The sequence below is a fragment of the Schistocerca nitens genome, chromosome 4 (genome assembly GCF_023898315.1).
Source record: "Schistocerca nitens isolate TAMUIC-IGC-003100 chromosome 4, iqSchNite1.1, whole genome shotgun sequence".
NCBI classification, from domain to species: domain Eukaryota; kingdom Metazoa; phylum Arthropoda; class Insecta; order Orthoptera; family Acrididae; genus Schistocerca; species Schistocerca nitens.
The window spans coordinates 136,852,815-137,141,172 of NC_064617.1; the positions used below are offsets into that span (position 1 = coordinate 136,852,815).

General features: G+C 40.1%; 1 protein-coding gene across 4 annotated transcripts; it reads left to right on the plus strand.

The window, feature by feature from the left end:
• Positions 1-14,818: 14,818 nt before the first annotated feature.
• Positions 14,819-141,086, plus strand: LOC126251822 (uncharacterized protein KIAA0930 homolog). Of its 4 annotated transcripts, none has more exons than XM_049952480.1 (11): positions 14,820-15,119; positions 40,030-40,190; positions 73,297-73,476; positions 73,560-73,661; positions 88,250-88,390; positions 88,586-88,724; positions 90,377-90,483; positions 90,607-90,769; positions 99,796-100,416; positions 113,323-113,472; positions 140,831-141,086. In XM_049952480.1, exons 1-11 carry the CDS (start codon positions 15,008-15,010, stop codon positions 140,869-140,871), a joined length of 1,917 nt encoding a protein of 638 aa, XP_049808437.1. In that variant the 5' UTR covers positions 14,820-15,007; the 3' UTR covers positions 140,872-141,086. The 4 variants fall into 4 exon arrangements, with proteins under 4 accessions (XP_049808440.1, XP_049808437.1, XP_049808438.1 ...); XM_049952481.1 differs by having other exon boundaries at positions 100,153-100,416; XM_049952482.1 differs by having other exon boundaries at positions 100,204-100,416.
• Positions 141,087-288,358: the final 147,272 nt, after the last annotated feature.

Consider the following 288,358-nt stretch of genomic DNA (forward strand, 5'->3'; position numbering starts at 1 on the left):
AGTTTTGGGACGAGTGGGGTGCGATAAGGCGTAGCCGTTAGCACGAGTGGGAAAAGGCAGCACGAAAGTCCTATGCCTATTACGCGAGTGTGGCGTGCACTTGTTTGTAGAGGTCGACTGCGCGTGCAGCACTGAGTGGAGTGGGGACGCAGTGACTGTCTGTTGTTAACTTTGCCTTGGGCGAGAGAGGCACTGGGGTTGCGCGAGGGACAGCGATGGCTGCTGAGTTGCTTGGCTGGCACACGGGAGAGGGGGAATGTTTATCAACAAGTGGGGTGGCTGCCTGTGGTCGTGCTGTGTGAGCGACTGTTATTAGAGACACTGTTTGAAACACGAGACACTGCGCGTAGTGGGCGCTTGGATGGTATGGAGGTCACTGAACGCGAATTGTCACACACAATGAATGTTTTTGAACTAACCTGATGAGTGTTTGAACTGATGCTTGGCAATGAAGTTCGATCCAGTGAAGGAACTGCAGATTGCAGTTTCAACAGCGAGGTGCGGGCCGCAGCGAGCTCGTTGTAAGTGTGAGAAATGCATTGTTTCAGCTCGTCGTTCTCCTGGCGGAGGTGCACCACTGAGTCGTATTCTGAAAGTAGGTTAATGATGCAGGTCACAATCTTGCTCACAAGGCAGAACACTTGCGGACTAAATCCCATGTTGTGGCAGAAACAGAATGAGGAGAATGGGTGCCAGAGCACGGTATCAGAGTGTTAGACAGGTGGTGTAACACTGAACACTGGACTACATTCAAAGAGAGCTTGTAATGGGACAAAAAATCCATACCGAGAATTGGTTCATCGATGTCAGCAATGTAGAAGGTCCATGGGAAATGCAGAGAAGGGATAGGTGCGCCATCACTTTCACAGAACCAACAGTTTGTAATGTTGATGCATTGACAGCTTATAGGAGAGACTTCGTTGGTGAAAAGTCAGTAGGAGCCAATGAACGAGGTATGATAGACACTTCAGCACCAGTGTCAATTAGGTAGACAAACTGCAATGAAATGTCTGTCACGAATAAATGACCGCTCAGCCAAGGGGATGAGTGGACGGAGTGCAATGTTAGGAGATGCCTGTGAAGTTCCCTGCAGGACTTGGCGTCACTTAGTTCCTGTGGTCGGTGATTGGGTGTTGGCAAGGTAAACTGCACCTCTTGGCCTCAGCCTCAAAAATCTTCTGGTAGCAACAGTACGGATGAGCCGGATGTGGCGGCGGCGGTGACTGTGATAACGGGGGAGGCTTGTCCTCGTTGATCTGTTCTGGGTCCGGAACCGCGGGACTGCTACGGTCGCAGGTTCGAATCTTGCCTCGGGCATGGGTGTGTGTGATGTCCTTAGGTTAGTTAGGTTTAAGTAGTTCTAAGTTCTAGGGGACTTATGACCTAAGATGTTGAGTCCCATAGTGCTCAGAGCCATTTTGATCTGTTCTGGGGCGTAAACCGGGACGTATGGAGCATGGACGATTATTCAGTGCTCGGAAAGAGAAGAGAGCAAACGAGTACTGCCTGGTGGCGAAGAAGGCATGGAAGCGGAACGGGCCCTGCCCCTGCCTGCAGACAGCCGGTAAACAGGAGGTGTAGTGTCACACAGCGATGGTGGATGAGCTGGTTGTTTCTAGCGTAGGAGCGCTTATAGCAGATGCACTTGAAAGAGGGAGGTAGTAGGTGTATCTGTAGGTTGGTATGTAACTTGGCAGACCACACTGTCCACAAGGTGACGTCTGGCATCGTGTGTTCACTCACAAGTAACCTGAGGCGGCGCCAAATTGTGACGGAGTGTGGTCCCCCAGGTGCTCCTCGTACAGAATCTTGGTTATCAATTCCTGTGACAAGCAGGCAAGTCGGTATATCGATTTCTTGGTGAACTCATACTTCGGTGGAGGTGGAGGCGAAAGTAGGAGATCACAAATTAAATCTGAGTGGTCACGAAAGTGTGTGACCAAACATAGGAACTTGGATTTGTCATCAGTCACTTGATGCAGTTCGAAGAGGTGCTCCATCAATACAAACCATGAAACTGGATTGTCCTCGTATAGGGGAAGTAGCTTGGGTAGGTGGCCTGGAGGTGGAGATGAAGGTGGCTTTGGCATGTCTTGGAAGGCCTGCAGTCCCACTGCACAAGAGTTCATGCTGGGATCCGGCATCACCGAAGTGGAAATGCTACTAGGTCACTCATTCGGAACAACGGCTGGTTGTAATGTCTCTGAAGACACCTGAAAACACGACAAGGCAGGCATGGTTGGTACCATGGAAGCAAACGAGAGAGAGGTGCGTAATGAGGGCCTGTAAACTGGACCAGAAATTGTAGGAATAGCACTGACATTGTCCAACTCGGAAATGATGCAGAAGGCCAGTGTGGAAGATGCAGACGGTACTGCAGAAGGAGAGAGCGGTTGTATGGTCAGAATCGAGGCCCCCCGTGGGAAGGGGGGGGGGGTAGTGGGGTGGTGGCCTGGAGCTTAAAGTGGCAACAACGAGAGTTTTCCGCACACACTGGCCACGCACCCTTCATGGCAGGACCATAAAATGCTGGTGAAACCTGTTGGCGGTCGCACTGTCATAGTACAACGTTGCTGGGTGAAGAGCCTATGTTGAGTGCACTTGTACCCATGTTGTCACGAAACTGGGCCGCCAATTGGTTTGCTCTGGCGAACTGGATGCATAAAAATGTCTGTTACTGATTTGTGAGGAAGGCGAGGCTGGCGTAGCTTGGTAATAGTTGACTGTGTGTGTGTTTTGCACAAATGGCAGCACTGCACACGGCACTACTGTAACCGACGTCGTGGTGCGTAGAGGATCAAAGCACATGTGCGAATTTTGGTCCCTTTGAACTTCGTACAAGGAATCGATCATCACACTATTTAGTAAATCGTCCACTTCACTTTTCACTTGTTGTTGTGCGTAATCCGGCGAAAGAAAACTTGAGTCCATTGTTTGAGGTAACTGCATAACACTTGGTCGTTGTGGAGTTGCTAAAGTAGAGGTTATCCTCATCGAAGATCGTAGATCATTGTCCATTAGCTGTGAAATAACCAATGGTGGAGGGTTGTGTTTGTCAGGTTGTTAGAGCTGGACCTCCAAATCTTCACAAAGAATGTTTGGTGATGCAGCCAGGGATTCGTATGTGAAACCTGTTGATTCTATATGACCGGCACGGAATTCGCGGAAGATGTAGAACTTTTTGTCTGGGGTCACCAATATGGGATTCTGGATATGGATCATAATATACATAATAAACAGTTGCTAAGTTTCCTATATACACATATATTTTACCATAAAGACTGATACACATGAACACTGAATGCAGTACAGAGGCAGACTGAATTAAACATGGTGGCTTGTCAGAGCAGTTAATGTTCCAAAGATTGTAATTTGTGTGGTCATGCCCTATCGACGCCACAAGCATATCCTAAATCATTAAGAGAATTTAGCTGCAGGAGTTATTTGTTCTTCTCTTCTGGGTTAAAAGTGATGATAGAACAAAATCAGTGTGCTCAAAATTCTTTCATAATTTATGTGGAGTAAGCCAAACAAAGATTAATGACACATCGAAAGGTGTTAAAAATGGTGGTAGTGTCTGAGAGAGGAGAGGCAGCAATAGAAAGTATGCTTCATTTAGTGCAAAAAGAGAAAAGGAGACTGCTAACATCTGTACAATTATTGTAATTTTTCCTGTGAGAGGACATTCATTTTCACCCACAGACAGGGCTTTTTACATTAAAAGTCTCTTTGTTAGTGCTCAAACATCATTACACCCAAGGAACACCGAGAAGTTTATCAGGCTGTGAGAACTGTAAAATTTCTAGGCAAGGAATGGTTTGTAAGGAACTACCAGATGCTTGCCAAGAATTTTAAGAAATTGGATGGGAGGAAAGAAGTGTAGAGAGTGAGAAAGATGCCTCTAGATGGCCCATGCCGACAAATAGTTTAGCATTGGATGGTTCCTTGCAGGTGCTCATTACTCTACCAGAGATCTGTTCATTGGAGATGTCTTCAAAAGAGAAGTAATTATAGGTGAGCATGTAGTTGGTCATGGTGATCAGGCAGGAGGTGGTAGATTTGAAGTCAGTCAAGCATTGGGAAAGATAGTGTTTAGTAGTGGCAAGGCAGTGGATATTGGGGATGTAAGTATAGAGGGAGGAGAAATCAACAGGGTGAGCAGTCATGGGTTGTAAAGGAACAAAAACTTTGGAGAATCAATCAGAGAAACTGTTTGTGTCTTTTATATAGTACGGTAGGTTAAGGGTAAAAGGCTGAAAGTGTTGGTCCGCGGTATTTGGTTACTGTGCCTGAACAGAGAGAATCTCTGCCCTTATCCCCAATGCCAATAGCCAATGCCAGACTAACTGCAGACCTACAACATCCTTCTTGGTCACCATGACCAATTATGATACTAACCCACAATTATTTAACTATAGGAATATTTCCTAACTATTCAGAATCCCAATCCCCTTGCCTGGTTCAGATTCATTGATGACATCTTCATGGCATGGACCTAGAGTGAGGGCATCCTAACCGCATTCCTACAGAACCTCAGCACCTTCTTTCCTGTTTGCTTCATCTAGTCTTCTCAGCTCAAGTCATTTTTCTCAGTGTTGAACTCCACATTTAGGATGGTTACATCGTTCCTCAGACTACATCAAACCTATAAAACCACTAACCATACCTCCACTTAAAGAGCTGCCACCCATTTCACACCAAGAAGTCCCTCAGACACAGCTTACCCACCTTTGGTTGTCACATGTGTAGTGAGAAGCACTCCTTCTACAAATATACCGATGGTCTCACTGATGCCTTCACAGATGAAATTAGCCCCCCAACCCTGTCCCATCCCTTGTCCCACCAGTCATCTACCATCCCCTACATACCTACAGCCCAACCACAAAGTGACGCTTCTCTTGTGATTTGGTACCAGGCAGGACTGGAGCAAATGAATTATATTCTCCTCCAGGGTCTCGACTAATTCTTATCCCGACCTCAAATGGGAAATCCTCCCCCCCCCCCCTTGCCCCCCATTTCCCTCACACTCCTCCCTATAATGTATTCTTCATTTCTGTAATCCCACTGGCTTCAGCCTTTGCTAGTCCATGTCCCATGTCCTTCAACTGCCTATCTATTTCCCCGTTCCCATTTCAATACTACACACATTTCATCTCACTAATACACCTACAAAGTCCTTTCATAATGTCTAATTCTTTCTTTTCTACTCTTTCTTCCCCCCCCCCTCCCCCCTCCACTGCACAGCCATCCTATGTTGCACCTAACGCCCCTACCCTGTCTCCAAAATGTGCCTACATGCTTCCACAGGCAGCACTAGCATCTTCCTCCTCTCTGCCCCATGGCTGTCCTTTACCCCCACTACCCGCCCTAACTATGTAGATTGCTGCCCATGTCAGACATAGTCACAGTTGGGCCTTAGAGCCCAGAGACAGTGGTCACATGTGCATGAATATTTTAATTCTGTAGAAGGACTTTATCTGAAAGCTGAACTATTTCTCTAGTTCCTTTTATTGTACCTGTCTGTGACTCTGTGATCCCTCTATGTGGTGATTAGCAGTCTATCCTTTGCATGTAGAAGATGGATGGCTAGGTCTGAGAGATCAAAGAGTGAAGGCGTCAGAGAATCAAACAGGATAGTAGAAGTCCTTGGATAACACAGGTGACAGTAAATTTAATGTACAAAAGTAAAATATAAAAATGCAGCTAACAAAAGAGGTGAACGGAAAAACAGATGGTTACAAATGAAATTGAGATAAATTGTAAAATGAAATGACTAAGTGTGAGCTGTAGTTGTGTCCGGCTCTTCAAAAAGCATGCCAGGTGGAGTGCTTTTGCTTCGGGTCTAGTGTTTGCAGTGGCGCGTTCTTTTTGGCGCACTGTTTGGATTGCTACCATCCTCTGGTGGGAGGTGGAACAAGTGTACAGTTGTGTGACGATCGAGGAGTACGTACTGGGCGGTGATTGAGAGAGGTGGTGGTGTGAGCGGGGCCCTGCTGTTGGGGGTCGTCAACTGCTCACACGTGCTTTGGCAAACCTCTTGGATGTAAGTGGTTTATGAAGCTTTGAAGACGTGGTGCAGGAGATCAGCGCGTGGGACCATATGTCTTCTTATCGGCTGTTGAAACCACTTGGGGAGGTGACAGCTTGTAATGGAAGTTTTGGGGCTGATCTGCTATGGCCCTGTAGACCACCAGTAACTATTCCGCCTATTGTGATTTGGACCCCTTTACACGTGTCACTCTCTCACCGAGCGAAGGAAATTTTTATTTGAGAACTGCCTTTAATGTGAAGGTTTGTGTGCTGGCTTATTCACATTTATCTTGTAAAAAATATAAGTTATGTAACTGGTGAGAGACAACTATTTTTGCTTAGTACAAGCTACCTACTTAAAGTTTTTTTTTTTGGAATTGTTCCCTTATTGATATAACAAGTTTAAAATCTACTTATTGTTAATGTCAAACCTTATATATATATCAAGCTAAAATCTCATTATTGGCTAGTTGTTAATGTCATACCTGGTAATCTCCTTTTCATAATGAAAATTGTCAAGTTTGAATTTTTTTTTTTTTTAGAGAAATGTCAGACTTAAAAAATTTATTATGGAGAAAATCTTTTAAAATAAAAGATAACCTTATTAATGTGTGTTTTTTCACCAGCACCTACTGGACCCTACTTCCACGATAACGTATTTGGAATACATGTGTACTTAAGTTGTTGTTTGTGAATTGCCCTAATGGATGGTTCATTACCGGTAGCAGAGTGTGGTTCTTTGATTATATATATTCAAATTTCTTTTGAATGAAATTTAAAGTTTTATTTTCAAAAAATAATGTATGTTCCTTTTTCTCAGAAAGTATTCAAGGGATTTCTACAAAAATTTCTCTTTTCATCTCTTTATATGTTGTAAAATTCTCTCATGAGGTTTTTGGAATAGGTGAAATAGGAGAATTTTCATATTTTTTTAATTATAATTCCACAAGTATAATTTTAAAGTCATGCAGAATTCCAAGCACTTTGTCCATATCTCAGCTTCCGATCAGAATTTCAAAATTTGCTCTTGAGACAACGTTTATTAGGGTTACAGAAATATGTGTACAAAATTTCATAATTCTAGCATTCATAGAATCTGATTAAAAGGTAGATAAACTTTAAAAAACAAACTTTTCAGAAAACGCAATTTAAAGTTCAACCTAACTTTTTTCCTTAACTCACTTCTTCAGAAGGCACCACATTTGTACTCTGGGTCATCTTTCCCTTCAAGGCTTCTCTTCTGGTTTCTTGTTGTCTGTCTTCTTTCCTTTGCCAGGTGTTCAACTGACTTTTCAGCTGCAGAGATGTGCTGTAAATCTATTTTTCTCAGGGTATCTTGAGCAAAAATTCCTATCTTGAAGCCTATTCTTTATAATAACTTCATCCTCCTGATGTTCCCATCATTAAATCCAATAACTGCACCATAAGTTGCAATTCTGAAAACAGTAGCAGATGCAAATGTGTTTTTAGGGCATCGTTTCCATATGAGTGAATTTAGAGACGCATTTGGATTTTGGGTTTTGCCATGAACACACTTTTTGAGAAGTGCAGGATCGGCCAAAGACGATCTATAAAACCAAAGAGTTTGTATCATGGCCTTCTAGATGTATCCCGCACACACATTTGGTTGAAATTATTACACAGTATTGTTGTTCACTGAGCTAGTATTGAAGTGCTGCTTCAAAATGTGGGCAGGGCAGGGAGGCTGCGTCACAATTTTAATTAATTTTCAGGCACTTCAAAAGGGATTTCAAGATTTAAATTTTGGGACTTATTGTCCATGAGTTGTACTAACAAATACAAAATAAATTGAAATTGACGTTTTTGGTCAATTTCATCAACGGCTCCATTTAAGATTAGAAGGGTAGATTGAATAACAGATGTGCAGTTACTGAACTGAATTGGTGAAAAAAGAACTTTATGCACAATTTAACTAAAGGAGGGATGGATTAACAAGATACATCTTCAGGGATTAAGGAAACTTTAGATTGGTAATGGACAGATGTGTGGAGGATAAAAACGGCAGAGGAAGATCTAGGTGTGAATGCAGTAAGCAGGCCTAAGTGGAGGTAGGTTACAGTAGCTGTTCAAAGATGAAGAGGCTTACACAGGATAGACTAGCATGGAGTGCTGCATCAGGCTAGAGTGTAGACTGAAGACCTCAACAACCTGCATCAAACTGAACTGTGGACTAAAGACCTCAATAAGAAACAACACCATCAAAAAGGCAAAAACCTCTGCGCATAAAAATTCATAATTTCAAGAACCAAGCAAGGACAGTATGGAGCCAGTATGGAGCATAATTAGGCATAAAACAAATCAGCTCAGCATAGCAAATGATACTGAACTCACAGATGACAATTGCAGTGAGACATATGATATGTGAGTTCTTCCTAGTAGTAACTGAAACCAAGGAACAAATAATCATCCACTGAAAGCAGATCCTATAAACTTACCTTGACAGGCAATGTGAACTCCACCACCAGGTATCAATTTTGCTATCTTATCTGTCGGAGAGAGAATAAAAATCGTTACATCACTAAAAGTTGGTTACTCCTCTGACTATGATGGTATCTCAGCCAAAGTACTAAAATCTTGTGTTATATTGATGGTGTCACCCTTGAGTTACTTTGTGATCAATCAATAAGTCAAGGTATATTTCATGAAAGACTGTAGTAATAACACAAATATACAAAAGAGGAGATAAGTGCATGACCACTAATTTTAGATCAGTCTCCCTTCTTCCCAAATCCTCAAAAGTTTTTGAGAAAGTAACTTACAACAGAATACTGAACCATCTCTCTGAGAATAATCTTTTAAGAACAGCTGAGTTTGGCTTTCACAAAGACTTCTCTACTGTAAATGCAATATCTGATCTCACAAACTCAGTTCTAGTGAAACTAAACAATGAAAATTGCTCTGCTGGCATTTTCAGTGATCTTGTCAAGATATTTGACTGAGTAGATCACATAATTCTGCTAGGAAAACTAAAATGCCATGACATTAAAGGTCTTCCAGTTTAATGGGAGGGATAATACCATAACAACAGCAAACAAAATGGTCACATTAGCAAATGATGCAACAGTATAATGTGGTGCACTGCATAGTTTGATACTTGCCGACTCCTGTTTGTGATCTACTTGAATGATTTACTGGGATACTGAAGGGCTCTTCAGAAGCTGTAATGTTTGCTGATGACACAAGCTTATTGGTGAAGGGTCCAGACATGGCTACACCAGATACAGCCACAAGAATAATGGAACAGACTTACAACTGGTTCATAGCCAACAGATTAACCCTTAATCTTGCAAAAGATCATGTTACGAAATTCCAAAAAAATAAAAAACTTATAGGTAATGCAAGTATAGATTAATTGACTTACATTGGACAAGGTTCCAAGTGTGGAGTTCTTGTATATCCAGATGGGTTATAAACTGAGGTGGCACCAGTATGTGGACGTGTTAGCCAAAAAGCTCAGTCCTGCCTGCTTTGCACTCAGAAATCTCTCTCACTGTGTTGATGTGCAGACAAGATTGCTAGTGTACTTTTACTCAATTCTGTCCTAAAGCATAACATTTTGGGACATTTCAGCTAAGGTGACAGGAAAAAGTTTTTTCTACAGAGTAAGACTACTGAGTAAAGATAATAACCAAATATCTTGCTGAAGGCTCTTCAGGGACTTAGGGATTCTTACAGTTACATGCCAATATATTTATTCCCTAGCATTATTTGTGGTTAGTAATAAGAATGAATTTAGGGTGAATTCAGTAATTCACGTTATTCAAAATCACAATACTAGAAATAGAAGTAATTTTCATACTGATTTTACCAGTGAATTTGAGGTAGGAAATCGAGCATCCCCAAATAGCTAAACAAAAGCAAAAGAGCACCTGATTAACCACTCCTTCTACAATACATCTCAATACATTGATGCAGGAATGTAAACTCTGCCCAACCCCAATATTTGTATCAGATACATTTCAATTGTGTCAGTATATAGACAGATAATATGAGTCTGAAAAGGTAAAATGCTTTGTTTGAAGTATTAGATAATAACAGCAGCTGAGTGGTGTGTAAGGAGCAGTAGCAACATTTTTTCCATAGTACCATAGCTGTTTTTCTCCTGATATACACATATAAAGTAATCTAGAAGTAATTACCACAGTTATTAGTTTGAGAAAATTAGTGTTAGTCACAATTTATTGTCAGAATACTTTACAGAAGCATCCAGCAGTGGTTGGTTCTGGCTGTTATGTATAACTTAATTGAATTCCACAACCTCGATGGCTCTCCTCCATAATGAGATTTGCTGAATGGATGGTTTTGCCACATTCCCATTAACATAGCCTTGTTTATGCTTTATGCATCACCCTATTTTGTAATTATTCCCTAGACCTTTTCAGTTCGTAATTGGCTCTTGTTCTATGTGACCATTTACTACAGTGCCAATTTTTTTGTGCCATAGAATGCATTATACCCAATTTCTTGTCACACAGAAATATTTCCTGTGGTTATGCACCACCACAAGTTGAGATTAATGTCCATGCAATAAACACTGTGTGTACAATTCTTGGAGTTCAACTGGATAACAAATTAGAATGGAGTCTACACACAGCTAAACAAATCAAGAAGCATAGTTCAGCTGTTTGTACTTAGAACTATCTCACATAGGGTTGATCTAAAGAAATGAGAGGTAACTTGTTTTGCAAATTTTAATTCCTTTGTCTCATGGAATTACCTATTGAGCCATGGTATCTAAAGTAAACAAAATACTTATTCAGTAGAAGTGAGAAGTAAAAATCTTGTGTAAACTAGATAACCACGCATCCTGCAGGAGTCTCTTTAATGCTCTTGGAATGTTTACACTCCCTTCTCAGTACATTTACTCATTTTTTGCTGATAACAGAAATCAGTCTCAGCTTAACTGCTATTTAGCACAATCACAATACAAGGCACTGCAGCGACCACAAGTTAAATCTTGCAGGTCACCACCAGATGATCGCATAACCACCACAGACTGCAGCAATCAGTTGTTTCAACATTACACCACTCTGACTGGCCTCAATACACAGGTACAACCACTTGTTTGGCAACCAATGGTGTTTTTAAAATCTGGGCCACCACTTCAGAATTACTGTGTTGACACCAGGACATCTAAAAAACAACATACGGGGTCTGAGCACATACAAATAGCACTGACTCATGTGGCAAAAGGCATCTAGTTGCTCAGTCACCATCTACGAATGCATCCATCAGTATCAGTCTGCATCATTAAATTGCTGCCATGAAGTTCTGCACTAAACACTAATTGGTCCACACTTCTTGGCCACTGACACAGGACATCACCAGACACTGGTGTTTGTAGTTCATTCCCCGGATGACATCGCCTTTTCCATAAGTTGATGCTGGGCAGGCTGTCTGTTGTGTCTAGGAATCCTGCCTACTCGGTTCACTAGACAAACAAACAACTCATTAATATGAGTTTTATTACAATAAAATGATACAATACTTAACTTTGATGGATGTGTCACAAGCAAGGGGTGACATACAAAATTATCAGTCTTCTGTAGAATAGACATATACAAGTCTGTGCTACATAGATATTCCTAACAAAGTGGCTAAGGTTGATGCTCCTATTGAGGTTGCTAACATTGATACTGCTATCCAACTGGGCTGCCAACAGTTGGGCATGGCACTTATGTTCTCTTCACGTAGGGGCCACTGCTGTTGCATTGTCATTCTGGAAGGGAGGTTGACCAGCATACGATTGGCTGACTTCTTCTCACACCCTTCTCTTCCCTGTCATTCCCGACTGGCATGCCAGTGCTGACTTTACGTAGTAACACTGTCAGAATAACCCACTCACCACTTGGCTATGAAACATGGTTGTGTAACCAGTATTGATTCAGCACCGTCTGCCACTGAGCTGCCTGCCTGGTGAAAACACTCTGTCCTTGAACTACACTGTGCTTTCTAAAGCCTTGGCTGGGATTATTACAGTGTACTGCTGCCAAGGACCAGAGGTTCATTACCCACTCTGCCTGCTGGACATGGACATGGAACATCACTATACACTGTGCAAGATCAATACATCACTCTGGTTGTAACAAGAGCATTGTTAAATTTGCTCTCCCTCTTCACCAGTGAACCTGCACACTCACGGTGAGGAGATAAGAACAGGAATCCTGAAAAATCTATAGCTGCTCTGTCCCCTCCCTTCCCCCGCTCCCGTCCAGTGGTGTGGACACTGAATAGTGCCGCAGACACTGTTACAGCACAAAAATAATTTTCATGTAGACTTCACCTCCTAGTCTACAGTTTAGAGTGGAGTTGTGTTCTCTGGAGTACATGTATTCAACAAACTTCCCATCTAGCAAGTAACTGGATATCACAACCAGTTAAAAAGAAATGAAAAATATACACCATTAGGAACTCTTTGTACAAATTAGGTGAATACATAGATTTGAAATGTTTTGTTAACTACATGCAACTAACAGTGTTTGTTGTAAAACTGCATAAAAGGTAGTAATCTACTGGAAACAGGACCCAGTGTTTACAGATGTAGGTAACTTTTCCTTCATAAAATCTCATTGTGAACAAGTAAATGTTAATTTAGTATACATTTCTTTCATTTCTGAGAATAATCATAGGATGTTTGGTCCTTAGTTTACTGGTTTCAGTTAGCAAATACCCATCTTCAGAAATGTTTTGTAACATGTCCTAATACTAGAACGCCATAGTGGCATCATTACAAAATATATACAAAGTCAGCTTAGCATCCTCACACATATTTACAATATGGTGCAAATGAGGCCAGAGTACCAGCAGGGTCTTACTGTCAATAGCACTACTATTCATAATAAAATGTTATGAACTGTATCACTATCAACATTATGACTCAGCTGGCACTGTGGCCTAGTTTAAACCATATTTTAAATGTGTGTGATGATGCTAAGCTGATTTTGTGTATATTTTGTGACGATGCCACTACAGCTTTGTTATATTAGACACGTTATAAAACAAATCTGAAGATGGTCATTGGTAACTGAAACTGGTAGTCTAAGAACCAAAAGTATTGTGATCATTGCTGGAAATAAAAGAAATTTATTCTACATTTCCAGGCACACTGTTTTAATCTACAACTATGGCACATCTTGTAAATGTTAATGTGGCAATAGAAGATTAACAACAGCTATTTCAATATGAACAGCAGCTCCCCCCCCCCCCCCCCCCCCAAGGTATCAGTTTTCCTTCTAATTAACTAAGTTTCATTTAGCTGGTCTCAGAACAAATCAATAAATAAATGAATGAAAAAATGAAATATTTTAAATTTGGTGAAAACACTGCAGATCTGTCTCTTTCTCTCTGACTGACTGTACTGAATTGAGAATGAAAAAATATGTACATACATGGAGATTAGAACAAAGAGAATTAAAGTAGTATGTACATGGGATAAAATGGAGGATGTGCAAAAGCCAAAAAAGAAGATTCGTAAATGTTCCAATGATAAAAATAAAATGATTACCCATGACATCTTGAAAGAATGGAAAGATCATGCAGCAAGAATTTTAAGAATAGTGATTGAAAGGACAGGGAATGTTGAAGACAGAAATGCTGACTGAAGGACTGGACCTGTCCCCTCCCCCTCACCCATCACAATATATTTAATGAACAGTGATTAGCTCTAAACTGCTGTCAGAAGCTCTTACACAGAGTAAAAGGAATGTGCTGCAATGAAACCGACTTGGATTTGAAAATCTCAAGTATGTCATTCACATTATTCAGTTCTCTGGAAAGCCTACTCAAAAACTGAGACTGTAGAACAATGTACCAGTACTTTTCATCTTTCTCTTCAATGATTAGGCAGGATGAGCCAAATTGTTTTTATCTCTAGCACTGATTTATTGAATCATACAGCTCATTTGAATGGGTTTATTAAGGAGCACATGTTCTCGGATTGTGGTATGAGAAACCCTAATTGCCTCAATAGGGTTAATTGTCAACATGAAGACAAAGGCAACGCATTTTACAAAATCCTAAATGTAATATTTCTTAAGGAAGATGGCTGCATACTTTCAATTTTTTTAAAATTTATAGTGTTCAGGTATTCTGGAAATCACCACCAAAACTGAACCTCAAAATGAATATATGCGTTTTTTGCATTTCATGACAAAAGCGATGTAGGCTACAAATCGTTGTTGTTGCATTTGCTACTCAACCTTCGCTAAGATTTGTTAAAGTGTATTCTGCATCTCCAGTAACGCAACTATAAAATTTGTCATAACTAATTTATTACTGGTCTGAACCGCTACTTCGGCTTCATGCTACATAAGCAAATTCTATCATGAAGACATGAAGGCAATTTCTAGCCAAAAAATTGCAAGGGTGGGCGTGTACCAACAGTACAATACGTCATATTATCCCTCAACAGATATGTTTAACATGTATGTGTCGTTAACATGAAGTATAATCTTTCATTAAAAAATAAAACGCTTTCATTCGCGCTCTTTCAAATATGCGTCTGTGAGACTTCCGGTAAAAAAATCCTGGTATTGACGTTTCTCGTGCGCATAGTCAGAAGAATTGCAGTGTAGACAACAGCTAAAATCGGTCTGCGCCACGATTTCACCTTTTTATGCGGTGAAACTCTAGCAATATCGTTGAATTTATGCATTTTTATTCCACGAATAAAGATAGATAAGTCATCCTTTATCGTGCAGTTGGTATAACAAAAGTGCTTCATATATTATTTTTGTGTACACGTTGGACGACTGTCGCTGTGACACTTGCAACGAATAAAAGAATGACGATGAGTAATCAGCAGTCCCGATAATATGACATCAACAGGGCTGAGGAATTCCCTAAATGTAAAATGTATTGTGGAAGCTGTAGGATATCGACAGTTATGTGGGCCTTCGTAGTTTAAGATGAGAATGTAATGAACTGGCTGCCTTCTTGACAGTATTTGTCGCAAATTATGGCGTTTGCGGGTGCAGCTTCCTTGTTGAAGGCGCCTACTATGTTGGAACAATTGCTGGAAGAAATAAACTTCCAGCGAACGAAAGAGATGCGACAATTACTAAAAGACGGTAAGAGTTCAATAAAACTTGTGCCAATGTGAGAATATACATGCATTTCGACATTGTTTAGGTGAGCACGTGTCAAACTTGAAGTGTTTGGCGGTAGCGTCATGTACACAAACAACATACAGAAGCTAAAACATATGATCTATTTTTAATAAACAAAAAAATGAAAGTATCTCTGTTTGATTACTGCTCACGAGTGCACGTGTGAGAATTGTAGCGCTTGATTCCATTCCACACTTTAACCACTTTGAAATAGCACTTGCACGTTTCCTTAAAACATTACGTTAGTCGTAAAATTGCGTAGCTGTGTGCTGCCGCATTTATCATGTTTTTCTAATTCGTAGAGGACTGTCGCCCTATTATTTATGTACTGTTAGTTATTTATGCTCTTGCCGTTGTTAAATACTCTATAGAGTTATATTACTCGACCGCATTAGTTTGCAATGCTTTCATTAATAACTTGTACGCTTTGAATACTGTGAAAGACCCTGTAAACATTTCGTCGTGGGTGTGGAATCGTCGTAAAAGCAGCAAAAATCATTCTAGTGTATTTTAAGTTAGTGACTATTTCTAATTGTCCGTTCAGTCATTATTACACATTTTAAGGTGTTATTTCGTACATTCAGTAGCTACTGGTAGCAGGTTTACCAAGATACAGTTCTTCTTTAATATTGTAGAAATGGGAAATCATGTTTGTATACACAATGTAACTAACTGTCTTGTATATGGAAATATTACATTCTGCGAACATACCATTTGTAGCCTACAGCCCATTATTTTATAGATCAGATGGTTAGGTCCTTTTTTATCAGCCTTCTGTCAGGATCTACAATGCAAATTTGAAGATAATAAATTGAGGTGTCTGGTTGACATATATGATAATGAGCGAGAAGAAGTTAAGTAGCAGAAAGGTTTCAGTATTCTATTAGTCATATTCCACGGATCTTGTGAAATAACTGTCAAAGACATACATTTTATTTAAGTGATTTAGAATGAAAGGACTTCAAATAAAAAATCAAACAAGGGAAAATCCAGGATGGAATGATGACAGTATTATGAAGACGATAGATTGAATTCACCATATAGCGGAGAAGTTGAGTTGCAGATAGGCACAACAAAAATACTGTCAAACAAGTAAGCTTTCAGCCAGAAGGACTCCTTCTATTTTAGATAAAACATGCTTGCGCACGCCCACAGCCACCTACCCAAATGTACGCACATACACATTCAGTCACACTCACATTCACACACACTCACAGTCAGTCTCTCTCTCTCTCTCTCTCTCTCTCTCTCTCTCTCTCTCTCTCTCTCTCGTACCTGCGACTCAACATCTCCACTATACGGTGAGTTGCAGTCTATCCTTTTCATAATATTAGCCTGACTATTCTACTACAGTGATAATTCTAAGTTAAACATAATTAGGAGTTTCTGTGAAGATACTCTACAATGGAGTGAGAATTTAACAGAAAGTTCTTTAGTTCAGTCTAAAACTCAACCAGACTCAGTTTCAGACACTACCACATTATCCGTATGACATTTAATATATAAAAAAAAAAAAAACATTGTCATTTTTAGACCATGGCTGTGAACAAAATATAGGTTGATTCTTTCAAAGAAGAAGGCAGCCCCAGCCACTATTGGTAATGCTATTTACTTATGTAAATGGTGTAGTAATGAGTTTTAAACCAACAGGTTCATCTTCACATGGTTGTTAACATAAAGAAGCATGTTTGCAGAAATTTACAGAAGATTTGGCCCTATATTCAGTCTTGGGGTGAAAGATTCTTGGGATGGTGGTGCCCTACGATAAAAAACATGTTAGAAACTGTACATTTAAATGATACTATCCTCTGTAATTATTGAACACACTGAAAACAAATAAGTAAGACTGAGTAGTTGCAGTTATAATCTACATACATTGAAAATCCCATGCAATTTTGTTGGAATGTTGTTGGCTTGTATTCACAAAACACTGTAGAGTATACGCACTACTCACATGATTTGTATATAACCCCGTTGTATAAAGCACCACACACACCAAAAAGTTCATGCAAGTGATCCAGTGTTTCATAAATACGAGCCAACAACATTCCAACAAAATTACGTGGGATTTTCGATGTAAATAAAACATAACTACAGCTACACAATCTTAAATATTTGTTTACATCGTGTTGTCATGATGAAGGGGTAGTTGCATTTAAGCAGATCAATTCTAAAATTGTTTTTTACTGTAGGGAACTTCCATGCTGAGAATCTTTCATCACAAGGTGGAATAAAGAGCCAAAAGCATATGTAATCTTCAGCAAATCAGCATACTGATGTGAACAGCAACCTTAAGATGAACCTGTTGGTTTGAAATCAGTAACAGAATTATTTATGTATCTGACTCCTATCATTAGTTTTAAGTCTCCATAGCAGTTGTTTTGATCCTAGTGATATTCATGCTTCTCACTATTTTTGGGAAAAAGAGAAATGTTGATGACAACAAAGGAAATCAGTGACTTTATTTATTTGAAATAGCCATTAAAATACCTAGGCTTTTGAAAAGGCCTCTGCATGAAGTTCTAGAATTAAACAACAGATGTAGTTTTCCTAACACATTTCTATATTCTGTATACACTATATTCTGTTTCCACTCCCAAAAAAGAGGGGGGGGGGGGGAGAGAGAGAGAGATCCCATAATGTGTTACTGAGTGTAAATGTGGTGTCACCGCCAGACACCACACTTGCTAGGTGGTAGCCTTTAAATCGGCCGCGGTCCGTTAGTATACGTCGGACCCGCGTGTCGCCACTGTCAGTGATTGCAGACCGAGCGGCGCCACACGGCAGGTCTAGAGAGACTTCCTAGCACTCGCCCCAGTTGTACAACTGACTTTGCTAGCGATGGTTCACTGACAAATTACACTCTCATTTGCCGAGACGATAGTTAGCATAGCCTTCAGCTACGTCATTTGCTACGACCTAGCAAGGCGTCATTATCATTTGTTATTTATCTTGGGATGCATGTACAGTCAGACCGATGTTCACCAATTATGGATTAAAGTTAAGTATTCCAGCAGCTACGTACTTTTCTTGATAGTATAATTACTTTACCTGTTCCAGACCTCACGCCAGCCTGCGTGAGCTTAAACGCGTGCCTTTCGGATTCCTCCAAACCCCGTGAATTGGCTCCTGCCAATTCACAACAGTAAATATGCAACATAAAGTAGTTTGTTTGTTACTGAATCACCCACAGCAATAATCATGCATACTTCAAATGTAATTGAGCAAAAGTGCTTCACTAATTCTAGGCAGTGTGTTTTCCAATTATGTTTGTTATCTATCTTGCGATCCCAAGGGGTTAACACTTTTCTCTTGTAAAGAAGACTATTTTTATACCTTGTGGAGTTATGAGAAGTGGTAAGCTGTATGTAAGATGTCTTGTCAAATTCAATGATCCCTTTTTACTTGAACCATCTGTTGGTGTTTTTGAATATTTTGTTAGCTGCTATGGTACTATTTTTTGTTCCTGTATTTGAAACTGGACCAAAAATTAGTCACCTGCAGAATGTATCACACTAAAACCATGTAAAACTACCTTCAGCCGTTATTTATTATTTAGGAAATTGAAGATAATTTGGGAAATTGAAGACAAGGGTGTCAATAATACTTTAATAAACTAAATGTTTTATATGTCAATGGTGATTAAAATGGCCTCCTTCACTGTCACAGACATGTAACAAACATGGTGACATCCCTATTACAGCTACACCCCAAACTGTGCTTAGGAGGGACCACAGGGACATTGTACTTCAAATGGACAAGGAGTTATGAGCAAAATTTGGAAATACATGGTGTTCATTTTATCAGTTTGATCCAACAAGGGCTGAAAGATAACAAAGTAGACACTTGAAATTTATCTTGGGATTTGAGATTGACTTAATTCTAAATAAAATTAAGATTGTGGTTTACAGATTTGATACAAAATCCTTTGTACCACTCACCATGAGGTACTTAAATCATTTGAAATTTTGTCATGTGATCTAATTTTACAAATGACTCTCCATGCAAAGACTGCAGATGACCACTACATGCTGATGTACTCTGTGCAGAACCTCCTCATTGCAGTCATTCCTCCTGATCATCAAATTGCCACACAGCAAGAAGGGAATGTAAAATCCAGGAGTTCTAGATCTTTAATTGGTCAATGTACCAAGAATCCAGGAACAAGTATGATCATCTATACAATGTCCAAATGACACCAAGCTGCTCCCAAAAAGTAACCCACAACAAGAATGAATATTCCCTCTTCCTCCTCATCACCGGGCTCTAGCAGTCACCTTAACATTCTGTTCCCATAAAGGAGAGGACTTTTCCCTACCTGCCTCCGCCCCACTACCTCTAAATCTGCACTATGAGGGCCTCTGCCTTCTCCACTCATACAATAAACGCCTATACCTGATCGACACCCTCTGGCGGAAGGTTGCTGCATCCTGATCCTACTACTGTAACAACCAAAAGACAAATTTGGTAAGGGAATAATAATTCATGGAGAAGAAATAAAAACTTCGAGGTTTACTTTCGATTTTGTAATTCTGTCTGTGACAACAAAGAACTTGGAAGAGCATGCAAGTGGAATGGACGGATGAAACCCATTTCCGTATGACATTTGCTCTCATTTTACATAATTAGCAAGATTATTATAAGAATTAATTTGTCTCCGAAAGAGCCACTGGTGGGTTGTGTATACTGATCGTAGAGATCACCACCAGTGACCAGACACCATTTAATGCTATGCTGGAATTGGTGATGGTGTGCTAAAATATAGAATTCAACATCTACAGCCCCCCCTCCCCCCCCCCCCCCCCCTTTCCTGCTCCACCTCCCACCCCACACTTTTGAAAACATATAATAAATATTTAAATCTGTTGACTCATTCCAGATCATAGTGACGGATTGTAATCATTGTCTGTGGAACATGCAAAAGACTTAATTATGCTGCAGCAAAAGAATTACCTCATTGGACAGAGGGCCAAAATGAGAATGATCATATTTGTCAGTGATTGATTTCACTGCACACATCTCTGCTATACACTCACCTGACAAGTAGTTGCTAGAGTAGTGCACAAGTAGAATAGGGTACTTGACACCTAATAAAGTTTTAGGTTTTTCTAAATCGCACGCGCGCGCACACACCCACCCACCCACCCACCCACTCACCCACCCACCCACACCCGTCCGCACATATACAGACACAGGCGGACATATCTGTATATTTGCGGATGTGTGTGTGTGTGTGTGTGTGTGTGTGTGTGTGTGTGTGTGTGTGTGTGTGTGTGTGCGCGCCCCCTCGAGTGTATACCTGTCCTGTTTTCTCCCTAAGGTAAGTCTTTCCGCTCCCGGGATTGGAATGACTCCTTACCCTCTCCCTTAAAACCCACATACTTTCGTCTTTCCCTCTCCTTCCCTCTCCCCTGATGAAACAACCTTGGGTTGTGAAAGCTTGAAATACGTGTGGTGTTTGTGTGTTTTTTATTGTGTCTATCTACCAGTGCTTTCTCGTTTGGTAAGTCACTCACAGCATCTTTGGTTTTTTTTTAATATATTTTTCCCACGTGGAATGTTTCTTTCTATTATATTCATATTTAATAATTAACTTAGAGAATAGCTACTTTCAGTGATTGTTGATCATAGTTGTTTCACATTTTTGCAGAAAAAATGCTGCCTTTCAATTACTTTGTGTACATAATGTGTAACATGTTGCTTTTTAAATAAATTTCAACAGCCAAATTCAATAATCCTTCTGCTTATTCATAAACTTCAGTTCTGTCATGCCAGCTAACAGCAACTGGCTTTCATCTCTTAAGCAACTTTTTCACCTTGGATGGGGGCTAGGGAGGGGAAGGGAGGAAGAGGAGGTGTGCATTGAGAGGAGGTGCTGGTGGTGGTGGTGGTGGTGGTGGTGGTGGTGGTGGTGGGAAGAGAGAGGGGAAGGAGAAGATAGGCAGAGAAAGAGTGAGGAGTTGGAGCTGGATAGTGAGTGGCATGGTGGAGGAGACGGACATTGAGATGGGAGGATGAAGGAGACAGTAGTGAGATTGGGGGAGTAGGAGATGGACAGAGACATGTAAAGAGGTGGGTGTAGGGGGAGATGGACAGGGAGATATGGGTGTAGGGGGAGAGGGACAGAGAGATACAGGCATAGTGAGAGATGGACAGAAGATATGGGTATAGGAAAAGATGGACAGAGAAATGTGTGTAAGGGGAGATGGAAAGAGAAAGGGAGGAGGAGAAATTGGATAGAGAGAGGAGGAGGAGGAGGAGGAGAAGGAGGTGTGTGCAATATATGTGTCGTTTGCATAAATTCTAATAAACTGTAAGAGAGGTGGCTAATGAGATATTCTTTTCTTTGTTTTTGAATACTGGGGATTGTTGATTTTCTGACTGGTATCCACCAGCAACCTGTTATAGACTTTTTTGCTATAGTGTATTCTCCTTTTTGAACCTTAGAGAGGAAAGAATAGACTGTGCATTTTCACCTCTTCAAGGGATAGTTAAGCAGTCCATTAAATTTTGAGCATTCAGCCTTTGAAGTTCCATCCCTTCTACTAATATTTCAGCTTGAGTATATTCCAGCTATACTGGAGAGAATGTTTATTGTCTCACTCACAGGTTGACTGAAAGATACATCAGCAAAAAATGGTAGTAGCAGAGATGGAATTTGTTTGACTACCTGCCTGAAATTTCGGTGGAATAAAGCTTAGTCGATGGAAATTATTTTTATGGGCCCTCTATAAAGGAAAACTAGATTCATGATTTAAGAATATTTGTAGTAAAGAATTAAATTTCTGACCTACTGTGTGTCCTTGATAAAGTTTTTCATCCTTTAAATTCTCCGTGAATAGTGTAACTGTGCCAATATTTAAAATTCTGCATATTTTACATTTTCGTTCTTAGCTAAATTTGGTTGATGAGGATGCTTCACTGATGCTATTTGACCATCTTGGTAAATAAACTGTGTATTAGAAGATTCACACTTGTTTAAAAAGAAATTGGATTTATAAATAATTAGCAGGCACTATTGTCTGCCGCCGTAATGTTGTTGAAAATGTTCAGAGGGGATAAAACAAAAGCTAAACATCAAACAATGCAAAATCCAGGATGGAATGTAGTGATATTATGAGAAGGAAAGTTGATACCATATTGCAGAGACGCTGAGTCGCAGATAGACACAACAAAGAGACTCACAGTTAGGCCTATAGCTTTTGGCCATTAAGGCCTTCGTCAACAACACACACACACACACACACACACACACACACACACACACACACACACTCACGCACTCACGCAAATGCAACTCATGCACACGACTGCAGTCTCAGGCATCTGAAACCACACTGCGAGCAGCAGCACCAGTGCATGATAGGAGTGGTTACTGGGTGGAGGTAAGGAGGAGGCTGGTGTGAGAAGGTGTAGGGATAGCATGATGGGGGTGGCAGACAGTGGAGTGCTGCAGGTTAGACGGGGGGGGGGGGGCAAGGGAGAGGTGGGGATGGGGGGGGGAGGGGTTTAGTAGCGGGAAAGGAGAGAAATAAAAAGACAGGGTGTGGTGATGGAATGATGGCTGTTTAGTGCTGGAATGGGAACAGGGAAGGGGCTGGATGGGTGAGGAATGTTACGGAGGTTGATGCCAGGAGGATTACGGGAATGTAGGATGTACTGCAGGGAAAGTTCCCACCTATGCAATTCAGAAAAGCTGGTGTTGGTGGGAGGGATCCATATGGCACAGGTTGTGAAACAGTCATTGAAATGAAGGATAACATGTTTGGCAGCGTGTTCAGCAACAGGGTGGTCCACTTGTTTCTTGGCCACAGTTTGTTGGTAGCCATTCATGCGGACAGACAGCTTGTTGGTTGTCTGCCAACATAGAAGGCAGCACAATGGTTGCAGCTTAACTTGTAAATCACATGACTGGTTTCACAGGTAGCCCTGCCTTCGATGGGATAGCTGATGTTGGTGACTGGACTGGAGTAGGTGGTGGTGGTGGGAGGATGTATGGGGCAGGTCTTGTATCTAGGTCTATTACAGGGGAATGAGCCATGAGGTACGGGATTGGGAGCAGGGGTTGTGGAAGGATGGACGAGTATATTGTGTAGGGTTGGTAGACAGCAGAAAACCACTGTGGGAGGGGCGAGAAGGATAGTGGACAGGACATTTCTCATTTCAGAGCACGATGAGAGGTAATCGAAACCCTGGCGGAGAATGTAATTCAGTTGCTCCAGTCCTGGATGGTACTGAGTTATGAGGGGAATGCTGCTCTGTGGCCAGGCAGTGGGAATTTGGGAGGTGATGGGAGACTGGAAAGATAAGGCACGGGAGATTTGATTTTGTACAAGGATTGGAGGATAATTACAGTCAGTGAAGGCTTCAGTGAGCCCCTCGGTATATTTCAAGAGGGAATGCTCGTCACTGCAGATGTGATGACCACAGGTGACCAGGCTGTATGGAAGGGACTTCTTAGTGTGGAACGGGTGGCAGCTGTCGAAGTGGAGGTATTGCTGGTGGTTAGGATGTTTGGTATGGACGAAGTTACTGATGTAGCCATCTTTGAGGTGGAGGTCAACATCTAGGAAGGTAGCTTGTTGGGTTGAATAGGACTAGGTGAAGAAAATGGGGGAGAAGTTGTTGAGGTTCTGGATGAATGTGGATGGGTGTCCTCACCTTCAATCCAGATAGCAAAGATGTCATCAGTGAAGCTAAACCAGGTGAGGGATTTAGGATTCTGCATTTTTAGGAAGCATTCCTCTAGATGGCCCATGAATAGGTTGGCATAGCATGGCGCCATGCGGGTGCCCATAGCCGTATCTTGGATTTGTTTGTAGGGAACGCCTTCAAAGGAGAAGTAATTGTGGGTGAGGATATAGTTGGTCATGGCGACTGGGAGGGAGGTTGTTGATCTGGAATCCATAGGGGATTGGGAAAGGTAGTGTTCAATAGCAGTAAGGCCATGGGCATTAGGAATGTTAGTGTACAGGGGGGTGGCATCAATAGTGTCGAATAGGGCACCGTATGGTAAAGGGACAGGAACTGTGGAGAGTCGGCTTTTGTTCAATCCTAACCCTGTGCTCTTTTCCTTTGTTAGTATTTTCTTTTGTATTACTATACTCAATGTCCATCCTCCTTTCTCTTCTTTCCAATATTTCTCTCATCGCCTTACAAACTGCACTGCACCTCTACTTATGAGCCGCACTGTATCAACCATCATGGCCCTGCACAACAGATGGCTACAAGACCACGCTGATTGTTGGTGCAGCATCCCAACCTCTGCTCTGCCGTCTGTCTAACCTGCAGTAATTCACTGTCTGCCACCCCCACCATACTAACCCTCCCCATCCCTGCACCAGCCTCCTCCTTACCCCTACTGACTCACCACTCCTGTCATGCACCGGTGCTTCTGCTTGCAGTGTGGTTTCAGTTACATGAGACTGTAGTCGTGTGTGTGAGCTGTGTTTGCATGAGTGTGTGTGTGTGTGTGTGTGTGTGTGTGTATTGTTGACAAAGGTCTTAATGGCCAAAAGCTATAATTGTGAGAGCTTTTTTGTTGTGCCTATCTGCTACTCAACATCTCCGCTATATGGTGAGTAGCAACTTTCCCTCTCATAGAAAGCTAAACATAAGTATTCTAGGTGTCATCTCCCAGAGAGAAAATCTATATTGAAATCGCCACATACAATCACTTTCCAGTTATTTCTGTTTAGTCTCGCCAGTGGCCCCTGTAATTTCATAACGAAATTTAAAACATTGCTTATTGGGGGCCTGTCTTGTCTGCATCCAAGTATTTTACTGGAGTACTGCACTCAAATAACTGCATTTGAATACAGTATTCACTGAAGTCTGTGACCAGAGACTTTCTTCCCCTTTGTGTAAATAGTGGCTCCCCTGTTCTCATATTATGCCTACAGTAATGAGATTCTAACTAGGTGTGTGTGTTCAATTTCTGTGACTTCCAAATTATGATGTGATGTGTTATGTATAGCACTGCATTTATGTGTTAAAGAGAACACCTCATCAAGGACTTGTCATATTTCTGAAGGCTTGGAATCATAAAATTCAAATAGACTGCTGTGCCTGTGCTTACAGGCAGACACAGTTACAAATGACATCTTACACATCTCTGTATAAATATATGTTTAAAATGTCATAAACATAATCTGAGAAGCTGGAGAATTTCCCAGCTTATTGAGGTACACCATAATAATTCAGTAGGATTTTCAACCCACTGTCCAAGGGAACAACTGAACACAACCTTGATAGCATTTATTTTTCACTCAAGAAAATGCTAAATTATTTCTTGCTGCTGACCAGAAACTTGTTTGGTCATTGCATATCAGACAGACACAATGGAGATGTGTGAGAACTAATACCATGCTGTATGCCACTTTTGGCACATCAAGGCGCATGAAAAAAGTCCAACTTGCAATTACTCTGCACTGATATCTGACTTGTACATATATTCCCTAGACATTTTTGTGGTTCAGCTTGGTTTCCAATACCATTCTTAGAAGACTAGGTATATCACCACTTCAAAACTTTACAAATGAAGACTGTGGCCCTAAGATCCACCATAACAAATTCTCTTCCTATCGAATGCAGTGAGATGTCACTTAACCTGTGGTGTAAATATATCACACCTGCATATGTAATGAAAGGCTTCCAATATACAAATGGTAGTATTCTACAAAAGAATTGAGACATAGCAAGATATTTTGCTTAATGAAACTGGTTCCTTAGTTAGAAATTCATCCACCCATCCATCCATCCATCCCTCGTATCTTGAAAGAGAATCTTCAGATATCTGGAACGAGTCTAGGTATACATTAACAGAAGACAAGGAAATAGAGAAACTTAATTTGTATACTGTGTTAACAACAAACTGTCAGTATAGTGCTTAATGATATTCACACTTATGCCATCTAAATTTAATTGATTAAGTTAGAAAGGAAATAGCTACTTCAAAAAGTTGTCGTCTTCTAAATTATTCTATAGAGTTCTTGGTTATCAGGTATTAGTAGCTTAATATTTACTTGATTACAGAGTTGTTTTACAAAGAAAATCGTTAGCTATATCTATAAATACTGGGTCCTATTCCAGTCCATTACTGCTTGTCATGCAACTTTACAACAAACGCTACTAGTCACAATATAGCTGTAGCTGGAGTCACAATAGCAGTTGAATTTAGGCTCGTTCTACGCATCTGATGCCATTCATTCTCTGACAGCCAGTTAGCATTTGCTAGTTTTCTCAGCACTCTGCTGTGTAATCATAGCCATTGTGAGCATTAGATGTGATTGTACAAAGTTATTAGGTGAATTTTTATTCCAGTTGTTGCGTGTTGTCATGGTTGATGATGATGGTAAGTCTACAGAAGTTAGCGAGAGACATAATTTGTAGGCTGCATGCTTTCTTCGAACATAAAGCTTCTTTATGCCTGTACCACAACTCTCACTTGGAACCAGCAATGCTGCAATACCCCTGTGTGCCTCAACCTGTGTAGAGTGCCGTCATTCAAGAATCAGACTATAACAGATTTTATCAATCCCTGAGTGCGGATGTTCAGATAGTTTGTAGGAAGAGTGGCAGATAAGCTATATTTTTAATTTTCTTTTGAGTTGTTAGATATTCTGAGTTTCTTGCTTTATTTTGAAATGGGACGTATGAGCTCATTTCTGTCTTAGGAGGGATATGTGGAAAATGTTTTCAGAGAAACAATGTTGACTGTCTTAGATCCATACTCTGAATTATTACATATAAATAAATTTATTATTATTATTATTATTATTATTATTATTATTAATAATAATAATAAAAATGCCAAATAAGAATAATAATGCTAAATAATACAAATAATAATGCTAAATAATACAAATTATGGATACAATATTACTGGAACATACCCACACAAAATCACACATTTGCTATACATGGATGATCTAAAACTACTGGCAGCAACAAATCAACAACTCAACCAATTACTAAAGATAACAGAAGTATTCAGCAATGATATAAATATGGCTTTTGGAACAGACAAATGTAAGAAAAATAGCATAGTCAAGGGAAAACACACTAAACAAGAAGATTACATATTGGATAACCACAGCGACTGCATAGAAGCAATGGAAAAAACAGATGCGTATAAATATCTAGGATACAGACAAAAAATAGGGATAGATAATACAAATATTAAAGAAGAACTAAAAGAAAATTATAGACAAAGACTAACAAAAATACTGAAAACAGAATTGACAGCAAGAAACAAGACAAAAGCTATAAATACTTACGCTATACCAATATTGACCTACTCATTTGGAGTAGTGAAATGTAGTAACACAGACCTCGAAGCACTCAATACACTTACACGATCACAATGCCACAAGTATAGAATACATCACATACATTCAGCAACAGAAAGATTCACATTAAGCAGAAAGGAAGGAGGAAGGGGATTGATCGACATAAAAAACCTAAATTATGGACAGGTAGACAATTTAAGAAAATTCTTTATAGAATGAGCAGAAACTAGCAAAATACACAAAGCAATCACTCATATAAATACACCGGCTACACCACTACAATTTCATAACCAACTCGACAACCCTTTAGATCACATAACATCAACATATACGAAGAAAGTAAATTGGAAAAAGAAAACACTACATGGCAAGCACCCGTATCATCTAACACAGCCACACATCGATCAAGACGCATCCAACACATGGCTAAGAAAAGACAATATATACAGTGAGACGGAAGGATTCATGATTGCAATACAGGATCAAACAATAAACACCAGATATTACAGCAAGCATATTATTAAAGATCCCAATACCACAACAGATAAATGCAGACTTTGCAAACAACAAATAGAAACAGTATATCACATCACAAGCGGATGTACAATACTAGCAAATACAGAATACCTCAGAAGACATGACAATGTAGCAAAAATAATACATCAACAGCTTGCCTTACAACATAAACTTGTAAAACAACACGTTCCCACATACAAGTATGCACCACAAAATGTACTGGAGAATGATGAATACAAATTATACTGGAACAGAACCATTATAACAGATAAAACACCATCACATAACAAACCTGACATCATACTCACCAATAAAAAGAAGAAATTAACACAACTAATCGAAATATCCATACCCAGTACAACAAATATACAAAAGAAAACAGGAGAAAAAAATTGAAAAATACATCCAACTGGCTGAGGAAGTCGAGGACATGTGGCATCAGGATAAAGTTGACATTATACCAATTATACTATCAACTACAGGAGTCATACCACACAATATCCACCAGTACATCAATGCAATACAGCTACATCCAAACTTATATATACAACTACAGAAATCCGTAATTATTGATACATGTTCAGTTACCTGAAAATTCCTAAATGCAATATAACATATACCGTACAGTTAAAAGGAAGTCACGCTTGATCAACGTCCGTGTCACTTTCCATTTTTGACCAGACATAACATCTGAGAAAAGAAAGAAATAATAATAATAATCTTTCTTATGGTATCATGGAGCTGATACACCAGCTTGAAAATCAAAATGGAAAAGTTATTGTACTATAGATCAGGTCCCAAGGTGGTATCATCGACAGTGAAAACGTGGATCCCCTAGTTATTTTGTCTGGATTGGTGACAAAATCCCAATATTTCACTTCCTTTACAGTAGTAAATACAGTCCAGGGTAACCCCCCAAGGGGTCCACAACTCTCTTGTGGATACGTGCGTAGCGAGCACGGGACCCTGAGCTAATGTGGCCCTCCTTCCTTTCCAGGCTGCATACCTTCCTTTTCCGCATCCTTCCCTATCCCCCATCTTCGCCCCCCCTCCCCTCCCCCCTGGCTCTTTCCTTCCCTTTCTCCCCCTCTGGGAGTATGGTTTGTTCCTACGTCCAGAGACGGACGCTCGTAAATGTAACGCATTCTTCGCCTTCTCTGCTTGTATGTCTTCATCCTTCCTTTGTCCTTCTCTTTTCCTTACCTCTTCTCTTTACCCTTTTCTCCGCTGCGGCGTTTGAGGCCTCTCTTCTTTCCTTTCCCTTTCTTTGTTTTTCCCTTTCTCTTTCTTCCTCCCTGTGCGTGTCTGAAGGCCGACCCACGCATTTTAGTGCGTAGCCGGTGACGGAGTAACGCGTAATTCCCCGCCCCGGGTAGACAGGTAGGACACGTACGTACCCCCTGGTAACGGCCAGGCCCAGGGAGGGGTGATTACCCGAGCTGATACCTTCCGAAAGTGTCGATTGGTCCCTCCATCCGTTTGTCAGGAGGTGTGACCTGAGGTGTGAACAATCACCTAAGGCGGGAGTGCCCTCAGAGAGGGCCCCCACAAGGGAGGAGCGCGCCATCGGAGACGCCGGTAATCATGGGGGATTCTTCCGCATGGTTTCCTCATCTTCCACTATGTCTGCTCACAAGCGTAAGTTCACTGAGTCTCAGCCACAGACAGTTCTTCCATCGTTGCCACAGTTCCTTGTTGTTTCTCGGTCTGACGAAGGTCACGACTTCTCCACGGTCAACCCTTTCATTATTCAGAAAGGTGTCGACGCAATTGCAGGTCCTGTAAAGTCTTGTTCCAGATTACGGAATGGCACCTTGTTGTTAGAAACAGTCAGTGCCCTCCAGGCACAAAAATTGCTGCGTACTTCACTGCTCCACACCTTCCCTGTCCGGGTTGAAGCGCACCGCACTTTAAATTCCTCACGTGGAGTTGTTTATACACGCTCCCTCGAAGGATTGTCTGACGAAGAAATTCAGCACTACCTGTCTGACCAGGGCGTAACGGCTGTTCATAGAGTTATGAAAAGGGTTGACACGAACATCATTCCAACCCGCACTGTCTTCTTGACATTTGACAAAGTGCAACTCCCATCGAAAATCAAAGCAGGCTATGAGATAATTTCCATTCGCCCTTACGTCCCAAACCCTACGCGTTGCTATCGGTGTCAGCGGTTCAATCACACCAGCCAGTCCTGTTCCAATCCGGCCAAATGTGTTACGTGTGACAAGGATGCCCATGAGGGTGCTTGTCCACCTCCATCCCCTCGTTGCATCAACTGTATGGGTGACCACGTTGCTTCCTCTCGAGATTGCCCCATTTTTAAAGACGAAAAGCTCATTCAGGAAATCAGAGTGAAGGAAAAGGTGTCAACCTTTGCTGCTCGAAAATTATTCGCCAGTCGACAGCCCACCGTGCCTCAGACAGGAAAATACAGCACTGTCCTTGCTTCTCCTCGGCCAACAAAGGAGGCGGCCACGCAGACTTGCGACCTCACCTTTAGTGCCACGGTCGTCAGATCGGCCAGTGCAAAGATCGCCCGTTCAACCTCACCACTTTCGCCTGCCCACTCTATGGCTCACCCTTCATCGGGTTCTGCTAAATCTCGAGCCCAAAAGTCAGACCCCAAGACTTCGAAAAAAGAGCATACTCGTGAAGATTTTTTACGTATCCCAACTTCACAACCATCCATTCCTCCTTCATCTAAACATCATGTTTCCAAGAAGGCTAATAAGAAACCCAGTTCATCTCCTTCTCTGCCAAGGCGTGTCTCATCTACAGCACCACCTGGCGGAAATCGCCCTCGACCGTCTTCTGTGTCGCCGAGGTGCACTGCTGGCGGCCGATCGCTGGTGGCAGGAGCTGCTCCTGAACAACCTATGGATCAGGATCTTCTGCCTTCGGCTGAATGCCACTCCATGCTGTTGGTCGCAATCTCTGAGCAGTCGTTGAGTTGATGGCAACCTTGGTCACATTCCTCTATTTTCTGTCCACCCTATGTCCGTTATCCACTGGAATATCCGCAGCATTCGAGCCAATCGGGATGAATTGTCGATCCTCTTACGATCCTACTCGCCGGCCATCTTCTGACTTCAGGAAACAAAGCTGCGTCCCCATGACCGCTTTGTTCTCCCCCATTTTCAGTCCGTCTGATTTGATCTCCCCTCTGTTGAAGGCACTCCATCCCATGGAGGACTCATGATTCTTCTCCATGATACCCTCCATTATCACCCAATCCCCTTAAACACTTCCTTCCAAGCTGTCGCTGTCCGTCTTTCCCTTTCTGGATATACCTTTTCTCTTTGTACTGTATACATTCCATCATCCACACCAATGGCACGAGCTGATCCCCTTCATCTTCTTGGTCAGCTTCCACCTCCCTATTTGCTGGTTGGGGACTTCAATGCCCACCACCCGCTTTGGGGTTCTCCACATCCTTGTCCACGTGGCTCACTATTGCTAGACGTCTTCCACCAAGCGGATCTAGTTTGCCTCAACACTGGGGTCCCTACATTTTTGTCTGCCTCCACGACAAATTTCTCTCATTTGGACCTTTCGGTCAGTACTGTTCCACTAGCTCAGCGCTTCGAATGGTTCGCCCTTGATGATACACACTCGAGTGACCACTTTCCATGTGTCCTTAGACTGCAGCCTCAACTGCCATATATGCGCCCGCGACGCTGGAAGTTTGCCCAAGCCGATTGGACACTTTTTTCGTTTCTAGCGACATTCGATGACCGTCACTTTCCTAGCGTCGACGATGAGGTCACACATATTACAGACGTTATTCTTACAGCTGCGGAACGTTCAATACCACGCACCTCCGAATTGCCCCGGCGCTCCCCAGTTCCTTGGTGGAACGAGGCATGCCGTGACGCAATACGTGAGCGGCGATGTGCTCTTCGCGTTTTCCGCCACCATCCTACTTTGGACAACTGTATACGCTATAAGCAGTTCTGTGTGTGATGCCGTCGCGTCATCCGTGATAGCAAGAAGGCAAGCTGGAAATTCTTTATTAGCTCATTTAACACCTTCACTCCCTCCTCGGAAGTTTGGAGTCGGATTCGACGGTTATCAGGTGCACCTAGTTTCTCCCCGGTCTCTGGGCTCACTGTCGCGCGTGATACGTTAGTGGACCCCGTCGCAATTTCTAACTCATTGGGTCGACACTTTGCTGGGATTTCGAGCTCTTCAAATTACCCGCCAGCGTTTCTCCCGAAGGAACGTGCAGCAGAAGTGCAACCTCTTGCTTTCTTCTCTCAAAATCGCGAAAGCTATAATACTGTTTTCTCCATGTGGGAACTCCAACATGCACTCTCTTCTTCTCGCTCCTCCGCCCCAGGACCGGATGGTATCCACATCCAAATGTTGCTGCATTTATCAACCCATAGTCTGCGTTACCTCCTTCACCTTTATAATCGAATTTGGACCGACAGTACTTTTCCCAGACGATGGCGGGAAGCTATCGTCGTTCCTGTTCCGAAACCTGGAAAGGGCAAACATCTCCCCTCTAGCTATCGCCACATTTCTCTCACGAGTAGTGTATGTAAGGTTTTGGAGCGTATGGTGAATTGCTGTTTAGCCTGGTGGCTGGAGTTCCACAGTCTTTTAACACCTGCCCAATGCGGTTTCCGAAAGCATCGTTCTGCAGTTGACCATCTTGTTGCTCTCTCCACTTATATCATGAACAATTTTCTCCGGAAACGCCAAACAGTAGCAATATTTTTTGATCTGGAGAGAGCATATGATACCTGTTGGAGGACAGGCATCCTCCGCACACTGTTCTCTTGGGGCTTTCGAGGTCAGCTGCCCCTTTTTCTTCGCGAATTTATGGCAGAGCGCAGATTTAGAGTGCGGGTGAACACTACTCTCTCCCGTACTTTCTCCCAAGAAAATGGGGTACCCCAGGGCTCCGTGCTAAGTGTTGTATTGTTTGCCATTGCCATAAATCCAATTATGGATTGTCTCCTTCCTGATGTCTCGGGCTCCCTCTTTGTGGACGATTTTGCGATCTACTACAGCTCTCAACGGACCAGCCTTCTTGAACGACATCTTCAAGGATGTCTCGATCGCCTCCACTCTTGGAGCATCGAAACCAGCTTCCGTTTTTCTCCCAGTAAGACCGTTTGTGTTAATTTTTGGCGAAGTAAGGAGTTTCTTCCACCCTCCTTACATCTAGGACCTGTCAACCTTCCTTTTTCGGACGTCGCTAAATTCTTGGGTCTTATGTTTGACAGAAAACTGTGCTGGTCCTCCCACGTTTCCTATCTTTCGGCTTGCTGTCTGCGATCCCTCAACACCCTCCGTGTCCTGAATGGTACCTCCTGGGGAGCGGACAGAGTGGTCCTTCTCCGCCTCTATCGCGCCTTAGTGCGCTCGAAATTGGACTATGGAAGCATAGTCTACTCTTCTGCTCGGCCGTCTATTCTTCGGCGTCTCGGCTCTATCCACCACCGTGGATTACGTTTAGTGTCTGGAGCTTTTTACACCAGCTCTGTGGAAAGCCTTTATGCTGAGACTGCTGAACCTCCGCTGTCCAATCGGCGAGCAGTCCTTCTGAGTTGTTATGCCAGCCATCTGTCTTCCATGCCTGCTGATCCAGCCCATGACATTTTTTTCGACACCTCCTTGGATGTAGGGTATGCAGGCCGCCCTTCCTCCCTACTACCACCGGGAGTCCGCTTCCGTCAACTGCTCCATTCTCTTTCCTTCCGCTTTCCTAAAACCTTCTTGACAACTTGGGGTACAGCACCGCCTTGGCTCCGTCCCCGGATCTGCCTGCTCCGTGACCTTTGCCAATTTCCCGAGGATGGTACCCCTTCACTTGTTTATCGTCGGGCATTTGCTGCTCTATGTGCACAAATGAAGGAAGCCACATTTATTTACACTGATGGCTCGAAAACATCGTTAGGTGTAGGGAGTGCCTATATTGTTGGCGACACCCCAAATCGATTTCAGCTTCCCGACCAGTGTTCGGTTTATACTGCGGAGCTTTACGCTGTTCTCCAGGCTGTCCACTACATCCGCCGCCATCAGCGGATATAGTATGTTATCTGTTATGACTCTCTCAGCTCTCTCCTCAGTCTCCAAGCTCTCTACCCTGTCCACCCTCTGGTCCACCAGATTCAGGACTGTCTGCGGTTGCTCCACCTGGTGGGCATCTCGGTGGCGTTCCTCTGGCTCCCAGGACATGTTGGTATCTGTGGAAATGAGGCGGCCAATATAGCAGCCAAGGCTGCAGTCTCTCTTCTTCGGCCAGCTATTCAATCGATTCCCTTCGCCGATCTACGGAGCGTTTTGTCGTCGTGTTGTTCTTTTATGGCACGCACATTGGTCGACACTTCCCCATAATAAATTGCTGGATGTGTAAGCTCTTCCGTGTGCTTGGACCTCTTCCTCCTGAACGCGTCGTCGGGAGGAGGTAATTTTAACTAGACTCCAGATAGGGCACTGTCGTTTTAACCATCGACATCTTTTAAGCGGCGATCCTCCCCCACTCTGTCCCCACTGCTCTCAGCTGTGGACGGTAAGACACCTTTTAATTGAGTGCTCCTATTTTATTCTGTTACGCGCCCTTCTACAGCTGTCGCCTGATATCGTCCATTTTAGCAGATGACACGTGCTCGGCCGATCGCGTTCTGGAGTTTATTAGTGCCAGTGAGATGACGTCAGTCATTTGAAGCTTTTTTTGGGGACAACCAATCCCTTTCTGTAGTGGATTTTTAAGCCTTCCTTCTGCGTTTAGTTTCTCCAATTTTCTGAGTTTCGTTCCCATTGCTGCTGGTTTCCGTTTTCGTTTTTTACTGTTTCGTAAGTCACGGACCGAGCGCTAATGACCATAGCAGTTTTGTGCCCTTAAAAAAAAAAAAGAGTCCAGGGTAAAGTGGAACCAACTATTAAAACAGTGATTACCTATGACAAAAGGAGGGGGAATAGACTGAGAAGGAATATGACTGAAGAAAGGGAAGCAATGCTGACAAAGACAGGAAAGAGTGTGTGTGTGTGTGTGTGTGTGTGTGTGTGTGTGTGTGTGTGTGTGTGTGTGTGTGTGTGTGGAGGGGGGGATCGTTTGTACATGTATGAGAACACTGTAAACATTTAAAGGAAAGACACATCTCTCAATGTGGAACAAAGAAACAATTGCATTTGTTCTTCTGTAATTGTAAGTACATCAGACTAAAGGCTGACATTATGCTCATGTTTACCAGCTTTCCCCCGTCACCTGTGGAATGATAAGTAGTATAGTTCAGTTTTCATAATGACAAGTTTCCCAGCTATAACAAAGGGAACTTCTGCCAGCATATTTACCATCTTCATTGGAGCTCTAACTTCAACTGGTACGATGGCATGATAAAGAACTTCATCCCTCCCCCCCCCCCCCCCTCCTGCCCCCTTCATTAGGTAGTCGCAGCATCACTACAACTCCACTTAACAATGCTGGAAGTTGTGAAATTAAGTACTGCATTTGGAGGCTATGTTTGTGTGTGTGTGTGTGTGTGTGTGTGTGTGTGTGTGTGTGTGTGGCGGTGGGGGGGGGGGGAGAAGAGGAAAAATAGTATGTGTGTGCATGGGAAGGATGGTAGGCGGCTGGGAGAGTTCCCAACTACATGAGTCAGAAAAACTGATGTTGGTGAGAAGAATTCATATCATACAAATTGTGATGCGTTCATTGAAAGTCCCTACACACTGCATTGGACTGCGTGCTTGGCAATTGGATGGTCCAGCTCTATGCTATCCACAGTTTGCCAGTGGCAATTCATGTGGACAGACAACTTATTGCTGCCAGAATGAATTTTCACTTTGCAGTGGAGTGTACGGTGATTTGAAAGTTCTTGGCGGATTAACTGTGTGCTGGACTCGTACTTGAACCTAGGACCTACGTCATGCCCATGTGGAATGCCGCGTGGTGTTTTATCTGAGTTGACAGAGGACATGGTTGTTTTCTCAGGTAATCTTGCATTTGACGGGATAGGAAATGCTGGTGACTGGGCTGGGTTAGGTAGCGGTGGGAGGATGTATAGGACAGCTCTTGGCTGTAGGTCTGTTACAGGGATATGAGATTTGGGACAAGGGGCTGGAAAAAGAGGGTGTTATGGACAGACAAGGATATTGCATAGGCTGAGTGAGCAGAATACTGTGGGTGGGGAAGATATTTCTCATTTCAGGATACAATGAGAGGTAGTCAAAATCCTGGCAGGAAACGTGATACTTTACTCCGGTCCTTAGTGGTACTGAGTTCTGAGGGGGGTTGGGTACTATTTTTTGCCTGGTCAGTGAGTATGTAGAGGATTGTGCTGCAGGTGACTGGGGAGACAAAGTGCAAGAGATCTGTTTCTGGACTCGGTGCTGAGGGTAATTTTGGTGTGTGAAGTTCTCAATGAGACCTTCGGCATATTCGGAGGAGAGCTGCTTGACACTGTTGATGCGACAATCACAGATGGCTAGAATGTATGGAAGGGACTTCTCGGTGTGGAGTGGGTGACAGCTTTTGAAATGGAGGTTTTGTTGGTGATTGATAGTTTTGAAAGGGACAGAGGTGCTGATGGAGCCATCTTTGAGGTGAAAGTCGACATTGAGGAAGGTCTCTTGTTGGGGTGGAGGAAGACCAGGTGAAATGAATTGGGGGAGACTGTATGGAAGCTGTAGAGAAATCTAGGTAGAGTGTTCTCACAATCAGTGTAGATCACAAAGATGTTATCAATAAATCTAAACCATGGTGATGGGATTCAGCTTCTGGGGGGCTAGGAAGGACCCCTTCCTTAGATGACACATGTGTGGATTGATACTAGATGCTACCATGAGGGTGCCCGTGGCAGTACAATGGATTTGTTTGCAAATGATACTTTCAAAGGAGAAGAAATTGTGGGTGAGCATATTAGTAAGGTGATCAGTCATTGGATTAGGTGGTGTTCAGTGGCATGCGTGTGCGTGCGTGCGTGCGTGTGTGTGCGCGTGCATTCCACCATGCTGTGCTACAGTACCAGAGGCAGAGTATTCCAAATTACATAGTTAAATTAGGGTGGGTGTAAATAGGGAAACAAGTACGCAGTGAATGCTCCAATCTTATATGCAAGATCTATTTACAAAAGGAGCTTAAAAATATGCTGTCGATGGTGCTGGGGAAATGAGACACATTCGGGTCATGAAATTTGTCATGTACTCAGATTCTGCAATGGAAGTAATTAGAATATTTTTTTAAACAGAGAATCAATTTAGTCATCTAGGACCCCTCCTCCACCTATAATATCAACGGAAGGTGGTAATATACTGCTACATACTAGAACATGTGGCAGTTTGGAGCAGCAAACTGGCAACTGTGTAGGCTGAGGCATCCTGTACAATACTGTCAGTATAAAATTGTAATGTCTCTTTACACGCAGTGATCTACATTACTTCATAGTTTTCCCTTTTGGCAAGAGGACAAGCCTGTAATGCATGTCCCAACTCCTACAAAAGGGCTGCAAAGGAAGACTTAGTTCCTCAGTCTGGCTTATAACTGCCAAGATTACTTAGTTTCACAGCTCTTTATATAACAACATTCAATGTCACATGATATTTGCTTTTTTAAAAATTTTATTATGTGATTCATTTGCAAGATAACGTGAGTGAATGCTAATTACCACATTACCAATTGCTTTTTGCTCAAATAAAATCTCTATCAGATACAACGGGTATTCAGAAAGTATGTTACACTGAAAAGTAAACACATATTGTAAAGGAAAAGAACATTTACTGTGAGCTTAAGTGAAAGCAGTGGATGTTTCTCCATAATTTCCAGGCTTGCTGAGAGAATAGCATATCAAGGAGATACTGTCTTTTGTATCTACATATCACAGAACTTTGCCACCTGTAATAATAACGAAGTGGTAACAAATTGATGATATGTCTTTGTGTTGCTATTGTTAGTCATCTATTTTAATTAAATATAGAAATTATGCCAAATTTTTAGCCATAAATTGCAGTGTTTAGACCACCCCCCCCCCCCCCCCCCCCCCATAACCAGATGGTTAGTGTGACTGTCTTTGGTGCAGAAGGACCCAAATTCAATTCTCAGTACCACCTCAGATTTTTTTTCTGAGTTAGAGAAGTCAGGAACTGGGTTCACTCACCCTTGTAAGGCTAAATGGGGAGCTACTTGAATAAAGAAGCAGTGGCATCATCAGTGTTAATCTACTGGCGGTAATGGCTGGAGGGATTGGTGACATGCTGATCATATGTCCCACCATTACAGACTGCTCTTTGTACTGCTTTGGAAACAGCAGTTGGCCAGTCAGAATAGGCCTAAGATCTAATCCATGAGTGGTGTTTTGTTTATTGTGGTGTCCTCAAATAATGAAATGAGATTATTGCAGCATCTCAAATTACTGCAACTGCAACATCAAAAATTATTGCACCATCTTAAAAGTTTAAAAGTAGGAAACTATAATTATTTTTGCATACTCAGCTTGAAAAAATTGATGCTGACAGTGGTTGATGATTGTGATTATTCATAATTCTTTTTCACAGAGAAATTCCTGGATTTTCTTTTTTTCAGTTTTATGTACGGTATATGACGTGGAAAAGAATTTATACATTTCAGATAAGTTTTGACATCCAAGTTTTGTAATTTCCTCATTTTTTAAAAATAATTTTCACTTACAACACGACAACAGTCTGCTACCCATTTTTAACAATTGCCTTATCGCAACCACGTAACAACTGAAGTGATTTGGCCACACTGTCCCTTGTATGAAATTTTCACAATAGCTTGTGCTTTAATATTATTACAACTGTTATGTTTTATTTGAATTACCATGAAAAGAGATTCATATAGATAATTTCACATTTGAAATCAAGGCCATGAAAAATGTAAATATCCAGAATGAGATTTTCACTCTGCAGCGGAGTGTGCGCTGATATGAAACTCCCTGGCAGATTAAAACTGTGTGCTGGACCAAGACTCGAAATCAGGACCTTTGCCTTTCACAGGAAAGTGCTCCGGTACACAGTTTTAATCTGCCAGGAAGTTTCATATCAGCGCACACTCCACTGCAGAGTGAAAATCTCATTCTGGAAGCAGCCCCTAGACTGTGGCTAAGCCATGTCTCCGCAATATCCTTTTTTTCAGGAGTGCTAGTTGGGTCATGAATCATGCTTGGGTTGCTCAGATGGTTGAGCACTTGCCCGTGAAAAGCAAAAGTCCTGAGTTCGAGTCTTGGTCCAGCACACAGTTTTAATCTGCCAGGAAGTTTCAAATGTAAATTTGTTTTCAAATAATAGTTTTGTCAGTTTCAAAGTTTTTCTGTGCTAGATTTGATCAAATAAATCTCTTTAACAGTTACTGTTGAAGTATTTAGCTTGTCACTAGAAGTAATTTGGTATTCCAATTTACTTCAATATTTCTGACATAAAACTAAATAAAGTTTTATCGTCTTATACAAAGAAAAGCATTTCAAGTGGTACTGAGTACTTGGAGTGTGGTAACTGTTTATGTTTTGAATGATTATTATAATATGTCATTTTGTAAGAGTTGAACAAAATTTCTATCAAAGATTTTCTATTGTAAATTATGTATTATGTCAAATATCATTATATAATGTAATTGTAAGGTGAAGATCAAGCCATGACCATAAATATATAAATGCATAATAAAAAACCATTGTGTATCATGTATAGTGGGCAAGGTGTATTGTATACTGCAATAAATGAACTTTGGTCTCTATCAGAAAGAGAAGTTCTATTTTGTACGTAATATTTCAACAAATGACTTATTCATATTCTTCACATTCTGTTAGCAGTGAACTTGTATGTGCTAACCTACACACTTCTCAGAGATCATACCAGTGGTTAACTTTACGAGATGTTCATTGTTATGCCACAGGTATGAAAACTCAGATGTGGACCAGGTGCCAATAAGCCTTGGAACATCCACAATACTTACTGTATGTAAGACTATACACACAAGAATGTCTCCGATACATTGGGTTCCCAACTTTGTCTCTCATAGATCTGAAATTTTTATATACTAAATTATGTTTTTATTTGTTCTACAAAACTTATTTAAGATGATTGATTTCTTTTGTTTTCAGATTCTGGTTTTGTAATGCTACAGGGTACAACTTATTGGACAGATCTGTTTGTGAGACACTTCTTGTTTCAAACAGAACATTGTATTGATTGTGATGATCTGCTGTTCTTTGTCAGAAAACGTCATGTAAAAGGTTCATCGCGATATCTTCCAAAATTTGAGGTGAGTGCATCTGGTAACAATTGATCATTCTACAGTAAATTGTGTATATCTTTCCATACACTGAATTATACTACTGTTTTATGTTTGAAGTGGTTTAAAGTTGGCTATATTTATTTCTTGAAGCAAACTGTTAATAAATTAATGGTTTGACTCCCTCTTTTTGTCAAGAATCAGGGCTTACAGCAAGCTTTTTTTATAAAATGAATATGTGTGTGTGTGTGTGTGTGTGTGTGTGTGTGTGTGTGTGTGTGTGTGTGTGTGTGTGTGTGTGTGCGCACGCACACGTGCGCGCACTTTCAGCCATTAAACAAATGTCTTGCTATCTGAGAAAAAAAATGTTATGGGGATGAGTGAGTGGAAGCATGTCATTGATATAGGAAATATGAAGTATTAGCTGCTCACTTTGTAATTGCCTCTGTGGTTGCTTACTTGGCTCACTTGCTGGTGGCAACAGCAACTGTATGCTGACACTTATGGGGTATGAGACCTATAAATCATTTAGGAACACATAGAAGTTCAGTACATACCTGAAATGTGAAAGGATATTAATAAGATGATTGTGTCTTTGTCTGTAAACAAGTAAATTAATGTTGAAATCTTTAGTCACTAGCAGATGTAACATAAAACAATATTTATGAACTCACAAATACGTAATTTCTACACCCTTGTTGACAAATATTTCGTAGGTAATTACTTTGTTGGTACTTATAGCCTTATAGATGATGGCAGACTGTCGCAGGCAGCACACTGAATCAAGATCCACCAAACAAAAAATTACAGATTTTTGTTATCCTGCTGCCAGCAGGAAATTCTTGTGAGTTGCAATCTGTATGCAACACCTTGCAGATGACCCAAAATACACAGCCTGTGATGTGGCAGATAGCGAGGAGCACAGATTCAATTGCAAAAACAAAAAGTAAACATGGGTTACTATTCAGCATATATTAGCAGCTCTGAAAAGAAACAGATCCAATACCATTTTACCAGTGAACTTCTTAGCTGCAGACACTGAAACCTACCCCAACACTATAAAAATGCTGTGAATTAGAAAAAGACCACACAAATTACTGTATTTTGAAAAATGGGAAACGGGGAGAAGCAAAGATGATTTTTGGTTCTGCATCAAATTGCTGTACCACAACTTAACACAAACAGAATACTAGAAGGACAGATGTACAATTTTCCCAAGGAAAAAAGTCTGTAAACACATATCTAGGTGCTCTTGGGTAAATCAGAATCTAGAGCTGATGAATGCACTCACAGAGCTCCGAATTGAATGGTAATAAAGAATGCTTATTTTTATTTGATTTGTTTATATTTTTTATTCCAATGCTGTTTTATTCTGCTTATTTTGTCATCTTCTGCTTTAAAATTCATTGGTAAAGACCAAGACAATCAAAAAATAATTTTTATTTACATGTGGCACATGATGCAAATACTAATGAAGGTGCAGATTGAAATACAGTAGAGCGTCGATTATCCGAAGTAATTGGGGGACTTGGGTGTTCGGAAAACTGGTTTGTTCAGATAATCGAACTGTACATGTTTATTTGCCAAAAAGAAGTACTGTACAGTAAATTTATTAATAAAAACAGGCATCTCTTTTAGTATTACAAAGTAACATACAAAGGCAACTTCAGTAGGAATATATAGTATGTGGCACAGTTTATTAAACAAAAATATATACATATTATATGCGCATTTTGCATGAACAATACACACAGTATACAAAATTAACATTTAAAAACATTTGCTATGCTCGTCTTTTGTTTTTTTATATCCGTAATTGCCAACTTCCCCACCTTGTACTCATTGGATAAAGTGATTGCAGATTCACCTTTTAAAAATCTCGTACTTGTCCCTCGTAGAAAGGACAACACGTTTACATTTAAGCATTTTCTATCGTCAAGTTCACTTCTTCAAGCAGCAGCACACAAGTGGTCGTAACAGAGAACAGAAGGTGACTGTTTGCACCGTGGGAAGCTCTTCTTGGGGGCGCGCAATCCTTCAGACTGCGCGGAGTGGCACGCCTCAACTCTAAGCTGGCACAGCTGTTGCTGTGAACAGCTTTGATACTGCTGCTACTTCTACTGCCAGTGCCAAGCCAACAGAAGTGTGCTGATTGTTGAAACACAGCGACTGGTGGCTTGGCCGGTCAGTAGCGCCTTGTGAAGGCCCCATTAGAAGCAATGTTCCACCAGCGGTGGCACAGTGCGGCGACTACTGTGGGAATCTTGGTTTGGGAGTGAGGGGGATGATGGACGGTAGGGTGGGAGAGTAACAGGTGCGAGCGGGTACACAGTTTGGTTAAGCGTTCGTTCGGTTGACCGACATTCAGATAATCGCCGCTCTACTGAACTATACTTTTAACACCAAGAAGTAGTAGTTTAAGTGAGCAGACGGAAGTGAGTGTGTGTGTGTGGGGGGGGGGGGAGAATTCTGAGTGACCTGCCTATATATATATATATATATATATATATATATATATATATATATAATACAAAGATGATGTGACTTACCGAACGAAAGCGCTGGCAGGTCGATAGATACACAAACACACACACAAAATTCAAGCTTTCGCAACAAACTGTTGCCTCATCAGGAAAGAGGGGAAGGAGAGGGGAAAGATGAAAGGATGTGGGTTTTAAGGGAGAGGGTAAGGAGTCATCCCAATCCCGGGAGCGGAAAGACTTACCTTAGGGGGAAAAATGGACAGGTATACACTCGCGCGCACACACACACATATCCATCCACACATATACAGACACAAGCAGACATATTTAAAGACCAAATATGTCTGCTTGTGTCTGTAAGTCACATCATCTTTGTTTTTTTATATATATATATATTTCCCCAACTTGCCCCTATCTATCCCTATCTCCTCCTCAAGGAAGGAATTAATAGTTGTGAAAGCTTGGGTAATGTTCATACTTTTACATGTGTCTATCAACAGTACTGAATGTTTTGCTACCTGGAGATAAGCATTGGCCTGTAATTCACTCTCGTAAATCTCTGTTGGAAGTGGCAGTTAAGGCAGTGTTTGCTTCACACAGTGACTATTACCATTGAGCTAGCTATGCACTCGTGTATTCACCACTGTCGTGCCATAGTAATGTGTGATGTTTGCAATACAAAATAGAGATTAGTTGTAGCTACTATGTGGGATAACCTTCTTGAAGTTAAAACTTAACCTGCAGTAAGGATCATTTAGAATGTTTGACTAAACAATGGAAAATCCAGGATTGAATAATGATGGTATTATGAATAGGATAGTTGCTACTCAACATGTAGCAGTGATCCCTAGTTGTAGATACGCACAATAAAAAGACTGTTGAACAAAACTTTTGGCGAAACAGGCCTTCATCAGAATTGGACAACGTGCATACATACACTCACGCAAGTGCAACCCGCATAGTTGCGTGCGTGCGTGCGTGCGTGCGTGTGTGTGTGTGTGTGTGTGTGTGTGTGTTTTGTCTAATTCTGATGAAGGCCTGTTTGGCCAAAAGTTTTGTCTACCAGTCTTTTTTGTTGTGTCTATCTGCAATTCAGCACCTCTACTCTATGGTGAGTAGTAGTTATCCATTTCAGAATATTTGACTGGAATGACAAGAAAATATCAAGTGAATTAGTAGGGTAATTCAGTACCTCTCTGGGCAGTAAGTTTACCATCATAATATTACTGAATATTTTCTGTGATGTTGCCAAGTCATAATGGTACTAGCAGCAAGAATAGTATTATGATCCACAGACTGAGTTTCTTGAGGGGAGTGGTTATTACATTGGACTCAACATTCAAGAGGATGATTATTCAAACCTGCATTCGGCCATCCAGATTTAGATTTTCAATGATTCCCCCAAACTGCTCCAGGCAAATGCGGGATTGTCCCATTCAAAGGGCACAGGCTATTTCCTTCCCCATCCTTGCAACTTTCTGAGCTTTTGATCCATCTCTAATGACCTCGATGTTGACAATATGTTAAACCCTGATCTTCCTCCCTTCCTTTCTTTTTCTTGAGTGGGTCAAAACTGTTCCACACTTGAGCACAACCTGCATTGTTTTTGAGACTTTGAGCTGCTGGGATGACAGAGAACCAAAGTACCAACAGGAATAGACTGGACTGCGCCACTGCGCATGCGGCCACAGATACACAAGGCGCCGGATACATTAATCGGTGGCACAGACGTATGGCATATGAATGGAAATAGATCTATGGCTTCACAGTCGATCCACACAGTGATATTGATGTATCACTGCAAGCTGCACAGTCACAATGTCTTTGTGATTTTATTACAGAAACTGCCAGATTCCAAGATTTGTCCAAGCTGAAGTTGCTATCTCTATTAATTAAATTCATCGCCAAGCGAATTTCAACTGCTTCCTTCACTACTGAGTACCAGAAAGATGAAGTCGAGGCTAAAGTTTCGACATTATCGTACACCATAGAGTGCCCAGCGTCAATACAGTGCTCGGACACCACAGATTTATTAGGTTCTAAGAGCCGGGTGTACCTGTGGTGCTCTGTGCATCTCTCCTGGATAGTACGTGTCGTCTGTCCGATGTATGAACGGCCGCACTCACAGGGGATCTTGTAAATCCCAGGCTTCCGAAGCATCAAATCATCCTTAACGAAACCCAGGAGTGCTGCTGTCTTTGGTGGAGGGCGAAAAATCACTTTCCCTTCATGCTTACTGAAGATCCGTCCTATTTTTGATGATAGGCTTCCCAAGTATGGCAGAAAAGCCATCAATTTAAAACTTGCCTTGCCTTCTTCTGATTTTCTTATACCCACAGTTGGTTTCATTTGTAGCGCTTTATGTATCTGCTGTTGTGAGTACCTGTTGGCTTCAAAAACTCTCCTCAGGTGTAAAAGCTCGTCCTCCAGACTGCTCTCATCAACAATGACATGTGCTCTGTGTACTAGAGTTCCGAGTACACTAATCGTCTGTGAAGGATGGTGGCAGCTATTTGCACGTAAATATAAATCTGTATGCGTCAGTTTTTGATCAACCGTGTGTCCCAAGGTGCCATCATCTTTACGCCATACCAGCACATCGAAAAATGGAAGGCAACAGACTGACAGTGTCACCATGAGTAGTCCTTTGTTGCCTTTGGTGGCCAACTTTTTTATGGAGGACTTCGAGGACAAGGCAAGCTTGAAGCCCCCAGTGTTTTGGAGGTATGTTGACGACATGTTTGTAGTGTGTCCCCATGGTGAAGACTAGTTAAAAGGATTTTTAGATCATCTGAACTTCATCCACACACAAATTCAGTTGACGATGAAAATTGAAAATGATGGATACCATTAGAGATGCTAGCAATCGTGGGAGATTTCTCACAATGTCTACATCTACTGAGCACAAACACACTGAGGCTAAAGATGCCAGGACTCGCCCAGCTGCACCTTGGTTCCTTGTGGTATCGCATACTGGAGGAGGTCAGTCCTTTGCTGTGGTTAATCCATTTATTATTTACAAAAGTGTTGATGCAGTTGCCAGCTTTGTGACATCCTGTTCTTGTTTACGCAGTGGCACTTTGCTTTCGGAGACTAATTGTGATTCTCAGGCATAACAGCTGCTTGCAGCACTCCTCCATGGCTATCCTGTTTGTATAGATGCCTATTGAATGTTGAATTCTTCGCATGGTGTTACTTACACAGGTGCTCGATGGTCCAAACTTAGCTGTCTGATAGGGGCATCACTGCAATCCATTGGGTGATGAAAAAGGTTGATGCATCCTTTGTGTTTACAGGCACTCTTTTTCTCACATTTGATTGTGTAATGCTTCCATCAAAGATCAAAGGAGGCTATGGAAGTCATCATGGTCCCACTGTACATTCCAAACCTGATTCACTGCTACCACTCTCAACATTACAACCGCGCTCTAATGTCCCGTTGAAACACAGCCAAATGTGTTACTTATGGTAGGGATGCTAATAAGGGCAATTGCACATGTCTTTCTCCCCAGTGTACCAATTGCAGTGGTGACCATGCAGCCTCATCCCAAGAACGCCCCATGTATCTTGATGAGTGCACCATCCAGATCTGGGTGAAGGAAGAAGTGCCTTGCCTTGTCACTCATCAGTTGTTGGCTATTCAGAAACCCTGCATTTTACCATATGGCACTTACAGTACTGTTCTCACTACACCTCACTCCATGAAGAACATGGCCATGCAGACTTGCTATGTCAAATTCAGCACTACGGTTGTACAATTGCCCAGTGTCACAGTAGCATTCCCGTCTCCTCCTCCTCCAGCTGTGCAACAAGCCACCAAATTTTCACTTTGGATGGCAAAATCATCTGCTACACAACCGACAGGCTGGAAAGAACAGAAGGAATACTCCTGCAAAGACTAAAATTTCTCCAGCCAATAAATACCTGAGCCTTCACTTGCCAACCTTAGAAGCTACAAGAAGGGAAACAAAGGCAAATGGTCTTCTCCTTCACTGACTGGGAAATCCTTGTCAACGGTGTCGCCGAATGGTATCCTCACTCGACTGACCTCCATTTCGACGGTGTGCACTACCTACCATTTTTATGCCCTGGAATCCACAGGCCTAGCCAGAGGCAGTGCCGATGTCTCTGTAGATCTCATGGACCAGGATCCTCCAGCCTTTGCACTGTGTGGCAGTGAGTCTTCAAAGAATAGCACTAGGCAGCCGCCGAGGTGACAGCTCTTCATTTTTTCTCTCTGCCCTTTTCCCCGTCGTGACTCGCCTCCAATGGAACAAAAAGGAGAAATTATAGCTGCTCTTGGAATTGCAGTTTCCACTTGTTTTCTGCCTCCAGGGAACAAAATTGCGCCCTTGAGACTGCTTTGACCTCCTGCATTACTTTCTGGTCTGTTTTGACCCCTCCCCTTCCCCCCCCTCCCACAAGGACGGCCTTCCATCTCATTGGGGGGGGGGGGGGGTCATGCTGTTCATCTGGATCATAGTCAAACCATCTCACAGAACACCCGACTGCAAGCTGTTGCAGCCTGCATTTTCGTTCCTAATTCACCTTTCCCTTTTATGCCATCTACAACCTATGTCATTCGGACATCCTACAACTTAATGGGCAACTCCCTCGCCCCTTTTTTCTGCTTAATGACTTTAATGCACACTATCCTGTTTTGGGCTCTTCATGAAGCTGTCCCAGAGGTACCCTCTTGGCCGACCTTCTCAATCAACTTAACCTCATCTGCCATAACACCGGAGCACCCACGTTCTTTTCAGACTCCTATTCACATTTGGACCTCTCATTCTGCACTGTCCAGCTTGCCTGTCATCTCAAGTGGTCCGTTCTCTCTGACACGTACTCAAGCGAGCATGTTCTGTGTACAAACTATTTGCTGACTCCTACCCCACCTACGTGTAAATCAAATTGGCAGCTTTTAAAGGCTGACTGGAGGCATTACTCCTCCCTGGTGACCTTTGGTGAACATTATTTCCCCAGTTGTGACGACCAGGTTGAATACCTTACAAACACTATCTTTATTGCCGCAAAATGTTCCATTCCTCGCACTTCCCCTTCACAATCCGCACATGGAGATGTGCTCTCCGCGTTTTTCATTATCCTATGATGGAGAACTGCATTCATTATGAACAGTTGCATGCACAGCATTGTTGCTTTCTTCGGGATAGCAAGAGAGCTAGTTGGTTTTTATTTACTAGTTCTTTTAACAGTTCCACTCCCTCTTCCATCGTGTGGATCAATCTTCGACGACTCTGGGGCCAAGGTCCAGTCCCCAATTTCCAGCCTGACCATAGCAAATGATGTCACTGTGAACGCCATTGCTATCTCCATCGCCTTGGGCAGTCTATTTTGCGGAGATTTAGAGCTCCTCCCACTATCACCCAGCCTTCCTCCATCGGAAACGAGTGGAGGATGCTCGGTAATACCCTTCTCCTCTTAGAATCGTGAATGCTAGAATGCTGCCTTTGCTATGCGGGAACTAGATCATGCTCTCACTTCAACCTGATCTTTTGCTCCAGGGTCAGATGATGTTCATATTCATATGTTGCAGCACCTTTCTCTTGCGGGCAAGCACTTTCTCCTTTGTACATACAATCACATCTGGGCAAATGGCACATTTCCCAGATTCTGGCATGAAAGCACTGGCACTTCCATACCTAAACCCAGTAAGGACAAACACCTTCTTTCTAGCTACCGTCCCATTTCTTTCACCAGCTGTGTTTGCAAATGTGATAGAACATATGATTCATGCTTGGCTAGTATGGTGGCTCAAGTCTCACAATTCACTAACCACTCCACAGTGCACTGTTGTGCAGTTGACCACCTTGTCACTTTGTCAACCCATGTCATTAACAGTTTTATGCGGAAATACCAGACTAAGGTCATTTTTTTTTACTTGAAAAAACCCTACTAGAGGAGTGGTATCCTCTGTACTCTTTACATATGGTGCCTCTGAGACAGCCTTTCTGTTTCCTTCAGGAATTTTTAAAAGACAGGGTTTTCAAGATACGTTTGGGTTCTGCCTTGTCGGACAACTTTATGCAGGAAAACGGGGTGCCTCAGGGCTCTGTCCTGAGCATCGTTCTTTTTGCTATCGCCATTAACTCTATTATTGCCTGCTTCCCGCGAGACATCTCCAGCTCCCAGTTTGTTGATGATTTTGCAATCTATTGCAGTTCTCAACGGACTTTTTTCCTTGTGCAGTGTCTTTGGTGATCTGTGGAACATCTTTAATCATGGAGCATCGACAGTGGCTTCCACTTTTTCACTGACAAAACAGTTTATGTGAATTTCTGGCGGCGCAATGGGTTTCTTCCACCATCTTTGTCTTGGGCCTTGCTCTTCTGTTTGATGAAACTATGAAATTCCTGGGGCTCATGTTTGATAGGAAACTTTCTTGGTCCTCCCACGTCTTACCTGGCCACCTAATATACCTTGTCCTTCAGTGCCCTCTGTGTAATCAGCAGTACTTACCGGGCAGCGGATTGGACCACCCTACTCAGTTTGTACCGATCCCCTGCCCTTTTGAAACTAGAGTATGGGTGTTTCGTTTATGCATCTGTATGTTCATCCATCTTATGCCATCTAAATAGAATTCACCATTGTGGCATCCTTTTGTCCACTGATGTCTTTTACACTATCCCAGTTGAGAGTCTGTAGGCAGTAGCTGCTGAACTACTGTTGGCATACCAAAGTGATGTTCACATGAGTGGCTTCATACGGCAGTCCACATTGGACTTCATTCACTTCCTAAGGACACTACTTCAGATTCTATCACTGTAAGTTTCTAGACCTTCACATGGAACTTAGCGATAGTTCCTTTGTGTGCACTGATGGCTCTCGAAATGACCGTGGTGTCGGGTGTGCCTTCATCATTGGCACCAACCAGTTTCAGTATCAGCTTCTGGAACACTGCTCAATATTTACAGCAGAGCTTTTTGCCCTGTATCAGGCCATGTAACACATCCAGCGACACATGCTTTCCATTGTGTCATCTGCTCTGATTCCGTCATTGCCCTTCAGAGCCTGTGTGTGTTGCATAAAGTCCATCCCTTAGTGCAACGGGCCCAAGAAAGCTTCCATTTGCTCACTGCCACTGTGATGTTTATGTGGGTCCCAGGTCACATCCATCTGACGGGAAACAAGGCTGCTGACGCTGTTGCCAAGGCTGCAATCCTCCTACCTCGGCTTGCTAGTTCTTCAATTCCCTCCAATGATCTCTATGTTGCTGTCTGTCAATAGGTTGTGTCACTTTGGTTTCACCACTGTCTTCCCTTCATGGGAACAAGCTCCGTGGAATTGAACCTCTCCCACCTGCTTGGCCGACCTCCTCTTGGCTCTCTTGCCGTGAGGAGAGCATTTTAGCTGGGTTGTGTATTGGGTGCTGTCGTTTTAGCCATCACCATTTGTTAAGTGGACACCCCCCTCCTCCCCCCACGTTTTATGCTCATTGATGGTTTGCCGTTTCCTGATGTTCTTTTTTTAATGACTTATGTTCTAATGTATATTTGCCATCTGAATTAGTGAACGACGTGCTAACTGTTGACAGCATTTTACTTTTTATCCATTGTAGCAATATGGTGAAGGACATCTAATCTATACTTCAGGACTTCTGTTCTCTCTATGGCATATTTTGTGGATCTTCCTCCAAGAGGAAGTCCTTGCTTTTAGCTGTATTTCTTTCCGACAGTTGGGCTTAATGTGTAGTCACTTTTAACTTGTTTTTGTCTTTGTGTTCTAAGGTTATTACATGGGTGCATATGACCTTAGTTATTTTAGCACCCTAAAACAAAATAAAACAAAACAATCAGAGAGGTTTTGTCAGATTTGTCCTAATGACCATTTTCTAGTGCATGCTCAGTGAAAGTGGGTGATAAAACCCACATCTCTTCTTTTCTGTATTGTTCTACAGTGCACGTTGTTTGTTACGAGGTAAAACTGGTTGTGCTCACAAGCATCAGTTGTTCTGAGACTTGCTGCATCCTTAACTTGTCTCAGTATTGCCAGATTTGTAACAGAGGCCTGAAGAGGGATTTAAGCAGAAAGATATCTTCCCCAACATCGAACCACAGAACTGTAAAACAGCAAAATTTTTTTCCTGCTCCTCATCATTGGTGTAATTGCAATTCTTACTTGGAATCACTTCATTTAGTTGGTGATTGTTCTAGCTATTGCCAAAAAATAAAAATATACTACATATATTCTCAGTAGCGACTTACACAACACATGCATTTATGTAACCTCGTGCACCATTTAATGTTGTGGGCTCAAAATTTCCTTGCTAGATACAAAAAACAAGCACAAAATCAAGAAGCAGAAACACACAAAAATGCAATCACATTAATTTAACATATAAAAACACTGCAAGTCCGTTGAAATGAATTTTACAGAAGCTGTGAAGTGGAAGTGGGTGAGAGTTGTGAGGGGGAAGCAAATATTTTTCTAGGTAATACAACTTTATTACAAAACAAAATTGAACTATAACTGGAGTTTAGTTATGTATAAAACAACAATAATAATAATAAAATAAAACTCTGCTCAAAGGGTAAAATTCAGGCTAGAAAACAAACAAGAGTAATGTATTCTGTAACTAACTGCATCAGGAAATATGACCCAAAGGCACTACTAAATGCAGTAAGTGAACCAAAGTACATAATCATTACACATTCAGCACTGCTGGGTTGCAAATTCAGCCAGTGCAGTGTAAACTTTGATAGAGGAGAGGACTGTCAACTAAATAAGAGTGTTCCACGTGGGAAATCTTAAGCAGAGGGCATGCAGCACAAGGCACAGACACTGCCCGTGCACATCAACCAAAAGAATTTTGCTGGCACCAGGAACAAAACTAACCAGAATACTCCCCTTGGAACTCCTCTTTGCAGTTGGCATTAGTATCTCTGTGTTCTCCTCCCAAATCAACAGCTGCTGCACTGTCTTGTTGCACAGTTGTCCTCCCACCAACTTGTTGCTTACCAAGTGTCTTCCTTGTGCCACTGGCTGGGTGTCTATCTCACTCCTTCCACTGCCTCCAGTAAGACTTCACCATATAACTCTGGTTGCTTTCTCCTGTACACTGGTGGCACTAACTGTGGCCTCCTTTGATATTTCCAGCACTCTCCCATCTGTAGTGAGAAGACTCCCTATTGGTTGGGCACCAACTGCTGAATGGGATGGGACTTATGCTGTGCTACAATTATCACGACACAGTCGCACTTGCTGAAACTAATTGGAACCCTCCCATCCCACCCCATCCCAACCCCCGCACCCGCCCCATCACGTGCATTGCGGTTTGGATTATGTGTGGAACCTTAGACCATTTTCCACATCATCCAAAGTATAGGCAGGTTTGAACTAGGAAATATAAGCTCAACATTCCCTTGCTGTTGCAATTTCCTTCAAAACAACTATCAGTGGCTTTATAAACCTAAGGATTCGATAAGGCTTGTGAAACCATGGTAAGAGCTTCACCAACAACTTCATCCCAACTGTACTCAACCTGATAAAATTTCTCAGAGAAACTCGATCCCCTAACCTGAATCTATTAGGTTGTCTTCTCTTATTATGTGCTTAGATTCCTGTCCACAGTCTGCTTGAATGTTTTCCATGGCCTGATGCGACTTTCCCTAATCTTTCCAGAAGATACATAATTGAGTAGCATATCGGCGATAGACCATAAATCAGATAGGACTGAATTTGACTGAAAATCAAACATAAGCACTGCTGCAGTGACCTGATGTGCCTCATGTTTCACTGTGTTGAAGGTACGCATCAACCACTCCAATGTCCGATCCCTACAAGTATGATATTGGCAGAGGAACACAATTATCACAGTATGAAGGTTTTGATTGACCTCTCTGTGAAGGAGTGATTCGGATAATACAGGATTCTGTTAGTGCCTCACTCCTGACCCAACACAAAAATGTTTAAACAGTCTAGAAGTGAACATGCTAGTGAAGTCAAACATCAAAATCTGGCATGGACCAAAGGTAATAAACAACAAATGGCTGCCTGCACTACAGCTGCATGGATGGGAAACAGCCAGGAAAACCTTTAAAAGGCATCCAATGAAACAAATATATACTTCTTTCCAAAACATGAGTGAGGAAACAGACCCACAAAATCAACATACCAGGTGATCCAAAAGTCAGTATAAATTTGAAAACTTAATAAACCATGGAATAATGTAGATAGAGAGGTAAAAGTTGACACACATGCTTGGAATAACATGGGGTTTTATTAGAACCACCCCATATTGCTAGACACATGAAAGGTCTCTTGTGCGCGCCGTTTGGTGATGATCGTGTGCTCAGCCGCCACTTTCGTCATGCTTGGCCTCCCAGGTCCCCAGAACTTAGTCCGTGCGATTATTGGCTTTGGGGTTACCTGAAGTCGCGAGTGTATCGTGATTGACTGACATCTCTAGGGATGCTGAAAGACAACATCCGACGCCAATGACTCACCATAACTCCGGACATGCTTTACATTGCTGTTCACAACATTATTCCTCGACTACAGCTATTGTTGAGGAATGATGGTGAACATATTGAGCATTTCCTGTAAAGAACATCATCTTTGCTTTGTCTTACTTTGTTATGCTAAATATTGCTATTCTGATCAGATGAAGTGCCATCTGTCGGACATTTTTTGAGCTTTGTATTTTTTTTTTTTTTTTTTGGTTCTAATAAAAACCCCTGTTATTCCAAGCATGTGTGTCAATCTGTACCTCTCTATCTACATTATTTTGTGATTTATTAAGTTTTCAAATTTGTACTGACTTTTTGATCACCCGGTATATCTTTTTCAATTGCTGCTCTACTGGTGTTTGCTAGCAGTAAAAGATCTACAATTCTATCTCATCGTTCTTGTGTCAGAACCCAGACATTTCCAGGTAAACTCCTCATGAATATTAGCATGGGTTTTATGTACCACCCCCCCCCCCCCCCCACCCAATTCCCAAGTATTCGCCCATAAAATAGTGATGAAATTAGGCAAAAAGCGTTGGAACAACCTTGGCGGAAACTACAATCATAGGGTGGTGATCATTCCAGGCCTTACAATACAAAACCCCACCCTTCAACAAATACAGCATAACTTTTTCACCTCTGGCCAACTTCTCTCTTATTTGTCTGCGTATCAACCTGCGTCCAATATCTATTGACAGCCTTAAGCAGAGCTAGAAGCTCCCTTGAAATCAGATTTAATTAAATAAGAATTCAGGAGCAGGTCTGTCATTCTCTCAGTTCAGTCTCTTGCAGCATCATTGTGAAAAATTCTACTTAGGCTATCTGCTGTGACATTGTCTGTGTCCCTTACAAACTTGACTCGAGATTGGAATGCAGAAATCCAAGTAGCCCATCTTGCTAGTACATCTAGGACTGACCAAAACCCAACTCAACATCTGATTATCGATTTCAAGCTGGAATGGCCTGTGCTCTTGGTAAAAATGGGACATACCAAAACCAAATAACATGGCTAGTACTTCCAACTTTCTTTCAGGCTGTGACAACACTCAGGACACGTAGGATACAGGTCATGTACCATCTTGGCTTTTTGCAGTAGGACAACTGCAGTGCCAGTCAAGAAGACATTGTCTGGACAGTTAATTGCTTAAAATCTGGGATCACCAGTCCTAGGGCAAATGCCAAAGTTTGCTCAAGCCCTTCGAAAGTGCTCGCTGAGCCTCCAGTTCCCCACTAAAACGTGCATCCCTTTTTTCACAGTTTGTTTAGATGCCTGGTTTGCTAAGCAAAATTGAGAATAAATTTTCTAAAAAAATTAACCACGTCAATGAAACTTTCCACTTCCTTAGGATTAATGGCAGTAGAAATTTCATTATTGCCTGAGTTCCACTTGTGGTCATCCCCAGTTCACATGGCAACGCTACATCCTCCAACAATGCCTTCTCCAGAAATTCAAGCTTAATTAACTTTGTCATGTTTAACTATTAAACCTCCTCCCCTTAATTAAGTAAACACTTCCCTCAGATGATGTAAATGCTGCTTCCAATTGAGGCCTAAAATAACTAAACCATCTAGGTAGTGGTACACATACTTTAATTTGATATCCAAAAATAGAGTCACACATTTGGGATAAAATGGCAGCTCAAGTCATGAGGCTGAAGAGTACTTTTACTGTATGATTTGTATTTGTGCACAACTAGTTTCAACCTTCTAGGCCATTCTCAAGTGATTTTGTGGTGCTGCAATGGAAAACTATGCTTTACGTTTTGAAATGTCAGTGTCTTTAAATTTGTGTTTCCTATTCATTTTGGTTCACAAATGCTGTCATGTTGGATTGACAACTTGACATTTACAAAGGTATTAATTAAACTAAAAAAAAAAAAAAAAATTCCAGTCAGTAGTAAATGCAGTGGTTTGTTGGAACCCTCGTAGAGTGGAATCTGACAGTAAGCTTGGTTGAGATGCAAGGCAGTAATAACCTGCACACCTACAAACTATACAAAACAGGTGTCAGATAAGGCAATGGAATCAGCCTAATGACCACCTTCGTACTTACTCCTGATAATCCCCACCACCAGCCTTGATCTGTCAGAAGTGTTTGCACTGAGAAAATGGAAACAGAATAGGGTGATTTGGAGGGGTGAATCGCATCCTGTTCCAATACTTCTCCTATCAGACTCTTCAATTCTTTTGTATATGTAGGGGATAAAGGGTAAGGTGGTTTTCCTGCTGAAATGGTACCCAAAAGCTCAATCTTATACAGGGTGGGGAAAATAAAAGTGGCCCAGATCAGATGAGTGGATATGATTGGATGTGAATGTATTCATTCGTGGCAGTATTAACAGAGGAGGAAAAACCTACAGTTACTTCTAACACTTCCAACAATATCCCCCAGGGGATCCACAACTCTTTTGTGGATACGTGCGTAGCGAGCACGGGACCCCGAGCTGATGTGGCCTTCCTTCCTTTCCAGGCTGCATACCTTCCCTTTCCGCATCCTTCCCCATCCCCCATCTTCGCCCCCCCCCCTCACCTCTGGCTCTTTCCTTCCTTTTCTCCCCATTTGGGGGAATGGTTTGTGCCTACGTCCGGAGACGGACGCTTGTAAATGTACCACATTCTTCGCCTTCCTTACTTGTAAGTCTTCGTCCTTCCTTTGTCCTTCTCTTTTCCTTACCTCTTCTCTCTACCCTTTTCTCCGCTGCGGCGTTTGAGACCTCTTCTTTCCTTTCCCTTTCTCTTTCTTCCTCCCTGTGCGTGTCTGAAGGCCGACCCACGCACTTCCATGCGTAGCCGGTGACGGGGTAACGCGTAATTCCCCGCCCCGGGTAGACAGGTAGGACACGTACGTACCCCCTGGTAACGGCCAGGCCCAGGGAGGGGTGATTACCTGAGCTGATACCTTCCGAAAGTGCCGATTGGTCCCTCCGTCCGTTTGTCGGGAGGTGTGACCTGAGGTGTGAACAATCACCTAAGGCGGGAGTGCCCTCAGAGAGGGCCCCCACAAGGGAGGAGCGCGCCATCGGAGACGCCGGTAATCATGGGGGATTCTTCCGCAATGGTTTCCTCACCTTCCACTATGTCTGCTCACAAACGTAAGTTCACTGAGTCTCAACCACAGTCAGTTCTTCCATCGTTGCCACAGTTCCTTGTTGTTTCTCGGTCTGACGAAGGTCACGACTTCTCCACAGTCAACCCTTTCATTATTCAGAAAGGTGTCGACGCAATTGCAGGTCCTGTAAAGTCTTGTTCCAGATTACGGAATGGCACCCTGTTGTTAGAAACACACAGTGCCCTCCAGGCACAAAAATTGCTGCGTACCTCACTACTACACACATTCCCTGTCCGGGTGGAACCGCACCGTACCTTAAATTCCTCGCGTGGAGTTGTTTATACACGCTCCCTCAATGGACTGTCTGACGAAGAAATTCAGCACTACCTGTCAGACCAGGGCGTAACGGCTATTCATAGGGTTATGAAAAGGGTTGACACGAAGATCATTCCAACCCGCACTGTCTTTTTGACATTTGACAAAGTGCAACTCCCATCGAAAATCAAAGCAGGCTATGAGATAATTTCCGTTCGTCCTTACGTCCCAAACCCTACGCGTTGCTATCGGTGCCAGCGCTTCAATCACACCAGCCAGTCCTGTTCTAATCCGGCCAAATGTGTTACGTGTGGCAGGGATGCCCATGAGGGTGCTTGTCCACCTCCATCCCCTCGCTGCATCAACTGTATGGGTGACCACGCTGCTTCCTCCAGAGATTGCCCAGTTTTTAAGAACGAAAAGCTCATCCAGGAAATAAGAGTGAAGGAAAAGGTGTCGACCTTTGCTGCTCGGAAATTATTCGCCAGTCGACAGCCCACCGTGCCTCAGACAGGCAAATACAGCACTGTCCTTGCTTCTCCTCGGCCAACAAAGGAGGCGGCCACGCAGACTTGCGACCTCACCTTTAGTGCCACGGTCGTCCGATCGGCCAGCGCAAAGATCGCCCGTTCAACTTCACCACTTTCGCCTGCCCACTCTTTGGCTCACCCTTCGTCGGGTTCTGCTAAATCTCGAGCCCAAAAGTCAGACACCAAGACTTCTAAAAAAGAGCATACTCGTGAAGAGTTTTTACGTACGGCAACTTCACCACCATCGGTTCCTCCTTCCTCTAAACCTCATACTTCCAAGAAGGCTACAAAGAAACCCAGTTCCTCTCCTTCTCCGCCAAGGCGTGTCCCATCCACAGCGCCACCTGGCGGAAATCGCCCTCGGCCGTCTTCTGTGTTGCCGAGGCGCACTGCTGGTGGCCGGTCAACCGGCCGATCGCTGGTGGCATGAGCTGCTCCTGACCAACCTATGGATCAGGATCTTCTGCCTTCGGCTGAATGCCATTCCCTGCTGTCGGTCGCAAACTCTGAGCAGTCGTTGAGTTGACAGCACCCTTGGTCACAATCCTCTATTTTCTGTTCACCCTATGTCCATTATCCACTGGAATATCCGCGGCATTCGAGCCAATCGGGATGAATTGTCGATCCTCTTACGATCCTACTTGCCGGTCATCTTCTGTCTTCAGGAAACAAAGCTGCGTCCTAATGACCGCTTTGTTCTCCCTCATTTTCAGTCCGTCCGATATGACCTCCCCTCTGTGGAAGGCACTCCGGCCCATGGAGGACTCATGATTCTTCTCCATGATACTCTCCATTATCATCCAATCCCCTTAGACAGTTCCTTCCAAGCTGTCGCCGTCCGTCTTTCCCTTCCTGGATACACGTTCTCTCTTTGTACTGTATACATTCCATCGTCCACACCAATGGCACGAGCTGATCTCTTTCATCTTCTTGGTCAGCTTCCACCCCCCTATTTGCTGGTTGGGGACTTCAATGCCCACCACCCGCTTTGGGGATCTCCACATCCTTGTCCACGTGGCTCACTATTGCTGGACGTCTTCCACCAAGCGGATCTAGTTTGCCTCAACACTGGGGTCCCCACGTTTTTGTCTGCCTCCACGACAAATTTCTCTCATTTGGACCTTGCGATCGGTACTGTTCCGCTTGCTCGGCGCTTCGAATGGTTCGCCCTTGATGATACACACTCGAGTGACCACTTTCCATGTGTCCTTAGGCTGCAGCCTCAACTGCCATATATGCGCCCGCGACGCTGGAAGTTTGCCCAAGCCGATTGGACACTTTTTTCGTCTCTAGCGACATTCGATGACCGTCGCTTTCCCAGCGTCGACGATGAGGTCACACATATTACCGACGTTATTCTTACAGCTGTGGAACGTTCAATACCACGCACCTCCGAATTGCCCCGGCGCCCCCCAGTTCCTTGGTGGAACGAGGCATGCCGTGACGCAATCCGTGAGCGGCGACGTGCTCTTCGCATTTTCCGTCACCATCCTACTCTGGCAAACTGTATCCGCTATAAGCAACTCCGTGCGCGATGCCGTCGCGTCATCCGCGATAGCAAGAAGGCAAGCTGGCAATTCTTTATTAGCTCCTTTAACACCTTCACTCCCTCCTCGGAAGTTTGGAGTCGGCTTCGACGGTTCTCAGGCGCGCCTAGTTTCTCCCCGGTCTCTGGGCTCACTGTCGCGCATGATACCTTAGTGGACCCCGTCGCAATTTCTAACTCATTGGGTCAGCACTTTGCTGAGATTTCGAGCTCTTCAAATTACCCGCCAGCGTTTCTCCCGAAGAAACGTGCAGCGGAAGTGCGACCTCTTGCGTTTTCTCCATGCGGGAACTCCAACATGCCCTCTCTTCTTCTCGCTCCTCCGCCCCTGGATCGGATGGTATCCATGTCCAAATGTTGCTGCATTTATCAACCCATAGTCTGCGTTACCTCCTTCGCCTTTATAATCGAATTTGGACCGACAGTACCTTTCCCAGACGATGGCGGGAAGCTATCGTCGTTCCCATTCCGAAACCTGGAAAGGACAAACATCTCCCCTCTAGCTATCGCCCCATTTCTCTCACGAGTAGTGTCTGTAAGATTTTGGAGCGTATGGTGAATTACCGTTTAGCTTGGTGGCTGGAATCACGCAGTCTTTTAACACCTGCCCAATGCGGATTCCGAAAGCATCACTCTGCAGTTGACCATCTTGTTGCCCTCTCCACTTATATCATGAACAATTTTCTCCGGAAACGCCAAACGGTAGCAATATTTTTTGATCTGGAGAGAGCGTACGATACCTGTTGGAGGACAGGCATCCTCCGCACACTGTTCTCTTGGGGCTTTCGAGGCCGGCTGCCGCTTTTTCTTCGCGAATTTATGGCAGAGCGAACATTTAGGGTGCGGGTGAACACTACTCTCTCCCGTACTTTCTCTCAAGAAAACGGGGTACCCCAGGGCTCCGTGCTGAGTGTTGTACTGTTTGCCATCGCTATAAATCCAATTATGGATTGTCTCCTTCCTGACGTCTCGGGCTCCCTCTTTGTGGACGATTTTGCGATCTACTACAGCTCTCAACGGACCAGCCTTCTTGAACGACGTCTTCAAGGATGTCTCGATCGCCTCCACTCTTGGAGCCTCGAAACCGGCTTCCGTTTTTCTCCCAGTAAGACCGTTTGTATTAATTTTTGGCGACGTAAGGAGTTTCTTCCGCCCTCCTTACATCTAGGTCCTGTCAACCTTCCGTTTTCAGACGTCACTAAATTCTTGGGTCTTATGTTTGACAGAAAACTGTGCTGGTCCTCCCACGTTTCCTATCTTTCGGCTCGCTGTCTGCGAACGCTCAACACCCTTCGTGTCCTGAATGGTACCTCCTGGGGAGCGGACCGAGTGGTCCTTCTCCGCCTCTATCGCGCCTTAGTGCGCTCGAAATTGGACTATGGAAGCATAGTCTACTCCTCTGCTCGGCCGTCTATTCTTCGGCGTCTCGACTCTATCCACCACCGTGTATTACGTTTAGCGTCTGGAGCTTTTTACACTAGCCCTGTGGAAAGCCTTTATGCTGAGACTGCTGAACCTCCGCTGTCCAATCGGCGAGCGGTCCTTCTGAGCCGTTATGCTAGCCATCTGTCTTCCATGCCTGCTAATCCAGCCCATGACCCTTTTTTCGATGCCTCCTTTGATGTAGGGTATGCAGGCCGCTCCTCCTCCCTACTACCCCCGGGAGTCCGCTTCCGTCAACTGCTCCATTCTCTTTCCTTCCGCTTTCCTAAAACCTTCTTGACAACTTGGGGTACAGCACCACCTTGGCTCCGTCCCCGGATCTGTCTGCTCCGTGATCTTTGTCAATTTCCCAAGGATGGTACACCTTCACTTGTTTATCGTCGGGCATTTGCTGCTCTATGTGCACAAATGACGGACACCACCTTTATTTACACCGACGGCTCGAAAACATCGTTGGGTGTAGGGAGTGCCTATATTGTTGGCGACGCCCCAAATCACTTTCGGCTTCCCGACCAGTGTTCGGTTTATACTGCGGAGCTTTTCGCTGTTCTCCAGGCTGTCCACTACATCCGCCGCCATCAGCGGATGCAGTACGTAATCTGCTCAGATTCTCTCAGCTCTCTCCTCAGTCTCCAAGCTCTTTACCCTGTGCACCCTCTGGTCCACCGGATTCAGGACTGTCTGCGCTTGCTCCACCTGGAGGGCGTCTCGGTGGCGTTCCTCTGGCTCCCGGGACACGCTGGTATCTGTGGGAATGAGGCGGCTGATATAGCAGCCAAGGCTGCAGTTTCTCTTCCTCGGCCAGCTATTCAGTCGCTTCCCTTCACCGATCTACGGAGCGGTTTATGTCGCAAAGTTGCTCATTTATGGCATGCGCATTGGTCAACACTTCCCCGCAATAAATTGCGGGAAGCGAAAGCCCTTCCTTGCGCTTGGACCTCTTCCTCCCGAACGCGTCGTCGGGAGGAGGTAATTTTAGCTAGACTCCGGATAGGGCACCGTCTTTTTAGCCATCGACATCTTTTAAGCGGCGATCCTCCCCCACTCTGTCCCCACTGCTCTCAGCTGTGGACGGTAAGACACCTTTTAATTGAATGCCCCTATTTTAATCCGTTACGCTCCCGTCTACAGCTATCGCCTGATCTATCGTCGATTTTAGCAGATGACACGCGCTCAGCCGACCGCGTTCTCCAGTTTATTAGTGACAGTGAAATGACGTCAGTCATTTGAAGTTTTATCGGGGACCATCAACCCCTCTCTGTAGTGGACTTTTAAGCCTTGTTTCTGCTTTTAGTGTCCAATTTTTTGAATTTCGTTCCCATTTTTGCTGTTTTCCATTTTCAGTTTTTATTCTTTCCTCAGTCACGGACCGGGCGCTAATGACCATAGCAGTTTTGCGCCCTAAAACCAAAATCAAATCAACTTCCAACAATATGAAGCAACTGGCCATACAGCCAGCTGAATCTTGGAGCACATTTACACAATCTTCATGCCTAACAAAGTTATTAGCAGAGGTCAGTCTGGTCACAGCCCTAGCTAGCCACTCAGGTCACCTGATCTGTGTGGGGAGGCCTCAAGTCTAAGATGTATCACAACCACCCTCATGGAATCCAAGAACTGCAGCAGAACATTTTGAATGAGACCAACAGTCCAGCTTCAACCTGCCTTCAGCAGCTTGCTGACCAGCACACAAAAGCGCAAAGAGATGAATGGTGGTCACTTTCAACATCTGCTATAGTCGGATTATTATTGTATTTCCTTTCCTCTGCTGAGTTTCTTTGTACCCTGGAACTCTCCCCCTGCAGGTCCGGGGGTTAGAATAGACCCGCGGTATTCATGCCTGTCATAAGAAACGACTAAAAGGAGTCTCCAATGTTTCAGCTTTTCTATGGTGGTCCACCTTTTCCAAAATTCTGTTGATAGTGCGTGCCAATTGGGGGAGGATGCCTTACGTGGTGTTTTTTGTCAATCGTGCACCATGATCTTGCATGTTACTTAGTGTCATGTAGTGAGCTTTGCATCCAATGTCTTATGGTTGCCTACTCCTTGTCTCTTGCGCCATCTCATCCTTCATGCCCACGTCAGTTCTGGACCATTTTGGCACCCAAACTCGAGCTCGGTAGCCAGTCCATTGTGGTGGGGTTGTCATAAACCCACTTGATGGTAGCCCCCTGACAACACAGGGATCACACTGCTGATGCCAGAGCTGAGACCTCCCCACATATGTCAAGGAGTAGGTGCCCATCCTTTCTGGGGCACCAGGACTCCCACCAATGGCCATCCCGCCAGGTGACCCTTGCTGAGGCTGGGTGGCACCTGTGGGGAGAGCCCATGGTCGGAGTGGGTGGCATCAGGGCAGATGACCTGCAGTGAAACAGCCTAAACTGAATCATGCTGGCGGTCGCTCAGCCCCAGCAGTCTCAAAGCAAGTAAGGAAGTATTTTGATGCTGCAACCTATGATTCCCGATCATTCGCCTCCCTGGCCACACCTTTGGAGGACCGTTGGGTGACCAGGTCTCGCTAGCCATATTCGCCTCAGTACCTATTTTGCAGCAGGACTGATGAAGCAACCTTTCAGGCAACGAAGCCCCATTTTTTTGTCAACCGTCTTGAAAAGATAGGTTTGGGGAAGTGGCGGCATTGGCTGAAGTGCACAGCAGGTTGATTTTGATCTAAACGGCCTCCCCAGCCCAATCGCAGGTGTTGCTCGCCTGTGACAAGCTGGGTGACATCCCTGTCTCTATTACGCCCCATAAAAGCCTTAACATGGTCCAGGGTATTATTTTCCCTTGAGACCTCCTTTTGCAGTTGGATGAGGAGCTACACGCCAACTTAGAGCGACACGGTGTCTACTTCGTCAGTCACGTGCATAGGGGGCCCAAAGACAACGGGTTGCTACCGGTGCCTTCATCTTGGCTTTTGAGGGTGACACGTTACCTGAAAAAGTCAGGGTGATGGTTTGCCATTGTGACATGAAACCATACATTGCTCCTCCTATGCGCTGCTTCAAGTGCTGGTAGTTTGGCCACATGTCATCTCGCCGTGCCTCCAGTGCTAAATCGGGGATTGTGACCGTCCTCTGCACCCGGGCGCTCCATGTGTGCCTCCTCCCATTTGTGTCAACTGTGGGAAGCACCATTCCTCATGCTCACCTGACTTCCCTGTTCTCTATAAGGAGCGATGAATAATGGAGATAAAAACCCTGGACAGACTCACCTATCAAGGTGCAAAGAGGAAATACAAGCGAATTCATCCTGTTCAAATGACTACATCATTTGCTGCGACTGTGACTTCGTTGCCCCCGTTGGCAACGGCTGTCCCTGTGTTCTTCCCCCGTGTCCGTGATGGGAGACACTGCTTCCTCTGGTGCTCTCAAGGTACCTCCTTTGGGAGATCAACCCCCCCCCCCCCTCCACAAATTAACGGGGATATCAGCACCCTCCCCCCTCCCCGCCAGCCTCCTGCGGTTTCTCTCACGCGGAAAGGGTCTCTTGGAAGTCTACCTTCTAAGGCATCCTCCAGTGCGACAGCTACCATCAGTCAGTGCCTCAAGGAGCCACGAGTGGCCGATTGAAGATCTTCCCACTCTTCGCCTGTCCGTGGCCCTCCTTCTGAGGCGCCCTCCCAGGTTGCTCCTAAGGAGCACCGGGAGGAGGAGGAGGAGGAGGAGGAGGAGGAGAAGAAAAAAAAAGGCTGGGTAAGAAGGAGAGGTTCAGGTTGCCTCTGTGCCATCTGTTACTACCAGCTCTGCATCTGAAGACGATTTGCAGATTTTGGCGTCCCTCGATGACCTCTATCTCGCCTCTGCCTTGGACACAATGGTTCTCAATTCAGGCTCTCCTTCAGTGGTGGTAGATGACTCAGCAGCGTAATCTGCCTCCTCAGTCCCTTCATGCCTTTTGCGGCTATAGACAATGTCACCCTCCAATGGAATTGCAGCAGTTTTTTCCACCACCTTGCCGAGCTCTGACAACTTACACCAGCCTTCACCCTTTCTTCTGCATTGTTCTCCAGGAAACTTGGTTTCCAGCAATGTGAATCCCCACCCTCCATGGCTATTGGGGTTACTATAAGAATGAGGCAGCTTATGTGAGGAAATCTGGTGGAGTCTGCGTCTATGTCCTTAACTCTCTTTACAGCAAGTGTGTACCTATTCAAACACCTTTAGAGGCTGTCACTGTTAGGGTGAGGTCACCACAGGCTGTTACTGTCTGCAGTATCTACCTTCCACCAGATGGTGATGTCCCACAGCATGTATTGGCTGTACGGATAGCCCAGCTGCCACCACCTTTTCTGTTACTGAGCCACTTTAATGCCCATAACCCTTTGTGGGGTGGATTGGTGACAACAGGCCGGGGCACTGTCATTGAGCAAGTGTTGGCACAGGTCACCTTTCTCTCTCAAATAATGGTGCCTCCACACATTTCAGTGTGGCGCATGGCATGTACTCAGCCATTGACCTTTTGGTCTGCAGCCCTGGGCTTCTACCATCTGTCCAATGGAGTGTGCATGACGACTTTTGCGGTAGTGACCACTTTCTGATCTTTCTGACACTGCCACAGCATCATTCTTTTGGGCACCTCCCCAGATGAGCCTTGAATAAGGCTGACTGGGACTCCTTTGCCTCCATTGCCACTACTAAGCCTCTTTCTCATTACGCCATTGATGTGGTGGTTCACACGATAACCACTGGCATCGTTTCTGCAGCAGAATCTGCAATTCGCTGTTCTTCTGGGTCCCCTCGGCGAAGGACTGTGCCTTGGTGGTCACCAGAGATCGCTGAGGCGATTAGAGATCACAAGCAGGCCCTCCAACATCATAAGTGGTACCCATCACTGGAACACCTCATTGCCTTTAAGTGGCTCCATGCCTGAGCCCGACGCCTTATTCGCCAATGGAAGCTGGAGCGCAGGGAAAGGTATGTCTCCACCATTGGCATCCGTACCTATCCATCGCAGGTTTGGACCAAGATTAGGTGACTCTGTGGATGTCAGACCCCCGTCAGCGTACCTGGGATTGCCCTGAATGGAGCAATCTGTACTGAATCAGACACGATTGCAGAACTCTTAGCAGAGCATTATGCTCAAAGTCCTGCTTCTACGAATTACCCAGTGGCCTTCGACTCCCTGAAAGAGTGGTTGGAACATCGGAGCATATCATTCCATACGCACCACCCCGAATCATACAATGTTCCATTCAGTGAGTGGGAATTCCAAGGTGCCCTAGCCACTTGACTTGATACAGCTCTCAGGCTGGATCACATCCACTATCAGATGCTCAAACACCTCTTGATGGACTGCCAGTGACACCTCCTAGACCTTTTCAACTGTATCTGGGTTGAGGGTAAGTCCCCAGCACAATGGTGGGAAAGCAGCATTATACTGGTGTTGAAATCTGGCTACTTGAGTCTTGGGGCATTCTGGCTCTGTCTCAGGGCAGATTCTGTAAGGGCCGCTCTGCCACCGATAATCGGGACTGCCTGGAGTCTGCCATCCGTACAGCATTTGCCCACCATCAGCATCTGGTTGCAGTCTTTTTTGAAATGCAGAAGGTGTACGATACAACATGGCGACATCACATCCTCACCATGCTTCATGGGTGGTGTCTTAGGGGCCTGCTCCCAATTTTTATTCAAAATTTTTGTCACTTCGTTCCTTCCGCGTGAAAGTTGGTTCCTCCCAAGTCCAGGAGATCGGGGTCCTGCAAAGCCCTGTCTTGAGTGTCTGCCTATTTTTAGTTGCTATCAATGGGCTATCTGCAGCTGTGGAGAAGTCTGTATCAGCTTCTTTGTATGCCTGTACCACAACTCCACTGGAATTGCAGTTGCTGAACAGCAGCTGCAGGGCACTATCTGCAAGGCGCAGTCTTGGGCTGTAATGTGCGGCTTCCAGTTTTCGGCAGCCAAGACTTGTTCCATGCATTTCTGCTGGCGTCGCACTGTTCAGCCTGAGCCACAGCTTTATCTTGATGGCGAACCTCTTGCTGTGGTGGAGATGCATTGGTTTTTGGGATTGCTTTTTGATACCCGGTTGACTTGGCTCACTTATATTCAGCATCTTAAACAAACATGCTGGCGGCATCTTAACGCTCTTCGTTGCTTGAGTCACACCAGCTGGGGCGCCAATCAGTCTACCCTTCTACAACTGCATCAGGTGTTGATTCAGTCCCATCTCGATTATGGGAGCCTGGCTTATGGTTCGGCATCGCCTTCCGTGTTGTGGCTGCTTGACCCCATACTTCACTGCGGGATCCGACTCGCAACTGGAGCTTTCCGCACAAGCCGTGTAAGCAGCCTACTTGTGGATCTAGTGCCCTCCATTGTGGATCCAACGCCAATGACTACTGACCACTTATGCTGCACATGTTTGTAGCTTGCCTGGGCATCCAAATTACCATCTCCTGTTCCCCAACCCGGTCGTCCAGCTTCCAGAAAGAGAGCCCCAGTCAGGGTGTACAATTGCAGTTCGCATCTGGTCTCTTCTCTCTGGGCTTGCATTTTTCCCTCTCCCACCTCTTTTCCAGGCCCATATACGTATACCCCCATGGTGTGTGCCCCGCCCATGCCTTCAGCTGGATTTGGCACAAGGCCCAAAAGACTCAGTCCCTCCTGAGGCCCTCTGCTGACGATTTCTTTCCATCCTTGCCATGTTTCACAGCTCTGACATAGTTTATATTGACAGTTCGATGGTTGCTGGTAGAGTTGGTTATGCTTTTACTCTTGGGGATCAATCTGAACAACGCTCCTTGCTGGATGGCTGCAGTGTTTTCACTGCAGAGCTGGTAGCCATCTCTAGTGTCCTAGAGCATATCCACTCCCGCTCAAGTGAGTCCTTCATCATCTTTAGTGACTCCCTGAGTGGTTTACGAGCTATCGATTGGTGTTTTCCTCGCTCTCATTGGGTGATGGTTATCCAGGAGTCCATCCATACTCTTGCCTGTTGTGGCTGCTCTGTGGTTTTTGTGTGGATCCCGGGTCATGTCAGCATCCCAGGTAATGAACGTGTTGACAGGCTGGCCAAACAGGCTATCAGTGAACCGGCCATGGAGATTGGCGTTTTGGAATGTGATCTTCAGTCAATATTGTGGCAGAAAGTCCTTGGTACCTGGGTTGATGAATGGTGCACCCTGCCTTCACCCAACAAACTTTGGGTTCTCAAGGAGACCACAGGTGTGTGGCGCTCCTCCATGTGAGCCTCTCGCAAGGACTCAGTCATTCTCTGCTGACTACACATTGGCCACACCTGGCTGACGCATGGTCATTTATTGTGCCACGAGAACCCACCTCTGTGTCACTGTGGATCAGCATTGACAGTGATCCACATCTTGTTGGACTGTCCGCTTTTAACTGTGCTCAGACAGATGTTTGTGGTGCCTGATATGCTCCCTGGACTCTTAACGAGTGACGCTGCAATAGCAGGCTAAGTTTCGAGTTTTATTCGAGTAGGGGGCTTTTATTGCTCAATCTAAGGGTTTGTCTCTTTTTGTGTGTTGGGACTGGCCTTTTTCCTCCAGTTTTAGATTGGGTTTCTTGGTAGTTGACCTTCACCCCCCCCCCATTCCCCCCCCCCCTCCCCCCTGTGGTTGGCCAACCACTGTAACACTCTGTGTGCTTTTATTTCCTTTTTTCTGGTATTTGTTTCTTGTTCTGTGTTATCCCTTGTCCTCTCCATTGCTTGTCTTTATTCCTTGTGCATGTTTCATGGTCGTGGAAAAAGGGACAGATGTCCTTTGCAGTCTGGTCCCTTCAACCCCACAAACCAACCAACCAACCAACCCTGGAACTCTGTTCTCTGGGCCACTTTTATTTGCCTCGCCCTGGACTGAATTCAATTTGTTGACACAAATTTATCAGCCAAAATTTAGATTCACTATATAATAGGCCAAGCCATGTCTTATGGAAAATGATCTACTTGTACACTACTATCAGCTCCTACCTTTTAGAAGCTTACAGATACTCCACATGTTGACAAAATGAAAATTGCAAAGTTTAAAAAATTTAAATGTGAAATAGCCCTCCATCCAGTTTGGGATTAACCTGATGCTACTGGTAATATTAGAAGCTAAAATAAATTCAGTAGGCGATCACTGAGCTATTTGTAACTTAATAACCCAGTTTATTAATTTTGATGTGAACTTAATTTGATTCGACAGTTGAGCTTGCATTTCTTTACCCCCACATAGTGCTGTGATCGATCCCTTCATCCAAGTGGTGCTTTTGTGTTACCACTGCAGACAATCATGTTGAAAGTGTCTGGGTCTCCACAAGCAAAACAACTGACCTGTTTCATGCCATGCAGGTGATACCTTTCGGGTGCCCTATCCACAGTGGATGCTTCACTCTTGGCCCCCTGACTATGATTGACATATCTAATCCCTCCAGTCTTATGAACCAAGACTTTTAAGTCCACAAAGCTTTTGGATTGTTGGACAAACATGATACATGACCTGTCCAGTGGATTAATACCCTCTACAGTGTTTGACTGGTCTCCTGTTTGACATTTGAAAACCACAATGCTTTTGCTACAGTTTTCACTCTACTCAAATATTTGCCAATTATTTCCCAATTACCTTATTCGTGACCATAATGAGTATCAATCAGTTGTCACATTGCTCTGTGAGGATTACCTGTAGGGCAGATTGTCCATGAAAACTTTTATCTTTTTCCTGTGATACTACCAAGGAAGCCACTCACTGAACCAGACTTCTCTTCACACACTGGAAACACATCTACATGATCTAAATGTCCCAGAGCCCACACACTTTCATTTACTCAGTGACACCAAATAACATAAAAATTACACAGTAGCCATAGCCGTATCAACTGAAAACTCTTGTCCTTGTTCAATTATTTCCAAAAAAAGTGTGAACTGACTTTGAAAACTTTTTATCCCATTAACTACCATGTGCATGAAGACCAACTAATTCAAGATTCCAGCAGCCTTCACCAACTTGTTTCAGGTTTACTATAGACCTATATCACTATACTGAAGCTAGTGACAACTTATCATTTAGTGAGGCCTTTGCCTGTAGGCACACCACCGTGTCACTGTTCCCCTCTTGTACATATTAACTTCAAATCATGCAAACATTCCTATAGTGCACTATGCGCTTCCCATTCCAGAAATTTAATAAACATATCAATCTTGGCCAATGCTAACTGAAGTGCTGCACTGGCAGTATTTCCATCATCTCCCCTTGAAATTAACTGCACAGGTTCTCCCAATACAAGGCAAAGCTGTTGGATCAGCTCAGGTTTGGGACCTCCAGGAGTCTGTCCACAGATGGTGGATTCATAGGCCAGTTCACCCTTTTGAAGCAACTTCATTCTGGGAGGATGGCTAACAGGCATATCCGCAACCGTACAGGATTGGAAAGATAAAAATTCTCACAACATTTATTCTTAATCTATGACTACACCACTTCTCATGTACACAACCACTTTCTCCTACCATTGGAAAGGTAAATTTTGCAGTAGTATTGGACTGTGGATTAAAAGCTGCTGGGAATTGTTGAGGATGCAAATATTTTTACAGAGTGATAAAGCATTATTACAAAATACTGTAAACAAAATTTGCTTATACACAACAAATGTTCCTAGTGTTAAGAAACAATAATAAAACTATTCTCAAAGCAGGCAGTGAGATAATAGAAACAGTGTGTTCTGTATGCAACTTTAACAGGAAATCATACCCAAAGGCACCATAAAATGCAATAAGTGAACAAAAGCATAATGCTCCCTGGTTCCTCACTCACATCTCTTGGCGTGTGTATCATGCTATACTATTCCGTATTTACCGGGCCATGGTTTCATCCCAACTTGATTATAGTGCCAGACTTACATCTCAGGGGCACATTTGTCTGTGAATTATTGGACCCAGTACATTATTGCGAAGTAAGTTTGGTCATGGTGCCCTCTGGCCATTTAAGTGGGGACATTACCAGATTCTTTTTGCATCTAAGGTAAATTGATCCCCTGACACTTGCCCTCAGTTGAGTTTACCAGTTGGATTGTACCTAGACCCTCTGCTAAACATTCCCCTTAGAATATGCTCCCCATGCACTCCTCTTTCGTTAGCACCCAGACCATGAATTAGGACCAGTCTGTTTCAAGGACTTCATGAATATTAAGGTGATACTATCATTTACACTGCCTGAAAACCATGAATAGAATGAGAAATGCTTTTATATCTCCCACTAGTGAGTAACAACATTCATTGTCGGGATCTTAATTGTTTTTTGGCAGAGCTGATAGGCATTAAGAAAGATCCATATATTATTACACACACCTCCTTTGGCCATGTTTTAATTCACAGTGTCTCGATGGTTAGTTTCCAGGTTATTGATCAATTTTACTCTTGTCACACTGTGAGATCTGGTATGCACCATATTTTCTCTGAACTTAGTTGTGCTACTTGCTCAGTTGTCTTTGGCTACCACATTAAGTGGGTGTTTTGGGAAATGGACTTACTGACTTTTTATCTAGAGGAGCAACAACTCACACAACATTCAGTGTGAGATGGAACAATATGTGGTGGTGCAATTGTAATATGAGCAAATTCTGCACTGCCAAGGATACTATGGCTGCACAATGCTTCTCCTTATGCTCCTCCCAGAAACAATCCACTATCCTATGTTGCCTCTGCATCATTCATTTCAGATTTACCCTTAGTTTTATCTTATTTAATGAATCACCCCCACATAGTGGGTGGGAGCCTTACAAACAGTAACCTACATCCTAGTGGACTGCTTCCTTCTAACTAACCATACCAAGCATGGTGTTCTGAATTCTCTGCCTCTAATTCCGAGGAATGATGTACACACAGTTGCCTGGTTCTAAATTTTCTCTGAGAAAGTGTTTTTTTTAAACACAGGTACAACATTTTAAAACTGATTTTGGGATAGGGGTAGGATGGTTGGGTTTGTGGTGTGTGTCATCGCATACTGGCCACGATAGCCTCTTGAGTCTATCTCCTCTGCCACCTGCCATGATAATTCCTCTTTTAATCTGTTTTAATTACTTTTAGAGACAATTAATCCCTTTTCCTGCTACATCTTGTTTTACTTTTTTAGGAGTGTCTCTTCACGTAGCACTTTGACAAGGGCAAAACCTTAAGCATTCCTTATCCTTGATTCTAGTTGATGACAGAACAATAGTTTTATGCTTCCTCCAAGAGACTAGGTTCTATTTGCATCTTTAAAACTTTGAATAGAATGGTTTGTGGGTTGGGGTGTGATGGTTGTGGGAGGGATGAAGTATGAACAGTATGATGCGCCCCAGGGGACTCTTCACTACAGTTACCACCTACTGACCTGATTTCCACTCGTGTCTTATTTTACTATTGTAGATCCTCCTGATGTTCATTACATTTTCAGCCTTTTCACTTTTGCTATTACCACTCTTTTAGCTAGAAGGAATTATTTTTTTCCGTTATTGTCTTACCGCTGCATTGGATTAGTAGGGAGGGTTAGATGTGTGGGTGGTGTCTCTCACTGCAGAAGAGCCCTGCAGTTGTATGCTTTTTAACCTGCAGACCAGTTGGACCTAATCTTTTGCCTCTCTTTAAATTATTTTCCATCTTTGGTATCAATATTACTTTCAGTACTTCAGTTTTGCCACGCCTACGAACTATTATGATTTGATCAAACTCGTGGCTATCATCACCAACTCCAGATAGCCTACCCCCTTGGACAAGGGACTGATGACCACACTGTTTAGTACTTTTAACCCCCCCTCCCCCACCCCATTCCCCACCACCCCCCAAACAATTCCACCAATTATATACATTGAAAGCCAGGCCTTATCTGATGACTGCTAACCTGATGTACTAGATTGGAAAGATGCATAGTCCAAATAACGAAAACTGGATCTATACAAAAATATACCACCAAAAAGATAAAGAAAAACTGAGTGATATGGTGCAGTGGTTAACACGTGGGACCAAAATTTGGGCAGATGGTAGTTCAAATCCCCATCTGGTCATAAAATAGTTTTATGTCATGTCCCTAAATCGCTGAAGGTAACTTGTGATGGATTTTTCAAAAGCACGGGACCAATTTCCTCCTTCAGCCTTATTATACTCTTTCAGATGCCCTCATCATTTAATTGGATGTTTCTTGATAAATTTTCTTTTCTAAGACCTAGAGATCATAGATACTGTGTGCAAATTGATTCAGAATAGGTGTCTTCACTTTTGGGAGTTCAGAGATGAGAAACAGTTATTTGGTGCAATATGAACAGATGGTTGCCATCTAGAGACAGTGACTTAGTGGTTGATGATGATGATGATGATGATGATGATGATGATGATGATGATGATGATTCACTTCCTCATCAAGAGGTAACATCACAAATAAGATCAATTACATTGTCATTTAACTCCTCTCAGTGACATTAAAAATTCTTTCATAAACACTGTACACAACTGGAGATATGTAACTGGATCTAAAATAGTTAAAATACTTGGGTGGATATAGGAAAGAATACCCTTGATGAGCAAGTTGTCAGTTTAACTTAGGGAGCGTATGTTGACATTTGACTACTTTGATTTCCCAGATAATCTACCAATCATTTTATTGTTCTGACATCAGTGATAAATAGATCAATCAACTTCAGATGACTCAGTAAATACGAAGTTTAAGAAGGTATAGTTCATATTAGACATCACATTAGTGCCCACATAACTTGTGCTAAACCATGAGAGAATAAAACAGAGAAGTTTAAATATTTAGCCTTGTGTATAAAGTCTGACATCTCTAAGAAAGATGATCAACTGGATGGAACTGACGTACTGACTTACCAAACGTGTTCATAACAAACTGTTAGCATCTATCAATCCCACGTTCAGTCAGTTCTTCATGAGCAAGCTGTGTACAAACCATAATGCCCTGCAAGTAATAAAAGATCTGGCTGAATAACCTGTGTCAAAGGAAGAAAGCTTCTGGAAAGATCATGTTCTTGATCAAATTAAATGAAGAGTAGATAGTGAATGCACTTATGAGCATTATTCAAATATTATTATGAAAATAACAAACCTTTTAAATAGGTGTGTGTGTTTTTTATCTATTCTGGTGAAGGCCTCTTTGGCCAAAAGCTTTGTTTAACACTCTGTTTGTTGTGCCTATCTGTTAATCAGCATCTCTACTTACCAACAAATAGTTTAAAGTTGTTTTCATATTGCTTTAATATTAAACTTTTCCTATTTGACTTTCGCTTTAAATTCCAGAGAAATATACTTTGAAGTTCATCCTCATAATGTGGTTGTTATGACGTAGCAATTGCTTGAAATTTGCAATTCACTTTCAGACAGAAGTAGACGTGTTCCGCAAAGACAGTCGGAAACTACCTATTGGTGACCCTGACATTGACTGGGAAGAAACAGTTTATTTAAATCTCATTATACATCAGTTTGACTACACTCTCACACTAGCTATATGCACAAGAACAAGTCCTAATGAACTACAGGTCCTGAAAAGACATTCACAGGTTAGTTTCCATCAGCAGTTTTAAATTTGTTGTCGGTTTAAACTTTGTGATAATGTTGTTTAATATGTACATATGCCTTTCAGAAAGTTTATGCTTCTCCAAGCCGCAGACGGATGGATATGAAGGGAGAGGTGGAAGAAATGACGTATCCTCATATTTGTTTCATGGTTGACAATTTTGATGAGGTATGATCCACGTCTTTTCGTCAATGTGGCATTTTGAGACTGTTAAATAAAGTTTGTTGTGTATTCTGATGTTTTGTTGTTACCTTGCATAGAAATTTAACAAAGAAATGAAATTTGTTAACCATGGGATAGAAACTAATCTTGATACTCAGATTCTGAGCATTGGAGTTTACTTATAGATACTCAAAGTATTAATGAAATTATTCAGTTGAACTAATATTTGCTAACTAAAAGGCAGTTTCATTTGTATAATAGAGAGAGAAAAAAATAGTCTTATATATGTGTGCATGAATGCACCTGTGAACTGCCTTTATGGCCCACCACAGTCAATGTCCCTGAAAGATATATATATATATATATTTTTTTTTCCATGAACACATGAATGTGTTTAAGGGGTGATCAAATATTTTCTGTTTGAGGGCATTGCTGAGGCATATATATGATGTTGCACAATTCCAATGCAGGTGTATGAGCACTGACATGTAGGCAAGGGATTAGAGTGACATTCTTGTCTTTCTGATGTGTGTGGGATAAATGCTGAAATATGAACTACCTCAACATTATTACCAAATGTGTCCAAATAGGACCAATATGCTGTTACCCTTCTCTTGGCTGCTGAAGGACAGTCACCTATAAACATCCACCAGAGAATGAAAAATGTGTGTGGGGCACCACAGCTGTCAAAATTCTGTGGTTGCAATTAAACACAAGATCCTGATTGGTCTGGGAGGCCAACAGAAGTTAAGCCAACTCAAGTAGGAGACACTCGAGCACCTGCCCTATAGTCCTGATATCTCTGCATGCAATTATCACACCTTCAGTCCTTTAAAAAAGGCCTTGGAGGGTCGACAATTCCTGTTGGGTGAGGAAGTGAAGGAGGCAGTTACTGATGTCCTTATGCAGCAGGACATGATTGCTTCATGGCTCATGGAAGTTTTGCCTGATTGGCATACCAGTTCTGGACTGTAAGGCCTGTGAACAGAAACTTTTTAATCGCCTGTTATACGTGCATTGCAACGCAACTTCTCAGTAACTCCGAATGCAGAGCAAGCAAGTTTCAATAATCGTGCATATATAGTTGAGTGCAACTGCTACGGCAATGGCTGTTGGAATGCATTTAATATTTGTCAGTAATTATTAGCATGTATTGTATGCATTTGGATTTTTTTACAACCTTGATCACAATTAGTAAATTTGAATGATTACTGGGTTTGGCATTTTGAAATCACCAGACCTATATGAAGAAAGACAAAAAATATATCAGTGAGCTTATGCTGAAAGTAGCCAACTTCGCTATATGTTTCACTATCCCATTCATTTGGTTTCTTAATTTATAATAACCACTGCACAGGGAACAATCATAAAACTGCAGTAATTATCAAAATAACAAAAAGGAAGTCATTAGGGAAGCTGAAATTACAAATATTAACAGCCTGTAAAAAATTGAGAAAGGGGCAAGAAGTTATATTTATCATGCTACTGTTGATTATTGAGAGTAATGTTGTAGTGAAGAAACAACAAGTAGTATTACATTTAAATTTGCGGAGAAAGAAAACACTCTTTAGTGCAAAATTGTTGAAACAATAGATTGTTCAATAATAAGAAATAATTTGCCATTTAAGTTGCCAATACAGAAATGAAAGTGTAATAATTTGAGTGTGATTGGCAAACTGTGAAGGGACAAAAATGAAGGTCAAGAATCCATTGTAAAACGCCGAAATGGAGAGTACTGTTATGACGCCAAACAATTATTAGGAGTAATAGCAGAATTTCAGTAAACTAAAAGAAATGTCACGAGGGTTTTTATTCCCATAACTACCGTTTTAAATTGCTCTTGAGGTAGGTTTGGGGTTGTAGTGTCTCTTGCCAGAGGCAAGACCTAGGGACCCTCAAACCTTACAACCATACATTTAGCTCATTCATAACATGGTACAATTTCAAATGTGTCATCCCTTGTCTCTTACTTTAATATACAGGGTGATTTTAATTAAAAAGTTAAACTTTCAAACCATAGAAATAACACCACTGGTCAGAATGACATCAAATTGCAACGGAATATTATCGGAGAACGGGGAAAACGTATGGCAGAAGAAAAATAAGTAGTTACAAAATGTAGCAATAGATGGTGCTGTAAGCATCATACTACTGGTCAACTTCAAATGACAAATCATACAACAATGCCTAAGGTTTATGTATGACATTAAACAAACTGTACTACTCAATTTGCATGGGTGTACAGGTGTGATACTGTTAGTTATGTAAGCCCATCCCCTACAACAAGGTCCTATCACATCATATGGGAAAAATTGGTTTTTAATTGTCCTGAGGCCAAAAGCAGCATAAAAAGCGTCAATCAAAATCAAATCATATTATTAATTTCTGTGTGGCTGGTACAAAACATGTTCAGTGTGCTGTCCACAGTTTTCTGCAACAAGTTGAAATCGAGAAACAGCATGATCCACAACTAATCGAAGTGTTTCCAGGATCACGTTCAGAATGTGTTGCACATTGCGTGCCTTGAATGCAGCTAAGTTTGCAATTGGAACACTGAACACAACACCTTTCAGATAGCCCCACAGCCAGAAGTCACATGGATTAAGATCAGGTGATTAGGGCGGCCAGGCTGTAGGGAAATAGCGGCTGATAATTCTAGCATATCTCACTAGGGGTAACATAGATACTGCCTACAGGAAGATTAAAGAGACCTTTGGAGATAAGAGAACCACTTGCATGAACATCAAGAGCTCAGATGGAAACCCAGTTCTAAGCAAAGAAGGGAAAGCAGAAAGGTGGAAGGAGTATATAGAGGGTCTATACAAGGGTGATTTACATGAGGACAATATTATGGAAATGGAAGAGGATGTAGATGAAGATGAAATGGGAGATACGATACTGCATGACGAGTTTGACAGAGCACTGAAAGACCTGAGTCGAAACAAGGCCCCCGGAGTAGACAACATTCCATTAGAACTACTGATGGCCTTGGGAGAGCCAATCCTGACAAAACTCTACCATCTGGTGAGCAAGATGTATGAAACAGGCGAAATACCCTCAGACTTCAAGAAGAATAGCAGGTGTTGACAGATGTGAAACTTACAGAACTATCAGTTTAATAAGTCACAGCTGCAAAATACTAACGCGAATTCTTTACAGAAGAATGGAAAAACTAGTAGAAGCCGACCTTGGGGAAGATCAGTTTGGATTCCGTATAAATATCGGAACACGTGAGGCAATACTGACCCTACGACTTATCTTAGAAGCTAGATTAAGGAAAGGCAAACCTACGTTTCTAGCATTTGTAGACTTAGAGAAAGCTTTTGACAATGTTGACTGGAATACTCTCTTTCAAATTCTGAAGGTGGCAGGGGTAAAATACAGGGAGCGAAAGGATATTTACAATTTGTGCAGAAACCAGATGGCAGTTAAAAGAATCGAGGGGCATGAAAGGGAAGCAGTGGTTGGGAAGGGAGTGAGACAGGGCTGTAGCCTATCCCCGATGTTATTCAATCTGTATATTGAGCAAGCAGTGAAGGAAACAAAAGAAAAATTCAGAGTAGGTATTAAAATCCATGGAGAAGAAATAAAAACTTTGAGGTTCGCCGATGACATTGTAATTCTGTCAGAGACGACAAAGGACTTGGAAGAGTAGTTGAACGGAATGGATAGTGTCTTGAAAGGAGGATATAAGATGAACATCAACAAAAGCAAAATGAGGATAATGGAATGTAGCCTAATTAAATCGGGTGATGCTGAGGGAATTAGATTAGGAACTGAGACACTTAAAGTAGTAAAGGAGTTTTGCTATTTGGGGAGCAAAATAACTGATGATGGTCAAAGTAGAGAGGATATAAAATGTAGACTGGCAATGGCAAGGAAAGCGTTTCTGAAGAAGAGAAATTTGTTAACATCGAGTATAGATTTAAGTGTCAGGAAGTCATTTCTGAAAGTATTTGTATGGAGTGTAGCCATGTATGGAAGTGAAACATGGACGATAAATTGTTTGGACAAGAAGAGAATAGAAGCCTTTGAAATGTGGTGCTACAGAAGAATGCTGAAGATTAGATGGGTAGATCACATAACTAATGAGGAAGTATTGAATAGGATTGGGGAGAAGAGAAGTTTGTGGCACAACTTGACTAGAAGAAGGGATCGGTTGGTAGGACATGTTCTGAGGCATCAAGGGATCACCAATTTAGTATTGGAGGGCAGCGTGGAGGGTAAGAATCGTAGAGGGAGACCAAGAGATGAATACACTAAGCAGATTCAGAAGGATGTAGGTTGCGGTAGGTACTGGGAGATGATGAGGCTTGCACAGGATAGAGTAGCATGGAGAGCTGCATCAAACCAGTCTCAAGACCGAAGACCACAACAACAACAACAACAACAACAACAACAACAATTCTAGCATTTCTGAAATGGCACTTCAGCAGCTGCTTCTGGATTTGCAATGTGTGGAGGTGTGCCATCTTGCATAAAAATGATCCCATCCACGCTGTTGGAGAGCTGAAATGACATGGTTGTGCAAAAGACACTCACAGTGCTCACCAGTGATGGTACAGGTAACAGGACCGGAAGCACCTGTCTCTTCAAAAAAATATGGCCCTATGATAAATGATGCTGTAAACCTGCACCACACAGTGAACTTTTCAGGATGAAGTGGTACTGGTTGGTTTGCGTGTGGATTTTCTGTCACCCGTATATGACAATTCTGTGTATTGACATATCCTGTCAGATGGAAGTGGATTTCGTCTGTCCACAAAATCTTCCATGGCCAATCATTGTGCGCTTCAATGTGAGCAAGAAATTCTAAGGCAAAGATCTCTCTTGCTGGCAGGTCAACAGGAGGCAACTCATGCACATGGGTAATTTTGAATGGATAGCAAAGAAGGATGTTTTGTAGGATGTTATGCACCGTGCTCATGGGTATGTCCAATGTTTGGGAAATTCTCCATGCACTACACATTTGCACACCACCACTCATCTCCTCCTGTATTTCTGTGGCCAGTGCTTTCACTGACGTTGAATCAATCATTTTCCTCCCTCTATAAGGTAGCACACCAAAAGAACCCATCTTTTCAAATTTCTAAATCATTTTCTCCAGACCCACAGCAGTCATCGGACCAACACCTTTTTTCAAATCCTTCAGTGTCCAGAACTTCTACAGAGCAAAGTGTGCACAGTCCTCATTGTTGTAATACAGCTTTACAAGCCGAGGGTGATACTGCATTGAGACAGTCATGGTGTACATCACTGACGCGAAAGGAGGAAAAGCCGTGCACCTGATGTGTTTATACTAACTTCAATGGGTTGTGTGCATGACAGGTGTTTTCATTTATGTATTCTGACATACAGCACCATCTATTGATCAATTTTCACCCTATTTTTTTTCTTCTGCCATACATTTTCACCCTTCTCCGATAATATTCCGTTGCAATTTGTCATCATTCTTACTAGTGGTGTTATTTCTACAGTGTTTTGAAAAAAAAAGGTTCAAATGACTCTGAGCACTATGGGACTCAACATCTTAGGTCATAAGTCCCATAGAACTTAGAACTACTTAAACCTAACTAACCTAAGGACATCACACACACACTTGCCCAAGGCAGGATTCGAACCTGCAATCGTAGCAGTCCCGCGGTTCCGGACTGCAGCGCCAGAACTGCTAGACCACCGCGGGGCCGGCAGTGTTTTGAAAGTTTAACTTTAATTTATAATCACCCTGTATATCAGATAGTAATGTGGAAATATGAAAATGTAGCAAATAAAACAGGCAGAAGGGAATACACATGTCTGAAAAATTTGATTGACAGAAAGAAGAAACCAGTCTATGTTTTGGTGAAATTTAGAAACGCACAAGGCAATATTGGCCTTAAGACTTATCTCACAAGATAGACAAACCTTCATTGACAGCATTTGTAGATTTAGAGAAAGCTTTTGACATGTTTACTAGAAAAAAAGCTTTAAAATTCTGAAGGTAGCATGGATAAAATACAGAAAGCAAAAGGTCATTTCTAACCAAACTGAAGTTATAAGGGTTGTAGGACTTGAAAGGAAGCAGTAATTGAAACAGGGTTGTAGCCTATCACCATTATTATTCAGTAGGTACATTGAGCAAGCAGTCAAGTAAACCAAGAAATAGTTCGGAAAGGAAATTGGAGGTGGTCAGGGAGATGTAACTTTGTGTTTTGTGGATGATAGTGTAATTGTCAGAAATTGCAAAATACTTAAAAGAGCTGTTGAACAGAATGTATAGTGCATTGAAAACAGGTTATAAGATGAACATCAACAAAGGTAAGACACAGTTAATGGAATGCAGTTAAATAAAAACAGGCAATGCTGATGGGTTTAGATTCGGAAATGAGACACTATAAGTAGTGAGTTTTGCTGTTTGTGGAGCAAAATAATTGATGGTGACTGAAGTTCAGAGGATACAAAATGCAGGCTGTCAATACCAAAAGAGCGTTTCTGAAAAAGAGGAATTTTTTAACGTCAAATATAAATTAAAATGTTACAAAATCTTTTCTGGAGATACTTGTATGGAGTGTAGCTTTGTATGATTGTGAAATGTGGATGATAAACAGATTATTGTAGGAATAAGTATAAATTTTGAAATGTCATTCTGCAGAAAAATGCTGAATATTTGGTGGTTAGATCAAATAACTAATGAGGAGGCACTGAATTGAAAGGGGGAGAAAAGAGTTATTGCATAGTGTGACTAAAAGAAGGGATTGGTTGATAGAACACACCATGAGACGTCCAGGAATGATCTTTTTGGTAATGCTGGAAAGTGGAAGGGGTAAAAATTGTAAATAGAGACCAATACTCAAATGCAGTAAGCAGGTTCAAATGGATTTAGATACAGTAGTTTTGCAGAGATGAAGATGCTTTCACAAAATAGCCTAGCATAGGGAGCTGCACCAAACCAGTCTTTGGACTGAAAACAACCACCACCACCACCACCACCACCACGACGACGACAACGACAACAACAACAATAATGTGAATGGATGACAACACTTAATATTGATACTGAAGGAGCACTGTCAGCACACTGAGAAAATGGATCACTGGGTACATACCAGAGAATGAGCTTCATGGCCAGTTCAGCTGAGGGGACCTTATCATGTCCATTGACAGCACTCCATCAATACCAGCACCTCCCTCTCCTTTCCATCAAGTTATGCATGTGTATAACTGTTAACAGTGTACCTTTACACAATGTAATTAAAGTCCATGAGCATTATATTACACAGATTCCCTCCTCAACCAAGGAAGCAGTAAATTGGGAGCACTAGTCTTGTGTGTGGTTTCCTGTACAATTACACTACACTTTCATAGAACCCTTCCGACAAATCTGAATCCTGCATTTACCTTCCTTATTGCTCATTTTAAATGTATGTCCTACTTCATACAAATTTGTAGCAGTACTTCTAGATATTTAAACAATGTAACAGGTACCCCAAGTCCACTACTGGACTTGTACTCATGAGTTATTAGGCTCTTTCTTTTTAGAATGGGCTTTATGTAGCATTTATCCACATTTAAAGAACTGTGCCATTCATTGCCCTGAGTGTAAATGCTATTAAAGTGTGTTTTCATTTCCTCATAAACATTACCCTCATGCAGGCAACAGCATCACTAGCAAATAATCCAAAAGTTTTGCTGTTTGATAAATTGTTTGTGTATGTGGAGAACGTTGATAGTCTTGCAATGCATCCTATGGTCTCACCTGATGTTGCTTTCATTTGTGTTGAACAGTTGTGGTTGAATACAATATACAGGCTTCTATTCGTAACAGGTTCTTCAAGCCAGTCACATATTTCTGTAAATACTTTGATTAATCAATCTCAGTTGCCTTGTTGTGGTAGTCAGATGTGTTTTAGAAATCAAGAAAGATGAATTACCTGTTCACCTGCATTTATGACAACTAGCAAAAGATTTTCTCTAATCCATTGCTGATTCTTTGAAAAGTCTTCATTTCCTCCAGGAAAATCATAATGTTAAGAGTTCATAACAAGCTGTAGGATGTGACAACAGATGAAAATTTTGTACATCTGTTCTTTTCACTTCTTGTATGATTATTCACTACATGAGAGAGTCTAGGTAACTGCAAACTAGGAAAGGGGCTGATCCTGCAGCATATTCGATGTAGTCTCAATTATTTGTTGGATGTGTTCCAATCTTAATCATCCCCTGCAGTTTTTTTCCCTGTAGAGCTCCCTCTAGTACCATGGAAGGTATTCCCACACATCCTATGAGCCTGTCCCATCTAGTTGTTAGTTGGTAACTGAAGAAAACTTCACAAGCCAAGATCATCAAAATAGCATTTTTTTGGATGACTGTTTTCGACAGAGCTTTGTTGTTGACAAAGGATCTGATAACAGCATTGCTGTGTTGAAACCAGCCATCCAATAAAATGCTTTTTTAGTGATCTTGGATTGTGGAGTTCACCTCTGTTACCGTACCTTGCAGATTGCCCCGTAATTCTTGCCAGTGTTTTCCATATGTTCCTTTCTTTACTGATTCTGCAGAGAATCTCATCATTCTTTATCATCATACGTAATTTCCTTCTCTAGCACCTCATCTCAGATGCTTTGATTCTCTTCTTTTCCAGTTTCCCCACAGTATGCTGATTCACTATTATACAGTACTGTGCTCCAAATGTACATTCTCAGAAATTCCTTCTTCAAATTAAGCCCAATTTTTGTTACTGAAAGATTTCTTTTAGGCAGGGATTCCCTCAGTGCTTGTGCTGATCAACTTTTTATTCCATCCTTGCTTCATCTACTGTGTTACTTTGCTTCCATGCTACCAGAATTTCTTAACTTCATCCATTTCATTGTCACCAATTTTGATGTTAAGTTTTGTACTCGCATTCGGGAGGACAACGGTTCAAACCCGTCTCCAGCCATCCTGATTTAGGTTTTCTGTGATTTCCGTAAATCATTTAAGGCAAATGCCGAGATGATTCCTTTGAAAGGGCACAGCCGATTTCCTTCTCAGTCCTTCCCTAATCTGAGCTTGTGCTCAGTCTCTAATGACCTCGTTGTCAATGGAACGTTAAACACTAATCTCCTCCTGATGTTAAGTTTATCACTAGTCTCATTTCCACTACTCCTAATTACTTTTGCCTTTCTTCATTTTACTCTCAGTCCATATTGCCTGTTCATTAGACTGTTCAGTCTATGAACGAGTCCTGCAATTCTTCCTCACTTTCAGTGAAGGCAGCAGTATCATCAGTGAATCTTATTCTTGACATACTCTCACAATAAATTTTAATCCCACTCTAGAACTTTTCTTTTGGTTTTTATCATGGCTTCTTCAATGTATAGACTGAACAGTAGGGACAAAAGACTGCTTCGCTCTCTTGCACACTATTTCATTTGAGCACTTAGTTCTTGGTCTTCCATTTTTATTCCCCCCCCCCCTTTTTTTTTTTTTTACAAATTGTATGTTACCTATCTTCCCTAATAGCTTACTCCTATTTTTCCCAACATTTTGAACATCTTACACCATTTTACATTTAATATATCTAGATTTTTCTTGAGCCTTGCTGCCATTACGAACTGCAACATCAGAACTACAGTGGAACTTCGATTTTTAAAGTTCTACAAATTTTTTTTTTTTTTTTTTTTGTGATTTTGCACCATAAATTTGTAGTCCCTGTGAAAAACTCATAAGATCAACTCTAAAAATTCCCCGATTTCACATTTCTTCCTAGTCAGGTTTCCCTCGATTCCAAGTTCTTACTTGAAGTCTTGCTTTACTTTATCCTGGTTTCCAGCTATTGACATTTGATGTGACTGAATGAGTTATAAGTGGCACAAAGGGCAGACGGTTCATACCACAGTTGGCGGTAGAGTTTAGGGAATATTTCAGGCTGTTGTGGAGACGGGAGACATGAGAGAGGAAATGCTGATGTAATCCACGATTGGTGTTGCCAACACAAATTGCAACATTCAGCTTCACCATGCAATTGTGATACAACTACTGCTAGGTTGCAGAGGTAATGGAAAAACAAAACAGTCAATGCAAAGTGTTCCGGACCGAGCCACATATAACTCATCTTTTTGCATGTAATTTCGATGTACTGCATGCAGCAGTAATATCAATCATCAGCCTTTTAAATTCAAACATTGAGTCTCGAAGAATGTGGTCGGTCATAATCAAAGAAGTGTTGCCCATTTCTGGCTAGTGAACTCTTATTGGCTGGCGACTTTTTAAGTCACCCAATAGCCAGTACAGCCACCACACCACACTAACACTAAAAGAGCTTATCTACTGTGTGTGTGTGTGTGTGTGTGTGTGTGTGTGTGTGGGGCGGGGGGGGGGGGGGGGGTGGGAGTGGCTTTTCAACAATGAGAGTGCAAGCAGGTAGGAGTGAAAGCATTTTGTGAAGTGCTGAAAATATACTTTTCATGCTGATGATATGCTATGACAGAAATGTCACACACAAATAGAATAAGGGTTTTGTGATAGTGTATTTCAAAGACTTTCATGTTCAAGTATGACATGATACAGCTGCAACAACTACATACACTACTCACTTTTATACTTTGCGCACTGTAGATCATAAAGATTGGCAGCAATGACAGAGGGCATGAAGCGAAAATGTATCTTCTGAACTTCCTTTCAAATGTACATTTTACACAGTATACAGAAATTCACTGAGCCAATTTCTAATAAGCTCATTTTATCGCATCTCTGTTTCTCTCATCAAACCTAAAATAACACTTTCACAGTGCTGAGCATATGAAATGCAGCTCATAAGGAAAGCATTAAACAGTAACAGCAATGGTTACAAAGTTTATCATTAAGCAGATGTCCACATTTACGATTATGGCTTAAACACTTAGCTGCTGTAATGTTTTTGGTTTAATTCAATATGTTCATCAATTATTGCTTTTTTTCTGTGTGACCACAAAGGATGATCTCTTGAAAATGCAGGTTATGAGTGTATAATTTGTGGTCATAGCATGTCAGAAAATAGCTCCATTACCTTGTATCCAGATGCCAATTTCAATTTTTTTATAAGTTTATACTTGCTGCTACACAACTGTGTTTTTTTTAAGAACTGATGAAATTCATTAGCACAAATTACCGTCTAAACATTGTATTGTACATTTAATTTCCTCCACTTAGACTGATTTTATCCAAACTATTGGAAAGGATTGGAATTTTTAGTCATATATGCCAATTACATGGGTTTTTGCTTGTATTTTGGAGGGTTTTAACATTTTCCTTGATTCTGCATTTTTCTCAGTTTTGCATTTTTTAAGTCTGGACTACACAAAAATGTGAAATAGGTGTTTCACTGTACTGATAATCATATAACAGCTACTCAGTTTTCTTTTCAGTTCTTATATTCCATTCTTAAGGGATGCCCGAGGTGTTATACTGAATCTTGCACTTATCTGCCCTTTTGTCTTCAGTATTGTGGGCAGTAATATTTTTCTGAAAGTCTGATGATATTACTCCAGTATCACTGATTCTATACACCAACTTGGAATAGTCATGTGGTTGCCTCTTCCCCCAGAGATTTCAGAAATTCCAAAGTAATGTTATCTATACCTTTCATCATCTTTTTTTTTTATCATAAGCCTTCCAAAGCTCTCTTAAACTCTTGACTGTAACACTGAATCTCATTTTTGTTCCATCTTGAATTTCATTTCTTCTTTTATTCTATTATCAGTCAAGTCTTGCATTTATAGAGGCCTCCACTGTAATCTTCCCATCTATCTGCTTTCTCTTCTGCATCTAACAGTGGAATTCCTACTAGACTCTTAATGTTGACACCCTTGCTTTTAATTTCATTCAACATTGATTTGACTTTTTTTGTATGCAGAACCAGTCCTTCTGACAACAATTTCTGTTTTGATTTCTACAAATTTTTCCTGCAGCCATTTCACATTTGCTCCCTTGCACTTTCTGTTTATTTCATTCCTAAGTAATTTATATTGCTGTACTCCTATCATACCCCATATCTTTCTGCACGTTCTTCTTTTGGTAGTCAGTTGAAGTATTTCTTCTGTTACCTAATGTTTCATCAGTTATCTTCCTTGTTTGTCCACCTTCTGTAACTGCCCTTTTTAACACATTTTTACTAAATCCCTTTCTTGACTGTAATTGATTTGAAACTAACTCCCCAATGAGCTAGAGACTTGAAATTTTAAGTATAGCACAGAAATGGTTGACAGTGCAATATTAACACTCTTTCCTTTCAGTCTGTTCAGTAGGGTTAGAGGTGAAAATGATTGGCAACACCTAAAATCATGGCTGTTGTCCAGGACCAGAATGTGCTCCAGGTGGTATGTGACTGAATGAGTACAGCTGAGCAGAGAGAGGAGGGAAGAGAAGATGGCCAGAGAAAGGGGGTGAATGAAATGTGTGAATATATGTGATATACATGGATGCTGTAACTACCAAATTTGTGTGCGCTCCGCTTCATAGTTTGCGCGTGAAGTTTGTGCTTGATCCAGCCACTAGAGGCTGTGCCCCCCTGTTAGAATTATGGCTATATAGGCTGGAGCACACACACTATCTGTTTGTTGTTTATGAAATGTACTTTGTGTCTCGTGTGTTTATCCTTTTTTATGTAATAAAGTTATTGTTCTTGGGTTACAACAGCATACTCGGCCAAAGCTGGGTTCAAAAGCTAGTACATATATAAATAATTATTCACATAAAACATATATTGTCAGAATGATTAAAATCCATTGGGAAATTAACACTTACAACGCTAAAAAGCAGAAAATAATTATTTAGATAAAAATAAATTTTTAATATAACACATTTTTATATTGGACTAAAAGGTATAAAATAATTTCTCCTATCCCCAACATATTCCTAACCCTCACCGAGCGAGGTGGCGCAGTGGTTAAACACTGGACTCGCATTCGAGGGGACGACGGTTCAATCCCGCGTCCGGCCATCCTGATTTAGGTTTTCCGTGATTTCCCTAAATCGCTCCAGGCAAATACTGGGATGGTTCCTTTCAAAGGGCACGGCCAACTTCCTTCCCCGTCCTTCCCTAATCCGATGAGAACTATGACCTCGCTGTCTGGTCTCCTTCCCCAAAACAACCCAACTCCTAACCCTCTACAGACAGCCCTGAAAATAAAAGCTTGTGAATGTTTAATAGCTATGACAATACTTTTAAGATCTGCAATTAGAAACAGGGGCACATGCAATAGATAGTAGGAGATGAACTATTCACACAGTCCAATATCTGATTTTGGAATCTGTGCCCAAGCAAGTTGTAATCTAACTGGAATCATCACATGTTGCAGAGCCTTTTCCAAGTACCTACTCCTATCGTGATTTTTGAACAGTGTATTCACTATTGCAGAACTTGGTTAGTTTTTCTCCCTCATTCCTGCTACCAAGCCCTTATTTTTCCATAACTATGTCTTCTATTCCTTCCCCTACTACTGCATTCCAGTCATTTTTGAATATCAGATTATTATCTCCCTTTACTTTCTGACTTACTCAATCAGTATCCTCATGCACTTTCTCTATCACTTCATCTTTTACCTGTGATGTTGGCAGTTCCATCTGGAAAGTTATTGTAGGCATTGGTTTACTGTTGGTTCTGATGAGAACAACTTTATCACTGAATTGCTCACAGTAATTTATTCTCTGTACCACCTTCCTATTCATAACCAATCCAATTCCTGTTACGCCATTTTCTGCTGCTGTTGATATTACTGTATATTCATCTGACCAGAAATCCTTGTCTCCTTTTCTTTACACTTCACCCACCCAAATTGCGTCTTTTCATTCCTTTTTCAGATTTCGTTGCTTCCCTACCACAGTGGCAGTCAGTGTTATCCATCTGTTGGTTTTTCTTTTTCTCGGGGTTATCTCCTCCTCGGACTAACAGGGAACTAACTTGAAATCTTTTGGCAATAGGCAGATACTCATCAGAATTTTTCGATTACAGGTCAAATGTTCTGTGGACACACATTGTCTCTCTTTAATGCAGTGGAAACCACTGCCTTCTGCATCACCATGTCATTGATTAGTGCCAATTCATGTTCCTTTCAGGGGCAGTATCCCACCCGAAAGGCAAGAGGTTCCCTGAAACTCCGTCTGCTCCTTTGCCCTCTTTGACAAGGCTGTTGGCAGGTTGTCTCCTAATGATGGAAGTCTTCAGCTGCCATTTCTAATGAAATTTATTCAAAATTTTGACAGTGGCTCAGTTAGAATTCAGGGCGTAGGATGCCAGTCAAAGATGCTACCCATAGACAATGGTTTGTTCATTTGTTAGTCTCCATTGTTTTTTAGTTACAGTTGTTTATTTTTCATTATTGTGTGTGTGTGTGTGTGTGTGTGTGTGTGTGTGTGTGTGTGTGTGTGCAGCAGTCAAACATTAATGTGGTAGTTTTTTCAAGCATGAATATATTCTCAAATATGGAATTTAAGATCCTGTCTGAATTCCTATTAATTGTACATTTTGTGTGATTTTATATAGTATTAAGTTTCAGTGGTATCAAGGTACACAAATAAATTTTACTCATTGTTTTGAGAATTTATTTGCTTCCTCATTTCACACTTTACTAATTCAGAATGCTAAAATGTTGTTACAGGTATTTTGTGACATACTGGTTAGAGATGGCGAGATGGTGTGCGTAGAGCTTGTGGCATCTGACAGAGATGGTGCCATTCAGGGTGTCATTTTTTTGGGTTCTATTAGATATGATGCCCTGAAGAAAGTCTATGATGCCAGGGTAAGATTTATCATAAAGTTCTGGTCATTTAATTTTTTAACTATAATTGTCCTTGGCACATAGTGTTTTGGAAATACAATTAAGTAATGAAATTATTCATATACATTTTCATTAGTAACACATAATTAAAATAGTTCAGTCTTAGTACTTACAAAAATTATTTTCATTGTGTGTGTTGTTGGCATCTGTCTGCAGTCAAGCTTAAGTAGCAAAATGGCACAGAGAATGACTTTTGGATTGTTCTCTGGTGCAACAACACAACGTGTAGAATTTGTACGGATGAAAGGTCCACAAGGAAAAGGCCATGCTGAAATGGCAGTAACTAAACCTAAAGGTGGGTATAATTGTGCTGTTAATTGTTAGCTGTGTACTTATTAGTTGGTTTTGTGTCATGGCCAGTAAATGCGATATGTGTGTGACACATCTAGAGTTTTAGTGGTCAAGTCTATGTCTTGCACTTCAACTGCTAACAAAATCAGGTTCATGCAGAGAAAGGAACTGCCCACACAAAGAGAACAGGAAAAATTTGGTAATAGAGATTCAGCAATAGTGAGACTATGAGGACAAAGCTTATGCAAAGCAACTTCATAATACTAAGATTAGTAGAATTCCCCATGCATCATTCTAGGTACCAAAATGATCTAGAAGTTACAGGATAGGAGAAGTGTGGTGCAATGTTCCCTCTCCTTGGATCCTTAGCTTGAAACTATCTTTTATGGAACTGCTGATTATATTGAATTTTATGATTTTCTTTCTTTTACCTATTTTTCAGTTTGCAAAAACTTGAACTGTTCAATACTTGCGAAAAAGGATCAAAGTTAACTGCCATTAACAGGTAAATTGATTCTCTTATGGACTGAGTACACAATCCAATTACAGGTTGAAAGTGTCAGAGTAAAGTTTGTTATATAATTAATTAATTACTATTCTGACACAGTTAATGATGTCACTGATTTGTGTTCTGAATCCGTACCATTTGAAGCTTGTACTTTCCTAAGGTGGTGGTGGTGGTGGTGGTGGTGGTGGTGGTGGTGGTGGTGATCATCAATCATGAGGGATTGTGAGGTAGCGCTAGTACTCTATAGTTCGCTTGTTCCATCACATGACCTGCTTCATTGCTGATAATTGTCAGTAATGAAAACTACAGCTATTTCCATTTAGTCATTTTCTTAACAGCTATGGAACATTACAGAAAAAGTAGAGAACTTCAGTATATTTTCATAATCTCACAGCATCCGAGACTGTTCTTTGTGTCTGAACTGTGTGACAGCTGATGCCAGATGATGTTGCAACTATCACATGACAAATCACTTGCTGTACTTTCCTATCTTTCCCTAACCAAGTTGTTTCCTCTACCGTTCATTAGTCTCAAATGATACTTTCAGTGTTATGTCATATGGTTTGTCTATCTGTCCAGTCCCCAATCAGGAACCAGTGGCAGCACGATACATGTGCATTTCATTCTTGGAATAACAACCATTTACAAATTTTATATGTTGCCTTTACAATAAGTATTAATATAAATAACAAATCATATTAAAGAAACCATAAAACTGGTGTGACTTAATATTGTATGTGTTTCAAAACTACTCACAGATAAGTTGAGGTGAAAAAGCACTATTTTCTGCTATATTTACACCAATATGGCCTCACCCTCACTCTGCACAAAGAAAAACTAGCAGTGCTTTTGCCCTCTTCCAGTAATGCTTATGTTATTGCGTACCCACTGTCTTTGTCACTTAATAGCCAGTTTAAAGTTTTAGAGAATCTTGACGTATACACACATTCTGCGTTAATTCAGCACAAATCTCTGCATGGTTGTAGTGATACCTTTTGTGTCAGTGTCTGGACTTCAAAACTCAAAATTCTGGCAAACATGATCATTTCAGTTGTTCTACAGTGCTTTTTAACTTTTAGTTTTTACAGATATTTTCATACTTTGGATTTATATTAATATCTTCTTAAATTACATGTAAAAATGTATAGGCTCTGGAGCGGAAACCCCAACATCGGAACCTGGACTTTGTGCAACTGACATGTGGGACTCTGATTGGGATGAAGACCCGGAAGATTTTTTTGTTTACACACACCGGGTAATAATACATTTAGTGCATATTCTCAAATAAAATGATGATACTGTAAAGTTTTTAAAAGATACATAAAAATGTAAACTTTTGGTTTCATTTGTTAAAATAATTTGTTTGCACATTTGGTAGAGACGTTTGAGCGATCCCAGTGCAAATCTTAATAATTTTGTGCGTGGCGGATGGAAGACAAAGCCATATGAGAGTTCAGGACCTAAATCTCGATCCGAGAATGAGGGATTGGACTCAATGGCTAATGGTGTGACAGAAATAGAAGCTGGAGATGTACGAGATGGTGAGAGAAAATGATGTAGAATAATTTTTCTCTATTTTGATAGAAAATAATTAATCATGTCTGTCTTATTGTCTGACTCATTCAGTCACGGAACAGTCATTCCTTCTTTCTAATAGCTGTTTTCTTTTTATATTAAAAGAAAGAGAAGCTAAATCAATTTCTTAGCCACTCATTTTAGATTTGTGCTCCCCATAGACATCATGTGGAATCTTTTATTTATTGCTGTTTTTGAGTTCTCGGAATTTGTTGCCTTACGTCTAATGCAAAGTCACAACACTTTCATTGGCAGACTGTCTTAAAACCTACCTGTACTTCCCCTTCCTAAAACTGAAAGACTATAATTTTCGATTTGCCATATTGATTTACTAAACTTAAGATTAGTACAGCAACATTATGCTGTTTTTGCACTTTATAGAGTTTTTATTTTTAGAATCAAGAAATTAACTTTTGTTGAACATTTTTGCTGATTTATGCAATTGTTCCCAGCCACAACCCATCAAAATTAGAAAATTCCATATTATTGTTGTTATTATTATTGTTGTTGTTTTTTGTTATTATTTTGTATGTTTTGTTTGCATATTTGTTAGTATGTGTAAGTGTGTTAGTGCATTTAAGTTCTGTAGTGTTGTAGCATGTTTCAGTGTTCATATGAGTAGACACTTTTATTGCACAGCATATATTATAAATACACACAGTTTTTTGCATTAGTTTACAAAGTTCAAATTTTTTATTATTGCTGCTTTTTATGTTTATCCAGATATGCCCTCTGCTTCTCCATATGTAAAGAATTGTTCCATTGATCTTATTAGAACACGTGTTTCTTAAGGTGGTTTGGTGCTGCTTGTGCATTACTACTGGAGGGAATATAAGAGCACCCAAATAGTTTTGATACTTCATTGCATTTCACAGCCATATTTGATGGAGTTGTGTACCAAATTGCACCTAAGATGTTTTCACTGATATTTAACTGTGCATTTCCCAAATGTTCACATTGTGATTGATTGAAAATTAGTTTAGCTACCATGTTTCCAGCAGCCCAATCTTTGCTTCTTATGTAAACTTAAGAGGTGTTCAGTTGGCAGTTAACATATGATCTTTCCTCCTTTTTAATGTAAAATGTCAAAATATTAAAACCTCTCAACAACAGCTGAAATTGTATCATGTTGACAATACATAATACAGATGCCAGATTTAATATTTCCTAAACAAAAATTACCTTTCTTTGCACTGACGAGAAATAGTTATGGAAGATAATAAGTGTGTGAAAAGTAGAGAGTTGCAGTAAATTGTAGAACTTTTTACACACAGATGGTATAGCAGTTGATCTGAAGGTAATGGGAAGTAATTACCAGGTTTTGAAGTCTGTAGTAATTAATAATGAATAAAAAGCAGTTGCATATGTAAAGAATAGTAGATACAAACGAAGACAGGTCTGATAAAAACTACACAGAAAAAAGAACTTTCAATAAAGATATGGTGGTGCTATTATTTTGCATATGTCGGGGAAGGATCAGGGTGAAAAGGAGGGAAGAATGAGCGCAGAGGGGGCTAAAGAAGGGCTTACGAAAATACCATGTAGTAATAATAACCAGTGTGTAATTAGAGAACAAATTTCCACCAGCAATTGAAGAGCTAGTGTTTGTAGAAAGGCTCGAGTTAATTAATCTTAAATCTGTGCACAGGTGTCTGCTTGTAAGTCACAGATCATTGCATGTTGCATGTTTCTGGTGGGCTTTCTCTGTGTTACAATTTAATGGTGGTCATGCCAGCTTCACACTGAACAGTATTTACATGTGGGCTGATGAGTGATATGATTCCTGCCCCAAGTATCTCTCTTGGGAATGTGTTTGTCTTTAACTGTAATCCTGCTATTGATGGTGTGGGCATATAAAACAGGTTCTCCTCACAACTAGGTGGCCTATACACAGTAGTGAAGCATTGTTTTATCATAACTATCTTATTCTTGATGCCTTCAGGGGGCTCACCACTCTCTGGTGAGTACATGCTTGGCTACCAGTGGGTGCCAGCCTTTGGAGCGCCACCTCCCTATCCATGCTGCATGTCTATTCTCTTCCTATTCTTTTCCTCTACCTTGGGGACAGAGTTGTACGCTTTCGTCAGGTAACTGAAGTTCTTGATAAAACTGTGTATGGATTCATCCTGTCAACTTATTTTTCTTTCCCTACCTTCCGCCGCTTTGGTGTTTGAGGTCGTTCTTCTTCTTCTTCCTCCCTGTGGGTTTGCTGGCCCACGTGTGTTGCACATAAAAGGTGACTGGGTAACCTGTAATTCCCAGCCCCGGGTTGACAAGTAGGGCTTGTACATAAGCCCTGGTAAAAGCCAGGCACAGGGAATGGTGATTGCTTGACCTGGTACCTTCCTGTATGCCAATTGATCCCTCTGTCTGGAGTCTGGGAGATGTGACCTGAATTGTGGACAATCACCAAAGAAGATGGGTGAGCCTCCACCCACCTTCCCCCCTTCCCTCTCCTCCCCCCCCCCCCCCTCCTCCTACTCTCACCCCCTCCCCCAGCAGGAAGGAGTGCGCCATTAGAGATCCTGTCCATCGTGGGGGTTTCTCCACGATGAGCTACTCATCTCGTAATTGTAAATGGGTTGAGATGAAAGAATCACACACCTGTCCTGGCTGCACACCAATGCCTTGTGGTGTCACACACAGAAGACGGTCACAATTTCATGACAATTAATCCATTTCTTATTCAGAAAGGTTTAGATGTCACTGTAGATCCTGTGCAGTCTTGCTCTCGGTTGGATAATGGAACCTTGTTTTTGGAGACAGTGCTTTTCAGGCACAGAAACTGCTCAATGCAACACTTCTCCACAGCTATCCTGTAAAAAGTAGAGGCCCACTACACTCTGAATTCCTCTCGTGATGTCATATACACTTGGCTGCTTGATGGCCTGACCTAGGTTAAAATAACAGCCTATCTCACTGACCAGGGAGTGACGGCAGTTCATCGCATGATGGAAAGAGTTGATTAAGAATGAATGCCAACCCACACTCTGTTCCTCACATTTGACCATGTGGTACTTCCATCTAAAATTGAGGCTGGCTACGAAGTTATTACTGTCAAACCACATATCCCAAGTTCCACGCTTTGCCATAAATGTCAGTGCTACAATCACACCCACGAATCTTGTGAAAGTGCAGCCGTATGTGTGACCTGTGGCAGGGACACTCACGAGGGTGAGTACCCACCCTCTTTCGCCTCATTGTATGAACTGCAAGGGTGATCAAGCTGCTTCCTCCCATGACTGTCCCACATACCTCAGTGAAAGAGCCAATCAGGAGATTTGCTCAGAAAATGTTGGCTAGCTGCAAACTTTTTACACCACCCTTTGGCAATTATAGTACAGTTCTTGCTACACCCCAACCTACGTAGGACATGGCTTTTCAGATTTGTGACTTCCAGTTCATTGCCATGGTTGTGAAATCGTTCAGCTCCAAGGTCACACCCTCATCTTCAGTAGCTACATGTGTAGCTACAAGAGCACATCTTACCAACAAACCTTCACCTGCACCAGTGAAATTGCATGCCTTGCAAACAGAAGCACAGAAATGCAAAAAGGAGTACTTCCTAGATGACTTTCTCTATACAGTTAGCCAGCCAACGTCTGGGTCTGCATCTGACAAACGCCGAGGTTCCAAGCAGCCAAATGAAGGCAAACAATCTTCACCTTCTCGACGTCAGCATTCTTCTTCAACGGTGTCACCACGCGATGCCCTCACCCAGCCGACCTCCATTTCACCGAGGCACACAGCCAACAACCAGTCTGCTGGCCAACTGTAGGCAATCAACCAGGATCCTCTATCTTCTGAATCTAGTCGTTGTGCATGTTTGAATTCTGGCACTTGGTAGCCACTGTGGTGGCTGCCCCTTATTTGACTCATCTCGTGTCTACCATCTGATATGGTTATTCTCCAATGGAACATTCATGGCATCAGATCCAATAGGGTTGAATTACGGCTCCTCTTGTGGTCATACTGTCCAGTTGTTTTCTGCCTCCAGGAAGCAAATTTACACCCTCACAATCATCTTTACCTCCCACACTTCACTTCAGTCCGATTTGACTTTCCCCCTGAGGCAGGGACTCTGGCTCATGGAGGAGTCGTGTTGCTCATTCGAGATGATGTTTAAAGTCACACCATTTCCTTGCACACCCAGCTTGAAGCTGTTGCCGGCTGCTGGTGGCCAAGCGGTTCTGGCGCTACAGTCTGGAACCGCGCGACCGACACGGTCGCAGGTTCGAATCCTGCCTCGGGCATGGATGTGTGTGTTGTCCTTAGGTTAGTTAGGTTTAAGTAGTTCTAAGTTCTAGGGGACTTATGACCTCAGCAGTTGAGTCCCATAGTGCTCAGAGCCATTTGAACCATTTTTTTTTTAAGCTGTTGATGTCCGTCTTTCTTTTCCTGATTTCATCTCCTCTCTTTGTAACATCTAGTCACCATCAGCTTGTGCTGTCATCAGGGCAGACATTTTGCAACTTAATGCTCAACTTCCTCCTCACTTTTTGCTGCTCGGTGATTTCAGTGTCCACCATCGCCTTTGGGGCTCTCCATGCCCCTGTCCGAGAGGCTCTCTCCTAGTAGGTATCTTCAATTGGCTCAATTTAATCTGTTTGAACACAGGTATACCCACATTAATTTCCAACTCAACCACTCCTTTTCCCACTTGGACCTTCTGATATTTACTGCTCAACTTGCTCGCCGTCTTGAGTGGTCCGTTCTCTCCGACACACACTCGAGTGACTATTTCCTCTTTGTCACTCATTTGCAAACGCCTGTTCCGTCTGTACATCCAACCAACTGGCAGCTTCCCAAAACAAAGTGTTCCATACATCACTCCTCTTCCTCACCCAATCTGCCCCTGTCCCCTGATGAACTGAGGTATGCCGCAATGCAATCCGTGTGTGGAGACGAGCTCTCCATATTTTTAAATACCATCCCACAATAGCGAACTACATACGTTATAAACAGCTATGTGCACAGTATTGCTGCATTTTCAGGAATAGCAAAAAAGCTAGTTGGCTTTCTTTTCAAAGTTGTTTTAACAGTTTTACTCCCTCTTCTGTTGTTTCGAGTAATCTCAGTCGCTTTCAGGAACCATGGTTCATTTCCCGGCTCCTGATCTGACCATAGCAAACAATGTTATTGTAGACTCTCTTGATATCTCCAACATCTTAGGCCAATATTTTGCAGACATTTCAAGTTCCACCCACTACTATCCTGCCTTTTGACCTCTGAAACGAGCGGCAGAGGCACGGATGATATCTTTCTCCTCCCACAATCGTGAATGTTACAGTATTGCTTTTAATATGAGGGAGCTTAAATATGCACAAACTTCATCCCAGTCATGTGCTCCTGGACTGGATGGCGTTCACATAATATTGCAACACCTATCTCCTGAGGGCCTAAGCTTTCTCCTCCATGCATATAACTGTATTTGGACAGATGGCACATTTCCCAGTTGCTGGTGTGATGCCATGGTATTCCCATATCTAAGTTTGGTAGAGACAAACACCTTCCTTCCAGCTACCACACAATTTCCATCGCCAGTAGGTCTGCAAGGTGATGGAACATGTGATTAGTGGTCGGCTGGTGTAGTGGCTCAAGTCTCTGAATCTTCTCGCTAATACCCAGTGTGAATTATGTTGGCACTGCTCTGCGGTTGATCATCTTGTCACCTTGTCAAGTCATATTATGAACAACTTTTTTGCAGAAGTGCCAAACTATGGTCGTGTTTTTTGATTTGGAGAAGACATATGACAGCTGCTGGAAAATGGGTATCCTCTGTATTGTGTACGAATGGGACTTCCGAGGCCATCTGTCCTTTTTATCCGGGAATTTTTAAAAGATTGTGTTTTTAAGGCACATATGGGCTTGGGTTTGTTGGACACTTGTATTAAAGAGAATGTGGTGCCTCAGGGTTCTGTGTGCAGCATTGTCTTATTTTCCATAACCATTAACCCTATTATGGATTGTCTACCACCAGGTACTTCAGGCTTTCTTTTCATTGATGACTTTGTGATCTATTGCAGCTCTCAGTGAACCTTGCTACTTGAGTGGCTTCTTCAGTGATGCCTTGGTCATCTTTACTTGTGGATCAACAACAGTGGCTTACACTTTTCTGCTGACAAGGCTGCCTGTATAAGCTTCTGGTGGGGCCAGGAGTTTCTTCCCCAGTCCCTACGACTCGGCCCATTCCTTCTTCCATTCATTGGCACAATGAAATTCATGAGACTCAAATTTGTTAGGAGACTCTATTGGTCTTCCCACGTCTCTTACTTGGCAGCTTGTTGTAGTCCCTCCCTCAGTATTTTCTGCGGTACGTCTTGGGGAACAGATCAGACCATCCTCCTCCATTTAGACTGGTCCCTTGTCCATTCGAAACTGTATGTATTGTATATTGTATATTCATGCGCACGTCCGTCTATCTTATGTTGTCTTAACATGATCCACCATTGCGGCATACGTTTACCCATTGGTGCTTTCAGTACTAGTCTTTATGCTGGGACTGCTGACTTAACGTTGTCGTACCAGTGACATGTTCTCCTCATTTGTTACGTGAGCTGTCTGTCTTCTTTCCCAGGTCACCTATCCTACGTTCCCTTATTTGATGATTCCCTTGACCACCAGTATGGGCTGCACCCGTCTCCTATGTTGCCTCCCAGAGTTCACTTTCGTTTGCTGCTGCAAAGGCTGCAGCTCTCCTCCATTGGCCTGCTAGTCATTCTGTTCCCTTGGATGATTTTCGTGTCACTGTCTACCAGCATGTAGTATCACTTTGGAGTGCACAATGGTCTTCTCTCCTGGGGGAAGAAACTCTGGGACATTAAACGTCTTCCAACAGCATGGTTGACTTCCTCTCAGCCCTCGCATTGCGAGGAGGTCATTTTAGCCCAGCTACATGTAGGACACTTGTTGTTTTAGTGCCCGCTATTTACTAAGTGGCGACCCTCCCCCACTCTGTGCCTACTGCTCTCAACCCTTGATGGTGCGCCACTTTCTGATGCGGTGCCCATTTTTTTAACTGTTTATGTTTACATCTATGTTTGCCATCTACTTTATCAGGTGTTTTAGCAGATGACATGCATTCAGTTGATCTTACTTTTTGTTCGCTGCAGCGGCATGGTGAAGCAAATTTGATCTCCTCCATGGGGACGACCACCATCTCAACAATGTTCTGAGAAATTTTTCCTAAGGACGTCCATGTTCTTAGCTGCTCCTCTTTTAAAGTTGCCTGATTGGGTTTTTGCCTTCTTTGCCTCAAGTTTTTATTAAGTAGATGTTTTTTTTTTACATTATGATATGGACGCTTATTACGTTAGCAGTTTTGCGCTCCAAAGCACCAACCAACAAAAATTATTCTTGATGTCTGGAGGACACATGCACAGGCGCACGCATGTATGTGCACACGTGGGGAGGGAGGAGGGGATGCACACACACACACACACACACACACACACACACACACACAGAGAGAGAGAGAGAGAGAGAGAGAGAGAGAGAGAGAGAGAGAGAGAGAGAGATGGTTAAGACATTGGAGTCATATTCAGGAGAACTGGGGTCTCAAATCCCCATTTGACACCTTAAATAAAGTTTTCTGTCATCTCCCTAAGTCAGTTAAGGCAAGTGCTGGGATAGTTGCAATGAGTGTGACATGGCCAGTTCTGGCCCTCCCTTGTCCAATTCGAGCTTGTGCTCCACATCTAATAACCTCATTTGCTATGGGACATTAAGCCCTAATATTTTCTTCTTCTCCTACTGTTATGATGACTTACATCAGATCCATTTTATTCACCTCTGAGACATCTGGATTTCTTAGAACATTCCTCAAAGAACATGGTTCATATAAATCTGAATATCTGTTTTGCATTATCTCCACCCCCAATCATCTAGTATTCAATTCGCTGACCTCATATATATCAAAATGTCCCTTAGCTTGAAATATGTTATGATGAGGACTTCCCATTATCTGTCAGACTGCATGCAATTACTGTTCAGCTTGTCTGTTTGGCACGATCACCACTACGGGATTAACTATTTCCAGCAAGCATTTTCCAGAATCAGTTCTCAATACTGTATTGCTACAAGCCTTATGCAGATTCTGTTGATTTGGTTTCTTTGCTTGCAACAGCTGTACTTCAGGAATGGGAACTGTCTCCAGAATTCATATGTAAGTCTTTTTCTGTGATTCTAATTTTCCATCTCCTGCTTCCTTTTGTACACATCATCCACCTTCTGTCCCCCTTTTCTCCCTTTTGGCAATTTTTTTGCAGAGCATACTTTCATATGACAATGTTTTTCCTTTACTCCCAGTTTCTAAAAAGTTTTACATACAGAACAAAATAAATCTTGTGTCTTCATTCATTGCTTATTTTACTTACACATTGGTGCCATTTTCATTTCTGTATTATTTTTTCATATCTGCTTATCTTTAAGCAGTCAGTTATTAAGTGTTGTGGAACTTTTGTTAAAGCACTTTTAATTAAATGAACTGTATGCTCAGAATTTCCTTTGTATCAATTGATGTCTGCCTTTGAGTAATTATCTTTTGTTCTTCTGCTCCCTTTTATGTCCTATACGTTCATTCAGTTTTGCCACATTCAGAGCCCAGCAAAAGAAACCATCTTGTCTGAGACCCCTCTTATTTTTAAATCTGTTATATTGCTGTCAACCCTACTCCAATTCATTCTAGTTGGTGAGTATAAGCTTTTAGTAGTTTAGGAGATGGCTAGAGCTGATATAGTAAAATTCAGGTGTCCTGTAATGGTAGTTGTCAGGGACTCTCAGACATAGTGGTTGTTAAATGTCTGCACTTTGTCAATTATGATAGGTTTTATTGTCACGTGAAACAACAGATTAATGTTTCTTTCAAAAATTTATTCTTGAACTTTAATGTGCTCTATTCGGAGTAACATACTTAGGGTTGTGGCAATGTATATATTAACTAGAATCATTTTGTTATTTTTTTTTGTCACTTTGTCGCTTTTCTTGTCCTTAGAGCTCGGGTTTTGTCTGCACTCTTCTACTTCTACTGCTACTACTTCCTGTCCTCCTCGTTGTCGATGTTCACCTCACAGATCAACATGTGCCAGTGTAGGGAGCATGGGCATGTCACAGAGCTTCTGTGAAGCCACAGCACCGCCGACTAACAGTACAACTCAAACATCCAGGAGGTGTCCTTCCTGCATAAACAATAATGAGCAGTGTGAAGGATGCCTACAAACAGGGCATTCTTTAGACTGTTCATTCCTAACTGGACATGTGTGTGACAGCCATTTTCAAAATGACTTGCAGCCTGATGTCAGTGGAGCTGAAGCAATTGACAGAAACTTTCATGATCTCAATCTTGGTATAGAACCACAAATAACAAGAAATGGGAACAAACAAGATACTGCTGTGTCCCCAGAAGGAATCTCCAGAGGGCAGAACAGTAAATCCAGCAGCCATAGAGTAAAGGAGTACCATTCCAAGTCTTTACCAAAAAAGCTGAAGGACTCTGTAAACAACCGTGCCAAGTCATATGGCAGGTCAATGACTCCACCTTGCCGGTTTACGCCTGATGGTACTCTAGTGAATTATTGGTGTGACTTGCCACGTCGAGGACCACCAGGAGCTCACGGTATGTTTATTTGCTTGTTGCATGGCTTAATAAGTTTTTGTAAATAATAGTTGTTAAGCAGTAACTATTGTTAATTACTTAATACAATACTTTTTTCTTTACATTTTTCTTTAGCCACTTAACTTGCACATAATAAGTATTATTTTTAGGGTAATACATCTGTTGCTCATTTTGTTTTTAACTGACTAATGTAAAAGTAGTACCAATGTTACACAAATGTGCAGTCTGCTTCAGAAATGTATAAATCTACTTGAAATATGGAACTAAATGCCACTTGATGTCTAATTGTGGGTGTACAGAGCCATTAAGATATAGTAAATACTAAAAAAAAAAATTGTTGTACTTTCTCACAAATCTTTTATCTGAAATTTAATTTAACCTTAAATACTATCTCTAGTCTGCGACTGAATGTGTGCACTTCTTAACGTTTTATATTTTTAAAATCATGAAACAGATTTGGGCTGACAAAATTACGTATGTATATTGACTCCAGTTTGCCCCTCCCCCCTCCTGCCACACTGCCTTTTTCCTCCCTACTCTCACCCACACAAACATCACATTGTGTGAACATGATAATTGTTATTTAATGCCTTATCCAAGAACTCACCTGTCAGCTGAAAAATGCTCATTATTTTGTCTACACATTTAGTTTTAAGGCAGCAAGTTTATGTGATTTTTGGCAGTCATTTTGGACCTACACATATAAAACAAATAGTGATGATTTAATTGTGCATCATTTTTGTAACTAGGTTATTCTCTTTATCTCTTTGAACTTTGCTAAGAAATATTATAGTGGCATTCCTGGAATGCACTTATATCATTGGAAATTATTCTCTCAAGATATTTGGGGTTGGTAGTATCACACATTCTTTGCCACTATTTCTGAAGGTTTTTTATTTGGCTTTGATGTATTATGTTGTCCATTGTGAGTAGGTTTTCATTTAAATATATAACAGGAAGAGTATATGACTTTAGTATAGCAAGAAAATGTTGAAATGACAAAAGGAGCCCTTCACTCAAACTGTGTACAGCATATTTTTCTGTCCACAACCTCTGTTGGTTATGTATTCACAAATACTTAGCCCATAACGGATGGTTTGTTGAGGGCTGCACCTGATTAGATAAGTGACAAGAAAGCAGAGATTTACTGTTTAAATCATTTTTATTTCAAGCGGCATTGTGTGTTTCAATGGTCATGCCATCATCATCACATGGATTTGTATGTTTTTATATTGTGGCATGTACTTATGACGTGCACAAACGTTGTTTATTTGGTAGACAGTGATGTAACAAAACCTCCTTGCACTAACGAGGATGCATTGCATTTTTACAAACTGATAGCTGTTTTAATATATTTTTACAAGTATGCAAAAACTGCACGTACTTCATATCTGGATGAATACAGTTTCTGTGTGCTGTCGTAGTGCACCATACGTCTGTCACTACACATTTCAAAATTACAGTATTTTTTTTTAAAGTTGTATAATGCAAAGATGTTATCGGCCACAAAGATTTTGAACATAGGTGAGACTACTGCCAAGATACTGAGAGGAATTTTATGGAGTTGTTAGTTCTATGTAATATTACAGTAGTATGAAATTATTTTAATTTTTAAACAAAATGAAAATTGGTAACATAAATTAGCAGATTATCTTAATTAATTAGTAGATTATCTTAATTTCATTACAAGTATTGTTTATGGTAAAATTATAAGTACGAAGGTGCTACAGAAATATTGTCTACAATTTACTGATATGTTGTTACTATAGTTGAGAAACTTCAAAGAAGTTTATGGAGCCAGATTTAGTCCTTTCATGTAATATATTTTGTCCAAACTACGTGTTTATGAACATTTCCATTACAAAGAAGTGACACACATGCATGTCACAAATACATTTCATGATGAAATAACATGTTGATATGGATGATGATGATGATGATGATGATGATGATGATGATAGCATGGTAGCAGAAATGTATGGTGGTGTTTAAAATAAAAGTAGCTGAAGCAGTAAATCTACAGGTTTTTGCCTGTCCTCCTCCAGCATCCGATCATGACAAGTGAATGTGAAATTGTCAGCAAAAACCTCTTCATAATAAAATAGCGTGATCAGAATTGACTGACGTATTTGATCAAAAAATAATTAACTCTTGTCAAACTACGAAGGTGAGTCAAATGAAAACCTTAAATTTGTAATAACAAATCGAAATTTCGTAACATTATCCTGTAAGTTGGTAAGCATGCTACAAACAGCATGCAGAATGGCCTTTAGGTGGCAGCATAGTGCAGATGCACACATACCGTCGCAGTGTCAGTAGAAAGATGGCCGCCCCACTTAAGACTTGCACCAGGGAAGAACAGCGTTCTGTTATTCGGTTTCTGCGTAGTGAAGATGTGAAACCTACTGAAATTTATCGATGAATGAAGGTTCAGTACGGTGATGCATGTTTGTCACAGCAGCAAGTCTACGAACGGAGTAGGAAGTTCGCAAATGGTGTGACTTCAGTGGAACGTGCTCCTCGTCCAGGTCAGGCACAATGAGGTGTGACTCCACAGAACATTGCAGCAGTTGAAGCCATAGTGAAGGAAAACCTCCGAGTGACACTGAATGCCATTGCAGCATGTTTAAACATTAGTCATGGGTCAGAGCACCACATTGTGCATGATGTGCTCCAGTTTCACAAAGTGTCTGCAAGATGGGTGCCACGGCAGCTGGCTCCTGAAATGAGAGAATGACGTGTTGATGCTTGTGAAGAACTTCTTCGGCACTTTGAACAAGAATGTGATGGCTTCCTTGCAAGAATCGTTACTGGGGACGAAACCTGGGTTCACTTCCACCAACCTGAAACAAAGAGAGCGAGCAAGGAATGGTGCCATTCCTCATCACCAAAGAAGTTTTGAACAGAACCATCAGCAGGGAAGGCTATGCTGACTCTCTTATGGGACAAGGCGTCATTTTGGAACATTATATGCCTAGAGGGGCCACTGTCACCAGTGCATCATACACAGATCTCCTCTAAAATCATCTGCGGTCTGCAATCAAATCAAAGCGACCTGGATTGCTGTCAGCAGGTGTCCTTTTGCAACATTACAAAGCAAGGCCTCACACTGTCCATACAACAGTTGCAACAATCACAGACCTGTATTTTGGGTGTCTTCCTCATCCACCATACTCACCAGACCTTGCCCCAAATGATTTCTGTATGTTTGGAGCACCCAAAGACTCAATGGAAGGAAAGAAGTTCCATTCTGATGAAGAGGTACGCCATGCGGTGCATGAGTGGTTGCACGGACTACCAAAAGAATTTTTTTCTAAAGGAATTTATGCACTTCGTAAGCGCTGGAAGACATGGATTGAGCGTGGGAGAGATTATGTTGAAAAGTGATACAGCTCTGTACCACTTCTGCACAATAAATAATATTTAAAAAAATATTTAAGGTTTTCATTTGATTCACCCTCATAAATCGGAAGTTTCCTATCCTCATCAATGGTAGTGAGCTTCATACAAGCTATATAATGATGGACCCCATATTTCAGCAGACATCAGTTGCCAATAGAAAGATGCAACTAACAATTTAAGCACAAACAAGTCTTCTGAACTGCTTCATGAAGTGCTTGGCAACTTTCTTTGCCATTTGAAATGGTGAATTCATCTTGAACATGAAGATACTAAGTAAAGATGGGTGTTATAAGTATTGGTATCTGAAGTTGAGGTTGTTGGAAGACTTGGATTGCGGCCTGAATATTGCATATTTTGTTATGACTTGCAAACCTACAAAAGAAGAATGGAAGGTTATGTACATTAAGCCTGTAAAAAGGAGCAGCAAATCTAAAAATAATGAACACATTTTCTTGTTTTTGTTCACTGTGTCATCCACATTGTTTACTCTTCAGATCAAGAGACAGTGGGCAGCTCTCTTTCTTGTAGTTGGGCGTGGATTGGTTCTGAGGTAATGTGTATCATAGGCAGGACTTAATACTTATCTGTGGAGGCACAATTTCTTAATGGTTACATACCAGTATCATCATATCTGAATCTGTAGGATTTTGTTTGAGCTGCTTTGGTCATGCTAAAAGTGAATTGTACCAGTTATTTGAATGCTGGTTCAGTTTTTGCCCAAGTTTCATCAGTTGCAGTAATACACCATGGGAATATGAGGAGCTCATTATCAAAGGTGGACAACTCCATTTTTCACAAAATGTAGATGTTAACTGACCCCAGCAGTACTTTTCAAGTTGTACCTTTTCAGGCTTCAAAAATTGACTGAAACATGTTGAAAATTAATGTGGATTGCAATGTGTGAACAAAATGCAAATGACTCCACTACATTTCTGCTTCATATTTGGCCAATTCTGGCAGCAGCCAATAAGATGATAGGAATGCCTCTCAGGCATTCCCATAGTTCAGTGTGCATCCGGTATGGCAGAACCTCTTTTTTGTAAGACAATTTTCAGTCTTAGCTTACGTTATTAATTTAACACAGTAAAATGCAGTCATGGAAGAGAAAGTGCAGGTAATTCATGCTAAACAAGCAAGAAAGCTGCTAAGGGGTAAAGCAATTGGAAGGTGGTCAAACAATCCTTGGGTGTGCAACAAAACTGGAGAACTCCTAAACTTATTTACAAATCTCAACTTGGTTATTTACTCTATATAAAAAAATGAACTTAAATTTACTTTTAAGGTATCATAAGAATCACTTGAAAAATATTCAGCACTCGATGTGATATAGATCTGTATATGATACTTTTGGGTCTCTCCTGCAAAAAAAAAAAAAAAAAAAAAAAAAAAAAAGTTATAGATAATGCATGTGTGTTCCCATCTCTCTCACATCTGCATCTGATTAAGGTGATGTGACACTCATTTTACCAGTATCTTCTACATACCTGTACCCTTTTATAATAATGCGTCATCAGATATTAAGTACTCAATGTAATTCTTATGTGCTGACTGTGGTTTGTTTTCCAGCAGTATATGAAGTCATGTAAATGATGATAATATGTAGCAGTGTGTGATGATGATTTCTACTAGGAGATGAGGCATCCCGTTCAGTCTTTTTGAAATGCAGTACTCCATCTTGCAGTTGTATGGGATGGTAGATCTGCACTACTAGAAGCCTTCTGCTTAACGTGATAGTCCCTTTTCCTTTTCTTTTCTTATACAGCTCAAAACATGATTTATCATAGTGTTACCCCTTCATTAACACAGCTTTCTTAACTGCTGAACACTGTTTTCTTCTTTTATGCCTTAAAAATGTAATTTGGTACAAAAATAAAAACGGGCATTATTATAATTTTTGTTTCTTCTCTCTCTCTCTCTCTCTCTCTCTCTTCTCTCTCTCTCTCTCTCTCTCTCTCTCTCTCTCTCTCTCTCTCTCTTCTCTCTCTCTCTCTTTCTCTTTCTCTCAACCCTCCCCTTCTCACTTCCCTCTTCTTTGCTCTTCATTATTTATTGGTGTGGTAGGCTGCTCTTTACTGATTTGATTGTACGGTACTGTATTGAACTTGCAAAGATCTGTGTGAGGGGTTGTATGTGCATCGTGTGTTGAAGTATGATGCATTTTAACAAATTCAAACTAACATAAGACCTGTGCCACCTTATTGTCCTGTATGTATGAATGAGCTAGATGGTAACTATAGTAAATGGAAGATCTAATCTGTGATAAAAACACCTGAAATGCTATATAATCATCATCAAACCTGAGTGTCTTTATGGACAATGAAGCACTTAGCTATGGACACTGAAGCACTCACATTGTACACTGAAGTACTCAAAGAGAAAACCTGAGGAAACCCAAAATAGGGAACAGAAAGTAATCAGTGAAATTATAGGTACAAAATACATTAACAATTCCTTTTCTTCCATTTGTGTTATGAGAGCATAGAATTCTGCAGCTTAGAACCTAACTGTCTTTTGGAAATTTATTTACAAAGCGTTAGTTCCATACATGGAATTATTAAGTTCACCTTGAAACAACAGAAAGCTTTGTGTATTCCTTGATTAAATTCAGTTGGCAGTGAAAATAGGTAGGTCTCCAGGCAATTCTGTTTACCATAGGCATATGGAGAATGAATTGAAAAATGTGCACCACAATGTGGTGGTCTAGTTATTCCTTGGCCACAGTGGGGAGGGGGTTAAAGGCAGTACTTGGTATGCCTGCTTTTTTGTGTTTTGATTTTCTTAGCAGTCTCCTGCTTTTCTGTGTAGCTGCTAGTTACTTCCTCTTTGTGAGGATATATATTTCCAGCTTTATGATCTTTCCTAGTCCTCTGCCTTGCCCTTCCTCCTACCTGGTTATGCTGCTAATTGATTGTTGCCACCCCCCCCCCCCCTGCTCCCTCCCCACTCATAAATATACTCTCACTCTCTCCTGTGTTTCCCCCCTCTCAACAACACCTGCATTTGCTACATTTGTGCTCATACACAGAAGGAGATTCAGACAATCTGCATCTCCTGACTATCCTACCTCTCTATAATTATTGCCGGAAACTGTCCATTCCATGAATGTCATATTGTGCACCCCATCACTTTAAAATCTCTAATTGGGACCTAACCTAACACTGACTAATTATGTTGACAGCATTTTGTTAACTGCCTTTTTTATTTTGTCTTCCACAAAAGTTTGTGTCCTGAGAAAAACTATGTATGGTTTCAAAATTTGTCATGCTAAAGAAAAACACCATAAATTATCCTTTTGATATTTTATGCAAAGATTTCAATTACACCCTCTATAGAATTCTACCTGCGAAACTTTTATAGCAGTAATGAAACTAACTATCTCTCTCTCTCTCTCTCTCTCTCTCTCTCTCTCTCTCTCTCCCCCCCCACCCCCCCCCACCCCCCCACCCCATGCATCAGTGAAGCCAGATTTCAGAAGGTTGCATTAACAGCTTCTATAAAGCAATAAATTGAGATTAAACATATGATTGCAGGGGTAGGGAGGAGGGAGGACATAAAGGAGGGTGCCCATAAAAGATTGGTGAAGAGTCCAATTCTATTCTTTGCTTTCATAAATACCCCACAAGAGATTTTAAATGGTTGTTCAAAACAATAAAGTTTACATGTGACATGAAAATAATAATTAAGATGCAAACTCAGCCATTCATCACACTACAAAGGCAATGTCTGAACATGCATATAACTTGTTTACAGCAAATAGTTTGTCCTAATGCATTAAAATCTTGTATTGTACAATATAAAACAAAAATTGGTGACATACATACACATCAAAACTACACATTAATTATTGCACACAATAAAACTAAGTATGAAAACTTGTGTTCATATGCTTCACTAACTCCACAGGTTTTTTAATATACCTTGACTCAATGCTCTGCATTAGAAATCTGTGTGATTGTGTTAATCTGCAGACAAAAGGGATTGCATTGCATACTTCCACTAGATGTGGTGTTGCCAAAATTATTCAGTAGACACACAAAATATTCATTCTGTAAAATTGAGTGATATATGAATTATGTTTAAAGCAGATAATTGGAAACGTTTTGTAGAGGTGTCTTCAAAGATCTTGTTGAAATTCTTACTCACTTCCCAGCACAATTTCTGTGTAATAGCATTAGCAACTATTAGTAATTCCATCAGGTAAACAACACAAGGTACACATAATAATCTCCATATACATATTAGTCCCTTTATTCAGATTCAGAACTGAATTCTATATTATGTTGCAAACACTTAACTGTCCACACCATTGCGTAGAACTTTCACAGTGCAACAAAAAATTTTATGTTCTGTGTAATTCCATAGGTTAAATTTTACAACCTTTCCTACTTTTTCGCGGAATAAACGACTATAGGATATGCATCAGTGGACATGCTTTGAAAGCTGATCATACTGCATCTGTAGTGTGACTGTGTGTCATTACTATAGGACCAGGATGGGAGGCTGCCCTACTTCCATCTCTTTGCTTATTATTCCTTTAACAAAACAAAAGGAAACTGATGGATCCCCCTCCACACTCACTCAAGCTGTGCAGTGATAAGTTCAGAACAACATTGCCACTGAACAGACTGCTTCTCAGTATATTTATTCCTTAGCGAAATTTGTTGTGAGTAATATATCTCTATTTCCAACCAATATCTCAATACATACTATCAATAATAGGAATAAGAATAATCTACATAAAGACATAAAATCATTTACCTTGGTCCAAAAAGGATTCCAGTATTCAGGAACACACACGTTCAATAAATTGCCAGAGACCAATAAACACTTGGTTTCAGATAAAGCATGGTTTAAACAGAGTTTGAAAGACTTTCTTTATAGGCAGCTCCTTCTACTCTGCAGATGAATATCTTAACAGGGACTAGTAGACAAGTTTAAGTAAAAACGTCTATTAGGTTTCAGTTTCAACAGCTCTCGTTCACAACAGTCAAGATTAAGTATTTTGTGTATGAGTAAGTTTACTAAAAGTGTGTAACAATGTTTCATTCTGACAGTACATTAATTCTGTAAATATTAGCACCCAATTTACTATTTTGACCATCTGCTGACAAATGATCAGGGTAGTAAGTATTATATTCAGTTGTTTTATGTTATACTTTCTGACATGACATGTGCCACACCCATGAGAATCATATCATTTTTGGGTCTATGGAATGAAAACTGAATCTAATCCAATCTAATCAGAACATTGTCTGCAAAATTGACAAGAGGAAATACAGTACTGGACTCTATGGTATTATATCAAAACGCCCAGCTGTGAACGCAAGTGGATCTTCATCTATCATGTCTAATAGCCTGGGATATTTTGAATCATTCTGTAGAAATTAACATGGGATCTGTGGAATATAATTTAGGTTGTATGGAAAAAAAAGGAGAAAAGGAGTTTTGCTATTTAGGGAGTAAAATAACTGATGATGGTCGAAGTAGAGAGGATATAAAATGTAGACTGGCAATGGCAAGGAAATCGTTTCTGAAGAAGAGAAGTTTGTTAACATCGAGTATAGATTTAAGTGTCAGGAAGACGTTTCTGAAAGTATTTGTATGGAGTGTAGCCATGTATGGAAGTGAAACATGGACGATAAACAGTTTGGACAAGAAGAGAATAGAAGCTTTCGAAATGTGGTGCTACAGAACAATGCTGAAGATAAGGTGGGTAGATCACGTAACTATTGAGGAGGTATTGAATAGGATTGGGGAGAAGAGAAGTTTGTGGCACAACTTGACTAGAAGAAGAGATCGGTTGGTAGGACATGTTTTGAGGCATCAAGGGATCACAAATTTAGCATTGGAGGGCAGTGTGGAGGGTAAAAATCGTAGAGGGAGACCAAGAGATGAATACACTAAGCAGATTCAGAAAGATGTAGGTTGCAGTAGGTACTGGGAGATGAAGAAGCTTGCACAGGATAGAGTAGCATGGAGAGCTGCATCAAACCAGTCTCAGGACTGAAGACCACAACAACAACAATGGAAAAAAATGAAAAATGTATAAAGAATATTTTTTGTGCGAATGCATCACCAACAATGATAGTATGTGGTCCTTTGTGCAGAAAGTCTTTATCCATTTCATCTTACATAAGATTGTCATCGTCATCTGTACCTCCTAAAGTTTCATACTGATTACAGTAAGATTAACTGTATTATGATGGTCATCTGAATGTGAACTAGTTTCTTCATCTTTTACATTTTTGGATAAAACAGCAATGGCAATATACTGTACTCTCTACCTTCCAAAGCAGAAGTACTTTTCTAAATAGCTTTTGAATCTTTACCATCAAAAATGTAAAATTACACTTTAGTAGCCAAATTCTTTGTTATTGAATTTTCATTCATAATTACCACATAATTAAAGTAAAATTTAAAAAATCTACATACTATGCCCATGTCATTTGCAAAGTTTATAGTTATGAACAACCAAATCTTTAGTAGATCATTTGTGAAAGTGAAGAATAGAACTGGACTATTACTAAAGCTTTTAAGGATGCTATATTTTTTTTGCCCCATCATGTGTTTTGTTTCAGTTCTGTAGCAGATGCTGTTAGTGCAACCTTCTGAAATCTTAAATTCACCACTACATGGAAGAGGCAGTTTCACCAGTACCAGAAAAGTTTTGCTAGTTATGGATTATATGATTAAAATCTTTGTAGAAAATAAAAACATGATGATTTTTGTTGTTTACCTTTACCATATTGTATTCAAACTGTGCTTAGCATCTGATTTACATATTTTAGTTGATTTCTGATAGGTATTTGATTTAGTGACCAATAAATGTGTGCTCTATGATATACTTAGATAGTTCTTGCTTGCTCATGATATTGCTGATAAAAAAGCAGTTCCTGTATGATCAATAGGCTTTTTCTTTTTCCCTTCTTACTTGCTCTAAAGCTGCAGCTGACACTCTGCTCTTCCCCAGTTTACAGCTCAGAATTCTGGTCTATATTTTAATTCTTGAGTTGTAGCATAGCTAATGATGCACAGTTTGTTTTAACCACCAGCAGAGGTTCCAATATATCACAAAAAAGAGTGAAAAAAAAAAGCCTTCCATTTTGTGTTACACAAGTTTTACAAACAGGTCTTCTTTATAAGCAGATCATGTTATTACAGAGATTTAAATGGAATATTCATGGCATATGATGAAAACAGTGACATAAATATCTCCAAAAGTTCATTTAGAAGTTATTCAGACCACTCCACATCCAATGCCCAACAATGACTATTAAGGCACTTTTACAGTGGATCAAGAGGGATAGTGTTAACTAAGAGTGAACAAATGAGAGTATAATAACTTCAGTGATGTCTCTGTGTAACTTCCACTGTAGTTTACAACTCACTTGTTCAATATACACTCCTGGAAATGGAAAAAAAGAACACATTGACACCGGTGTGTCAGACCCACCATACTTGCTCCGGACACTGCGAGAGGGCTGTACAAGCAATGATCACACGCATGGCACAGTGGACACACCAGGAACCGTGGTGTTGGCCGTCGAATGGCGCTAGCTGCGCAGCATTTGTGCACCGCCGCCGTCAGTGTCAGCCAGTTTGCCGTGGCATACGGAGCTCCATCGCAGTCTTTAACACTGGTAGCATGCTGCGACAGCGTGGACGTGAACCGTATGTGCAGTTGACGGACTTTGAGCGAGGGCGTATAGTGGGCATGCGGGAGGCCGGGTGGACGTACCGCCAAATTGCTCAACACGTGGGGCGTGAGGTCTCCACAGTACATCGATGTTGTCGCCAGTGGTCGGCGGAAGGTGCACGTGCCCGTCGACCTGGGAGCGGACCGCAGCGACGCGCGGATGCACGCCAAGACTGTAGGATCCTACGCAGTGCCGTAGGGGACCGCACCACCACTTCCCAGCAAATTAGGGACACTGTTGCTCCTGGGGTATCGGCGAGGACCATTCGCAACCGTCTCCATGAAGCTGGGCTATGGTCCTGCACACCGTTAGGCCGTCTTCCGCTCACGCCCCAACATCGTGCAGCCCGCCTCCAGTGGTGTCGCGACAGGCGTGAATGGAGGTACGAATGGAGACGTGTCGTCTTCAGCGATGAGAGTCGCTTCTGCCTTGGTGCCAATGATGGTCGTATGCGTGTTTGGCGCCGTGCAGGTGAGCGCCACAATCAGGACTGCATACGACCAAGGCACACAGGGCCAACACCCGGCATCATGGTGTGGGGAGCGATCTCCTACACTGGCCGTACACCACTGGTGATCGTCGAGGGGACACTGAATAGTGCACGGTACATCCAAACCGTCATCGAACCCATCGTTCTACCATTCCTAGACCAGCAAGGGAACTTGCTGTTCCAACAGGACAATGCACGTCCGCATGTATCCCGTGCCACCCAACGTGCTCTAGAAGGTGTAAGTCAACTACCCTGGCCAGCAAGATCTCTGGATCTGTCCCCCATTGAGCATGTTTGGGACTGGATGAAGCGTCGTCTCACGCGGTCTGCACGTCCAGCACGAACGCTGGTCCAACTGAGGTGCCAGGTGGAAATGGCATGGCAAGCCGTTCCACAGGACTACATCCAGCATCTCTACGATCGTCTCCATGGGAGGATAGCAGCCTGCATTGCTGCGAAAGGTGGATATACACTGTACTAGTGCCGACATTGTGCATGCTCTGTTGCCTGTCTCTATGTGCCTGTGGTTCTGTCAGTGTGATCATGTGATGTATCTGACCCCAGGAATGTGTCAATAAAGTTTCCCCTTCCTGGGACAATGAATTCACGGTGTTCTTATTTCAATTTCCAGGAGTGTATAATGCAAGCAAAATTAATATCTAATACTTCTGAAGTATAAAACTATGGACTGGTTTACTCTTATAACCATTCTCCACAGTACTGAGGAAAAAACAGCTGTGTTGAAATTGATTGTCACAGAAAATGGAAGTTTCTCATGTCATAAATCTTAGGTGATGATGGATGCAAAATATGAATTTACCAATAATCCATAGGATTTCATGAGCAAAAATATGAGTGGTGATGCATCAGGAAGATAAAAATAGTACTTATTATTCGCACCTAATCTTTGTAACTCCTCCCCTTCCAAATAACAGAAACTGTTTTTTGCGAGTTTTTGAAGTCGTGTTAAACATTAAAAGTAGAGGAACCCTGCATGCACTGTAATTAGGTTTCTTTCATATTTTACGAAGAAATTGCATCAGGTAATCCATGTTTCTCAAATATTGCAAAAGTATAGAGTTGTAATGTAAAATTTGTCAACTTTATTACAGATTTGTGTAGATTTTTGTATGATTTGTACTTAATCAGGGAATACTAAAGGAAAGGGAAAAAAGAAGAAATAAAATGAAAGTGTCATAAATATTTTCAAACATGATATTATTTCTGTAATTTTGTCAGAGTAACATAAATGCAAAAAATGTAGTTCATTTATATTTTTGTTTTTAGAAATTATCTGGGATTCTCCTCTGTTTACAGAGTTAGATGATGGTGTGTACAATCCCTTGTGGACCATGCGTGGCTTTACTCAGACGTTCCATTTCTGGAAAGAAAGTCGGAGAGCACAATCTGTACCCCTAAATGCTTTCCTTACCTATATTACCCTGCCGTGGTGGAGCATAACTAAAGGTTTGTACTGTGTGCATCCACTTGAAGGTACAAGGTCTGACAAAAGAGAAACAAGACTGTCCTCCAGACTAGCGGAGCACAAGAACATTATAGTAATAAACTGCTCGACCACTGCTGCTGTGTTTATCTGGAAAGGTGGAATTTGTCACAGTGTATGCACCCAGTCTAAGGTTGAGAACCGATTTGGCTCTAATAAGTTATGACAAACAGTTCCATAGCAACGCAGGCAGTGTCATTTTCTTCATGTCAGACCTTATACTTGTAACGTCATTATTAGTTATACACAAAAATCATTTTAAAACTTGTTAGATGCAGTAAGATAAAAGTTTGCATTTTTAATTGAATTGCTACTTTACATAGAAAGCTGTCGCCAAAGCTCTTGACAGTGTCACTTTTATTCTTATCTTTGTATCACAGTAATTAACTATTTCTTAAAGTTTCATTTACCTAGTGGTTTCTCATGAAGAAAAAGCGGAGTCAAAGACACCATTATAACACACAAACATGCAATAGAATTTTTAATATCAGCATAAGATTGATTCTTGCATAATAAGGAGACGAGGTACTGGCAGAAGTGAAGCTGTGAGGACGGGGCGTGAGTCATGATTGGGTAGCTCAGATGGTAGAGCACTTGCCCATGAAAGGCAAAGGTCCTGAGTTCGAGTCTTGGTCTGGCAAACAGTTTTAATCTTCCAGGAAGTTTAATAAATACAATGTTTGACTGGACATTTCCCTCACACAGTTTAATTCCAAGACTAGTTCCAGCACAAATTGAGTGGTGCATGGACTGAAAGTGAAAGTGAAAGTAAAAGAGAGAATCTACAATGACACCACTGCTCGTGACTAATTAACAAAGCAGCTTTTGAACAGTCTTATGAGAGCTAAGCTTAATTTCTCATATGATATTAAAGAAGACTAGAAGGTACATGGAAGCAACTGTTCCATAGAAATTATAATTATTAACACACAGTCTCACTTAACAAACAGACACATAAGATAAAGCCAGCACAGCAGTAAAGTTTGTTTCTACAATATCCAGTATGCAGATAAAAATCACATGAAACAACATTATTTGTTCGAACTATATTCCACATCAATGACTTAAAGCTGCTTTAAGCATAACATATCCCATCTGCATCATTAGTGGAATGCTTTAAGCATAACATATCCCAGCTGCATCATTAGTGGAACAATTCTGTGAGGCTTTTTATATTTTAAAATATTTATTGTAAAAGTCTCAGTTGGAATTAGTCGCTCTTGATAACTAGTTTTGAGCATATTTAATGTTAAACTTCAGAGCTAAAAATAGAATAAAATAAAACATAATTAAATAACTATTACTTTGTACAGCACACAAATGCATGAACAAAATGGGGAACATGTTATACATTATTGTCAATACTTTAACTTAGAAATAATGTTGATACAATTTCAAAACACAAGACAAAACTCAACATGGAAAATGCCCATAAACATATCAGGAGAATTCTGAAGAGATCGTGTGTACATAAGAAACAAAAATGCAAGACAGATTTTGAATGTGAGTACATGAAAGGGATATACATCTACAGCTACAAAAGTACTCCGTGAGCCACCATTTGGTGCATGTAGAGGGTACCGTGTACCACTGCCAGTCATTTCCTGTCCTTCTCTACTCACAAATAGAGTGAGGGAAAAATGCCTGTCTGTATGCCTCCATACGAGCCATAATTTCCCTTAGCTTATTTTCATGGTCCTTAAGCAAAATGTATGATGATGGCAGTACAATCATTCTGCAGTAAACTTCAAATGCTGGTTCTCTAAATTTTCTCAATTGTGTTTTTTGAAAAGAAAGTCATCTTCCTTCCAGGGCTTTCCATTTCAATTCACAAAGCACCTCCATAACACTTGCATGTCGATGGAACCTACAGGTAATAAATCTGGCTGGCTGCCTCTGAACTGTTTTGATGTCTTCCTTTACTCCAACATGCTAAGGATCCTAAACACTCAGGCACTGCTGATACTGAAGATTGGCTCTCACTAACATTCTGTACGTGATCTCTTTTATAAGTAAGCTACACTTCTGCAAAATTCTCACAATAAACCTAAGTTGATCATTTGCCTTCCTGATTACCCTCCATATGTGCTCATTTCATTTCGTATTGCTTTGCAGCATTGTGCCTACATATTTAATCAAAGTGATTGTGTCAAACAGCACACTACTAATGCCTTATTTGAACATTACAGGATTTTTTTTTCACTAATCTGCATTAATTTACATTTTTCTACATTTAGAGCAAGCTGCCATTCATCACACCAACTAGAAATTTTGTCTTCCAGTCACTCATTATTAACACCTTCCTATACACCACAGCAGCATCATCATCATCAGCATCAGTAGCAGCAGACTGCTGCTCCCCTTTCAGATCATTTACGTATACAGGGAATAAGGGCAGCCCTATTACGCTTCCCTGGGGTGTGGGGTGCTCCTGATGATACCCTTGTCTCTGATGAACACTTAATATTTAGGACAACATATTGGGTTCTTAGGGTTTGACCATCACTCGCTACAAGTAAAAATTAGGCCAAACCCAAGAAACAGAAAAGAACAATGCAGAACATACTTTTAAGACCAGACCCATAGTACTTCAAAATAAACAAAGACAAAATTATTGAGGAAATTAATCAAAATACAACAGAAAACGGGATAGACACTAACTTAGATGATGGAACGCAGCTTACGACCTGTTCAGGTCATTGAATGAAGAATCCAGACATGGGAGATGCTTAGCTGTAATAGAACAACACTAACAGGGCTGGATTTCCATGAAGTCCAGAAAAAATCTTTTAAAGATACTGGAAGAATGAAAGTTGCCTACAGCAAAAGTGGTCTAAATAAAATCAAGGGCCGGCCGAAGTGGCCGTGCGGTTAAAGGCGCTGCAGTCTGGAACCGCAAGACCGCTACGGTCGCAGGTTCGAATCCTGCCTCGGGCATGGATGTTTGTGATGTCCTTAGGTTAGTTAGGTTTAACTAGTTCTAAGTTCTAGGGGACTAATGACCTCAGCAGTTGAGTCCCATAGTGCTCAGAGCCATTTGAACCATTTAAAATCAAGGAAGTCTTCAAATGGAATAAGATGAGAAATTTCTAAAAATATTCAGAGAAAATATAAAGGCTTATCAGCCTCCAAATATCTCTTACAAGAACAAATGGCTCTCTAGAAACATATACTAAAGAAAACATCAAAATACTTTAAAAAATTCTTTGATAAACTCTTCAGTTATGAGAAACCTAAACACAAAATTAAAGTTCCTTAATACAATACCAAATCCAAACTTCCTACACTCACAGAGTTATAGGAGATTGTAAAATAACAGATGCTCAGGGGAATATGTCTTTATCACTGAGTCTGCAAACTCAAAGAAAAAAATCACAAAAAAATTCATAACATTCTCACAGAATATGGATTACAGAGAAAATCCACACATGTGGAAATGTGCATTGATCCACCAACTGTATGAAAATGGTAACAAGATAGGCTTCTGATAATTAAACAGGTAGCTCATTATTACCTATCACTTACCAAATTCTATCCAAGGCATTACTCAACATATTAGAATCACAATCTGATATAAAGATAGGTGAATACCAGGCAGGTTTCAGAAAAGGAAGATCATATAGTGAACAGATTTGGGATCTGTGGACAATATTGAAGCTGAGACATGCAGACAACAGTGTAGTCACATTTGTGGACCTTAAGAATGCCTACAACTCTGTAGACAGGCAGACACTCTTTGACACACTAGAAGAATACAGAATTGACAGAAAAACTAGAACACTCATTCAACACAACAATGGACAAGGAGCACTGGAACTCATATATAAAGTCTCTGCCAGAACAGCACTACAGATATGATATGAGAAATTGCTGTATATGGAAAGAAAACACAACATACACATCATGCACACAAAATACAGAAAGATTAGAAGAATGGAAAAAAATTCAAGTATCTAGGGGAATACACACAAATAGGAGGCTCAAACAAGACATCCAACATAGGGAGAACAGAAAAACTTCAGAAAGCGTACAAACTCACGTGGCTGCACCACAATAAAAGAAATACCCCAAGAAAGGCCAAACTGAGGCACTACAATAAAGCTGTACTGCAAAAGGCACTTTAAGCATCAACAACTACTACACTCAGAGCATCAGGTATCACTGAGACAGAAAAAAAATAGAATGTAACATCCCCAGAATTTTTTTGGATGAATACACAGAAAAGGTATATGGGTAAAAGACCAATCAAAGAATTAACTAACACACACAGGCAGACTCACAGATGTGATCAGAAAACTTCAACAAACACTCTGTGGACACATGCATAAAGTCAACAACAACAACAACAACAACAGAATTACAAAGACAATTTTTGGTGTAGTAAACAGCTCAATCAAAAAATAAATTGGCTTCAAAAAATAGATGACCAAAAACAAGCAGGAATCAATAGGAGAATGATAAATGAAACAAGCAAATTCAGCAACGAAATTATGAATGTGAAATTTGAAGTAAAAGACAGGAAGGAAACGGTGAAAATGTGAACAGAACAAAGGGAACAGCAACACAATCAAAGAATGAAGAGATTTTGGAAAGAGAAAAAGTAGGAAAAGAAGAAATTAAATAAGCGTGTAAAATTAATGTTCAGACATAATAATATAGTGTTTCAATTGATAACATAAATTAAAAATATTTAAAATTCTTAAAATTGTACCTGATTAATTATGAATTGTGAAAAGTAAATAATTCTTTAAAAAGAATATAGTCATAAGCAGTAAAATAAAAGTAACAGCACCATAGTACACTTGTAACAACATTCCATGACATCCAGTTTTTTACCAAACCAATATTCCATCACATAGTCACATGTATGAGGGGTAATGGCTAGAGGAAGGTAGGAGGGTAAGAGAAAAAGCACTGATACTATATGGTATTGGAATGTAACAAAGATATTGTCTGAAAGATGTGATATAATTAATTTAAAACTAAGAAGCAATCTAGATAATGTACCTAACACTGATACATGATACATCTTGTTAAACTAAGTATTTAAATTAAAATATTGATCCAAAACATCGAGTGTACATGTTTTTCACTAGAGGACATCTGAGTTGTGTTTTCCGCTAGCATGCACTGAGCTGTCTGCTTACAGCCTCACTGCCAACAAGTGCAGTGGGGCTGCTGAAGTCATCCCATGCTGAGTGACTCTGTAGTAAACCTGGAGAGTTGCCGCTGACTAGACTGTCTGAGTATTTGTCAAAATTATTGAATTCCCTCTGGAGATGGAGTGTTTTGTCTGGTTCTTTTAGGTGATGTCCCAATATTTCGAATTGCTCTAAATGTTCAAAAAAATGCCCTGTACGTGCTGTGTGAAAATTTCGAGATCTGTGTCCCATGGACCTACCTAGTGTTTACTTTCAATTAGATGATCTCCAAGTGCTCTCTTATTATTTTGTAGTGAAGTGTCCTTGTTAAATCAGATCCCAATAATTCTACCAATTTGGCCTATATACTGTTTATGGTGGTTGTTGCATTTGATGCACTAATTTTAAAACTTGATTTATTTGTATCTTGTTTTAGTTTAAAATGAAGAGTTTAAATTGTGTGAAAGGCTAGTCTTAAGTGTGTTTTCTGAAACTGTTGGCATATTGCATCTGACACCCTTTGTATTCTGTAGACATGTAAATAGATTTTTGCACTTGATGTTCCTCTCTTAACACTTAGTGTGTGTCTTGCACAATATTATGGCACTTGCGGCAAGTGAGAATGTACAACAGACATAATATTACATCGCGCAAGCTATGATGATTTTCTGCAGTCTCAAATGCATTTCTACAGCCCCCGAATCATCTATGAGGTCTGAAGGCTTCGTAGATGACAGTAGCAGTATCATCTGAACAATTCATCCTTTTTGAAACCTTTATTACCCTTTCTTGTTTTAGACATTACGTGATGATAGCGTTCTCTCTGCGTCATCAATTTTTTGCACTTTTCTGTTGATGTTTTTGTTAAAATGTGCAGTGAAGGAGAGAAATGTTTGGAGAAAATGATTTTGAAAGACCCCAATGAGTCTATAGATGATGAAAATGAAGTATTTGATGGTAATTCAGGTTGCACGTCATCTGAAAATTTTAGTAATTCTACTTTTTTGAAGATGAGTTGCTGCATAGTTATCATGAATTATCCTTCAGGTACATTAGGAAATGAAAGCGGGTGTAAGAGTCCAGTGAATATAATGTTGGACTGTGTATCTCTCCGTCTTTCAATGTACATTACACTGTCCTCTACTAATAATGAAAAAATTTGCTTTGATCTTGTGTCTTTTCTCTTTCTTTAGATGTAAATTGACTGTAAAAGAAATATAAACACGAAGATCATGTGTTTCTTTACGTACTTGACTGAAAGATTGCGTGTTTCTGTACATATTTGACAGAAAGATCACATGTTTCCTTACATATTTGAATACTAGAATTACTTTTCTATTTTTTCAGCAATGATTACTGTTTAGTTAAAGTTTCATCTGTGTACTCAAGATTTAACACTAGCAATAACAAAATATGTGTATTTAAAGTAGAAAGTCTAATAAACTTGAAAATGTTTTGAAATTCCAACTACATATTTACACACACAAATTATAACTTAAAAAAGAAATTGTAGATATTTTAGCTGGCCCACGGGTAATGGCAGCTACTTATAAGACTAACATTGTAAGTATTAATGTAATAGTATTGCCCTTTCCATGTACTCTGTTTTAATTTCTGGAAACATTTTAGTGACTATTTCAGTCATGTAACCATTACTTACAGAAAATTGCTTAAGAATGGCTTTTTAATTTTCTTATCCTGCTCACTGAATGGTAGCTTAAGTAATCCATTAATTAAGGAACTGAAATATGCCATCTTGTGTATAGTTAGATACCATGACATTGAAGTCATAATGAGATATGTGTAAGTGGGTTTCCTGTTAATGCTTGAAATATATGGACACCACATGAAAGAACCAGAAGAAATTGTCAGTCTGCTGTGAGACTTCATGATTTTTTGCAACATACTCGGATGCCCCAGCCAACAGCAACTCTCTAGCTTTGCACAGCACTATTCAACAGATGATCATCTTAGCAGCCCCCCTGCACTTGCTGGCAGCATGGCCAAAGGCAGATTGAGCCCAGTGTGCACAGGTGGAAGACAAACCTCAGATGCTCTCTGGTGAAAACTGTGTGCACTCTGTTTTAGATCAATGTTTTACTGTAAATACATATTTTAACAAGATTTATCATGTGTGTGTTAGGTGCATTATCTAAATTATTTATTAGTTTTAAATTAATTGTATTACATCTTTTAGACAATGTCTTTGTTATTTTTTAAATACTGCACATTTCCTCCCCGTCCCCACCCCCACCCCCTCCACCATCCTTCCTCTCATCTTCCTCTGTCCCCTACCAATTATCCATGACAAATGGACCTGTATGATGGAAATTGGGTTTAGTAAAATGCAAGATGCCACAGAATGCGGTCACAAGTGTTCTATGGTGGTGTTTCTTTTATTTTGTGTTCCTTAGAAAGAATTTTTACTTTCCACAACTCATGATTAAACAGGCACAACTTTAATAATAATTTTAAATATTTTCAGTCATTATTGTTTATTGAAGTAGTTATTTCTTAATGTTTATTACATTTATTTTCAAATCTGAAGATGATCATTAAATGTGATTGGAAGTAGTTATGAAGTGCCACTAATTACAGCTGAGTCCTTTAGAATAAATGTTAAAAAAGAATTATACAGTTGCGGCATCAGTCATTACGATATGCGATCCATTATTAAACTCTGTGACTGTACACATGAGCTGTCTAGTACAATATGGCTGTCATCATCAACCCAGAACGTAGGGGGTGGAATGGGCTCATGTTGCTGAGGTTCGACTGCAGCAAGTAGTGACCTTGGCTGGGATGGGTAGTGGAGATACAAAACAGGCATGGGGTAGGGAGGGGGAAGGAAAGCAGTATAGGAGCGAGGGAAGATGCAGTAATGCTGCCTGTGGGGATGTGGAGGGACATACCAGAGCCAGGGACAGGGGTGCTGAGTGCAGCATTGAGAGGCTGTGCTGCCGCAAGAGAGCAGGTAGGAAGAGGAGAGAGGTGCTAGGAAGGGTGTGGGTTGAGAAGAGTAAGCAGAGTAAGGGAAAAGACTATGGAGGCAAACATAGGAGGTAAGGGGCAGGACCTGTGTGAGACTCGAGAAGGACTGTGGACTTGTGAGAAGTGAGGAGGGAAACAGAGAAGGGAGAAAAACTGCTGGAATGGGAAGGGGGGGGATAGAAGATATCCGACTCTAGAGTGGGCTTGCCCAGAAACTGTGTGGTCCAGTTATTATCTTCATCTACATCAGTATTCTGCAAACCACCATCAGGTGCATTGCAGAGGGTATGTCCCATTGTACCAATTATTAGGGTTCCTTTCTGATCCATTTGATTATGGAGCATGGGAAGAATGCCTCTGTGAGTGCCGTAATTATTCTAATCTTATCCTCACAATCCCTGTGTATGCAATACGAGGGGCTATAGTATATGCCTAGAGTCATTATTTAGACCACTTCGTGAAAGTTTGTAACAGACATTCTCGGTATTGTGTACATCTATCTTCAAGAGTCTTCCATTTCATTTCCTTCAGTACCTCAGCGACACACTACCATGGATGAAATGAATCTGGAACCATTTGTGCTACGTTTCTCTGTATATGTTCAATCCCCAATTAATCCTATTTGTTACAGGTAACACACGCTTGAGCAATATTCTAGAACCAGTGACATGAGTGATTTGTAAGGAATTTCTTTTGTTGACTGATTGCACTTCCCCTGTATACCACCAATAAACTAAAGTTTACAAGGGTGGTTTGAAAAGTCCTCGGAATTACCATGAGAGGTCAGCACTAGTGCAATGAGCTGTTCATGTGATATTCATTGGACTGTTGCCTGTAAACACTTGCCACGTCAGTGCTCTTGGATGAGAGCTGTGGCGGTGATGTCGCTCTATTGTTGTTCCCGCTTAGTGATTTGCTAAGATGCAAAAAATCAAGATTTGAGCAGTGATAAAGTACTATGTAAAGAAAGGTATGAAAGCAAAGGACATTCATGCCAATTTCCAGAATACAGTGGGGGACTCTGCTCCTTCATATTCAACTGTTTCCAAGCGGTCAAATGAATTTAAATTTGGTTGGGAGAACTGAGAAGTTTGACAAAGATGTGTCGCTACTCCAAAAATCATTTCAAAAGTGTACGAAATGGTCATGGAGGATCACCGATTAAAAGTGCTTGAAATTGCTCACGCTTACCAGATATCATCTGAAAGGGCATATCACATTATAACTGAAGAATTAAAAATGAAAAAATTATCCGCAAGATGGGTGTCATGACTTTTGACACTGGATCAAAAACGCATGAGAATGTACATACGGGAACAAGTCTGGCCCGGTTTAGGAGAAACAAACAAGATTTTTTGTGCCGGTTTGTGACCAAAGATGAAAGTTGGGTGTACTACTAACCCCAGAGACAAAATAACAGTCAAAGCAGTGGAAACACGCTGATTTACTGCCACCAAAGAAAGGAAAGACAATTCCTTCAGCAAGAAAGGTCATAGCATCTGTGTTCTGGGATGCGAAGGGAGTTCTGTTTATAGATTACCTCCCCACTGGGAAAACAATTACTGGAGAATACTATGCTAACCTCCTGGACAAATTGCAACAAAAGATACATGAAAGAAGGCCAGATTTAGCAAGGAAGAAAGTCATCTTCCATCAAGACAATGCATGCCCGCACACTTGCCGTCACCATAGCAGAATTATATGAACTAAGGTATGAATTGTTGCCACACCCACCTTATGCACCTAATAAGGCTCCATCAGACTTCCATCTCTTTCCAGAACTGAAAATTTTTCGTGGTGGACGAAGCTTCACATGAAACGAAGAATTGTTAGCAGGACTTGACAAATATTTTGCAGGCCTGGAGGAAACTCATTTTCGAGATAGGATCAAGACACTGGAATATCATTGGACCAAGTGCATTAATCTACAAGGAGACTACACTGAAAAATAAAAAAAAGTGTCAGTGATGTAAGTGCTTTTTTTCTATTCCATTCTGAGAACTTTTCAAACCACCCACGTACTACCTGCTTTATCCATGGGATCATTCCATTTCATATCCCGACAAAGTGTTACACACAGGTATTCATTTGCATGAGCTGGCCAATTGCAGCAGTGACCTGTTGATATTATAGCCATAGGATACAACATTTTTTGTTTTGTGAAGTGCACAATTTTATATTTCTGAACATTTAAAGCAAGTTGACAGTCATTGCACCACTTCAAAATCTGATCAATAAATGACTGAATATTTATGTAGATTCTTTCAGATAGTACTTCATTATAGATAACTGCATATATGCAAAAAGCCTGACGTTACTATTAATGTTGTCTGCAAGATAATTAATATACAACATGAAGAGCAAAGGTCCCAATACAATTTCCTGGGGAACATCCAAAAGTACTTCATCTGATGATGACTCTCTGTGCAAGGTAACGTGCTGCATTCTTCCTACGAGAAAGTCCTGAATCCAGTCACAAATTTTACTAGATACCCATATGTCGTACTTTTGACAATAAATGTGGGTGTGGTAGTGAGTCAGTGCTTTTCAGAAATAAAAAAATACTGTGTCTACCTGATTGTCTTGATGCAAAGCTTAAAGCTTTCAGTATGTCATGTGAGAAAAGAGCAAATTGGGTGTCACGTGACTGACGTTTTTGGAATCCATGCTGGTTGGCATCGAGGAGGTCATTCTGTTCAAGATACCTCAATGTGTTTGAGCTCAGAATATCTTCTAAAATTCTACAACAAATTGATTGGATGATAGTTTTGTGAATCACTTCTACAACCCTTCGTGTACATGAGTGTGTCCTGTGCTTTTTTCCAAGAACTCGGACAGTCTTTTATTTGAGGGATCTGCATAGATTATAGTTACAAGAGGGGGTGAACACAGCTGCAAATTTAGTATATAATCTTATAGAAATTCCATTAGGCCCTGCAGCTTTGTTCAGTTTAATGATTTCAGCTGTTTTTCAACACCACTTACGCTAATACTGATTTCACTTATATTTTCAGTGATACAAAGATTTAATTGGGGCAATTCTCATGGGTTTTCCTTTGTAAAGGAGTGTTTGAAAATGTGTTAAGCATTTCAGCTTACTACCGTCAATTTCATTTCCTGTCTCATTCATTAGGAACTGGAAACAAACTTTGGTACCACTAACTGCCTTTACATACAATCAGAATTTCTTTGGTTTCTGTGAAAGATCATTTGGCCATATTCTGCTGCAGTAGTCATTCAAGGCATCACATATTACTCTCTCGACAGGCAAATATGTTTCATTCAGCATCTCTCTACCTATTGCCCTATGCTTTGTTTTACACCTACTATGCAGTAATCTCTTTCTCTTTCTTTGGAAGTGTCTTTACAGTGACTTGTGTACTGTAGAGGTTCCCTCCCATTATGAAGACTGATGACCATAGATGTTAAGTCCCATAATGCTCAGAGCCAGAGCCCATTATGAACTGTTTTACTGAGTACATATCTTCCAGTACATGGTCAACTGTTCTTTTAAACTTGTCTCATTGTTCCTCTACGTGCTCGTGCTCCATGTTGAAAGTTTCGGGTTCCTTATTTAGATATGACACTACTGATATATTTTTTTTATCTAGTTTACTCAATATATATATCTTTCTGCTTGATTTTGAACTTTGGTAATCATTGTTGCCACAACCACGTCATGGTCACTGATATCAGTTTCAGTGTGAACATCCTCACATGGACAAGTTCTATTTGTTCCTGTTAGATCTAATATATTTCCATCACGAGTGGTGTCCTTAATGATCTGTTGTATGTAGTTTTCAAAGTAGGCATTTAGTAATGTCTCACAGACTGTCTTATCATGCCCACCACTAACAAAATTGTAATTTTCCCAGTTAATTGTTGGATGATTTAAGTCCCCACCAATGATTACAGTATGATTGGGAAACTTATGTACAAGTGAACTGAGGTTTTCTCTAAAGTTTTCTGTTTCATCAGGAGATGAGTCTGGTGGGCGATAGAAGGTAGGGTAGGTGGCAAGCGAGGTGAATTTATCACTTCGTCACAGTTCAGTGGTGGCTGTTCCAAATGTCTGTCCTTACATGCTAGCAGCTAAGCCGAGGGTGTTCGCTGTAACCAGTGCTTCAGAGGGAAGCATTGGAACAGCCTGGTTTTGAGGACCAGGCAACTCCTGCATAAGTTTAGAAAGCTACAGCTTAGACTATTACAGAATTGCTATAGCTCTAGTGCAGGTCATACACTCAGCTTAAAACCACTCAGTGCAGAACTGTGTTACAGATTGTTGTTGTTGTTGTTTTTATTATTATTATTATTATTATTATTATTATTATTATTTCTTTTTTCCCACCGAGCAAGGTGGCGCAGTGGCTAGCACACTGGACTCGCATTCGGGAGGACGACGGTTCAATCCCGTGTCCAGCCATCCTGATTTAGGTTTTCTGTGATTTCCCTAAATCGCTCCAGGCAAATGCCGGGATGGTTCCTGTGAAAGGGCACGGCCGACTTCCGACTTCCTTCCCCGTCCTTCCTTAATCCGATGAGAAAGGTGACCTCGCTGTCTGGTCTTCTTCCCCAAAACAACCAACCAAAAACCAATCTTTTTCCCAGATGGTTTATTCCGTTAGTTCTTTTGCATGTAATTATGGATGAAAAAACTGAACAGATCATATACTGTGTCAAGCAAGGTGCCACTTACAGTCACTAAGCTCTGATGGAAATTGTTGGGCCTGTGGAAGCCACTGTCACTACCTGCATCTCTTGGTAATTAATTTTCATAGCAACGACATGCCTGTTTGAATAGTCTCATCAGTGAAGAAGCCTGTTAATATATGGTTTAGCTATTGGACTGAGTGCAGCAGAGATTGTGTTCCACACAAAAATAAAAGTTACTCCCTTTCAAAGTTGCTCTTGACTAAATGCTGCAGAATCCACTGTTAACACAGATGAAACAATGTAGGACCAGACAAAATTGTAGAACATTGCAATTATGATGCTGTAACACAACTCTGTCATTTTTTAACTCACTGATTACATTTTGTACAAGTTGGAGTCTGCACATATGAGGGTAATCCCCAAAGTAAGATCTCCTATTTTTTATAAGTATATAAATCTGTTTATTTCTACAATGGTTTACATCAGTTTACAACTTGAACATTTAGCTATTTTTCAACATGATCACCATTTCTGTCGATGCATTTTTGTAGACGCTGTGGAAGTTTTTGTATGCCCATGTCATACCAACTCGCTGCCATGCTGTTCAGAAAGTTATGAACCTCTTCTTTCACCTTGTCATTGGAGCTAAATCGCTGGGACCACAATTAACGCTGACAGGTACTGTGAGATTCTGAAAAACCTCAAATGGGCAATTCAGAACCTGAGAAGAGGAATGTTGAGCAAGGACATACACATTCTGCATGACAACGCTCGCCCACACATTGCTTGGCAAACCGTTTCTCTCCTGCAACAGTTTCAGTGGAACATAATCACCCTCCCACCCTATAGTCCTGACTTGGCACCCAGTAACGTATCACCTGTTCCCTAGGTTAAAAGAACATTTGGCCGGAAAGTGATTCAGCTCCGACGATGGGGTGAAAGAAGAGGTTAATAACTTTCTGAACAGCATGGCGGCGAGCTGGTATGACATGGGCATACAAAAACTTCCACAGCATCTACAAAAATGCATCGGCAGAAACGGTGATAATGTTGAAAAATAGCTAAATGTTCAAGCTGTAAACTGATGTAAACCATTGTAAACCATTGTAAACCATTGTAGAAATAAACAGGTCTATGTACTTATAAAAATAAATAGGAGATCTTACTTTTGGGATTACCCTCATATATTCTCAGCTTGCATACACCTACCCATTCATATACGTTAATCACTAATATGCAGGAACAATGAATCACTGACCACAGTGGTGCAGTGTGACTTTCAGCAAATATTCAAGAAGTTGCTCTGTGTAGTGCAGACCAGTGCAGAACAGTTTGTGAATTTTATACTAATGCTGTGAAACTCAATATAACAGGATATAGCAGGGTAACTGAGTGTGGGCGGTGGTTCTCTATCAAAGATGGATGCAAGTGCAACAGGAGAAGGAAGATTGTAGATACGGGATGTTCTTTATTATTGCGTTTTTACAATGATTGGACCTTCTGACTACTAGTGTAGATGGTGAACAAGGTGAACGTATTGTTCAGCATCTCCCAGTGCACCAACCTTCGGCCCAGTGTGCATATAATAGCACTTCAGACTCCTCTGCTGTGGCAGCTGGTTCAAGAGAAGGCTCATGTTTTCTGGTCCGCGTCATACAGGAGCAACATAGCTGCTGTGAGGTGGCAAACTGTGCCATATCCAGTGGTGCAGAACATGGAAGTCTCATGTTGATATTTTGGCAGAGGCAGCAATGGCTGGATACCCCATGTCGTAGTCCAAAGAAGGCTACAGAGCACTTGAGCAGCAGGCAGAGTTTTGTAGCCTGGCAACAATAGTGGCAGCAGCATCGCCAATATGGCTTTGGATGATGATGATGATGATGATGATGATGATGATGATGATGATAGCTGGTTCAGGAGGGTGTTAAATGCAACTGATCAGCATTGAGTTCACATAAGGCTGGCATTTCTGTGTCACTAGGAAACTGTTCTGGAACAGAAGAAATGACTGGAGTGACAGTTGTCACACCGAAGCCAATCAAACTGGAGTGGCTCCTCGAAGGCTAGCCCCAGGGCACTGACACCCAGTACAGTGTCATGGATGTGGGTGCTTCTGCTTGATGGGTGCTGATCACACAAGTTGATGGCCAGCACCTGATGATGCCCGGTGCTCCGACTCTCCAGCTCCTGCTCCAAGTACTGCTATAGTTTATCCCAATACAATTCCATCCTCCTAAGAAAAATCCAGTCTCTGGATTTCCATTGAAAACTGACTGTAACATAAGTACTGGTTTATTTACATTTTTTGTCCCCACTTTGCCCTTAACAGTATATACACTTCTTTTCGACTTCACTAGTCCTTAGCTTACACACGGATTTTTCATTCACAGTTGATTCTGTCCTTTCTCAGACTGTCTCTTGTTGGTGCCATTATTACTGATTTGGACCCATAGGTTGAAGGTTGAAGGTTGGAAGGGATGGAATTAGAGCAATTTTCTGCTTGAAGTAGTAGTAAGTAATAACTATTATGGCTAAAATCATGTAGGCAGGTGAGGTCGAGATTCCTATAGTTAGGAAGTGTTGATGATGCTATGTATGATACTTTAATTACAAAATGTAATCAATGTGTTAAGATATGACAGAGTTGTGGTACAGTGTTATAATTGCAATGTCCTATTATTTTGTCTGTTTGTATGTTGGTTCTTCTGTGTTACAGTGAACTTTGAATGAAAGAGGCAAACAATTGAATGTAATGGAAACATTTTGTTTATATTAGGCTGAAGGAACTGTTAAGCAAAATATTTATTCACCATGTTTGTGCACATGATAATGAGGAAACATCAATGTCACATTGTATGATATGTAATTACTCTGAAGAGTGCATGTTTAGTCAACGTTGAAGGAGTTATATATGTGTGCAAGTTAGTCATGGGCCTTTAGTTTTCCGGATAAAGATTTTTTGCTCTATCAGTTTATTCTTGAAAGATGATGATAGCATTAGACACAAAAGACCCTTGCACTGCTTCTCATGCGGGAAATACTCCACTGCTGAGCTGGGCTGATAACCATTTGTCATTCACTATGGGTACACGCCGTCCGCAGGTCATGTGAGTTCACCTTGTTCTGCTCCCATAAATTGTATTGTATTGTATTGTATTTATTGGTCCAGTAAATCTTACATGTACAGTACAGCACATCAGATATTGGACAGGTCAAAGTTTATCTTACAATTAAAACACTTTAGAAGCTAGAAAATTATGTTCACAAAATTTTACAGCACTTCATATACTGGGCAAGTCGGTATACAACTTATACTTTTGAACCCCATTAGAAACTTGAGAATTACATCTGAATGTATTTATAGGCCAGTATTAATGGTTACAGTATTTGCATAATCATCACTTAGACTCTCGAGGATTTTGGAGGAACTCTTCCACGCTATAAAAGCAACGTGTTAACAGATATTCTTTTAATGCTACTTTAAAATTTTTTTTACATCAGTCTTTACTTTAATTTCTCTTGGCAATTTATTGTAGATAACTTTTCCATGGTGTAATGTTCCTTTTTGGCACAAACTGGTTTTTGTATGGAGTACATGAAAGTCAGTTTTCTGTCTTGTATTATGATGATGAACATTTTCATTTTTGGGGAGGATGCTAGGATTTGTTATTGTATATTTCTTTATAAACATTGCAGTTTCAAATAGGAAAATACATGGAAGGGGAAGAATCCCCATTCTTTTAAATAATGGTGTACATGGTTTGTTACTTTTTATTCCAGCCATGATTCTCACTATTCTTTTTTGCATCCTGAAGAGTTTTAGGCAGGATGGCGAGTTACCCCAGAAAGTGATCCCATATTTTAGGACAGAATGTATATTAGAATAGTAAACTGTCATTAGACAGTCCTTAGGACAGCAGTTTTCTAGCACTCTCATTAAATAACACATGGTACTTAGCTTCTTTAATATGCTGTCAATGTGAGTTTCCCATCTAAGATTATCCTGTAGCCAGACCCCCAGAAATTTTGTATTAGGCACACTTGCAATATCTGTGTCTGACATCTGAATTCTTATATCCTCTTCAGTGTTTCTCTTGACATTATGAAAATTTAATGCTACTGTTTTACTTTTATTTATTATTAGTTTGTTTTGGTTGAACCAGTTTACAACATTTGTTAATGCCTCAGACAGCCTTGTCTGTAGTATCTCTGCAGTCTTCCCACTGACTAATATGCTTGTGTCATCTGCAAACTGGATAGTGCTACGGTACTGGTTGGTTGATGTTAGGTCATTTATGTATATCAAAAATAGGATGGGGCCCAGTACCGAGCCCTGCGGTACTTCATATTTTACTGCTTTATAATCAGAATAGTGTCTTGTTGATTTATTTTCTTTGTGAAAATGTATTTCTACTACTTGCTTGCGGTCAGTAAGATATGATTTAAGCCAGTTGTTAGGCATACCTCTGATACCAATTCTTTCAAGCTTCTGCAGCAATAGGGTGTGCTCTGTGATGTCGAAAGCCTTAGACAGATCAAGGCATATGCCAGTTACTTTTTGTCCACTATCAATTTTTTCGAGTACTTCACCCAGAAATTAATATATTGCTGTTTCTGTTGATCGGCCTTTCCGGAAGCCATGTTGGGTTGTGGATAATATTTTGCACTTTTCTAGAAAATCTACCAACATCTTATGAAATTTTTTTTCTAGTATTTTCGAAAATGTAGATAGCAAGGCAATAGGTCTATAATTGGCTATGTCTTCTTTCTTACCCTTTTTTGAACAGTGTTTTCAGTTTCACTGTATTTAAGCAGGAAGGAAAGACTCCATTTGTTAAGGAACTGTTGAAAATGTGGGCTAATGGTATTGCAATGAGATCACCCACATTTTTAATGACATAATCTGGAATCTCATCCACACCTGTTCAAAATTTTGTTTTTAACTCTCTAATTGATAGTATAATTTCCTTAGGGTTGGTTGGAGTAAGAAATAGGGAGTTGCAGTTTCTATTTTGATTTGATGGTGTTGTAGCAGGATTTTTATTTGAAGATTTTATGTCAGAGAGTAATTTTTCACTAATATTTGCAAAGTATGTATTAAAAGCATTGGCTACTTCTTCTGGATTTGTAATTTGTTTGCCATCTTGGATTACCTGGAGATTTACATTTTGGGAGGTCTCATTTTTTACTTGTTCTCTGACTATCTTCCACATGGCTTTCATTTTGTTCCTGGCCATTTTTATATGGTGATCATTTGTTGTTTTTTTAGCTTCTTTTATGACTTTGTGAAGCACTCTCTTATAATTCTTGAAATACACCAGAAATTCTTCTGTAACATTTTGTGTTTTTGAGATTTCATAAAGTCTCTTTTTTTCAGCACATGATATTTTAATGCCTTTCGTCAGCCATGTAACATTTCTTTTTTTAGTTTTTAATGTTTGGTTTTTAACTGGAAAAGAAATATTGAAATAATGGGAGAATATTTCCATGAACATGTCAAACCTTTTACATGTGTCCTCATAGTTGTCTATATCATTCCATGTTTCTTTTTTTAGTAAGTGCCTGAAGTGTTCTAGGTTGTGCTTGCTAAAATTTCTACCTTTTCTTGTCATTTGTTGTTCAGTATTTCCTGCAGTCTCTACTGGGAATTCAATAAACTGTGCATAATGATCACTGAAACCTGTATTCATATTTCCAGATTTGTATAAATATTTATCCGTATTTATTAGTATCTGATCTATAGCACTGCTTGACGATTTGGTGACTCTGGTGGGGGATTTGATAGTTGTATGTATATTGTAGGTTTTTAATGAGGCATCAAGGTTTAATCTGTCTTTTTAGTTCTTGTTGAAATCTATATTAAAGTTGCCACATATGATGGTTGTTTTACTAACTATTTTTATACTGTTAAGTGCCTTCTCAAGATTTTCAATGAAAGTAGTTAAGTTTCCATCTGGGCTTCTATATATGCAAATAACAATTATATTTAAATTTGTCAGTTGTGTAGCAGAAATTTCGAAGTTTTGCTCTTCCCCTAGCTGGTTGGTGAACTTTAAATTATCGTGTTTGACGTCCTCTCTAACATATATGCATGTTCCTCCATGCATGGAGGTTTTCCTATAAAAAAAAAAAGATGAAAGGGTAAAGCCCTCTATCCTTGTGTGATGTAACATATTTTCTGATAACCAGTGCTCACTAACACACATAACTGACACTTCTTTTAGTTCATCTGATATCAAATAAAGTTAGTGAGATAGAAATATTGTTAAGGATTGTACATTTTGGTGCAGGAGCATAAATTTCGACGATGACTTTACTAGGTTGTTTTGGCCTACCTTATGTTCGACAGCTGCACATGACATATCGTTTTTAACACTTTTACAATTGAAATTTTCTTTCTAGAGCGATGTTTTAGAAGATGAAATCAACATTTCTCTGGAATCACTTGCCATAAAAAACGTTGTGGATCTTTCCTGTTGGGCGAGTTGACTTGTAGTGTGATGGTGTTTCTGCTGTAATTTTTGGAGTTGTAATTTCAGGAACTGCAACTAGGCTAGATGGGGATCCTCTTCTTGCCGCTTCAACACTTCCTGAAGTCATTGGAGTAATATGCTCTTCATTTGAAATTGGTGATTCCATTGCTGCTGCTGCTACAATTGGAGGCTGCACTAAGCCTGGCTGATTTCGGTTTAATTGTTCCATGATTGCATCGCACAGTGCTACTTTCCCTTTCATGTTTCTATGCAATCCATGGGTAGTGAAATCTTCTCTTTTTTGACTGTCTGCATTAATATATGTCACATTGCTGAAGAGCTTGCATATTTTCTCGAACTTTCGGTTAGTTGCTTCGATTTCTGCATTCACACACGATGTTTTGATGAGGTCATGTCGCATAGGGATGCTTATTACGAACACTTTCATGTCCATAACTTTTGCCAATGTTTCCCTTAAAGATCGCAAAGCGAATTTTGCCTCGTTCTTGTAGACATCGTTTGCGCCAGCTAAAATAATGCAAGAGTTACAACTTCCATGGTTACTGTGTGTGTCAATATGCTGAGTAACTTCTCGCAGTGGAGCACCTGGCTTCACAAATCTAATAACACTTTCATTTATTAGTTTTTAGTTCATGATCTTTGCCAGTCCTTTTCCATGACTATCAGAAAATAAATAAATAATGCCAGCATCTTGTTTTTTACGTTGACTGTTTTTGTTTGTTGTTTTCAGTTCCAAAACTTTCGTTTGTATATTTGTCTGTTCGTTTTTTTCTGATAGCACACTGAATCTGTTTTTGCACACGATATTAGAATCAGTCAATAACTTTCTTTGAGAATTTTTACAGTTTACTTTTCACTACCGGTATGTCTGGAGGTTTGCGATTTCGAGGAAAGTTTGATCTGTTTACATGCTTTTCCGCTGCCATGCTAGAGTTGTTTGTTTGCACACATTTTTGTTTACTTTCAGTTCCTTGCAACAGTTTTTCTTCAAATGGCTGTATTCCATGATTTACTACATTTGATTTTTGCGCACTGTTTTTTTGTATTAAAGTTACACTGCTTCTTTGAGATTTATCTTCCTGGATAGAGTTTTCTTCAGTCACTGATTCCCATTTTCCTGTGGAGGCCGTGTCTTCTTGCTTCCCGTATTTTCCCGATTGAAGTTCTTTTATATCCTGTTTTAGAGTACTGATTATGAATTGTAGACTTGTTTACGTTCATTTAGCTTTGATATCTCGTCCTTACAACTCATACACGATTTCTTTTTTCCATCGAATTTTACTTTTTTTCGCGGAGATACACGATTTACTTTAACACTAGCCGCCATCTTGAGTACTTCCTCTGTGACGGAATGTCCAAAAATGGTAATCACACACAAAAGAGAATTCTTCCGAAGAGTAGGTCTGCATTGGTTATACTCTATGGCATCCCAAAGGGTTATTATTGTTATATGTTATGTGCAAGGACATTACAGTAGCACACAGAAGGTATCTTAATCAGTGGCATGTAATGAAAAATTTTTTTTTGGCATTGGGGAGGGGGATTGTCCTGGAATTGCGGCAAATATACAACAAAAATAATCATTGAAAGATTATTTGATTAAACAGAGAATTTGAAAAGTTTGTTCTTATACTTGTGTTCCAATGACATCGACATCAGGAATGTGTGATCATGGGGGTGTCTTTGTTACACTCTCGCCTCCACCACTCAAAGATAACTTTGAGACAAATACATATGTTTACTCATAGAACAGTTTCCAAACCTTACACTTTAGTTATTAGTTCTGCAGTGACATATAAAGTTTAGTTCATTGCTTATAGATACCTTAGTTTGGTGTAACTCGGAGTAATCTGCTTCCTGCTGCTACTGCTGAAGTTGTCATCCCGGTCCATTTCATCGGAAACCTGGATCTTGTTAAGTGAATTTCATGAAATAATCCAGGCACCATGTCATTTTACAGTGGTTTGTTAATGATAAGCTGCAAAAATTCTTGGTGGGAGACCACTCCACATAACAGGCTACATAGTCACAAAACTGTAGTAAAACAAGTATATTATTACATTGATATGTGACACAGTGGTCATGTGTGTGAACTGTCTCCTACTGAGCTTTTCTGAGCCTTCTGCTCCCCTGATTTATATGTTCTTAACAATAAAGTTAACAAAACTAGAGTGCAAATTTATAAAATTAACAATTAAAAGTTCAAGTTTATTATGAATAACTGTATACAAATCCTTTCGTATCTTATGCCTAAACTGGCATATACAATATAAAAGATTTTTGCATAAGATACAAATCACATTATATAAAATAGTGAAAAACAACAATGTCAACCTATTTTTTCTTAATTATGGCTTAATTAGTGAATTTAAAATAATGCTAGCCATATAGTGGACGAACATGATATACAAGTAAATAAATGAAATAATAAATTTTATGAAATTTAATGTATTATACAAAATCACTTTCTTTGGAGAGTATTTCATTAGGGTATCAAAAAAGGAAAGCAAAACAAGGAGTTGTTTTATTTCAGGCACCCAATGTAATAATTCTGTACTATCTTTTTGATTACCCAAAACCATCACTGGAACCACCAACCTATGTATCTCCCACACATTCATTTACTTACCCAGCCTGCCATTAGAGATCCAACCTGCTGAAAATTTGACTTATGTGAATAACACTATAGACTCCTTAGACTAAATGTTAGCTGTTAAAAATGACTGTATGTCAATGGGATACCTTGTAGACAACACAAAATTTAAACACACTTAGTTTATTTTTAAACACACTCACTCCACATTCTCGTTAGCACAAATTTCTCTGATTGCATATCCACACCCATTGATGCACATTAATTTCTTGTACACAGAAACAGTGAATCACTGGCCACAATGATACAGTGTGTCTTTCAGCAAATACTCAAGATATTACTCAGTGCAGTGCAGTGCAGTGCAGTGCAGTGCAGCACAGTGGAAAACAGTTGTTCAATTTGAAACTAGCACTTTAAAACTCATTATAATGATGTATACCAGGATGCTTGTGCAAGTGGCCAAGCTTACACAACTTTGTACAAGCTTCTAGTGCAGTTATAGTCTGTGTCCCTCATTTTGTTTAAAGAGCAAAATCACACTCGTGTAATTTTTATTGCGCTTTGTTCTTATTCCAACATTACTTGTCAGCTTCTCAGTGGAAGTTAGTTTTCCATCAACAGTTGCTATCCAGCAAGCTGTAGAATGTCTTCATAGTTTCAGCAATGGATGGGGACTGTACTTCACTCACTTCAGCTGCCCAAACCAACAGTCCGCTTTCACAATGAAAATCATTTCCTGATCTCTTGATTGAAACCAGCATGTTTGTTGAAGTTACTACACATTGTTGTTGTTGTTGTGATCTTCAGTTCTGGGACTGGTTTGATGCAGCTCTCCATGCTACTCTATCCTGTGCAGGCTTCTTCATCTCCCAGTATCTACTGCAACCTACATCCTTCTGAATCTGCTTAGTGTATTCATCTCTAGGTCTCCCTCTACGATTTTTACCGTCCATGCTGACCTCCAATACTAAATTGGTGATCCCTTGATGCCTCGGAACATGTCCTACCAAACGATCCCTTCTTCTAGTCAAGTTGTGCCACAAACTCCTCTTCTCCTCCATCCTATTAAAAACCTCCTCATTAGTTATGTGATCTACCCATCTATTCTTCAGCATTGTTCTGTAGCACCACATTTCTCTCTTCTTGTCCAAACTATTTATCATCCATGTTTCACTTCCACACATGGCTACACTCCCTACAAATACTTTCAGAAACGACTTCCTGTCACATAAATCTATCCTCAATGTTAACAACTTTCTCTTCTTCAGAAAAGCTTTCCTTGCCATTGCCAGTCTACATTTGATATCTTCTCTACTTTGACCATCATCAGTTATTTTGCTCCCCAAATAGCAAAATTCCTTTACTACTTTAAGTGTCTCATTTCCTAATCCAATTCCCTCAGCATCACCCGACTTGATTTGACTACATTCCATTATCCTCGTTTTGCTTTTGTTGAAGTTAATCTTTCCCCCCCCCCCCCCCCCCTCCCCCATGAACCATGGACCTTGCCATTGGTGGGGAGGCTTGCGTGCCCCAGCGATACAGATGGCCGTACGGTAGGTGCAGCCACAACGGAGGGGTATCTGTTGAGAGGCCAGACAAATATGTGGTTCCTGATGAGGGGCAGCAGCCTTTTCAGTAGTTGCAGGGGCAACAGTCTGGATGATTGACTGATTTGGCCTTGTAACACTAACCAAAACGGCCTTGCTGTGCTGGTACTGCGAAGGGCTGAAAGCAAGGGGAAACTACATCCGTATTTTTTTACCGAGCGCATGCAGCTTTAGTATGGTTAAATGATGATGGTGTCCTCTTCGGTAAAATATTCCGGAGGTAACATAGTCCCCCATTCGGATCTCCGGGTGGGGACTACTGAAGAGAGCGTCGTTATCAGGAGAAAGAAAACTGGCACTCTACAGATCAGTGTGAAATGTCAGATCCCTTAATTGGGTAGGTAGATTAGAAAATTTAAAAAGGAAAATGGATAGGTTAAAGTTAGATATAGTGGGAATTAGTGAAGTTCGGTGACAGGAGGAACAACACTTTTGGTCAGGCGAATACAGGGTTATAAATACAAAACCAAATAGGGGTAATGCAGGAGTGGGTTTAATAATGAATAAAAAAAATAGGAGAGAGGGTAATTATTGTGGCCAAGATAGACATGAAGCCCATGCCTACTACAGTAGTACAAGTTTATATGCCAACTAGCTCTGCAGATGATGAAGAAGTTGAAGTAATGTATGATGAAACAAAAGAAATTATTCAGATAGTGAACGGAGATGAAAATTTAATAGTCATAGGTGACTGGAACTCGATAGTAGGAAAAGGAAGAGAAGGAAACGTAGTAGGTGAATATGGATTGGGGCTAATAAATGAAAGAGGAAGCCGCCTGGTAGAGTTTTGCACAGAGCATAACTTAATCATAGCTAAAACTTGGTTCAAGAATCATAAAAGAAGGTTGTATACATGGAAGAATCCTGGAGATACTAAAAGGTATCAGATAGATTATATAAAGGTAAGACAGATTTAGGAACCAGGTTTTAAATTGTAAGACATTTCCAGGGGCAGATGTGTACTCTGACCACAATCTATTGGTTATGAACTGTAGATTAAAACTCAAGGAAACTGCAAAAAGGTGGGAAATTAAGGAGATGGGATCTGGATAAACTGACTAAACCAGAGGTTGTACAGAGTTTCAGGGAGAGCATAAGGGAAAATTGACAGGAATGGAGGAAAGAAATACAGTAGAAGAAGAATGGGTAGCTTTGAGGAATGAAGTAGTGAAGGCAGCAGGTGATCAAGTAGGTAAAAAGACGAGGGCTAGTAGAAATCCTTGGGTAACAGAAGAAATATTGAATTTAATTGATGAAAGGAGAAAATATAAAAATGCAGTAAATGAAGCAGGCAAAAAGGAATCCAAACGTCTCAAAAATGAGATCGACAGAAAGTGCAAATTGGCTAAGCAGGCATGGCTAGAGGATAAATGTAAGGACAGAGAGGCTTATCTCACTAGGGGTAAGATAGAACCACTTGTATGAATATCAAGAGCTCAGATGGAAACCCAGTTCTAAGCAAAGAAAGGAAAGCAGAAAGGTGGAAGGAGTATATAGAGGGTCTATACAGGGGCGATGTACTTGAGGACAATATTATGGAAATGGAAGAGGATGTAGATGAAGATGAAATGGGAGATATGGTACTGCGTGAAGAGTTTGACAGAGCACTGAAAGACCTGAGTCGAAACAAGACCCCGGGAATAGACAACATTCCATTAAAACTACTGACAGCCTTGGGAGGGCCAGTCCTAACAAAACTCTACCATCTGGTGAGCAAGATGTATGAGACAGGCGAAATACCCTCAGACTTCAAGAAGAATATAATAATTCCAATCCCAAAGAAAGCAGGTGTTGACAGATGTGAAAATTACTGAACTATCAGTTTAATATGTTACGGCTACAAAATACTAACGCGAATTCTTTGCAGACGAATGGAAAAACTAGAAGAAGCCGACCTCGGGGAAGATCAGTTTGGAGTCCGTAGAAATATTGGAACACGCGAGGCAATCCTGACCCTACGACTTATCTTAGAAGCTAGATTAAGGAAAGACAAACCTATGCTTCTAGCATTTGTAGACTTAGAGAAAGCTTTTGACAATGTTGACTGGAATACTGTCTTTCAAATTCTGAAGGTGGCAGGGGTAAAACACAGGGAGCAAAAGGCTATTTACAATTTGTACAGAAACCAGATGGCAGTTATAAGAGTCGAGGGGCATGAAAGGGAAGCAGTGGTTGGGAAGGGAGTGAGACAGGGTTGCAGCCTCTTCCTGATGTTATTCAATCTGTATATTGAGCAAGCAGTGAACGAAACAAAAGAAAAGTTCGCAGTAGGTATTAAAATCCGTGGAGAAGAAATAAAAACTTTGAGGTACGCCGATGACATTGTAATTCTGTCAGAGACAGCAAAGGACTTAGAAGAGCAGTTGAATGGAATGGATAGTGTCTTGAAAGGAGGATGTAAGATGAACGTCAACAAAAACGAAATGAGGATAATGAAATGTAGTCTAATTAAATCGGGTGATGCTGAGGGAATTAGATTAGGAAATGAGACACTTAAAGTAGTAAAGGAGTTTTGCTATTTGGGGAGCAAAATAACTGATGTTGGTTGAAGTAGAGAGGATATAAAATGTAGACTGGCAATGGCAAGGAAAGTGTTTCTGAAGAAGAGAAATTTGTTAACATTGAGTATAGATTTAAGTGTCAGGAAGTTGTTTCTGAAAGTATCTGTATTCAGTGTAGCCATGTATGGAAGTGAAACATGGACAATACATAGTTTAGACAAGAAAAGAATAGAAGCTTTTGAAATGTGGTGCTATAGAAGAATGCTGAAGATTAGATGTGTAGATCACATAACAAATGAGGAGGTATTGAGTAGGACTGGGAAGAAGAGAAGTTAGTGGCACAACTTGACTAGAAGAAGGGATTGGTTGGTAGGACATGTTCTGAGGCATCAAGGGATCACCAATTTAGTATTAGTGGGCAGCGTGGAGGGTAAAAATCGTAGAGGGAGACCAAGAGATGAATACACCAAACAGGTTCAGTAGGATGTAGGTTGCAATAGATACTGGGAGATGAAGAAGCTTGCACAGGATAGAGTAGCATGGAGAGCTGCATCAGGACTGAAGACCACAACAACAACAACAACAACAACAACAACAACAACAACGATGTTCATCTTATATCCTCCTTTCAATACACTGTCCATTCTGTGAAACTGCTCTTCCAAGTGCTTTGCTGTCTCTGGCAGAATTACCATGTCATCAGTGAACCTAAAGTTTTTATTTCTTCTCCATGGATTTTAATACCTACTCTGAATTTTTTCTTTTGTTTACTTTATTGCTTGCTCAATATACTACACACATCAAGCATAAATTTGTGTCTATTTCAATAATAAAAGTTTGGATAAATATCCAACTTTAGACATTACTGATATTAGTCACCACATTTTAAAGTTCAATATTACACACTGAAAGAAATTCAAGGAGCACCTAACTGATGGTTCTACTATTAGTGCAAGGATTATATTTACATTACCCTTTCTGTAACGTCTGTGACTTGACACAGGTTGTGGATGATTTTCCACCTGTAAAAGTGTCTCACGCTGTCTCATGTACATCACCAGTTCAGGCTGTACGTCATACTTGCAGATAAGGGGATAGAAGCTACATCCTATCTCTTCTCTTACACTACTTTTATCCTGAAAGGATACCGAATTCTGCCACTCACACATGTTTCACACTTCACAGCCAAGGGGCAGGGCATGTTGCAGATCAATCTTTTCCGTAAAGGAAAGTGCATCTGTAGTAATAAATAATACTTGAGATACTTTTCTAGCGCTGCTGCTTCCAATAATGTTGTTGTGATTTTTTTAATCAGCATGCATTTTGTTTCTTTTCCAGACATTTTGGATCATCGAGAGGGTCCCATTTTAACTTTCTAGCAACACTCTCTGTATGTGATCATACAGTACAAAGCAGGAGAAGATGTGGACAGTGCTGGACAAAATGTGTTCCTTTGTTACTGCTCATCCTGTTGCCAAAGAATTTTATAGATGTATCTTTGAATGGTGTGTCGTGTGTTGATGTAAGGAATTGAGAATTAAGTCATTTAGAAGTGCAATGTAGTATAGAACAATATACTTATTGACTTTTATAAGTATGTGCTGATCTTCCATATCCTTCGCATTTCACTTTTTGTTAAATAAGGTCTAAAATATGCCTTTATTGTGAGAAAATGCTGACATGATAATTGCATTTAATAAATAAATTTGTAAATCATAGAATTCACAGTTGTGAAGATCTTTGTGAAGCAGCACATTTATTTATTGATTTACTTTCTTCTTCAGTGCCTCTATAGTACTCTGACAAAGTACTGTGTCACTCTTAATGTAGCAGCTTATGACTGCTTATTATTACAAATATTTACTTCAGAGTTCAAACCCATGAAACCTTCTTATACGACAAATACAGTAATGGGATATAACAATACCAGAGAAGAAAAGGTGCTACTCACCATATAGCAGAGATGCTGAGTCGCAACAGGCACAATAAAAAGATTCACACAATTAAAGCGAACGCAACTTGTACACACGTCTGCAGTCTCAGAGAGCTGAGACCACACTGCGAACAGCAGCACCAGTGCATGATGGGAGTGGCGACTGGGTGGGGGTAAGGAGGAGGCTGGGGCGGGGAGGGGGTGGGACAGTATTGTGGAGTGGCAGACAGTGAAGTGCAGCAGGTTAGACGGAGGACAGGAGAGAAGGTGCAGATGGGGAAGGGGGTACGTAGCAGAAAGGAGAGAAATAAAAGAAATTAAAAGACTGGGTGTGGCGGTGAGATGACGGCTGTGTAGTGCTGGAATGGGAACAGGGAGGGGGCTGCGTGGGTGAGGACAGTGACTAACAAAGGTTGAGGCCAGGATGGTTATGGGAACATAGGATGTATTGCAGGGAAAGTTACCACCTGCACAATTCAGAATAGCTGGTGTTGGTGGGAAGGATCCATATGGCACTGGCTGTGTAGCAGTGATTAAGATGAGGAATACCATGTTTGGCAGCGTGTTCAGCATCAGGGTGGTCCACTTGTTTCTTAGCCACAGTTTGTTGGCAGCCGTTCATGCCGACAGACAGCTTGTTGGTTGTCATGCCTACATAGAATGCAGCACAGAGGTTGCAGCTTAGCTTGTAAATCACATGATTGGTTTTACAGGTAGCCCTGCCTTTGATGGGATAGGTAATGTTAATGACTGGACTGGAGTAGGTGGTGGTAGGAGTATGTATGGGATAGGTCTTGCATCTAGGTCTATTACAGGGGTATGAGCCATGAGGTACGTGATTTGGAGCAGGGCTTTGTAAGGATGGACGAGTATATTGTGTAGGTTCGGTGGACGGCGGAGTACCACGGTAGGAGGGGTGGGAAGGATAGTGGGCAGGTCACTTCTCATTTCAGGACATGACGAGAAGTAATGGAAACACTGGCGGAGAATGTATTTCAGTTGCTCCAGTCCTGGATGGTACTGAGTTACGAGGGGAATGCTCCTCTGTTGCCGGACTGTGGGACTTTGGTAGGTGGTGGGAGACTGGAAAGATAAGATACAGAAGATTTGTTTTTGTACAAGGATGGGAGGATAATTACGGTCAGTGAGGCTTCAGTGAGCCTCTCGGTATATTTCAAGAGGGAATGCTCGTCACTGCAGATGCGACAACCACAGGTGGCTAGGCTGTACAGAAGGGACTTCTTGGTATGGAATGGGTGGCAGCTGTCAAAGTGGACGTATTGCTGGTGGTTAGTAGATTTGATATGGATGGAGGTACTGATCTAACCATCTCTGAGGTGAAGGTCAACATCTAGGAAGGTGGCTTCTTGGGTTGAGTAGGACCAGGTCAAGCAAATGGGGGAGAAGTTGTTGAGGTTCTGGAGGAATGTGAATAAGGTGTCCTGACCTTCAATCCAGATAGCAAAGATGTCATCAATGAATCTGAACCAGATGAGGGGTTTAGGATTCTGGGTTTTTTGGAAGGATTCCTCTAGATGGCCGATGAATAGGTTAGCATAGGAAGGAGCCATGTGAGTGCCCATAGCCATACCTTGGATTTGTTTGTAGGTAATGCCTTCAAAGGAGAAGTAATTGTGGGTGAGGATATAGTTGGTCATGGAGACTAGGAAGGAGGTTGTTGGTTTTGAATCCTTAGGGCATCTGGAAAGGTAGTGTTCGACAGCAGTAAGGCCATGGGCATTAGGAATGTTAGTGTACAGGGAGGTGGCATCAATAGTGGTGAGCAGGTCGCCGTGTGGTAAAGGGACAGGAACGGTGGAGAGTCGGTCGAGGAAATGGTTGGTATCTTTTATATAGGGGGATAGGTTCCGGGTAATAGGTTGAAGGTGTTGGTCTATGAGAGCAGAGATTCTCTCTGTCGGGGCACAGTAATTGGCCACAATGGGCTGTCCTGGGTGGTTGGGTTCATGGACTTTAGGAAGCATGTAGAAAGTGGGAGTGTGGGGAGTGGTAGGGATAAGCAGAGAGATGGACTCTGGGGAGAGGTTCTGGGATGGGCCTAAGGATTTGAGTAGTGACTGGAGATCCTGCTGGATTACTGGAATGGGATCACTGTGGCATGGTTTGTTGGCGGAAGTATCTGACAGCTGACGGAGTCCTTCTGCCACATAATCCTTGCGTTTCAAAACAACAGTGGTGGAGCCTTTGTCAGCAGGTAGGATTATAAGGTCGGGATCAGTTTTTAGATGGTGGACTGAGGTTCTTCCTTGCAGATGTAAGATTAGTTTGCATGTTGAGGGATTTGGGGAATGATGTTGAGGCAAGGTTCGAGGTTAATAAATTCTGGGAAGTTAACAGGGGGTGGTTTGGAGGCAGTGGGGGTGGATCAGTTAGATGGAGGAGTGAACTGAATTAGGCAAGGTTCAGTATTGCTCTTTGGTTGAGTCTGATTGGTCAGGTTGGTAGAGAAAAAGTGTTTCCACTGTAGGGACTGGGAGAAGGAGAGAAGGTCTTTAACTAGTCCTGCATGGTTGAATTTGGGAGTGGGGCAAAAGGTGAGGCCTTTGGAAAGGACTGATATTTCTGTGGGACTAAGGCTTCTGGAGGAAAGGTTCATAACTGTGTTGCGCATCTGTTTAGGTTCTGGGTTCTGTGTGGTGGTGGGAGGGAGTTTTGGAGGGCGGGGTAAATGCAGTAGGTCTGCAAGACAGGGTTTTTCAGCTATGAGGGGGCCTGGGGGAGGTTTGGAGGTGGTTGTAGAAGTGGTGGACCGTGGTGCTCCAAGGCGGGAGTGGGAAGTGAGTAGGATGGAGAGCTTTTTGAGGTGGCGTTGTGCATGTTGCTCATGTTCGTGCAGGGCAAGAGTTTGTGTGTGTTATGGGTTACAGGAGTTTGGTATTACATAGCAGAAGAATTTTGTGGATGGAGAGAAGGTATTGCAAGAAGGATTGGGCTTGGTTGATATGGTTTTGCAGGACTATGTTGGTGAGGGCTAAGGATTGGTGAAATCTGAACGGGTGGAGGTCATTATGGAAGGACGGGTGGCAACCAGAGATGGATAATTTGATGGTAAGGCCATTAGGGGGGATTTCATGAGCCAAGCAACAACACAGGAACAGTACGTGGGATTGGGATCTGGTTAGCGATAAGGAAACTTTTCTGTATTGACGCAGATGGAAGGAGCAAGGATCCATGGTGGTGCAACAAATGCGAAAAATTACGTAAGAAAGTAGAATTATGTCTGAAAAATTAAACAAAAATACACCCAAATACATGTGAAAAGTACAAAAAGGACGTAATGGATGCACAAGGGTGGGAAGAAAATGAGATGTAATATGAGGAAAAGGACAATAGTGGAAAGCGAAAACTCACAAAAATTTGCTAGAAGTCACAGGGGTCAAAGTAGAAAATAACTAATCAATAATAAATATACGTATATTACTGTGAGTAGTAGGTTTAAGGGCAGATAAACGTAAGGGGGATGGCAGATGTGACTGGAAGAGGTGGATTTAGTGGATGCAAACAGGCATAGAACATCACCTATCCCATCAAAGGCAGAGCTACCTGAGAAACCAGTCATGTAATTTACAAGCTAAGCTGCAACCTTTGTGCTGCATTCTATGTAGGCATGACAACCAACAAACTGTCTGTCTGCTTGAACGGCCACCGACAAACTGTGGCCAAGAAACAAGTGGACCACCCTGTTGCTGTACACGCTGCCAAACATGACATCCCTCATCTTAATCACTGCTTCACAGCCTGTGCCACATGGATCCTTCCCACCAACACCAGCTTTTCTGAAATGCGCAGGTGGGAACTTTCCCTGCAATACATCCTACATTCCCGTAACCCTCCTGACCTCAACCCTCATTAGTCACTGTCCTCACCCATCCAGCCCCCTCCCTCTTCCCATTCCAGCACTACACAGCCGTCATTTCACCGCCACACCCAGTCTTTTAATTTCTTTTATTTCTCTCCTTTTCGCTACTTACCCCCTTCACCCTCCGCACCTTCTCTCCTGCCCTCCGTCGAAACTGGAACACTTCACTGTCTGCTACTCCCACCGTACTATCCCTCCCCCTTCCTGCCCCAGCCTCCTCCTTACCCCCACCCAGTCGCCCCGTATATATATATATATATATATATATATATATATATATATATATATATATATATATATATATATATATATATACTGCTGACAGAGGCCTTAATGGCCGAAAGCTTTAATTGTGTGAATCTTTTTATTGTGCCTATCGCGACTCAGCATCTCTGCTATATGGTGAGCAGCAACTTTGCTTTTCTGGTATTGTTACATTCCATCCTTGATTTTCCATTGTTTGACAATAATGGGATAGATAGTCAAATTGACTCCACACTCGCTCTCATAGACAGAGGTGATGTGAATTCAGACTGAAGTTAAATGATGCAGAATGGACAGGTATACACAGGAACTTAATTGTATCTGAAAAATTAATACTGTATGCAAATGTCACGTCTTAGGCACAACTTTGGCACATACAATTTGGAAAGTATTAGGTTCGTGCATAAGTTTGTAGCATTTTTGTTTTCCATGTTGGTATTCTGGTTGTTATGAGTTTGTTTATGGGTGGTCAATTTTTATTTGTAGCTCACTGTTGCTATTTGAGTTTATATTGTGTCATGAGCAAGGCAAGAAAAGAAAATGGCAGGAAAATGGTTTTCTTATTTTAAGGAGGATTGTTTTGACATAAGTGACTCTCCACGTCAGGAAGACTTTCGGGGTTTGATGAAGATCGCTTAAACGCAGTGATCCACATTGCTGTACTCGAGAATTGGAACATGTGATGAACTGTGATCATTCCACCATTGTGTGACATTTGCATGCAGTGGGAAAGGTTCAAAAATGGGTAACAGATGCTCAAACCAAAATCACAAAAATCATTGATCATATGGGTGTCGCAGCTTGCTTGTCATCAGTTGGCTTGTGAACAACACCGACCATTCCTGTCCTCTATGTCTTTGTGTTAACATAAAGGGGAAAAAAAATAGAATAGTTCAGTCCAAACAAAGCAGCAACTCCCCATACAAAGACTTGCATGCATCCACAAAAGATAGTCATGCATCTGATGGAACAGCAATGGTATGGTGTATTAAGAATTGCTTCCCCGAGGTGCAACTATCACTGCTGACATTTATTGTCAAAATCTGAGATGTCTTGCAAAAACAATCCAAAAATAACAACCAGGAAGACTGCATTAAGTGATGCTACTCCGTGATAATGCCCAACTGCATTGTGCTAGACTGACAAAAAACACTATACAGGAGTTGCGTTGGGAATTCATTCCACACCCACCTTATTTACCTGATCTTGTGTCCTAAGATTCTCACCTTTTCTGCTATCTGTTGAATAACCTTGAAGGAACTTCCTTTCCAGATTAAAATGCACTTCACCTCGAAACCATGTGGCTAATCCAGTCCCAGAATCAAAACGTTACCCAGGTGTTGCGAAAGAAAATATATTATTGATGACTAAAGTATCTGTTATGTGTATCTGTTGTGTTTATTAAACTGATGGAAAAATGCTACGAACTTATGCACCATCTCAGTATAAAGAGTTTCTACTGTTCAAATGAAGACAACTCTAAAGTTTTGCTTGATTGTTGTAGGTAGATATAGTGGTTGAATTGTGCTCAGATTTCCTTCACAGTAGGTACATTGCTATATTATGAAGTTCAAATGACTGCAATACTCATCATCTCATGCAGAGCAATAGATGTAAATCTGCAGAAAATGACATAAATTTGTCAAAATTGCCTTTTAGCTTAAGTTTCCATGAATTCCATACAATGGAGGATTATTAAATGAGCCATCCTACAAAGTTAGGTACTTCATCCTTTCCTACTTCGATCTTCAAAAATTTTGTAATTGAAGGCACTAAAGGGCCTGAATCCCCCCACACAGTACTAGTTTTCCTGAACTTCAGAGATGGAAACCCATTCTCCCACATTTCCTCTCATCGCAAGTCCTCATGGACTTATTCATTATTTAATCATTGCACTATTCACTGCGGTTTTCTTTTTCTATTCTTTAATCCATACTTCACTTCTCACTTTATCCCATCTTAATGGAAGTTCGCACCACACTTGCTCACATACAACTTTCCACCCTCCCAACTCTATTGGCATCTCCTACTACTTTGTCTTGCTTGTTCTTATAAGGGAAGATAATCTACAATCTGAGCCTACAAAGCAGCTCCCCTCCCCCTTCACCTGCTCCCCTCTGCCCCTTTCCCAAAAAATATCTCGGAAATAACATATAAGTTGTGAAAGTTAGGATTAAGTGTTTCTGTTGCTGAAACTAGAAATTTCATCTCCTGATGGTAAGTATCAATTAGAAATTTTATATCCTTGTAGTCCTAAGAATTTTCTCCATTTGATACTGTAAAGGGGTGATATAAGCGTACAGTGCAAAAATTGATGAGAAAAAAGCTAACATTAGCTAAACATGCCTATTATTGTTTCACCATAGTTAGTCTACATTTTGTCCATCATAAATCTCTTGCTATTACAAACAAATAAGGGATTTCCAGGAACTAGAAGAATATATTTAATGTGTCACCCTAGGTTAAATTAAATATGAGAAAAAAATCTTTTTTGTGTAAGCTAAACTGGAATCAATAAAGACAGTTAATGGAAAAGGTTAGTTCATCAGGTCTTGCATTTATTAGTACATTTTGTTGCGTTGACTTTCAGATGTAAGTTACAGCTTATTTTGCATACTTTAACTGTGTTCACCACACTGACAGCAGTTTTCATCCATTGCTGAAGAGAAATCAGTTACACTAGCACACATTACGGTTTTTAAGTGTAAGTATCATAGTAAGCCACACCTATTCCCCTAGGTTGTCCATCTGTCTTTCATAAGTCATTGGCTTGTTAGTTTGTTGAGAATTTATTTTTGAATACGGCAATCATCTTCCCACATGAATTTCAGTGTGGGTTTTATTTCTCTTTTTAGTCTGCATAATGTTTCTTCTGTCCATTGACGCCAGTTGCTGTAAATACACATTATTCAACTGGTTCAACAACGTTATAGCAAATTTCTACTGGCTTCAGTGCAGTATACTGATTATATTTCATTAAGGCATTACTGCACATTGTTTTCAACTCTGCTCTAATACCTGCACTATTGAGTTCATTCTCTTATTGTTGAAGTTCTCAGAAAAAAAATCCATTGATATGCACGGGTTTGTAATTCCAGTTAAATGTTTAAAATATCTTACAAGCCTGCAGAAAAAAAATTATGAAAATAGTCACACATTTCCCAATTTCTTTCTCAATCATGAGATCGTTCATAGCTCCCACATCGGCATCTGACTTTTCTTATCTGTCATCTGATTTTGACCTCAGTTGTCTTACGGCAAATTTACAGACACTGGTTAACTGAAAATTAATATTGTAGAGTATTAGTCTGCAGCATGAGGGTTCATAGACAGATCTACAGCACAGTCATGTAAGATGCTGCCTGGGTTCACAATTTTGTGACTTCATAATTCACTACATCCTGACTGGTGATGCACTTTTCTGCCACAGATAATTACACCAAACAAAAAATTTGTCACAATTAATGGCCATAACACTAATACTGTGTAATATTGACTCTAGATTTATAATGACCTCACTTCAGTGAGGAAGAGATTCCACAGGTTTCTTCAGCTACGACATATTCAACTGAAGCCACTCATTGATTATTAGATGCCACAGAGCTAATAAATTGTGGAAATCTCAATTGTTATGTTTCACTTGCTGTTCGAATTATCCCAGACATTTTGCAATTGAGTAAGATCAGATAATTTAGTGGGCTAGTTGAGTTACACCCCCCCCCCTCCCCCCTCCCAAAAACCATGGACCTTGGCGTTGGTGGGGAGGCTTTCGTGCCTCAGCAATACAGATGGCCATACCGTAGGTGCAGCCACAACGGAGGGGTATCTGTTGAGAGGCCAGACAAACGTGTGGTTCCTGAAGAGGGGCAGCAGCCTTTTCGGTAGTTGCAGGGGCAACAGTCTGGATGATTGACTGATCTGGCCTTGTAACACTAACCAAAACAGCCTTGCTGTGCTGGTACTGCGAATGGCTGAAAGCAAGGGGAAACTACAGCCTTAACTTTTCCCGAGGGCATGCAGCTCTACTATATGGTTAAATGATGATGGCATCCTCTTGGGTAAAATATTCCGAAGGTAACATAGTCCCCCATTTGGATTTCTGTGCAGGGACTACTCAAGAGGATGTCGTTATCAGGAGAAAGAAAACTGGCGTTCTACGGATCGGAGCGTGGAATGACAGGTCCCTTAATCGGGCAGGTAGGTTAGAAAATTTAGAAAGGGAAATGGATAGGTTAAAGTTAGATATAGTGGGAATTAGTGAAGTTCGGTGGCAGGAGGAACAAGACTTTTGGTCAGGTGAATACAGGGTTATAAATACAAAATAATGTAGGGGTAATGCAGGAGTAGGTTTAATAATGAATAAAAAAAATAGGAGTGTAAATGTAAGGACAGAGAGGCTTATCTCACTAGGGGTAAGATAGAACCACTTGTATGAATATCAAGAGCTCAGATGGAAACCCAGTTCTAAGCAAAGAAAGGAAAGCAGAAAGGTGGAAGGAGTATATAGAGGGTCTATACAGGGGCGATGTACTTGAGGACAATATTATGGAAATGGAAGAGGATGTAGATGAAGATGAAATGGGAGATATGGTACTGCGTGAAGAGTTTGACAAACAGCATAGTGAACGCATCATTGTGGCCAAGACAGACACGAAGCCCACGATGTGGGGCGGCGGGTGGGAATTTTATTGTTGGTTATATAAATATATTTGGTTTGAATGTAGAAACACTTCCCGGCCGATTATCCATATGTGGGGCGGCAGGTGGAATAATGTTCTTTAAAATGTTCCTATTATTTAGGATGTTATTTATGCTGTCTTTCGCCATTCTCAACACTGGCTCTCTAACTACAATATTGGCTACCAGAAAGCGATTAGCAAAACGTGAAGCCTGTAATTAGAATTCCTAGTGCCCACTTCATATGAGAATACACTTATAGTTACAGCTTATAGCTCTGAGGAATTAGGAGATTGTCCGGGATTTATAATCAAAAACGGTCGTGAAAAAAAAAAGTTCTGTATTCTGAAAGTCACAGATGAAAACAAAAGAATCCACACAATCTAACTAACAGAGCAGTTCAGAGTCTAATGCGCTGATGCAACTATAAATGTCCAAATTAAATGTTTAAATGAATGCTCGCCATAATTTGATGATAAGGTTCATCAAACGCCACGCTAAATAATTGGTAGAATGTCTGTCCCACGGCAGCACGTGAAAATACGACATACGCAAACTGAAGATCGATAATTAAAGTCAACCCAGAATTAACACTTCACTCGAAAATGATTTCATGGTTACGCGTATTCCAAGTAACTTAATACGGCATCCGAGGCCGTTTATAGCAATGATACCGACGCGACGCGACTCCCGACACAGATGGCGTGCTATTCAGCGTCTGGAGAGAACTGGGGCCTTGCTTCCTCGCGCAGCGTTCTTATGTATAAAGCCACGGTGCGGACGGCTAAGGGAACGCCTGATCAAATCGGCTCTCCCGACTAGCTGCTGGGCTAGTAATGCACCACTTTAAGTTACCTAATAAATCATAGCTTCTTTTGCTGATGGCCGATGAAGCTCTCAATTTAAATGCGTATTCAGCACACAGGTAAGTAATCATAATAAAATTTTGATGTGGCTAAGTTGAATATTTTGGGGAGAGAATTAATTTAATTACACTGCACGCAGTAGACGAGCTCTGAACTGGCCCTTTGGAGATACGCTATCGCTATAGTCTTATAGTTATTCATATGAAACTTCTCACATCTTTATGGTTATAGCGGATCTCCATTCTACTTAAATATAAACATCCTAGCCTTATTTATTAGCCTACTTAATCTATCTTGCTTCCTTAATTTTTAAGACAAAAACCAAAAAATCATGAATTTCAACTAAAATCTTAATTTGTGAGATCCAAAGTACTGTTTCTATTAAATAATTATGAAAAAGGGATCTAAATATAAATTTTTAACTCTCTAGCTCTTTTCTGTTGCGCCAATGATTTTTACAGAAAAACGTCCAAATTTCGAAAATGGTTAAAGTTGTCGAACTGATATTCAACACACATTAATTTAGTATTACTCCTGACATGCTAGAAATGTTTTAGGTTATTTGCTTGATTTTTAAAGTATTGCGCAACATTTATGACGTCAGAGCTAGTTACAACGGACTGGCTGGCACACAATGGAAAGACTGATGTGAATTTACTACAGCATGAGTAGGCTGCTTCCCTACAATGCCTACTACAGTATTACAAGTTTATATGCCAACTAGCTCTGTAGATGATGAAGAAGTTGAAGTAATGTATGATGAAACAAAAGAAATTATTCAGATAGTGAAGGAAGACGAAAATTTAATAGTCATGGGTGACTGGAATTCGACAGTAGGAAAAGGAAGAGAAGGAAACGTAGTAGGTGAATATGAATTGGGGCTAATAAATGAAAGAGGAAGCCACCTGGTAGAGTTTTGCACAGAGCATAACTTAATCATAGCTAACACTTGGTTCAAGAATCATAAAAGAAGGTTGTATACATGGAAGAATCCTGGAGATACTAAAAGATATCAGATAGATTATATAAAGGTAAGACAGAGATTTAGGAACCAGGTTTTAAATTGTAAGACATTTCCAGGGGCAGATGTGTACTCTGACCACAATCTATTGGTTATGAACTGTAGATTAAAACTGAAGAAACTGCAAAAAGGTGGGAAATTAAGCAGCTGGGATCTGGATAAACTGACTGAACCAGAGGTTGTACAGAGTTTCAGGGAGAGCATAAGGGAAAATTGACAGGAATGGAGGAAAGAAATACAGTAGAAGAAGAATGGGTAGCTTTGAGGAATGAAGTAGTGAAGGCAGCAGGTGATCAAGTAGGTAAAAAGACGAGGGCTAGTAGAAATCCTTGGGTAACAGAAGAAATATTGAATTTAATTGATGAAAGGAGAAAATATAAAAATGCAGTAAATGAAGCAGGCAAAAAGGAATCCAAACGTCTCAAAAATGAGATCGACAGAAAGTGCAAATTGGCTAAGCAGGCATGGCTAGAGGATAAATGTAAGGACAGAGAGGCTTATCTCACTAGGGGTAAGATAGAACCACTTGTATGAATATCAAGAGCTCAGATGGAAACCCAGTTCTAAGCAAAGAAAGGAAAGCAGAAAGGTGGAAGGAGTATATAGAGGGTCTATACAGGGGCGATGTACTTGAGGACAATATTATGGAAATGGAAGAGGATGTAGATGAAGATGAAATGGGAGATATGGTACTGCGTGAAGAGTTTGACAGAGCACTGAAAGACCTGAGTCGAAACAAGACCCCGGGAATAGACAACATTCCATTAAAACTACTGACAGCCTTGGGAGGGCCAGTCCTAACAAAACTCTACCATCTGGTGAGCAAGATGTATGAGACAGGCGAAATACCCTCAGACTTCAAGAAGAATATAATAATTCCAATCCCAAAGAAAGCAGGTGTTGACAGATGTGAAAATTACTGAACTATCAGTTTAATATGTTACGGCTACAAAATACTAACGCGAATTCTTTGCAGACGAATGGAAAAACTAGAAGAAGCCGACCTCGGGGAAGATCAGTTTGGAGTCCGTAGAAATATTGGAACACGCGAGGCAATACTGACCCTACGACTTATCTTAGAAGCTAGATTAAGGAAAGGCAAACCTATGCTTCTAGCATTTGTAGACTTAGAGAAAGCTTTTGACAATGTTGACTGGAATACTGTCTTTCGAATTCTGAAGGTGGCAGGGGTAAAACACAGGGAGCAAAAGGCTATTTACAATTTGTACAGAAACCAGATGGCAGTTATAAGAGTCGAGGGGCATGAAAGGGAAGCAGTGGTTGGGAAGGGAGTGAGACAGGGTTGTAGCCTCTCCCTAATGTTATTCAATCTGTATATTGAGCAAGCAGTGAACGAAACAAAAGAAAAATTCGGAAAAGGTATTAAAATCCATGGAAAAGAAATAAAAATTTTGAGGTTCGCCGATGACATTGTAATTCTGTCAGAGACAGCAAAGGACTTAGAAGAGCAGTTGAATGGAATGGATAGTGTCTTGAAAGGAGGATGTAAGATGAACGTCAACAAAAACGAAATGAGGATAATGAAATGTAGTCTAATTAAATCGGGTGATGCTGAGGGAATTAGATTAGGAAATGAGGCACTTAAAGTAGTAAAGGAGTTTTGCTATTTGAGGAGCAAAATAACTGATGTTGGTTGAAGTAGAGAGAATATGAAATGTAGACTGGCAATGGCAAGGAAAGTGTTTCTGAAGAAGAGAATTTTGTTAACATTGAGTATAGATTTAAGTGTCAGGAAGTTGTTTCTGAAAGTATTTGTATTCAGTGTAGCCATGTATGGAAGTGAACCATGGACAATAAATAGTTTAGACAAGAAAAGAACAGAAGCTTTCGAAATGTGGTGCTATAGCAGAATGCTGAAGATTAGATGTGTAGATCACATAACTAATGAGGAGGTATTGAGTAGGACTGGGAAGAAGAGAAGTTAGTGGTACAACTTGACTAGAAGAAGGGATTGGTTGGTAGGACATGTTCGGAGGCATCAAGGGATCACCAATTTAGTATTAGCGGGCAGCGTGAAGGGTAAAAATCGTAGAGGGAGACCAAGAGATGAATACACCAAGCGGGTTCAGTATGATGTAGGTTGCAATAGGTACTCAGAGATGAAGAAGCTTGCACAGGATAGAGTAGCATGGAGAGCCTGCATCAAACCAGTATCAGGACTGAAGACCACAACAACAACAGTTGAGTTACGTGAGTGTATGTTAAGCCAGAAAAGTGTGTGTGCACCCCTATGAATATAGTGTTGTCATCTTGGAAGACAAGAGTGTCCACAGGTTAATCATTAAGATGTAGGAGAAAGGGTGGTGTTTGGTCATTGAGAATGTTGAAGTAAACATCCTGATTTATGTTCACAGTAACGTGAATGAAGGAGCCAAAGTCATGGTAACAAAAATAATACCTGAAGTATCACAGAACCACATTTTGCTCGAATTACACCAACAACAGACTGTGGGTTAAAAGTCTCATTGACCCCCAATGCACTTTTTGCATGACTTGAAACAAGGCAAAACTGTGACTTGGCAGACCAGAATATAGACTTACAGTCAGCTATTGTCCAGTTCCTGTCATATGGCCCATTCGAGACATGCAGCCTTGTGCTGCTGTGAGAAGTTGCTATTTGTGAGATGCCATGGTCCAAATATTAACTGCATGCAATTCCTTTTATAATTTTCAGTCCCAAACTGACTGAGACAGACCCACATTCACTAACAGCATCAGTGCCGTTCGAGTTGGAAACCAATTGTCATTGATTAGGTGCAAAACTTGTCTCAAATCCACACGCATTATGATCTTTTTATGACCACTCATGTTGTAATGCTGTATGTGTTTGAGAGTGGTACACCATTCTTTGTAGATATGTTAGACAGTCTGAGTTTATACATAAACAAATCAGGCAACTTTATTCACAGTGTGGTCACAGGCTTGTCCAAACTTCTGCTGTTCTGTGACATTCCCCATGTCGACCAATGTTAGTGTGCTGATTCTGTACAACCAACTGGCACGTAGGTGGAGAATCCCATGAGCACCTGGTGGCAGTTTTACATCATCTGCAGCAACTCACAGTGTCCAGTATACCCATTTATGGGGGACAACTAATATTTTGAACAGTGAGCTTACTACCTAGGCTGTAAGTCATGTACAGTACTGGTTTTCGTGCATCATTGCTAGACTGTATAGAAAGTTTAACTGAAGCTTGCCTTATCAGATTTGCAGGAAGTTTGCGTGAATGCCTAATCTGCTAAGTTCGAGATTAATTTTGACAGAGCATTAGTTGTGGGAGAAGTTATGCTGTTCCTGGACGTGGATATAATGTCTCTTGGAACAACCATAGTGGTCTCACACCTGTAATGTGCTAAGGTCATTGTCAGAGAGGCCAGTTTGATAATTAAATCACCTGCTGAGTGTAAACCATCACATAGGTTTTATTTGTGATTTATGTGTTGTCAGTTTCAGTATCCAACAGCCTAATGACAGAGTGTATAACTGGGCCTGGCAGAGCCAGGCAGTATTGCTGAAAGTCAAGGCTTGCCATCATCATGTTGTCTGCACTCTTGTATCGTATTTAAGCTTGCCACAGGTAGTCGATTTTCTGTGTGAAAGAGTTTTTGATTTTATGCTTCCACCCATGGCTGTGATTGTAATTTCCTAGTTTTGGACTGAAGGGGTTATTTGATTGTCTCGAGTTGTTGTGCGCTCATGTGATAAATTTCTTAAATACCTCCATGAAGGTCTCAAATCCAAATTCAATGTGCATATCCACAGTGCATGTATAAATATCCAGTTGCTGAGTGGTATTTCTATGAAGTACTCATTGAATGTGTAAGTGATCCACTTGTTCCTTTCTTACATCCACCCCAAGTTTACTTTAATACCACTTATTGACAAAATTGTGACTTTCTGCAGCACAAATATATGTAAATGCACATTTTAAACAACATTATTGCTATAAACCTAACGTTATTAACGTAGTGCAAAACTGTATATACATCCTAACCAGGCTGCGGGTCACACAGTAGTGCTGCACATAGCCTCTTTGTTTTCCTTGCTTTTCAAAAGTTATTGTTGGTCTCAGTGATGAACTTTGACTTATTCTTTCAATCAAGTGAAATTATTCCACCATAGAATATTTTGCACCAGTTTACTTTGCAATGTTTTTACTTTAACTCACTGATAAAATATACAAAAGTATACTGTGACAGCTGCTTATATCAGTACTGGGGATCCTTACAAGTGGTAAGAGTACTATGGCACCATTCTTGTCAGCATTTCTGTATCACCTCTGAGAGTGTGAAGAGCGGCCTTATCGGACTTAGAGATGATAAAACTACGAGATGGTATTCCGGCAAGTACATAGCACATTCCATGGTAGATTCGCTTGGATGTCTTGTGCTGTAAAGCAAAAGCAGCTGTTCTATATCACCAGTGACACTCTCCACAGACAGACGTATTGTAAGGTTTCCATTATCATATTTGGAAATCTACCACACAGCAGTAATTTCCAATCAAGAAGGGGCCATAATGTGCATTGTTGTGAAGTCAATACTTGAGGCAGTGTTGTATCACTTACTGCTTGGTGCCTGCTTCATTACTCCCCAATCTGCTTTATACAAACAAATATGACAATAGACTCCCTTGATTGGAATGCTGGTAAACTAACAGACAAATGACATACATTATGTTTATTCAACATTACAACCTTTGTGTATGTCAGTGCAAGATTCAAAGTACACACAGCTACACTCCACAAAATCAAATAATGTTCAGATATCATCAGATAACATTGATAATGCTTTGCTGCAATGTTCATGTTAGTGCCCTAACTACTTTGCAATACTCATACTTTTGCAATCAGCTGATGCTGAAGTGTGAAAGATGTGGTGTATGAGCAATGATTCCTATGCGTCTACAAAACCATTGTAGTCCTGGAAATTTCAAATTCAAATTGACGTTTCTTCAACCTTGTATGACGTTTGTTCAACCTTGTATATGTCTGCAAGCGATTAGTTGTTAGTGTGATCATTTCTTGTTTCTTTTCACTGTCTGTTTCAAACCATGTTTCCATGACTAATACTAAGTGCTGTAGAACATTTCATTACATCTTACTGGAAAGCACAAATTTTTGTCTTTTATACCTAGTCACATCCATCATAGAATCAGGCAGACATCAGTTACTAAAATTACAAACAGTTCTTTATAATAATGTTCATAGGATAACATCATTTGAGTAGAAAGCATATTTTAATTATTTTATACAACCATTCCTACATGTAATGCCGATGAATCACACAAAATTGTAGACACTTTTTAATAGAAGTACTAGCATTTTTTGTGTTTTAATTCTTCTTATTCCAGTTTTTAATTAGTGGAATATCAGGATTTATTACCTGAGACCCTTACATTTTCATAATAAGACGATACAAATTATTTGGATGCTTGCTTACATTGCATACACCAGCCTGACTTCAGTTCGTGGCCCATTGTTGTCTGAGTGCTATTCTGGTCACTTTCACAAGGTCAGCCATGTTGTTATATCACTGTGATTTGATAAGTAAAAGAAACAAGAACACAGAGATTCTTTGAAATGACACTGCATGCTGCTTCCGTGCAGGCCACAATAGCTTTAGCAGCAACAGCTGGCTTTCGAAATTAATTCAGCCTGATGTATCTCTGGCTGTGCACTGTGTGTGCAAGTGGAATGCTTGTGTAGTTTTGATTTCCACACCAGTGATGGAGTCTCCAATCATACATTGAAATATTAATGTGTGAAACATCATTGACAAGTATTCGATACTATAATAGTAATCTCCTCCTGTAAGAAACACACATTGTTTAACTATAGATTTTTTTTAAATGTTAACTAATTTACTTAGTTCACTGCATATTACTCTATATTATAATAAAATTCTTTAATACAAGTTTCATTCATCAGTGTAATCAGTTACATTACCTTGCACTGCTGGTTTCACTGCTTAACGGAACAGCTGGTGTTAAATGGCTGGCATAATGATAATTACCTTCCAGCCACACAGTTTGACATAGTACCATTACACCCACTGGTACTTCACACTTTGTTTAGAGCACAGGTTTACTCTCAGCACTAGGAATCCATTCATTACTGTGTGCTCAGATGCTGTACTGTTTAGACCAATGCTATACACAATATACATGAGACTTTTAGATTTAGTACTTTTTTGGACTTTATGTAGCCTTTTTCGCCTATGCTACATTGAAATTTCATATATATTAACAAAAACTACTGTTGGTCTTATAACAATAACTTACTTAGTTCTCCTATAATTAGATAAATCACTTTTTCTGCCTCGAATATCCAAACTTTTTTTCTATTAGGGCTCTGTAGTGGAACTTAACAACATAATTTATTTTTAACGCATTAACTCTCATTCCCCACGACTGAAATTATTACACAGCATAGGTTGTCAAATGTGAACTATTTGTTTCTACTGCAAATGGTCAGAACCTTCTGTTACCATAATGGCAGAGATTTTACATTAATACTGTAGGTGCTTATATTTATCCCTCATATTTTAATATGTTAAAGTTTTCTATGCCTATCACGCTTTTTGTAACAGCTCATCTATTGAGTAGTGTCCCTGCACTTAACACTACTCACAATAAACAGTTAATAAATTTCTTGGCCCATCTAGCAATATTCTTCTGTTTCCGATAATCTCAATAAGTTCAAATTACTCATCTGTACATATTTAAAATAAAGTAACTGAAGCACCATGTGCACTACGCATAGATCTATCTAGTAATTACATGAATGCTCCTTCTTAGCAATAGTATGCAGCTCATTCTGCTAAGATGTTAAGCTAGCATACTTTCTCATCACATTAACTGTTCAAAAGATAGTCTACTATTTAGTAATACTTTCAGCCTATTCAACAACTCCTACTTTATCATTTCTTTCCATGTCAAATATTCACTGAAAACTTTGTTTTTTGTTGATTTTATTCATTTATAACGATATTAACCTTTCTATCAGCATCATCTGTTTGCTTATCTTTTCACCTGGAATGTTTTATTCTAGTCACAACAGTACAAAGTGCTCTCTAATAGCATGTTAGCATACGCACATTTCAAAATTATCTTTTACATTTTTCATACCACAGCTGCACAGATTGGTTAACTAGCACCAACCCCATTTATGTACTTGAAATTCTTTAGTACTTAACAAATGATGTCATCCTTCAAGCATGTTTGAAATCATTGTCCTTTAACTTTCTGTCTTACCTAACACTCTATAAACATACAGTACATAAATAAAGTTCATCTTTGTGGTGCCCTTTGCTGATTATATATCCGTATGATGTGGAACAATCTGGGCAGGTGAAGTTGCTACAGATAGCTCACAACATGTGTTTTAGACATCATTAAGTAACTACAGCAATAGACAGTGTCAAACACATGATAAAATAAATTGATAATACAAAAGTGCAATGGTTAGCAATTTAAATTACAGTTGTATAATATACTCATCAGAGAAATGCGGTGTTGCCAAGGTGTTTTAAAGCAGTGCGTCCATGCCCATATCACGCAGCATATGGCCTTGTGCTTAATGTTTATGCCATCATATCTCCTGAACTATGTATCGTACAATGATATAATTTTGTAGGTACATTCAGCAGTATATGTGGATACTGTCTCCAGAATATGTTTTGAATGGAGTAGCAATGAAGTAATAAATTTAAGCAATATGCACAATACAGCTGCCTTCAGTGTGTATCACCATTTATGCTGTCATATCTCCTGAATTGTGTATCATACACTGATATAATTTTGCAGTTACATGAAGTGCTATGTGTGTATACTTTCTGCAAAATGTGTCTTCAATCCAGTTATCATTAAAGAAGTAATAAATCATAACATCATGCCTTATCCAGTACTTCTCCTCCTTGAACAGTGGAAAAGTGATAAGCAATAAACTATTTTCCCTTCATTATTTTGTAAGGACTGTCAGTGAGAAAAAAATTCTTAAATTTTTGAAGTTATGTGTAAAGTTTGTTGCAAGTCATTAAATGCTCTCATTCTCATTTTTTAAATATGTATGGATAATAAATTCGCTCATATTATAGAATGTATGGCCATCTAACCAGCCATAAATCCTCTGATGACACGTTCCCGTACACCAAAGCGTCATCAGCAGACAACCCCACATTGCTGCTCACCATGTCTGGCAGATCATTTATGTACACAGAGATTAATACAGTATGTATATACTGCTGTTGTTATAAATGTATTTTTATAGTAGATCTGATGTCACGTGAACTGTGAGAAACAGCTCTTCAGAATGGAAGGAAGCTGGAGGATACCTCTTTAGCCTTCCTAATATGAAATGTGCAGCTGCTGAAAAATTTGGTAAAATTAGAGGCATGACTTTTAACATGAATCCACATATGCAGTTGAAGATTTCAATACACCTTGGAAAAAAAAAGGATCTCAAAGCTATAATAGTAAAGGCATTGTAGGAAAATTACTATTTCTCTGGCACACAAGGGTGTGTTGGTATATTAAATCTTTCAACAACAATCTCTCTTTATTCGAGAATGTCCATAGAGGTATGAGTTACTCATAACAAAACAATAGTGCTGAGAACAAATTTAGATATGTAACAGTGAAACCAATTTTGTTTTTCATACAGTAATTGGCAATATTTAAGTTGTGCAGTAGGACATTGAGCCTTCCATACCACACAGGAAGTCTCCCATGAGACACAAAAAGAATGAAAACTGATAAAAAAAAACAATCTAACAGCCATTCTCCATTAAGGAGGACACAATTTCACAAGATCAAAATGATTTGTAACTTTTAAAAATTAGTTCAAATGACTTTCAGTAAATTTTATTTCAAAGTCTCTCAGAAAATATATGCAAAGGGAATAAGTGAGAACGAGAAATTCTGTACCATCTCTACCATGTTGTAAAGCTTCAAAATTTCTGCTATGTGTGATGGTGAAGCTGAGACAAAGTTAATAAATATTTATTGATCATCCTTGGTGGCTGGATTCTTTTTGCCTCAGTTTATCCTACAGGGAAGATTAGTAGTGTTGGTGAGACTCAGTATGGAGATGGTGGGGATGAAGATTATTGACCTTTGCCATCTGTACCGTCTAACATTTAATTGCAATGGATTGCTGGTCGGATGAACAACATCCTTACGCATTGAAATCATATTATCAGAATTGTGAGAGTTTGGTGAAAAGGCAACATACCTTTCAACATCGTCAGAAGTGAAAGAGGCAGAAATGATACAGTTTCCACATTACCTGGGAGATACACAGTTCAATGCATTACTCTTTTTAAGGACACTGAACACTTTGCACAGCTGAAAATGTTATTTAAGTAATTGAAACTGCAAAGATTTTCACAGGATATGGCTTGTACCAGTCGCCTACATTTTTGGTGTTTTATGATTTGTCTTCCAATTCATCTTTAAACCACAGTTTTTGTGAACAAAACATGATTGTAGTAATAAACAAATACGAGGGCTATTCAGAAAGTAACAGACATTTTAAAATTAAAAATTTGGCATATACATTTTGAAGGAATTCTCTTAATCTATTTTTCTACGTGATCACCATTCAGACTGACGCACTTATCATACCATGGCACAAGTTTTTCAATACCGCCTCTTCAGAAATTTACCACCTGGATTGGATTTGGGAACACATGCAGCCCAAAATTTGTGGTAAATGAATTTCTCCACCACAATTTCGTGCACCAAACTCCGCGAAATTTGGGGAAAACTTGCAAAAATTTCATAATCATGAAAAGACAATTTTTGTGAATTTTGTCATTGCTTTTCATCACTAGTTTGTCACTAGGCTAGGCCTACCACTGTGGTGCTCATCAAGAACACTGGGACAGCCCTTTCTAAAATCAATATACCATTGGCTCACTCGGCTTTTGCTCATTATTCCTTTTCCATAAACATCACAAAGGTTACAATAAATTTCATTTGGTTTGCAGTTTTTTTGCCAATGAAAACCTAATTACGGAATGCACCTCACAAGTGGTGGGATTTTCTATTGTAGCATACATTTTAATATGTCACAGGAAGCAAAGTAGCAGAGACAGAGGCCATATGTTACCATCAGAGCAAAATATCTTTTACTTTCCGGGTAGCCCTTGTATAATGTTTTAATTTATACAAGAAGTCGCAAAACAGAAAATAAACAATGTTACAAAACTTCCTGGCAGATTAAAACTGTGTGCCCGACCGAGACTCGAACTCGGGACCTTTGCCTTTCGCGGGCAAGTGCTCTACCATCTGAGCCACCGAAGCACGACTCACGCCCGGTCCTCACAGCTTTACTTCTGCCAGTATCTCGTCTCCTACCTTCCAAACTTTACAGAAGCTCTCCTGCGAAGTTTCATATCAGTGCACACTCCGCTGCAGAGTGAAAATCTCATTCTGGAAACATCCCCCAGGCTGTGGCTAAGCCATGTCTCCGCAGTATCCTTTCTTTCAGGAGTGCTAGTTCTGCAAGGTTCGCAGGAGAGCTTCTGTAAAGTTTGGAAGGTAGGAGACGAGATACTGGCAGAAGTAAAGCTGTGAGAACCGGGCGTGAGTCGTGCTTCGGTAGCTCAGATGGTAGAGCACTTGCCCGCGAAAGGCAATGGTCCCGAGTTCAAGTCTCGGTCGGGCACACAGTTTTAATCTGCCAGGAAGTTTCATATCAGCGCACACTCCGCTGCAGAGTGAAAATCTCATTCTGGAAACATTGTTACAACACAAAAGCAGATGATACATTTACGCACTGTATCACTCAAACTGTCAAAATCATTTTACAGCTTCAAACTTGTTGGACACAAGTTATTTAATAAGCTGTAAAGATCTGATCTTCCAATATCCTGTGAGAGGTTATGACAAATTTCAGATCAGGCTTACAAAATGTTCAGAAAATAATTTCCTTTGCATTGCAACCCTAATAGCTATTCCTGCACTACAAATGTTCATGTAATGGCGTATTAAAAATCAATTACACTCTAAAATTATCCATTTTTTGGTGGCCAATATTGTGTGAATTCCATGAAGAAATCCAAGACTATCTCCTTTAAAATGGATTGTGCCACAGTTTGTATCATCACACTACTGAGACACATCACCCCCGCCCCTCCCCCCGTCCCACCTGCTAGTGTTCCCATTGTTACAGTTTCCATCCTGACATTGAGTCATGCAGAGGGACACTGTCACATGCAACAGATGCACTGGGTAGTATGCCACTGCCATTTTTATTACTAACCAATTGCAATGTGCTAACTATCCAGAGAAACACAACTCTACCTCTACAGTCCACACAGAGAGACTTGCAAAGACAACTCAGCAGAAACTACAAGTTGAATGTGTTGAGCACCCAGCTAAGGAATCTATATCAACACTAAAATTAAGGTGCACGATTCTGCAAACAGCCCTCGTGACTGCTCTACACAGTATTCTTTCGTACAACAGAACCTCATCTCTAAGGAAATAACTGCAGTTATCCAACAAAGTTTTTGGACTAAAGCTGCCAATAACTTCCCATAGTGAATAATTACAACTATCCTCCATGACCAACAACCCCAAATATCATAGACTCCCCACACTCCACCAACAGCTCCGAATGGCAAATAACCTCCCAAGAAAAAGAATTGACTTTGTATTTGTATACAGGGTGTTACAAAAAGGTACAGCCAAACTTTCAGGAAACATTCCTCACACACAAATAAAGAAACGATGTAACGTGGACATGTGTCCGGAAACGCTTAATTTCCATGTTAGAGCTCATTTTAGTTTCGTCAGTATGTTCTGTACTTCCTCGATTCACCGCCAGTTGGCCCAATTGAAGGAAGGTAATGTTGACTTCAGTGCTTGTGTTGACATGTGACTCATTGCTCTACAGTACTAGCATCAAACACATCAGTACGTAGCATCAACAGGTTAGTGTTCATCAAGAACGTGGTTTTGCAGTCAGTGCAGTGTTTACAAATGTGGATTTGTCAGATGCCCATTTGATGTATGGATTAGCATGGGGTAATAGCCGTGGCGCAGTACGTTTGTATCGAGACAAATGTCCAGAACAAAGGTGTCCCGACAGGAAGACGTTTGAAGCAATTGATCGGCGTCTTAGGGAGCACGGAACATTCCAGCTTATGACTCGCGACTGGGGAAGACCTAGAACGACGAGGACACCTGCAATGGACGAGGCAATTCTTCGTGCAGTTGACGATAACCCTAATGTCAGCGTCAGAGAAGTTGCTGCTGTACAAGGTAACGTTGACCACGTCACTGTATGGTGAGTGCTACGGGAGAACCAGTTGTTTCCGTACCATGTACAGCGTGTGCAGGCACTATCAGCAGCTGATTGGCCTCCATGGGTACACTTCTGCTAATGGTTCATCCAACAATGTGTCAATCCTCATTTCAGTGCAAATGTTCTCTTTACAGATGAGGCTTCATTCCAACGTGATCAAATTGTAAATTTTCACAATCAACATGTGTGGGCTGACGAGAATCCGCATGCAATTGTGCAATCACATCATTAGCACAGATTTTCTGTGAACGTTTGGGCAGGCATTGTTGATGATGTCTTGATTTGTCCCCATGTTCTTCCACCTACGCTCAATGGAGCACGTTATCATGATTTCATACAGGATACTCTGCCTGTGCTGATACAACATGTGCCTTTACAAGTATGACACAACATGTGGTTCATGCACAATGGAGCTCCTTCACATTTCAGTCGAAGTGTTCGTACGCTTCTCAACAACAGATTCGGTGACCGATGGATTGGTAGAGGCGGACCAATTCCATGGTCTCCACGTTCTCCTGACATCAACCCTATTGACTTTCATTTATGGGGGCATTTGAAAGCTCTTGTCTACGCAACCCCGGTACCAAATGTAGAGACTCTTCGTGTTCGTATTGTGGACGGCTGTGATACAATATGCCATTCTCCAGGGCTGCATCAGCGCATCAGGGATTCCATGCGACGGAGTGTGGATGCATGTATCCTCGCTAACGGAGGACGTTTTGAACATTTCCTGTAACAAAGTGTTTGAAGTCACACTGGTACGTTCTGTTGCTGTGTGTTTCCATTCCATGATTAATGTGATTTGAAGAGAAGTAATAAAATGAGCTATAACATGGAAAGTAAACGTTTTTGGACACATGTCCACATAATATATTTTCTTTCTTTGTGTGTCAGGAATGTTTCCTGAAAGTTTGGCCGTACCTTTTTGTAACACCCTGTCTGTTGGTTTCAGCTGAAATAATTACTAGTACAGTGCGTCATGACAGATCAGAAAACAAATATACTAGCTCTTGTAGAAGTTAAAGCAAGTCCTTGACAACAAGTTTTGGTGAACTGATTGGTTATCACTCCACCCAAAATGATCGAGTGAGATCAGAACTACCACCGCAATTCTCGCACCAAGGTGGCATGGCTATGAGGCTTAAAACACCCAAAACTACCCTCGTCAACACTGTCTCTGTTGTTATTCTACCAGCAAGCCCCAGCCCTAAAGATCTCGTGAAAGTTGCACAGGGTGAGTGCAACATCATGGGTGACATTAACGCAAGGAATACCAACTTCCTAAAAATGGAAAGGCTCTTCTTGAATGTGTATGTGTGGTGGGAACTTGCTCAATAACAAGCACATTGCTGGTAACAGCAGTGCTCAAAACAAAACTATGACTCAGGAGTAACTGGCACAAATCTTCAGAAAGTCCTGCCTTAATGGCAAACAATGACAACGAAAACTCAGAAAAGCTAGAAAAAGGGCAAATATTCAAAGACACATTAGTTAATGTTCATCAACATCCTTTAGACAATTTTGTGGCAAGATTAACGCATCCTAGATCCAATCAGACACTCTCCTTGTTCTATGCAAATCTACTATTCTTACTGAACTGCAACCCCAGCTCCTTGCTCATATGAGTGAAAATGAAATCTCAGAAACCCTAGTGGCTGGTAACCACAACATAACCACTGCTCAGGATGTAGCCTCAAAGAAAAGCATCATCTCAGATGATCCTTCTCAGAGGCCTGTGCAAACTATTCAGAGCAGTCCTATTCATGGGAAAAGTGCCAAGCCAGCAGACAGAAGCTCATACCATCATGATATAAAATCATGTAGAGCCTGTACGTAGTTCTGCTAGTTACTACCTATATCTGTGTTCCAGCTGATAAGAAAAATCTACAGATGCAAAGAAGAGCTCAAAATTCTTCCCAAAGAACAAGCCAATTTCTGCTCTAACCAAATCTACTTTAGATTCCATCATTATATTAAACAGTGATATTACTGTCAACTTCAACAGAAGTGACTGTGTTATGTGAGTTCAACAGATATCACTCTACCATTGATAACCAGACTTAACACTACTATTTTGAGACATTATATCTTCAAATAAGTTACATATGTGGTTTTCAGGGGTATCTCTGTTTTTATCAGCCCTTGCTGTCCCTATAATATTTTAAATATAGAGTTGGTTATGTCCTATCAGAGCATTTTATGCAAGAAATTACTGAGCAAGGTGGAACAGTGGTTAGACATTGGACTCAGATTTAGGACGTTGACAGTTCAAATCCCCATCCCACCACCCAGAATTAGGTTTTCTGTGATTTTCCCTAAATCACTTAAGGCAAATATTGGGATGGTTCCTTTGAAGTGGTGCTGCCAATTTCCTTCTTCATCCTTCCGTAATTTGAGCTTATGTTCCATGTCTAATGATATTGTTGATAACTGTATGTTAAACATTAATCTTCTTTTTCAACATTATACAAAAAAAAGGATGATCACACGGGGTATCAAGTGAAGTCTGTAACTGGACTGAGGCCTTTTTTGGTAGGAGGACACAGCATGTTATCTTGAATGGAGAGTCATCGTCAGATGTAGAAGTAACTTCGGGTGTGCCCCAGGGAAGAGCGTTGGGAGCCGTGCTCTTCATGTTGTGTGTTAATGACCTTGCAGACAATATTAATAGTAAAATCAGGCTTTTCACAGATGATGCAGTTATCTATGATGAAGTACTGTCTGAGAGAAGATACATAAATATCCGGTTAGACCTTGATAAGATTTCAACGTGGTGGAGAGACTGGCAACTTGCTCTAAATGTTCAGAAATGTTAAATTGTGTACTTCACAAAATAAAATAATCTAGTATTCCATTACTGTAATATCAATGAGTCACTGTTGGAATCGACCAACTCACAAATACCTGGGTGTCACACTTTGTAGGGATATGACACAGAATAATCATATAGGTTCAGTCATGGTTTAAGCAGGTGGTAGACTTTGGTTTATTGGTAGAATACTGGGGAAGTGCAATCATTCTACAAAACAGATTGCTTACAAATCTCTCATGGGACTCATCCTAGAATATTGCTCAAGTGTGTTGGGACCAGTAGCAGATAGGACTAATGGGATATTGAACGTAAACAGAGAAGGGCAGCATGAATGGCCACAGGTTTGTTTAATCCACGGGAGAGTGTCACAGAGGTACTGAAGGAACTGAACTGCCAGAATCTTGAAGACAGATATAAACTATCCTCAGAAAGTCTATTAAGAAAGTTTCAAGCACCGGCTTTAAACGATCCCTCTAGAGATATATTACAAACCTCTATGTATCATTCACATAGGAATCATGAGGATAAGATTAGAATAATTATTGGAAGCACAAAGGCACAATCTTTCTTCCTGTGCTTGAAACACAAATGGAACAGGAAGAAATCCTAGTAGCTGTACAATGAGATGTACCCTCTTTCATGTTCCTCATCGTGCTTCACAGAGTATAGATGTAGATGTAAAATGGTGTCACTCAAGGCAGTGGATGAAGTGTGACCATCTTTTTAATGGCTATTAATGTTATTGCATCCATGGTAAGGAGTCATGCACAGAGTTCCTTATTTTAAGATGATTTTATTAATTATCTGCTCTTCTTCCAGCTTCCTAGCAGACACATTGCAGTTGCAACTAACTGTTGAGAGGTTGGAGAAATGGGCATACAATCGTTCTGTAGGAAGCCACCAACATTTTTCCTTGAAGACATTGTCCATCTTGTTTCAAGGCAGAATAAATGTATTAACAGTTAAGGTGATTACTAATGAAATAATAATGTGTTCACTTACTTTTTTTCCCATCTGTCTCCTTTTTGTTTGACTGCCTCTTGTGTATTTGTAGTGGATATATAAACTCTGACTTATCACCGTAATTCCTATATTTCTGTAAATTACTGTACAATGTTGCGATTTGGAAGAAAGTAACCATCTTCTGTAATCCATATAGTGTAAAGATATTTACAGATTTTTAATGATTGCCTGTACCTATCTGCACACATCATCTACATCTACACCAATACTCTAGTAGTAGTAGTAGTAGTAGTAGTAGTAGTAGTAGTATTCGTCCATAGATGTCTTTTTAGAAGGATATCAGACATGTCAAGTATTTACAAGTTTAGACCAATTTAAAATAAGCTAATTCGTATAAACATACATTTACAGACTTGTAGTTAGAGACAATCATTAGATTTACTCCTGGTATATAATACTTCTTTTACAAATAACTTATTAAATAATGTAATGCCACACTGTTCACTAATATCTCACTATCAGACACTGTACACACATTGTTTCATGACACTTCACTGACTACAGACACACACACACACACACACACACACACACACACACACACACACACACACACACACGTGATCTCTTGGTCATTTTCTGTACCACAACTTCCCATTTGCTATCCTGAAAAACTGAGTTAGCATCCCTCTATAACAAGTGAGGTGTTAAGCTGAGAAAGATGAAGAGGTGTTATTAATGTGCTATGCATAGCTTGGTGGTAAGTTTTTCCAGAAAACAAAAAAAGTAGGAAAAAAATATAGTGTGCAGGTGTTATGTGGAATCTTGGATGTTTTATAATCATTATTATTATTGTTATTATTATTATTATTATTATTTATTTGTATAACATTTTTTTTACCAAGCCCCTACTGTGTTTCATCTAAGTAATCCTTAAATGTATAAAATGTATTGTATAACAGGTACTTTTTAGCTGCCGTTTTAAATAAGTGTATTTTTGCAATTTCTTTAATCTCTTTTGGTAATTTATTGTACAGTTTTACTCCTTGCTCGAAAATGCTGTTTTGAAATGCATATTTTTTCTTGGCAAATGTAAGTTGAGTCTAGCTCTTGTTCGATGGTCATGGACAGAGCTGTTTGTGCAGTAATTACAATATTATTTTTGATGTATACAACTGATCGGTAAGTGTATTCACATGGGACAGTTAAAATCCCCAGTATTTTGAACAGATCTTTACAATGAGCTCAACTACTATTTTTGGTTATTATTCTTGTGGCTCTTTCCTGGAGTTTGAAAATTGTGTTCATATTTTGTGCATTTGTTCCCCAAAAGTGAATGCCATAGCAAGAATTGAGTGTACATATGAATAGTATGTAACTAAAAGACACTTCATGTTACACACTGATGATAGAATTCTAAGGGCATAACATGCTGATGATATTCTGTTTGCAAGTACCTTTATGTATTCACACCACTTCAACAGAGAATCAATATTCATTCCTAGAAACTTTGCATGTGTTACATAGTCTATAGAGGTGCCATCTGCATTTAATTTAACATTGTCGTTTTCTCTCTTCAAACTGAAATTCACGTCATTAGTTTTCTTTATGTTCAATGTCACTTTATTGCTTATTAACCAATCATAAACTTCCTTGAGAGTTTCATTTGCTTTCTCTGCAAGGAGTTCTCTTGTTTTACCAGTGAATATAATATTGCTGTCATCAGCGAAGAGAATTTTTTCACCATGAGTAACACAACTGGGAAAATCATTGATGTATATCAGGAATAGTATTGGTCCTAATATGCTACCTTGTGGAACCCCTGTATTAATTTATTTTGCTTCTGATAAGTGTTTTACTAAATGTTTAGATCTATTTGAAGTATGTGTTATCTCTATTCTTTGTACCCTATCTGCTAGGTATGATCGAAATCAGTCATTAGCTACCCCTCTTATTCCTAATACTTCTAATTTATTTAATAGAATTTTGTGTGTGTGTGTGTGTGGGGGGGGGGGGGGGGGGGGGGACGGTTAGAAACACCTTTGATGTGCAGCAATATGTACACTGCATATTTTCGTATTAAGAAGGTAGAAATTCAAATTCCACCAAATACCGCATGTTACTTTCCGAAGCATTGAAATCGAGATTGCGATGGGCTTTTGTAAGCCACTCATAACTCATGTCACATGATCTTGCCAGCTGATGACAGCGTAGGACACGTGATGTAGTCACATATAATATTGGTCTCCAAGATGAATAAGCTGGAAGAGAAGCTAAGCTTCCACATATAATGTTGATCTTTTCTGCGTGTGATACACTTTAAGATACATCACACAAATTTGCCAGTAAAATTTTTAATAACAACGTAAATGCGTGATCTTCTGAGCTCGAAATTATTCTAAATGGCCTTCCTCAAAGAGTTGATTTTTAAATGAGAGTCAAACGCTTTGTTATTTAAGAAATTCATCGTACATTCTCACACATAGTTCATCTTGCATAAAAGGAAGTTTGCTTTTAATGTATGTAATGCTTTTCAAATCACCATTCGCAATATTTTCCCGCTACCTGTTAGAAATAGGTTAGTTTCAGCAGTTGCAAGAAATCGCCAGATAACAGTTGTCACCGCGCGATGACGCAGGGAGGCTATATGTTCGTATGTGTAAAACATTAAAAGATCTTACATTATGTCATAAAAGAACCAAGACATCAAAGGATACTTCAAGAGCATTGGAATTTCGTGAACCATACTAAAATGCATAATTCGGCTTAACGTGCACATTCGTATGTCCGGATTCGTATGTAAATTTTCTTGGAGTACAAGTATTGTATTACCTCATGTTTGGTTCTTTATTATGGCATAATGTCTTACATGCACTTGAAATCAGCGAACAGTTGAAACCAGCCAACAGTGTGAAATTAAACAGTTCGGTTCATATGCCTCAGCAGAAAAGATTAATAAAAGCCAAATCTCTTTAGCAAACCAACAAAGATAACTTCATTGTTCTGCAAGGCAATTAATGTTTGATTGTCAGAAAGGTGGAAATAAAATCTGAAACTAATGACATATTTTAGCCATCTGTAATTTTAATTCATTTGATATCTCCTGGTCACAAAAAATCCGTTTTATCATTTAACGTGAGAGCAATAAAAGAAGAGGAAACAACAAAATCACTGAACGTAAACACAGGTCACGTGGAGACGACCCACCTCCCCACACAACTCAGACTGTTCTGTGAATCAGGCACGGATTTACTATATTTCCGCACCGGGGAAATATTAGGTAGTGGTGCCAAGCCACACTTCTGTAACAAGAAGTGGGAGAAGGTACTACTCATACGCTACTCAACTACACATGCACAAGAGCCCACCCGCAACTGCTCAAAGGAATCTAATTTAAACAGTTGTCACGCCACACTCATCGGAGGCAATATGTTGTTATGAAGCATTGCATAGTCTTCCAAAAGCCCTTGACACATTTTGCTGTTGGCAGACACTTGTATGAGCACTGTGTTTTGTTGCTGTATATGGCACATTTCCTTTGCAACTTAAGTTTATTTATTCGTTTTTTTTTCTTTTTTTTTTCTCATTCATGTTTTGTTGCTGCAGTGTTATTCTGCAGTAGCGGGGGAAAGTAATACCCTTTGTTAGAGTATTGGTTCTTACCACTCAAAATCACAAAAAATTTAACTGAAAACTAAAACAATGAAAAATTCCCGGAGTTGTAAACAATTCCGGGTTTTTTACCAGTTTTCTCCCAGACGAAAAAATTTCCGGGTTTTTTCCGTATCTCCCGGTTGTCCCGAGTCGTATGCACCCTGGATTGGGGAGAAGAGGAGTTTGTGGCACAACTTGACTAGAAGGAGGTATTGGTAGGACACGTTCTGAGGCATCAAGGGATCACCAATTTAGTATTGGAGGGCAGCGTGGAGGGTAAAAATCGTAGAGGGAGACCAAGAGATGAATATACTAAGCAGATTCAGATGGATGTAGGCTGCAGTACGTACTGGGTGATGAAGAAGCTTGCACAGGATAGAGTAGCATGGAGAGATGCATCAAACCAGTCTCAAGACTGAAGACCACAACAACAACAACAATGTTCCAAAATACCATGCAGATGAATGGGATTTTTCTGGGCCTTGGGTTCAACTGTGATACCTTGGGTGCAACTGTGACAGAAATGTAGGGCCAAGGGTTTTGGATAGCCTTTGGGCTAGGGACCATTTATGTTCCCAACAGAAGGATCATTTTAGTGTAACTATCCTACGGTTTGAATATTACATACTTCCTCCAGCTTAGGCAAATGGAGCAAATCGGTTGGTTATTCTTGAATTAGAAGTGGTCTGTGGTGCACCATAAGGGGCACCATTTAGTTCTTGGGAGGTTTGTGAGAAAACCAGAATTTTTTTTCACTGTCAGCATCAGATATTTAAATAACTAAATGCAGCAGATTGCTCAAATTTTAACAGTGTATTCTCTTGTGGGAATGGGCAAATGGGAGTGTATCGATATGAGTGACTTAAGCAATGCAGCAATGGACAAGTAGATATGAGGGAGTTACAGTTAAGGAAGGTTGTGGGAATCAGAGGTGAGTTGCATGTTAAAAAGAACATGAATATGTTCACATGCCGAAATATTTGGGAAAATTTGTAAAGGTGTTGAGGAAGGTGGAATGAGGTGGCTGGTACCCAACTTTCTAGTCAGAGTCTTTAAAATAAACAGGAGCATATTCATCTTTTTGTGCTTCAATGGGAGCATTTTTCTGTTGGTATCTATATCACTCATCTTTGCAATTGTGCAAAAATTAGATTGGAGCAATGCATCTGGATTTGCCTTTTTAAAGGAGGAACATTTGAAAAACTGAGTTCAGCATTTGTGCTTTTGCTTTGCTACCATCAGTTCCATTTCCCAACTCTGGACATTAATATATTAATATGATGCCACTCACAACATTTTACATATGACCAGAACTTTTGGAGGCTTTTGTGAGAGATCTGTGATAATGTTCTGCTACAGCCATTGTTGAAAGTGTCATACACTCCTCCCTTTACAGCCACATGGCTTTCATTCAGCATATGTCTGTCTATAGCCCTATCCTTCATTTTACACCTATTATGCAGTATTCTGTATTGTAGTCCACAGAAGGCTGCGCCCATAAGGACCAAATTACTTATATTGTATTTCATCATATTGTCACTAACTGTGTGCCCAGTAAGCCCAAAATCAGTGACATTGGTTGTGATGGGTGTGTGGTGCATGAAGCAATACTGTCTCTCAAGTAAAAAAATACTTTACTCTTTATTTGCAATAGCATACATTGAAAACAGACAATATTTCTGCAGGTAACATAAAGGTTACAGTCTGATAGTTGCTAAACAATGACACTCTATGGTCAGTTACAAGAAGAAATACTCTTGGTAAGTAACTGTATGTACTTTAACAGTTCTTGAGTGATGTACAAGAAAAGATAACATTTGGCAAGTAACTGTCTGTTGATCCAAAAGTCCTGGTTGGTATCAGTTACAAAAATGGATAATGCTTGGAAAGTACTTGTCCATTAATCCTGGCTGGTGTCCAAGTCAACATGAGCTACTACTGAATGGACACTACTGTGAGCTGTACTTGTGCTGGTGTGGTATGAAAGCTAAAAAAGGAGAAGAGGGAGCTAATATCTTTCTCGTGAGTGTAGATCCAACATCTGGCACATGCAGCTGTATGTTGTTGTTACCACTGCACCTGGGTAAAGTAACACTGCTTGCATCTTTTGGAACATTTTCCAAGTGTGTCAGTCATTGCATAGTGACAGAAATTGTGTGTACCATATAGCTGAGGACTGATACATCCTGCTTCTCCACTGTGTTGTCAATAAGGTCCCACCATGATAATTACCGTTATTAGGCCTCTGTTATATTTTGACTATTGGATTTCATATTTTTCAAATTAAAACTGTTTTCCATTGACAGCAATGAGTTGTGTGACTCTTGTTGACTTTAAATACATAAAACACAAATAAATAATTTCTTATGGCACTTTGTACAGCAGTTGGTGTCTTGAACTGTCACATTATGTTATATAATGAAAGCAATCTTTCAGAACACAAGCAGACTTTTTCAGGTCAGAGTTATCTACCTTGCCACATCTTGAAATATGTAACAATTCTTATGATTCACCCTGCATAATCTATAGGACTGAATGCACTTCCAACAGCTTTTGGTGAAATGAATTTATTTATTCGGAAATTTAGATAATCAAACTTAATGCAAAAACAAAATCTTCTTGAATAAATTGACAGTAAGGTTCACTCAAATTTGGAATGTGATTACACAAAGCTACTTGATGAAGATTTTTTGCCTTCCACTCCACACAGGCAATGGTCTGGGAAGTTCATTGCGGGCTCGTAAGTGCTGCTCATCTCTTCCTCCAGCATCTGTGGAAAGAGCATCTGTTTGCACGGCTGAGGCTACATTTAAACAATATCATTGCTTTTTAGTTAAAATAAAATAGTAACTGTGTATTGTAATATTCCTAGTGACTTCATGCAACAATTTGGATTCCACATTTGAGATTAAAATTTTCCATTGTATCCCTGCATGACAAAAAATGCAAATGCCACACTGGTTCTTTTGAAAAGGACATGGCTGAATTCCTAGTTTATCTTCAGAAGAGAGAAGGATTTGTACATAACTGTCTTGATATGAATGTTTTTTCTTTGTATTATGTTAATAGAGTATCTTTTGTTGACTTGTCATTATCATAATAATCTGTTATATATGAAACACAAAGTCACTCCCATCCTCCTCACAGATCAATGATAGTTTTTGGTGCCAAAATCTGAGAAAAGGAGGTTTGTTGGCTATTGTTGGTAGCTCTTGCTACCAAAGGCAGATGGAGCAGCTGCAGCATCACAGAAGCTATGACACGTGATTGGATGCCGTGGATTGTACCTTGCATAGAAGAGAATTACTATGGCCCACTAAATTCATTGTTGCCTTAAAGAAATTTTAGGAAGCACTTTGCCTGAACTGAGATGTGACCATATTGCTATGGACATCCCCTTTTGTTTGTCATAGTTACACTGTGGACACTAACACCTGTGGCCATCAATGAGTCAGTTTTTGTTACCACCTGCTGCTCCACATAGTCATGCTTTTTTCACTCGAAGTAGCTGAAGAACAGTTGACAATACACAGCATATTATTTGAATACTGATAGTAACAATGTCTCATGAAGAGTTACATGGTTTGAAATCAAACACTGGAAAGTCCATGCTGCAATATCACTGATTATGGGAAGGATAGATTGCTATTCTCCATAAAGATGACATGTTGAGTTGCAGACAGGCACAACAAAAAGGCTATGATACACCATACAAAGACAATGAATATCATAATGGATGCTTGTATGAAGTGCTGTCCTTTCTATCTCAGTCTGATGACACTTTCCACAATTTTCTCCTGGATAAGGATTATAATATGGATTTAGCTCTCTATGTCTGGCCTGAGCAGCCTGAGATGGTGATCACATGTGTGCGAATTGTGCTTGCTTGTGTGAATGCATGCATGTTTTCCTTTTCTGGTGAAAGCATTGCCAAGAGCCTAAGGCGTAACTGTCTTTTTGATGTGCCTGTCTGCAACTCAATGTGTCATCTTTAAGGTGAGCAGCAACCTCTCCTTCCCATAACTGAAAAGAAGATGGCCTGGTCAGAGAAGCCACATCTCACAACTTGTATTTGCAATTGTGGAAATATCCTATGAAACAGCACTCAAGGACACTGAATATCATATTGGATGCTTGTAAGAAATTCTGTTGCTTCTATCTCGGTCTGATGGCACTCACAAATTTTTTCGCTGGATGAGGGTATAATATGGATCTAGCTCTCTGTGACAAATATATTGACAAGGAGATACATGCAGTTTTTAAGTTCCAATACTTTTCGATGAACCAGTCTTACCTGCAAGTCTGATCTGTAGTACTGGTGACCTGCCACCTATTAAACTTAAACTCTACTCTGGAGATACTGAGAGTTGGCCAATGTTTTAGAAACAGTTTGAAAGGTCTGTCAACAGTAATGTATCCAAGTTTACTGCTAATAAGTATATGCCTCTTCTAGGGTATATTGAGGATGAGCCCAAACAACTGGCTGTTGGCACTGTAGTGATTAACTTGACTCCCAAGAGTACAAGCAAGTTCTTCAGTCAAGATATGGAGACTGCTATCACATAATAAAAACTCAAACACATTATTTAGAGGAAGTAAGATCTATTCGAGTTTATTGTCCTGAAACCCTTCATTTGACATGAACAAAATGCAATAAAGAGATTCAAGCTCAGGTGTCCTTTAGAGGAAGTAAGATGTCCTTTAGAGGAAGTAAGATCTATTCGAGTTTATTGTCCTGAAACCCTTCATTTGACATGCACAAAATGCAATAAAGAGATTCAAGCTCAGATGTTCTTGAGTGTAGATACAAATGCCTATTGCAAAAATATCACCCCAGAAATACTGAGTATCTTCCCCAAGTACATTCTCCAGCATTGGATAATCCCCATCAGGAGGAAAAACTATCCAAAGGAGATGCACTACAATTAAGGGAATTTTTAGGGGAAGGAATTGATGGAATGCTCAATGCCTAAAAGGTACTCGAAGACAAGTCATCGATGAGTGCTTTCCCTGTTGTCACTGTTCTTAATGTTCGTTCCAAGCAACATTGTACAAAACGCAAGATTTGGTGTACCATAAAGCCTTGCTCTGTATTTTGCGAACAACATGGCTACTTGGCACAAAACTGCAAGATGGTAAAGGATGTTCTCCAGTGTATCAAGATACTATGTTAAGACATCTTTGTATTAATTGCAGTGAGGCTGTTAAAAAAAAGAAGGAGATGCCTATGCTTAATTGATCACTTTTTGGCCATCTTGAAGCATATGATATTTCCATTGCCCAATCAATAGTTCAGTGAGAAATGTTGTAGTGTGACATGTAAGTTTCATTGACTTTTAAACGAGATGTGTATGGGATGGGGCCCACAAATGACAGCAGAGTCACACACTGTATTCCTGAATGCTGGCAGGCAGTCCACCTTCATCAGCCAACTCCTGATTGATAGGATAAACTTACAGGTGATCAACACTCAGCCTTTGTCAGTAGATGCTTTAATATCCACGGCTCTTGCTAAGAAGTGGATAGACTTGCTAAGAAGTGGATAGATGAACATTCATGCCAAGCTGGCTGCCTTCAAGGGTTTACATTGTTTCATGAAACATCTGACTGTGTCAGAATGCCACAAGATGTGTTATAACAATCTGATTTTGATATGTATTAAAAAATAGTGGTCATTACTGGTAGATAGTAGACAACATGTCTCCAACACATATTTCTCAGTCTCTGGCATTGTTGCTCTCTAAATTTAGGGAAATTCCCAGTGGAAGTCCTGCTGGAAGTTTAGAATGTACAGAGCTGTTACTTTCATTTACTTAGCCTTTTAAGAGCCAAATGATGACACTATACATCACTTCTGGTACTTAGAAGCAATAGAATCAGCACTGATGAATAAAAATTAATGAGTTAGTGATCCTGGAAGGGTTCCATATGCCTTAAATGCTTGAAGACCAGAGATGAGTAGTTTGCTCCACTGTAAATCTGCTGTCACTAGACCCACTGCTTTCACAAAATTGAGATGAATTTCAATGATTTGGAGAGAAGAGTATTGAGAATTGATGGTCTGACATGTGTTTATGGCAATCTGATTTTGATACATTTAAAAAAGACCATGTGGAACGGACTCTCACAGATGAATCCAAAGAGTTGCGTTATTTGTTTCACCACTTATTTGAGAGAGACAGGCAAGGGAGCAGTAAATGATGAACAGTCTTCATGGATCCTTGTACTAAGTAGCACTAAGAGGGTGCCCCCTCTCTTGATGATGTTTTGGAACTCAGGTCTAGCTTGCTGTGTGATCTGACTGACATGATTATGAGATTCGGTTTCAACCAACTGTCATCACTGCAGATATTACTCAAGCCTTTCTGCAGTTCACTCTCCATCCTGATTATGCAACCTTACTCAATTCTTCTGCTACAACACTGATTACAATAAAATTGAAGGAGAAATTAAAGAAAGACAAAAGACACTTTATTGACTCAAACATCATCTTCTCAGCCTTGTTGGCAGCCCTTCTCTGCTTTCAGCTGCTCCCCATTATGTGGCAGTCACTTATCTGCCCCACTTTCCTACAGCTGCATCCTTACTGCACCAATACATATACATTGCTTCACTGCAGGAACTGAAATGGAGGGCAGCCAAGTACCACTATATTATGAGTTATCTTTGCTAATGAAACAAGTATGATAGTATTGTCAAAATTAGTCACTAATACAGGGTATTTAACTATAATCTGGAAGGTGGGAGGATGAGACATCCTTATGGATGTCATGGAATTGGAAGTGCTATGGAACTTGAAAGAGAACAGATTTTTTGGTGGGTCAGTAACACATCACTGAAAATTTTGGAAACAACAGGAACTTAAAGGAACTTATTATGAGCCTCTGTAGGCCTTCATGACCCTCTCATTGTAGTGACATCAATTCCTATTGCAAAAGATCCTGCTTTGAGGTATTTGGTTGCTAAGACAAGGTTGGGATGAGATGCTGCCTCACAATGTAGTTGTTAAATGGTGAACATGGTTATCAACCAATCCCAAGTTATCTAAGAATACTGTTCCTAGATGAGTCCAGATGATGATCGAAGTGAGCTCCAATAGTCACATTTTTGTGACACATTGGAGCAAACTTATGGCACTCCCTTACACATAAATTGTATGTACAATTGCCTATATGTATAGTAAGAGCCAATGAGCACCTATGAAGAGAATAACACCCCCATGACATGAACTCTAAGAAATATTGACAGGGATGAGACTGCTATGCTAGTCTTGCAAGGCTACTTCCTCTGATACTATCAGATAAAAAACTCTAGACTGATTTTGTTACAACACAAGGATGGATAAAAGGAAATCTTGCAAGCAGAGAAATGTTTGCATCAATAGGGCTACAGAAATCCATTGGTCGCCCTCCCTATTTCAGTGAATTTATATGTTCTCTCTTTATCTCCTAGAGACCCATTTCTATGAATCCTCTGTACCTCTTAGAGAAGCCAAGAAATTCAAAAGCACAAAGACAATGTGAACAGAAAAGGAGGATTGGAATTAGACAAGTGCTAAATAAAACAAAAACATGAAATTTTATCCACTACAAGCTCCATAACACACTGCACATTGACGTGATTCTATAATCTTGTTCAGTAATTTGATGATGTCATGAATTGACTGTTGCATGAAGACATGTTCATAGTTTGACTTGCTCAGCTTGTTTGTGATATTAGCTGCTTTCTGATTCATTATAGTTATATCTCCAGCACTGGAAATTGAAACATAAGGCAGATAAATATGCCTTGGACCACAGCTAAATGTGAATAAAACAAAAATCACAAAAGACTCAAATACTGTGTTGATGACTAGTTGGACTATTGGTTTTGTCTCCATACCACAACATTATTTTAGACATGAAAGTATAGATTCAAAAGCAGTATCTGAACAGGGATTCATTTAGCAGAAGCAAATACCTGTACCCAGGTAAAATATGGCCACCAGTCCAAGTTGATATATTATTTTGAAATAAATGTTAACAATTTTAAACTTCTACATCTACATCTACGTTTACACTCTGCAAGCCACCAAATGGTGTGTGGCGGAGGGCACTTTACGTGCCACTGTCATTACCTCTCTTTCCTGTTCCAGTCGCGTATGGTTCGCGGGAAGAACGACTGCCGGAAAGCCTCCGTGTGCACTCGAATCTCTCTAATTTTACATTCGTGATCTCCTCAGGAGGTATAAGTAGGGGGAAGCAATATATTCGATACCTCATCCAGAAACACACCCTCTCGAAACCTGGACAGCAAGCTACACCGCGATGCAGAGCGCCTCTCTTGCAGAGTCTGCCACTTGAGTTTGCTAAACATCTCTGTAACGCTATCACGCTTACCAAATAACCCTGTGACAAAATGCACCACTCTTCTTTGGATCTTCTCTATCTCCTCCATCATCCTGATCTGGTACGGATCCCACATTGATGAGCAATTCTCAAGTATAGGTTGAACGAGTGTTTTGTAAGCTACCTCCTTTGTTGATGGACTACATTTTCCAAGGACTCTCTCAATGAATCTCAACCTGGTACCCACCTTACTAACAATTAATTTTATATGATCATTCCACTTCAAATCGTTCCGCACGCATACTCCCAGATATTTTACACGAGTAACTGCTACCAGTGTTTGTTCCGCTATCATATAATCATACAATAAAGGATCCTTCTTTCTATGTATTCGCAATACATTACATTTGTCTATGTTAAGGGTCAGTTGCCACTCCCTGCAACAAGTGCCTATCTGCCGCAGATCTTCCTGCATTTCGCTGCAGTTTTCTAATGCTGCAACTTCTCTGTATACTACAGCATCATCCGCGAAAAGCCGCATGGAACTTCTGACACTATCTACTAGGTCATTTATATGTATTGTGAAAAGCAATGGTCCCATAACACTCCCCTGTGGCACGCCAAAGGTTACTTTAACGTCTGTAGAGGTCTCTCCATTGAGAACAACATGCTGCGTTCTGTTTGCTAAAAACTCTTCAATCCAGCCACACAGCTGGCCTGATATTCCATAGGCTCTTACTTTGTTTATCAGGCGAGAGTGCAGAACTGTATCGAACACCTTCCAGAAGTCAAGGAAACTGGCATCTACCTGGAAGCCTGTATCTAATATTTTCTGGGTCTTATGAACAAATAAAGCAAGTTGGGTCTCACACGATTGCTGTTTCCAGAATCCATGTTGATTCCTACAGAGTAGATTCTGGGTTTCCAAGAAGGACATGATACGCGAGCAAAAAACATGTTCTAAAATTCTACAACAGATTGATGTCAGAGATATAGGTCTATAGTTTTGCGCATCTGCTCAACGACCCTTCTTGAAGACTGGGACTACCTGTGCTCTTTTCCGATCATTTGGAACCTTCTGTTCCTCTAGAGACTTTCTGTACATGGCTGTTAGAAGGGGGGCAAGCCCTTTCACGTACTCTGTGTAGAATCGAATTGGTATCCCGTCAGGTCCAGTGGACTTTCCTCTGTTGAGTGATTCCAGTTGCTTTTCTATTCCTTGGACACTTATTTCGATGTCAGCCATTTTTTCGTTCATGCGAGGATTTAGAGAAGGAACTGCAGTGCACTCTTCCTCTGTGAAACAGCTATGGAAAAAGGTGTTTAGTATTTCAGCTTTATGCGTGTCATCCTCTGTTTCAATGCCATCATCATCCCGGAGTGTCTGGATATGCTGTTTCAAGCCACTTACTGATTTAGCGTAAGACCAGAACTTCCTAGGATTTTCTGTCAAGTCGGTACATATAATTTTACTTTCGAATTCACTGAACACTTCACGCATAGCCCTCCTTATGCTAACTTTGACATTGTTTAGCTTCTGTTTGTCTGAGAGGTTTTGGCTGCATTTAAACTTGCAGTGAAGCTCTCTTTGCTTTTGCAGTAGTTTCCTAACTTTGTTGTTGAACCACGGTGGGTTTTTCCTGTCCCTCACAGTTTTACTCGGCACGTATCTGTTCTTAAATGCATTTTACGATTGCCTTGAACTTTTTCCATAAACACTCAACATTGTCAGTGTTGGAACAGAAATTTTTGTTTTGATCTGTTAGGTAGTCTGAAATCTGCCTTCTATTACTCTTGCGAAACAGATAAATCTTCCCCCTTTTTTTATATTCCTATTTACTTCCATATTCAGGGATGCTGCAATGGCCTTATGATCACTGATTCCCTATTCTGTGCTTACAGAGTCAAAAAGTTCGGGTCTGTTTGTTGTCAGTAGGTCCAAGATGTTATCTCCAGGAGTCGGTTCTCTGTTTAATTGCTCGAGGTAATTTTCGGATAGTGCACTCAGTATAATGTCACTCGATGCACTGTCGCTACCACCCGTCCTAAACATCTGAGTGTCCCAGTCTATATCTGGTAAATTGAAATCTTCACCTAAGACTATAACATGCTGAGAAAATTTATGTGAAATGTATTCCAGATTTTCTCTCAGTTGTTCTGCCACTAATGCTGCTGAGTCGGGAGGTCGGTAAAAGGAGCCAATTATTAACCTAGCTCGGTTGTTGAGTGTAACCTCCGCCCATAATAATTCACAGGAACTAACCACTTCTATTTCACTACAGGATAAACTACTACTGACAGCGACAAACACGCCACCACCAGTAGCACGCAATCTATCCTTTCTAAACACCGTCTGTGCCTTTGTAAAAATTTCGGCAGAATTTATCTCTGGCTTCAGCCAGCTTTCTGTACCTATAACAATTTCAGCTTCGGTGCTTTCTATCAGCGCTTGAAGTTCCAGTACTTTACCAATGCAGCTTCGACAGTTTACAATTACAATACCGATTGCTGCTCGGTCCCTGCATGTCCTGACTTTGCCCCGCACCCTTTGAGGCTTCCCCTCTCTTGCTGCCATATCCCTAAGGGGCCCCATTACACACCTGACGTTGGACTCCCAACTACCAGTAAGCCCACCCTCTGTGATGGCCCGGATCTTGCAGACTGAGGGGCAACCTCTGGAACAAGACAAGCAGCCATGTACGGCCGAAGATCAGTATCAGCCGGAGACAGAGCTTGAAACCAGTTCGTCAGACAAACTGAAGAGGCCTTCCGCTCAGCCCTCCGGAATGTCTTCATAGATTTATTAGATAAAATGGAAACTTCTGACATTTATCTCACAGAAAGACAGATTGACAAAATCTGGCATTTATCTCACAGAAAGATAGATTCACAAAATAAGTTACTGTAAACAGTTTGTACATAGTTCTCTATGATGAGACAGTAACAGACTAGCAAACCTCTCCCTCAGGATAATCTTTTCTAACTGAATTGTCTTGCTTTGAAAGAATATTTCTCTTATGGTATCCATTCAAGCAATGAGCAAACCTGCTTCTAGAATGTGGGGTGCCTTTCAATACAATAACTCTTGGGAACACTTTTTTGAAACACTCTTCAAGCAGAAATATGTCACACTATATTCAATGTTTGTATCAATTACTTATTTCAGAGTAGCTTCAAAACAAAATCAAACAGGATTCTAATTATTTTCTTCAACATGCAAATTTTAATCATATTATGCAATTTAACTAATTTAATTTTCCTAGTGATTTTATTAATGTTTTTACCACTTCAGTTGTTGTTGTTGTTATTAGTAATGATACTAATTCTACTACTACTACTACTACTACTAATAATAATAATAATAATAGTAATAGTAATAGTAATAACCATAATGAAAATCAAACAACCTGTTTATAATTAAATTCAACATTACTGACACTCAGATAACTTTTACAAGAATTAGGAAAAGGAACCTAGCACTGGCTACATGTCTAAGGTTAATAACTGTCTTGGAACACAAGAGAATAAAATTACACAAATGTATCAGATGCAGCATAGGAGACATTAATTCTGTAATTATAATGAAGTGGTACATTGGCTGGACACAACAATGTGTTGAGCTATGGCAGCAGTTGTGTTGCTTAATATTTCATAAGCGTGATTCAATGTTCCTTCCATGTCCAAGCACTATAGAGCACTGTGAAAAGATTCAATACTACACAGTAAGCTGGTTGCTTGGCCATCTGAGGCTCATTTCCAGTAAAATTGCATATAATTTAACTTTGCTTCCACTTTTAATGGAACTAACCAATAGCTCATCTGTTGCTACATATGGTAATTGTCAATACAGTTCAGGGAATGGACTATTCAATACCTTTCATAAATTCAATATATGATAAAAAAGAGTTCATACAGTTTTAATGACATCATTAAAATAGTCGTGCCTACTTGTACACAAAATACATGTCCAGACGATGACTCTGACATAAGTAATAAGAATTTTATTATTTTTCATATAAGTTTAAGTATTTTTTCATACATAGGATTTATTTTGAAATTTACTTATTCAAATTTATTTCCATTTGAAGTCATCAACATTAAAAGTGTTAATTGTAAACTCTGAAAAATAACTTCAAAGAAAAGAATACTGAAAAGCAACTCATTTATGATGTAAAAGAATCTCGTCATTATCATCATCATTATCATCATCATCTTGGAACGTTTCCAGCCTCTAGCCGGGTCTGTATGGTACATAGGCCACTCCAGCGTCTTCTATCTTACCACCATCTCTCTGTCTTCACCTTGGTCCAATCTTCTCCTTTCTTCTGGATGCATTCCTCTACTCCTTTCAGCCATCTGTCTCTCAGTCTTCCTCTTGGTCTCATCATTATATCATCATCTTGGAAAGTTTCTAGCCTCTGGCGGGGTCTGTATGGTACATAGGCCACTCCAGCGTCTTCTGTCTTACCACCATCTCTCTGTCTTCACCTTGGTCCAATCTTCTCCTTTCTTCTGGATGCATTCCTCTACTCCTTTCAGCCATCTGTCTCTCAGTCTTCCTCTTGGTCTCTTTCCTTCCAGTTTCAGCTTGTATATCCTCCTTGGTATCTTGTTCTCCTCCATTCTTTTAACGTGTTCATACCATCTCAGCCTTGATTTCTCTATCTCCTCCTGTAATGGTTCCACCTTCATTAGCTCTCTGATCCTCTCATTTCTTAACCTGTCTATCTTTGTCACTTCAATACTGTTTCTCAAGAATTTCATCTCACTAGCTTGTATTTGTTTTTCTCTCTTCCTTTCATAAACCAGGTTTCTGATGCATGTGTCAGGATTGGGACATAGTATGACCGGTATATAACCTTTTACTGATTTGGGGTACATCCTTGCTCCATATCAGGCTTCTGACACTTTTCTGAAATGCTTCTGCTTTTCTCCCCTGCTCGTTTATTTCTCTGTCATTTTTTCCATCTTCCTGTATCAGGCTTCCTAGGTACTTGAACCTCGCCACTCTCCTCAGTCATTCCTCACCAATTATTATTCCAGTTGTTCCTCTCTTCTTCTTTTTTGTTGTGATAATCATCCTACTTATACTAAATTTCATCCCATATTCTTGTACTGCTCATTCTGATTTGTCCAACTGCTCTTGTACTTCCCTCCTCCTTATTCCCCCAAATCATCAGATCATCTGCAAACACCATAGCTTTCATCTTCCTTTCACCAATTACTTGTGCTACTGCACTCATTATATCGTCCATCACTACAATGAAGAGTAATGGTGAAAGTGCACTCCCCTACCTCAAGCCATTCTTCTGTTCAGTCCAAGCTGATCTCTCTCCTCCCAGTTTCACACCGCTCACACTTCCATGGTACATTTACCTTATCCTCCAAATAATCTATTTTGCTACTCCTCTGTTCTTCAGGGCTTTCTACTCTTTGCTTCTATGTACACTATCATATGCTTTTCCTGTGTCCAGGAAGGTCATTAGTATATCTATTCCATATTCATAGTGCTGTTCCTGCAGTTGTCTCCCACAAACCCAACCCTTCATCCAAGTCATAGGAGATGGGCAATGGCATGAAGTAGGGGATTGCTTGTAGGACCGAGGTCCAGTGGGGACTGTGTGTGCCCTGGGACTGATATGGTAGCTGTGAAGGTCCTACAGGAACCCTGAAAAGTGACAGCTAATAGGGCTCTGGTGAAGCTATGATAGGCCCAGCAAGCCAGTAGTGGATTATGATTTCTGCTTTCAAAAATAGAATGGTCCTCGGAAAGGACAGATTTAAAAGAAGCTCATTTTGCATCAATAATGTTTGTTCTTTTAGTTAGTCATGAGAAGTGTTTATTGTATGTGGCTGGTAGGAACAGAGAAGTGTAAGTTGAGTTTCTATCACACACATGTTGTATTGTGTCTGTAATTGTTACTTGAAAGATAATCATATGGTAAGTATTGAATAAATGTGACATAAGTGAACATCATATCCTGTGACCTATATTGCTAGTGTTAAAAATTCAACAGTTGACAAGCCCAATAACTTTCTACATTCTTCAGGAATCTTAAGTACCTCAACACTGCTGTGCTGACAATGAGACAAAAAGTATTCATCATTGAGAAACAAGACAAATCAAAATAATTACTTGTATTTTCAATTCTCATATTGGCAATGATAAGATTTATAATGTGTCATTTCTGTTCTTCAATATTTAATAACTTGAAGAATATTGCCCAAAACCAATTTATTATAAAGAACCAAGTTTGGAAAGACATTTTGAACATTTGATGACTTTTAGTTTTTTGAGAAGTGGCAGACATTAGACACTCCAAGGTGTGGGCAGACTAAAGGCTAGCACCTGACTACTGTATGGCCATTCTTCTCTTGGCATCCTCACTACACACCATTATCTCTTTTACTTTGGTGCACTGACTACCTCCTACACACAGAAGGGCTTCTCCCAGCTTTTCCTTCCTAACAATACATTTTTATCTATTAATCCATATTTATGAATCAATAATAGGACAAAAATTCTTTTATACATAAACCACACATAGAAAAATATTCATCATTACTACAAATAGAGAAAAATTATACAGATTTGTGGACAGATAATAATAATAATACAGTGATATTTACAGTAAAGACACAAAGTGATGGTATTACAAACCTTGCATGAATTTATTCTGATGTTTAGATTATGATCCACAACATATCATAATTGTGAAAAAGCAAGTACAGTCATAACACTCTTTCTAAAACTCTTTTGTTCCATATCCATATGATCAGTGAAAGGTTCTGAAGCAAAACTTGATACTGAAGTGGACAAGTAGGATTGTTGAAAGCAAGTAAGTGAGAGAGAATAGAGGTGCAGTGAAGGAAAATTTGTTATTATGTTGGAGAGCTGGGTCATTCAACTCATCCAGAGAGCGACTGAACAAGGAATCAATTGCTGTATTTATGTATAAAACATCCCTGCAGTCAAAATCATAGTAGATTTAAATCTGGACTTTCTGATGGGGATTTGAAACATACACTCCTGAAAACAAGTCCATCATGCCATTTGGACTGTAGAACAAAACTGATATACAAATTGCAAGGTTTTAAAAGTAAGTTATCTTAGCCTCACATCAAAACATACAATTAGTATTTTGTGAAATTTCATCAGCAGAAATCGCATACAAATGAAGTTACCTTAACACATTTCACAGATTGTACAGCATGTAAGATCACAATCTCAGATTCAAGTACCTGCAGACAGATTGTCCTTGGCAACAATTTCAGTACTCTGTATCTACAATTCAGTTCACAAATCATGCATACAGACCATCATAAAGGTGTCAGATGTAATTCTTTGTTGTCATTTTCTACTCCACATCCTTATGTTGCCAAAGTTGGCCAAGGGGTGCTGTTGCTGATGCAGACAAACTAATCTCATCCACATATACAGGCATGACAAGTATGCTAGAACTTCGAGAGCCTAACTTATAGAATTTGTGGTGTATGGGTAGTCTCTGTTGTGAGGAGGCACCTCCTTGGCATTTTAGGAATGGAATAGAATAAATTGGATAATATTGTGAAGGCATCTTGAAATGCTGTTGTTTCAATTAGAATGGTCAACAGGCAACTGTTGATACCCAGTGTACAGTCAGATCATTAAATTTAACCAGAAGTGCAATTCAGTTAAAAAAAAAGGTATGGGCAAGGAGGGATTCCACAGAGGTTAAAAATGGAAAGGGTTGATTGTAAACCCTATGCAACGAGCAAGCCATATGTGTCATAGCAACACTTTATGCAAGACCTTGAAGGAATAGAATAGCGTACTAGCATAGTCCATGTGAATGTTTTTGTAGGGTATTGTATATGCTAATACATGTCTCCAGATTCCCACATAGTGTAGTGCTTAGCAGAATGTTGCCTCCTTCCACAAATGCTGTAGACAAATGAGGTTGTTATTAATTGCAATGCTGAGCATAATGAGACAGTCATAGTTACAGATGTCAGTACAAATAAGTAATTAAATTTATTTAGAAAATTATGTTAATACCAAACAACATACTTAACAAAATAAGGATATACCAAAACCTATAGAGAAAATAATTAAAACCAGAAAGTTATAAATTAAAACCAGAAAGTTATAAAAATACACATAAACAAAAACAAACAATGAAAAGTTCAGGCTGGAATAAGTACACTATTATCAAAAGGATAGATTGCTGCAATTCATCAAAGGTGTTGAGTTACAGACATCTACAATGAAAAGACTAAACATGTAAGTTTTTGAACAAAACAATCATTCTGCAGAAATAGAAAACACACACACACACACACACACACACACACACACACACACACACACACACACCATTCTGCAGAAATAGAAAACACACACACACACACACACACACACACACACACACACACACACACACACACACACGGCCAATGCCTCTGTCTGCTGTGACTGGTTATCAGAAACCGATGATCTTATTTCGAGAATTTACATGAGAGAGTTGTAGCATTGGTGAAATATTGAGATATCCAAGTCCTAGATCTATCAGTTGACAGGGAGGAGGGAGAGGGGTGCTTCTAAGAATTTTGGAAGTGGGAGACTTATTAGCAAGAGGGCGAAAGGAGCAGACTGCCCAGGGATTTCTGTTTTTGGAGATCTGTGGAGTAATTGTGGAAGAAACTGTTGCTGTAGTTGTCAAAGCTTTCAGTATCGAAGCAGACACATTTGGCGTGGTTGTCTGGGAAGTAGAGCACAGTGTATCTGATATGGAGGAGGTGTAGTCTTGACAAAGAAGGAATCCAGCACTTCCTTCCAATAAACTTGCAAGGACAGCACTACAGATGTGACAACCATGGGCGCCTAGGTTGTATGGAAGATACTCGCTTCCAGCGCCCGGGGTCCTGGGTTTGATTCCCAGTGGGGTCAGGGATTTTCTCTGCCTTGTGATGACTGGGTGTTGTGTGTTCTTCATCATCATTGACTCGCAAGTCGGCAAAGTGGCGTCAACTAAAAAGGACTTGCAATACGGCGGCCGAACTTCCCCACATGGGGCCTCCCAGCCAACAATGCCATACGATCATTTCATTTCATGGAAGAGACTACTTGGTGTGGAATGGGTGGCAGCTGTTGAAGTGGAGGTTTTGTTGGTGGTTGGTGGGTTTGATATGGATGGAGGTACTGTTGTAGCCACCATTAAGGTGAAAGTCAGCACCAAAAAAAGTTGCTTGTTCGATTGAGAAGGACCAGGTGAAGCAAATTGGGGAGAAGGTGTTGAGATTCTGGTAGAATGTGGATAGGCTGTCCTCATCCTCAGTCCAGATCACAAAGATGTCCTCAGTTAACCTGAACCAGATGAGGTGTTTGGGATTCTGTGTGGTTAGGAAGGATTCCTCTAGATGGATCCCTCTAGATGACCCTATGTCAACATATTCATCAGCCATCCTAAGCCTAACAATCCATTTTCTCTGTGTTGACTTCCACCTTACATACGGCTATATCAGTGCCTTTACCCATATCAAACCCACTAACCACCAACAATACGTCCTCTTCAACAGCTGCTACCCATTCCAAAACAAGAAAGTCCCTAATCTCGCCACCCATGATTGTTGCATCTATAGTGATAGCAGTCCCTCTTCAAATATACCAAGAGCCTCAGGGAGGCTTTCAGAGAATGAAATTACCCTCCCAATCTTGTACAGAAACAGATCTCCCATGCCTTGTCTAGGCAGTCATCTACCATCTGCTACATATTCACAGTCCGGCCATAAAGGAGCACTCCCCTCATAACTCAGGACCACCTAGGCAGGACTGGTGGAACTGAATCAAATTCTCCATCAGGTTTTCAACTACCCCTTGTCCTGCCGTAAAAAGAGGAACATCCTTCCCACAATCCTTCCCACTCCTACCACAGTGGTATTTCGCCACCCACCAAACCTACACAATATCCTTGTTCATCCCTACTCCATCCCCTTCCCAACACCTTGCCTCAGCACTCAGATCCCTGCAACAGACTTAGATGTAAGACCTGTCCATACATCCTCCCATCAATACCTAATCCAATCTGATCACAGGCATCTCCCATCCTGTCAAGGGGCAGGGCTACCTATGAAAGCAGCCATGTGGTCTACACATAAGTTGCTAATGCTGCACTGCTCTCTACATGGGCGTAACAACCAACAAGCTGTCTGTCTAGTTGAATGGCCACTGACAGACTGTCACCAAAAGAGAGTTGGGCCAACCAATTGCTGAACATGCTGCCCAACACAAGTCAACGTGCTTCACTTCAATGACTTTTTCACAGCCTGTGCCATCTAGATCCTTCCTAGCAACACCAGCTTTCTGAACAGTGCAGGTAGGAAGTCTCCCTGTAATACAGCCAATGCTCCCATAACCCCCCCCCCCCCCTCCCCCTGGTCTCAAACTTCGCAAGCCTTGTCCTTTACCTACCTACCTACCCCTTTCCTTGCATCCACTCAAGCACTACACAGCTTTCTACTCTGCCAGCACACCCACTAGTCTTTTGCCCCCCACTCTAGTTCTCTTCAACCCCCGCCCCACCCCCTCCAAACCTGCATCCTCCCACAAGTAGCAGTACACTTTCTCCTTCCCCCCTACCCTGACATCCCTCCCCATTCCCATCCCATGTCTCTTCATTACCCTCACCACCTATGCGAGACTGCTGCTTCCATCAACCACAGTTATGACTCAGTCCAGATACAGTGGCCAGAAAAAGTGGTCATGTACATACGAGTTTTGTGAATGTGTGTGTGTTTCCACAAGAAGTCCTTTTGGCTGAAAGATTAAATGTGTAGTATTCTTTTTGTTGTGCCTGTCTGCTATTCAACATCTCCTCTATATGGTGGGTAGCAATCTATCCTTTTCATAATACATAAATAATGCAGCGAGCTTTCAAATGCAGAATGTTTTGTAGGTACAGTAAATAGCAGTTTCTGGTAAAAACATGTGTATTTTGGATTATCTATGTTTTTTGTTATTTGTACAGTCTAGATCCCCATTAACAAGAATAATTGGGAAGCTTGCTGTATTTGATAAAACATTGGCAGTTTCATTTTTAATTTGATTTTGTACTAATCAAACCAATTTCCTATTTGTTATTTTCTACAAGAAAGTGTTCAGGAAAACATGTTTTCCTTCCCAACAAATTATACTGACATATGACGTCTGTAGTTTTCTAGCACCAGAATCTTATCCAAAGTGTCATAATTAAGAATAATATTTTGGTTTTGTCCTACTTTCACCTCTGAATTCCCCATTATGACCTTGTTGTGGGATTTGCCATGAATAACCATCTATAACCCTAGATGTAGTTATGTAGTAAAACAGATGATCTGATTTTAAATCTATTTAGTCTGTATTTTTCCTCAATGCTTCTGATGACCCTGATATAACACACAGCATCATTGTCTATCTAGCCAATTTAGTGTATCAAGGTGTGGGAAGAGAACTAGCTGGATGTTCCCTATGAACTGAAGCCACTGCCTGAGTTCCCTCAGCCCACTATTCTCAATACTATTTCATATGGCCTGGTATACTAGTTTTCTGGAACTTGCACACCTTCAACATTTCTACACATGGTAACTCCCCAGCCAGGCCTTGTAGATTTTCTTTTAACAGTATTGGCAGACTGGCCACATTCCACAATCTTAAGACAGTTAATTACCTTCCTACACCAAAATCTAAGAAAGGACTGAACATACACAAGTAGTTACCACAGTGGCAAGGAAACTAGTTATGTAATGAAGACTTTGGAATCTGTGTTAAATCAGTGAATAATCCGAGTTCTAGAAACCAAGTACACTCTTAGCCAACATTAAAGTGGGCTCAAAAGACACTATTTGCCTGTTGGTATTATGAGCATGTTGGACGTGAATGCATTTTGGGTTTAGAGCACAATACTGTGAGCTTATTAATGCTAAGTCAAAAGTAGTTCAAAGATGTAAAAATTTGTCCTAAATGGAGAATGCTAAATCAAAGTAAGCAATGGTTTGTCATGCTAATGATACTTGGATAGCAAAAAATTATAAGTCTGATGCATTATGTTTAAATTTTTGCTTGGTAGCCTCAGCCCAGTGTCTCTGTATGGGATGATAACGCAACATGACTGGCTGGCTAGATTAATACTCCCGTGGTAAATACTGTTCATCTCTTTGAAGTATCCAGGTCTCATTGATACACACACACTGTGCACCCATAAAGTAAGTGGGATGGCACGAAAGTGTTTTAAAATTCAGGTAGATGTGCCTTTTCTCTTCCCCAATATCTGTAGTTGAGATACTGAAAGTTCAGTCATCTGCATAAAGCAGTTTATATTAGACAAAAATGAACTCAGATCAAGAAGAAGTCATAAATCTCCATTGTATATATGTTAATCTCAGATTATTTCACAATGAACTAGGATTACCCGAATAAGATTTTCACTCTGCAGTGGAGTGTGTGCTGATATGAAACTTCCTGGCAGATTAAAACTGTGTGCCGGACCACAGTTTTAATCTGCCAGGAAGTTTCAAACTAGGATCAGCTAAAACTATCAAAATTTTGTCATATAAAGGCAAGTACAATTGCAGTTGACAAATTGCCTGTTGACTTCCATCTCAGGTTCTTTGGCTAGCATTTGTTTGACAAGTTTTCCAACATTTCACCAACACAAATGGCTGACATTTTATTTTTTATTTTTATTTATTTATTTTTTTAGTCAGTAAGGTTAAATTAAAGAGAGTATCAACATAAGTTCTCCCATATGAACTCTTGGAGATGAGTCATAATTAACATGAGAAAGTGTAAAACTTTCTCTTAGACACTTAGCAGCAGAGTGTGAAAACAAAATCTGTGCTTTTTACGGTGAACAGTTAAGTGTACGGAGTTCGCCAGGAGTCAATAATGACTGAAAATATCCAACAAAAGTGTTCTATAGACTTAATTAACAATATCTACACAATCTGTATTAAATTTTGAACCACCAAGTATGTGATTAAACTGCTAGGACAACTGCAGCTCATCGATGAACAGAAATAGTAAGCACATGTAAGTCAATTAGAGAAATCATTTATCAGCCAATAACAAAATGTTGGGTCTCAATGGCAACATGTTGGACTGTTGTATGAAAGGACTGGAGTTCAGTCCCAAGTTAGTCCAGTGACTTTTTCAAATTCCTTTTCACTTATCTCTTCCCTCACCTTTGGCAATGTTTGTTAACATGCACAATGCTGAGTTGCATCATGGTCTGAGTCCACCTCAAACTGTAGATCCCAAAATATGTGGAAGGATAAGATTGTGCAAAAGTCTGAGGAAGGCAACAGTGTACCACATCCACAAAGGACACTGTCAAGTAAACCACTGTGGTGGTAAATCTAACCTTTGAGTTTATGTTTTTTGTTTATGACTGCAGACTCTATCTGTGTTGTTAGTTTCTTTAGCATTGAATAAAAGTGAATTTAAAGCCTGTGAACTACTGAAAGTGTCATCCACACAGAAAACTGTCCAAATCCATGCTCAATGATCTGTAATATGTATGTTTGCGTCATGTTAAGCAAAGCATGATCCGACAGTTCATGCACATAGTCAAATTGGCTGCACCGCCTAACTGCCATTAGCAGGCGACTGTGAATTATCAGCTGCTGCATGATGTATTCTCTACAGTGTTGGTTATCAAGGTAATTATGACAATACTATGTTTTGAAAGTGTAACATCTGACTATGTCCCTTGCTATTTCTTAGCTTTCTGGACAACTATGGTGTGCAGAATTCTGTGTTCAAGATCCTTCAAGCACTGAGAATTATAATGTTTCTTTTTGCTTGATTTCTGGATATGTCACAACTTTGATATTCTTCTGCAGCAAAGAAGTTTCTTGAAGAAATTTGAGAATTTTCCTCCATATTTACAAAAGAGTACCTTCAACAACAAACACTATGTGTCTATGATGTACAATTCAATCAGAAATGTGCAACAGGGACCAAGCCTGTCTTTTGACAAAAATGAATTTTCAGCAGTTTCTGATTCTTTAGATGTCATTTGTTGGATTTAGCAACAAATGGATCTAAGTTTCATATATTCTGTATGTTATAATGACATGACAGTTCCCCTTGAACTTGCAGTCCTGGAATTGGCACCTTTTGCCAAAGAAACAATACTGTCAAAATGGTAATATTTTCACAGTTAGTACCACTGGGTGCTTGGTTTCTTTTAGGTAGTGATGACTGCATTGTCGCTTGAAGACATAAACACAAATTAATTGGAGAAAGTGTGTCAAAAAAAGAGAAAAGGGCTGATCAACAAACACCTGTATAAGAGAAATGTCATTAAGAAAGATAAAATTAAAGGTTTTGCTTATAAGAATCACAAAGGGCAGGCAGTTCTTGCAAGTACAACTGGATCTCCATGCAGGTAGCTGAAGAGGTTATGATATTCTTTTATTATGTCAATATATTTTCATTTTAAGATGCAAGAAACATTGCTTTAACCATTTTACTGAACATCAGCAATGTAAACAACTCTGGTACAGAAAATGAACAAGATATATACTGGCAAGGGTTAGCTGAAACAATACCTGTAAAATGCAGATGTCCTCGAAATGGTGAAGGATCAATGAAAGCCAATTCCTTCATCTGTAATGTACTTAGTAGTGGCATAAAAATAAAGAATTGTCATGAATTATTTGTAAACTTACATGGAATTACTGTAAAACTCTCTGATGGGCTTGTGCATTACTATTGCAAGGGAAATTGCTGAAAGATGCTCATGGGAAACACAGTAACTCGACAAATGCCTGCGGATGAACTTCTAAAGGTAAATGAGTATATGGATTCATTTCTTGTGGATGAATCTCATTATTCTGGCAAAGAGAAGTACTATTTAGATGCCAGATTAAATGTGGCAAAGACATAGGTACTTGTTAAAGTAAAATACCCAAATTCAAAAGTATCATACAAATATGATGCAAAAAATTTCAGACCAATTTTTTGCTTACTTTTGGTCATCCTCAAATAGATACATGTTGCATGTGTGAAGAGCTGTCCATGAAAATTAGAAACCCTATGTTAAATGAAGTTGTGAAGAGAGTTGTCATGGCAGAGAATAGTACACCTGAGACAAGTAAAGAAATTCCACAGACATATAAAAGAGGTAAAAGTGATGTGTGAAAAGGACAATGATGTAGCAGGGATTATATGCAGAATCTCCCACTGCCACACATACCAGTGCGGAAATATTTTATTTATGACAGTTATGGGTAAATATGTTCAATATCCATGACTTAAGAAGTAGTAAATCCATCTTTTATGCATACCATAATGGACAGGCTTAGAAAGGACCAAATGTGGTACATAATAATGAATACTCTGCTCAAGAATTACAAGAGGAAGAGATATAATTGAAAAAGACCGGGAAATAGAGGAAGATTACAGTTAGATTACATCAAGGTCAGACAGAGATTCTGAAATCAGATACTGGATTGTAAGGCACACCCAGGAGCAGATATGGGCTCATCACAATTTAGTACAGATGAAGAGAAGACTGAAGTTTAAGAGACTGGTCATGAAGAATCAATGTGCAAAGAAATAGGATACAGAAGTACTAGGCAAAGAAGAGATATGCTTGAGGTTCTCTGAGGCTGTGAACACTACAATAAGGAACAGCTCAGAGCAGTGCATTTGAAGAGGAATGGATATCTCTAAAAAGGCAATCACAGAAGTTGAAAGAAAAAAATAGGTACAAAGAACATAACTGCGAAGAAACCATCGGTAACAGAAAAATTACTTAAGTTGATTGATGGAAGAAGGAAGTAGAAAATTTTTTATGGAAATATAGGAATACAGAAATACAAGGCACTTAGGAATGAAATAAATAGGAAGTGCAGGAAAGTTAAGATGAGACGGTTGCATAAAAATGTGAAGAAAACAAAAAAGAAATTATTGTTGAAAGGACTGACTCAGTATATGGAATGGAAATGAAGTCCCATGCTTCTTGACAAAGCGTAGGGGAACAATGCGGGAGACCCGAACCGCCGTACTAGGCAAGATCCTTATGGAGGTGGTTTGCTGTTGCCTTCCTCTGACTGTAATGGGGATGAGTGATGATGTTGAAGAAGACACAACAATACCCTTTCATCTCAGGGCAGGTGAAAATCCCTGACCTCACTGGGAATCAAACCCGGGACCCTGTGCTTGGGAAGTGAGAATGCTACCACAAGACCACGAGCTGCGGACAACTCAGTATATAGTAAAGTTAAACAACATTTGGAAAAATAAAAGCAAGGGTAGTAACACTATGAGTACAATTGGAATTCCACTGTTAAATGCAGAGGAGAGAGTGAATAGTGGAAAGAGTAAACTGAAGGCCTCTATGAGGGGGAAGACTTGTCTGATGGCGTGACAGAAGAAGAAACAGGTGTACATATAGAAGAGACAAGGGATCCAGTATTAGAATCAGAATTTGAAAGAACTTTGGAAGACTTAAGGTTGAATAAGGCAGAAGCAACAGATAACAGTTCATCAGAATTTCTAAAACCACTGGGGGAAATGGCAACAAATGACTATTCATGTTGGTTGTAGTATGTATGAGTCTGGCCATGCACCATCTGACTTTCAGAAAAACATGAACCACACAATTCTGAAGACTGCAAGTGTGAGAATTATCATACAATCAGCTTAACATCTCATGCTCCAGGTTGCTGACACGAATAGAAAAAAAAAAAGGAAAATCAAAGATGTGTCACACTATGATCAGTTTGGATTTAGGAAAGTTAAAGACACCAGAGACGAAATTCTGACATTGTGGTTGATAACAGAAGCAAAATAAAGAAAAATCAAAAGACCTTCATAAGATTTGTCAGTCAGGAAGAAGCATTTGACAGTGTCAAATGGGGCAAGATGTTTGAAATTCTGAGAAAAATAGGGGTAAGCTATTGGCAACGATGGGTAATATACAGTATGTACAAGAATCAAGAGGAAACAATAAGAATAGAAGACCACAAACAAAGTGCTCAGATTAAAAATGGTGTAAGACAGAGAAGTAGTTTTTTTATGCCTACTGGTCAGTCTATGCATCAAAGAAACATGATGGAAATAAAAGAAAGATTCAAGAGTGGAATTAAAATTGAAGGTGACAGGATATCAATAATAAGATTCACTGGTGACATTGGTACCCTGAGTGAAAGTGTAGAACAATTACAAAATCTGCTGAATGGAATGAACTGTCTAATGATTACAGAATATGAATAGAGAGTAAATCGAAGAAAGATAAAAGTAATGAGAAGTACATAAAAGAAAAAAATGGAAATTTAAAATCTGGGTTGATGATAGTGAAGTAGATGTAGTTAAGGAATTTTTCCACCTAGGCAGCAAAATAACCCTTGACAGACAGAGTAAGGACATAAAAAGGAGGCTAGCTCTGGCAAAAAGGGCATTTTTTGCCAAGAGAAGTCTACTCGTATCAAATATAGGCCTTAATCAGAGGAAGAAATTTCTTAGAATGAACTTTTGGAGCAAAACATTGTCAGGTAGTGAAACATGGACTTGGAAAAACCACAAAAGAAGAGAGTTAAAATATTTGAGATGTGGTGCTGCAGCAGAATGTTGAAAATTAAGTGGACTGATATGGTAAGGAATGATCAGATTCTAAGGAGAATTGGTGAGGAAAGGATATATGGAAAACACTGACAAGAAGAAGCGGTAGGATGGTAGAACATTTGTTAAGGCATTACAAAATAACTTCCATGATACTAGAGTGAGCTGCAGAGGGCAAAAACTGTAGAGGACAACAGGGTTTGGAATACATTCAACAAATAATTGAGGACATTGGCCGTAAGTGCTATTCTGAGATGAAGAGGTTGCACAGGAGAGGAATTCATGGTGGGCCACACATTCACATTCCAATGATGTGAAGATACCCACTTTGAAATATGATGTCAATTTCAGACTGCCAATTTCTGATTCCCTCAGATTAGCAGTCACAATTTGAACTCTTAATTCAGTACAAATTCTTTGAACAACATGCATTGAGTTACTCAACTTTGCAATTTCATAATAAATGTGACCAATAATGGAATAACAACCTTTTCATCATTAGGCTGAGATATGACACAATCTGAAGTAACCAAATATATTTAACCAATATTTTCCCTACAGTAATTTGAGAACAACTGCATCATGAAAAATGTGAATCCAAAACGTGTGGTGCTTTGTTTCTTATGCTACAAGTGAAACATCTTCTGATAGACTACTTCAGCAACTTTGCTTCATTCGCATACAGTACATTCTTCAGCAGTATAGTAGATAACCTAATTTTTACCTTCCTGCTCACACACACACACACACACACACACACACACACACACACACACACACACACACACACACACACACAAAATTTGCATACAACATTTACACTGGTTGTAAAGACATTACTTACATTACAATGTCATCTGGCCATAATACTTAATACTATGCATGTGAAGTCGGTCTGAATTGTTATTATTGCATACACCTCACACAGCCTGTTTAAGAACCTTGGAAGTCTTGCACATACCACTCAGTACAATTACTATTTAACAGTTTTTGTTGCTGGTAATAAAAATCAGTTTCAACTGAGCTGTGGCATATGTAGCCACAATATAAGAAACAAAAATTATTTAGGCTATGTCTCTTTATCCATGGTCCAGAATGGAGATATGTACTCTGGTGGTAAGATATGCAATAACCTCTAGTCTAATATGAAGCAAGGGTTACCAGTTCAAAAGGAAATAAAAAATGTACCTCAGTAGCCACTCTTTCTACAGTTAAGATGAATGTCTAGATTTAAGGACTAGATGCTCCTGTTAGCTGTAGTGACCCCCACAAGATTCCCTAATCATGATCCAGGGACGTAGTTGTATGGTGTGCCATAGAAGTCACAAGACATCAGCACTGGCAGATGCCCCCACTCTCGGTTGCAAGCAGCCTCTCTATGGTGCACTCTACTTGCTGGTCGATGGCCGATGGCCGATGGCTTACAGAGTCAGACCCAGCCAACCCTCATGTGCAGTCTCTTTACTTCAGCCGATGTGACTAGGACTAGTAGTGCAGCAATTCCATGGCAAGTATTTTTTCTGTATCAAATACTTGAAGAAATAAAGTGTTGTGTTCATTATTATCTGTGTGATCTTGTAGTCAGAACACGCTTGCAATGAGAAAAGTCATTATTCATGTGATAAGTTGTGCAGCAGCTTTCTGCATTCAGCTATGGCATTTTTCTTGTTGTGTCATGGAAGCTCTGCTTTAAATGGTGCAACAACAGACAGAAATTCTTATGGTCCTGCAACAGGCTGTGTCACTTTTATTCTCTCCCCCTTGTCCTCCAGCTATATTTCTTCCTCCAATTCTGCCATTTGATGAGGCAGCAGAAGATTTTGAAGCACATTAACACTGCCTACGGCAACATTTCCGTGCCTTACACTTGCCGAATGCAGAGGTATGTTGTGCACTGTTTTTTTCTTGGATTTCTCTTGCCTTATATCAGGTATTGTGGCAGTTGACCCCATTACAGAAACATCCTTTGTTTTCTTTTAACAATTGTTGTTGTCTTCCTACTATCACCACCACACACACATTGTGGCTGCCAAGGTTGAATTTTACCAATGCAAGAAACAGCCCCATCAGCCTTATTGTGACTGGGCTGCAACTCTCCACAGCCTGTCATAAGTGCCATTTTGTCAAAAGAATCATAAATGGATGATATGATTTGCAAGATTATCCACTCTGCCCCACATAAGAAAGTCCAGCATCGGGCCCTCCAATTAGAAAACCCTTCCCTCAGCGAGGTGCTGTCCATTGCCCAGTCACGTGAGGTGTCACACACAGCTGGTCATCAGCTGGAAGCCTGGTGTGATGTCGTAGGAGTGCAGGCTGGCCTAGCTGCATCCACTGCATCCAGGGAGGATGACATAATAGTGGTACAAGCCAACTGATTCAGCAGCTTCCACAAAGCACATAAACAGTTTCCAGCTGCTGCTCCCTGTTGCCATCATGTGCATCTTGTTATTCCTATCATGACTGACCAGACCGTCTGTCATAAGTGTTGGGAAAAAGGTCACATTGTGGTAGTCTGCCAACCAACGGCACAGGACACAGTATGAGAGAACATTGGTATGGATATCCAGGAAGTGTCATCATCAGGAGCGGTTCACAATCAATCATCCAACAAGCTTTTTATTGAGGTCTTGGTTCTCTCACAACAGCTGCACCTGCAGGTAGACACCGCAGTTTCCCAGCTTAATGACCAAACATATTCAGATCTCAGCTCTTCTCTGCTACCACCAGTAAACAGGCACCTATGGGGATATGGTAAATGACAAATTCCATTGCTTGGTCAATTTACGGCTGATGTTACCTATAGATCAGTAACTCAGCCTACTGCCTATTATTGTTGCTCTTGATGCCAGTTCAGCAAACCTTTTGGGATTTGAAGCCTTTCAGCCCTTTGGCTTTTCAGTCATGGACTCCATACAGTTGGTATCTGCTGATGTCCCCTATCAATCATTGGAATCTCTGTGATCCAAATTTTCTCTGTGATCCCAGTTTCAGGGCCTAGGGTGCACCACAGATTTTAAAAGTCCACATACCATTGAAGATGTTGGCTCACAGTACATTTCTTCTTGTTTGACAGATTTGGATACCCTCCATCCCAAGTCAGGGTGGAGTTGGACTGGCTTGCAACTCTCAGGGTTGTGGTTCTCATTTCCTCTCGTGAATGGGCAACAACGCTCATTATTGTAATGAAACACTCTGCTAAACTGTGACTTTGCAGTGATTTTAAGGTTTTGGTTTTAAGGTTAAGGCTTTGGTTAACAGAAGAGCTGTTTACATGCTTAGAATAGTGTCAATTCTCCTCCAAACTTGATCTTTCTGAAGCATATCACCAGTTACCCTTGGATGAGGAGTCCAAGTATATCATGGTTCTGAATATGCCTTTTGGCCTGTATAAATACCAGTGTTAATGTTTGGTGTGGCAAGTGCCCCCACAATTTTTCAAACTATCTGGAACAGGTCATGTCCTCTATTCTGCAATGTCTCAACTGCCTGTTGTTACTGGACATACTATGAGTGACGACCTGCATTATCTCTTGGCCCTTCTTGAAAAATAGTGGGCTGCGGATCTGTGTTGCAATCTGCAAAAGTCAAAATTTTTCCAGTACTCTCTTTAGTATTTGGGCCACATCATATGATGGGAGGGTGTCCAACCCCTAGTGTGTCTATTTGTGGCTATCACAGATGTGGCATGTCCTTTGTTGTTGCATGAATTGCAGGCTTTCTTGGTAAAATCACCTAATACCACTGGTCCATTCCCAAGGTAACCACCATTGTGCATTCTCTCTACCTCCTTCTCTGCAACGGTGCTTCCTTTGCATCATCTCCAGCATGCAATCAAGCCTCTTCCACACTGAAGGTCTGCCTAAGGTCAGTGTTATGCCTAGCTACTTTGATCCTAACAGACCACTGGTTTCAGTTCCAGACACCTTGTAGTATAGAGTGTGGGCTGTCCGTGCCCATCAGAACGCAGATGACTCAGAGCAGCCACTGCCGTTCACATCCAAAATTCTCAGTCCAGCACAGGATCATTACTCTCAGATGAAGAAGGAAGCTTTAGCCATTGTGTATGCAGTCCAAATTTCTTATGTTATGGTATGGCACCGAATACCAATTTATTATGGACCCCACAAGCTGTTGGTTTTGGTATTCAGTTCATCTGGCCAGATCCCTGATAAGGTGGCCCACAGTTTACAGTGATGGGCATTGTTCCTCTCCAAAATCACTATGGCATCCATTTCCACCCCAATTGGTGCCATGCCAATGTGGATGCCTTATCTCGGCTGCCTGTTGACCCAGACTCTGAATTTGATAGAGAGGAACTCGTGTGTTACCATTTTGATGTTACCTCCCACCAGGCGGTAGATGACTTTCTGATCTCTAGTACCCAAGTTGACAGAGCACAGCATCTGGCCCCATCTTTAAGTCATCCACCTCATCCGGCGGGGTTAGTCATCTTGTCCTCCAGGCCACACTTCTGATCTGCTTTGTAACTATTTTGTCTTGTGCCATCATCTCTTGGTCTTAGACAGGATCCTCATCCTCTCCACAGATGATGCAGCTCCCAGGGTGGTCATTCCTAGATGTTTGCGGTGGGAGGTCTTACAGCTGTTACATGAGGGTCAGTGTGGTGTTTCCCACACCAGAGCCTTGTCTCTCAGACATGTGTACTGGTGCAGCATTGGCAGGGAGCTGGAGCATTTGGTGGTTGCATGTCCCCAATGCGCTCATCAGTGGGCAGATCCCAATGCTCTGTTTTCCCCATGCCTTCAGTCACCCAGCTCTGAAAATGCACCCACATGGATTTTGCATGTCCATTTCCCAATGTGTTTTGACTGATTGTCATTGACGCGTTTTTGCATTTTAAATATGTGGCCCGGTGCTCCTCAGACACTACTGAGGTTACTATTCAGGCTCTTTCAACATTTTTTTCTGTGAAGGTCTCCCAGTTATTCTCATTTCTAACAATGGACCTCATTACCATACCCAGCATTTTGCGATTTGTGCGGTCGGGCATTCACCATGTTCGTTCCCCCTCTTTCACTCTCAATCTAATGAGGAGGCTGAGCATATGGTTCACACCTTTAAGGCCCAGAAGAAAAAAATATCTGCAGCACTTTCCCACCAAGGAGGCATTATTGTTTTTTTTATGATGGCCTACCGGATGACTCCTACTGGTTCCCATAGCCCTGGCAAGCCTCTGCACAGACACCAGCCATGGACGCTGTTCCACCTCCACCTTCCAGGGTTCTCACCCGCCATCATGTTCCACTTTACCACACTTTCTGCGAGGGACAGCAGTCTGGGTGCATGGTTTTGGCTGGTATCCCCCACTGGTTACTGCGAACCATTGCTCGTCAGAACGGCTGCCGTGTTTACACACTCTGGATGGAAGACTGGTAGATCCAACACCATCAAAATCAAATCCCAGTCTGGGTGATCGCCCACCCATCCCTCCCAGCCACACCATCACCTTCACCAGTGGTGCAGTTGCTCAGTGTCTTTTATACGCCAAAGTTCCTGAATCACTTTCTACCTGTATCAGTGTTGTGCAATGAGCCTTCAATGTCACAGCCTTCAGAAGCAGCTCTGGTGCTCCTCCAGCCAGTTGACACACCCCGCACCAGTTCAATGTCTCCTGCATGGCTTCAACCTGTGGCAGAGCTCTCTCCACTTTTCCCACCACCACTGGACATTGCCATAGATCCTGGCTTGGATTGCCTGTTGCCAGTCTTGCCGTCTCATGCTCCCACAGACGGGGGTAGAGGGAGGGGTGGCGGTCAGGGCGCTCTTCATGCTGGCCACTTTTTTTCCATATTCCAAGGTCTCCACTGACCAGAGCTGCTCTCCCCTCACAACTCCGAGGCCTCGTTGGATTTAGGCACCGTCTGCACATAGTAGCCATTCGCTCCAGACATGGGGATTCAGGAGTGCTCCGCCCCCAAAGGGGAGGGGCATTGTGACCCACATGAGATTTCACAACTGTGATTCAGGCATGCAGTTGTACAGCACACCACAGAAGTCACAAGATGTCAGCACCAGCAGAAGACCACCACTCTCACATGCATGTGCAGCCTCTCCATAGTTCACTCTATTGGCTGGCCGGCGGCTTATACAGTCAGATCCGGCCAGACTAGCATGCAGTCTAATGTTTACTTCAGCTGATGTGATTAGGACTAGTACAGCAGCCATATCACGGCAGTGTTTTTTCTGTATAAAATACTTCAAATAATAAAGTATTTTGGCCATTATTATCTGTGTGTTCTTGTAATCAGAAAATTAGCCACATGGCAAGTAGCAAAATTTGATATAAAGCTGTACAACAAGTAATAATGTACTTATAAGTTACTTACAAAATTCAGTATGTTTTCTTTGAAAAATTGCATTTTAATCAAATATTAAACTAATAATAGCAGATAAATGGCAGCTACACTATGGGATCAAAAGTATTTGGGACCTGGTGGAAAATAATCTATAAATTCGTGGTGCCCTTCATCGGTAATGCTGGAATTCAATATGGTGTTGGCCCACCCTTAGCCTTGATGACAACTTCCACTCTCCCAGGCATACATTCAATCATGAGCTAGAAGGTGTCTTGGGGAATGGCAGCCCATTCTTCATGGAGTGCTTCACTGAGGAGAGGTATTGATGTTAGTCGGTGGGGCCTAGTATGAAGTTGACGCTCCAAAACATCTCAAAGGTGTTCTATAGGATTCAGGTCAGGACTCTGTGCAGGTCAGTCCATTACAGGCATGTTATTTTTGTGTAACCACTCTGCAACAGGATGTGCATTATGAACAGGTGCTCGATCGTGTTGAAAGATGCAATCGCCACCCCGAATTGCTCTTCAACAGTGCGAAGCATGAATGTGCTTAAAACATCAATGTAGGCCTGTGCTGTGATAGTGCCACGCAAAACAACAAGGGGTGCAAACCCCCTCCATGTAAAACACAACAACATCATAACACCACCGCCTCCGAATTTTACTGTTGGCACAAATGCGGGCAGATGACGTTTACCGGGTATTCGCCATACCCACACCCTGCCATCGGATCGCCACATTGTGTACCGTGACTTGTCACTCCATACAGTCAACAGATGAGGTTGGCCTGTACGATTTTGTGCTGTACATGTCCCTTCACATTCCCACTTCACTATTACATTGGAAACAGTGGACCTAGGGATGTTTAGGGAGTGTGGAAATCTTGTGCACAGATGTATGACACCCAATCAAATGACCACATTCGAAGTCCATGAGTTCTGTGGAGTGCCCCATTCTAGACTCTCATGATGTCTAATGACTACTGAGGTCACTGAGGTACAATGCACCTAATATGAAAAACATATGTTTCTGGGGGTGTCCAGATACTTTTGATCACATAGTGTATATACTGTAGTAAAAGAGAGGTTACAGCAGTTTTCTTGAAATTAGCAGCTTTCCTATTAATTTACTCAATTAAGTTTAGATGGCATAAGTGTGAATAGCACTACATAGTATAGAAACAGTTCATTGTTAGTACAGTACGCAGATTAAGTTTCTATGATATCCTTGTATTATGTTAATGTATACCTTGACCTATTCTAGATCCCTGGAGGTCCTCCTTTCTGATGGGATCTAGAAGAACATTATGAATGAATTAATTAATTAACAAATAAAGTGGGGTCATGTTCTGAACTAAGATTAAAAGTGATCTCTATTCATTGATGTTTATACAAATGGCTGTGCACAAAGTCCAAATCTTGTCTTCAGATCCTTTAAATGTGGGAATGACCAGGGCTTCAAATCAAACAGATGGCCTAGTAACATCACTGTATTTGTGAAACACAATACTGTAGTTACTTGTAGTATGAAAGTTCTGATAGAATATAGGTACTTTAGGAGTTAAGGAGACCACTCACGGAAAAGTGGAAGTGTTGAGTCATCGACATACTTTTAGGAGTAGAGACCACTCTCTGAAGAGTAAAAGCTGACACACACACACACACACACACACACACACACGTGCCTGTGCCTTGACATAGCACTGTCTATACTCACAATGCTAGGATTCCAGTTCAGCATCTGGATTAAGGTGAAGTAGAGGTTGCGTCGAGCATGGTGGGTGGAGGGTGAGAGAGGTGGGAGGCAGGAAGAAGGGTTGAGACTGGGTAGCTAGTTGGGGTGAATTTTTTATTGGCTAGGAATGTGGGCAGGAAGGGTGGCAGATACAAGGGCTAGGCATATGAGACTTGGTGGGGAGCAGTGCATGATGAAGTGGGGACATGAATTGGGAGAAGGTAATAGGATGTTGGATGCAGAAACTGCTGCATTGTGGATGAGGGAACTGTTGGTTACTGGAGGTGAGGCCAGGTAGATTATGGGAGCAAGATGGGTTGCAAGCATAATGCCCATGTGTGTAGTTCAGAAAAACTGGTGGCACAGGGAAGATTCAGGAAAGTAGCACATGGGGTTGAGGAGGAGTAGGTGAAGTGGGTAGTAGAACAGATTTCCCATGACATACTCTCACAGGGTTGCAAAGTAATATTGAAATCTAGCATTTTATGCTTAGCTGCATGTTGTGCCACTGTACTGTCAACTTTGTTTTTGGCCTCAGTTTGGCTGTGTCCTATTCATTCTGGTAAATAACTGGTTGGTTGTCATGCCGACATAGAAAGTTGTGCAGCAATTGCAGCAGAGTTGGCATATGACATGGCTTCTTTCGTGGGTGGCTCTGCTTCTGATGTGGTGGGATAAGCCTGGGACATGACTGCAGTAGGAATTGCTGGGTGGGAGGATTGGGTGGGTCATGAGCCTGGGTCTTCCTCAGAGATGTGACTCCTGTAGAGAAGGGCTGGGACTGGGTGTGCCACAGGGATATACTAGGAAGTTGTATAAGTTGGATGGGCAACATAATGATTTAGGAAGTGTGGGAAGGATCTTGGGTAGGATGTCCCTCATTTCAGTGCAGAGGTAATCAAAGAAATGGCAGATGATATGGTTCTGTTTTTCTAGTCCAGGGTGATGTTGGCTGACAAGGGGGTACCTTCTCTGTAGCTGGTTCTTGGCGGGTGGTGGGTCGATTGGGGGTGAGCATGGGTATGGCATGGGATCTGTTTTCAGACTAGGTTTCAGGGAGATATGCCATTCATTGGTGGCCTCACTGTATGGGTGGGATTTTATGATGTGAAAGATATGGCAGCTGTCAAAATGCATGTGCTGTTGGTGGTTAATGGTTTTAATATGGCGAGAGGCATCGATGGAGATGTCAGAGAGATGGAGGACAACGTCCAGGAAGGAAGCACATGGGGTTGAGGAGGACTAGGTGAAGTGGATAGTAGAACAGATTTCCCATGCCATACTCTCACAGTCCCCCCCCCCCCCCCCCCCCCCCCACCTCCCTAAGAATCAGCCACAAAGGAACTGGCCTCCTTGCCTCCTTGTCAACCAATTTTACATGGACATAACTAACCAGCTGTCCACCAGTCTGAATGACCACCCTCAAAATGTAACCAAGAATAAAGTTGATAACCTGATGGCACAACATACAGCTGAGCTTAACATGTTAGATTTCAATGGCTACTTCGCAGCCTGGCCCATCTCAAGTCTTCCCCATGCCTCCAGTTTTTCTGAACTATGAAGATGAACATTATCCTTTGCTGCTGTAACTCTCCTGGCTTGAATTTCCAGTTACCCACTGCCCTCGCATCCTCTGCAGAACAGGTTCCCCTACCTCCATCCTGCCACCTTCATCATGCATCACATGCCTAGCCCATGTACCTGCCTCTCCTCCGTACCACATTCCTAGCCAGCAAACTGGCTGCCTTCCTCCAAGCAGCTGCCTACCCACTCCCAATCTGTCTGTCTGCTTCCTGCCTTTCTCTCCCTCTACTCCCCACCCACTGTAGATGCAGTCAGCACTATGCAGAGGCACAGGAGTGTGTGTGTGTGTGTGTGTGTGTGATTTCTATGTTTATATGCATTCTGGCTTGAGAAAGGATTTACTCTGAAAACTAACAAATTTTCTTTCTTTTTTGTGTAAGCTTGTTAGGAAAAATACATCTAAAAACAAAGATGATGTGACTTACCAAATGAAAGTGCTGGCAGGTCGACAGACACACAAACGAACACAAACATACACACAAAATTCAAGCTTTCGCAACAAACTGTTGCCTCATCAGGAAAGAGGGAAGGAGAGGGAAAGACGAAAGGATGTGGGTTTTAAGGGAGAGGGTAAGGAGTCATTCCAATCCCGGGAGCGGAAAGACTTACCTTAGGGGGAAAAAAGGACAGGTATACACTCGCACACACACACACATATCCATCCACACATTTGTGGATGGATATGTGTGTGTGTGCGAGTGTATACCTGTCCTTTTTTCCCCCTAAGGTAAGTCTTACCTTAGGGGGAAAAAAGGACAGAATCAAGAGCCTCAAGTAGCGCCAAATTCAATTTCCATGAGGAGAAGAGTCAGGTACAAGAATTCTATTTTGAATCAACCCAATCTTTAACCACAGTTATATGGTGGCTAAGAAAAGGTATATATACTATATATGCTTCCCCTTCACTATTCCTAGCAATGCAGCAGGAAAATAAAATAAAAAGAGGATTAAAAGGAGAAATACGAATAGGTTTTTCATCTAGGAATTAACTAAAAAGTACTTTGTTAGACGATAAATTACAACTTACATCTTGAATGATGTTTTGTATTCCTTCTTGCTGCAATATTGTATCTTAATCAAGTCCTGATAAATGTTTCCAAAAGTAAAACAGGGCACAGAGCCACATTATTACTGTCCTGAAAAGAAAAGTGATAGTATTTTGTCATAATCTTCTATGTTGCATTTGTGTGTTACATATATAAACACATGCACAGGAATAAATTTGAATCTAAGAAAAAGACTTATATATTCTGTGATTCACCTCTGTATAATTAGAAGGGAGCAGAAGGTAGACATCAAAAAGAATAACAATAGAAATATAACTGAGGTGCAGTAGCAGACAATAACTCAAGACAGGTTGGGCAGTATAAATGTTTCATGTTAATAATATATTAAATATGCAGTTTTGTTAGCAAGGACAGAACTACTTACATGTCTAATGGCATATGACATTTTTCTGACTTAACAATCTCCAGAACAATATTGCTGACTGAGTTCTCTGCACGTTTTGCTTCCATCTTCTCAGTGACAAATGCATCTCCCTGCCCTGTGTTCTTTTTATCAGCTCCAGTTTGTTTACTGCCTGTGTGAAAACAAGAGTTTTTGTAAATGACTTAAAAATTACACATTTACAGCAGTTACATAACACTTTTGTTTGACACCAAACACAAAACACTACTGTTCTTTTAGGATTCCTTGTGCCATTAATACACAAAACAAAATTATGACATCTAATATTTTTTGCTCGCGAGGTCATCTTGAGTAGGAAATAAAATAAACATATTTTTTGAAAGTAAGTCGTTACTCACTAGTAAATGAGCTTTGTGAAGCAGGAACTCACAAAGGAAAAGCCAATTAGCAAGAAAGCTTTTGGACAAAAGTTTTTGAGAGAGTTAACAAAACCAAAGTTCATATAATACAGTCTCTCTCTCCCCTTCTCCTGACTTTCTCTCCTCCCCTCTCTCCCTCCCATTGCTGAGGCTGGACAGGGGGTAGGAGAATGTGGAAGAACCTGACAGAGGCAAGGATACATCAGGGACCAGCAAAGATTGAGAATAGTATGCATGCTAGAATGAAGAATACAGCAGGTACAGTTGTAACTTATGCAATCACGGAAAGCTGATGTTCAGAGGATGATCTGTATTGCACAGGCTGTACCATACCCATTAAGTTAACAAAATTATCTTGAGCAGTATTACCACATTTTGGTGATGGTCATTCATACAAGTTCAGTATTGGCTACAGGTATTTTGGCTCTAATTAATATGTTTCACACCCTTCTCTTTCCGTGGGTCCTCATTCTTATCCTCAACTCAAAATACTGCTCTTTTCTCATCTTTTGTCAAATGATATATCCCACTATGAACTCATGAAATACTGTACCTACCTGAATGCCTAGATCTACATCTTTCAGTATGTCACACGAGAAAAGTGCGAGTTGTGTTTCACATGAGCATTGTTTACAGAATCCATGTTACTTGGCATTGAGGGGACTATTCTGTCTGAGGTATCTCGTTATGTTTGAGCTCAGTATATGTTCTAAGAATCGACAACAAATCAATGTCAAGGATATTGGATGGTAGTTTTGTAGATTACTTCTACTACTTTTCTTGTAAATGGGTGTGACCTGTGCTTTTTTTCAAGAACTGGGCATGGTTTTTTGTTCAAAAGACCTATGATAGATTATAGTTAAAAGAAGGGCTAACTCAGCCATAAATTCAGTATGGAATCTGATAGAGATTCCACCAGGCCCTGGAGCTTTATTCAGTTTTAATGATATCAGCTGTTTCTCAACACCACTGACACTAATACTTATTTCATTCATATTTTAAGTGGTACAAAGATTAAATTGGGGCAATTCTCCTGGGTTTTCCTTTGTAAAGGAATATTTGGAAATTGAGTTAAGCATTTGACCTTTTGTTTTGCTTCCCTCAATTTCGTTAGGGACTGACACTAACAGCCTTTATGTATAGCCAGAATTTCTTTGGGTGTTGTGAAATATCATTTGACAATTTTCTGCTTTGGTAATCACAGAAGGCTTCAGACATTGCTCTCTTGACAGCCAAATGTGTTTCATTCAGCAGCTCTCTGCTATAGCCCTGTGCTTTGTTTTACACCTATTATGCAGTAATCTCTGTTTCTTTAGAAGTTTCTTTACAGTGACTGTATACCATGGAGGTTCCCTCCCATTATGAACTGTTCTACTGGCTACATATCTGTCCAGTGCATGGTCAACTATCCTTTTAAATTTGAGCCATAGTTTCTCCACATGCTCATGCCCTGTGCTGAAAGTTTCAAGTTCCTCTATGAGATATGACACTGCTGACTTGTTATCTAATTTACTGAACATATATTTCTGCTTGTTTTGATAGCCCTTTTCCTTTCTACTTTGGTAATCATTGTTGCCATAATTGTGTCAAGGTCAGTGATACCAGTTTCAATGTGGACATTGTCAAAGAGTTCAAGCCTATTTGTTGCCATTAGATCCAATATATTTTTCATCATGAGTGGGATTCCTAACTATCTGTTCTATGTAGTTTTCAGAGAAGGTATTTATTAATGTTCTACAGAATGTCTTATCATTCTCACCACTAACAAAGCTGTAATTTTCCCAATTGTCTGTTGAATGATTTAAGTATTTATCATTGATTACAGTATGGCTGGGGAACTCATATACAAGTGAACTGAGATTTTTTCTGTGGTTTTCAGTTGCACCAGGAGATGAGTCTGGTGGATGATAGAAGGATCCAATTATCATTTTATGCACAACCATGATACTGAATCTTGCCCAAATAATTTCATATGCAACTTCAATTTCTATTTCTGTGGATTTGAGTGTCTTGTGTACTGTGACAAATACATGACCTCCATTTCCCATTTGCCTATCTTTTCAATAGAGACTTACATTTCCCAAAAAATCTCACTGCTATCAATTTCAGGTTTCAACCAGCTTTCTGTAACTAGTGTTATGTGAGCTTCACTGCTTTCCAAAGGTGATTCAAACTCTGACACTTTGTTGTGAATGCTTTGGAAGTTAACCATTAGGATTTTAATGGTCTCACCTGTGGTAGGCATTTCTTTTGATCTTACACTGATACTTCTATGTTTCCTACAGCTGTCATTATCTGGATTGGATGGAGAATTACCTAATCTAAAAAACCCTTGTATGCATGCCACACAGTCAGCTACTTGAGTAGCAGCCTCTGATGTGTAGTGCATACTTGACCTGTTTAGAGGTACCCTACAGTTCTCAACCCTACAGCACAAGTCCAGGAAGTCACAGCCTAGCTTGTCACAGAAGCTCTGGTGCAGTCCTTCCATAGGGCCACAATCAGCTCTGGGGACAATGCTGCAAATTGTGAGCATCATTGAAACTCTGTGCACAAGGCTGGTCTTCTTAACCTTCTCTGCCAATTGCTTAAATGTTCCACACAACAGGTATCATTTGTTCCAATGTATGCCACAATCTGCAGTTTGTTGCACCCTGTTCCCTGAGTGACTGCTGGGATAGCCCTGTCAACATGTCGAGTGTGGCACACCGAGTGCACCTGGTGTTCTTTCCCGTTCCTTGCTGCCATTTTCATAAGGGATACCATCGTTTGCCCTATGTCTGAACTGCCAACAATTAATAGACCCCTACCCTTTTGCATTGCCTCCTCTTCAGCTTGAACAAAATAGTTATTCCCCAACTAGGTGGATAATTTCCACCGGCTGTTTCAGTTTCAGTGAAAGACAGCACCTCAGACTTGTCAGATAGGAGGATCAGTACAACATTCTGAGTCCTCCCTACTCCATACCCACCATTTACAGGATGCCTACTTCTACCACTGACATACCACTCGTAGTCAAGTGGATGAGTAGTGACAGGTCCTGTACTTTCTGTAGAAGAGACAGTATCCATGGGAGAGGACAGCACTTGAGGTACCTCTAGAACAGGTATCACAGATACACAATCCTCAGATCTCTGACCACCCACCACAGCCAACCATTTGGCTGTAGTCAGGGTGATTTCCAGCTTCTTATGAACATCAATCAACTCATCCTGCATTCAAGAATAGCATTCACAGTGGGGCTGCATTTTGGCTGGTGCAATGTACTATGTTTTGAGATTAATTATAACTGTTAACAAACTCAAAAACAGAGTAAATTTATGATAAATGTGGATAATATAAAGGGCTACTCCTCTTTAAAGAAAAATTAAATGTAACACAATATGTTTATTTAGAATGTCTGCTACAGTAACTAAATCACAAATGCTGATTTACTACAAATTACTTGTAGATTAAGCAAAACACAATGGGAACTTCCAAAAATTTTCAAAAACGCACATTTATTTGCGTTAATATACAATGAAATTCAGGGTGATGTGTTCTTTGGCAGTAACTTGACCACAAATGCTGATCTGCTGTGAAATAAGTTACGAATCCAAAACACTTGTACCAGTAACTTACAAAAATATAGTTTTGTAAGTGTCCAAAATTCTCAAAATAACCTATGTCTCACATAATTATACAATGAAATTAGAGAATAGTTGCTTTCAATAAGGATTTGTCTATTGCTCTCAAAAAATGTAAAAGAGCAAAACTTACTTTAAACCCACAGTTGAAGATAACAGTGTGAGCTGATTGTGGCACTCGCAAATGTTCCAAATTTCATGATGTATCACAATACAAATAGATATTGATACAATCAATAAAAGATTATGCAGAAGTGACACAAACAGTAAAATATGTGAAGCTAGAAGCTTTGGCTTACACTGCTGCTGCCTACACAACTCACTCATGTCCAAAAATGGAGCTCTTGCTGCAACTTCACTATGATATAGGACCCCAAAGGATGGGGTGCAGATGCTGAACAAATATGCTATTTGACTGAAAGCATCTGATTTTCACTGACTGAGGACTGGAATGAGTGCTTTAAAGTATTTAAGAGAATAATAAGTGCAATGGAAAACACATCTCACAAATATCAAAACATTTCATCTGACTTTAATCTTCTGAAAGGAATCACCTTAAAGTGAAAGCTCTGTGTCTTCTATTGAAAAATGTGCAGCTGATTTTGGTGCCAAACATAGCAGAGATACTGATACAGTGTAACTAGTTAAAATAATAGTCACTTTCAAGTATTAGATGATAGAGTAGATTAAGAGCATTTAAATGGATTACCATTTAGATATGTTGAAGGTTTTTCAAAGTATGGCTTAAGAGAGGTTTATCCAAACATTAAAACACTTTTCCAGATCATGCAATATTTTGGGTGAAAGCTGCCCGTTAACTCTAAGAATTTATCTACAGGATATGAACAGCTGTTACACTACACTTCAGTGACAATCAGTGAGTTTTATTTGCTCAAAATAAGGCTTTCAAAGTAAAATTATAATACAAACTTGATTATTTAAAGGGATAGTTTCTCAACTCTTAATTACAGCCATTTTCTTGTATTTTTAATTGGTAAAGATACTATACTGATAATTTATATGCAATGGAAATGAAGTCTCATGCTACTTGACAGAGTATATAGAACAAATAAAATCTGTTTATTATTATATTATTTTATTATTGTTACAATCAACAGTGTACCTTTTGACTCAACAGATTCCTGTCTACTATATCCGCAGCTTCTATCTGCTATTTCCTGAGGTCCTTTTTTAGCTTGTTTGTTCCATGACATACTGTTGTTGGGAGTCTCTGACCATGTTGATAAAATTTAAATTGTTATTTTCTGATATTTGCTACAAGTTTTGTTAATTTCCCTGTTGCTTTGTGGGATTTCAATCTTTACTGGCTCTCCATTTTGCCTTGGCTAAGAATTTTCCTCATAACTCTTCATTCTTTCTTCAGTATGTTTTCCAGATCACCCTTTCCATTGTGAATCAAAATTTTATTCATGTACAGAGCTTAATGATAGTAATGATTATAATGTCTAATATTTGTTTACATGGATATGCACTTTTGGCAGTGAATCTCATGCCTTCTCCTTGCACACTCTCCTGAGTCTTTCATTTACTATAGCCTCATTTGTTCTGTGATCTCAATGACACCCTTGAAGTGTCTGACCCTTTTGATTTGTCATACTCCACACCTAATTTCTGACTTTTGTATACATCAACTTAGTTTTTTTAATAACTTGAATATACAATATTAATGTCCCACAATAAAATTTATTTACTATTTCATTATGAACCAGCTTTAGACTTCATAAGCCATCCTCAGATAACTTCTGCTACTTCAGTAAAGGTTATAACTGTTCCACATCCAAGTTCCATAGACTTCCTTCTCGTCCTCACCCCCCACACCCCACCTTCTTCAGTCTGCTCATCACACTCACCAATCTGTCCATATTAAAATAGTAACCTGTGCCATCATTCATTTGTACAACATATTTCTTTTTTCACATAGTTTTAATATTTGAATATACTGTAATATAAGATTTATTTGTTCAGAGTCTCTTTAGGTCTTATATTATGCTTATGTTTTGTATCAATATAGTCATAAAATGTCACATAGCTTCGTTCAGCAATTCTTGTACAGCTATGAATTCTTGCTGAAGCTGTGTGGACATCTGTTTAGTATTATGTTAGCTAATGATAGCCTAAGAAGCTGAAAGCCACTTCACAACAAACTAGTAAATAAATATTATTGTGGAACATAGATACTGTGTATTCAAGCTATTAATATGTCTGTGTTCCTCCAAGAACTGACAGAATATTCATAAACAGTTTTTTTAATGGATTTGTAGGCCAGCTTTTTCATTACATTCTTTGAAGACATCTATCTTATTGCTGTGATTTTACTTAATACTGGTATTGCTACATCAAGTGCAAAAGCTAAGCAAGAGATATGAATGCTATCTTTGTTTGTCTGTGCAGAATAAGTTTCAGAGATTTTGATTTTTTAATTTGACAATCAAGGCATGCCTTCTTGACATTGATGAAAGTGTAGGTGATTGAGCTGTTTCACATTACCTCTTATTTCAGTATTGGTTTCTGCTTGATGGCCTTTTCTATGCACGAGTACCCTGGTGTAAAGCTCATTTGGTATTTGCCAATCTTATGTTCACATTGTGCTTGTGTTCTTTGAAGTAAACATGCTTAGACTATTTTGTACATGAGCTGTAAGGGAAGGATCCCCCTGTAGTTATGTATGACTGTCCTGTCACCTTTCTTGCGGAGTGGTTGGATTAGTGCATATGTCTAATCTTCTGGCAGTTTTTTTGTGTGTCAGATATCCTTCATTACTTGTGCACATTCCTCAAGTGTATTTGTCCCTAAGTGCTGTGTGTGTGTGTGTGTGTGTGTGTGTGTGTGTGTGTAGGATTCTCTGTGGGATAATTTGAAGGTGGTTCTGGACAGTTGTGTAGTTCAGAGAAATATTGAAATTGCTCTCTACAGTCGCTATGATTTGTCAAGTGAGTTTACCATCCTGCTTTTTGAAGCACAGATTCTATAATGTGCCTCAACAGATCTTCCTGCTGAATGTCCAATAAAAATCATGAATTTTGTGTTACCTAAAGCTATTTTCAAAAATGTAATATTGCTATCCTCTATCTGTCAGATTAATGTTGCCATCTACTGTAAGGGAGCTTCCTGCTGGGAAGATGTAGGACACAAAATTTCAAAATATTCTGCTGAAAACTGTTTCACAGCACTCCCACAGTTTCAGCACATGCTGCTGACCTGTTTTTCTTCACCCAGTAAGGACTGCTGATTGGAGGAGGCCTTGGTGAACCTCATTCGCAGTACCTGGCTGATGGGGTGTGAGAGACAATAATGTGGATCACCGGATATGGGGAGCCAAGAGTGGAGAATGATCACTTTGCTTTCTTGATCACCAGTCTCTGATCTGCTAACACTGTCCTCTTCTTCATTCCCATGCTAACTGTGGGGCTTTGGTTGTAGTGGCTACTTTTCCGAGCATTTGGTTGCTTCACCAGGTGCCTCAGTTCTTCCCCGTCTATCATAAATAAATCCTTAGGGGTTCTTTGAATTTACAACTTGACTATTTCAATAAAGCCCACTGATCTGGATGTTCCTCCTAACCCACTCCCACCATGCTGTACAGTGCTTTCTGATCTCTAAAAACGAGTTGGTTACTCTCGGGTGATTTTTTACTGTCACATTTCTGGTAGGCTCTCTTTTGTTTTCCCACAGTGTCTCATAAGCTTAGTCTCATTAAGGTTTTTTTTTTTGGAAAATACCTCCTAAAGCAAAGATTGTGACATTCCAATGATATTACCTGCTAATTTTCATTTACAGATCAGGATGTTGGACTTGGACAAAGAAAGATCTCAACAGAATATAAGTTACAGAGATGTGCTTTGTACAAGTACCCTTGGTAGGACAAGAAGGAACAGGATAAGGAAAACAAGAAACAAGATAAAACACCCTTCACAGCAATCCTCTGAAAGAAACTGGAGCTAAATGGCTTAAATGGTTTGGCCACATGAAAAGAGTGGGAGAAGAAAGACTTCCAAGAAGAGTTACAGAATGGACAGAATGTGGAAGAAGACCAATTGGAAGGCCAGAAGCAAGATGGAGAAAGCAAATGGAGGATCATGGGAACTGAAGAGAGCTGCAATGGGAGGAAATGCTGAACAGTAAACTGTGGGAAAAAGAGAGGTTCAGAAGAGGCCCTGTGAATGATCTGCATAATATTAATAATAATAATAGTAATTTTATTGTCATTTGGCCATTACAGCAATAGACAATATCAGGCATACAATACAATATAACTGTTAATTCAAAGAAAACAAGAGGCATGTCATCAATACTACAAAATTATATTAGATCTGAAATAATCATTTATCATAGAATGGGTGAGCAACTAGCCATTCGTACAGTTTTTGTTTGAATGCTTGTTCAGGTAGTTTTTGTACATATTGTGGAAGCTTATTAAATAATTTGTGCCCCATCAGTTCATAGCTGTTAAGTGACTTTGACATTCTGTGGTAAGGAGTATAAAGGCATCTGCTCCTTCTCATATTGTAGAAATGTATATTTTCTCTATGTTTTGCTTCTGGTAACTTCTTTTTTGTGAGGAGTAAAACATAGTAAATATATGTGTTTATTACAGTCATGATTTTTTTTTCACAGAACAATGGTTTGCAGTGTGCTTTATTTGGAGAAGCAGTAATTATCCTAATGCTTTCTCTTGTAGTATTTGGATGTCATGCACTGAACTCAAGTTCCCCCATAAAATAATACCATATGTTACGATGATTTATAAAACTACAAAATATGACGTTCTAACATAATTTTGAGGTACACAGTCCATACATTGCTATAGAAAATACATCACTCTAGACAATTTACCATGGATATATTGTACATGTTGACCCCAGGATAATTTTTCATCTACATATACCCCTCATGAACCATGGACCTTGCCATTGGTGGGGAGGCTTGCGTGCCTCAACTATAGAGATAGTGCAACCACAACGGAAGGGTATCTGTTGAGAGGCCAGAGAAATGAGTGGTTCCTGAAGAGGGGCACCAGTCTTTTCAGTAGTTGCAGGGGCAACAGTCTGGATGATTGACTGATCTGGTCCTGTAACACTAACCAAAATGGCCTTGCTGTTGTGGTACAGCTGAAAGCAAGGGGAAACTACAGCCATAATTTTTCCCGAGGGCATACAGCTTTACTGTATGATTAAATGATGATGGCATCCTCTTGGGTAAAATATTCTGGAGGTAAAATAGTCCCCCATTTTGATATCCGGGCGGGGACTACTCAAGAGGACATCGTTATCAAGAGAAAGAAAACTGGCGTTCTACAGATCGGAGTGTGGAATAACAGATCCCTTAATTGGGTAGGTAAGTTAGAAAATTTAAAAAGGGAAATGGATAGGTTAAAGTTAGATGTAGTGGGAATTAGTGATGAGATAAATGAAATTATTCAGGTAGTGAAGGGAGACAAAAATTTAATAGTCATGGGTGACTGGAATTTGACAGTAGGAAAAGGAAGAGAAGGAAACGTAGTAGGTGAATATGGATTGGGGCTAAGAAATGAAAGAGGAACCGCCTGGTAGAATTTTGCACTGAGCATAACTTAATCATAGCTAAGACTTGGTTCAAGATTCATGAAAGAAGGTTCTATACATGAAAGAACCCTGCAGATACTAATAGGTTTCAGATAGGTTATATAATGGTAAGGCAGATATTTAGGAACCAGATTTTAAATTGTAAGACATTTCCAGGGGCAGATGTGTACTCTGACCACAATCTATTTGTTATGAACGGTAGCTTAAAACTGAAGAAATTACATAAAGGTGGGAATTTAAGGAGATGGGACATGGATAAACTGACTAAACCAGAGGTTGTACAGAGTTTCAGGGAGAGCATAAGGAAACAATTGACAGGAATGGGGGAAAGAAATACAGTAGAAGAAGAATGGGTAGCTTTGAGGAATGAAATAGTGAAGGCAGCAGAGGATCAAGAAGGTAAAAAGATGAGGGCTAGTAGAAATCCTTGGGTAACAGAAGACATACTGAATTTAATTTATGAAAGGAGAAAATATAAAAACGCAGTAAGTGAAGCAGGAAAAAGGAATACAAACGTCTCAAAAATGAGATCGACAGGAAGTGCAAAATGGCTAAGCACGGATGGCTAGAGGATAAATGTAAGGATGTAGAGGCTTATCCCACTAGGGGCAAGATAGATACTGCCTACAGGAAAATTAGAGAGACCTTTGGAGAAAAGAGAACCACTTGCATGAATATCAAGAGCTCAGATGGAACCCAGTTCTAAGCAAAGAAGGGAAAGCAGAAAGGTGGAAGGAGTATATAGAGGGTCTATACAGGGGCAATGTTCTTGAGGACAATATTATGGAAATGGAAGAGGAGGTAGATGAATATGAAATGGGAGATATGATACTGTGTGAAGAGTTTGACAGAACACTGAAAGACCTGACTCGAAACAAGGCCCCGGGAGTAGACAACATTCCATTAGAACTACTGACAGCCTTGGGAGAGCCAGGCCTAACAAAACTCTACCATCTGGTGAGCAAGATGTATGAGACAGGCGAAATACCCTCAGACTTCAAGAAGAATATAGTAATTCCTATCCCAAAAAAGCAGGTGCTGACAGATGTGAAAATTACCAAACTACCAGTTTAATAAGTCACAGCTGCAAAATACTAACGTGAATTCTTTACAGACGAATGGAAAAACTGGTAGAAGCTGACCTCGGGGAAGATCAGTTTGGATTCCGTAGAAATATTGGAACACGTGAGGCAATACTGACCCTACGACTTATCTAAGAAGAAGGATTAAGGAAAGGCAAACCTATGTTTCTAGCATTTGTAGACTTAGAGAAAGTTTTTGACAATGCTGACTGGAATACTCTCTTTCAAATTCTGAAGGTGGCAGGTGTAAAATACAGGGAGCAAAAGGCTATTTACAATTTGTATAGAAACCAGATGGAAGTAATAAGAGTTGAGGGGCATGAAAGGGAAGCAGCGGTTGGGAAGGGAGTGAGCCGGGGTTGTAGCCTCTCCCCAATGCTATTCAATCTGTATATTGAACAAGCAGTAAAGGAAACAAAAGAAAAGTTTGGAGTAGGTATTAAAATCCATGGAGAAGAAATAAAAACTTTGAGGTTCGCCAATGACATTGTAATTATATCAGAGATAGCAAAGGACTTGGAAGAGCAGTTGACCGGAATGGACAGTGTCTTGAAAGGAGGGTATAAGATGAACATCAACAAAAGCAAAACGATGATAATGGAATATAGTTGAATTAAATTGGGTAGTGCTGAGGGAATCAGATTAGGAAATGAGACACTTAAAGTAGTAAAGGAGTTTTGCTATTTGGGGAGCAAAATAACTGATGATGGTCAAAGTAGAGAGGATATAAAATGTAGACTGGCAATGGCAAGGAAAGCGTTTCTGAAGAAGAGAAATTTGTTAACTTCGAGTACTGATTTAAGTGTCAGGAAGTCATTTCTGAAAGTATGTGTATGGAGTGTAGCCATGTATGGAAGTGAAGCATGGAATAGAAATGTGGTGCTACAGAAGAATGCTGATGATTAGATGGGTAGATCACATTACTAATGAGGAGATATTGAATAGAATTGGGGAGAAGTGGAGTTTGTGGCATAACTTGACTAGAAGAAGGGATCGGTTGGTAGGACATGTTCTGAGGCATCAAGGGATCACCAATTTGGTACTGGAGGGCAGCGTGGAGGGTAAAAACCATAGTGGGAGACCAAGAGATGAATACATTAAGTAGATTCAGAAGGATGTAGGCTGCAGTAGGTACTGGTAGATGAAGAAGCTTGCGCAGGACAGAGTAGCATGGAGAGCTGCATCAAACCAGTCTCAGGACTGAAGATCACAACAACAACAACATACCCCTAAAAACTTAAAACAACTAGGATCATCTGATGGAGGCTTGTCTTTTACACTAAAAACCATCTGCTGTGTTTTGTTATCATTCAGTAGGAAGCCATTTGCTTTAAACCAATAGGATGCTTAAGCCATTCTCTCTGCAACACAAGCTTTGAGGCTACTGAAATCATTACTACAATGAAGGAAAGTTGTATCATCTGCATATAGTTCTGTCATGGACTCAATGAATGATGGCAGATCATTAACCATTATTAGGAACATAAAAGGCCCCAGTACAGATCCCTATTTTAACTAATTCAATACTGAACGTATCTTTACCTACACAAACAACTTGCTTGTGATTCTGTAGGTATGATTTTAATAGTTTAAGGTGTTACCTCCAGTGCTGTAGTATTCCATTTTTTCTAGGAGTATTTTATGCTCAAGTCAGTCAAAAGCCTTACTTAGATCACAAAAGGTGACTTGAGCAAATCCTATATCCTCAGACACTTGATGTATGTGTTTGACCACTGAATCTTTAGCATCAACAGTTGACAAGTTTTTCCTAAAACCATACTGTGATTCGCTAATTATTCCTGAATTTTCAAAGTATACAGATAACTGTTGGTATATTACACATACAAACACTTTAGAGAGAGCTGGGACTAGGGAAATTGGTCTGTAACTTGAAGGTGAGTCAATATCTCCTTTTTTGTATATTGGGACTACCCTAGACACTTTTAGCTCATCAGGAAATTATCCCTCAGATATACACTTATTTATGCAGTATGTTAAAGGAAACATCTATTACTTTTTTAGAATGTCGCAAGAAATGTCATATATGTCTAAACTCTCAGATGATTTCAGATATTTAACTACTTTGAGAATGAGACTAGGTGGGATCTCAGAGAAGGTAAACATACTTGTATTTACTGGTGGTTTACAGACATTTTTTGAAAGAATCTCAGATGAGATAATGACAGGTTTGGTGATAGCATTTCCTACTTCTTATAATGATTTAATAAAGAAATAATTGAATTTCTGAGGGAATATACTTATTTTTTTATTTCTTTCATCTTTAGTAACACTATTTATTAGTTTCCATGCAGCTTTGCATTTATTTGTGGAATTCTCCATACTGCTGGAATTGTGTGCTCTTTTGGCTTCCACAATGGCTTTTTAGTACTTATTCCTACATTGAACATAGGCTGATCTGGCATGGTCGATCTTCAGATTTTTATATATACTTGGTTTCTGAGATTTGGTAGTTGTGCAGTATACCATGGGTTTTGTTTGTTTATACTCTTGCGTTTGGAGACTTTGTTGATTATTTTGCATTTCTATATCAGAATGCAAACATTAAATTATGTCAAAAATGCTTTGAAAAACCTTTCAAATATTAGTTTTGCAGATAGATCTTTACATAGACTATAATTTGTGTCACCAGACCATTAGCCAAACCAATTGCTCTTAGTAAGGGACCTACAAAGCCTGTCAATTTTATTATTTGAGACTGATCTAGTGATTACCATTTTTGGGACAGACTTGTCAATGTTACTCGTAACAGCACTGAACCTACTTAAATAATTTAATGATACAGAATCATTATCTGAGAATGGGAATATTGTCACATCACATGATTTGTCTGTAGTATTGAAACAGACAAAGATATTGTCAAGACATGCTTCATCTCTTGTGGGTCTATTATTGATAAAGTGCATACTGCACTGTCTTAAAAGATTTTTGAGCTCAGTGACACCATGTTTGGCTGTTGTTTCATCAAAACAATTCAGGAAGAAGAAGAAGACTGGTCTAGTATCACTTTGGGTGAGGTACAAATTATAGGGGAAGCAAAACCTTTTAAGCAGGTTAGCCAGTGTGCAACCAGTATTGGATATATGTAAAGACATGGCAAACACGATTTGTCTGTGATCAAGGAAGAAAGAATAGTACATTCATTTTTCATTTATTCACACTTCACTTTCCATAAATCATACTGCTTAGGAGAGCTTTCAGAGATATGGAATGAGCCAACATTAACAGGCCAAAGCAACCACTGTAGTCTACACTGGTAAAGTACACAAAAACAATTTATGAGTACTGATAATCTACTCACACTAATAATCATGGGAATTGAGTCTAGATTATTGAATTTGTGACTATGAAAATTAAAGTATGCAGAATTTACACTCCTGAGTCCAAAAATTCTGATAAATCATAGAAGTGGTAAATTATGTACTCTTTTACTTTGTTTTCAAACATATGAAGATTTTCACTTTCACACCTAATGTCAACCATTTGCTCGTGAGCATAAAACTTCATTATGAACTTCAGATACTAATGTATAGTCTATGTGAAAATTATTTTTATTTTTAGTATTGTGGTTATGAATTGCACAGTTAATACCAAAATTCTCTTTTATTATTATCCACAAATACCACTATAGAGTACATGTACTGGCATTTATGTGTAAGAATCCTTATGCAGTAGCCACCAGAAAGATCGCGGGAGGCGCACATCGGCATGGCGCGTCATGGACGGTAGTTGCCGCAAATAGAGTCCCGTCCACCAGAGGGCATGCGAGAATTCGGCCACGACCTCTGCCAGCGGAACAACAACAACAACTCAGGCAGCATGGGCCGTGCCCAGTCAGTTCACATCGGGCATGCGTATGAGACAGTTCCCGGTCTACTCTGAAGTGCGATGGAAAACGTGAACTGTGTTACTATACAATTGGCGACGAGTAGGGTCGTTCTTTCGCGTGTTTCGTCGGTGTTCCGGTTTCGCAGCTTATCCGCGGCATTGAGGATTTAGTGCGGGTTTTGGTTGAGCAGCAGACGGAGCTCATGGCCACCATGAAACAAGTGCTTCCGGCGTTGCTCTCCACGCCGTCTGCTCCAGCGCCGTTCCCTCCTCCCTTTCCCCCATATGACGAGACGGCGGAGGATTGGGACACGTATGAACATTGCCTTCGGCAGCATTTCCAGGCGTTTCATGTTGCCGATGTTGTGCTCTTTTCTTGTCTTGGATATCTCCCTCTCTGTATCAAGTTTTGCGGCAGCTGGGGCCGTTGCAGGAACCCTCGTCCTTGTCTTTTGACGCATTGTGTTCATTGCTGTCTTCATATTATTGCCGCCGCACGCATGTTGTGGCGTCTAGGGTCGAGTTCTATCATTGCAAGAAGCAGCCCCATCAGTCTTACCGGGCGTGGGCCGCTACCCTGCACGGTCTTAGTCGCAAGTGTCATTTTGTCACGGAGCAGTCACGAGAGTCGTATGCCCACGTCATGGTGCGCGACGTTATTGTTCGTTCGACCCCTGATAGGGAGGTCCGTCAACGGGCCCTGCAGTTAGAAGACCCTTCCCTCGAGGAAGTCCTGTCTATTGCTCAATCGTATGAAGTCTCTCACGCCGCCGGTCAACAGTTGGAAGCATGGTGTGACATTGCGGCGGTTCAGGGCAGGTCGGCCGCGTCCACTGCGTCCGGGGTGGACGACATGCGAGCGGTACAATCCGGCCGTTACGGCCGCTCCCTTATGGCGCATAAACAGAGTTCCGGCCGCCGGCCCCTGTTACCGTCCTGTGCGTTGTGCTATATACATCACGATCGGTCGGAGTGCCCCCAGCATTGGGCCGTTTGTCGCAAATGTAATAAAAAAGGACACATTGCTAAAGTTTGCCGCTCAGCCTCGAAAGAATCGAAGGAAGCAGTTACAGAGGACATGGACGTTGACATTCAGGAAGTTTCATCGGGCGAGGCTCCTGACGCATCGGCCTACAAACTCTTTATTGAGGTGTCGGTTCGGTCGCGCCGATTACAACTGCAAGTAGATATGGGCGCAGCAGTTTCTTTGTTGAATGCACAAACGTACTCCGACCTTGGGTCGCCCCCGTTGGCGCCAGTTTACCATCGTCTACGCGGTTATGGTAAACAGTTCATTCCCCTACTGGGTCAATTCACTACCGACGTGGCTTACAAATCAGTCACTCGGCCTATTACTTTTATTGTTGTCAGTGATGCGAGCTCCGCTAACCATTTTGGCTTGGATGCCTTTCAAGCTTTCGGGTTTTCTAGCACTGACACCATACAGTTGGTCTCCGAAGACGTTCCCTATCAATCATTAGAATCTTTGATCTTTGACTTGCTGGATATCTTTCAGGAGGGCCTGGGGCGTGTTTCAGACTTTGAAGCTCACTTAACGTTGAAGGCGTCGGCTCGTCCGCGTTTTCTACGCGCGAGGCAGATCCCCTTGGCTCTCCGCCCTCAGGTAAAAGAAGAGCTAGACCGGCTGACAGCCCTAGGGGTCGTTCTTACCGTTTCTTCTAGTGAGTGGGCTTCGCCCCTCGTTATTGTCAGGAAACCCTCGGGAAAGTTACGTCTTTGTGGCGATTTCAAGGCCACCATTAATTCCCAATTGGTGGTGGACACCTATCCTTTGCCTCGTGCTGATGAATTGTTCTCCGCCATAGCAGGAGGCCAATATTTTTCGAAAATCGATCTTTTGGAGGCTTATCATTAGATACCTCTTGATGACGACTCCAAATGGCTGGCGGTTGTCAACAGCCCGTTTGGCCTTTACCAATACCAGCGGTTGGCCTTCAGAATATCCAGTGCCCCGGTGATATTCCAGTGTTATCTTGAACACGTCACGTCAACAATCCCTCATTGTATTAATTACCTGGACGACATAATTGTCACGGGCCACAGCACGAAGGAACACTTGCACAACCTTCGCACCCTCTTTCTCAAATTCACGCCCGTGGGCTTGCGTTGCAACCTGCATAAGTCAAACTTCTTCCAACCGTCCATTGAGTATGTGGGCTACACAATCTCTCGGCACGGCGTCCAGCCGCTAGGAAGTTTGTTCCAAGGTATCATCGACCTTCCGCAGCCCACTTCGCTGAAGGAGTTACAAGCTTTTTTAGGCAAGATTGCCTATTACCACCGGTTCATTCCCAGGGCTTCCACCATCGCCCGCCCCCTGTACTACCTTCTGTGCAAGGGTGTTCCTTTTGACTGGTCGCCTGCATGTGAGTGAGCGTTCACCTCATTGAAAGGCCTCCTCACGTCAGCGCCGTGTTTGGCTACTTCTGATCCCCATAAGCCGTCGGTCCTGGCTACAGATGCTTTGCAGTATGGGGAGGGGGCAGTCCTGGCCCATCATAACGCAGATGGTTCCGAGCATCCACTGGCGTTTGCGTCTAAAATGCTTAGTCCCGCACAGGCCCTTTACTCCCAGGTAGAAAAAGAGGCTTTGGCCATTGTCTACGCTGTTACCAAGTTTCACCCTTTCTTGTATGGCACGAAGTTTCAGTTAATCACTGACCACAAGCCGTTAATATCTTTATTTGGCCCCGCCTCTTAGATTCCGGATAGGGCGGCCCACAGACTACAGCGCTGGGCCCTGTTCCTTTCTAAGTACCATTATGACATTCATTTTCGCCCTACCAGACAGCTTGCCAACGCAGACGCTCTTTCCCGTCTTCCGGTGGGCCCGGATCCTAAGTTCGATCGAGAGGAGATTATGTGTTTTCATTTGGATGTGGCGTCCCGCCAAGCAGTTGATTGCTTCCCGAACAATAGTTATAGAGTCGCCAGGGTAACGGCAGCTGATCCGGTTCTCCGGCAAGTAGTTCGCCTCATTCAGCAGGGGTGGTCATCCCGACCTCCAGGCCGGGCCTCGGACCCTCTTTATAATTATTTTGTTCTGCGAGACCGCCTCTCCGTCTTGGAAGGAGTTCTCTTTCTGGCTACCGATGATACAGCTCCTCGCATGGTTGTTCCTGCAAGTTTGTGAAGGGAAGTCCTCACGCTATTACATGAGGGGCACTGGGGTGTTTCCCGTACTAAAACCTTGGCTCGCAGACATGTGTACTGGCCCGGTATTGACAGAGAAATTGAGCACTTGGTGGCCGCCTGTTCCCAGTGTGCGAGCCAACAGGCATCTGCCAGGTCAGCGTTCTCTTCATGGCCTCCTGCAACCCAGGCATGGGAATGTGTTCACATCAATTTTGCGGGCCCGTTTCTCAATGGCTTTTGGCTCATTGTCATTGATGCTTATTCCTGATTTCCATATGTGGTTTGCTGCTCCTCAACCACTTCAGAGGTTGTAATCCAGGCACTAGCAAAAATCTTTTCTGTGGAAGGTCTGCCAGTCACCCTGGTCTCGGACAATGGACCTCAGTTTATATTGCAGACCATCCAGGATTTTTGTAGGCGCTTCAGTATTCGGCAATTTTGCTCTCCCCCCTTTCATCCACAATCGAATGGGGAAGCCGAGTGCATGGTGCACACATTTAAGACACAGATGAAAAAGTATGTGTACGAATTTCCTGCGGAGGAGGCGTTGACGTTTTTCTTGACGGCATACCGAACCACACCTATGGGAGAACGCAGCCCCGCAGAGCTCCTCCACAGGCGCCAACCTAGGATTCTGGTGCACCTCCTCCGGCCCGGTCCTCGCCAGTCTTCGCAAAACGGAGTGCCCGGCTTTCCACTGGGGATGTCGGTCTGGGCACGTGGGTTTGGTCGTAATCCACGTTGTTTACCGGCGATTGTCCTGCGCCGAAATGGCTGCCGGCTCTATACCTTGAAGACAGGGGACCGGTAGGTACGTCGTCACCAAAATCAGCTACGTCCACGTTTGGGCACCCACCCCCGACCCCTCAGGCACCGGCTTCCCTATTGCTGGTACCTGTGTTGGTGTCTCAGAGGATGCTACCACCCCTCCCCCCTGGATTCCGCCGCACTGCAATGGCTCTCAGCCTTGGCAGCCTACAGTAGCTCCAGCACCGGCATCGCCATTGTTAGCGATGCCCCAGTGAGAGCCGGCCCCCCTCGGAGGCCCGGTTTCTCAGCAGGCTGGTTCACCTGTGGTCGTCCCTTTCCCGTCGTCCCCGCCACTGGGTCTTGCCCCTCCCTAGGTGGACCAGGTTCCAGAGTTTGACGGCCTGTCTCCCATTATGTCCCGGGTTCCGGTGGTGGGACGATGGGGGCCTCTTCGTGCGGGTCACTTCCAGCCATATTCGAAGGTTCTGGCTCGAGGGTTGGCAGATCCCCTCGACTCCAGCCTTCCGATGGACGTGGAGGTCATCAGTCCTGCACGACGCTCCACCTTCCGATGCAGTGGATCACAGTCGCTTCATCCCCCGAAGGAGGAGGAGTGCAGTAGCCTCCAGAAAGATCGCGGGAGGCGCACATCGGCACGGCGCGTCACGGATAGTAGTTGCCGCAAATAGAGTCCCATCCACCAGAGGGCATGCGAGAATTCGGCGACGACTTCAGCCAGCGGAACAACAACAACAACAACTCAGGCAGCACAGGTCGTGCCCAGTCAGTTCACATCGGGCATGCGTATGAGACAGTTCCCGATCTACTCTGAAGTGCGATGGAAAACGTGAACCGTGTTACTACACCTTATGTCCTTGAAGAGGTTCCTGCATGCAGCATGTTTTCTTACCACCTTTACATAACATTTTTATCACACTCTTTAGTAGAATACATTGATCTTAGATGCACGGCTCTGTAAGATTATCTAATAGGACGGTACTAACTGAAAGTATGCTGGCAACCTTATCTCCAGATCAATATAAAAAGTCTAATGTAGATGCACTCAATCAGAACTATTTAAAATGAAATAACATACAATCATGTCACAGTTATTTATATTAAGTCTTATTAATACTACCTCTCATTGAATAATGAAGTTGGAAACATTTGTTATTGGAGGCCTATATGTTATCAGATCAATATAATGAGAGTAATGTGAATGCACTCAATCAGAACTATTTAAAATGAAATCACATACAGTTATGTCCCAGTTATTTATATTAAGTCTTATTAATACTACCTCTGATTCAGAACTGAAGTTGAAAAAATTTATTACTGGAGGCCTGTATATTGTCAATATTATGCACAGCACATCTGTAGAAATATCTTTAGAATTTCAGTTTCTTTTAATATTCTAAGAAGTTCATTTCCCTTATTTAACAAACTTCTTATGTTTAAATGGGAAAGTATATTACAATTATTAACCTCTTTTAGTCTGTTAGCTGCCTTTTTTTGTTTCCCCAATGATTGTTGCCACTGTGTTTAGAGAATTTCTTGAGCCCCATCTTTTAAAAATGTTAACCCTAAAAAAGTCACAGTGAAAATATAGGAAATCACAAGAACTGGATAGACAGTGTTCTGGTCATACTGAATGCTTCAATTAGTTTTGCAAGTAACATCTGTGTCTCTACGTTCAATGGAGGCTGGTATTGTCTGGTTAAGTGATATACAATTTAGGCCAGTAGTGAAAATTTTCATAATGAAGTGAGCACTGACACTCAGACACTATAAATAAATCAACACTTAAAGCTCATGATTGATATTTGTAGACTTATGGACAGTGTCAGCATCATAAGTCTCAGTAATTTGTATTTATTATTGAACTAGTGAACCTGGCAATGCTTCCAAATAGCTAAATATGTATGAGAATTGGATACATGTCCTAATCACCTTCTCCCTCTCTCACTGTCAAACTCCGCCTTCCCCTCTCTTCCCTCTCTTTCTGTCCGTGTCCCCCCCCCCTCCCCGCCCCCCCTGTCAATCTGCAATCTGCTCCAACTAACTCTCTCTCTCTCTCTCTCTCTCTCTATGTCCATTTGTTTCTCCCTTCTCTGTCCATCTAATCTTCACCCTCCCTCTAATCCTGAGCCTTGTTTATTTTTATTGCTAAGTAAAGGTTCCATAGTAGTATACCAATCATAAGCTGAAAAGCCATACATACAACTTTTCTGTTTTCTGTGGAAACCAACTGCAAGGAGAAAAAATAGCATATTGTTCTGTACACAATTTTTGTTTCAAAATATGCAAAATGAGGACAGATGTGTATGGGAGACATAATTTTTCTAATGGTAATTGCCCTACTATCACAGATAAAACTGGCTGAGAGAATGGAAACAAAACTACACATATTCACAGCAGAGCAAAATACACCGTGTTTTTTCTCACAGTTTGTTTTAACATAAACCTGTACATTATTGTTTTAAAAATGTATTGTGTCCGTCCATATGAATGTTTATTAGTGTTACTGTAAAAATTTGAAGTAAATTGGTCAAGAAATTTTTGACATTTTTCCTAAAACCCTTTCCCTGTTATACATTATATATACATTTAAATATATTAATATAATAGTGGGAAACACTTCACGTGGGAAAAATATATATAAAAAACAAAGATGCTGTAACGTACCAAACAAGAAAGTGATGGTATGTTGATAGGCAGAATAAAAAACACAGAAATTTGTGTGTGTGTGTTTTTTATTGTGCCTATCAACATACCATCACTTTCTCATTTGGTAAGTTACAGCATCTTTGTTTTTTATTTATATATATTAATAAACTTATAGCCCATGTCCATTTGAATGTATATATATCCAGTAGGTACAGAAAAACATGCATGTATTCAAATGCAATATTGTTTTAAAATTTCAAAGCAATTGCTGAAGAACTTTTGGGGATACAACATTTTGAACAAACAAACATTTACATTTTTCTTTCCATAGATACATTAATTTTCAAATTTTGTCTAGTTTATTTTTATGAACACCAAGAATCTGATTTATAATGCTATTTCATGAGGACTAAGGATCCAGCATGAAATAATATTAACATGATTTGTACTACTGCAGATGCCTGGTCTATTATTAAAAAGTATGTTTGTAGAGCAGTCTGGGCTGTAAAAGACAATGGGTGATTATTTGGCTGTGCATTAATGTATAAACAAATTTGACTGGACAAAAATACCTTGGACACGGACACAGATAACTGAAGCTGGAAATTTTAGTGATCTCATGGAAGGAAGTGATGGAACATGTATGTGGAGTCACCACCATCATGTAATGCCATTGACAATCAATCTTGTTCTACAATGAACTATCTTTAGCAACAATGTAATGTAATTGGATAGACAAAAAATCTACTCATCAAGTGATGGCATAAAAAAAAAAAAAAAAAAAAAAAAAAAGAAGGGAAAGGAAGAGGGGTGAAGGAAAAGGATCGGAGAGGCTTAGGAATAGAGGTAGAGTCAAGAAAAATCACCCAGAACCCCAGGTCAGTGGAGACTTACTGGACTGGATGAGAAGGAAAGACTGATTGCTGGGGACTGCATCAGATGAGATTTGAAAACCTGAGAGCTTAAAGGTGGAAGACAGGGTAATATGCAAGACAGAAATTACTGCTAAAGTATCACGGTATCACGCATGAGTTAAAATGAGTGAAAAGCTGAGTGCATTTTATGTAACAGTGGGAGGAAAATGGCGAAAAATAGACAGGTCAGAAAATGAAACATGTAGAAAACTAAAACAAAGTGAAGAAAGCAGTAGTCACAGTGAAGAAATGCTGAGACAGATGAAATTAAGGTAAATTATGACCAGATGGGTGGAAAGAACCAAGGACACATTCTAGCACTAGTTCCAACCTGAGGATTTCTGAGAAGCTGATGTCTGGGAGAAGAATCCACATGCTGCATGTAGTGAAACAGGCACATAGGCCATGACTGTCATGTTGTAGAGCATGCACTGCAACAGGATATTGTGTGTTGCTGGTACACACCCTCTGCCTATACCCATTCATCCCAACTGATAACTTGGTAGTCATGCCGATGCACAAGGCCAAACAGTGTTTACATACCAGCTGGTATATGACATGTGTCATTCCACATGTGGCTCTCCCTCTGATAGTATATGTTTTGCCACTTACAGGGCTGGTATAGTTGGTGGTAGGGGGTACACAGGGCAAGTCTTGCAGTTGGGATGGTCACAGGAAAAGGAGCCATAGGGCAGGGAGATGAGTGTACAGGAAACATAGGGTCTGTCATGGATATTGTAGAGATTGGGAGGGCGACAACAAGCTATTCTAGATATTGTGGGCAAAATCTCAGAATGATTGTAGGAAGTCATGTCCTTATCAAAGTAGCTGATTAATACATTCAAGACCAGGATAGTACTGAGTGACAAATAATGTGCATCAAAGTTTTCTTTTGAAGGGATTATGGCCCAGAAATCTGTCTTTGAACTAGGCTGGTGTGGTAATTACATCCAGTGAAGGCAGAGAAGAGAATGGTTGTGTATTGCTGTAAAGAGTCTGCATCAAAACAAATATGTTTGCTACCTGTAGTGTTGACTGTGTGTAGTTAGTATGCCCTATGGTTTCATATTGAGCAGATGTGCTTTCTTGTTGTCTACCATTTGAGCCATAAAGCACTATTACTCTCTACCGTATCAAGTTGTATGTCACCTGAATCACATCCCACCATATAAATCCACAATGGTCACCTCAATGTGATTTTAACATGTAACACACAATTATGTAACCTCTGTGGCTTTCTGTGGCACTCATCAGTATTGAACTTCAGCTTCTCACCCTCAAAGCAATGGATCTGAATGACCAGAGTGGTCGAGCTGTTCTATGCGCTTCAGTCTGGAACCACGTGACCACTACAGTCTCAGGTTCGAATCCTGGCTTGGGCATGGATGTGTGTGATGTCCTTAGGTTAGTTAGATTTAAGTAGTTCTAAGTTCTAGGGGACTGATGGCCTCAGGTGTTAAGACCCATAGTGCTCAGAGCCATTTGAACCAATGGCTTTGAGGAATGATGGCACACTAAAAGCAACCTTGCATACCATGGCAGTTGCTGGAGAGAAGCTTTACCATGGATGCAATTGGGCATATGCACCACCCACAAAAATGACCTACATGGTTCCCTCACTGAAGTGCTGCAGGTGTTGTGGATGGAAACCACTGAACTTCCCATCCTCGTCATCACAAAAAAGAAGAAAACATGGTATGGCTCAAGATATTGCCTCCAAAACTTCACAGCACCCCTAATGTTTTCATCCATAAGGCACTCACAGACTGCAACCTTGTCATTCTTCACATTGGTACAACTTGGCCACTTTACAGCATCCTCATACAGGGCATGACAAGGTTCTAAAATGTGGTGCACATACATTTGAAATACAACTGAATGAATGACTCAGCACAATGTCTGTCAACCAACTAAAACCCGCATGGATACTTCAGGATGACCCACTCACTAACGAAACATCGACCTCCACCATCCAACACAGTGACTTGTCCAGACATACCACGACCGTTGACAACTTCATAGTACAACTTGACTTCTAAGACTTCTGACCCAAGGACATCAGTGTCAAACAGCTTGACAAGTTACTGGTCATTGAAGGTCAACATCCTGAACATGATGCTGGAAATGGTTCCATTAGTCAGCATTTCACTTGTCCCTAATAACTACCCACTGTTGTGGACACAGCAACCATCAAATTGCAGAAATCAGCCAACAGTGTCCTCACAATCACTGCCCCCAAAACATCACCCCAATCTGCCCCACAATCAAGCACAAGAAAGACAACTCCCCAAAGCTGACGCTGTCAGATCGCCCCGACATCTGAAATTCTGGAACAGTCCTGCTACACCTGGGCTTAGTGCCCACCCAAATGCCTGCAAGATTACCACCTTGATGCTGTGTAATGGGAGCCAGACCACTGCACCTTTGACATATCTATCTCAGACACCATCCTGCTTGACACCCACGACTCATTGCCCAACACTGCACCATCACACTGATGCTACCTTATCACACCATCATCAGTCCATGGTTACCACCTTCCTTCAGTGCTCCACACTACAGGGGGGGGGGGGGGTGGGGGTGGGGGGGGGGGAGTGGATCTATGGGGACACCACATTGTGCAACCCTGCTGACAATCAACGTTGCTCCACAATGGTTTCTTTGGTGTTGGCTTTGTACAGTTAGTGCTCTATAATTTCATATCAAACAGACGTGCTTTCTTGTTGGGTACCATTTGAGCAATAGAGTAATATTAGTCCATACCATACTGTGATGACTGTCACCTGCACCATATTCCACCACACAGATCCACATGTAAAAGCAATGTAAGTTACCTTATACATCTCATCTAAAATACTGAAGAAAAGTGTAGTGGGCAGTGCCTGTCATTAACAATCTATTAAGGGAACAAACATGTACAAGACTGTTTTCAATTAGTTTACTTAAATCCAACATATGTAAAAGTCAGCAGTTTTAAAGTGCATTTTATTAATGATAACAGCTTTGAACCAACAACTTGCAATTATGGTGTTACTAGAAACCATTTATTTGTAAGACTAATCTACAGCAAGTCAGAAACTTTTGAAATTATACAAAGAAAAAGAATGTGAAAGTTGTTCACAATTTCAAAACATTTGGTTAGGTAAATAATTTATAGTTTCTAATTCTAAGGACTTGACTGACAGTGACAAATTTCCTTTTCCTTTGTTACTCATTATTTCCATCATCTTTCAGCATTCTGAAAACTGAAATCAAATCCAGAGGACAGGAAGATAGTATCTGTACATCCACTAGGGCGTCAGGATAATTCTGTTTCGTCTACTATTGATTTTCCAGGACTGAAGGTAGTGTAGGTGATTACCTGATATTATAGTGAGAGACCTATAGCAGAGTAAAAATGGACACTAGCAACAATGAAATGCTGTGATATTATTTTAAAATTATAAAAAAATTTTCATCTTCCCTTATTTAAAAAAATTGCATGTTGTCTCAAGATGGACACAATTTGTTTCTCTAGCCACAGCTAGCAGATATCATGAACTGCACTCTTGGGCAGGTGACAGTATGACACAAATTGTGACCACACTGACACAGGACTTGAATGTACAGTTGTTCAAATGTCCTTCAAGTGAAACAAATATTTTAACAAAATTTTATTATCTAATTTTATTGAAATTATTGTTGGAAATGAAGACTGATGAAGCACCAAAGATAGACAATGAGGTACAAGATAGGAGGCAGAAGATGATGCAGAAGACATGCCAGTGGAACAGGGGAGATAGGACAATGTGCCATTAGACTCTAAGAATTGAAAGGATCAGTTGGTCAAAAAACAGATAATGAAATATTAATGCCAGGAACTCACAATTCATATTCTTCTGGACCCACTGCATGGTATATGCCTTTTAAGAACATTGTATAATTATAATTTATAGCTTCAAGTATGCTGTTAAGTTTGACAGCTTGTTTGACAACTGATTGGTGGAGAAATGTGGGAAAAATAAAAAGGATTGGTACAGATAATAAATGAGAATATGCAGTTGCACAGTGGAGTATCAGAAATGGATGCAGATTCTTCTACACCAGTGGGTGCATTCAGCTATTTGAAGGTTTTCTTAGAATAATTGCCACAATAGATTTTAAAATCATGGGGGGGGGGGGGGGGGTGACAGTACTAAGGACATGCAGAGAAAAATTGTAGATTATATGGAAAAAAATTGAAGATAAATTCAACATGGAGCACTTGGCAGAACAGGAAAGGATTAGTAGTGGTACAGGGTACCCTCCACCACACACTGCATGGTGGCTTGTGAAGTATCTATGCAGATGTAGATGTAGAATGAGATTAAAAGTTTGAGGGAAAATACACAAAGTAAGTTTAAGGATTTGATACCAGGGTTTTCTTGAGGATTACATATATTGTTGAACAAACTGGCCACTGAAACCAAAGAGGAAGTTAGCCACTTAGAGAAGGAAATTATGATAAGAGATAGTGACTTGAAAGACAACTTAAAGAGTCAAGTGAATGAGGGGAAAACAAACTTTTACTGAAACTAGCTAACGACTGTTTAGAAAGGAAACGTCATCATGAAAAGGAGTTAAAGGAAGTTACACTGGAAAGAGGGGCAGAAATACAACAGAGTTAGAAGAAATTGTGAAGAAGACAGAAGATATGCAACATCAACAAGAATGGTATCAAGTAATGCAATGGGTCAATGCCCTATTACACAGACACTTAAACTAAAAGGGAATTTACATCCTGTAACATTTATTAGGACTGTTATGAGGGATTTAATTAGCAGATGGTGAGAAAAATGGAACATTGATTGTATTAGGGGTCTACTGGAAGTAGATGCGGTATCATGAGGTTATGAAACTAGAGAGAAGTGTCACTATTTTGAGTACATTCAAAATTTATTTTTTGGAGATTACTGATCAAGAGGAAGACATAGAAATGTTGATAACAAGTTTAGGAGGAAACCTGCTTATAGGAAGGGTGATAGATCATTCAAACAATACTTTGAAGAGGTATTAAATAGATTGTAATACTTAGATAGTCCCTTAGGTCATGAAATAATTTAAATTTTGAACAGAAAAGTACTCTTGACTATTGAAGAAAAGCATGTAATACCAAATGCTGGAAATGTTAAGAGCTTTGTGAGCTGGATAGAAATGGTGGGCAATTATGACACTAAGAGTAACATAAATCTCATGGGACCAGATGTGATAAGAACCCAAAATGTAACAAGAATGAGGGGAGCAATGAAAGTGGGATTGTGACATACCACCCCTTTATTTAGACACCTACAGAAAGATATCCAGCTGCCTCCAACACCACCCATCAAAAGCTCTGACTGGAATAATTGGGTCACCAGCTTCAGTATAAAGTGAGACAAATGTAATTTTTAAGTCTAAGTTATCAGGACCCTCTGACTGTTTCGAAGACCGAGCATTTGTTGATAGGACTGGTGAATAGAGCACAGCCATCAACACCAGAAGACTGGCAACAGTAAATAAAATTAGATGAAAACCTTTTCTGTTCACTTATATCTACCATACACAAAGATTACAATGCATGCTGGAAATACAGAGAGAACACAAAATACTTGTAAACACTTAGTAAAAGACTAACTATTAAGAAGGACATGCCAATATAAATTAAAAGGGAAGCTCTTTTATTTATCTCTGATAATTCCTTTCTTCATACCTACATTCAGTTTGAAACATGATGCTTAGCTAGCCTCAGTAGCTCCTTAGAAACTCTGAGTCTTTTCTGGAAGTTAGTTACATCATCAAAAGTTAAATTTCCTCCAGTCTTCTACCAGAGAGAATTCCTTTTTCCCACACATAAATTAACTATTGTTCCCTTTATCAGTCATCCATAAACTGCAAAAATTGCATCTGTCTGCTTTCCACAACTCCAAGGAGAGCTCCCAGCTTCTTTGTTCTTGCCATTTTCTCATTCATTCACTATCACCTCTTGCTGCAGTCAGCACTTGCCACCCACACTTGCAGCCATGCACACCAGGCTAACACCAACTGTCAACTTTCCTCCCATGTTCCTGCACCCTGACACCCTTTCACCTTTTTACTCTTTTGATTGGTTGTCTCATCAAAAATCCATGAAATTTGCCTCCCATTGGAAACTTGTCTCCAATGCTGCCACCCAATGAAGAGACAGCTATTCACAGGTGAATTTCCAGTATTGCCATCATCCAAACACCACAGATATGACTTTACAAAAGGAGAGAAACGGTTTTTAGCTACAAACCTACATCTGTCTAGCATTCACAGATAACCTTGTACTATCTGGAACCTCAACAGTTCCATGTCTACCCCAGGAAACACAGAGACTTAGCAAACACTACAGTGGATAGGTTTACTTTGCTATTTCTGGTGACCCTAAGACTCTTGCACCTGAGGTGAGCCTGCCTTCTGACTTCACAATGTCACTAAACAATAGTCAAGGAGATTTTATACTTTCTGTGGCCAAGGTGTGGTCGCTGGCCACAGCAGGTTTCTGCCATTGGCATTTAACCCAAGAATTATACGTACTGACTTAAACCTTCCAACTAAGTTCTGCCTAAATGAACCATCGCAGGATGACTTAATTTAACTTAGATTAGGTATGATTAGGAAGATTGCAGTATAAGAGGAAAGGAAAAGGTAGCAAATGACTCTGTTCAAAATGATAGTGACCTAACCCAACAGTTTTTGGTTGAAATGCTGAAGGAAGAAATAATATTGATAAGGATAATTTTGTGAAAGCTGAAACTGGTGTTGATGCGCAAGTAGTGGTAGAAGAATCATGCAAGGAAGATAGTAATGAGGATAACTGTGCTGTTAATAGTAGTGAAAAGGATTTGGAAATAGATTTTGGATACATAAAGTAAGAGAGAATAATATACAAAGGGACACACAATTCAAGTAACCCAGTGGTTAGTAACCAGCATTAGGTATAATGAGAAAGGAATAATGAGCATTCAAGAATGATATGAATAAGAACATGGCATCAGAATGTTTATTGTAAGAAAGAATGCAGATTTAGAGAAAACAGATAAGGGTTGAGTAAAATCTCCTGAGAAAGCAAATTTTGCTGCAAAATTGAACAAATAAGATAAAAACTGGGAGAAAGAAATGTATGCAATGGGGAAGTTAGAAGATGAAGAACCACCAGACAGAAAAGTCAGTGAGAACAGAATTGATGTGAATGCTATTATGGTACATCAGTTTACTGAAGACGCTTCATTGTAAAAAGAAGACGTCACCAAAGACTAAGGTGGGGTACCGTATTAAAAACTTTGATTACTATATAAACAGATGGAGACAGAACACATGCATTGACTGAAGTTGAAAGTGAAATTCCACTGTTTTGGAAAAATTGTTTTAACATAGTATTTTAAATGGTTATAATGTTAGTACTGGAATTGGGTTGGAAGGTGTTAGTGGCACACTGATAAATTAAGAAGAAACAAAAATTTACTTACCTCTTGTTCATTGGAACATGAACTTTCAGTGGGTCTTAACATTTGGACTGTGTTGGAAATAGATTTTTTAAATGAATATTTAGTGAAAGCATTTTCGAAGAAAGGGAAGTTCGGGAAGAACAATACTCTGACTACCAAAAGGCAAGGATAGAATCTTGTGGCAAAACTGGTAGTGATAATTTAGTGACACAAAATGTGTATTTTACAAATGAATATGGGGATCTAATATTTGAATGCAGTAGAGATGCATTTGAGGATGGAATAAGAAATGATGGAAGATATAACTGGATGAGATTATAGAGACAGCATCTTAAACAGAAAATACTACACAAAATCATTAGCAAGAGCTCAAGAAGCTATTATCATACATTGCAAATAATCTAGTTATAGTCAAAGTTCTGAGTGTTAGTTGAAAGTTTAACCACATAAACATTTTCTGATGATGCTGTATCCCAATCCCTAAACAAAAATGGATACTATGGAGAAGGAATTTTAGAAGATAGTGTGTTGGGGTAAAATAGAAAATACAGTTAGTCCATTAAATAATTTGTTAATTGTAGTGAGAAAGAAGGAGGAACATGAGTTGTTTTTCATGGCCATGCTTTGAATTATGTAACTGAATGAGAGACAGTTTGATCACCACAGATGCCAATGTATGCTCCTCAACATGCTACCATGATGGCCACAAGGGTGGTAAGGAATTCTTGTGGTAGGATGTTCTTTCCCTCCACCAGCACGGTTGACAAGTGTTGAATGGTCATTAAAACATGTGGACATGCCCCAGTATGTCTCCCCAATGTATCCCACACATGCTTGATGAACTTCAAGTCAGGGGAATGGAAAGCCAGTACATTTATTGAATAGTCTCTCTTACAACAACTCCTTCACCTGCACTGTTTGATGCTGTTGCATATTGCCATCCATAAAAGTGAAGTCAGGACTGAGTCCACCTCTGAAAAGATGTACATGGGGATGTTACAATAATACTGACAGGTAAGTGTATTGTGTTCAAAGAATTGGAGGTCAGTGCACCCATACAACATTATGCCTCTCCAAACTGTAATACCCGGACTACCAAAATGATCATGTTCGACTGTGCTGGACGTATCCTCATATGGTGAGAGATAGGTACACATGATACACTCAGGAACACTGTTGAACATGACTGTTTTCATGGTCCAGCTGTTTTGGTGTGGAGAGGCATAATGTTGCAAGGGCATACTGACATCCAAATCTATGAACACTGACCAACGTAATTATGAAACTTCCTGGCAGATTAAAACTGTGTGCCCGACCGAGACTCGAACTCGGGACCTTTGCCTCTCGCGGGCAAGTGCTCTACCATCTGAGCTACCGAAGCACGACTCACGCCCGGTACTCACAGCTTTACTTCTGTCAGTATCTCGTCTCCTACCTTCCAAACTTTACAGAAGCTCTCCTGCAAACCTTGCAGAACTAGCACTCCTGAAAGAAAGGATATAGCGGAGACATGGCTTAGCCACAGCCTGGGGGATGTTTCCAGAATGAGATTTTCACTCTGCAGCAGAGTGTGTGCTGATATGAAACTTCCTGGCAGATTAAAACTGTGTGCCCGACCGAGACTCGAACTCGGGACCTTTGCCTTTCGCGGGCAAGTGCTCTACCATCTGAGCTACCGAAGCACGACTCACGCCCGGTACTCACAGCTTTACTTCTGCCAGTATCTCGTCTCCTACCTTCCAAACTTTACAGAAGCTCTCCTGCAAACCTTGCAGAACTAGCACTCCTGAAAGAAAGGATATAGCGGAGACATGGCTTAGCCACAGCCTTTGGGATGTTTCCAGAATGAGAAGTGGAGGGTGCGCTGATATGAAACTTCCTGGCAGATTAAAACTGTGTGCCCGACTGAGACTCGAACTCGGGACCTTTGCCTCCGCTGCAGAGTGAAAATCTCATTCTGGAAACATCCCCCAGGCTGTGGCTAAGCCATGTCTCCACTATATCCTTTCTTTCAGGAGTGCTAGTTCTGCAACGTTCGCAGGAAAGCTTCTGTAAAGTTTGGAAGGTAGGAGATGAGATACTGGCAGAAGTAAAGCTGTGAGTACCGGGCGTGAGTCGTGCTTCGGTAGCTCAGATGGTAGAGCACTTGCCCGCGAAAGGCAAAGGTCCCGAGTTCGAGTCTCGGTCGGGCACACAGTTTTAATCTGCCAGGAAGTTTCATAATTATGAAACTGTCCTCCTTCCCCATGTATGTCTTGTCAGGAGTGCAGCTCTGACTTCATTTCTGGGATGACAATGTATGACTGAATCAAACAGCACAAGTAGAGGAGCTCTTGGAATGAAACAGCAAATGGACTGGCCTGCTTAGTCCTTTGACTTAAATTGCATTGAACATGTGTGAGATGTGTTGGGGAAATGTACTACAGGACATCCTCATGCACTAACAACTATCCACAAATTGTCAACTGTACTGATGGAAAGATGGAATATCCTACCACAAGAACTCCTTAAAAACCTTGTGGCCAGCATGAGAGCATTTGGCAGTGTGTGCATTGCTGTCTGTGGTGGTCACACACTCTATCTAGAACCAAGCCTTTAGTAATGTCCAGGGGGTCATCACAAATCATGGTGACTTCAGCATAATTATTGTCTCAGAAAAAAAGTGTCATTTTTGTTCATCTTATTATGTATTTTTTTTTTTTACTCACCATCTATACTATACTGTAACAATTCTTCTTATGTATGGCTGAAGTTTCATTGAGTTATGTTAATTGTCAGTGACACTCCAAGCAAAAGTTACTTTAATCCTTAAGTTTTGTGCACCAGTGTATATCTAATTGTGAAATCAGTTTACTTGTTCCATTAACTTGTTACATTGATACTTGTTACAGCTTCAGCATCCAAGATCACAGTCAAATTCTGACTCCAAGGCCCTGAAACTAAGCGATGTTGTCCATTATAGAAGTTAGCAGCTACACTATATTCTTTCTTTAAATGACCCTATTACCTTGTCTGTAATGTGCATATTAAAGGCAGCAACAGTGTACTAAGACAATGACTGCAGCAGTCCTGAAGCAATCCAATTCCATCCACCACTTTGTGCCACAGTAGTTGCTCTGTTCAGAAATTCAGGAGGGCTGGTTTGAGAATATATTCCCTCACAAATGACTTATCATTTGGCATTCCCCCCCCCCCCCCCCCCCCCCCCCCCTGTCATCTTCCTTTTTACCCTTGTGCACTTTAAACGATGTCTGTTTGTGATATGCACTGTACAGGAAACAGGAATCTTTCACTTCAACTTGGTGCTCCCGAGCAGCCGCTACTATTTTTGTTACATCCCATATGGAACTCATATAGTTATCATGCCTCTGGGACCTCCATCAGCTTGGCACCCCAAATGTTTGCTTGCATCTCTTGGGCCTTAAACTGGTCCTGAAACCCAGTAACAAACTTATACCAATAGGATGAACTTGTCAAAAATCTGGGACTGTCTGACCATCTATTCAGATTATAAAAGTAAAAGCTTGTGTAAAAAAAAAGAATCAAAACTGCATGTATATAAAAGAGTCTACTCTCCTTCAGCTTTGCAAGAGTTTTCCTTAAAGTTATCACATGAAAGTTGGGAAGGAGTATACATAGAAACTAAAGTGAATAGCAAGTTCTCCAATTTCATGTCCGAGTTTAAATTAAAATTTGAAGAAACATTCCCCAAAGCATTAATTCCTATAGGAACACCCACCAACAATAAATGGATTACTAAAGGAATTAGAAAAAGTACTCAAACTTGTAAATACCTAACTCCATTAATAAAGACAATAGTGATCCAGCTTTTTTGCACTACTACAAAAACTACAAAAGGATCTACAGGAAGGTACTCAACAATGCAAAAAAAATCAGCCAATAATAAGTTCATAAATTTAGCCAATAATAAAAGTAAAGCTACATGGGCTGTAGTGAAACAAGAAACAGGAACTGTGAAGCAGAGAGGTACAAACACACAAATCAGGAACAAGGAAAACTTAGAAAGTAACCCAAAAGAATTAGCAAATTATGTGAATACCTACTTTAGCAGCATTGCAACGAACATTCAGAAAATTTTTCCAAAAGGTGCTAATCAACCAATACAGAAGCATATAGCAAACTCAATGGTATTGCTTCCAACTACTGAGGAGGAAGCATGCAATGTTCTAAGGTAATTAAAGAACAAAAACTCGGCAGGTTTAGATGAAATCCCAATGTGTGTGCTGAAAAAATGCATAAACGATATCAAAGCTCCACTAATAGAAATCATAAATGAATCCTTCAAAACTGGTTACTTCCCTGACTACCTGAAGCATGCCAAAATTTTACCAGTTCACAAGAAAGGGTGACATAGAAAACATTGAGAACTACAGACCAATAGCCCTATTGTCTTGCTTTTCCAAAGTGATAGAAACAATAATGAAAAACAGGCTTTTGAACTATCTAAGTAAATTCAACCTCCTTTGCAATGACCAGCATGGTTTCAGGCCTGGTAGAGGTACAGAATCTGCAATAGCACAATTTACAAAAACAGTTTTAGAAGCAGTAGATGAGAACAGCTGTGTAACTCACCTTTTTCTAGACCTGTCTAAGGTGTTTGGTACAGTTGACCACCAGAAGCTGTCGCATAAATTAGAGGCACTAGGAGTAAGGGGAGTGGTTCTCAAATGGTTTCGTTCATATCTAGAAAACAGAGTACAGTTAGTAGAGATCACACATGTCTCCAATGGATCAAAGTACATTGAGAAATGTATATCTGATCCGCAATGTATCAATATTGGGGTCCCTCAAGGAAGTGTACTAGACCCTGTATTATTTCTGGTGTATATAACTGATTTCCCGCAACATATCAGCTATGGAGAGAAGATATTGTTTGCAGATGACAGAAACATAGTAATCACCAGTAAGACACCAGCACAAATGTTAGAAAATTCTACTGAAGTGCTGAGGGATGTTCACAAATGGTCTCAGGAAAACAAAGAAACTCTCAACGTAAAGGAAACAAATACAATTTGCTTTAGAATGAACAGAGAACAGAGTCCCTTAAATTTAAAACTAGATAACATCTCCATAGATGATGTGCCTACAACAAAATTCTTAGGGTTGCACATTGACAGATAAATGAAGTGGAAAGAATATGTTATGAAACTCTCGAAAAAGATATCCACAACATGTTATCCACTTAGATTCCCTGTATCCACATGCAGTAGTGAATGTTTGAGAACTGTACACTTTAGTTATGTTCATTCAATAATCAGTTATGGTATTATTTTCTGGAGAAACAGTGCTCAGAATTTACAAACAGTATTTAAAATGTGAAAGAGAGTAGTAAGAATTATAACAAAAAGCAGTAAGCGGGCGCACTGCAGAGAACTTCTCAAATGTTAGAAATTCTAACTGTTCCTTGTGAATTTATATTCCAAACCATAGTGTACATCAAGAAAAATATAGAAAATTATAGCACAAATAGCAGTTTTCATAACTATAGTACAAGAACAAGTCACTGTCTTCAGCTAGACAAGAAGAATATCTTCTTGTATGAAGGTGTAAAACTGTATAATAAACTGCCGCAGAAAATAAAAGAAGCAGATAACATGTACCGCTTTAGGAAAAATCTTAAATTGTTTTTGCAGGAACACTGCTTTTACACTATAAGTGAATTCCTTAGTACAAAATGATTGTAAATAGCTTTTATTTCACAATATTTTAATAAGGAGCAAAAATGATTGTAAATAACTTATATGTCACAATGTTTAACTACATGTAACAACAAACTGTATAAATATATGAATGTACGCAACTGACAACATCCATATATTTTTAAAATGTCCATGGATGGCTAAATAAATAAATAAGGCTCTCATTTCAGTGACAGTGCTCACCTACACTGTTCAGAGAATGCCTCCAGATCAGTACCTTCACAAATATATTTTAGTCAGGCATAGTTATGACTGATTCATGAAGCCACCTATTATTAGTAGAAATATGGTAGCAGCTATACTGTAAACTATCCTTCTAACAAACTGCAGTCTCAGAAACTTTACTTACTGCAGCACATACTACAAAATTAAATTCAGAACAAAAAATATGGGCAACTGAACACAACCAACTGCACTGAGAGAAATTGTAGGGGAGGAAGCAGCAGCTAGAGCCCATGACTCACCTGTTACTGAAGGATCCAAGGCTGGCAAGTCACCAATTGAAACTCGATGAGAACAGCAGTGTGAAGCATTGATGGTGTGATTGTCCACACTAGCTGATGTCATCTCTGAGGCGACACCAACTTCCGCTGACCTCCACCAAGCGCTCATACCCTCACAGCTTGAATCATCATCACTGCTCATTTCATTATCATTGGGGACCACACCAATGACTGGCCTGGTAAAGCCGAGGTCACGATGATAAAGGCAGCTCATCCAGACTAAGGAAAATTTTTAAAAAAATCTTTCAGAAATGTTATGTAGATCAATGATAACTGATTATGTTCTACATATCAAAAAAAAAAAGATCATTGTTTCAGCAGAGATTTTTTATTTACCTGAACTAACAGCAAATCTGCCCCCATATGCAAGTGATGTGTATAGCCTATAGTGAGTTTGGGGAACATTTACGAGCTTCCTGCTGATCACCAATGAGTCACATGTTATTAAAAGAAATATGGTGGCACCTGTATGTGTTGTGAGCTCTCTCTTGTAATGGAATGTGGCAATCTAGGATACATAGATGGTCATTTCTTTCAAGTGTTCTGCAAACTCAGAGAAGTGATCTTAACACAGTACTGGGTCAGAAAAGGCAAAATATTACAAGTATGTAGGATGCACTTGTTTTGGCATTCAAGGGTTACACTTTTTCACGACTATGCTGGTCACTAGAAATTTGGAGCCTCCTATGTATTCAGAGAAGTTAATATCCATTATTTATTACCAAATGCCTGAATTAGCTACAGGCAGCTCACCATGCAGTCATTTTATATCAGAGTTGCTGGCATTCCTCAGCGCTATTAATGTTATGCAGATGAATCATCAACAGAATGATCAGAGTAAAGCAACTACAGGAGCTAGTATGTCCCACAAATGATATGAAGACCAAGGAAAGAAGAAAGAAAGGGAGGAAGATTAAGATTTAATGTATTTTTGACACTGAGGTCATTAGAGACAGAACACAAATTGGATTTACTAGGCAAGGAGATATCAGTGAGAAAAGAATGGAACATTGTTCCTGCAGTAGAATGTGTGATGCTTTTGAAACTTCCAGAAGGGTTAAAACTGTGAGCTGGACTGGGACTCCAATACAGAACCATGCCTTTTCTGCACAATGGTCTTACTGACTGAGCCATTCAGACACTTCTCAGAAAGTACCCTCACAGCTTCAAGTCAACTAGCATCTCATTTCACTGAAGATGTGTACAGCAAAAGCGTGATGCACTGCAATCAATATAGCATGGATTCAGATATAATGCAGTGCAAAAATCCTGTTACAGTCTACATGTAGTGTTTTTGTAGTATCATTGACCTCTGAAACCATCAAGCTCTGAGAACAAGACCTGAAAGAGATAGGGGTAACTGAACCTCAGATTTGTCTAATTATCATTATATCAGGACAGTTGTTGGTCAGGAACCTAAATAAATATCTAACAGTTAGCACCACAATGCTGCCAACAAAGTGACTACATAAAAATGCTTGACAATAATTGAAATGAGAACAAGCATAATGAGCACTGTGCATTATTTGTGCAGAGTCTAGATATCTGTGTGTTCCTTATGATGTTGTGGAAAAGAAAATTATTATGTATGAGCCATAAATAAGGAAGTTATTGATTGTGTGAAGAATAGTGTTACAATAGCAAGTTTAGCATGTTATTGTTGGTTAAGGATCAATCAGGGAATGGATTAAGAAGTTTTGTACCATCAGTTGACAGTGGTGTGGGAAATGACAGAAAAAGGAAGAACCATTGAAAATGCAGTGAACTTGATGACTGTCTTTACAGGTGGTTTTTAATAAAACAAAGGTAAAGTGTGCCTGAGCTTTCACTTGCATTTACTTAGCAATAAAGACTCAATTGCTTCTGAGAGATGACGTTTGAGCAGCTTTAAGGTAAATATTGGTAGCTGATACTGTGAAAAAATAAGTAACACTAATTGAGAAGTAATGATTCTCCAGAAACTCAACACTTTCTCTCCCATCCAATTCGCTTTATCTTTCTAAGCACAATGAGTCACCTTCCTCAAAGTTGACTTCCAACTCGAGGATGGCTATGTTTGTACATCTGTCCACATCAAACCAACCAATCAATGACAATATCTCCATTTCAACAGCTACCTAGAGGTATCTTCCATCCCTTCCACACAGCCTAGACACTAGTAGTCAGTTTCTGAAGTTACAAGCAGTTGCTGTCCAGATATGTTGAGGGTCTCACTGATGCCTTCACAGACTAAAATACCCTTCCCATGTTATCCAGAAAGAAATCTGCCATGCCATGTCTCCTCAGTCGCTTACCATCACATATCCACTGTATGGCCAAATGAAGCCCCTCACCCCCTCGCCCCATGTGACTCAGGACAACCCACAAATGGAGCCACTGAATGATGATGTCTGTCAAGGTTTCAACTACCTCTTGTTGTGCTCTGCATGAGAAATATTCTCCCTACTATCTTTCTCACTTGCCCCTCAGTGGTAATTTGCCACCCACACAACTTACATAATATCCTCATTCATCCCTGTTCCACCCTGCTCCCAACCCCTTGCCCCATGACTCATATTTCTGCAATAGTCCCTAACATTTCACTGCTATTATGTACTCCAGTCTGGTCACAGGCATTCTTTAATCCATCAAATACAGTGCCATCCATAAAATCAGTCTTGGGATCTACCAGCCTCACTGCAACCACTGGGCCACTTGTTCCATAAAAACACGGGAGAACTGCCGGATATCAGTAACTTCCTGCCACGATATTTCGGCGCAGAGTCTTCTGGCCATCTTCAGGTGAATGCCACTGTAGTAGTACTGGCGAGTACGCGCTGAGCTCCGCTATTTAAAGCCTTCTGAGGTGACATTGTGCATGCGCAGCTCAGCTTGCGCGTTCATAACGGCTCCGTGCGCTGTGCCTCGTGCCCTCCACTGTGAAAGCCTGGCGTATCGGTGTCAGGTCGATTTCCATCTTTATGCAGATAACTACGTCGACTACGAAGTTTATCTATAACAGGATTCCAAGCAGAGTTCAGCTGATAACCGCTATCTCGATTGATGAGAGTCTCGTTGTCAGACAATCTTATTTCCACAGCTTCATTGATAATCGAGCTCCAAAAGTTTGATGTATGGGCCAAAATTTTTGTGTCATTGTAATTCATTGAATGGTCTGTGGAAATACAATGTTCGGCGATTGCGGACTTGGTGGGTTGGAGAAGGCGAGTATGCCGTTGGTGTTCCACAATGCGTTCCTGCACAGTTCGTGTTGTTTGCCCTATATATGATTTGCCGCATTCACATGGAATTTTGTAAACACCTGGTTTACGCAGGCCCAGGTCGTCTTTAACGGATCCCACCAGTGATGAAATTTTGGAAGGAGGGTGAAAGATGACTCTCACTTGATACTTTCTCAATATTCTGCCTATCTGTGAAGAAATATTCCCAATAAATGGTAGATAAACAGTCGACCTGAAGGCCTCTTCCTCTTCCTTGTTCCGTCGTTTGTAGGTCTTCATCACTCTGTTCACTTGCCTAGGTGAAAAGCCATTCTTCAAAAATACTTTTTGCAGGTGTTCCAGTTCCGCTTGAAGACTGTCGGCGTCAGAGATAGTATGGGCACGGTGGACCAAGGTTTTGAGAACGCCCATTGTTTGTGCTGGATGGTGGCAACTAGTAGCTTGTAGATACAGGTCTGTATGAGTGGGCTTTCTGTACACCGAGTGACCAAGTGTGCCATCACTCTTCCGTCGCACCAAGATGTCTAAAAATGGCAGAAAACCATCTCTCTCTATCTCCATGGTAAACTTTATGTTTTCATGTATGGAGTTCATGTGACGTAAAAATTCTTGGAGACGGTCCAGACCATGAGGCCACACTATAAAAGTGTCGTCAACGTACCGCCAAAATACTGTCGGTTTAAAAGTGGCAGAGTCGAGTGCTCTCTCCTCAAAATCCTCCATAAAAAGATTGGCTACCAGGGGAGACAAAGGACTCCCCATGGCGACACCATCAGATTGTTCGTAAAATTTGTTGTTAAATATAAAATATGTAGAGGAGAGAGTGTGCTCAAACAACGCTGTAATGTCTGCACCAAACATATTGCCAATGAGGTGTAGTGAGTCCACCAGAGGCACCTTTGTGAACAGTGAAACCACATCAAAACTGACCAATAAATCACTGCTTTGCAGTTGTAGTGACTGAAGTCGACTGATAAAATCACCAGAATTCTTTATGTGATGTGCACACTTGCCTATCATTGGTTTGAGTAAAGATGCCAAGAATTTTGCTAGGTCGTAGGTGGCTGCTCCAATGTTACTCACAATTGGACGTAATGGCACATTTTCCTTGTGGATCTTAGGCAGTCCATATAGCCTAGGTGGAACTGAACTGTTTGGTTTCAGTCTCTTGATGACCTCCTTCGGTAGAGAACTATTTGATAAAAGTTCTGCTGTTTTTCGCACTACTCGACTCGTGGGATCCTTATCGATTTTGCGATACGTTGAATCACATAATAAAACATTGATTTTATTAATATAGTCATCCCTTGGTATGAGGACAGTAGCGTTTCCTTTGTCAGATTTTAAGACTACTGTATCCACATCTGCTCGTAAGTTACGGAGGGCTATCCTCTCCGTGGGCGAGATGTTATTCTTCATTGGTGCACCCCTGGTCAATACACGGCAAGACTCTCGACGAACTTCCTCCGCTTCATCTGTATCAAGACGGCGTACAGCTTCTTCGATGGCACTGATGAACTCCACTAGCGGCGGTGAAACAGGTGTGGGAGCAAAATTCAGTCCTTTTGCTAGCACAGACACAGTCGCGTCATCTAAAATTTTCTCTGTCAAATTAACAACAGCTCGTCGAGTTGGAACTTCCTGCTGCATCTGTTTAGAAAGTCTGTCAATCTTGGCAGTCTGCCAATTCCATGTCTAGAGGCTTTGATACCTAATTCGTGTTTTACGACTGACCACACTGCCTTTGATTTATTATCATGTTTTAAGATTAATTTATTATTTGTCATTTGCTTTGCTGCTTTGACAACTTTCTTAAATGTACTTTTGTATCGTTTAACATATTCAATAAATTCAATTTTTTTATTATGTCTTAGTTCCTTATGTAGCTGCCTTTTCTTAGCACTGGAGATTTTTATACCTTTAGTGATCCATTTTAATTTTGTCATTTTATTAAAATAAGTTTTTTGTGGAAACATTTCATTGAAAACACTTAGAAAATCCCTTAGAAATGCTTCAAAATTTGCCATGCATGAAATATTTTTATCAAAGTGCCATTCTGTCTCCTTGAGATTATCATGGAATAGAGTCAAAGTTTCTTGGTTGAAGATCCTTATTACACAAGATTTTTTACATGGGACTTCTCTACCTGCTCTGGGTAGCTCAATGAATAATGCTGAATGATCAGAAATTCCTAGATCTAGACAATATTCATATCCATCTTCAAATGTGTAATTCGTTAAAATATTGTCAATCCATGTAGCTGACTGAGCATTTTCTCTTGTAGATTCATAAAAATGAAATCAGCAGCAACCACAATTTTCTTCCTCTTTTCTTTACTGAGGTATTCTAACAAACTCTGAAATGTACGTAGGAAATGCTCAGTTGTCACCTTACCTGGGATTCTATAAATTGATATTATAACAACATTTAAGACCTTTAACTCAACACAGCAACTTTCAAAAATACACTCTTCATTAAAGCAATTGAAATCACATCTTACATAGTAATCTAAATCAGAATGAATGAGTATGCATGAACTTCCTCGTGACTTATTTATCCTACAAAAGCTGGTAGCTACCTTGAAGTTTTCAATTTTATTTAAGATTTTTATGGTATCACTACTAAGCCAGTGTTCATTTAAACAAATTACTTTAACATTTACAAATTCAAATAAAAAAAAAACTTGTAGCTCATCTAACTTAGAGCTTCTGTCACATGAGTATTCAGCACTTAAACCATTTATATTACAATGCGTTATATAGTTACTACTAAGATCATCAATTTTATTTTTTAAAGACCTAATATTTAATAATGAGCCATCCTCACAAAAGGGTAGGTCTGGATTCTTCTGTAGCAGCCCATCAGCTTGCTCACTTGGCTTGTACATTTCTTTTGATTGCATTGGTTTCCGGTGGTTGAAGGTTTGGCCGTTGTCCCATTGGGCAACGTTTCCGGGGAGCGCCAGCATTTTACTTTCTTCTATGTAGCATGTAAGTAAAATGCACACGTGGAGGCACCTTCCTTGCTTCTGACCACGGTAGGTTTGGCACCCCATTTGCTGTTGGACAGGTTTCTTATTAGGGAATTTCGTGCGTCACTCAGTATTTGGCCTAGAGTGTGGCCCCAGCAGACTCAAATCCAGACGCCGTTTCCTAAGTTGCGCCTTAGATGAGCCCCCCATCTACTATCCACTAAGAGAGGACCCACCAAGCGGCGTTTCTGGTGATTGGAAAACCTGGAGAATGCTTAACCGCATCAGAACTGGGGTGGCTCCTGTGAAATCTAATCTGATCAAATGGGGTTTGTTGGATGAAAATGACGACAAATGCGACTGCGGCACTTGACAGGACATGGAACATCTCCTACAATGCGCAGCCTGCCCACACAGATGCACCCTCGACGATCTATGGCTGGCTAAAGAAGAAGCATTGGACATTGCCCAATATTGGGCAAACAAATTGTAGTTTCTGGACACAAAAAAGTAAAGTGAAGTAAGTACATTTCTTTGTCACTTTGATATTGTGTACTTACATCCATAGTTACATTCTTGATGGCACTGGATCTGGTTGGTGCTGAAGTGATTTCCCTGGTGCCAGCCATAAAAAAATCACTGTTCCTCTCTGGAGCTTTCCTTGTTCTGGAAGACACACGTACAGCGGCTTGTTTGTCTTCCAGTATTTTTGGAGCTTGCAAAATTTGTGCTTCATTTCGTTTTGGCTTGAACCATTTCGTAATTTGAGTTTGTTTCCCAGCTTGAATGTTACTTTCTGGGCTATTGGTTTTAAACCATTTCATGATTTGACACTGATTGATGGCTATATTGTTTGCTGCATGAAAAGAACGCTTTGTTACTTGCGATCGATTTCCACTTGTCCTGGGTACTTCATTGCACCGTGAAATATGAGTAAAAATTTTTTCTGTAAGTACCTCCTGTCCTAATGCATTCAAATGAAGACCGTGAACTGTATGGAACCTTCACTCCAAACTGTTTATGTCAATAATGTCTGTATTTATGAAGTGAGTACATATTTCACTGAAACTCTTGTTTGCGGCATGAATTTCACTGTTTACACACAACCACCTCGGTAAATCATGAGATGAGGGGTATTTACAATGAGTACATTCATGTGAGATAAATTATTGAGGCATTTTCTCAGTTCTGTGCTAGCCTTAAACGACTCATTTCTATATACGTCATTTGATCCTCCCAGCAATACAACAAAGTCATCCTTACACAAACTAGTTACTTCACATAATTTTGTAAGGTTTTACAGTTCACTTAATGGAGCCCCAGGCTTCACAAAACCATTTGCCCTGTAATTGTATTTTTCTGTGAGCACTGCGGCAATTCCATGGCCGTGGGTATTGCCTAACACACATATTTTTCCGTATTTTACAATGTTAGCAGTTGGAAGTTCAACATGCAACGGTTTGTTTACTTTTTGTGGTTCATTTCGTAACTTTTTGACTTCGGCTGGCGTGTTCATTGAATCTTCAGTAGTGAATACTCGCACAAGGTCGTTATACATTCTAGTTTGACAATGTTGGCTATGATAATGTGTTCACTATGCTGCTCATAGCAGCTTACTGGCATTACCATTTTCCTCTTCATTATTACCCCTACTTCTGCATAACAAGTACCTGGGTTTGTATTTATAACCCTATACTTACCAGACCAAAAGCCTTGTTCTTCCTGCCACTGCACTTCAGTCATTCCCATGGTATCTAACTATCCCTTTCCCTTTTCAAATTATCGAGCCTAGCTATCTGATTAATGGGTCTAACATAACATGCTTTTATCTGTAAAATGCAGCTTTTATTCTTCTCATTGAATGGAAAGTGGTGGGGGTTTGGAGGGGTGAGGGTTTGGAGGGGTGGGGGTTTAGAGGGGTGGGGGTTTGGAGGGGTGGGGGTTTGGTGGGAGGGGGGAGGGGAAGGGGGAGGGGAAGGGGGGGGGAACTATTGGAATATTTTACTCAAGAGGATGCTGTCAACACTACAATATTCAGTAGAGCTGCATATCCTCAGGGAAAGTAAGGGCTGTAGTTTCCCCTTTCTTTCAGCTGTTCACAGTAACAACATAGTAAGGCCATCTTGGCTTATGTTACAGATGCATATCAGCCAAACATCCAGACTGTTGCCCCTGCAACTACTGAAAATGCTGCATCTCTCTTGAGGATCCAAGGGGTTGGCTGCTCTTTTCTAGAGATACTCTTCTGTTGTAGTTACACCTATGGTATGGCTATATGTACTGTTAAGGCATGCAAGACCTCGACTCTGCAAGGTCCACAATTCATTGTGGAACACTACAAGTAATTAGGTGAAGTTGTTAGGAACATTAGCAATGACATAAATTCTATATAATCACATGATATATTTATAACAAATATTCCCTTAACACCAAAGTCAAAGATCACTACTGCTAGAGAAGCATTCTTCCAGAAGTGATACTTGCAGTTGAGAGGTCACTCTTAACTATCAATATCAGTTTTATCAACAAAAAGGAACTTCACATACTGCAGAAAATATTTGGAACCATAGTATTTGGAAGCATTGGATCTGCAAAAGTTCTAAATAACTGTGTCCTCTAAGGGAATGCACAATGTATGAATAACTCACAATTAACCAAGAAAATCTGCTACATCATAAATGGATCCCAAAACAGCAAACTATGATGAATAGCTGCACACAGAAGGATTTCACAGAAGTTATTGTTAACTCATTGTCATTTACAATGACTATACACAGACAAAAGACTGACTCTCACAAATGGTTCAAATGGCTCTGAGCACTATGGGACTTAACATCTATGGTCATCAGTCCCCTAGAACTTAGAACTACTTAAACCTAACCAACCGAAGGACAGCACACAACACCCAGCCATCACGATGACTCTCACAGGTTCATTTCCAAACAATTAATAGAAATTAATCTTCATGGACAATACAGTAGAAAGACCACAGACCAATGGAGAGAAGGTGAAGAACTTTTGGGAAGATAAGATGAACAAGAAGACTAATGCTAACAATTGACTCTACAGGCTCTTTAAAAGGGCCAACGAAATAATAATGATAAAAAAGCTCAACCCAGCAGTGTGGGAAGTACCACTGAGGGCACAGACGTTGATGCAAAATGGTCATTACTGAGCAACCCATAGGATACCCAACACACCTCAGTAGTTTAAGGTTCTTGTCAAGGAATGTGTAATCCTGTTTTGTCAACATATATTTCGCTAGCTGTTCATGCTAAGAACAGGACTATTTCTCACAACAAAAAACCTGCAGTCTTGGTTGGACCACAAGATGAAACTACCACCCAAAAACAAAGATGGTTCCTGAGCTTCAAAAACTAACACTGGTATATATAATGTGCCAATAAACTTGTTAAAAATTGAATAGTGCCCAAGTCTTAGAAGTTCTACAATCCAAATCATCAGGTATTACTGTGTATAGGCATTATGCACAAGAATACAATAGAGCTACAGAGAGAATGAGTGAATAATGTCATTACTCACATTATCTGTATGATAAAGAGAGCTTATGGAAATACACAAAAGAAAGGAGCCTTCATTTTGTCTTTTGGCTCTTTTTTATTGCCCAAACATAAAGTATGACTGCAATTGCCTACAAGTACACCTGTATCTTCCAAATTCTCTGCAGAGCTTTGTGCGCCAAAAGATGAGTCATAATATGAATACATGCAATAAATGTGTTATTTCTGTGAAATGTAACAAAGCAGCACATGAGGCACATGTGGAATGTGTTGCTCCTCACCAACATGAAACAACTGTTTGAGATCACATCCTGCCTGGAAGAAAGACTGTTGTATTTATGTTACAAAGAAGAAAATACAGAAAATCAAAGTGACTAAATGTATATTATATATTTCGCTAGCTGTTCATGCTAAGAACAGGACTATTTCTCACAACAACTACCATATTTCCTTCATTATTTGCAGCAATACTGGAAAAAAATGGTAACACAAGTGATTAATGTGCCTAACAGGACCTGTTACTGCAAATTGGGCATTACAAGTGCAGCTGCACTTGTGGTTAAATGTGACATTCCCCCTGCAGAGGCTACCACTACAAATAATAAGGAAAGGCCAATGATTGTTTTGCAGGCTGTATCATCTACTAAAGAGTGTATCTCTAAACCACTGCCACGACAACAGAAACATAACAACCAGGAAGTATTATTCAAAAATGGGAGTCAAAAGATCATCAGATCTGTCAGTTCCTTTAATTTTCATGATAATGATGATTGCAAGATGCATTGTGATGACTGCACAAAAGGACTTTCAAATCAATCTACACCTTCTCTGCATTTCAAAAGGATGTCACCAAAGAAGAACCAGACAAGGAAATGCAACTCATGTTAATAAATGTCTCCCACATAAGAATGGAATGTGAATGGATGCAGAATCCATATGGGAATCTCAAGCTCTATGACCACTCTGTGTCTATAAAGAACTCTTTTCAAAATGCCTGATAAGCTAGGAGGCCATATCCTCCAAAGGAAAGATGTAATTACCAGTGACAGAGCTACACATACCACATCTCGTTACCTCTCTTACTGTCATCTTGCACGTAGCAGCTGTCTTTGTGAATGCATCACATAAAGCAGTTGTTTGCAAAGTGTGTATCACGCCTCGTGACCCACTCAATAAAGTTTCTTGTAGGTCTCAACTGGCAACTCCCCAGCCTACTTCTACTTGTCACAGATTTTATTTCACACCATCGATTTTGATGCCCCCCACCCCACCTAAAATAAATAAATTTAATAGTCCCATTTCTAAAGAGTCTTATTGTACCAGAAAATAGCTGCCATCAGAACAAGGGTAATGGAACATATTTTAACTCAACTATCTCTCACCATTATCCTTTCCTGCCAACTGTATCAGACATCACTGAGCAAAAGAGATCTTCTCCCTAGTCCTAGTCAATCACATCCTTGTCTGGATTCAATTCCCAGACAGTAGTGATCTCAAACATGAAAGCAGTGGTCTCAAAAGGATGTCACTGTAGAGTGAACCGGCTGATGTATAGCCACCTAGTTAAGTTTAAACATAGAGGCAATGTCCTGGAGTGGATGGATCATATATGAGTACATATATGCACACATACCTATGTATCTATAAATATACTCTACCACTTAAGTATTAATAGAAAGATACCAACACTCATGTGATCAAGATAAAGATGGGTGACAATGCAAAGATTAAATCCTGCCTACTAGGAAATAACCTAATAACCTTTCACATTGTGAGAGTAGATGCATGATGAAAAACTAAAGAGAACCAGAAAAGGTTAAGGAAAGAGTTTTAGAACACTATTTATTATTCCCCATTAGCCACAAAAGTTTGGAAATCAATCACACAGATGCTATATAGGGCATTCAACACTTTTCCTCATTTAATAAATTATGGGAGTCTTTCAATTTCTCCATCTGAGAGGAAGGGTTATGGTTAATTATTTCTGCAAGATAACATATGATAACAATAATGAGTCCACATTTGTAGTAGAGAAACACACTGCAGAAAGGTGATTCAGTTTTAGTTCAAATAAATCGAGAGGAATATAACTGACCCTTCTCAACATAGGATTTTGGTAATGTCTTAAGGAAAGAAATTTATGTTAACATTAAATATAAATTTAATTCTTAGCAACCCTTTCCTAAAAGTATTTGTCTTGGAGTGTAGTATTGTATGGTAGTGAAACAAGGATAATAAACAATACACACATGAGGAGAACAGCATGTTTGAAATGTGATGTTATATAAGAAAGCTGAAGATTGATCACATAGCCGCTGATGAGGTACTGGTACCGAATACATTTAGGGCAAAACAAGCTTGATAGCACGACTTAATTAAAAGAAGGAGAAGGGTGAAAGTATACATTCAGGGTTACAAAGGAATACAGAAATTGTTAATAAATCAAAATGTGGGGGTAAAGGGAGACCAAGTATGAATACAGTAAACAGATTCAAATGGACATAAACATACACCACACACTCATATGCATACAGAGTGAGAGAGAGTAGGGGGGGAGGGGGGGCAGGCAGTGAGGAGTGACTAGTGCCATTCGCTCAAACTATGGCCTGACTGGAATACTTTAAATTCAGGATAATTCATATTTTTGTATTCTTATACACTGAACTAATGTGGATTTATGAGAGTAGTTATGATTTGAGATGGCCTTAAAAGTATGTAAAATGTTGAAAAATCATTCTGAGAGGCAGCTATCCACTTCGGTGCAGGTGCTGGACCTAGACCTTATTTCATAAGTGTCTGTTGTCCACATAATATACTGAACCCATCATTTTGCAGGAGATGGTTGAAGCTGAGCCACAGCTCAGATACATATAGTCTAGTAAGGACTGAAAGAAAACTTTGAAAAATTGTAGTTGATGGGAACTGTCTGCTTCTCAGAGCCTCCTACTGAGGTACTCTAACACTAGAAGGATCAGCATTAATCAACTACCTTCAAGGACCAGTATCAATGATTTTTACCGTCGAAGTTTTTCTTCTATGTTTTCAGTTTTCCTTCTCAAGTTACTTCAGTAAGATGTCATTGTAGGTCAGTAGTGCATTATGCTTACTGTATAAATGTGTTAGGCTTAAAAAAAAACCTTGATTGTAGATATACAGAGGAGAGTTGAAAAGAAACATACTGTGGATAACTTTTTCTCCTTTTGTCGCTCTGTAAAAGGTCCAGGCATTGATTCCAACAAGAACTAGGATGCTGAAAAACACATGCATATGCCATCTGCAGCAGCCAAAACTGGCAGTGTACAGATAAGACAACTGGTCAAGAATATCAACTCCAAACTTAGTGGAATTGTAGAAGTTCTCAGTTTCGGGGAGTTACTTCTGTGTTTGTTCATCCACAGCAACTGACTGGTGCATTGGGCTCAAGAGAAGAACATTTTTCTTGGTCTTCCCCTGACAGTATATAACTGTTTTGTCACCCGATTTCTATAAAATAGCATCATACAAAGATCTGGCAGTAGACTTTCATGATGGAGAATCTTATCTTTGAGTTTTCTTTAGTCTATCCACTATGGTTGTGTTCTCCCACTTCAGTTGTTTTGCGAGATGCCTGGCTGTGCAGAAATTGTCACATGTTATATTTCTTCCTTTCAAAGTGTAAGGTTGCATAAGACATGTATCACCATGCTCTGTACAAGGTATGTTAGTGGGTCTTTCACTTTGTTTACCCAGCTAAGAAAATGCATTCATGATATATTTACTACTGGCATCTGCTGCAAGCCAAAACTTCAAACCTAATTCATCTGGTTTATTACTCACGTATTTTAAGTAGCAGCACCAAGCTTTGCATGGATAGAGCTGCTCATCTACAGTTATAAATGCACCTAGTTTATAGTTCTGGATATAGTTAGCTGCAAATGAATTCCAGACTGGGGTAGCTGCTGCAAAGCCTGTGATCTTGAGTCTTTTGGCATGAGTGTGTTTGTCATCAAATCTTAAAAATCGCATGACTTCTATGAACTTATGTCTTCCCATAGTGTGAGAAAAAAATGCCAGCCTCCACACTTGAGACTGCAGAAGTTTCAGGGGAAAATTCTTTCCTACATACACTCCATGTGCATATGTTATAACTATGACAGCTTCTAATTGGGCAATATCAAATACCCATGTGTCACACTGGAGAAGTTCTTGGGCTACAATTTCTGTAAAGTTCTTTATGTTCTGTAGAATATTATTGTCTATCAACACTTGCTATGCACTCAAGTAATTGCCTGTGACTATAAGTTTCTTAGTGTTACACCTTGGCTCAGGAGTTTCTACCAACACCTTGTCATGTCCTAATCTTCCAGGTGCATGCCCTGTTGCAGTTTAAGTCCACAATGTTGTGTCAGCTGCAGTGTCTCCACTTCTGACTTCCAGATGCTGAGATGCATGCAACTTATTCTATTTTTTCCCCTTGCTGTGAGTAGGAATTTGTGGTGCCACTGGAACTGAATGTGTACACATATGCTATTGTACAGGTTATGAATATTTATCTTCCAATGCTGATGATTTGCCTTGTTCTGTTTTGTGGGGCTGATATTCTTAGTCATCTATATAATCTTTGTCATCTTTATCATCCAACTCATCATATTCAAAAGTATCTTCTCCTTCAGAATCTTCTCCTAGTAAACAGTTCATGTAATTAAGTAATTCTTCATCCAAACAAAAATACTGGTGCACCATAATAATGAGGAGGAGTGCTAAACTTCTGCAGACTGCAACAGTGCATTGACAGAGAACAGCAACTAAAATATATCCACTCTTCCACTAAAGAGGGAGAGGGAATGGGGTCACAACAAAGAAATAAAGTAAGTGGATGAAAAAATTCATCATTGCTCCTTTTCAGACATGAAACATAAAAAATATCTCACTGGTATAAATGACAGAAATGTGGTCGCAACAATCATATATAATACGTGAAGTGGATGAAAAAAATCCATTGTTGCACCTTTTCAGACATAGCTCACCAGTATGAATGACAAGCTGTGGTCCTTTAAGATAATAATGTTTATAATTCATTCAGTTTTTGAAACAGAAGAAAGAAAAGTCATGAAAAATAAGGGCCATAAATTAAAATATAGACTATTTATTAAATGTTAAACAATGCTCACTGGTCAGATTGACAGGAATGGTCCTTCTAGTGTCAAGATATCTAAGGCTTGGAGTCCATTTATTTGTAAGCACTGCAAATTTGGTATCCATACGAGCAGGGCATGAAATATGAGAACCAGGAACAGGATTGATTCATTTATAATGCCAAATTGTGTGTTTAAAAAATAGTTTCTAAAAGTTGCAACAGATACAATAAAAATTTACACACACACACACACACACACACACACACACACACACACACACTCACTCACTCACTCACAGTTTGTGAACAGCAATTATTGGTAAGTCATGGTTTGTGGTTTCAAGATTGGGGGACTGCATCTATCGTTAAATCTGTGATGCAGTGATACTGCAATCTAAAAGATACCACTTTCATTAATATTATACTTTTGTTAAGAGGTTTTTGACAAATAAGGTGAATTATTCATTTACACATTTTAATCTGACATGTTATATGTTCTAGCAATCCACTAACATCAGTGACCCATGGAATATGAAAATAAATAAATCATACATTTTTTGAAGCTGTTAGTCTCTCAAATTGTTAATGATGTTTATCTGCAGTCATATGTTAATTTTTTTTTAAATATCTGTAGCATCTTATGGAATAATATTGTTAATTACAGGGCACTTTTTTAATTTTTACTATAATATATTTAACAGAAATTGGCATTGGAGATGTGTAGAAGTTCTTAAAATAATGACAACAGGGAACACAATAATGGCCAATTCTATCCATTCCTAGATTGAGAAAAAGTGTTCTTCTGAGGAGCATTTATGTCAGTTACATGTTTGATGTCAGATGGATTAGTTACAAGAAATCACCTGCAGAAAATTTCCAGGTAAAGAGGGAGTAACCCCAGCAGCAACGGCTGCTACCATTGTCTTCTGTAGCGTTAGTTAGACAAATTATTATACATAACATTGTAAATTCTGTTCTCTACAGAAGTATTAACAGTGATCTCTTCTAAAGACACTTCATATGATGTTATATCAGTTAAACAAACAACAGTTTACTTACCATCTAGGTCATCATTATCGTTATCCTTGAGTTTCTGTATTCTTCTGATAATTCTTGAATATAGGGCCTGAGAGTAAAATATTGCAACAGCATTATGCTACAGAAACATTAAGATCATTTGCTACATCTTGTCTTAATTTTCACCTGGCAAACCTGTTCACACTAACCTCATGGTTCGGGAGTAAATTGTTCAACCTTTGTGATTCTTCAATGCGTTCACATGTCTCAAATGCACTGATCTTGTCACTTACATCTACCATCCAATCCTGAAAATAATATTTTGTAAATATAAGAGCACAATCGATTTCAAAAGGTGAGCCTTAGATTTAGACATAGTACTTCCATTGTTTGATCCTATAGGAAACACAAAATGTATTTGCAAATTTATCATACACAGCAGTAAGCAACTATAAATTATGTTTTTAGCTACAAGTGATGATATCTTTCATTTCCATCATTTTGTTCTTTCCACTTTTTCATTTAGGTACTGATATATTATCTTTCTGTTTGATTGTTTGCGTTAGCAATTTTAATATTAAGTATAATTTGACAAAACCAAATTAAAAAGTTCTTTGCATGACAACACAATCCACTTCACAGAAGAATTTCTGAATAGGAGCAGCCCAGAATGAGTTACTTTTCCCTTGACATTATACCACAAATCCTCATAATTAGATTCAAGGATCTCTGATAAACAACATCCTAAGAGTACTACAACAAATAGTAATCATCTTTAAATGTAACAGCAGTGCTCATTATATGGAATATCAGCGTTCAAATGAATGTAGAACTAAATGGTTCCAAATTGACTACCAAGCTTTAAAGGCCACCCGGCTAGCTGCGTGGTCTAACACACTGCTACCCGAGCGGTAATGTGTGCCAGTCCCCGGCACGAATCCGCCCATTGGATTAGTGCCGTGGTCCGATGTGCCAGCCAGCCTGTGGATGGTTTTTAAGGTGGCTTTGCATCTACCTAGTCAAATGCAGGCTGGTTCCCCTTATTCCGTCTCAGTTACACTGTGACGGCAATTGCTGCACAAACACCATTTCCATGTATGCATACACCATCATTATTCTACCACGCAAACATTTGGGGTTACACTCATCTGGTACGAGACATTCCCAGTGGAGGGTCCACTGGGTGCCGAATTGCACAATAACTCTGGGTTTGGTGTGGGGCAGTGGTGGGGTGGGTGAACTGCTGTGGCCTCTTTGCGGGGTTGTGAACCACTGAGGGCTAAGGTTGGATGAAACCTCTCCATCATTTCTAGGTCCCCAGTTTAATACATAGATACATACCCAGTTGTATGCAGAAAATGGTCAGTTTTCACTCTCACATAATTCAACAAAGAAAATTGATGCCACAGTTACAATATTTTTTGTCATTAACTTAATATGAATTGGATTATAAACAGTTGACATCTTCTACTTCAGTGTAGTTTCATATTCACTCAGGACTCACAGGTACAAACTGAAAACAAATTACACCACTCATTAGGACAGTTGTGAATTATAGACACTTTTTACCTAGTAACAAGTATTCTGAGATACTCACGACACTGAGATTTTGTACACCTTTGCACGTTTCCTGTGCTTTGGGTAGCCGGCTGCTGTGGCCGAGCGGTTCTCGGTGCTTCATTCTGGAACTGTGGTGCTACTGTGGTTGCAGGTTTGAATCCTGCCTCGGGCATGGATGTATGTGATGTCCTTAGGTTAGTCAGGTTTAAGTAGTTCTAAGTCTAGGGGACTGATGACCTCAGATGTTAAGTCCCATAGTGCTTGGAGCCATTTGAATTTTTTTGCTTTGGGTATCCAGTGTCTTTATCCCAAACAGGTTTTACAATTTAAATGGATTTGTTCCCTTATCAGGACCAATTTCAAAAACCAAATACATTGGCACTCCCCCCCCTTTTTCTCTCATACATTAGTTGTCATTTCTTGGGATGTTTGGAAGAGCCATAAACATAAAATAAATCTAAATCAAATTAACCAGAAGTTTTTTCCAGGCAGCTTTTGAGAAGGAAAAATGAAAATAATCATGTAAATTTCTCTTTCTATTACAAGCAGGAACAGAAAGTGTGAAAAGTTTTTTCTTGTATTTATTTTCACTGTCTTGAAGGATTCTTACTTTTTGGACCAAATGGCAACCACAGCAGAACAACTGCTGACTATTTATTCAGGTTCAGAGCCAACAAATTTATAAGTTACTGTAGCCCATAGGTCAACTACAGCTGGCAGATAGAATTATGGATGCTGCCTTCTCCCGTCTGTTCCTTCAATGAAAAACACAAGGAGTGATGGTTTACAAGGTTCATCCTGAGCAAAACTTGCAATGGAACTGACCTGAAATTTGTATCCTCTCCTTTGTAGCACTGTTCTCGATCCCTATAACTCAGAAAAACTAATTTTATGTTGGATGGTGTTTGTTCATTGATGTATACAAAACCAGACTTCAGATGACAATAACATATATTTTACTCATTGTAAAGCTCTGAAAATGTCTTTTCAGTTAATTTTTTAGATTCATTTTAGCTGCTATCAGACTACCTGAGTTGAGTATGGAACCTTTCAATAGAGAACACAATTTGTTACGAAATAAACCTGAACATGTGCCCAATAATAATATGTGTCTCTTGTACTTTTCAAAAAGTTATTCAGCTGAAAATAGAAAATTTCACTTTGAATGAATAATAGTAAAAGTCAAAGTACTTTGTTTTATTGCCTCGAACAATACATTAATTCATCCAGTCTTATGTTATTAATGGAGCTTCTTACAATCACTTATCACTGCTATATTATGTTTCCACACAAATAAAATAGATAATCACTGATGACAGAAGTCTTTTCACTTACTTTCTACAGTCAAAATGCTCCTCCATTAGAATTGATGATTCACAAACACAATACTGTTTCAGCTACAAATCTCACAATTAATCCTGCGTGCCTTTCCACAAAATAATTGAATTACTGAAAAATTTTTCTTCTATGATGAAACATAAAACTTTCCACTCTTAATTATCTTTCAACCAAATTCTTCACATTATTTATCTGCAGCACATCTATGAGTGACTGCCCCACACTGAAGATAATGAGGATTACTGCACACACCAAGATGGCATATGACCACCACAGCTGGGGCATTGTTACCATAATACAGCAACACAACATTCCTTTTGAGAACAAGCATGCTCGAACTTGGAGGTTCCGGAAGCTAGTGATGCCCATCAGTAGAATTTTGTCAACAATGCAAGAAAAAAGTTTTTTGAAAACCAAAAGTAAGAAAACATACACTCCACAGAAATTGTGTTGCCACAGTGAGATCCCCAGAAACAATCAATGAACAACCCAGCAGTGGTTCTCTTCTGAGTCACTATACTATAATACAATAAAAATGTCAGTCACACTTAACATCCTCTTGTCCCCAGACTGAAATTTCACAATTGGTTCTGTTCTGGTTAATATATGTAACAAGTGGGACAAGTGGGCAATCAACACACATAGAAAAGTGGCTGAAAAAAAAAGAAAAAAACAAAAAAAAAAAATCCTTTTTACATCAGTTAAGTTTCTATGGCACACAACTTACCCAAATCATTAATTTTTGTCATTAAACAGCACCACATTTGCTACAATAAGAGCATATTTATAAAGATCTGTAAACATTATGTGAAAAACAAGTGTGATACAATATTATCAGTTCTCAAAGAATTCAAACCTTGTATAATTTTTCGTTGCTCGGCTTCACTGAAAATACTTTTTGGCAGTAACCATGCAAGACTTTTCACCTTCTTCAAACATATTTTCATAAACTCAGCAATTTTCCATACCCCTGTGTCTCCTCTTCCACTGTATAATATTTACATCCTTGTAAATGTTCTAACGACAATATGTCAGTTCAGCTCTACCTTTCCAAAAAGCATTCGATTCAGTACCACACCTACACTTATTGTCAAAAGCAAAATCATAGGGGTATCAAGTGAATTCGTGACTGGATTCAGGACTTTTTGGTAGGGAGGACACAGCATGTTAACTTGGATGGAGAGTCATTGTCATATGTAGAAGTAACTTCAGATATGCCCAGGGAAGCGTGCTGAGACCCTTGCTGTTCATGTATATTAATGACCTTGCAGACAATATTAATAGTAAAATCAGGCTGTTTTTAGACAATTCAGTTATCTATAATGAGTTACTGTCTGAAATAACTGCATAAATATTCAATCAGATCTTCATAAGATTGGCAACTTGCTCTAAATGTTCAGAAATGTAAAGTTTTGCACTTTACAAAACAAGAAATATGTAGTATCTTATGACTATAATCTCAATGAGTCACTGCTGGAATTGGCCAACTCATACAATTACATGTGTGTAACACTTTAAAGGGATATGAAATGGAATGACCACATATTCCCAGTCATGGGTAAAGTAGGTGGTAGACTTTGGTTTATTGATAGAATACTGGGAAAGTGCAATCAGTCTATGAAACAGATTGCTTAAAAAACACTCAGATGATCCATCCTAGAATATTGCTCAGGAGTGTGGGACCCATACTAGATATGACTAACAGGGAATATTGAATGTTTATTGAGAAGGGCATTACAAATGGTCACAGTTTTTTTAATTCATTGGAGAGTGTCACAGAGATACTGAAGAAACTGAACTGGAAGACTCTTGAAGATAGACATCAACAATCTCGAGAAAGTCTATTAACAAAATTTAAAGTACTGCACCTAACACCACCATGTTAACACTCCCTTAGTGGATTGGTGTGGAAATTCAAGTTCTTCTTCAGCAATGAACTTCTTTCTTCTGTGCAGATTTCTATAAATGAAGTGTCAACCAACTCTTTATATTCTCACAAACTTTCATAAACAGTTATACGTTACATGGGAAGTTACTACTCCCAGAACCAACTAACACTACTGTCTCAAAGACATCTCACTAACAAGTATGTGAATATTCCACCATAGCTAAGTGGACAGCATGCCAGCTTGTCATGCCATGGGGCCCGGGTTCTGTTCCCGGTTGGGTTGAACATTTTCTCCACTCAGGGACTGGGTGTTTGTGTCATCTTCATCATCATCATCTCATCCTCATCATTGTGCAATTTGCTGAAGTGGTATCAACTCAAAACCAGGTATACCTGCTGGGAGGCCCTCACCACATGACATTTCATGTGAATATTATAAAACAACAGTCACTCATATACATCATATTCATCTTCCTTGCTGCTAGAGATCTTCCATGGTACCAGAGCTCCTTCATTCCTCTTTGTTCCACAGAGGTAGGTAGACTCCAGCAGGTAGATTGTAGACTCCACACCTGTTGAGTATTACTTTCTCACAGTATGTGGCCCAATGTTTAGAAACTAACTGCAATCACCCACATCTTTACTCTGAGCTCTATATTTGACTTATGTGGTACATGGCCTTCCATGAATGGCATGGATCACTACAGAACTGGCTTTAACTGGCTTTAAATGATGACTCTAGGAATATACTACGACTCCAACATGTTGCTCACATAGGAATGATGAGGATAAGATTAGAATAATTACTGCACACACAGAGGCATTCAAACAATCACTCTTCCCATGCTCCATACATGAATGGAACAGGAAGAAGCCTTAATGTCTGGTATAATGGGATGCACCCTCTACCATGCACCCCACGGTGGTTTGCATAGTATAGATGTAGGTGTAGATCCTGCTTTACACCAGTTGCTGCATATATATTTGACTTTGCTTGTTTGCTCATTTCTTGTTCCATTTATTCCTATGTTTCTGTCCATGAGTCAGTGAACCATGATCAACTTGCACGTATTTGTAGTGGTTAAAGTGTCTTCGCTTATTCTCTTTGCTTGTGTTTCCTATTGACCCCTGTTTCTTCTTCTTAATTCTGTTTTGTGTGCTTTTTATCATGCCTACTTTACAGGTTTCATTGCTGTGCTAGGCACAAGACCACAAACTTCACTTGTAAACCATTGCATCATACTGTGTACAATATTTCTTTCTATACACTGTACTTCAAAATACTGATTCCTTCCTAATTCCTTCTACAAAAATTCTGAATACACTTCATCATATCTCTGGCAATATGGATTGTTGCAAATGAAATTTAAACTCTCATCTTTCATGTTTCTAGACCAGTATTTTTCTAGGAACACCTTCTCAAGTACATTATCCATCCACTGACAATACATCTGATTCCATCCTGAGAATGTGTGCATTCAATAAGGGGCTATCACCATCTGCAGATGTACTAATTGTTTTGTCATCTGAAATCACATATGCTGACATTCTTCTTGATATGTTAAGTTCAGAACTACAAGGGCATGCTGCAAAGTAATGCCTCTGAATTTTTAATGTGAAACTCTTAAAGCTTTTTAAGTGAAACAAACTTTATTAACATTCTACATCTTCATCCTTCATGTCTACATATCTGCAGCCCTCTTCCGCTAGGGGCTTATGAATTGCACCATATAACATGGTGGTATGTAATGTAAAAATGTCAGTGCATGAAAAACAAAATGCTGTAATTGAGTTTTGAATTTGAAGAGTCTGTCTGCACATAGAGCACCCTCTTCTTCAGCATGACAATGCTAGACCACACACAAGTGCTGAGACATTTGCAACTAACCTAACCTTGGTTTCAGTATTGTTGATCATCCTCCACATGGTCCCATCCAGTTTCCTTCTGTTTCAAAAACTTAAAGGACACCTTTAAAGACTTCACTTTGATAGTGATGAAGCAGTGTAAGCGTAGGTGAGGTTGTGACTACATCAACAAAATCAAACATTCTACAGTGATAGCATCAACAAACTGGTCCTTTGTTGGGAGAAATGTGTTCATTGTGAGTTTGAGTATGGTAAGAACTAAATATGTAGACATAAAGAATAAAGATGTAGAATGTTAATAATGTTTGTTTTATTTTAAAAGCTTTAAGAGTTTTCATATAAAAAATTTGAACACACTACTTTTCAGCATGCTCCACAGGTGATTCAGTTAACAAGTGGGTGTCTAGCTTGGGTTCTAATTGTGACTTCACAGGTAACAAACATTCTGACGGAATAGGCATATTCTGCATATCTTCACATATGTCTGGGTTTCTCTCCTTGTCCCTCTTCAAATATCTTCACTATTTTCTCTTGACTCTCCTTAACCATTGATTCTATTCTATTTTTCCATTCTTTTAAATTCTTTAGTAATTCCTCTTTACTTTCATTGTTTTTCTTTTGCAGTTTTCTCTTTAATTTCCCTAGATTATTTATTGCCTTCCTAGATTCCTCCACAATTTTCTCTTGATTTGGATTGAAGTATGGGAATAGAGAAAATGCTTCACTGTGAAATAAACCTGACCAAGTGCCTAATACAAATTCGTTTATCTTATACTTTTTAAAATATTATTCAGTGGAAAATGGGAAATGTCACATTGAAATAATAATGGTACAAGTCAAATTACTTTGTTTTATTCTCTCTTTAGCACATAACACACTTCCCTAACAATGCTTAAGTTCTTGTGTTTCACATTCATACTGATGGAGTAACTTTACTAAGCTGCATTTCCACATCAATTAAACATGTAATTACTGATAAGACAAGCATTTTCACGTTCTACAGGCAATATGTTCCTCCAGAGCAATTAATGATTCACAAACATGACACTGTTTCAACTATAAATATCATAATTAATCCTACATGCCTTTCCCCAAAATTACTGAATCACTTTTCTTCTATAATGCAATATAATACTTTCCGCTCTATCTTTCTAGCAAATTATTCATACTATAAATATCATTTGCCTGAGACCTGGCTGCACACAACTGCTGCACATTGAAGCCCAACAATGACTCTACTGCACACCGTGATGAATGACCACCACTGCTGGGATGTTGTTGCCATTATATAGCAACACAGTGCTTTCTCAGAGAAAAGTTACACATTACTTTGAGAGTTCCACAAGCCAGTGATATGTAAGGAGCAGAATACTGATACATTACAACATCAACGATAGCTGTACTCCTTACATCATGTGAAGTTCAGTTATTAATTCCAGGGACCATTAGTGAAAGTCTACAGGGCAGCAGTGGGTAGTAACTTGTTCCACTGTGGCACTAAAGTGTGTTCCTATTTATACAAAAATATTAAGTTCCCATTTATCACAACACAGTTCAAATTTAGCACAGTCCTCTAGAAACTTTTTAAAGATGATTATAATTCAGTGGTTCATTTGACACAGTTGAGAAAATGAATCACTAAATTAGACAATAATTCACTCTGATGTCAGTGATAGTTCACAGTACTTTCTGATCATATCACAGTTCAAGACCAAGTCCATTAATTTATATCAAAGATATCACCAAAAATAATTCAACACTGCAGTTCTTGAATTTCACGGTTGCTGGTATCTATAGTTTCACTTATGTAACGCACATAACACTGGTATGAGTCAACAATGATCATTTACAGTCAGAGTGGACTGGCTATTTTGAGTGATGTCTGACAACTTACAGACTGGCATAAGAACAAACTGATATTGTGAAAAGTGCACAGACCTAATACTCTGAAATATGTCTAAGTTGGAATTTACTGTTTTTGATTACCTATAAAAATTAACACAATTTTGGAATACACAATATGTAGCAGGTTAAAAGTTACAAAAATATATTGAAACTATTTTCCTTCTACATTGTAAGTCCCCATTTACAAGAACAGATGACACATTCCAAATCAAAGAGAATTACACAACATTATTAATTAGTGAATTAATCAATTAATATAGTATGCCATTTTGTACAGAAAAATTAAAGTAACAAAAGTATGTAGTCAAACTAAAGAATTTAACAGTGATTTTGGAGAAATCTACAACATGAATAGGCAATAACCAATAGCTTGTTATAGATAATTTTTTGCGACTAATTTAAAATACTTTACAGAAAAGTTGGAGTGCTTAACTTTCAGATGATGTAGGTTACTTTCTCAAATACATGTATTATCTCCTGGTTTTTCTCATGCAGCAAACAGTAATGCTAAGTTCAATTAACTGTAACTTTTAATTAACAGTGTCCTAATGGGCACTAATCACACAAATGAAAACAGAACCCTTTACATGAGAATAACAAATTTAAGTAAAATTTGGTCTAAACAAGAACTTGAGATTTCCAGGTAAATGCTACATGTCACCCAGTAAATATACTGAAAATAAGATGAGACTAAGTAAAAAAAATTGGTTATTTTTGGGAGAAGAAAAACATAACAAATAGAAAGAATCCACTTGCCCCCTCCCCTACCTCCCCCCTGTTCTTGGGTGTCTGTAGACTGTCTGAGATTGTCCCTGCAAGTAGTACCCAAAATCATACTCTATGAGGAAGTTATTTCAGAACTCTGTGAGTTTTTTGAATCTCAGATCCATGTAGCTATTGCTTCTTTTTAATTCTTTCATACGCATCATCACAACAATAATTTTACAAGGATGCACTCAAGGGCATGGCTAGGAGTTGTAAAATTAATTGCACTTTTGGATCCTTGTTTAAAGTTGAAATGCTTCATGGTGCAGTTATTCAGAACATCCCTGACAATGTAATCTGGCAGAAGTGTTGAAGCATTGCAATCCTAATATCAATGATCACTGAAAGCCCAGGACGTACAGGACTTCATGGAATGAGAGTTCCATATGCTTGTTCTTGCAACACTGACCACTGAAATTTCTAAGTGGATCCAGCCTTGCATGGCACATGTTGACCACAACCACACATCAATGTAGGCAGTGTACATGTCATACAACCAGGTTCCCTGCAAGTGCATGCACTCCGAAGTCTTGTGTTAACAGCTGTGTAACACATAACTGCAAACACTGCTTTTTCTGCCAAGCAGAATGCCAATGCTGCCATAAGTCAGGATACAGACAGAAAATGTGCCCGTAACACAGCCATAAAATAATTTCTGTCTGCTGTAAATCTACATTTGAGAAAATGTAAAACAATATGATTTCATGTTCTGAATCCTCATGCATTCCTCATAGCAATACCAACAGCACACCTAAACACAGGCGCAAGAACTGCAAAGCTACATGAACAGTGCAAAACTATTTATTTACTTCAGCACAGCAGATGAGCAAAACTCAGACAAAGGCAGTCTCCTAAACTCAGAACTGGCATTCATATTCAGAAGACTAATAACAAACTGTTCATGTCTTTACAGATTTGCAATCAAGCTATACCATTTCAGCCAGAGTCTGGCACTTCAGCCCCATTAATTAATGAGAGTACATACGAACAACTGGGACACTCTAAGCTACAGAAGCCACACTATGCCTCATGGCTTACAATCGCAAAAGAGTCTCTGTTCCTGGGACATGCCCTTTACATGCAAAGTATAAAAGTATGGCTACATGGGTAACATTTATGGTAGTCCAGTCTAGTGCTAATCCAATATTTCTGGTATGAATAATTTGATTTGTTTGGTTTAGATATTCAAGATAATGTGCGTGCTATTGACACTCAAGTTTCTAATGCCAGAGAATTGTGTGAAAAACATGTACATATGTTCATTGGCAAATTGGGACACATGTAATGTAGCAGAATGGAACAATACACTAAATAGGTCAATATCAGGTTACGTAAAGACTGCAGTACAATTTGAGTCTGACTTGTCAATGTTTTAACTTATAATATTAATATCAGATAAATGTTTAGAATTAATGAGTCAACTTACTGAGAAAATCTCATCCTGTTCATGCAAATGTACTGTGAAGTAATTTGAATGTAACTAATAAATAATCCAATGTAGCTGTTTACAGAAGATATTTCATAAAGTTTTGATATAAAAATGTATTCATATCAAATTACTGATCATCTGGGACTTTTTGCTACAATTCATCAAAACAAACTTCATAATGTCTCATGAAACTTCATGAATTTCTATTGTTTGTTTAATTATGTACCATTTTAAGAATATGGAGAAAACATTTGTAATTGTTGTATGTTACATAAGCACAAGTGGTGTTAACTAAGGGAAGTCAGTCCTGCGTCAAATTTTCTGATGTTTAGTCTGTGTATGTCAGTGTGTAAGTAAGTTTGTTTAAAAAATGGAAAGTGGTATCATATACATCAGTTAAATATTAACACACATTACAACCGCTTGACTAAGTGGAATAAATGCAGCAAAGTTTAAATGAAATCATTTCACATTCAATTAATTTCCAAGCACAGATGCTATACAAAAGTGCACATCCAGTACCTCAAAATTATTATTGTTTGAGTCATTTCTGAACTCAACAGATTGTAACAAACTGGTGTCTTAATCCCATTTCTGTAAACCAAGGGGTATGTCCTGTGGTAATTGCAAGAAAATCAAATAAGGAAATTTGACTCAGACTTAGAAGCAACAGCTAATGCTTAAATAGTTATTCATTTCAAAAACAGATTTAGCAGATGCTTACCATCAAGTTCCTTGGATGATAAAAGGAAGAAATTTCTGATGGTCAATATACAAATCAGCTTGTATCAGTACCAGCACCTACCCTTTGGAATAACATCAGCTTCTGTGCTGTTGTAACATTTTCTCGAAAACGTGACATTGAAAGTTCTATTCTGCTCAAATTATTTGGATGAGATCACCCCCCCAGATAAACACCAGAACAGCATCACAAAAATTTGGAGTCTCATTTTTCAGATTTTAAATGACACAAGACTCAAGTGCAATCTGCAGAAATGTTCATTCTACAACACAGAAATTGAATAGTTAGGACATCTCATTGAGAGCCTTGACCAAACATATAGAGGCCATCCAGGAATTTCGATGTCCTGATAATTTATTGGAATTATGGGCAATTCTTAGAACAGTTAACTATTGCATTAAATTCATTCCACACCCAGCATAAATTGTTGCACTTTTGCATCACTGCATATGCTGAACTCATCACCCATTGTCTGTCTTAAGTCCCTGTAAGATAGTTCTACGCTGGTATGTGAGTACGCACACGATTTTCAAAGAACTCCCTTTACCCTCATTCAACACTTTCCACTCCTAATAGCCAACCAAAAGTTTAAATAAACACTGAGTGTACCATTATTGTAGGTGCCTTCTCTACGCCCTTTACATTTTTTACTGACAGAAAAAAATCTTGAGTGGTATTAAAACATCTGTTATTTTGGGTAAGCATTCCTGTCCTTCTACAACCACTGCTACTAATTCTTAACCATTTCATCTGTCTCACCAACATCCAAAACATTTATATTCAATGGACATTTTGTGGAATATGGCTACTATTTTGTTCAGTCTTTTCAAAGAAATGAAGTCCTCTTGTGTGACTGTCTACGTTCAGTTTAACAATTATGAGTAAAAGAATTAATCATTCACTAAAATATCTTAACAATAAGTTACTCTACAAAGCAAGCAATAATTTGTTTCTAAAAGTGAGACTTTTAACACTGCAGACAAAGTATTAAACATCAGATACAATGTTATCATTCAGTATTACATAAGAACTGCATAGATTACCGATACATCATCCAGATGTATTTTCATTCTTCCAATCATCTCTTGTGAAAATATGTTGAGAAAGTGCCATTGTTGAATACGAAACACCAATCTATAGCACAGTGATTTCATTATTCTCATCAGTCTCATCATCTTAGGCCATTCCTCTTGCTGAACAACATGGCAGTACATAGGTTGTGTCACCTTCTTAATTTCCAACAACTTGTTCTCATAAACCTGCATGGTACTGGATCCTTTATCTTTGCAGATGAAATCTATTACCTAGGCAAGCATGTTAATCATTGAGGTTCTTGTTATTTTAACATTGTTAATATTACAGGTTTGATAAAGCTGTAAATGCAAACATATTTGTTGCTTATTACTAAAAACAACTGGATGAATCATTGTTCTAGAGACACATTCACTTTAATGTAGTGAATAAATAAAGCCAAACTTAAGAACAGAAACTCCAAGTACCATTAAAAGATTAGATCATTTCCATAAATATAAATCTTCTTAAATTGTTAATGAGCAATCACTGCAGAGACAGAAATATCCAGTAATATTTTCAGCAGCATAAAGTGTGCTGTGAGAGTGTGTTGCTAGAACTGATGACAAATCAAGAACACATACATGGATTGATGAAATGACATTTTGTTTCTTTTTAGCAGAATATAAATTGAAATAGGTACTTGTATGAAGTTAATGTAAAAATTGGACTAGTATTTGAAATCACATCTTAAATTATTGGGCAGTGGCCTATCGATAGTACAGGGCACAAAAATAGCATGTACTGCCAAAATACTTAGCCATTTGATCCAATCATGTCTTCCAAAGGCCATACAGACTACTGACTCAAATCTCCAACTTACCACTAGTTACCCTCCATACCTTAAAAGCTTTTGATTGTTTAAAATATGACTTGTTTGAAATTTGTTTCTATTATTATTGTCAAATACTACTATGCAGAAAATTAAACTGAATGTAAGCATTTCAAAATCTTTTAGATGTCTGCAAGATATACGGTTTTATTCCTGTTACTTGCTTTTGTTGATGAAACGTGATATTTTCTTTAACTAGAATAATACAAAAGGTATAGGACAACCTGAAGTAATAGTGTGAAAAAGAAGTTAACACTCTTGTCTTCATGTGAAAGGAAAGACAGATACTTGCATGTGAAAAAGCTGCAAGTTTATGATTATTGATTACCTCAGCCAGTAGACTGAATTGAAACTATCAAGAGTAGATTTACTCTCTGAGCATTGTGTCTTAACTAACACACAGCATCATAGTTTTCCTCTGGTGGTGTGGATGTGTTAACATGCATTAGCTACCATTCCCACTAGTGCTGTAGATGTGTTTACCATTATGTATGTGCTTTGAAACATCCTGGCAGATTAAAACTGTGTGCCAGACCGAGACTTGAACTCAGGACCTTTGCCTTTTGCGAGAAAATGCTCTACCGTCTGAGCTACCCAAACACAACTGATGCCCCGTCCTCACAGCTTTACTTCTGCCAGTACGTCGTCTCCTGCCTTACAAACTTCACAGAAGCTCTCCTGTGAGACTTTCTGTTTGACAGCAGAAATGTTTGAAAATTTTCAACTGCATATCCCTAACTATGAGAAGAGTCTCATAAGAAGTAAAGAGACTGTCCAGTGTTACAATGACCATAAGACATTATGGTGGAGTATATTGTTCTTACCTCCAAGCATTTGCTGTAGGCATCAACAATGATGATTACCATTGTATTTGTAATTTATCTCTGTAATCTATGTGTGCCCCTTCCAGGTTCTTTTAGGGCACTCCTAATGATAGTCTCAAAACTTTGGAGGAGAATGCGTGTGTATAGAATACTCATTACAGGATTTGGCAACTTCTTTAATAGCTGTGTCAATACCAGGTCAGTAAACAAAGGAATGAACAATGACATTCATTTTAACAGTTCCTTAATGAGCTGCAAATAAATCAGTCAGTACTGGTCCCTGTAGTAATGATGACATGCTGCTCTGACAAGAAGCAGACAGCTACTAAGACCTGCTTTGCACACACTGGATATGAGCCACCTGAAGCTAAGTCTTTCCCTGTCTTCCACAGTTATAAATTCCTCCCTAAATCAGGGTCTTTCCATGTCTCCTGAGGCAAATACTCTGCTCATACTGGCAGTTGCCTGATACAGAACAATACAAATTGATCAAATTGTTCTTGAGCTATTTCTTCTTTTGCTATGATTCTCTGAACAGTTTCTGTTGATTTAGATATGGTACACTAGAGCAGTAGTCTGAATCTCTGTTGTACTCTTTCAGTTTGAAATTGATGTTAAAGTAGTAGTGAGAAAGTCAATCATAGTACTTTGCCATACATCTGATGCATGATTTTCTAGATGTAGGACTTGTGAAGGAGACTTATGTTAAACTCTCAGTGTACAAGACATGCACGTATGTAACAGAAGAATTTTTGTACTACCTGTATAATTGTAATGCCTTTTTTTAAATATCAGGATATTGCTGTTTACTAAGGGTTAATGTATGACTGACAAAAGCTTTCAAGCATTATTGGACATCACTAAGTCAATGTGACAAAACAGCACACAGTCCTATCTTACTTGTGTCTGTTGCTAGCACTGATAGCAGTGCAGGATGATTAAGCATCAAAACTTGTGGAATAGTCAGTGTATTCTACATGTCACTGCAGTCTTTTCTGCACTTATTGTTCATGTAAAAGGATCTGTAAGAACTGCAACTCTCAGTGAGCTCCTTCTTGTTGCTAAATCCAGAATACCAGAATTATAATATGTAGCTTAATCTTGAGATATCTGTAATCGTCTTTTGTATATGACTTTGGTATGTCCCAAATTGCTACAATTTGCTGGTCTGATTTTTATTTGCTGTTAGAGCTGTTTTGTGACCCAGAAACTGCATTGCTGAAATGGTATACATATATTCGCTCTGACTCAGGTGAAGATCTTGTGATTGGATTCTTTCCAGCATCTCATCCAGAATTACATCTACATCAGTACTCTGCAACCTACTGTGTAGCGCATGGCAGAAGGTTCATCCCACTGTACCAGTTAATAGGGTTTACTCCCATTCCATTCACATATGGAGTATGGGAAGAATTATTTAAATGCTTCTGTGTGCAATTTAATTAAACTCATGTTGTCCTCATGTTCCCTGTGGGAGTGATACACAGGCATTTGTAATAAATTTTAGTCATCATCTAAGGGTGTCTCTAGTAACTTTGTAAGAAGGTTTTCTCAGTATAATTTACATCCATGTTCAAGAGTCTGCCACTTCAGTTTTTTCAGCATCAGCTTCACTATGATTCTCTCCCATGGATCATGCAAACCTGTGACCATTCATGCTGCCCATCTCCATACACGTTCTATATATCCTGCTATAGTCTGTGACAGTGTTGATGGTCTCTGGGCCAGGGAAATTCAGGAGAGAGCTTCACAGCCAGCTAATCAGTGCCCTATCAGTTACTGTGTTCCATAATATGCAACTCTCCATCCTCCATAATATTTGAGCATTCTATGATGTTTTACATATGCAATACTATGATTGAATAATTTATGTGATATTCTGTGACTTTTTTCATAAACACCTCAATGCTGACAAGTGTTTCAAAACAGGCAAGAGATCTCATTTTTAAAGTGTACTCCTTCCTCATATGGGAGGCAGATTCAGCCGAGCATTCTGGGAGGTCACCAGAATGAAGGAATGCTCTGCAGTGGCCTATGGTGGTATTGGTGTACAAACTGTCATGAGAATTGTATAGGAGGCCAAGCTGTCCCAGCAGGCAGCTGAACATGTGGAATTTCAGTCTCCAGTGAAGAAACACAGCATGCCAAAGTGGATAACAGGAACAGACAACTTTGATTGAGATGTTTTATGCCAAAATAGAATTTAATGAAAGAGTTGAGTTCCCCATGGTAGAGAAACTGTTTACTGTTATGTATGAATCTACTGAGTTTGAAGAAATTAAAATAATATTGAAGGAAATCGGATTTAAATATGTAAGATCCAATGACGGATGGAAATTTTTAATGGAGCTTAGTGCCACTGCTGCTACTAGCATGACATTTCTAAGAATAATACATCAAGTAGGATAAAAAGGAACATCAAGTGCATATTATTTGGATGAGACTTGGGTAAACAAAAACCACATTAGAAATTTTACTTCTCAAACAACAGTGGGACAGGTGCCTTGAAAGTTCCAGTGGCAAAAGGAGGGCATCTTACAGTATGTCATGCTGGTTCCACTTATACCAGATTTGTGCCTGAAAATAAATCTGTATTCTGAGCAAAATTGACCAAACTCTGATCCTCATGCTGAAATGAATGTAAAAACTTTCCAAGAATAGTTTCAGAATCAACTGTTGCCTTATTTGCATCCAGGCTCTATCATTGTTATGGACAATGCAAGCTATCACTCTGTTATTTTCAACAGACATCCCACACAAGAAAAAATGATACTATTTCATAGATGTGAAGTAATAATATTCCACATAATGAAACATAAACAAGAGCAGGCTCTTGGACCTCATTAAGATATCAAAAGGCAGTGAGAGAAAATACAAAACTGATTCCACAGCTCTGCAACGTGGTCATATGGTGATACAAGTACCTTCTTATCACTGTTGCTATAAGCCCATAGAACTGGTGGGTGGCACAGTGAAGAAGTAGACGACAGATAAAATACTATGTTTCAATTAGCAGACACTGAAAGGATGCTCCATGAAGCAGTAGACAAAATCACCATTATTGATTGGGAAGGTAGCTTACATCACACTGACAAACTGTAAGAAGATTATGGAAAGAAACTGTCAGAGATGAAATAATGGATTTTTTTAAATTGTCATTGTGGCATCTACATTCAGTGACTTCACTTCTGAAGACAGATACAATGAAACATCCAAGTAAAAGGTATGTGAATGGAGAGTACATTTATTTTGTTATTTCCATGGAACCTTTACTTTCTTGTCAAATATGCAACTAGTATGGAGTCTGAAAACACTGATCATGTAAATCCTGGCTTACACTTTCCCACATCATGTACTGAGGTATGTGAATGGAGAGTACATTTATTTTGTTATTTCCATGGAACCTTTACTTTCTTGTCAAATATGCAACTAGCATGGAGTCTGAAAACACTGATCATGTAAATCCTGGCTTACACTTTCCTACATCATGTACTGAAAACTTTGGAACAAGACAGCCAGAGAGATGTCATATTTCCTGATTTCCATAAAGCATTTGGCTCAGAAACACAGCTTTGGTCATTATGAAAAGTATGATCTTACAGGGTATCAATTGAAATTTGTGACTGGATTGAAGATTTTCTTGATAGGGAGGATGTGGTTCATGGTGTGGGTTCCTGTAGTCATGTCCTAGTTCATGAACCACGGGCAACTTATGAGTGGCCAAGTAAGTGGTCCCGACAGTCGGGATACCAGTTACTTTGGAATAAGGCTGGGCATCTCGGACATATTCTGAGTTGTGGTCACCTTTGTGCTCATACGGCAAAGACTACCAAATCCACCGGTTAGTCCCTCAACCATTAGGGGTAAAACCCAATGGGACTCGGGGCAAGTAAGGCTAGCAACCTGCTTCCCTGGTACTTTAAATATGATGCTGGCAACAATCAGAGCAAAATGCCTCGGACCTTTGGAGGTGATGGAGTCCCACCTCTAACTGACAAACCGGTGACTCCTAAGATACAACTTGGCAAACAAATGGTAATGAGATGGGGAGCTATTAATATCAATGGGGGCTACTCTGGGAAGAAGGCAGAGCTGGCAGAGGCTGCAAGTAAGATGGGGCTGGACGTTTTAGCTGTTAGTGACATTCAGGTAAGGGGTGAGAAAGAAGAGGAAGTGGGAGAATACAAGGTCTACCTGTCAGGAGTCAAAGCAGGAATAGCACAATGGGGTGTAAGGCTTTACATCATGAAAGAAATGGAACCCAGCGTAGTTGCAATAAGGTATGTAAATGAACGACTGATGTGGATAGATTTGACAGTGTCTAGCAAGAAAATTAGGATTGTGTCAGTATATTCGCATTGTGAAGGGACAGATCAAGATAAGATGGATAGTTTTTATGAGGCACTCAGTGATGTAGTTGTTAGAGTAAAGGACAAGAACAGTGTTCTGCTCATGGGTGATTTTAATGCCAGGATTGGAAATCGAACAGAAGGGTATGAAAAGGTTATGGGTAAATTTGGAGAGGATAAGGAGGCAAACAGGAACAGGAAACAACTCTTGGATTTCTGTGCCAGTATGGGCTTAGTAATCACAAACTCCTTTTTTAAACATAAGAACATTCAGTGGTATACTTGGGAAGGCAGGGGAACCAGATCTGTCATTGACTATATAATAACAGATCAGGAATTCAGGAAGGCTGTGAGGGACACACGTGTATTCAGGGGATTCTTTGATGACAATGATCATTATTTAATCTGCAGTGAAATTGGGATTGTGAGGCCGAAAGTGCAGGAGGTCAGGCCCATATGTAGGAGGATAAGAGTGGAGAAACTTCAGGATAAGGAAATCAGGCACAAGTACATAACAGCGATCTCAGAAAGGTACCAGTTAGTTGAATGTAGTCAATTACAGTCATTGGAAAAGGAATGGACAAGGTACAGGGACATAGTACTAGAAGTGGCTAAAGAATGTCTTGGAACAGTAGTGTGTAAAAGTTGGATGAAGCAAACAGCTTGGTGGAATGACACAGTCAAGGCAGCCTGTAAAAGGAAAAAGAAGGTGTATCAAAAATGGCTACATACTAGAACTCAGGTAGACAGAGGAAGTTATGTTGAAGAAAGAAACAAAGCCAAACAGATAATTGCAGCATCCAAGAAGAAATCTTGGGAAGACTTTGGAAACAGGTTGGAGACTATGGGTCAAGCTGCTTGTGACTGTGTATGTGCGGATGGATATGTGTGTGTGTGTGTGAGTGTATACCTGTCCTTTTTTCCCCCTAAGGTAAGTCTTTCCGCTCCCGGGATTGGAATGACTCCTTACCCTCTCCCTTAAAACCCACATCCTTTTGTCTTTCCCTCTCCTTCCCTCTTTCCTGATGAGGCAACAGTTTGTTGCAAAAGCTTGAATTTCATGTATATGTTTGTGTTTGTTTGTGTGTCTATCGACCTGCCAGCACTTTCATTCGGTAAGTCACATCATCTGTGTTTTTAGATAAACTATGTAGTATTATAGACAGAACAGCAAGATAAGCAAAATAAAATTCCTGATCTGTTTGGGAAATATCATCATGTTTGAGCTCAGAATATGTAATAATATTCTACAACAAATAAGTGTTAGGGATATCAGTCTGTATTTTTGGGGATCACTTCTGTGGCTCTTCTCATAAACAGGTGTGTCCTGTGCTTTCTTCCAACTTCTGGGTACAGTTTTTTTGTTCATGGGTTCTATGATAGATTATAGTTAAAAGAAGGGGTAAATCAGCTACAAAAAAGTATAGAAAATGATAGGGATTCCATTGGAACCTGAATCATTGTTCAGTTTTAATGATTTCAGCTGTTTCTCAACACCACTGACACTAACACTTATTTTGCTCATTGTTTCAGTGGTCCAAGGATTAAACTGGGCTAGTGCTCCTTGGTTTTTCTTTGTAAATAACATTTGGAAATGGAGTTTACCACTGTCTCACTGGGGAATGACTGGACACTAACTTTGGTGCTGCTAACAGCCTTTGCATATGACTAAAATTTCTTTGGGTTTTGTGAAAGATCATTAGACAAAATTATGTTATGTTAGTCACTGAAAGCTTCATGCATTACTCACTTGACTGCAAAATATGTGTCATTCAGTATCTCTCTGTCTATAACCCTATGATTTGTTTTACACCTTTTATGCATCAGTTACTTTACAGTGAATGTATACCATGGAGCATCCCTCCCATTGCAAACTGTTCTACTAGGTGACCACTCATCTATAGTAGATTGATGCATGGAGCACTGCAACATGTAACAGAAAACAGCATTCACATTAACATTTGAGCACTAGCTCTTTTTTCAGTAACAGTATGCACATTCACACATCCAAACATATGAACACCAAAACTCACACTGTATGTGAATGCTGCTTTCTGTTATGTGTCCCTGTGCTCCAACCAGGAATTTCTGTTATTTTTCTACAGGATACATATATATCCAGTGCATGATAAACTATTTTTTTAAACTTGAGCTATGGCTCTTTTGCATTCTCCTGTCCTGGGCTAAAGGATTCAAGTTCCTCATTGAGATACAACACTATTGCTTTTTTATCTAGTTCACTGAATATATACATCCTCCTACCTGTTTTAGCTGCCCTTTGTACTTTGGTAATCAAGGTTGCCATAACTGTATCATGTTCGCTGATACCAGTTTTGACTCGACATCCTCAAATCGGTCAGGTCTTTTTGTTGCCATTAGATCTAATACATTTCCATCATGAGTGGTTTCCATATCATCTGTTCTACATAGTTTCCAGAGAAGGTATTTAGTAATGTTTCACAGCATGTCTTGTCCCACCCATCACTAACAAAACTGTTATTTTCCCAATTGATTGTTAGTTTAGCATTAGGTTGTCAAATGCCTCTGCAAATAATGATATGTCATGAAAGAAATTCCATGCATTTGGAAGATCTCATAAAATGGTTACCATATGAAATTGTCAAATAAAGGCTATGACTTCAGCATCATATCTGGATCCTTCATCCATTGGCGGATTGCTATAGGTGTCAATAACATCCAAATGGCAGAAGATATTTGTTTTTCCTTTATGGTTGAATAGCTGCTCAGGCTTTGGAACAGGAAGTTCATCAATTTAAAGTTGGCTTGTAGTCGCTAGTAATACATACTTAATCATTTTTCTTGACAACATTATGTGCTGTAGAATCCCATTAGAAGTATTTTAACTTTTTCGTAGAATTTTGATGCTAACTTTTCTCCAATTTCCTTTGCATAAGCATCTTGAAGGGCTAAAGATACTTCAAGGGCATTGTTGTTATTGTTGTTGTTGTGGTCTTCAATCCAAAAACCAGTTTGATGCAGCTCTCCATGCTGGGCTATCATGTGCAAGAATCTTCATCTATGAACAACTACTGTAATTTACACTGATTTGAACCTGCTTAATGTATTCATCTCCTGGTCTCCCTGTACAACCCCCCCCCCTTCCCCTCCCACATTCGCCTCCATTACCAAACTGATGATTCATTGGTGCCTCAGATGGTGCCCTATCAACTAAACCCTTCTTCTAGTCAAGTTACTTACTTACTTTACACATAGAAAGGAGTGAAATAAAGATAACTTGTAATGATCAGGATAATACAGAAGCAAACCACGTGAAGTTCTTAGGCCTAAATCTTGACAAAAATTTAAATTGGTAGGTACACATAGATTACTTAGCAAATAAACTGAACAACTTAGCATTTGCAATGTGTATTTTGTCAGGTGCCACAAACATGGATACCAGAAAGATAGTTTATCACTGCTACTTTGAGTCAGTTATTCGTTATGGCATAATCTTCTGGGGAAATTCTGCAAATGTCACTAGGCTCCTAGTATTACAAAAGAAAGTAATTAGAAACGTGTGTTGCAAAAAAACGGGAATCCTGTCGACCACTGTTAAAAAATTTAAAAATACTATCTATCCCCTCACTTTACATATATGAGATGGTGGTGTTCCTATATAGAAATCAACATACACTAGACACTTTCTGTTTTGACCACAACTACAGCACTCGCAACTTCAAACTTCCAACACATCATTTAAAACTTTATGCCCAAACGCCAGAGTATATGGGGTTAAAAATTTTCAATAAAATAAAAGGCAGTAATATATTTAAAATGGAGATTGGTTCACTGAAAAGATTGCTCTTTAATCTTCTGGTGGAAAAGTGTTATTATTCTGTCGATGAATTCATTGAAGTCAGCTTCACAATCTGAACACAGGGATTGTATTACATTTATTATTTTATGTACATGTGTAGCTGTAACTTAGAACTGTAAAATATAATGTAAACTTTTGTCTTTCTCTTAAAAAAGTGAAAAAAGTGTCTTTTGTAAACCTTGACATGTCTCCTGTACATAAAATAAAATGATTTGAAAATTGTATGTAATGAGATGAATAAACCACATATCACATATCACGATCGCGCCCAATGGACCGCACGCTGTTTTGAGAGATTGCCCCCAATTCTGCCTGTCTTCAGCTCCTTTCTGCCATCCTTCCAGCAGTCCTACTCTCTGAAGGTCTTTGGATACACAGTCACTCCATTGAGTTCTAGGTCTTCCTATGGGCCTTCTGCCGGTTGGCTTGGTGTTGAGTACAGTTTTCAGCCATCGGTTGTCCTGCATTTGAGCAACATGCCCTGCCTACTGGACTCATTGTGTCTTTATTATAGCCACAATGTTCAGCTCTTTGTAAATATCATACAACTCTGTATTGTGATGAACCCACCATTTTTCACTTTCATTATCGTAAACTGGTCCAAAAATCTTCTGAAGGACTTTCCTTTCAAATTTCATCAGTCTGTTCGGATCTTGCTTGGTTGTACTCCTGGTGGCACATCCATATAGTACTGCTGGCTGTAGGAGTGTTTTGTACATGTTTATTTTGAAAGGTCTTGACAAACTTCTGGTTTGGAGAGCATTAAGCCCATGGTAACAGTGATTACCTGCTTGTAGTCTTGCCTGTATTTCCATTTTACTGGATGGTTCATTTCTGAATACTGTGCACACATATTTGAACTCCTGGATTTGACGATAAGAACCTTCAGTTGTCTGTATGGGTGGAAGTGGTTCTTGTGTTTCATTATGTCTACAGTGTAGAACCTTGTATTCCATCTTGTCATGATTGATTTTAAGTCCAATTTTCCTCACTGTTGTTTCCAGAATGTCAGCCATTTCCCCAAAATCTTCTTACGACTCAGATAGTAGCACTATATCATTGGCATATACGAGGTACTTGATGTTCACATCCCCGGTCTGGAGTTCATTAGATGACATCTCTCACATTACCTCCTCTAATGCGAGACTGAAAAGAACAGGTGATAGTCCACCACCCTGCTGTAGTCCAGTTTTTATTCTGAATGTTTCAGACACCTTATTTCCAATTTTTACCTTTGCTGTAGTATCCAACAGGCAGGCCTTCATGGACTTACTAGTTTCTTGGCAAAACCGAACTCTTCCAGACACCTCAGCACACTTTCCCAATTAATGCAGTCATTTGCTTTTCTGAAGTTGACAAAAAGCATTTGCAGAAGACAGTTTGAGAAGATCTTATAACAAATATTGAGCAGAGTGATACCATGGTAGTTTTCACGTGCCATTCAGTCATTCTTCTTGTCAAGTTACATCACACAATTCTTTTCTCCCCAATTCCGTTCAGTATTTCCTTGTTAGTTATGTCATCTACCCATCTAATCTTCAGCATTCTTCTGTAATATCATATTCCCTTGCTGTATGAACTGCTTATCATCCACATTTCACTTCCATGCAATGCTATAATCCAGATACCATCAGAGAAGACATCCAAACACTTAAATTTATGTTAGATGGTATTAATTACTAATTTGCAGAAATGCATTTCTTGTTATAACTGGTTTGCAGCTTATATCCTCTCTGATCGTCATAAATTATTTTGTTGCCCAAAATAACAAAACTCATCTAATACTTCTAGTGTCTCATTTCCTAATCCAATTCCCTCAACACTGCCTGATTAACTTCGATTACATTCCAATACTTCTATTGATGTTCATCTTACAACCTCTTTTCAACACAATGTTAATTACATTCAACTGCTCTTCCAAGACCTTTGATGTCTTTGACAGAATTACAATGTCATCAGCAAACCTCAAAGTTTTTATTTCTTCTTCCTGAACCTGAAATCCCTTTCTAAGCCCCTCTTTTGTTTCCTTACTGAATGTATTGTATAAAACTGAGGATAGGCTACAACCATATCTCACTCCCTTTTAAACCATTTCTTCTCATTCATGCCTTTTGACCCTTATAATTACAGTCTTGTTTCTGTAAAAGTTGTAAATAGCCTTTCACTCACTTCATTATATCCCTACTGCCCACAAATTTGAAAGAGTGTATGCCAACACTGTTGAAAGCTTTCTCTAAATCTACAAATACTATAAATATAGGCTTGCCTTTCCTTAACCTGCCTTCTAAGATCAGTCATAAGGTCAGTGTTATCTCACACATTCCTACATTTCTCTGTATCTTCCCCAGTGTAGGCTTCTACCAGTTTTTCCATTCTTCTGAAAATACAGTAGAGTAGAGTAGAGTTTTATTGGTCCTGATAATCATGTATTACACAATTAGTACATTCTGATGTAGGACAAGTTAATGTATAACAAAATATAAAATTAAATTTGCATTATTGTCAGTATTTCTACATTGAATGAGCACTGAGTTACAATATACAGAGCAAATATTGTACAAAAATAAAGAGTAGATATTGTAAAGCAGAAAGAGCATGTGCTGTACTGGCAGATTAATATTTGTATTACAGTAACATTTACATGGTAAATTATTAAAGTTCTAGTAACATTTATATGATACATCACTAAGGCAAAGACAGAAATCATTAGTGAACTTTCTGAAAGAACTTGTGGAGGCTATAGAAGCAGTGATGGGTCAAATATCTCTTAGCAGTTGACTTGAAATTTTCATTTATAGGTTTAATTTGAGGGGGAAGTTTATTATAAATAGCTTTCCCATAATACAGGGTTCCTTTTTTGTTCAGGGTGGTGTTGGTGGGCTCTAGATGAAAGTTTCATTTTTGCCTGGTGTTACAGGAGTGGGTATTTTCATTTTTCTGGAAGAGAGCGGGATTTTCCAATGAAGATTTTTTCACAAACACGGTTATCTCATACACATATATACATGGAAGTGGGAGGATTTCTAGCTTTTTAAATAGTGGTCTACAGGTTTTGTTCCATTTTACATGATCCATTATTCTTATAATTCTTTTTTGTAGCCTAAAGAGCTTTTGGCTAAGAGAAGAGTTACTCCAGAAAATAATTGCATATTTCAGTTGTGAGTATATATAGAAATAATACACAGTTTTCAGAGAATCTTTGTTGCAGCATCCCTCTAATATTCTCATTAAGTAGCATGTAGTGCTTAATTTTTTACAAACTTTTCCAATAAGAGCCCCACATTTAAGATTATCTTGGAGCCAAACTCCTATGAACTTAATATTGCCTGCATTCTCAAGGTCTTTGTCAGATATCTGAATCTGAACAGTTTGCTCACCTTTTTTCACATTATAGAAATTTAGTACCACTGTCTTACTTACATTTATTACCAATTTGTTGTGACTGAGCCAGTTTTCAATATTGTTCAGTGTTTCTGTTGTAGACTTCTGAAGCAATTCCATTTCTTTCCCACTCACTAGCACACTTGTATTGTCAGCAAACTGGATAATGTTCCCCCAGAATTTGTTTAGGTCATTCACATATAACAGAATTAGAAGAGGTCCCAGAACTGAACCTTGTGGCACTGCACATTTAATGGTTTCGTTGTTTGAACAGTGTTGAGTGAGTTTGATGAAATTTTGATGTTGCACTTCAACCACTTGTTTTTGACCGCTTAGGTATGACCTTATCCAGTTGTTAGATGTTCCTCTAATTTCCATGTTGCCAAGCTTAGGCAATAGTTTTGTGTGATCTATGATATCAAAAGCCTTAGAGAGACCTAGACATATTCCAATGACATTTTTGCCATTATCTAGTCTCTGAAGTACTTCACTTAATAGTTCAAAAATTGCATTTCCTGAAACCATGTTGTGCTGCAGATAGTATTTTGAGCTCTTCCAGAAAATCTACTACTCTTCTTTGAAAATTTTTTTCTATGATTTTTGAGAATATAGATAGTAGAGCAATGGGCCTGTAGTTAGCCACTTCATCCTTTTTACCTTTTTTGAATAGTGGTTTGAGCTTAGCTGTTTTTAGGCATGATGGGAAAATTCCGGTTTGAAATGAACTATTATAAAGGTGAGCTAATAGTTCACTAATGAGATCTCCACATTTTTTAATAAGGTTGTCTGGGATGCCATCTATTCTAGTGGAATGATTCACTTTTAAAGTTCTGATAACTGACAAGACTTCTTTCTGGGTTGTTGGAAAGAGGAACAGTGAAGTAGGATTTATGTTGGTATTTACAGATGACACTGGGTAGTTTATATTGCAAGGTTTTATTTAAGCAATGAATTGCTCACTTATATTGCTAAAATAAGTATTGAACACATTTGCTATTCCTTTAGGATCATTAATTTCTTTGCCATTACAATTCAATTTAATATTGTAATTTTGAGGAGAAACATTGTCTGTTTGCTGTTTCACTATACTCCATACAGCTTTCATTTTGTTACTGGCATTATTTATATAGCAGACATTTGCCATTACTTTAGCTTCTTTGATCACTTTTTTAAGTGCCATTTTATAATTCTTGAAATATGCAAGGAATTCATTGGATATTATGGAAGACTTGAAGATCTCATATAATCTTTGTTTTTCAGCATATGACTTTTTTATACCTGTTGTCAACCAGCAATTTTTTCTCTTAAGTCTACTACACTTGATTTTCTGATTTTTTGCTAGAAATAACATGTTAAAATAATGTGTAAATATATCCATAAATATGTTGAACTTCTCATTCGTCAGAATTTTACAACCAAGGCTTATTAAACTGATAGACTATAATTCAGTAATATTCACACCTGTCAGTACCAGCCTTATTTGTAATAGGAACTGTTATATTCTTCTTGAAGTTTGGGGTTATTTCTCTTGTCTCATATATCTTGCATACCAGGTGGGATAATTTTGTCATGGCTGTTATCTCCCAGAGGTCTCAGTAATTCTGGGGGTATGTCATCTACTCCAGGATCCTTGTTCTGTCTTATGTTTTTCAGTGCTCTGTCATATACTTCTTGCAGTACAAATACCTCATCTTACTTTCATTTACTCTTTCCCTTTCTATGAAAAAAAAAAAAAAAAAAAAAAAGGGGGGAATGTATAGCATTGGTGACCGGGAGACGCCTCATGGGGCGGTTCGGCTGCCGCTCCACAAGTTGTTTAACACCACTACAGTGACTTGTGAGTGAATGAGGATGAAAGACACACAACAACCAGTCATCTCAAGGCAGAGAAAATCCCTGACCCCACCGGGAATTGAACCCGGGACCTCTTGCGCAGGAAGCGAGAATGCCACCGCATGACCACAAGCTGCAGATTCTGTTTCTATGATGCCTTTGTATTCATTTCCCTGTTATAGGCTTTCTATATATTTCTTTCACTATCAACTTTTCTCCTAAGGTTCTCCTATAAGTGGCATCTATCTTTCTCAACTTATGCATAATTCTAAACCTTTGCAGTAGTCCTCTGGCCACTCCTAGTTT

Bases quoted from the DNA above. Each gene is read 5' to 3' on its own strand.
- LOC126251822 (XM_049952480.1), top strand. From the start codon at position 15,008: ATGGCGTTTGCGGGTGCAGCTTCCTTGTTGAAGGCGCCTACTATGTTG. The intron at 15,120-40,029 runs GTAAGAGTTCAA...TTTTGTTTTCAG, and splicing joins GCGACAATTACTAAAAGACG to ATTCTGGTTTTGTAATGCTA. The intron at 113,473-140,830 runs GTTTGTACTGTG...TTTCTTTTCCAG, and splicing joins GTGGTGGAGCATAACTAAAG to ACATTTTGGATCATCGAGAG.